The sequence below is a fragment of the Accipiter gentilis genome, chromosome 21 (assembly GCF_929443795.1).
Source record: "Accipiter gentilis chromosome 21, bAccGen1.1, whole genome shotgun sequence".
Taxonomy (NCBI): domain Eukaryota; kingdom Metazoa; phylum Chordata; class Aves; order Accipitriformes; family Accipitridae; genus Astur; species Astur gentilis.
In genome coordinates, this window is record NC_064900.1 from 4,318,703 (window position 1) to 4,605,840 (window position 287,138).

The 287,138-nt window shown below is 46.3% G+C and overlaps 2 protein-coding genes across 2 annotated transcripts; one reads left to right on the top strand and one right to left on the bottom strand.

The window, feature by feature from the left end:
* Nucleotides 1-9,596: 9,596 nt before the first annotated feature.
* TEX55 (testis expressed 55) lies at nucleotides 9,597-14,244 on the bottom strand. Its single transcript, XM_049824959.1, has 4 exons — nucleotides 14,174-14,244; nucleotides 12,867-13,355; nucleotides 12,531-12,593; nucleotides 9,597-11,792 (listed from the first exon to the last, which is right to left on the bottom strand). The coding sequence occupies exons 1-4, from the start codon at nucleotides 14,189-14,191 to the stop codon at nucleotides 11,679-11,681; spliced, it is 684 nt and encodes a 227-aa protein (XP_049680916.1). The 5' UTR covers nucleotides 14,192-14,244; the 3' UTR covers nucleotides 9,597-11,678.
* Nucleotides 14,245-52,180: 37,936 nt separating this feature from the next.
* IGSF11 (immunoglobulin superfamily member 11) lies at nucleotides 52,181-159,538 on the top strand. Its single transcript, XM_049824857.1, has 7 exons — nucleotides 52,181-52,323; nucleotides 152,690-152,853; nucleotides 153,767-153,974; nucleotides 154,778-154,933; nucleotides 155,942-156,064; nucleotides 156,296-156,446; nucleotides 157,134-159,538. Exons 1-7 carry the CDS (start codon nucleotides 52,245-52,247, stop codon nucleotides 157,582-157,584), a joined length of 1,332 nt encoding a protein of 443 aa, XP_049680814.1. The 5' UTR covers nucleotides 52,181-52,244; the 3' UTR covers nucleotides 157,585-159,538.
* The last annotated feature ends 127,600 nt before the right edge of the window (nucleotides 159,539-287,138 follow it).

A 287,138-nucleotide genomic window follows, 5' to 3' on the forward strand; every position in this document is an offset into this window, starting at 1 on the left:
GTATGTAAGTATAAATATTAGGATTGCTGGACTGCTGTTTGAACATACGTATAAGAAGAATGTAGTGACTAGAAAAAGAGAGTAAATGAATTTTATTTTCATTTAATTACACTGCATGGGGAAAATCCACTGGTTTGGGTTGGATCCGTTTTCATTTTATTTAGCTTGGGATTTTTTTGGAAACAGAAGTGTAGGTGTTGGCTACTCCGCAAGACACTGTGGATAACATGAAAAGTGGGGAGACTTTTGCATTTCCTTGGGCCCTCTGGATTTTTAACAAATTCAGTCTTATTAAGGCTGAGCAAAGTCAAGCAGAGACATATCTATTAATTGGCCTGTGATGAACCGAGAGGGGCTGAGGAGCCCAGCAGAAAAGGAATGTCTCTCACCTTCCTCTCCCTCACCCATTGCAGTACAAGTCTGCCAAAAGTCGTGATTCCTGTTACTGGAGACTTGAGCAAGTCTCTGGCAAAAGCACAAGTGCTTGTGCTTGGTGTTCTTCATCTGCTGGTGCAAAAACCAGCCACAGGAATAATGAATGGGCTTGGGAAGGGTGATGGGAGCTACATTTTTTTAAAGCCCTTCACTAGTCAAAAGCGAACATCAAAAGAATATATATATATATCTCTCTTTGGTAGCCATCTTTGCAAATATCTTGTGCGAAATTAGTGAGAACTGCAGTAGTTCTGATGTTTTATGCATCCCCTTGGTACTTGGAGACAACTGAAGAGAGATCCAGCATTCCCATGTCATCCTCATCACATTTCACCCTGAGGAAAGGACAGTGCTTTTGGCATTTCCAGCCATGAATGAGTTATCACAGCGATAACCAAAAGAAGACCCAGCCTTTGCAGCCAGCCTGGTCTAGTAGACAGGGACAAGACATTTGTCACTTGGGTGCTCAAGAGTAGGGATGCAGATTTGTCTAGACCTAAATAACTCTTAGCTGCTTGCCCATTATTTGCTTGCTCCCTGCACCAGGTGAAGTCTGCCCAATCTTTCGGCAGTGCTGGGGGGACCGACGCGTTTCATGCTGACTGGTGTGCTGGGGTTTAGGAAGGCAGGCTCCCATCATCGCTGCCGGACACTGAGAACAGCCAGTGGTGGGGATAAGCAATGCATCTCCTGAGTGTCACAGCCTGGCAAGACATGGGGCAGCGGTTAGGCACAAATCCTGCCGTGGTAGCATGCTCCACCGCATCCCACCCGGGAGGAGAGAAGAGGCAGCGAGAGTGGAAATGCTAATTTGGAAAAAGAAGATGAGGAAAGAGGAAAGAGGGAAGGGGAAGCTGGTAGTGAAGTTGGTAGTCTTGCCAGTCACCGGCACTGAGAGCGGCTGTTGGGAGAGAGCACTGGTGCGGCTGAGCTCTTGCTGCTCCGTTAGCCCTGTCCGGGAAGCTGCAAAAAGGTGTTAGCGTGAATCCTTGTTTGGGCTGGAAGAGTGGGTAAGGCTGGGGAGGGTAGTGGTCAGTCCTAAGCTGCCATCACCATTTGGCTGCTCGCAGCTTGTTGTTAATCTGGGTTAGCGGGTAAGAATATTTTGGGGGAAATCTAGAGAGAAATGTGGTATTGGGAAGGAGAGAGTTGGGATGGGGGCTTTGTTTGTTTGCACTTTTTTTTGGTGTGTGTTAATAAGGTCGGACTCTGAGTTTGTACGAGGGTCAGAGAGAGACCTTGCCTGAGCAAGGGAGTGCAATGGGGCTGACAAACCATGCGGTGGGGAGCCCAGGTGCCACCACGGACACTTCCAGTGCGGTGCCTGCGGGGTCTGCGCCTGCGCTGGCATACTGCAGATGAGAACATGCCAACACTTCTGTATAGCCAGACCCAGACATTTGTGTAAGTTCTTGCACTTGGTCAATGCTACAGACTCACGAATGCACGCACAGGCACACATGTATACGTACAAATCTACACACCTCATGTGCATATGCTTTCCTTGGGTGTATCCAGACATAGGTCCGCATACGTGCACACCCTCTGCTGTGTATGGGTGAAAGGCAAAGCGCTGGCTTGGGAGTGAAGACACACTGCAATTTGGGGTTTCGTTTGGAGACACAGTCAGATGCTGAGGCCACAGCCTGGCCCATTTTCACATGGAGGTGGAAAAGGAAATTTCTCAGGAGATCTATAACTTGACTATGGCAACGTGCTCTGTGGGTTACAGGGCAATGTGAGAACACGTCTGTCACAAAGTGTGCCGTGGCTTTTCAAAATAGACATGGGAGGGATGCTGGATGGTGCCCAAAGAGAGAATAAAGGTGCTGAAAAGGGCTGATTAGATTCTGTAGGTAATTCCAATGGGCTGGCTCTTTGCTCCTAACCTCTGAGAATACCCTTTCAAATTCCTACATCCTTTGAATTTCCTTTCTTCATAGCATGGAAATAGTGATTTAAGACAGAGCGTGTGAGAGGGAAGAATTAGGGAGGGAGAGAGGGAGAGAGCACACAGGGAGGAAAGGCAGTTATGGCCAAAGCAGCAAGGTCCCAGGAGTCATTTCTGTGTCCGCCTCATGCCAGCATCACGAAGGAACCACTCCAGTCCACGAACAGGAGGCTCCTAACTGCATTTGCGACGTTGCATGGGAAGATCAGATCTCACGGTTAAGGGCTAGAGCTCGGGAAATCCCACATCCCCAGCAGTGTGGCTGCAGTGCTGGCTGAGCCTGTGCACAGGTTCAGCTTGACACACACCGTCTGTTTGTCCCAGGGATGGGGATTTTTTTTGATGATTGTCCTTCCAGCGCATGGCAGCAGTGGGAATGAAGCCGAGCGTCCTTGCCACAGCGTGCTGCGAAGGCGCTGCCCGTGAGCGGAGGGGCTGCCGCTTTTCCCGGCAGAATTCCCACCTCACCGGCTGGGTCAGCGACCTCCCCTTGAGGCCACCACCGCCAGCTGCCCCAGCCCCAATTCCTGCCACCCGGCTTTACTCCCGCATTCCCGGGAATGCCGCGAACAGCTGCTTCCTGGTCCACGGTTCGACCTTCCTTCCCTCGGCCAGATTTGGGGTTGAGGCTCGCGCCTGCCGCCCAAGCCCTCCACGTGCCGTGGCCGGGAGCCAGATCCTCCCCAGAGGAGAAGGGAATTCCTCACGGCTGCCTCCTCTCCCGTCTCCGTGCATCCCCACGGGGGGCGAGGACACGGGCCGTGGGGGACAGAAATCCGCTGGGCCCCTCGGGTTTGCAGCTGGGCTGGCCTCCCGCCAGCCTTGCCTCCTGCCTCCCCAGCCTGGTCATGGCTTTTGCTACAGCTGCCTCCCCTTTTCTGCAATGTTTTTGCCCTTTTTTTTTGCCACTTCTATACATCTCAACCTCAAGAGAGAGGAATAACTGCAGGGTGTGGAGAATAAATAAGCGAACACCACCTAGGGAGATCAGGGGAGAGCGGCTCTGTCCCTGAAATTGTTTACCAAACAGTGCTGAGTGTGGGGAGACAAATAGCATACCGTTAGCAACGACCATAGACTAATTATCATGGGTTAGGATAAACCACCGAGTTGCTGGGCTAGCCACTCCGGTGAAGCCTGCAAACATATAGACTGAAAAGCAGAACTGTATGTATATATTTAGTATAATGTGGAATGCAGTAAGTAACTTCTTTCTAAAACCTCACATACCTTGATGAAGAGTGTTAAAGAAAACCCAGATACAGGCATCTTTGTCACACTGGTAAACCTGGTATTTTGCACTTGGCAATGCATAATCCACCCCGAATATGGCATTGCACTCTTCACTGCTAAGAAGAGCGCTATAAAGCACACTCTCAAGGACTGGGGTTTCTTAATATTTTGGGGAAGGACAGGGATACACCTTATTTTTCTAATTTTGTAGGATAGTTTTATTCATGAGCTTAGAACCATGGCTGTATTCTGGTGGTGTTAAGACTTGCAATTTTGGGTGTTTGCATAAAGCCCAAGCTACTGGAATCACGTGATTGCATGAAAATCTGTACTTTCAGCCTTTCGGAAGAGACTGTTTCTTCTCCTTCTGACAAACAAGCAAGCAGAAAGGACAAACAGCTTGGAGGAAGCTGCTCTGTTTGGTAAAGAACTGCATTCAGGCGGGGAACTGCTTCCCCAGGGAGTTTTGGGCTAGTGCTCATAGTGGAATTTGCACATGTGGGTAAAGGCAGTAACAAATTAAATCTCGGTACCCCACTGCTAACAATTAGGCCAGCTGCTGTGGCTCCCTTCCTCAGTGATCTCAACCCAAAAGCGTAGAGAAATAGTGGATGTTTATAAAGGCTAATCTCTACTGGCTGCTACTACTGTTAATAAAGGAGACCCTCAGGGTGCCTTCTTGTACACATTGAGAGAGATTTGGGCTCTAAATCTCCCCCTAAGGATGCCTCTTTTACTCTGCTGACTACGAAGGAAACTCGTAGGAGAGCCTCATCACAGGCCTGAGGCTAATTTCTGCAAAGGAAAACCCAGACCAAAATATCTGCATCTTAGAGCTGCTGATCTCCCCTAGATCTTTCAGCAACCTACACGTCAAATTTTTGTACCTGCGGAGACCAGGAGATAAAACAAGCACAGAGGAGCCTGGGGGAGCCTTGAGGTCAAGACCTGCCCTGGCTCCACTCCCACCAGCAGAAGTTTCTTCTGGCAGGGAAGGGGAGCCAAGCCCTGCAAGAGCGGCATTCCCCAGCCAACACCCTTGGTGGCATAAAAGGTTCAGTAAATGGGACGTGGCCTCCTCTTGAATCTCATCATCAGATGAAGGCAGGCCAGCTCACTCTGAACAGGAGCCTGACCACAGGGAAGGCTCACGGGAGGCTAGAAATCTCACTGTGCCCAGGCAAAGGATCACCTGGGATCTTGCAAAATATATAGCAGGAGAAAAGACTTTGGAGAAGATGGAAATTTTCTGCTGGTGTTTTAGATAGCTTCTTTAAAATGCTGACAATGTCCAGGGAATGTCTGCTGGAAAGTGTCTTTGTATTGCTCTTGATCGTGAATTTGAGGGCTTTCTGGCCTCTGAAAGACTGCATATGTCAGTGTTGATATATCTGTTAGGATGTGGTCCCAGCTCCCGAATGGCCGTGGCTCTGTGATGGTCATCTGGTGCTGGTGGTTCAGTTGAGTTTCATGTAACAGACTGGGAACAAGCTGTTCTGTCCGGAATTAGTGACTGCATTGCTCTTGCTGATGGTTAAAAACCTCTCCTCCAAAATCCTGTGTGTGAGTCACGAGCCACAGCATGGTAGAAAGAAGAGGTCTTGTTTGGGGACCTTTACTGCTTGTTTGCAAGGGCCCAAAGAAATTTGTTCACATTAATTGTTCTAGCTCATTACTGAAGGGCGTTCGGGGATACCTCATGCCTCCCAAAGCCATCCTGCTTGTCTCCGCTGCATTGCTGCTTCTGATCTAGAAGACTGTAACAGGCTGGCAGTGGAGCACTGCCATCTACACACGGTTGCCCGTTACTATCCAGTTTCTACCACGCTGTAAGCCAAGTGCTGCAAGCATATATCTCACTTAGTTCAGCATCTCCACCATCTACCTTGCCAGAGGGCCGGAGCACCCAAGAGAAAGAGGGATGACAGTCAAGTTAAAGCTGCATCGCAAGAGTCTCGGCAGCAGGACGAAAGGGGAATCGCAGAGGGGTGTTGGCTGGTGCGGTGCTTGGGAGCGCTGGGATGGAAATAAATAGCATGCATGCCTTAGGCGGGTTTATAGCACTCTTGGGGTGACAGCGTCTGCCTTGGTTAGGGTGTGGTTGATGTCTCAGACCGATTCATTGCTTTGGCAGAACTGTAGGCACTGTCCAATATTCCTCCTCTGAAACTCTCCTTTAAAATTTCAGTAACTAACTGGAAACTTCCCTGAGAAGCCGGACTCTGACACACGCCTGGGATTTGACCCAATCCTGTACCCAGCTGTACCTGGGTTTTAGTTTCAGGTGGTCGATGGATGGAGCTGTGCTTTGGGCCATCCAGCCCTTTTACGTGGACCTTTTCTCCTCTACTTGTAGCTGCTCCACGGCTGGATATAAACGCCTGAGTTAGTCTCCGTGCCTCTTAATAGCCTTTAGCAAAGGCTCAGCCGGTCTGTGCTGCCCTCTCATGGGCACAAGCAGGAAAGGTTAAGTTTCACCTTTTTCTTCAAGATGCTTTTTAACCTACTACTCAAGGGCCATTTTTCAACACATGGTTTCTGACAAGCCAGGAAGGCTTATGAACAACTTCTAAGAGGCCTATGAAAGGTAACTACGAAAAGAAATTCTGTCTACAGTTGTGCTGGACCCTGCCCAGCTCTTACCTTTCTGAAGAGCTTTGCTCTTCATTTGGAAACGTTTAGACAGCTAATAGGGTAAAAAGTAGGGTGCTCTTGCTCCCAACCACAGGCTGAGCTCCCATATGCACACCTATCATCTGCCGTGTCAAACATACATCAGCATCATGGCATCAGACCATGGTCAAGGAGTCTCTCAAGATAGCTCTGTTTTGCTACCAAGGATTCAAACAACAGGAGCAAAAGCTGCATTCTCCAATGGGCAGTACTTGCTTTCAGTACCGTGGGGTTTCAGCAAACTTCCAACACTGCCCTTCCCTGAACCTCCTTGCAAAAAGGCAGTATATTGTGCTTGACCCAAGGGGATACTTAAACAACGGTGGGATAGAGCAGGCACGGCTCTGCTCTTCAAAGGGACTCCTGCGGTGCTCATGGTGTTTATGCAACTTTGAGCCACTGTTTAAAATCTTTGGCCTTCTGACCACTTGCCCAAATTTTAATATAGCCTTTTCCCTAATGTCTACTCATCTGTCCAAACACCAACAGCTCCTCAAGGTGGGAACTATTTTGCTTCAAGGGCTGGTATGACATACATTTTCCCCATTAACAAACAAATGTGCTATTCCACACGTCTCTACTCACCTCCATTTCCTGTGTTATACTAGAAGATAAACTGAAGGACGGGAAGGAGGAAGGACAGAGGTCACCTCTTGTTCTTACAAACTCCCTAACCCTAACATGGATCCTGGCTCCTAGTTCGTAAGAAGAATTTTAAAGTGTTGGACCAGGTGATTCCAAGCAAGTTGTTTGTCTTAAAGGCTTGTAAGTTTATGGTGAAGTTTTTAGTCAGTGTAAGCTGGATATTGCACTCCCCTAGCTACATTGCCTACCTTTTGTACTTTGTGAACTGTACTAGATAGCTGTGTGCCATCATATGTCTGGCTCTGTGTAGTCCCGTATTCCTCCATCTCTTGCCACCTTAAGGAATGACAATGAACAAGAAGTTAATTTTGGTCTCAAAGCAAATAACAACAAATAAAGCAAGTGAGTTCATCGCACAGTTTGTTTCTTCCCTGGTATTACTGCACTGCAGTTTGTGAAATGACACCAGCAAAGGAGGGTGAGCTCTTCCCACCTGGGTGAGGCGTTGCATGAGGAATTGGGATGATAGCCTTGAGGGAGAAAGAGAGCGTTGCTCCATTTGTTCATACCACGCATTTCTAATACAGACCAAATACCGCAGCGTCTGCAGACAGTTTCCAGTCTTGAATTACGTGTATAGGAATCTCTCGGGATTTCTTTGCCTAACTTCAGCTGTTCTGCAGTGACATTCCAGCCCACCACCTTTCCCCAGGACAAGATGGCAAGTGACTGTTCATCCAACCCATGTCTCCCCAACAACTCACAGTTCCCCTTTTCATTTGTGTATCTTGAGGCATGGCCACGAACTTTTAGTGATGCTGCTCCATCAAAGTTGTCCATGAAGGCAGTTCCAAAAAAGGAATGCAGCCATGGATATTGATGCCTGGCCTTAAGGGAATGTTTCTTCTTCTGCATTTCATCTGGCTGAGTGAATGGTCAAGAGAAGCTTTCCCCTGAATACAACCTGAGGGCATGTCAGACAGGGTTTGATCAATTTGCCCTGGTATATTCCCTTTCTAAGCGCTCCCACATTCTCTAGTCTTCAGCTTGAGCTCTCTCTTGAGCTAAGCTCTTTGTCGGGTTTTACCCAGAGGTTAATTTCTTTCATTTCAGACATGCAAGCCCTGAATAGTTGATGCTGCCTACTTGGAGTTTCACATCATTGTGAAACTTTTAAATCAATGCCATTAAACTAGCTTAAGGTTGGTGTTATGTAGGAATGATTCATATCCAGTGAGTCATAATGAAATGTTTCATGCTATAAGTAGCTGGCCATTGAAAAGCTATTCTGCTTGTGCCCTCCGCCTAACTAAGAAGTGGAGCAGAGTCTCTGTGAACTTTTCAAAGGATCTTTAATCACCAGTTACAACTTTTTTTTTTTTTTTTTTTTTTTAAATTGGTTAAGAGGCAGTACACAAGTAACTTTAGTATCACTTGGGGCATGTGAGTAATTTTAAGTTCATTACAAAGATGGCAGAAAAGAATCTGATATTTTGATCCAAGACACCTATTTCAAGGGGTGTACAATTTCTTTCTGGCTGGCCTCTCCACATCCTGCTTCTGGGGGATTACAAGGTTCACAACAAAAACGGTCATGCTATTTGGCAGCTGAACTGGATGTCATACTCCTATGCCGGTCCACACACCAGCAAAAAATCTCAACTGTGAGAATACGGCACTTTCTTGGTGCCCAGCTCAAACTACGGAGGAAACACCTTGCGAACTACAAAGTTCTCTCCAACCTCACCACCTTCCACTCCATGACCTATTCCTATCCATTAGAAGCACTCAGAAATACACAGGTGCGGGTAAAAAAACAAAACACTTTTTTAAAAAGAATGCACTTCAGTGCACAGGCATATTTCTTGTGGAGAGGAGAAAGAGCAAACAACAGATGTTAGTCACGTTGCTTAGCGCACTACTGGAGGGCATTCAAATATACAGGGACTAGCGTGCTATAAGGACTTATATGGAATAGTTTCGGTTACACACAATGAACTGCTAATTCCTTCAGAGCACCCAAGGCAAGAAATGTAACGACAGTTTAATGTCATGTTGATAAATGTCCACTTAATGAAGAAGAAACATGGATCTGATGGTTTGGGAAAGAAATTGTGGAAAAGGGAATTCAGACTACAATAAATGTTTCCATTTTAAATCTAACTTTTCTCCTTTTCTTCGCCACAAAAAAAGTCACACACACAAAGAGAAGTGGTGCATTAGTGCCTTAATGTGAGGTAGAATTTTTCTAGATATAAGGTGTATTTTTCAGCAAAAGTCTGAAGCAAATCAAAAAGGACAACTGTGTTGCACCAGCCTGAACACAATAATCTGCACACCTTCTGGAGGATGCTTTTTTGTTTACATAAAACTAAGTTCCTGGACTTTTTCTCCTTGAAAAAATGCAGTTCAGAATAGAATGCAATCATCTGAGAGGCTGGAGGAGAAGGAAGTGACATTTCTCCGCAGATGGTTCATGATGGGTTTTCCAAGATTTCTGGTCAAAGCCCTTGCTCAGAGCTGATCAATTCCCCTCTAAGTCTGTGAAAGCTGACGGGTTGTCCTTGGCCTACTGCCTTCCACAGTCTCTTACCACCTACACAAGCCAACTGCAGGCCCACGCAGCTGTCCTGAGTGCAGCCCCATTCTTTTCTATATGACTGCTGCTCCTGAAAGGAGGGGTACCTTGATCTTAAGAAACAGAAAAGACAGGTGCTACCATGCAGCAACTTTGGTAGCATGAGATTATGTGGCCAGGCCACCAAAGGAAAATTTTGGCCCTGATATTGCTGAGGAACACTAAGTAGGGCCTCTCTTGCAAAACTTTTGTCATCCATAAAAAGACTGCTTTCCAGTTCACTTTAACTTATCTGAAAGAGAAATAAAGGATCCTTCCTTGCATAACTCCCTTAATCCTGACGTGAAGTTGAGGGCATATACTTATAGTCTGCGAACATATTACAACTCAAAAGTTTTTCATAAGTGAAAGAGAACAAAATACAATACACAAATAATAGAAACCTAGGAAATTCACAGCTAAAGCTGTTCCCAAAGCACCCTAATCCTGTTCTACAGCAAAATTCAAAGACATGCCAACATCTCCACCTCTTGGGAAAACATGCTGACAAGCGGCCACAGAGATGAAAAGGTTTCAACGGTATCTCAATCCTCCATTCATTGCCTGTTTCACAGAGGTGCATTAGCTCTTCCCTTACATTCACAGGGCACGTATGTATAGGGCCAGTTACAAATTCTTGATCAAGTATTTATCAGGCTGAAAACCAATTGCTCTCTCTGTTTCATTAAGTGTCCAACTCTTCCAGATGCTGAAGATAAGTAGGGCTTTCAAAAGCATCTCAGTGCTTCAGTGGGACCTAAATGCCTGAAGTCTACATCAAACCTCTTATAAAACCCGTGAAGATTTTACCTGAATCTTGAGCCACTTTTAGGCTCACAATACCTTTAAAACCTTCCTGCCCTATGAATGACAGGGGTGGTTACCTGCCTTTAACCTGGAAGCACATGAGTTAATTGATCTTTTCTGAGAGTCTCGGATAGAAAAGCAACTCATCTCAGACACTGATTTTGTATGCCAAATACTTGCCTCTGTCATTCCCAAACTTTTTGGGCCCACACTCTGCTGTGGAGTATCACACAACCTAATCATCAGACTTTTAGCTGAGAATAGATAGATGGAAGATAAGTTTTTATGGTGCTCTCTTCATAGCCATAGAGACAGTCATTTGGGAATACACTACCATCCATCAGGAAATTAGAGCACTTGCCTAAAAAAGAGAAAAGTCTGTATTGACAAAAAACTTTCTGGCATCAGCACATACACATGAAATGAAGCCAGAATAACAGTATGCTCTGTTGCACGTTTTCAATAATCTTTAGGCAAGAGACAAGAACGACAAACTTTCTTTACAGGGTGGAAACAGACACTTAGATAGTATGAAAACGAGGATCCTAAGTGTTTTGAGAGTCAAAAGCAGTTCAAATGACTGCTTGCAAAGTGTACCTTGACTCTGAATTTCCTGGGCTACCAGTGCTTGGTTTTGGTTTGTTTAGTTTTATTCACCTCCCATATTCCCGAGTACTGTCTTCTGAAGCCATAGAGGGTGCAGGCAATTCTTGCTTTACTGTTCCGTTTATCAAAATATACACTATACTTGCAATGATACAAGCAGGACAACCCCAAAAAACCAGAGTGATTGGAACCCAGCAGGGATGGTTAAGGACAAGACAGCTGCACCCAGTGTGTGTAAGAGGCAGAGAGACAGCTTCTTGTTTCAGGGGAGCTCTGGGGGCAGCAGAAAGGCCACAGACCCAGCCTCTCAAAGTATTAGATGGACATTGGTGCTGCTGCATAGCTGGAAACAGTAAGCCACGAATGCAGCATGAAGAAAAGAGAGGGCTGTGGGTTGTCCAGGGCTGCTTTTAAATTCTACTTGCTTTTGTGCTTGCATTGTCTGAGCTGTGAGGCTTCTCTGCACAGAGAAACAGAGTCTAGGGGTGGCCTAAATGTGGGATTTATGTATTTGTATGCAGAGACTGCATAGGAGTTCAGCAGACCTGCCTCTTCAAGATGTGCCACACGTGCATGCAGGTCCACGCACTCTTTAAGATTTGAGCTTGTGCATCCAAACTTGGCTGCAGGATTTAAACCCAAGCAGAAGCACAAGCGTACAGAACAGAAAAATCAGGAAACAGAGATACAACCAGGCCTGTTCCAAGTTACTGCCAATGACTACAAAAGCATGGTGCTGTGAAGGCCCCATGCAATACTGCAAGAGCAAGGTCAGCAGGGACGAAAAGGAGTGTACAGGACCTCTTCCAGAAACACCTTCGCATCTTCATTCTCCTCCAACATTCCCTCCATTTCCGCCTGCCTGGCATTTATCATAGACTGCACCTGGGCAAAAGGAAAAGGAAAAGGGTCATTTGGGAGCCTATTTCCTTACCACTGGTGCCCAGAACTGACCTTGCCATTCCTCTGCAAGTTCTGCACTCAGTACAACACAAACCCAGCGGCAAATCACAAAGGTGGTGCTTCCCCTGACTGACTAGAAGGCAGTGAAGGAAAAGACTCTCTCTCTTTCTCTGTCTGCTTCTTTCCTCTAACCAACTCCTTTCCCCAGGGAGCTCCCCACACTTCTCACTCACTCCTAAACTATCACCTCACTCCACTGACTTTGAATTTCCTGTGTTTTAATACCCTGCAGGCTCAGCAGAGACAGCTCTCCTGAACAGGGGTGTGTGGGCAGGAAAAGCGTTCCTACCCAGTGTGGGATAGAGGGAGCTGGAGAAGGGTCACAGGAATCCAGAGGGGCCTTATTTCTGTCCCTAAGCTTCCCTCATCTCTCAGACAACAGTCCTCCAGGGCACATCCACCCCATTCTCCCCCCTACCTGGCTTTTCCGCGCACCCATCCTCCCATACCTCTCCTCCCTCTCCTTTTAGAGCACGTGTGGTCCCTTGCACCCTGGACACTCTGCTCCTGCCTTGTGCTTCTCTCCTCCTCCCAAGTGAGCAGACACACAGTGAGAGAAATAGTCATAGGTTGACGATGTTTCTGGTGTGCTCAGCAAAGCTGGCTTTCTGCTGTGGCCCTAACAGACAGTCCCTGCTGAGCCCCAGGAAGACACCATACCTGCAGCAACATGAACTGCAAGGGGTCCTCGGGCTTCTGGTACACCAGTTTTTCTGTGATCTCCTGAGACAGACAGACAGAAGGAAAGAAGTATTGATCCTTGGGTAGGTGGGTGGCTGCACTTTCTGCTCCAACACTAGCTGCATTTTAAAAAGCAAGCATCTCTTTCAATCCCCAAGATGATCAAAGGTCCTTTTATACTGCTTTTCTCAAGTTTACACTTAAGAAAGCATAGGACAAGGAGGGATCCAGGGAAGGGATAATTTGGTCCAAGCTAACTTTAGGCCCAGCTTCTCAAGCAAGCCTCTGGACAGAGAAGGGGAAGAGATATTTCACCTGAAATATCTGCAGAATATTATGTTTCTCCATGTACTTAATGGAGACTTCAAAGGGGTCTTCATACACCTTTGGCTGCTCCAATATTTCACATGTAGCCTCTGTCGGCTTGACTATAGTTGCTGATGACCCAGCCTCAGATGTTTTACCGCCAGCCTGCGCGGAGTCAGACATGTACATCTTGACTTTGAAACCTGGCAGTTCGCCCACAGGTGATGCAATCCCATGTGAGTTTTCCCTGGATGTGGGAAATTCAATGACAGGTAACTGGCCCTCAGAACCTGGTGGTTTCTCCACAACCAGCTCGTCTGCAGACACTAGCAATTCCACTACAGATGGCTGGTCTGCAGATGCTGGTGTTTCAACCCCAGGTAAGTCATCCAGTGATGGTGGGGATTCAACTATAGGTGACTGGTCCTCAGATGGTTCAGCAGCTGGTGATATGCCAGATTCCTCCACTTCAGATTCTGAATGCTCATTAGGCTCTTGCTAAAATATTTAACAAATAAAGAACAAAGAATATTTTAAACATGTAGCCTCGCAGACCAGATACATCTCAAGACTGCATCCTTCTGCAAATATGTTGCAGCCCCTCTTTGAGCATGCACGAATAGGGTTTGGTTTCTGTGACTGCTCCCACCCACACCTTCTGCCCGTGTGCCCAGGAACCCCATTTAAGCTCAGGCCCAAGCCTTCAGACCTGGTCTGAGTGATGCAGTAGGTGTACCTGTGCCTGATCCTCACTTACTGACCGGTTTTCCTAGGGGGACTATATGTGCAATACTGTAGGTAGTTTTGTCTCTGGATAGGAGCCCCTTGGATGGATCCCCGACCCGACTCATTACTTTGCCTTGCCTGGGACTGTCGCTGAGCCCTCTTATCCTGCACCCAAGCGCTGTGGGCCTGCGCCCTGTTGCTTAAGGGCACTGCCCGGCCTGCGCCGTGGTTGCCCTCAGCTCCCGGCTCATCTTCCCGCTTGCTGCAGCTCTGGTCTTGCTCCCTGATAGCCAGCAGCTGAAATTTGGGCAGCCTTCACCCATCTCCCCCTTGAGCAGCCGGCTGTGGACTCTGCTGTATCCAAGCCCCGCACCCCCACTCCTAGTCCCCTTTCTCCCCCTCATCCCAAACCCTCCCTGGGCCAGAGGAGGAGGAAGCCATGACAGCTGCCCCCCAGGTTTGAGGCCTGGGGGTGCAGGAGGCCGGGATGGGGGTTCTCCGAGGCAGCACGGGTTGGTGCAGCCAGAGACGGCGTGGGGGAAGAGGTACCCGGAATCGGGATGGGAATGGGGATCGGGATCCTGCCTCACCGGCCCCCGAGTCTCCATGACAGGCCAGGGTCGCGCTTCGCCTCCCACCGCCGCCGGCCCTTTTGTGCCGCTCGCCGTAGGCGGGAGAAGAGGCGGAAGACGCCGGGGGGGAGGTTGCCAGGGAAACCGCCGCCCTCACGTGACTCGGTAGGCGGGGGCCGCCCGTGTCACGTGGGCGGTGAGCGCCGGGCTGCCATCATGGCTTAGGGCGGAAGCGCCGGGCTGTGAGGGGCAGCGGCCTGGGCCTGGGCTTGGGCTTGGAGGCCGTTCCCCCCCTCGCCCGCGTTATTCTTCCCCCCTAGAGGGGACCCAGAGAGGTCTCTGGGTGTGTGTCAGCAGCCAGCGAGCCCTCTGTGGGGACCTGCGGCTGCCCGGCGCCTGGTGGAAGCGGGGGATCCCTTGGCAGAGGGGGGGTCATCCCGTCGCCCAGCCTGATACCGAAAAGCCGGTCGAAGAAACGCTCTAGGACTCATTTTGGAGTTTTAGAAAGCAGGCGTTCTTTATTGCAGAGCTGGATGCACGGGGGATAGTTCCACCTAGCGTGCATGCCACAGCTTTAGCACTAACAGGTTATATAGAATAACTAATTGCATATTAATCAGATTAGTATACATATACATAAAAATAATTGCAACTGATTATCTTAGTACTGCCGACATCCGATCATGCGCAATGAAGGATCCATTTGAGTCAAAGGGCTGCTTTTGCGACCACCGACCCATTTGAAGTTCTTGCTGGCTGTCCTTGAAGTCTTTATTGTTGTCTTTGTTCTTTGATCTTGAAGCTTAACGCAGTTTCAGTCACATGTGGTCACTTTCAACATTGTTTTCATCTAGCGTACAGGAACATCTCCTCATAAGAGCAAAGAACTGCAAAACTTATGGGTGACTACCTGTACTAGTTAATTGCTTGGCTGTACTTCTGTCTATTGTTTCAATCATAGTGTTAGTATAAGATTTCTAATAATTGTTTACCAAATCTCACTTTTACAGTCACCTAGCAGCAAACCAGTTTCCACGGCTGGTACAAAATATTAAAACCATCAAAATATTTAGACATCCCATACAGAATGTATGGAAATATGCTATCAAGCCTGCCACCGGCCTTTCGTTTTGCAGGGAGCTGAGTCGCTTCACCCTGAATCGCGGTGTCCTTTCGGCCCTGCTGCCCTCCTATAAAGGACGCAAGAAAGCCCGTCGGCTCTTGACCCTCACCATGGCAGTGAGGAGGCGTGGAGGGCAGGGGCAAGCTGTACGCAGAGGGTCAGGTGAAAAAGGACACAAATAACTTGTAAAGAGAGGCGGGGAAGCAAGAAGTAGGGTAGTAGAGTGCTGAGAAATATTTACATGTGTGTTCATGTGAGAGGTACTTTCCCGCTCAGTTTTACACAGATCCTCATGGTGTGCTGCGTGATGAACTTTATCAGAAAAAGCAAAGAAATGTTGCCAGTTTCCCCCCCCAGGAGGAGATGAAAGAGATAAAGATAAAAGTTGTTCTGGGTTACCACAGTAACCAGCTTCTGAAATGCTCTGGTTCATGCTCCAGTGTGACAAGAGCTGGGATTGAAACATGAGTGGCTGAAACTGCCATGGGGATTGATGGGGTGTGAGAGGGAGGGAGATACAGGACTTCAAAACCTGTGCTAAACTAACAGATGTCACTTCCATTCAGAGCAGCTCAGTTCGTGTGTGTTTTTCAGGTTACGCTGTTGACATTTTGAGAGAAACAGCTTCCCCGCTGCTGCAGTACTAGGTTCATGACCGTGTTGCCCGTATCCTCAGCCATGCTGACCGCTCAGACCATCTTGCACTGGAGCACTGCTGTTTGCACTTGGGGGATGCCAGGTCCTTACTCAACTCCTCTGAGCCCATCTTGCCTCTCCCATTTTCCCATGTGAGTGTGATGGTTCTGGACAGCGTGGGACTCCTGGCTGTTTGAGTGTGGGCTTTTTTTGGTCTGTGTTTACTTGGAAAGGTCTTGAAAGGTGCTGGGTAAAATCTGTAAAATTGTTGAAGGGTCTTAGGCAGTTGGTTGGGTGGACTCTCGGGGAGATTTCAGGATCTGACTTCTTCAACCTCCACTGATTATCCCGTCCTCACGTGGTGGGAGAGGGTACAGTATACTGCCTGGTGCTCAGGATTGTCAGTCTTTGATTTGTGGACCCTAACATGTTTCCTCTAGGAGCTGTGGACCAACGAAACAGGCTTAAGTTTGTAGGCAGAATATTCACTGGTTTGTCTTCTACACCCCTTAGAAATACTGTGTTTGTTCTGCGGTGATCTGTGCATGTTTAAACTCACATTTGCAACCCTTGTAGCTGTGAAGAAGATTTTGCTTGATGAGGTCTTGCTGCCAGTCAGTCTGGCAACTAAGACAGCAACGTCCAGGAACAGTTGAGGTGTGAGTTAGATCTTCCCTGCCCTGCAGCTGGGTATTTCTGCACAGCTGTAATGCTCACATAGCTAGTGTATTGAGGGTCTGAAAGGAAAGCTGTAAACTCTTACATCCCTGCCATACTTTGGGGGGGGGGTGGGGTGGGGTGTGTGTCTGCTCTAGTGACTGCAGTTAACAGTTTTAACTGAAGTAGGCATCTGCTTTCAGTTGTGTGTGGATGCGTAGCTGTGTGCTGAGCCATCCCAGTGCTGTTTTCTCCACTGCAGAACTTCTCCCATGGGTTTCTCCTCTCCATCCTTTACTGGACCGGACTAAGCAGTTCTCAGCTGCCTGCTGGCTTCAAATAGCATCCTGCTGTGGGTAAATCTCGAGCCCCATGTCTTCCTGTCATCTGTGCCTCATTGGTTAACAGCAGATCTCTCCATTTCCAGCCCCACTGCCTACTGCAGGGATCTGGCTGCTGGGGCTGGAAAGCTAGGATTTTGTACGAGGAAGTAAGATGAATGACTCCATTAAATAAACATCACTGCTCTGTTTATTCTTTCAAAAGAACAGATTACAAAAAGGAGAAGATGCATTTTAAATGCATTAAAAATTCTGAGCAAAATAATGCCTTTGAATACAATGCTCATGTAACATAAATCACATGGCTTTTTCTATCCAGGCACATGGAAAGCAAAAACGTATTATTATATCATTATTTATATGGCACCATATGCTAAGTCTGGAACTTAAAGACTTCGAAATAAATAAGAAAACACCAGCTGCAGATCAGCAATACGCTCCTTTATTGGGAGTCACTATGTAACTGTGGCTATCATTCCTGCTGTTAAGTTAAAACTTAAATAAATTGTCAGAGAAATAAGATAGCCATTAGAGATTCAGTGTCTGTCTCCTGGGGACACTTTTTCTAACAGCTGTAACAAAGATCTGCTGCTGGTTTTGTCCTATCTGTGTAGTAACTCATTGTATTTGTCCCTGCAGTATCACACAGTTGTTCAGTAGAGATGGTTGAGCTGTTTGCTATAAATAACGTTGGTTAACAATGCGGCCCCTTTTGGGTTAATAAATTACAATCAAACCATTCCTGAGCCTCTTTGATTGGTTTCTTGCAAGTCTGCAGTGAAGAGTTGGAACAAATCACTTTCCACACTCTGTTCACTTTGAATATTTCTTCTTATTTTATTGTGCTGTAAATACATATATGTCTATAATAGCCAAATCCTGAAAATGCCCATCCTAAACTCCTGTCACCTCATCCAGTCCTTGAAAATCATAATAAGATGCATGAGATGAAACACATCGGAAAATTAAATGTCATTGCTTAAAGGGGCAGCGGGTCAGCACCAGGCTGGGGAATTCGTCCCCCTCCTTCGTGCCGGAGCTGCTGTCGGGGCTCGGGCTTTCTCCCAGGCTGAGGTTGCTGGCCGGAGCGGTGACCTCACCTGCTACGTGATCCAGGAGGCTGCCGCAGCCCGGCCGATACCCGAGGCTGTGGCCTCGCGCATCCCTGCACGCTGTGACTCCGAGACTTTCTGACCTGTCGTTCTGCACAGTTGCAGCCAGATGTAGCTAAAGCCTTCCTGAGGTCTGGAGAGCAAAGAGCAGGTTTGTGGCATGGAGCAACGATCAAAAAAAAAACCCCAGGCTGCGAGGAAATGGCGGGGGTCCTTGGAGAGACGTCTCTGCGCATCCACGTGCTGACTGGTGACTCTGGGTGGTCGCGCGATTGCCTGGCATGTTGGTTCCTTTACCTGTACGGTGGGGTAAGTGCTCTGCCCTCCGTCCAGAGGGTTGTTGAGAAAGTAAAACTGCATTACAGGCTGGGAGGAGAGCAGGGGTAAGTGGAACAGAGCGGTGTGGAGAAAGCTGGCTCCTGCATGAGGTAGAGAGGGCTGGGACGCAAGAGGAACGCTGGGGCTGCTGACTTGCGCCCAGACTGCTCCTGCACCAGCGACCTTTGGCGTGGGCCCGCGTCCGACAGCAACGTCGAGGAGGAGACTGCAGCAAGGTGTCTGGTTTTGTACAGGCAGCCCTGAGAGTTTGCGTGCAGAGACCAAGCCCAGAGCATACTGGCAAATCCAGCTCTTCTCCCACTACGGCCTCTTGCTAGGGCTCCGCCAGCATTTCCCAGCAGAGAGCAGCAGAGCCTCGTAGCTGCTCGCAGGGGCTCCCAGTGCATCCTCCAAAACCTTCTTGCAGAGCTTGCCACCACAAAACACAACAGTAAACCTTCACCGTGCTCGCAGGCGCATTTCAGACCTGTCAAGAGCATTGGTGTGGACAAACTGAAAACGCGTGCTTGCAATCCCGAAGGTTTGGAGCTTTCCTGAAAACTGAGGTGCTCACGGTGAACAGAGAGACCCTTCCTGAGGGGATGCTCTCCAGGTTGTCTTTGTGCTCAGTGCCAAAAGGGAGTGCCTCAAGTATGGCTTCAGAAAGTGGGGAGGTACCTGTAGCAGGTTAAGCAAACCTCTTTCACAGGTGACTGGCATGGACTAGGTAACCCCCTGAGGTCTCCTTCAGCCCCATCTTTGGGAAAGCAGGAAAGAAAGATGTGATTAGCTTCTGTGTTTGGAAATACTTGCTTCGGGAACCTGTTTAGCCTACTTTAGATTTAACCCTTTCTATTAAAGTTTCAGCTGTCTCTTTCTTGTTCCTTCCTCACCTTATAATGTTATTATGAATGTTATTGGTGATAAAAATGACTGAAAAATGTGAGATACTGCTTCTTTGCCAAGATGTCAAAACTAATTAAACTGTGTCTAATACCTGCTCTTCCTTGGGGATTTAAAGAAACCAAATTTGGGATTATACTGGAAAGTCCTCAGTGAAATTAACTGGGGCCGTTTCTGTCATTCCTTAATTGCCCCATTCTAACCTGAAGCAATCATGGTTTTATACTTTCCCTTGAGAAATAATCATAGACCTTCTGGGAGGTCAAACCCTTGTGAGGGAGAAGGCTTCAGTTTTGTCTCACCGTCACGTGGCACCAAAGGGAAGGGATGCTCCGTTCTGACTGAAGTCCACAGTGAACCTTCATCCCCTCCTCTCCCCATCAGCTGTGAGACCCCCAAAGGAAGGGAGAGTCCAGGCATGATGTTCACCCGAGGGAGTGGTGCCTGAGGAGGATGCTGGGGATAAGAATAGCAGCTGGGTAGTGGGAAGGCACAGGTTTGCCTCTTCAGCCCACTCTGCGACCGCTGCCTTATTGCTGTGCTCCCCTCTGCTGTGAACCCATCTTCTGCCATGGGACAGGGAGGCAGGCATGGTACAGGACAGGCTTTTGGAAGGCAAATGTATCGTGCAGTGACAGCAAAACTCTGGATAACCCTGTCAGTAGGTCCTTCTTGAAGAGGCTGTAATCCACAGGCGGTTGTGAGTGGCTTTCTGCATTCCTCAAAGCCCCTCTGTCCTCGCTTTGCCGCACCCCCTCATTTGGCCCGTATGCCAAGCCAATTTAAAAAATGATGCAAACCCCCTCAGCCCTGGGGTCACTGAGCTGGTCTCCACAGCCTCCCGCCGCTCACACTACGAAGGATCTGTCCTTCTTTATTGATGCAAATGATGCTTCATCTCTGAATCGTAGCTATACATGGGAAAGGTGCAATTAGCTGCTGCAAGGAGCCGGGCCTGTCTGCCTTGCCTTGTTTAACAGAGGCTTTAATTAAAGACCCCCTGATGCTAGAAAGCCACATTAATTATTCATCTGAAAACATTTACATAGAGTCCCCCGTTTCCCTTCTTCAATAAATTATCAACTTCACGTCTCCATAATTCATCGAAATGACTAAAAATACATTGTCTCAGCCTCCAACACCTCCCTTCTCACTCCGGCTTCGTCTGTTCCAACTGTGATGGGTTCAGTATCTTAATGTGAAGGTCTCCTACTGCTCTTAAGTGAAAAGGGGGGATGGAGAAAAAGGGGGAGAAGGAAAGATTTGTCCCTGCATGGGAGTCATGCAGATGGCAGTAATTTTTCTCTTTTTCTTTCCCACACAACTGGCATGATCCTGAGGTTTGAAGAAGCTCGTCGACTATTTCTAATGAGGAGGAATCCACTGAGGGGAGGAGAAAAGAGATTTCCAGGGGCGAAAGAGGCCCGGGCTTAGACAATTTCTGTGCTCAGCTGCAGGTATCCTGTGTGGCCCAGAGCCCAGCAGTTAATCTCCCTGGATCACCTCCATACCCCACCTGTAAACCAGGCCAGCAGTTCCCTATGTGCCTGGTAGAGGGATGCTGCTTTACTAATTATAAGCTGTTCCAATATAGGTGTTTTAAAGAGGAAAAAAGCAGACAAGCTTAGGCAGAGGGAGAAGTTCTGCAGCAATTCACAACAAAGATGTCACTGCAGGCGCAACTGAGGGAAAATTCACTGCAAATAGTTTTCTCCAACACATTTCACTTTGTGATAAAGTGCACTGTCACATGAGAGAGGAAAAAACCAGTCCTCTGAGGGCTTGTTTACATGGGGAGTTAAGACAAATTAGTGTGAGGTGTGAGTTAATGTGCAGAAGTCGAAGTGCATTAAACCTCTGTGTGGGTGCTCTGATACAGAAGGAAAATGGCCTCAGTTCACTATGGTGACAATTAAACAAAAGTAAAGCAAGGTCACTTTATCCCCAAATATCCATGCAGGGCTTAACATGCTTTAATTCATGTGCATTCATTTCACATCTTTGGTTAATTTACCTTAACTTTCATGAACGTCCTAACCTGCAGGGCTTGGACAAGTGTGTACTCCACCTGACTCTGAATAACTGCTGTTCTTTGCAGAACCAGGAGTGGTCTGCTGCCTACAGAAATCAGACCCGAGGTGCTTTCCTGGGACCAGAGGGAGCCAGTGGCTAGGAAGGGGTGACCTTCTCAGATGGTGGGTGGAAGGGGGGAGGATGGACACTGGCAAGTTTCTTGGGATGTGGTCAAAGAGGGCATTAGAGAAGGAACCAGGAGAAGAGAGCGCTGACTCCAGAGTTTGCCCACTGAATTTAAAGTTTAGTGTTTTCAGAAGGAAACAAGGAGGGTTCTATGTTTGGACCTGAACATATACAGCGTCTGGGTGTAAGGCTAAAAATGGGGTTGAACTTATTTCAGAGTGATACACTTATCCAAAGCATTACTCTGTCATCTTCTGTGGTTTTTTGCCCTTCCCTTGCCCTTGTTGCTGTTTTAGATGGTCTGTCTTGGCTCAGCAGCGAATAGCATGGTGACAAAACCCTTATCTGGCCATGAGAACGTCCCTAAATCTCGAGCACTGCTCTCTGCTGGAAGACAATCCACTGAGGTCTCTTTAAATACAAAGATGCTAGTTCTGGTTCAAGCTGTTTCTCACAAATTGATGGAGGCTGGGGGGGCACAGGAGAGAAGTACGGCCACGCTCTGCTCTTCACCAAATACGTGTTCCTGAGAGACGTGAACAATTCTACACTGTAGAATTAATGTAATGGAGAGGAATGTGTGTGGGAACATATGAAATACACAAATTTAAATACACAGGAGCAGTACTGTGGCATAGAGAACGGAGAGGGAGAATTAGGATTGTCAGGTGGAGGAGATGCTGGCTTTTCAGAAGCTGACTTTTGGAAATGGGTCACTGGAAGATCTCATCCGCTTCACCATGAATGGCATGGAGTAGTACCCTCTACTTTGTTAGCCCCAGCCCAGCTCTTGAATTAGGAGTGGATTTTAGCTTGCTGTGGTGTTAGCTCTGGGCATAACCTTTCCCCACTGACCTTTTCCTTGGAGACTGAAGGTACCATTTCATGAGATATGCTGAAAAGAACACCAATAGAGGTCATTCTGCTACTCAGACTGTAGAGGATGCTAGGTAGCACTGAACTCAAAGTTTTCTGGCATTCAAATGGAGTCAGATACTTAGGATTAAATTTACTAAGATACAAATATAAACTATTGCTTACCAATTAAATTATAGTTCAGACTATGTTATTAAGGGATCTGAATTAACATTCTTCTGGATGTAAGAGAAACACATCTTTGCAGGCATTAGGAAAAAGCTCCCATCCTTCTCTTCCATCTAAGCAAATTGGATTACAATTTTCTGCAGTAAAGTTTTTTAGCCCTTTATACTGTCCATGGAGACCCCTTAAAAATTGTCCAGGCTCTGGCTTTCATCCAGATGTACATAAGTATCATCAGTCTTTAGATACCTCACTCACAGTCCGGTGTTTACTGTTAAATTTGTATTGGCTTTAACATGCTTTGAAGTAATAATCGGTGCTGTGTCTCCTGGGGGATAGGACAATATGTAATTGGCTTAAGCAGAAGGAAGATCTGGTTAGACATTACGAAGCGTTTACTAATAGCACAGTAATAAAACACAGGAATAAATGGCTCAGGTCCTTCTGCCTGTAGAGAAGTTTGGATGAACACACTGAAATGATCTTGTCTTCTCCCGGAAGGAAAGCAGAGATTGTTCTTTGTGGTTTCTTTCAACTTTATTTTCTATGATTCTGCATATGCCCACAACGTTTTCTTGCCAAAAGTGGCAACAGCAGCATTTTCATTGCCACTGCATTGTCACTGAAAATGCTACCCCATCAGTGCCCCAAAGGAAGAACAGGCTGAAATAACAGAATGCCAATGAGAGCATCCTTTCTTTCCAAGCTGGCAGGAGCAAGCCATTTTGGATGGTGATGTAGCTCTCCAATAACCCATGCTCCAGCTTCCTTGGTTGAGCCAAATTGTCTTCCTGACTTGTCAAATGGGAGAAGTGTTACCATTGTAATTAGAAACATTAAAGCAATCAAAATGAGCATACAAGCATAATTAAGGCACTATTGGTTTATGTACCCTGCAGGCGTTCTTTTAGAATAAATGACTTTTTGGTTTAATTTAAGCCTCTTCCAAAACATCACTAAAACAAAGCAGGAGAGGAATTTCTATCCATATATTCGCCTGTAAAACTACTTAGTTTTCAATCTCATAACCTAGTTTACACTGTTAAAATTTCCCCATGCTGACAAAATCTAGAATAAAAATTGCTGAATAAAGAGTGTAGCTTTAAAAGAATAAGTTGGATCTGGACAACAAGAATCAAAGAGGAGCAAGAGAGACTTCCCTGGCTCTGGATCAAGCCCTTCATAAAAGAGGAATCAGCTCTGCTGTGCCAGCGTCGGACATGATGTTATGAAAGTGCCTTCTTTCCCTGTGAAGGAAAGGTACACAGAATAACTAAGAAGGCTGGAAAAGTGTTTCCAACCTAGGCGGGTGGAAAAAGGGGAGAGGAAAATCAGGAACATCTAGTGAGTATTGGGAAGCTGCAACTTTTCTGCCCCCTCTGTAAGGCAGGAGTAGGGTTGGCTGCCTTCAGCTCACAGGAAGGTCGAACAACTGGAGAAAGGGCAGGTGGACTTTATTCGAGATTGATGTTAACTTCCCCACTGATGGGAGGTCAGGGTGTCTGCTAAGTATTCCTAGTGGTCGGGAAAGAAGACTCAAATTTGACCATCACTAACAGGGATTTGAGGCTACAATATGTTCTCATAAACGTCTTCCTCAGGGCCAGTCTTCCCTGGTTTGTTGTACTGAGGGTCTTCGATTTATCCTCTGATGAGATCCTACACAAATACTCAATCTGACTGGTACAGGCGTGTCGTGGTTTAACCCCAGCCAGCAACTAAGCCCCACACAGCCACTCGCTCACTCCTCCCCACTACCCCAGTGGGATGGGGAGGAGAATCGAAAAAAGTAAAACTCATGGGTTGAGATAGGAACAATTTAATAATTGAAATAAAATAAAATAGCAATAATAGTAATAATAACTGTAATGAAAAAGAAGATAACAAAAAGAGAGAGAAATATAACCCAAGAAAGACAAGTGATGCACAATGCAATTTCTCACCACCCACTGACCGATGCTCAGCCAGTTCCTGAGCAGCGATCTGCCCCTCCTGGCCAAGTCCCCCCAGTTTACATACTGAGCATGACATTCTATGGTATGGAATATCCCTTTGGCTAGTTTGGGTCACCTGTCCTGGCCATGCTTCTTCCCAGCTTCTTGTATACCTCCTCGCTGGCAGAGCATGGGAAGCTGAAAAATCCTTGACTTAGGATAAGCGCTACTTAGCAACAACTAAAACATCGGTGTGTTATCAACATCATTCTCATACTAAATCCAAAATATAGCACTGTACCAGCTACTGGGAAGAAAATTAACTCTGTCCCCCCTGAAGCCAGGACAAGGCCAGAAATGTACAGAGCCAGCTGTTGGTGGTGCAGATGGGAGGACGTGGCCACTTGCTTTGAGGACCTGCTTTTCAAGCAGGGTTAACAAGACCCCCGTTAGCACCGTAGGGTCACTGTCACGGCTATTCCAGTCTTAGCTGTTTGCCCACGAGCCAGGAAAGTGACAGCTCCACAGTCGGCATCTCCCACCGCCGGCGCCCTGACTTACTCAGCTGCTGTGAACTGCTGACTAAACTCATCACACATGTTCCTTCACTCAGATAACCTGGCGAACAACGGGTACTGCTGCAGCTTCCTGGTCCTGGCACTATCCTCACAGGTGAAAAGTGCCGTCCGTCAGGACCTGAATGTTCTGGACAGCTGAGAAGAGATGGGCAGCCTAAGCCATGGAGGTCGATAACAGACTCTGAGTTTTCATTATAGTTCTTCGTGCTAAAAATGAGTCATGGTAGGAGTCAATGGGTGTACCCTTCCTCTTCAAAGCTGACACAGCAAGAGGTTCCAGGATGCAAGGGTCATTTTTTGGCTCAGATTTGAGCACGCACATGAAGTCGAGAACTGGGGAGATCACAGCTGCCTTTGTTCTTTCCAGCTCTGGCTAGGATCTGCAGCCTTGGAGTGACGGGAGCAAGCAGCTCCCTTATCCCAGAGCCTTGCCCTGTTAGTGATGCCGCTGCTTCCCCCGGTTGCCTGGTTTAGGACTGCCGCAGTTCCTGGCCAGGGAAAGAAGCACAGGAGAGCCCTTCTGCTGGCAGATCTCCTGCAGCACCTCCGCAGAGGGGCACCGACGCCGCTCCCCTACCTCACTTCTTCTGTTTTTGTCCCCTGTCCCTGCTGAGTGTTGCCACAGCTGATGTACCATCTGTACAGAACAGACTGATGGCTCTTTCTCTCGCCCCACGCCCTCTGCGGAGGCAAGGGGCTGGCGACCGGCTGCGACAGACGTGCAAAAGGACAAGGTGAACGTCACAGGCAGCACCAAGAAAATCCATCCGAAACCCTGTTCCATATGGAGAAGCACAGTTCCAGCTGTTCAGCCTTTGGAGTAAGCTGGCTCTGAAGCTGCTGCTACCCTGGCTATAATGCCAGGCAAGCACAGACCCGTCAGAGCTGGTGAGTAGGGGGAAAGCAGTGGGGATAGCAGCATCACGCTGGCACGAGGAATCTCGTGATGCTATTGCTCCCCATGATTATGCTGTTAACATCCGAGCCGGGTGGAGTTTAATGAGCAAAGGTAGATGAGAAAAGGAAAACAACTGAGACAAATGATGTTTAAATGTGATGGCTCATTAAACAAAAGCTCTCTGCTATGTTTCTCTCCTTGGTAGCAACAAAAGGGACAATGGCCGTAAGTAAGAGGCAACCCACTGACAACAGGAAGGATTTATAGAAAGAAACACAATTTAGCAGTGTCACCACCAATGAGGAGAGATATTTTGCATCAAGTAACTCAAGTGAATGGGTTTGCAATGTCTTTGCATGAGGCAGAGAGCTCTTTTCAGCCCAAACCCTAGGAGCTTCTCACTGAACATCAAGGACCAGTCCTGTTTTCCTGCACATCCGAACTCCTGCTGTCTCCAGCAGATGTTTTGGAATGCAGAAGTCAGTGCAGCACGGGCTGCGGGTCTCATACTAATACATCCATGGTCCTCTACGGCCTGGCTTACCAGTGCTTGCCTGTAGGGCTTTGATCCTGACCAGATCCTGTAGTTTTTGCTGAACTGTAGGCCTTAACAGACTTTGAGAAGTTATCCTAATCAATCCCCCTCCAAAAGGCAGGAGTAGCTTCACCAGTGTCCTTCCTGCCAGCTGTATAACCTGTTCCCAAAGCATCCGACTGGTAGAGACTCTGCAGACCCCAAACTAAGCAACTATTCCAGCGTTTCATTGTCATTGTCCATATCCTTGTCAGTATATTGTCCTATCCAGCCAGGATATGGAGGACGGATTATTTCCTCCCTCTTTGCCGAAGCCTCGGTATCGATTTTGTAATAGGCTGCCTTTCAGCTTTCCAACAACATGCAAGAAAAGATCTCCATAATGTTCATCTGTCTTACAAGGCAAATGGCTACTCTGCATTTGTATAAATCATGAAACTGGGTGTGATCTGCCTGAAAAAAAAGATGCAATCTATCATATTGAAGTTTCTATTGTGTTATTTATGAGAATGGTAAAGGCAATAGTCTTCAGACTATAAAATACCTGATCCCCCAGGAGCTTCCCCCAGTAACTCTTGAACTGAGGAGGTGGCCCTGCAATCCAGCAAGAGTGGAGGATGGGCCCTGGGCTTCTTTGCCAATTCAGAATTTGTCAGGAATGAGAAAAGCTGAGTACACGATTACTTCCGATGTTAGGACATCTTGGATGGCAAGAGAATAATATCTTTACTGCTTTTTTCTTCTTTTCTGTGCGGGCAACCTTGCCATATCAGAAATTACATTTCCAGTCCAGGACTGGAAAATTTAGCCACTTGGATGCCCTAGAAAGTATGCTGCTAGCTCTCGCCATAAGAAAAAAAAATCTTAGGAGCAGACACAGAGATATCAGATTTAAACACCTTATTCATTGGCCTTTTTGAAGGTCAGGCACCAAGGCACTAACCCAGATTCTAGAATTCCTGCTGAAATGGTGGTACACAACAGCAGTGGTACAGGCCCTTTTGTCGGCTGTGCTCTGCACGTGACTGCGCTGACATTGTAAACCACAGTAAAACAAAAAACTTTGTTGTAACTGCTGCAACAGAAGGTCTTCTGTCTCCCAAACATCATTTGATCCAAGAGGGATTGGACTGACTTGAAAGCAGCTTTCATCAACACCCTTTCTGTTCCAAGTGAGGAGCTTGCACCGCTGGAACTGCCTATTCACAAAGCTCATGGGAAGACAGCTAGCGAAATACAATGTCCATAAGGAAAGTGCTTATTGGTTAAGAGATGGCAACGCTGCGGACAGCAGAAACGTTGCTGAGACAATTTATCCGCAGTGGGGAGTCTAAACATCCAGTTCTCACTTCCATACCACTGTATCTCCTCTTCAGTGGATGTCAAAATGTTGCAGTTGAGCAACATCTCATTTTGTGCCGACAAATCAATGGTCTGATTGATTGCCCTCAGACTGATTTTTGTTCAGAATTGCTGAAGCCCCATTGCTGGATGACAGGAATCAGAGAAATTAAAGTCTCACTGATTATGATGTTATAAAGCAACCTGAGTCTGCAAAAGAATAACCTATGTATTTGATATCAGGGCATGCTGTGTTTGAAGTCGGTGCTTTGAAGGCAGATACCTAACGTTAGTCAGAGCAACCTATGAGAATAAAAGGACGCAATGGCGAGGCAAGGCCAGCTGGACGTGCGATGACTGAATCGTGTTTTGCCTTGGCCTCTGGCAGCGAGTGAATTTCCCAAACTTCTTACTGACAGCAGGCTTTAGCTCCAACTCCATCGCTTAAATGTGGGCGTGCGGAAAGCTCTGACATTGCAGTCAGCAGAGATCCAGCCAACGCAGGCGGTGCAGTTTAGAGTGCTGGGCTGCTCTTGCTGAAGTAGACACAGTTGGTTGGCCGACTGGCTCTCCAGACTCTGAAGCCTGCATTGACTCGTTTTTTTGTTGACTGTAAGCAGTCGTTTGGCCCCTAGTTCACACGGAGGTACCTACAGTCCAGACTCCTACATCTCACACTCACCGCTGAGCTGCAAACCTCACCTCGGTGTGCGCCTTGTCAGTCGATAACGATAGCAAGCTCCTGTAAAAAGTGGTTACCAAAGCATAATCTCCAATTTCCTGGGAATATCAGCTTAGTATTTAAGACCAGTCCTTCCACTTCCATTTCATGCCATGAGGATGTAGAAAGTATCTGGAAACTGAGTCCTCAGCTAGAATGTCTTCTGAACGGCGTGTTCACAAAACATTCAGTCCCAGAAGTCAAGAATATATAAATACGTATTTCTCTCAAACTTTTCACCCACCTTGCCTATCTTATAAATGGCTGCTTCTCCTGGTTTTGCTCGGATGGATTTCCTAGAGCTTTCCTAATTCTTTCCAGGTGGCCTCTCTCCATTTCACATCTACCGATGACCACATTTTCTTCCCGCATCAACTGAAAGCACTAACCCCTGTATCTGTTCCAAAACACCTCCCCATGGACAGACCCAGGGGGCTTCTGATGACAAACAGCAATCTGATGCTCATTCCTGTTATGCTGACATGTAAACCCACCAAGGATGACCAGAACAAATGGGACCTGACTGTCTTCATAAATTTCCTCGAGTGCCTGGTGGGAGGCAGAACATGCTCTTGCCAACGACCTCTGAGACTGCAGTATAAAAATAACCTAAAGCATTTAAAAAGCAACAAGAGGGGAAGGATGCATTTTATGTCAATTCAGTCAAAAAGTCCTCAGAATTAGTTGCCTGAAGTGTTTGGGAAAGCTGACAGAGTATAATAGCACAGAGACTATTTTCTTGCTTCTCAGCAAAGACAGCATTAATCGTCTGGGCTTAATATAGCCTTCCACATGCCAACTGGGTGCAAAATTATGGCTGGTATTAGAAAACCACTTACCATGTGGACAGGCTTAAAGTGCAATAAGCTGTGGGGTGTGGATGCAGATGGAGTATGCCTAAGGACATACAGTGACCTTGAGAATTGTATGCCGTGTCTCTGGGGACGTAGTGCCTTTTCATTACAGAACCTGACAGAGATGGAGCTCTTCATCAGTGGTGGGGCAAGGGAGGACTTGGATTTGGAGTCAGGCTTGAAGTTTTTGACCCAGATCTATCTAGAGATGTCTGAGCACAAGAGATTTACCGGGATCGGTTGTATACACCATTGTAATATCTGTGTGCTTCAGACATAGACCAATATACGTCAGGATTGTGCCAGGGAGAGAATCCACAGCTTTGGGTGTTTGCAAGAACATCATGTACAGAAAAAAACAGAGACCTGTAAGCATTCTCCATCGTCTTCTATACCCAGCCTGGCTTGATCGGTGTACCTTCTGCCAAATAGCTACACTTACTTTGATAGAAATGGAGCAGAAATATGGCTGGGTATCTCATCGTAGACTTTTTTAGCTTTGAAGAATGCAGAGTATGATAAATAAGGTCAAACCCTTTAGCATCCTGTATTGTAACATCTGTACAACACAGCTTAGAGATTGTTGTTCTAGTATTACTACCTAGTAAAGTGGGCTCAATCGCTCGGTGCTTATGTAACGCTCTTTTTTCTGTACATGAATTGCGCCTCAATCCTGTTTTTCTCTCAGTAGATTTTCTCCAAAGTTATTAATAAACAGTTTTGACTAAGAAGTTACAGGTTTTGCAGGGAGTTCTTTGTCGTTCTGCCTGTAGTTAGCCTCCTTGGTTATGCAGTGATCTCCTTCTGTGATTTCTGATGAGGGGATTAATTTTAAGAGTATGATAATAAATATACGGTTAGTGAAGTCTTTTGGACAAATGTAAATCTTTGCTAAAATTAGAAGACATTCAGCCCTGCATTTCCGTGGTTATCCAGATACTGACATACAATGACATCATGCAGAGTGAGTCAAGCAGAAGGCTGATTCACGGATCAGGATTTCTGATAATCAACCAACACTAGTATTTAGGTAATTATGTCTGTACAGGTTGTTATGACATGTCTATGCTACATGTAGTGGCAGTTACCAAGACAGCCTCTTTTTATTACTAAAATATACCTTTCCTGCCTTAAAACATTATGACAATCGTGGGAATTTCTCTTACTACTGAACCACCTGCCGCTTTGGTGAAGGTGACAGGGCTCAACTTGTGGGAACTAACGCTGAACTGGAAGCACAGAGGAGACTACCTACGGCTCCTCATCTGGCTGCTGGAAGGTTGGAAGGTTTGGCAGCAGGGCTGGAATTGAGAGAAGCGCTTAAAAAGAAGACGGGGAAGTGAGGACATCCCAGGTTTTTCTCACGGTCATCTTCTGGTGTTAGTGACCAAACACTGAGACCCACTAAGCTGAGGGGCTGAGCCGCGTCTCACCTTCCAGCTGGGAAAGGGACCCCAGGAAAATGGCTGGATACTGTGCCACCACTTGGCTATCGCAGCTATCAGGAGGTACGAGCATCCTTTACCACTCTTGTGCAAACCCCTCTCCTGGCCACCGTCAGGAAGGGAGAGTCGATTTCACAAAAAGCAGCTGCTCTGCACTTAACGTCTTGCGTTGTCATCACCGGCTGTGTTGGCTGTTAGTTATATCGGAGATCCGCTTTCCTTCCCAGCCTGAAACTGGGAAGCATAGCTGTGCTCCTCAGCGCTAGGCCACCGTTTGGGCTGTGTGTGGAGGGTCAACCCTGTCTCCAGAGCACAGACACTCATCCATCTCCGACCCTTTCACCGGGAATCTTCCGACAAACTCTGTCGCATGTTCAGATCTGGGAAGAAGTGGCCTTAATTGCCTGCTAGGCACATTGCAAAAACTACTGGAGCCTGTCTGAAGGGCTAAATAAGAAGGCGCTTGCTCTCAAGCTGGACTGCCGTAGCCGTGCTGGTGTTCATCTCAACCCTGCCAGTTCGAGGCCGCTCCCTGTGCTCCTCCCGCTGGAAGACTCCTCACCGTTCCTGCTTCCTTCTCACTTTTTCCCCTCCCCATGCAAAGCTCCTTGGCTTTTAGGTGGGGGCACATCACGGCAGATGTGTGTTCTCCTTTGAGACTCGCCCACTGTTTGGCTTAATTAATCCTGACATGTTGCAGTTGTTGTTACGGAAGAAATGTCAAGCGAAATTAGACCAGCTGGTAGCATGAAAACCAGAGAAGCCAGGACTGCGCGGTGCCTCACTTTCCTGGAGAAGTTTGATTTGCTTTCCCGGCGGGGGCGGTGGGGGGGCTGGACGAGCAGACCAGGCTGACCTGTGTCGCCCGCTTTCAGCCCAGTCGCCTTGCACTGGGATCCACTGGGGGGACAGCAAGGAACCATTCCCCAAATGAGCCCAGCAGGAGATCTAGCCAGCAGCAACTGGTGTGGCTGGGCTTTCGTGAGAGCTAGGACAGCCTTGGGATTTGGCTTGGTTTAGGGTCCCGGTTCCCTGAAGCGTAAGGCTGCGAGGAGCTCTGGAGCTTAGTTGAGCTCCTCGGGGAGGAGAGAAGCCTTGCGGAGTTCCTTCTTTATCTTCTTTTATTCTATCTATGAGCACCTTCAGCTGCTGTTTCTCACCACTTCCTTCACCTTTATATCTATTGACTTGAATGATTTCATACACCAATCAGTTTTGTTGGATTCATCAGCAGCTTTCATGCTTTTTTTTTTCTTAAAGCAAACAACCTTCGTATTTTGGTGTTCCATTAGACCATCACATCTGAGCTCTTTCCTTTCTGCAGTGATCTGATTTAATAAAACGAGAAGCTAGTGTAATAATACACAGTGCAGCTGCACAATGCGGATGCATTGTAAATACATATTTCCCCCTATATGAACATGTCCTCCTCTGTGCTCTCCTGTGGGACATCTAGCTTGTAAGCCTGCAGATGCCAAAGGCCTGGAAGAGAATTGCAGTTACAGAGAACTGGCTTTGACACTTAAATATCGCCCAGAGTTCGGGAGCATATTTTGTGCTGTTTGTCTTGGGGATGCAAGCAAGTAAAATTTTGCTTCTGCTTGATGCATTGGCAAAAAAAAGTCTCTTTGTTCTACCACAGACAGGCACTTACTTGCCAAAGGGATGTTACTCATATTTAAATATTAAGAACAAGACCTTGCCATGGCACGGTGTCTCTGGCTTGCCAAGCTCAGAAGTAAGTTTGGCTTCTAGTAGTGTGGAAGGAATATATTTCTCCTGTTTTGAACGCACAGGCTGCACGTCCTGTTGCAGGCGTTGGAAGTCTCGCTCCTGATGTCTACGCTGGAGTCAGGGCAGGAGTGCTTCTCTGGGACTCCTCAAGGGAGCGGACCGCGAGCTGCATTGCACCAAGCAGCAGAGAAGAGAGCAGGGACTCAGAGATGAGTGTGGAGAGGAGGAAAAGTCTCTTTCCCACTATACCTATGTGTGCAGAAGAAAGCTGGGCTGTTGCCCTCTAACCTGCAGCAATCGGCGCGTCCTGGTTTCTATGGGTCAGCCAAAGCTCAGCTCAGCTCACCCCTGCGAGAGCGGTCCCGTGGTCTTGTGCATTGTGTCCCTCACTCCCACCCCACTCTATGTTCCTCAAATGATCACAGCATCGCTTATTCTCCCTCTGTTGTGGTCAGGGCAAAGAGAGGTGCTCTGTTGTGCTGTAGAAGACCTGGTTTGTGGGGATGAGCCCTCTTCTCTCGCTTAGGGCTTGATCTGAACCTTAGTGCACACATCCAAAGTGTAGGAGGGCAAAGGGAATGTGATATGGGGGTTATGAGAAACATGGGTCAGATACCAGTCCCTGATCCCACATCCCTTCACTTCTCCCTTCACTCTGCTCTTCCAGAGGTGCTGCTCTGCTAGGTTGAATGTCATCAGGCTGCACAAAACACTTTCTGTCTGCGGTCACAGCAAGTCCGCCTGTGCTCTGGGTGATCGGTTTCTAATGAATTTATAGAAGGAGACCTGAACCTGGCAGGCATCCCTGCTCCCTGCATCCTAATGTCCATTTCTTTGCTGGGAGACCTTCAGGAGCTGTGAGTTCGGGGAGCAGCCTCACAGCCCTGTATGAAGGGGCACGTACGTTTGCATGGTGCTGATCACGCCGCGTGAGGTGGGAATGCTCCTCTGCTTGTGTCTCTCCGTCCACATCGGGGCTGCCTTCTGCTGCTCGGCCTGGGAGAGGTGCACACACCGGGGCTGCCACGCAGCACGGCTGCTTTGCTGTTTTTTTGCACAAATCAGGTGTATTTCACCGACCAAAACTGCCCATGATTTAGAGGCTGTGCTAGACTAGAGCTGCCAGTTTAAGGCATTTTAACACAAGCGCACACAGAGCCCCTTGGTGCTCTCAAACCGGGCTCCGTCTTGTGTATCAGAGTGTTTTCCATCGGAGCAGGTGAGATGCTGAAATCCTGGGAGCTTGGGACCCGTTCTGTGCACTCAGAGCTATCTCAGGGCTTCTCAGCCGTGTCAGCAAGGTGGACTGGTTCAGAGCTGGTTCTAGGCCAGGACTTTCGAGAGGAGCTGCCTTTGGTGGACCGTTGGAAGTGTTCCTCTTTTTTTGTCCTTCATGCCTACAAGTCCGTGTCCTGCATGTCTATAATTCCGTATCCTGCATGTCTATAACTCCATGTCCTACAAGTCCTCTGCCTGCTTGAGCACAGCAGTAGCCAGCCTGGCTCAATGATTTGGCTTAGATGAAGCAGGCAGTGGGGTCATTGTCCCATACTTTAGCGGGCATGGTTGATGGTTGGACTCGATGATCTTGAAGGTCTTTTCCAACCTAAATGATTCTATGATTCTGCTTTGCACCCCTTGGTCTAGCCTACTTGGCTCAAGAGCTGGGCGCCACACCTGATGGAAGCCCTCCTCCGTTGGGTTGGGCACAGCAGGCCACTGCCAAACAGGTTTTGGTCGGGGGGTGATGCCAGTTGCCTTTATCCCAAGCCTCCACAGGTGAGCAGAGGTAGCTGTGCTGATGGAAAAGACGGCTGCCCCAGCTCACTGGCACTGCTGCCCTGTTGGAAGCTGCCAGCACCGCACAACCTGCCGGGGAAGCTGCGTGCGTTTCGTTCCCTCATCCAAGTTGTGCAAAATCCTCAAGCTTAGCTCACGTCAACCATTTTGATGGCTTCACCTAATCCCTTTGCTTTCTCCACGGCTCGGATTTGGGAAGGTTCCTGTGAACTGGTCGCCCGGCAGAGCTGTGTAGGCTCTCGCAGGGGCAGCGAGAGCAAGCTGAGGTACTTCTGCTCTTCCACTGGCATGGCTGAACCTGGGAGAAGGCACCTCTCCATCGCCTGAGGCCTCTGCATTAGTTACAGCAGCGCAATCTCCACTCTGGGCTCTCTCATGTCAGTATAAAAGTGGCTTACATCTGCTTTTTAATTCATAATTTCCTTACAGACTTAGCTTGGATCATCATAAGCTGTTTCCAATCCTATAGAGTGTGAGTGAAGGCGGGGGGCCTTCAGCTAAATGCATGTAACACCAGCACAATTTTATGGGTGGGCGAGCTGCAAGCAATGTGACTGAAGGCATGTGAATATTCACAGCCATTAAAGTCAAAATAGATACAGTGCGGATGGCCTAATAGATTCAAGCAGTGAATGCAGTAGCAGGAACTGCTGTCAGTGTCCATGAGGAAAGAAACGCAAAGTTCATTCAAAGAAAAAAGAAAAGTATATTCACTCTGTGTTATTCACCTGACCACAGCTTCTTCTCAGGGAGACCAAGCTGTTAATGGCTGGAATGGGGGAAGGCAAAGCAAAAAGTGCAAGAGAAATGGCAACAGAAACAAAACATTTTTTCATGTTTCACCTATTGGGGCTAAACTATTAAATGCATTTGCTCAGGGTGGGAGGATGTGGTCTCTGTGAGATGTGGAGCCCTCAGGCAGGGTCAGCGATGCGCAGAGATACCCCTGAGAGTTTTCACATTGGCTCTGAAGGGTGCTCAAAGGATGGTTTTCCACTGGACCCCCTCGAAGGAAGGAGAGAGCCCCCCACCCTTGACTGTAGGACTGCAAGATAGTGGGAATAGAAGGATTAGCACCTGGCTGGGTCAAGAGGGAAGACCTACTTGCTGATGGTTCTCTTGTCCTTATGCCCATGCTGTTGAGTAAACCTCTAGGAGTTAGCTATCATTAGTGTCTCAACAAATTACGGTAAGTTTTAGGGACCGGCTCCTCTGGGCGCTTTAGTAAAGCTGGGCTTTATTAGACATCTTCCAGAAAGTCAGCAGAGTCTTTGCACATTTGCTTCAATGTTATTAATTTAGAAGGGTTACTCAATTAGGAGAGCCCGCTAACTGGTAAAACTTTACTTATTTACACTGTTTCTTGGAGAGGGATTTTCTCAAAGCGTGATGATGATGAGCTTAGGCATTACAAATCCTCTTGCTGCTTTTGTCAACAGGCAGCTTGAGAGCCTTAATCGGAGAGACGCACGCTTCCCGGCCGTGGCTTCGCTCCAGTTCCCCACTGCCGGGCACGACCCTGCGAGGCACCAGCTTCCCCCCGAGTCTGGAGGAGATCGGCATTAGTTTTTCCCAGGGCTGGAAACACCATTTGAAAGGCAGCAGCAAATCGGGATGTTTCTCATGACCCCCTTTTTAGGCAACAGGCAAGACAAGGCTGTCTTTGCCTCAAAAAGCAAAGCACTCTCCCTAAAGCGTGCATTTTAGCTCAAGGCAATTTTCTTGCACCGTACGTGTCTCTACTGCATGAAGCTTCAGCAGGGCAAGATGCGAGGTATGCTTGGGCTTCAAAGCATGCTCCAAATTACTTTCCAGACCAGGGGAAAATCGCGCTTCAGATGACTCCCGCAGAGAAGAGAAATGGAGCGCAGGGTGAGGAGGACTGGGAGTGTTGTGACCTCCAAGCCCTCAAGACTGTCTTGATCACCTTGACCAGTGTCGCAAGCCCTCCTTGTTTGTCTAGGAGCCTCCAAGTGATTTCAGTCCAAGCCAGTTACGCAGCTCTGCGTTTTTCACACAGCAAATGTGGTAGGTAAATGCTGCTGATCTGCTGCTCCTGGGAGGTGCTGGTATACATTAATGGTATGAGGAACTTGGCACAACTTCTGCCGTGCCCCAGCCCGGGGTGTTATTTATCCCTGTGTCACTGCTACAAGTGAGATTTAACAAAGAGGAGTTTCTCATTCCTGCTAGTTACTGAGATTTTGCTCTGGGCACTTGGTGAATCCTCATCTCCCTTGGTGTGCAGACACTGTTGGTGCACGAAGCGTAAAGTTTGAACCCACCCGGCAGACTGGGACAAGTCCTTCCTCCACGATGGATTCACTGAGACGGTGCTGGGGAAGGTAAGCCCATCCACTAGCTGGTTTGGGCAAGAAAGCCACTATCTCGGGCAGTGAGAAATAAGGGTAGCTGCCCAAACAGGCAGATGTTAGACACGTGGAGGCTTTGACACAGGTTGTGTAGAAGCGAATTATTGCTCCTTTTGACCCTTTGTCCAGTGTCTGCCTGTCTGGCTGCTTGGACTTCTTTATGTGTTGTTCAGAGCATTATTCTGTGTATTGACATTTGCTGCCTTTGAAAGCTGCAGGGAGAGGATAACCCACTGCCGCCTTAGGTGAAAAATGCCAATAATGAAATCGGATGCAGCGGGTTCTCCCTTCACTAAGAGCTCCATGGTTTCACGAACGTGTCACGAGCATGTTGGTAGCCTTTGCTGCCTTGAAGGGATTTGCTTCTTGAAGCAAATTGATTTCCCCTCAGAGTCAACATGAAAGCAAAGTTTTTCAGCCCTGACCATTCTACAGGTGCCTGCACAAGATCTAATATATGTGTTAACGGGCATGCAAGGATGTTGCTAGGAAACTTGTGAGAGCTAAATGAGGAAATGCTGTTAATAGAGGCAAGCGACAGGGCCTCAAAAGTCTTTCTTTGCAGCCTTGCTGATGGTCGTTATTATATAAATGGGGCCAGCTGTGAAGTTGGGTTGGGTCATCCCCTGGTGCCAGCAGGCCTGCTTAAATAGCAGCAAGAAGAGGCTTGGTTTGGCTGTTGGTGGGGTTTTGCTGTTGTCCTGTCCCAGATAAGTTTTGTTACACCATCTGCTTCTGGAAAAGGTAAGTAAGTGTGCTTCCCCCCCCTCCCCCCGAATTAGCTGCTGGGGGCTCTGCTCTGCCTTGTTTCACTGTACCTGTTTGGCACTTGCTGGTGACCGGTCTGAACCAGGCTGTTGCAGACTTGTTTGAGCCCCAAGTTGGGGCAGTGCTTTCCCAGCCAGCCTGAAAATGTTTGGTGGTGTCTAGAGCACTGAGGGAGGTGACTTTTTGCCACTACCTTTGTGTGTGTCCAGTGAGCCTCTGAGAGTTTAATTCAGCTCAAAGGTGATTTTTGAATAAGAGATTTTCCTCCCCTCTTTGTGGTGTAAGAGGCCTATCGAGCCCAAAGGATGCAAAGTTAGCAGAGGCTGCTAATATCTTACATTTGGAAGAGGCCAAAAAACTTCTGGCTCAGGTTGCATGTGGATATACTTCACATGTGATCATCCCAAGTTAACTCCTTTAAAAGGCATATTATTTCTGTACCAAGTGTTGCTCTTTCTGCCATTACTGACCCCAAGAAGCAACTCTTTTTGCTTCTTACGGAGGGTTAGGGAGTGCTGAACTTGCCCTTTTTTGGAGAAACATTAGATTGTGTATGTTAGGTACTTTCCAGCTGCTGTAGAAGTTAGGGCTGGCAATCCTGGCTTGTTCCCAGCTGAAGCTGTGACTTTCTGCTACTTTAGCATCTCTTCTAACTTCTTCAGTACATTGTACTTCCCTTCAAGTCATCACTTGTTGCATTTCTTTGTTTTTTTCCCTAACTATTTCTAAAAAAGCCAAACAAATTAACTAAACTCTAGCAGCAAAGGTTTTCTCTGGTATAACCATTTGTTCTCTCAGCTAGGAGTGACCTCCAGGTGCCTGGTGTCAGCTGGAGAGGGAAAGTTTTTGCTGTGGTGTGATGTGTGGATGGGAGCAAGTTGTGTGCCAGATAAGCTTTTTTGGAATGAGTTGGGGGATGGAGTTGCTCCTTGTGTCTCCTGAAGTCCAGCTCGTTTATGTGGCTCATCCTGAAGGAGCCCTGATAACTTTTTAGCCCGCTGCATGCCAACTTCTATTGCAAAAAACTTCACTGGAATAATTAATGAGTTTAAAATGTTTATTGGAAGAATTATCTCCTCCTTGGCTCCCTAGTGTTCAGATCCAGAGACTTATTTTTTTAATCTTGAAGGCTTTGCATGCCTAAAAGATTGTCTGGGTTTTTTCCATCTCTTAGCTGATCTAACAAAAATTAATTCCTTTCCCTACAAACTCTGTCTCAGCTACAGCCTAAAGCCTTCACAACTACAACAATACTACTACTGTGAACAAAGTTGCCTCCATTTCAATGAATCCAACTGTGCAGAACTCAAAGGGAATTAGCTGTGCAACCATTTAAAAATGACTCAAATGCATTTCTATGCACAAAAAGTCATAGCATTAAAATCTTGAGTCTTTTTAGGACATGTGTCCCCTTTGTGCAGCTGTGCCCTTCCCTAATAGCATGAACCTCCCATTTCTATCCCTTCACAACCATCAGGCATTAAAGATGAGAGGGTTTTTGTTGTACAGGGTTTTTATGCCTAGAAAAGCATCACTTGCCCAAGGCTGAATCTGAATCTTGTCTGTCCTGAGTGGGGATAGTTTGGGGAGGAATGCCTTTGAAACTGATGAGTTATTTGTAACACCAGAATATGTCTCGGTGAAGATGGATTAATGGGTAGAGTATAGCTAAGCTGGTGAAAGGTACATGATTAATTCAGTTTTGACAGGATTGTATCATTTATAGCCTGGATCACACCTCCAATTAGGCATATCACATTCTTTATTTCCACAGCTGTAGAGTCTAGGAATACCATACCCGAATGTCAGCCGTAGCGTGCTTGGTGCTATACAAACAGAAATAAAGATACAGTGTGAGAGAGACCGCATCTGAAAAATGTTGAGACTCTTTTGGAAGGCAATGCTGCTCACTAGTAAAATATTAGACTGTTGTGGCGTTCATGCTTAATGGATTCCTGACTATTTCCATAAAAGTCCCAGTTTCTGTCTTTGCAGCCACTCCCTTGCGGAGGCCAACTTTGATTCCAAGGAGAAATAAGCTGAGGAAGGCTATTTAAGGGGGTGGGAGAAGTGCTGCAAAAGTGGATGTCTGGTGATGCTGTCGATGATGAGCGTTTTGGGCCCCAGGGTCACCAGAGGTTGAAGGTTTGCTCACGAGGGATGTGTGGGTTCCTGCCTTCTGGTGGGCTGAAACTGGAACCCTACTGGTGGGTGAAACGCAGGACTATAGAAGAGAAGGGGAATTTGCCTGCGAAGAAAGTGGTCTGTCCCAGGCAGAAACAGGTCTCTGCCTCATTATTGGCATGACCAAGGCAATGAGGGAAGCTAGCTAGGCTGGAACTCCTGGTTCCTATAAGGATATTGGCTACCTTTGCTGTGGGCCCATCTTTCCCCATCAAGCAACCTAGGTCTAGCAGGTTTAAACTGAACTGCTGCCCCTTTCCGCCGTGGGGAAGGACCGCCTGCCAAATGATCGCGAAGCAGATGTCGGTCAAAACCCCGCGTTGCGCTGAAGACCTTGCGGTTGCACCTCTAGCTGTAGGACTTGCGAGGGTGTTGTAGGAGCTCTGCCGTGCGTCTCCGCGTCCCACCTTGGGGCTGCTGTTCTCTGCACAGCTTGTGCTCCCCTTGTTAGCGGTTTAGGAAGTATCGCTGCATAAATCAGTATGCAGGGAAATAATTTGGCGTCTCTGCCAGGTGTCTCTTTTCCTGTAGTCTTCCCCAGTATTCCAGACCGGATTGGTAATGAGCAGAGAGCTATATTTGTGTGGAAGTGAGATGCCAGCTCCTTAAGGATTCATTTATTGGGCTGCAGGCCAAGGCGTATTCTGGCCCTCGATTGCATGTTACTTGCTGCATTTACCTAATATGATGGGAAAGGCTTTAAATTTTCAGTCCAACAACATGACTGCACCATTGCACAGTCCTCTGATTTTCTTACAGCAACATGTGAGTAATGAGGAATGGGGCTAAGGAGGAAAGAATGAACAGTGTTTTTTGGCCTGAGGAGGGTCAAGATCTGCTCTATGGCTCTGGGCTCCTTCTGGCATAGGTAATAAGGACTGTGCTCTTGTTCCATAAAATGGATCCTGATGTTGTGAAACAGATGCTTCTTGAAAAACCTGGTTTGTAGCTGCTTGCCTTTGCCTTCCTAGAGAAAGCCAACTGCTTCGTTCCCTTTTGGGAGAAGGATTCATCCTTGGAGATGACACCTCCTGGAAACCATTATAGAACATATCAGCTCCAGTTACCAGGGATACTATGTTCTATACGCAGAAGAAATCTGTGCCATCTTAAACTGGGATTTGAATGGGTGGGGGAGGATAACTTCAGAAAAAGCTGCCCTGAGCCACTGGGGGTAGGATCAGGAGTCCATGTGAGGTGTCCAAATGTAACCTTAAACACAAGTGTAAACCCAGTCCCAAATTCGGTAGTACCTGCATCATTTTTCAAATGGTGGTACGTCCAGGGAGGTCACTTAAATCCCTCCTGTCCTACATATGTGTTAAATTGTTAAACTGTGTCAGTGCAGATACCACTCTGAGAAAACTTGAGTTGGTTAGCATGCCCTCTTATCTGGATGAGCTTGCTGCTGTTCTCTACCGATTAAATTGGATTGGGATCAAGTACTGTTGCAGTGATGTAGAGGCTTTGATTCACCACCATGTGTGAAAACAAGGAGAAGCTGAGGAAGCTTGGCTTCTTCAGCCTGGAGAAGAGGAGGGTCGGGGAATACCTGTCTTCCGATGCAGATGTGGAAGTCATCAAGAAGGTGGAGGCAGGCCCTTTTTGCTGAGGATAACTAGTTGCTGGAATAGGTAGCTCGGAAGTTGTGGAGTCTGTGTCCTTGGAGGCTTTGAAGAACTGACTGGTCAAAGCCCCAAGCAACCTAGTCTGAACTGGATGTTGACCCTGCTGAAACTGTTAATTTGCTAATTTTTTTTAATTAAGAATTTTCTTAAGTTACTCCCCCCCCACACACACACTTAGTTGCCTCATAGGCAACACTTTTATTTCAAAGCTTTAAGAAAAAACTTTCAAACCTTTTCTGTATTTGAGAAGCTTATACTGGAATCTCTTGACAAAAAGATGCAATGTGAAGAAAAACACTTTTGGTAAAAATTCAGTTGAAAAACTTGGATCTGGTCTATGCTCAGTTTTAGATGTGTCTAGACAGAGTGAATAACACTGGGGGTGGTAACTAGGACTTCTCAGAATTATTTCATATTCATATTCCAGTTGCACCCAAGGGCCTGCTGGTAATGAAGCCTCCCATAGGTTGGTCCAGCCCATGCCTTTGAACAACATGCAGATGAAGAAAAAAGTGAATTTATTATTAAGGGCTTAATTTAGCTAAACTGAGTTGAATCTGTGCTACCAAACTGAAAACTCCAATTGGTTTCCTAAAAGCCTGATCCTCTATAGTTGTCCAGCTGGGTTTGAAGAATGTGTTCCCCCAGCAGAACATGCTCTCTCTGCCTGACCAATGCTCAATTGCTACTACCTCATATCTTTTTGGGAGCCTGCCGTTTTCAAAAGGACAATCTCAGTGGAGGTTGCACGCTCGCTGCTCCTTATACCGATATAGTATAGAGAAATGCAGGCATGGTATGATAACAGAGGCCTCGAAAGAGGGGACAGACAGTGCAGAGGAGAACAGGCATGGGGTGATGAGAAAAGAGGTGCAGGATACCAGCATAGACCCCAGATCTATAAACAGCTCACCAGTGGTCAGATAAAGAAATGTGGACATGAGAGATCAGCAAAACCAGTATTAGAGGGGGAAAAAAGGAATAAAATACAATATATGTAAAAGTTCTCCATATGTAGCTGTCCTGGTTTTGGCTGGGGTAGAGTTAATTTTCTTTTTAGTAGCTGGTACAGTGCTATGTTTTGGATTTAGTATGAGAAAAATGTTGGTAACACATTGTTTTCAGTTGTTGCTAAGTAATGTTTATACTATGTCAAGGATTTTTCGGCTTCTTATGCCCAGCCAGCAAGAAGGGTTGGAGGGGCACAAGAAGTTGGGACAGGGACACAGCCAGGACAGCTGACCCAAACTGGCTGAAGGAATATTCCATACCATGTGATGTCATGTCTAGTATATAAACTGGGGGAGTTGGCCGGGGAGGGGGTGGAGGTAGGCTGTTGCTCGGGGACAAACTGGGCATTGGTTGGCCAGTGGTGAGCAATTGCATTGTGTGGCACTTGTGTTGTATATTCCAATTATTTTATTATTATTGTCATTTTACGATTGTTATTCTCATTTTCTTCCTTTCTGTCCTATTAAACTGTCTTTATCTCAACCCATGAGTTTTACCTTTTTCCTTCTGATTCTTTCCCCCATCTGGGGAGTGAGCGAGTGGCTGCATGGTGCTGGCTGGGGTTAAACCACAACAGTAGTAAATCTGGATGCAGTGTGGACTTCTGGACCAAGGAAGGAGGAGTGAGATGTAAAATGTTGCTAGAAAATGTATAAACCCAGCTCTATATGGACCTTAGATGGAGGAGGAAGAATACATCGGCATTGTGCTCTCCCCTGCAATGAGAAAGATGGGATGTTTGCCAGGAAGCATGGAAAACAATTTCAGATTTTTTTCCAGATAATAGTCTTTATTTTTTCCTTTAATAATTAGATCTAGGCAAATAATATTTCTTTGATTAGACTGTTAAGATGTCAATTACACTGACAGTGAACTCTTGGGTTTGCATATAAGGTCAGTTTCTGTATTGTCTATAGCAAGAATTTGAGTGCAACAGTGGCACTCAGCAGGTGAGTGGTAGCCATGAAAAAATAAAACAGAAACAATGACCAGAAGAGGTAATAACTTCCTTGGGCTCAGTTTTGTGCCCTCTGGCATGAGACATTCTCCTGCCCTTCCAAATTGCAGTACCCCACGAGACCAAGCTCCTCTTGTGGCGTTTTCTGGAGAAACTGGCAAGCGAGAGATACCGCAGGCTGCTGCCAACCGTAAGTCAGTTGGCACTGGGGGAATATGCGAGATGCAGTTTTCCCCTAAGGCTGGGGGCAAGCAGACATTTAAATTGTTGCCTCTGCTAGTCCAGCCCTGAACTTGGGGCTCAACTTGCTGCATCTTTATTTATTGCTCCCTTAACGTGAGAGGGACCCTGTTACGACTCCTGGAGACTTGACTTCTGCGTGCAGTGGCTGTGCTGCAGCAACAGCTAAAAAACCTAGAAATGCTTTTGTTGGTGTGACCGTTCTGTCCCAGACCATTTTGCTAAGATAAGCAAAAAGTAAGGCAACTGGTGTAGTGGGGTTTGTACTGCTGAGCGAGGCACCTTGCTGAGACCGCTGGTCTCATTTCTCATACTGTAACCGTATTGTTGTTGAAAGCGTTCATTTTCATTCACCTTTAGGAGTTTAATTTGCATAATCATTTTTCTTGCAAGGCTTCAGAATTGGCTGATCTGGACTCCTCACTTCAAAATATCTTAACTGTGCTTTTCAATATGCGCACAATGCTGTGAGCTAGAACAAAACGATCTTGTTGTGTTACCATAGAGACATCCAGGGTCTAAGAAGGGTTCCTGCTTGAAATTGGACTGTTAAAGGGACAAGGGGCTGTTAAAATTTGATGGAGGGCTTAATCCTTGACCAGGCACTGGTATAAATCGGTGCCATCAGGTTGAAATGAACTGGCAGTCCCAATGTAGTGCTTTACAGACAGCACTCTTCAGTCCAACTGGCCCAAAGGGCTGTTGTCTTGGTAGATTCAGAAAAAAAAAACTGGAGGGGGGGGGGGGGGGGGGGGGGCAAGGTCCAGGAAATTCACTTGAAAATGTTAAATCAATTTACGCTTTTCCTTCATTTCCCCCCTTCTTTTGATTTGAGTGCTAATTAAGAGGCTTTCCTTTGCACTTAGACAACTCAACTTTGCTTTTTAAGCATACATATTTTAAGCACCACTAAATGAAGGCAGGGCTGAAGGAAGGCACAGGGCTGACAACTCTGCTCTGGAGACTGAAGTCCTATGTTCACGATTAAAGGCAAATAGCGGGACTATAGCTGCATTCCTGTGACCTGGAGAAAACATGATTTGGACTGAGAGGACACTACCTTCTATGAGCCTGTCGAGTTTTTAGTGTTGGTGCTGTAATTGCCAGCTATAATGACCATTTTGTGCAATGGAGGGAGAAGAAAATGTCTTGCTATATACATAAAGGGAAGCAAAAATTGGTTGGGAGTCGATTCAGCAACAAAACCTTTTGGCAGTTAGCATTGTCTTTGCTTGGGACTACAGTGTCTGGGCTACCTATGGGAGCATCAAAAGGGTGCTTATAAATCCTACCTGCCAGCTTATTTACAAGCCCTAGTGGAAAATGGAGAGAGAGGGGCTGTACTCTACGCCATGTTTGTTAATTGACGTGGACTCTGGAATTGTAATGGGCATGTGAAAGAGCATTGGTGAACATGTTTTGAAAATTCACCTTTTGTTGTTGTGCGACTGTGGTGGGAGATGCAAATCTTCCTTGTGCTATATGTGGAGCCATTCCTCTTGTCCCCAACAGTGGCTGCTGGTTCAGGCTCTTGGGACTGTCCGAGTTTAATCCTTCCTGCCCTGATGACATCTTCCTCTGGCTTAAACCCTGGCCCTGCTGGACTCCTGTGATGACTGTTTTGTTATGTAGCGAGCACGGTAAGATGGTAAGATCTCTAAGAAAAGACAGTTCTGCTCTCTCTTTGCTGTGAAACAAACCCTTTCTGGCCCAAGCTAGTGTGATTTGGGCACACCCTGCCTTGCATAGGAAGCCATGGCATACTGCGCCAAAGCAGTATGTTCAGCGGAGCTAAATTTGTGCGCATCCAAGATGCTATTAACTCCTCAGGCGCCACGTACTCCGACAAACACCATGTGGCCCATGGCTAACGCTAAGCAACGGCAGGCAATACTGTCAATAATAGCTTGGAAACTTGCATTCCTGTCAGCGGTGATTTACAGGGGGGTTTAGAACTCCTTCCAGAACAGGTGAAAGGAAGATCAGCTGGCATGGGCTCAGGGCAGCTTCCCAGCAGCACAGCAAATGCTGCTACAAGGAGCGGTTTGAGTCTGAAGTGGAGCACGGGCAACTAGAAATATTAACCAGCAGGTTGTGTCAAAGTACAGCTTAGGTTTTGTTCTTGTATTACTGTATTCTTATGTTGCTTCTAAACAGAAGACTTCAGTCATTGCCCTGTGGTTGCTTAGATTTTGGAGGAGTCACCCTTGGGATGTGGTTGGCTCCTTGTGTTGGAGGATCAAGTCAGACCCAGAAGATGCTGAGCGCTTGTCCCATGAAAGCACTGACAGACAGGAGCGAGGCGCATGCTCCCCAAAATTTAACAGTCACTTTGGTGTGGTGGTAATAAGTAGCATTATGCCTTATAGGTGGGAAACCTTGCCCAAATTGACCTTTCTATCTCATCTATGGATACACTGCACTGTGAATACCAAAAATCTGATCTCTCTCCTGCCTTGGTCCAACGGAGTTGCTTTGCTCAGCTGCAGAGTGACATGGACAATATTGTGGTCTGAGCCAAGCAACCCTCCCGAATTGGGAGCAGCCGTGAGGGTGCCACAGATACCCGCATTGCTCTATGGGCTTGGCAAAATTGGCGTTTGCCGAACGTGGCAGTCTCTGCCCTGTGCTCTCCAGACTGTCCTGCATATCCCCAGGGTTTTCACCATTACCTGGGATCTCTCTGGCCTTTCTAGATAACTTATTGGATTAAAAGTTGTCTTTGCAAGTTATAGATACAGGCACCGTTAGTGACACCAAGATTAAGCAAAGTGGCTGTAGGTCCACTAGTGTGAGGATTTTAGCTGCTTGTCTTCCCAGGCGCTCTATTCTTTTATTTTTTAGTCCTCACAGAAAAAAGCGAGTGGCTGAAAGACATTATGTGTGGTTACTACTTGCCAATGAACATCAAACAGTTAAGAAATGCAGAAAGCTGCAATATCTTTTATTAGACCAGTGGATGTAATAAGGAAAAAACAGATGAGTTTTCAAGGATGGAAGCCCTTCTTCAGGTCAATGTGCCCAAAAGCGTGTTGGTATTTTTCAGCTACATCAGCTGGTCTAGTAAAAGTTATTGCTTCTCTGTAGAAGTTATTGCACCTCACATATCTTTAGACCATCACAGCCACAGCAACACTGCTACTAAACAAGATTCTCGAAGACCCATTTTGTATCCCAACTGCAGGAGTATGTCCACATGAGTCTTAACTTTAGTGTATTTCTTCTCAATTTTGTCATCTATTTATTTTCTGTCACAGCTGTGTGTAATAAATTCTTGGAGCAGTTCTGGAAAAAAAAAGGAAAAGTGATTGATTTCCATTTTCTGAGCTTTATGGGGTGTGCTACTTAGAAGACTTGTCATTACCACCATTTGCTGGTGTTTAGCGGAAGATTTAATTCACCTACTGTAATGATTTGGGGAAATCTGTCGATGTACAATTTAGAAAGTTATTATGTAAATGGCAGCGTTATGAAATGCTTTTATGTGGATGCAGCATCCACCATTTGCTAACAGGGGTGGCAGCATGTGTCTGACAGGGTACAATGGACAGTTGTTAACCACAGCAAGAACAGCGTGTCCAAAGAAAAGATTTAGTTGAAGCCTTGGGGAGCAATTTGTTCCAAACATGTCTGCGTAGACTGGGTTGGGGGGAGCGGAGTGAGAAGGAGATGAAGAATTTCAAAATGTTGAATAAAAAGCTTTGGCTTTCTAGATGTAGGCTGAAACACAGGAGGGCTCTGGGCAGGAGGAGGGGAGCAGAGAGGATTTTGTAGCTGAGGAGGTTTGCTTTTACTGTGGGAGCAGCCAAGTAAAACTCGGAAGATGTAGAAAAGATGAAGAGAATTGACAAGATTGTGGATTAGCTCAGAGCATATTGGGATGCTCCAGGGATGGTCAGGAATCAGAGGTGGGATGCGTAGAAACGCATTTCCCCCCCCCCATGCTACTGAGGAAAGGAGCATCTTGCAGTGCACTAAGTAAAGCTGGTGTGTTGTGGGTACTATGTGCCTGCGATGGAGAAACCAGACAAAACCAGCGTGCCCACGAGGGTGGAATGGTCTAGGGGAAGCAGTGCCTCAGCCCAGCTCCTGGGTGCTCGCGAAGTTTGGCCGTATGGCTCGCTCCCCATCAAGTGGGGATGGGCAGAGAGAGCTTGCTCTCAAGGTGAGGGTCAAAGTGGCCCCAGAAAAAGAAACAGCGCGGTGTCCTACTTCGGCGCTGCAAAGTTTGAAAGTACGCCTAATCCACACGGGTTTCCATGGACACATCGGCTCCTGCCATCTGGCATCGAAGGAGTGCGGAAATTTGCCTGTTGTTTTGGGGCTGGTTTCACTTGGATATTCCCAAGGTCTGGCCGCGCGGCTGACATGTAAGCGGAGGTCGTTGCTGTGGCAGGGATTGAGTTATCCCGACAGGCAGCGCTTGCCCGAAAGCCTACGTCGGGAATGTATCGGACTCACGGTGCCCATGTTGGACTCTACCTGAACTCTGGACAGTGAGGGCAGATGAGGGTAAACTAGTAAATACCCACTTCTCCCAGGCCTGAGGCTCCTGCTGATTCCAGTACGTTGGCCTTCCTAAACTCAAACCTTTGTGTTTGGGACAGTATTCCCATGTAACCATCCCTGTGGCCAGGAGGGGAGAAAAAAAATAATCTCCTGGGATAGATGAGTTGACGGGAGTATTGCTGTTTCTTCTGGTTAGTGACATCTGTTTTGTATACACAGGCGTTGAGCAAAATAAATCTAGGGTTTTGTTTTATTGTTTTTATTGAAAAGGTACAGAGATGGTTAATTGGGTGTATCTCTGAAGGTCTGTCATATTTCTTCTCAGATAGGATTAAAACCGTTCAATCTGCAAACTCTATTTCCTCTGTCAAAAGGAGATAACCAATTCCACAGACTGAAGTTATTAATGATCAACTGAGTGAATTTTATCCATCTCTTTATATCTTGGAAGGACACTTCACTGAAGCTGATTTTGATCAATTTGTAAGCAATGTCACCTTCAATAAATTCCCATTTGACAATAGATAACCCAGTAACAAGCTGGGAGACAGCAAAGGTGATGTAAGGCTTGGCATCTGTTGTAGCTCTTGAACCCAACTGCATCACCACTGGTTTTTTTAGAGCCATGTTAAGGGAAAAAGTGGGGGGGGGGGGGGGGGGGGAAGCATTGTCCTGGAAAAAAGCTGCCTTTTCAGATTTGATTTGGAAAGATGGTTTTCCCTGAGACATGAGAATTGCATTACTTATCATAATTCTTTCAAAAGAAAAAGCAGGTGGGAGTGGTTTAATTTTTTTCCTCTTTCTGTCCTTGCCCAGCCTAGCGTGTAAAGTCTTGGCAAATATCTTGGCCACTCAGTTTAAGGATCCCATGTCTGCTCTTGTGAGCAATGTAACGCAACCGAGTCCTGCAGTGGTCACCTGCCAGCAGCCGACGCTTGGGATATCGCAGATGTATCTCCTCTATCCACGATGTGCTAGTCCATCGGTGCTAAGGAAGAGGTATAGATGCTCACTGGTAGGAAAAGAGAGTGCTGGAGCAGCAAATATGTGTCTGCTTGCAGCTCTAGCCTCCAACCGGCTGGAGTGTGCTGCATTCCCTGAATAAATGGTTGACATAAGGCTAATATTTTGGGGAAGGCTCAAGGGCAACTCAAGTAGAAATTCAGAGTTCCAGGAACAATATCTCCTCGTCCACGTCCTTTCTGTACAATCTGCAAGCTATTTTTGGAAGTGGTGGTAAGGTGGAGAGGGAGCCAGGGTGAGAGGACTGACTGGTGCATCTGAAGATTATTATTCCCTGTGGCTGCTCCATCCTTCTGGAGCGTGGCCACAGATTGTTCTTGCAATTGCTGCGAGAAGCAGCTAAAGTCACTTGCTGTGTCACTGTGTTACGTGGGTATGACATAGTATCTGCTGTGGTGATGGGATCCTAAAGGTGATTAAAATACTCCCTGCTCCTACCAGCTTGGGTCAAAAAGGAGTCGTTCGGGTCCGTTCTGGGCAGAAATGCTTTCTCTGACCACCAGGCTCCTGATTCACATTATGCTCGCTGCGCTCTTTAGGAAGCACATTAATTCAGCCACTGTACAGGGCGAACTGATCTTTGCTGTTTACCTGCCAGCTGATGCACAGCAGGTCGCAAGGAACAGTCCAAGGCGAGCCGGGATGGCATTTGCCAAATGCAGTGTGTCCTTATACTAAAAAACACACTTATTTCCATTAGATCAAGGGAGCTTCCAAGTCTTGGCAGATCAGGAAAGCAGTGCAGCAGTCCTAGGAAGAATATGCAGTTTTTCTGGTTTGTACTTGATTTGTCTTTGCATCTTTTCGTCCCCAGAAGTTTTCTGAAGGAGTAAGGGTGGTGGCAGGCTGTTATGCCCAACATGCTCTGTGCTCTCTGCCGTTGACTTTGGTGAAGGAGGTTATGTTTGGTGAGAAACATTCGAGAACTCTCATTGTAGTTAGGAGCGTGGACATACCCATTGCGTTCCCCCAGGCGGTCACTGTACGTACCCACGAGGATGGGGGTCTGCCGGAGCTGCTTCTGAGCAATAAGAACGTCATGTTCCTCTATCCTTTTTCTGGATGGAGAATACAGCAGGTCGGCTGAAGGAAAGAGAAGCGGTCTGAGGGAGTCTGAGAAAACTTCAGTCCCCATATTGCCGGAGAATGAGGGAAGCAGCTGGGCTACCACTCTCCCTTCGGTGCTTTTCTGAAGTGTGTTATGCTTCAGCTGCTTGAGCCTTTGCCAAGAGCTGGCTCCTTAATGGAGCAAAACTATCTCTTAGCCCGCCTGCCCGTGGCAGGGCTGGAGCGGAGGGTATTTTTGCAAGAGCGCGAGACCTATGAGACTGTCCGTGTTGTCAGGTTTGATGCCTGAGGATGTCGCAGCAGGCACCGACACCTGGAGAAGAGACTGGGGCTGCATTCCCTGGATCGCTGTGCGGTGCCTTCTCTCCCCATCGTACCACACTGAGTGAAATCCCAGCCCACGTGGGAGTCAGCAGGAGTTTTGCTGCCTGATAAGGGCGGGTCAGCCATTGCTCCTCATAAATAGTGATTTTTATTTTTTTTTTCCCCAGAACCAAGAAAATCAGTAAACCTGGACTGTTGGGGTGACACTTTTACCTAGTCCTCTGGTAGAAGGGTGCCAAAGCTTGATGCTGAGCAAGGCAGAGCTTAACCTAGGCTGGTTAGATGGCAGCTGGTTTCCCACTTATTGATTCCACGGGCATCAACTAACCTTTTTCATGTTGCTTAAAGGAATTTCTGTTCTGCTACCCCAGATGCTTTTCCCTGTCATCTTCACTTCCAGGTGCAGCTCCCACCTTGGTGGGAGTGTGGCCACGTAAAGGGTCAGCGCAGCTTTTGAGGCAACTGAGGAGGTAGAAACCTGAGAGGTGCTGGGCATGGGGATGCTCCCAGGGCTTCTGGCTGGGAAGAGAAGGTAGGGAGAAGCTTCAAGGTGGGTTGACCCGCCTGCAGGATGCAAAGGCAGCACGGCTGTGCTTTGGTGGGAAGGAAACTTTGGGTAGGGGAATGAAGCAATGGTGCGTTTTGCGGAACTGTTGGGGGACTCTCCTAGCCAGACTGCTTATTTTCACAAAGCAAAACTAACGTGGTCAGACTTGGACAGGGAGCTGGCTCTGTGCGAGGAGTTGGTCTGTGTGAGCTCTGCTTTGAGCCTCTCCATTGATCACCACCCTAAATTTGGAAGGGGCTCCTTTTCTCCCTTTCCACCCTCTGCTTGCATGCTGGATGCTGGGTTTTGACTGATTTTTTTTTTTCTGTGTAGCCTTAAGGACTGCAATTAAGCTCACGACCCTAAACGACACAACTTGTTGGTGACTCTTGTGTTATTGTGGGGCCCCAAGAACGGCCTTGCTTAAAGGAATTTCTGTTCTGCTGCCCCAGATACTTTTCCTTCAGAGGTATCTCGGTCTGGTTTTTAGATGTGGTGAGCGCTCACATTCATTTACAAAAGGGAATTAGCAGAGTAAGGGCGGCTCATACCTTTGAACAACAAGCCGGCGATGTTTATACCGTGTGCTGCAGCGGTGCCCGGTCCCGTGCAACCCATCCCAAATAATTTGCTTTGTGCTGCCTCTCTCTTCTTCCCTGCAGCTGTAGGCAGGCCCTGGAGAGAAGCAGCACCCCCCCCCCCCCCCCCCATCATGCTGAATCTGGAAAAAACTGTTGGGGTGCAATCTCCAACCTGTACCGGACCGCAACTCCTCACCTTATCCCGCGTAGCATCCTTAAGGATGCAGCGGCACCGGGTTAACGGTGAGGCTGGGGGGGGGGGGAAACCCCCGAATTAGTGGGTGGCCAGCGCAGAGAAGGAGGGCTGGTGGGATGGACCGCTGTTTGCTGGGACGGGACGTGCGGGGGCTGCCAAGCCGCAGCCCGGCGGGTTGCGGGGGCGGCTCGGGGCCGCCAGGCTGCGCTCTCGGGCCGGTCGCCGTTCCCCGCCGCCCTCCCCGGGGCTACTTACCGGGGCTTTGGGGCACGGCGGAGCCTGGAAGCGGGCGGTCCCGGGGATTGAAGCAACGCTGGTCCCGGCATTATCCCCGTTATCATCCCCGGTGGTACCTGCCGGGGGGGGGGGGGGTGGGGGGTGGGTGGGTGGAGGGAGAAAGGAAAAAAAAAAAAAAAAATAAAGGGAGGGGGGGGAGAAAAAAAAAATAAATTTTAAAAAATAAAGGCAGGGCTCGGCGACCCCGCTCTGCTCCCCTCGCCCGGCCCCGGGATGACGCGGCGGCGCCCCGGAGGTGGCGGCGGAGGGAGGTGGGTACCGGTAGCCCTGGTAGCTCTTCTGGCCCTGCGAGGTGAGTTTTGCTTTGCACGGGTGGGGGGGGGGGGGGGGGGGAAACGGAGCGCGGGAGCCACGGACCGACCATCACCCGTGGGGTGGGGTGGGTGCCGGGGATGGGGCGGGCGGGGGGGGACCCCCCCGCCCGCCCCATCCCCGGCACCCACCCCACCCCACGGGTGATGGAATGCGGCGGTGGGTGAGGGTTTTATTTTTGCAGGCAGGCGTGGGGAAGGAGCGCTGCTCCGCTCGGCTCCTTCTGCTGCACCATCCTTACTATTATATATATATTTTTTTTATTTTTATTTTTTTTCTTACGGTGCTGTAAAACTTGCTTTAGGCTCGGTTTTGTTGTCCGGGCCTAGCCCCCTCGATAAGCTCACCTGGGTGGGAAAACTCTGGTCTAACCTTCAGGCCCTGAGGCAGTGGGGAACTTTCTGCGGAGATGGTGACAGGCTGCCCCTCTCTGTGTGTGTGCCCCCCCCCCCCCCCCAGTGGGGTTCTTTCCCTGGTCTCCTCTGCCTTTTCCCAGGCTCCTTCAGCTCAAAGTGCCTACCCTTGGGGATACGGAGAGATGGAGAGCACTCCATCACCCCCCCCCCCCACCCCCAGAAGCCTTTCCGAAATAAGGTGCGTACCCCCCCGGTTCCTCTGTGTGGAGAAGGAATAAATTGCATGTGACAGATGCTACTCGCATCACTTGGTGCATTGCTGGAGATGCTGTGGTAAGGGCAACAGGAGAAACTCCAGAGCGTAAAACGTTGGGACTCATCTGTTGATCAGGTGGCAACGTCTTCTTTCAAGGAGTGCCAAACTTTAGAGCAGGCCTGCTCCGTCACCTTTTGTCGAGGTCTACAAGACAATTTTCTTAAGGTCTGCTCCTTTACACAGAGGTCTGCCCAGCAGCGAGCGGTTCTGAGCCAGCCGGGCACGGCCGCTGCCTACCTCTGCGGCTGGGAAACTGGGAAACCTCCTGCAAGTGAGCCCTGAGAGAGCAGGAGGACAGTAAAAAATGACGGGCTTTCCCCCAAGAATACCGGAGATCTCTCGGCAAGGTCTGGGTGAAATTTTCTCGCGGTCTGGATCTGGATGGAGTCTGCTGCTTGGGTAGCAGTGCCTGGGTCTCGGTGCCCTGCGAGGCGCAGCGGGCCGTTCCTCTCTGCCCTGGACCCGCCGAGAAAAACGTCTTGTGATGGACGAGGTGAATTTTCACAAATGCCTCGGCCCCAAAAGCACCCTGAGCCCCATCCTCGGGCAACATTTGGGAGTCTGAGTTGCATGTGTTAAATGGAAATTGCACCTGCTGACTTCAGAGAGATGAAATGTGGGGGGGGAAAAAGTTTATTAGCATTTAACTGAAAGAAATTATTTCAGCTGTTTCACACTTCATGCCATTTCTTTACTTTTTGAACTTTTCTCAGTTTGGGAAGTGAGTTCAATGACTTTCAGGTTCTCAATGCCACAATTTTTTGTCTGCGGACATTGCAAAGGTGTAACTGTCTAGAAAGTTACTGTGCCTACTGCAGTTAGAAGCATATAAGTGATGAAGCGTTTCTGTTATGTGATATCACTGCTAAACCATGTAACAGTAACCAGATTTAAGGTTAAAATTTAAAGGGGTGTTTAATTCTCTCTTCAGGCAAAAAGATTGACTCGATATTTAATTTTGGCTTTTTGATTGAGGGCAGGTAGGGACAACGACAATGGAGAAGACTGGGCACAGGAACACAACTTTCCATGAAATATTTGCAATAGTGTAATAGTTTTTCTTGTGCTTTCCTTAAAGGCTTAAAGATTACCTGAATGAACTATCTGTGTCTCAAGCTTGGGGTGTTTTTCTGTCTTGGGAAAAGTCTTTAGAAGGTGGTGGTAGATGAAAATAGCTGTGGTACAGTTACTTCTGTGTTACACAGTATGGCCATATTTTCACTGGTTCTTGAATTTGAAAAGAAAACCCTGATAAGGTATAAGGAACAGACAAGACACTCATGAAAGCTGAAATAAAATTGAGAGATTTTTTTTTCTAAACAACATTTACAGAAGATCAGCAAGTGTATTTCTGCTCTGGGTTGCCAAGTCTGGTAAGGAAGAGTGATTTTTTTTTTTTCCTTTTTGAGGCTTTATATTGGTTTAGAGGATAGAGAAGAAATATGATGGGGTCACATGCAAAGTGATACCTAAATGGAAGGTGAAAGGTTTAAAAGTTCAAGGATCAGAAGCTGTAAGAGTGTATATACAGAAGAAATACTTATGTCCAAACAAATGAAAAGTGCGGTGGAGGAAAGGTCCCTGGAGGTCGTTTTGTCATTCTTGCACTTTATGCCTATGATAAAATACAGTCAGGCTTTGTAGTGAAATGTCAATCAAGTATTATAGTCCCGTTTTCTTATGTTGTTTTGCAATTTGTAGAATAGCAATGATTCTTTTTAACTGGAGCTAGACGACTGCTTTCTTTGGGCCTGTAATACCCATGTTTAATGCTCTTGGGACAGGGGCAGTGTCTGTGTTTTCCCTCTAAAGCATTATGAGCGTAATAACTTTTGTGGAAATAATATTTTTCAGGCTCCCTAGAGAAGTTTAGGGAAAGATAGGAGGGAATTCTGTTTAGAACTTTGAAACCAAACCTGTGATTGCAAGTCAATCCTGTTACGTAGCCAGAAATAGCACGCTGCAAATTGTCAGATGTGTTAGAAATCACACATCGGGTACAGCTAAACTGCAGAACCAACTTTTTTTTAACTGTATGGCGTTTGGATCCTGTGACATAGTATTGCAACAGGTGAGATGTCGGCATGCTAGAGTCTGTTGCAGCTGGATTTTGCAAGATTGGGGGGTGGGGGTGGTGCATGTGCATGCCTGGCAGTATTGCATCAGCGCAACAGCTGGTCTGCAACTTTTCACGCAGGTCGGTCTTTCCAGTCCTCAACTGAATTCACCCTCCTGCCAGCCTGAGGTTATCACAGCTGAACCTGGGTGTTTAAGTTTTGGCCTTGCAGCACCCTTTGGGTTAGCCCATGTATCCTTTCCAGCCCTGCACCAGGTCCTTGGTCCTAGCAAGAGAGGACTGTGGCAGCCCTTTGCTCTTGCTTTTGCATTTATTTTTTTTTTGGAACAGATTGCCGTTTGTGTCAAGCTGTGTGGTTTTGTGATGTGTAGATAAATCATTTTGCTCGTAACCTGACCTTGGTCCCTGGTGGTAGGCACAGATGCATTAACTACTTCTTTTGTCTCTGAAGTGGGCACCCTTCCCTTATTTTGGAAACTGATTCTTTATCTCTGTTTCTTCAGTATTGCCTCAAACCCAATTTTTCTTTTGCAAGATTCCCTTCTCTCAGGGATCTCAAAGTGCCTCGAGAACAGCTATATTTAGCCGCTCAGTAGCGATATGGATATACAAAGTATGGTATAAACAACTCATTAAGAAACTTAGAAATCCGTTTTCCTGCCTTCACTGGGGAGATGTGTGGGGGTTTTTTATTATACCAATAGTACAGATGGAGAAAGTGAGGCTCAGAGAGGCTTCGTGACCCACTGAAGGTCAGCGGCTGCTAGTAGTAGTCTTGAGTGTCTTGGTCCAAGCTGTAACCACAGGAGAATGCTTAAATTTATGCAGCAGGTTAAGCAATACTGTAATGGTACTCTTTAGGGATGTTCACTACTAAATTGTGGTGAGTCATCTATATTTAGCAGGATGCTACTATCATTGTGCTTTTTAAGTAAAGTGCTTTTAACACAGTTTATTTCAAGGAGAAGTGCATGCACTGAAAATCTGTTCTTTGTAGTTTTCTCCTCGTGGAGCATTAATGCTGCCTTCCCTTTTGTAAATGTTCAGAGAGAAATTTAGCTCCTGGTTGTTTAACAGACAGTAGCGTAACAAAGACAGTTCCCTGCTTAATACTACCTTGTGTTTGCACAGTCATTTACAAACATTAACTAATTGAGAGCCTCCAAACTTACTTTGTGAGGACAGTCAGTTTGATTTATAGCGTGGAAAACCAAAGTGTACAGAGGTGAAATGATTTGCTTGCTGTCAGGTAGGACATCTCCCCAGCCTCTCCTTTGCAGAAATCACAATTACAGGGCTCCTAATTATATGCCACCCCACTCTTCTCTCATGTTTCAGGTCTAATGCACCAGAGAGAGAGCACAATATTATTAACCATGCACAGTGAACTGTTGTGGTTGTGTTTTTTCCTTATATGTTTTAATCTCTTTGGTTTTGGAGGTCACTTGTGTCCATTCTGGCTCCTGCCTTGTTTTTCATTGCTTGAGCTGGGCTGAGGACAAATGCTTTCTTTCCTCAGGATTGAGGAATTTGGCTTCGTTCTGAATGGAAATAGAAGTTAAATGCTTTGATGGTTTTGAAAGGAAATTTTTGAGAGGAATTCCATCTTGGGACAACCAATATTGTATTTCTTTGTGGAATTGTATTATTACTATCATATAAGAAAATACCCTATGCAAAAAGTGATTCTGATATGAAAAGTCAAAACTTTTCATCCCAAAGATGCTTAAGTCAGATGTTTCTGTACTTATGACAGTTTTCCCCTGTTTTTTTGAAACACAGTTATGATTTTACAAAACATCCCATGTTTGATAAGGCTTAGTTTAGTGGAAGCAGCTACAGTAAAAGCCTTCGTGGCTGCTATTTTTTATATCTACAGGGCATTTTAAAAACAGCAGCAGTAAAAACCAACTTGCAGCAATCGGTGGTATCTGTGTACAGTCTGTCCACTATTTTTGCCACCTTGACATACGTATGCAAACACCATGTACATGGCATTGGCCGTGTCCTTTCCTTACCCATCATGCTGTAGAACACTGCTTCTACCAAAAGAAGCAGGATATCGTGTATAAACTAAGACAAGTTTCTATTTAAGAAATACAGCCCCTCTCTTCATCTTTGTTTCCCCTTTTGGAGCAGTTGCTGGAGAAGTCGGAGCAGGACTCGCAGATTGAGCTCAGTCTCTTATTACTCGTGCACGTGCAGAGCTGCAGCTCTCCTGGCAGCGCAGCAGTACTGTGCATTTGCATACCTGCGTGAAGTTAATTTCAAGTGTAATTTTGGTATTAGATTGATTAGATCACTTGGGGATAAAAACTTGTGCATTTTTTTCTCACATCCTCACGAGTCACCCTAGCTCTGAGAACGCGAGCTAGATGGTGTTTCACAAGTATCAGCAGGAGAAAGCCGATGTCTGAACTCTGCTTGGTTACATCTGGGCTTTGGTGTTACTCAAAATGCCAAAGCCAGGAATGTCACTTGGGGGGGAGGGGAATGACACTGTTTACAATGTGCGGTGCGTTTCTGTCCAAGCAGTGCTGGGTCAGGTCAGCCCGCTGGTCTGCAGTGATGGATGCTTCGCCGGGGGCTGCCGAAACCCCCGCAGTGAGCAGTGCCAAACATTTAGCAACGAGGAGTCTGGTGCCGTGCCAGTGCTACAGGTTACCCTAGAAGGAGGTCGGTGTACGCATCGCTCCGGACTTCAAAGCCTACTCAAGCCAATGTTCTCTGAATTTCAGGCACTGTCCACGCTCCACTTCCTTGCCATAAAATGAACCGAGTCAGATATTCCTCCTGCCAAGGCAAAGCAAATAAAAAGTCCATCCCCTCCCTTTTCCTCGGAGAAGCCCCCTCTGCTTGCAAAGCGACAGGCACCAAACTTTTCCCCTTGCCAGGAGCGAGGTCAAGCTGGGGTAACCGAGTCCCCTCTTGCAGCCTCTCCAGTTTTTTTTTGGGGGGTGGGGGGTGGGGTGGGTGCATGGTCCCACTGGGCACCCAAACCTCAGCTTCCCAAACTGTGTGGGCTGTCTGGGCTCGGCTCTTCCCCTGCCTGGTGTTTTAGCAGCATCTGCCAGGAGCAAGTGGGTTGGTACACCCTCTCTGCGTGCCCACTGGGGAGATTACTTCCTAATCCTTGTTAATTAGAAGTTGGCTAATGCCTGGAAGCATGAGGGTGTAGTGCTGCTATGCTTTTTTCTTTTTTTTTTTTCTTTCTACCTGATGTATCTGTGGATGTTCCAGCATCCTTATAAATGCACCGGCCTCTGATTTCTGCTGAGCTCTTCACTTTATGATCACATGGGCTAATCATTCCTGGTAGTTAATTATGGGCAGTCTTTGAATAAGCAGAAAAAGTAAAAACAGAAAAGGAAAGGAAAATCATCACATTTTCCTTATGTCTGGTCACATTTCCTGCTCTTGTGTTGTATTGAACAACCATTTGTCTTTCTCTTAAACCAACCTAAAAACATAGAAGGGCCTGTTTCACTTCTTCATACCCCTTTGATAACTTCTATCTACCTCCTTTCCAGGTTAAATTGTCCCAATTTTAACTGTGCTTGACCAGTAAGTATTACTGACTGGTGGATTTGGTATGCCTTCTGTGTTGTCAGGTGTGCCATCCAGAAGTAACCGCAGCAATTCCAGCTGAGGGTGCACTGTCAGTGTTCACAGTGGCATTTTAATACTTCCAGCATCCTTTTCAGCCTCCGCCTTTAGACATCCTAACAGCTTGCTTGCTTTTTTGACCACCGTTGTATGCTGAACAGATGTTTTCATTGAGCCGTTCGCAGTGATACCAAGATATTTTCCTCAAGTGATTACATTTGAATTAGAGCCCCATGGTATATGAGTAGTTCAGATTATTCTCTCAAGTTCTTATTACTGTCCATTTGGTAACGTTGAATTTCATCTTGCATTATGCTGCCCACTTGCCGAGCTTTGTCAGATCCCTTGGAAGTCTCTCTCAATCTTCTTTTGTCTCAGCCAGCCCAAATCACTTCGCCAGCTCCCTGTCTCTCTCCCAGATATTAAGGAATAGATTAAACCACCCCAGAGCTGGTATGAAACCTGGGGGTAATCCCTTGTAATCGGGGCCAGAGAAAGGGCAGGGGGAGAAGGGCTCCCGTGCCTGGGCACCGAATGGTGGGGCAGCAGCTCTGGGTGTCATGAAACCCACCTGGGGGGAAGGCAAAGGGGGGGTTCCCCCCTCTGGCAAGCAGAGGATGGGGCTGGCACCAAACTGGTATCCTGCCCGGAATGGTTTAGCAGGTGTGCTTTGAAGTGACTGAGAATTAATCACTTAGTCCTGTCCTTTTTCCTTCCAAATTTGAGTGGACTGAAAGGCCACAAGTTCCTCTGAGCAGAGAGTAAACTGGCTTGTCTCCTGTTGTGTACTTTTAGGGGCTTAGGGAATTTGACCAGTTTTACCTATCCCTGCGGACCCTTCCAGGTTAGCCTGTACCCTCTCTTAGGGAAAGGACTGCTAACTTCAAGAAATACCTGGCTTAGCAAGAACTTTCACGTCTTTGCTAGCGGCGCAGCCACTTGAGAAATGTCATTCCCCTACTGTTCAGCACTTCTGGTCTTGTCCTTTGAATATATTGAAATGATTGTTTGTTTTTTTGACTTTTGCAATTTGGCCTTCAGTTCTGTTCTCAGCCCTCCTAGCTACCATCTTACCAAGCAACTGCTTAGACTGAATGACTTCTTGTTCCTTTTGTTTGACCACAGTGTGCTTTTTTGCTTCTCAGCAGGTTTCTTTTGTTATTCAGGGGCACTGACTACCTTTTCAGTGACGATGCTGAGATTGCTTCAACACACCACCATACAGAGTGTAACAACTTGAATTCCCCTGCTTTTGAGGTTAGGCTGTTTTGACCATTTTTGCTTGTAATCGTCTTTTCTAAAGTTTAAGAGGCATGATGCAAAGTTCTGGTACTGTTTTCCTCAGAAGGATGCTAAATTTGATTATGTAGCGGTCAGTGTTACTTTGACTCAGGTTGCTCTTTGCATCAGTTGCAGTGTTTTAGCTTGAGTGCCCTGGGACTGGCTGTTCCAAGCCCTACCTATGCTCTTTAAGACGCTGCAAAATTGTAACCTGCTGTGACACTTAGCTCATTCCTCTGTGTGTTGCTGAAGTAGCTGGTTTTTGCTGTTTTCTTTGACTTTGTGGTTCCTTTGCTTTCACTCCGCGTTGTGCAGTAGATATTCCCTTCCTGATTGGGAGGCCAGTGGTAAATCCAGGCTGCTGTAGTGAGATTTGGTGTTTAGTGAACTTTTCTCCCTCTTCAGCCTTGGCTATCTAGATGGGATCTGTGCGTTACTCATCTTGCAGTTTGATATCTCTGCCCTTTTGCCCGTGCTAGATTTCCAGGCAGGACATTACTCTGAATTCTGCAGCCATGGGCCCCCGGACTACGAGAATTTTGGATGCTTCAGCCATGGGTTATCGTGGCGATTTCATCCCTTTCCTGTACTGTATAAAGTGGTTACTGCATCGTGTCGTAGGGATGGGTTCGCCGCAGGCTTCAGCATCAAACCTGAAGTGCTCCTTGGAGCCCTTTGCTCCAGCTTCACACCGCCTGCTCCGACCTGTGTTCCCACGTGGTCTATCGGCATCAGCCGCACTCTATGAAATGTTTGGTTTTGAAGCCATATCCCAGAAAATACACTCCTGCTTCTTGGTTAAAGGGTCTCTGTGCATCGCTCACCCTGCTGCCTCTCACCGCCTGTGCCAGTGAGAGGGGCCTGAAGCTCCCAGTGGATGGGATGGGTGACAGGCAGACCCTGGTTTTGTGTTTGGTTTTGTTTTTTCAGCGAAGCCCTGTGAGAAAAGGTGCCAGAGGGCTTCTGCAGGGTGCTGCTGGGCTTATGTGGCTGCTGGGCTGCTTCTGTAGCTGAATGTGTGTTGGAACTTCGCTGTCTGACAGGCTTTCATGTCTGAATGTCTCTTGGTTGTGGAGCTGCTAGGCTGCAAGCCCGCTTGGTTTTCTGGCTGTGTCTCGGGAGCTAGTGGCTCAGAGAGGTTGAGAGGACCTTGGCTACTTGGCAGAGGGACAGAATAGCCTCAGTCTGTCTGCAGAATCATCATGTCCTTGGCTTGTCAAGGGCAGCCCTTCCTTTTGCCCCTGAAACAGCTGGTGTGCCCTGGGCCCCTATTACGGGACTCATCCGCAATGAGCGCTTCCCTCTCCTGCGCTGAAAATGCCACGGACACAGAACGTAGGTTTGTGTTTCTCAGCTGCGTGGAGTTGCAGCGAGGCTGGATTTTGCTTATTCTTTTGGGGAATGCTCTGTGTTAGTTCTTTAGTAGCTTTTTTTAATGCATAGTCTCATCTGCTGCTCTACCCTTATTCTCAGTGGCTGCTTAAGATTTTTTGTAAGGCTGCATTTTGGCTGTCAGTTGTCCGTGTATCCACAGAATAGGTACAAGATGGGTAGGCTTCCCCCACCCTGGTCCCCATCCTTCAGCCCTCTTGCTCTAATCCCCCATTTCACCCTCCCTGGGTGCTCCAGCCCTGAGCCAGAAGGCTGAAGTAGAAGGGACCGCTGCAGGTGAAAGAAGGGAGGGAGCTGAAGCATCCTACAGCCACCGGCTTGTGTTGCATCCTAATTACAAATAGCCCTTCTGGCGTCAGCAGTTTGTGGGAAATAATTGACAGGAGGTGCCGGCGAGGTGCTGAGTCAGAGCGAGGTGTGCTTGCCAAGTCACTGCAGCAGAAGGAGCCCGCTCGCCTCGCGTGGAGGGAAGCCAATGGACGGTGGGTTTCCTAGCTGCCTTTTGGGCCTCTTTCTTTCCTTTTTCTGAGGCTGCAATCAGGCAGCAGTGATGCTGTGTATGTAAGGGAGAAACTAGGTGATGGGGGGTGGGGGGAGCTTTTTTCTTTTTTTTTTTTTTTAAATTGGCTGTCAGCACTGGGGATTAGGAAATGCAGGGTCTGTTCCCACCTGCTGCCACTGGGTCTCTGTGCTGCCATTTCCATGCTCTGAGCAAGTAGAAGAGGTAGAAAACATATCTTGGGGGTCAGGGACAAGTGAGTGGCCCTAGTCACAGGTTGATGCCTCCTGGGTGAGGAAAAGGAGTGTGTGACACCCTCAACCGGGCAAGGCGGATAGCTTAGCAAGCCAAAAAAGCTGCAAAATAAAATGACTGAAAAGGTGTCTTGGCTTGTCCTTCCTGAGGGTTGCTTCTGCTGCAGCGTCCTACCGTTTGTTCAGGGGTTTGAAATGAATCGTTTGACGTGCAGGAAGGTGAGTGCTTGTCCTGTATACATCCAGCACCTGATGGACCTCCAGGTCAGGCTCGTGAGAGCTTTGCTGTGTACTCCTGACCTTCTTGTGTGGCTAGCATCAGTGTTTATACCACAGCTGAATCTGTCCCGGAGATCTGGCTCCTTTTCTTTTCCTTGCTCCAGGGTGGCTTCAGACTTCTCTGTCTTTTTTTTTTCCCCTCTGTAGCACAGGGTACCACTTTCCTGCCTCGGACAAAAGTCGGTAGTTGTTTGCACAGTGATCTAAATATATGGGTGTCTGATGTGTGCTGCCTTTGTAGGGAGGGTCTATTTTTGCTTCAAGTAGCCACTTTGTAGAAGATGAGGAGCATGAAGGAGGCCCACATTTTTCAGAACCTTTCATATCTACACTGCGCTCCATCCACCCACTTTTTTTAATGCTCACCTTCGTATAATCTTTCTCTCCACTGACTTAGGTAACAGCCATGTTGTCTAGATGATAATGCAGCTGATGGGAAAACTGAGGCCTGGAGATGGGAATTGCTTTGCCCGTGGTCATGCAGGATTCCCATGGCCAACCTGGGGCTGGAGCCTGCATCTCCTGACTGCCAGCCTGTCCCTTCTCCACAGGAGCATGCTTGCCTGTCTGCTGATTTTGTCAGTGGCCTGATGAATATTTTCCCTCCTGACTTTTCATGGTAGTGGCTCTTGGATGGTTATTGATTTTTTTTTTTTGAGTCTTTAAAGAAAATCTGCAGTGACTAAATCAAATGTGGTTCTTTCATCCTTGCCTTGGCCACCTCCACAATGAAAGTCATGCATGGGACCCCTGGAGAAGTGGCACTGGGAAGGGGATTGCATCTGTATGATGTCTGTCCTCCTTGTCTCCAGCTTGCTGCCTCTTCACATACTGGGTGCAGCCTGGGATGCTGGTGGCAATCTGAAACAATCTGTGGCTTGACGATGTTTTGGAGGAAGCCTTGCTCCACTGGGTTCTGCTGTGAGATCAGATGGGGATAGTTTTGCCATCAGGCTTGGCTCGAGAGGCCTAGGATGGTCTGCTGCATGCCTGGCCTGCCTTCAGTTTGTATTTCTGTGTGTTTTGCCATGGATGGTGGAGATGTGTTAGCCAGGGCACTGTTATAGACATGAGTGGATCTGGTCCTCCTGCATTTTGAAGAGTTGCCTTCATTGCTCAAGGCAACCTTAGTCTCCATCTGGCCAAATACAGCCCTTCTTCCTTATCCACTCTCTAGCCATGCTGTGGCTTCACTCTGGAAATGGGGGGAAAAAAAAGAGCGTTGTCTGTTGCAATTGGGATTTTATAAGGTACCTATGGGAATTAAGCACTCAATTCCCTCAGGTTCCTTTTAAACAGCCTTGGCTGATGTGAATTTATGTTGAAAATCAGCAAAGAGAGGAAGCAGTCCTGTCAGCAGTGCCATAGCTATTCTCCCTGTGTTTGATGTAGCAACTGCTGCGATAAAGCTTGCTTAGCTTTTAAGGTCTGTGGGTCAGGAGCTGGGACCAAAGTCTTCAAGAGGTGTCCAATGTGAGTGCACCCTGTGCCCTTGCCTTTTCTGGCCCTGTGCTGAGGGTCTTTTAAAGCACTTGTAAGTACTGTGGAAATACTAGTGTGTAATAGCACTGTACGTAGGGACTCTGTGCTGTTTGGGGCTTGATAAACGCACCTCATGTCCACTGGGCCAAGGACTAAGCCTGCTACGAGTCAGTCCAGGATGACAAAGGTCTGCAAAACCAGCTTTTCTTTCATTTCCAGGGAGTAAAAATATGGATGGATGGTGAGGTGTAGTGTTTAATTGCAACCCGTTGCCAACAGCAGCAATAGCATTTGCTCTGGAGATGATTGGGAGAATACTTTGACAACTGCAAGAACCTTTTTTCACTCTCTTCCTCCATAACCACAGTTTGCATCAGTTCTGCACAGAGAAGCTTGGTGACAATCATCATCGTTTTAATTAAAAGTAAACAAATATGGTATTAAAAAAATATAACTGCTGAGAGATCAAACAAGTAGTGGAGTATGGCGGTTAGTTAGAACAAATCAGAAGACAAGATGCAAAAGCTACCTTCGTTCTTGGTTATGAGAGAACCCTTTCTGGGTTTTTGTTTTCATGGCTAAAAAGAATTGTGTACTGTATTCTAAGTTTCTTTGGGGAATTTCTTCCTCTGGCCATATAGCCTGGGCACAGCTGGCAGCTAGTCTTGCAGCTGGAGGAGGGAAAAGCGACTGGGGTGAGGATGCTGCTGACCCTGTGAGCTGGTGCAGAGCCAGTGGGTCCTGCTGTGTGGCTTGATGGACGCAAAAATACCCGCTCCTCGCTGTGAGTTTATGTGAAATGGACCCAAATTGTGGAAATCTCATGAAATTAGTCAACTGTGTAAGATTTCCATTCCTTTTGGGTTTGCTCAGAGAACAGCTTGGATTTTTCTCCCGGATTTGAAGAGTTATTCAGCCTTGGAGCTCAAAATCAAATCACAGTCTAAAATCAGGCCGGGTCTCCTTAGCTCAGCTTTTAAAACAAAAATGTATTACACTCAAAGTGCATTAAAGACAAAAGGCTGCCTTAATGCAATAATATAACTGGACAGTCAAAATAAAGCAGCACTGAGAAATGCATAAGTTAATGATGCCTTGTTATGTATCCTGTATCTTTTATGGCATGAATTTTATAGTTTAAGTGGTAGTAAGATTAGAGGTAGGTGAATAATTTATAGCAAATAATTTATTTAATGAATTCCTCTTCCATTTCTATTTGCAAAATGCTTGTGAACATCCTGTGGTTTCTTTGCATTTTACTTATTTGAAATTACTTACTGAATAGCTTCTACAAATAATATTTGACATACTGCATGCTTATGAGCAGAGGGGTTTTTTCCTGTTTCCTTTGGGGGGGAGCAGTATTTCTGCTCCAAGTTTGGTTGCTCAGCACTGATACAGAGCAAAAGTTCACGCCATAGTATTTTACTCTCCTGACAGCTTAAAGTAATTGTTAGGAGTAAGCTGTTTCTGAAAGGTACTGAGAATTAGCTATTACTTTTTAATAATTATTCAGATTATTTATGTGGCTGAGCAAGTTCAAATTTCGCTTTTGCCAGCGTGTGCTAAAATTGCTTAAAATGTGTTACTTCCTTGTACATACACGTCACTAAATTAGAATAGTTGCAGAAACGAACAGAAAGATGTAAGGTCCACAGTCAGCAGTGTGCTGTGCATATGCTTGACTGCAGGCATATTCCTGAGTAGATGCATAAGTGGTAGAGTGGCAAATTATGAACTTCAGCATATGTTTAAGTGGTTTGCTGAATTAGGGCCCAAAATATAGAACAAAGCAAATTTATCTTTCATGGAAGTGAACATACGAGAGAATTTTGTTTCCTCATCTGAAATTATGGGGTAGTGCATCTTTCAGATGGTGGAGGGGGAGAGGTGATGATATAAATATTACACTAGCTTTTGCAATATTTCTGATCTCATCGAATACAAGACACTTCATCTGAAGTTTCCCACGCGTGTCATTCTGCTTTTTCCCCTTAAATATTGGGGGAAATAACATGAAGAATTGAAAAGAAACAAACCCCAGGGATTAGTTTTACTTACAATTTTATTTAAATCTTCATCTTCCAAGACTTCTCAGATTTCAGAATATTTTCCATGTGCTTTTATTGGCTTATCTCCCTTAAAAAAAATTAATTCAGAAATATTGGATAATGCTTGAAAAAATGACCCTCGCAGAAAGGAAAACTTTCTCTGGGTCTGTGAGGAATAGGTATGAATTGCTTCAGCATCTTTAAAGGGCTGTTTTAACACTATAAACTGAGAAAGGTCTACGCTTTTCTGTGCATCTTTTGGAGGCTACACATTGTGGAAAGCAGCTTCTGAAGTTGTGATGTACCCTTCAGCTCTAACACAGGTAGGTGGTGTTTTGTTGGCCTGCCTGCAAAGCACAGTTAAATAACTAGTTTTGTGGGTTTGTGAACCAGCGAGACCTCATCTCCTTTCCATTTGTGCCTTCAGGCTGACCTCTGTGGAGTCTCTTATGTCTAGTAGAGGGTTGAGCGTGGCCTGGTCTTTCCAGCTAGCAATGAGTATCTCACCTGTACCTGCCCACCTGATTTTGTGAACCTTATGAAAAGACAAATAACATCTTTGAGGCCTTTTCTCTTCTGTCAGAGGAGGGATGGGTCCAGGTGCCTCATGTCCCAAGGAGACAGCTCTTTGTGGGCCGTGATACCCATGGGTGTATCGAGCAGAGTAGCTAGCAGAAGACCACTGACAGTTCAGGCCCATGTGGTCTGGGAAGAGAAAAAGCCATCTCTGGGTAATGCTGTGTGGGAGGCAGCGCAGGAGTAGGCGCTGATTTTTGGGTGAGGAAGAGTGATTGTTTCTGACGACTTGCAAGAGCTCAACTCACCTCTCTGGAGCAGGGACTCAAAGGAGTAAGATGTTATTTCTTATGCCACAATGATCAGAAATGCATCCGAGCCATGCTCTGTACCAAAACCCAGACCAGCTATATCACAAGGACAAGCAGAATGTGGTCATCGGTGTCCATCAACTCCTTGCACGCAAGCGACTTACACCATGTACGTGAGAGGAGGGCTTTTTCCAAAGGGAAGCTTTTTGATCTCTGGACACATTTATTGCCCCTTAGGTGATGGCCTAGATCCTGATCTTGCACATATGGAAATCAAAGGGGCGGTTTCAGCGCTGTGTGGTTGGGGAGGTGAGGGAGTGTTTGGGCAGAAGAAAGCAGCGCTGGAGCTGGACTAGCAGTGTGTGCTGTGGGGAGGACTGGGGAGTCTGTAGACTGATGTGTTTCCCCTGCTCTGTATTCCTATTTCTCAATCTGTGCTCCTTGTCCACCTGTCGTCTTCCATGTCCTGTTGTGTAATTCCAGCTCCAGGGCCGAAGAGGACCCTGCAAGGAAAAGCTGGCGATGGAATTCTGAATTTTGCACCGGCAGTCTTCTCTCCTCTTTGTAGTAGGGCTTTCAGAACATTAATCGCATAAAATTTATCCAGGCTTACTGCTCATCCCCGGCACCTTTAATGACCCCAGCGATGAACATTGCGAAATTAAAAAACAATCACCTATACCAAACAAGATAAACAGCAAATGGTCCCAACAGTCTGCCACATGTCCTTACAGGCTACAGGGATGCCTTTAGCAGTAAAATAAGTAGCACCGTGTTAGTTTTATAGGGGCAACGATGCTATGTCCTGCAAGGGCTGTGGGCATTCGTATCTATGACAGGAACAGCATCAAGACACTGCTGGAGGCAATTGCATCCTTGTTATTTTGGGACCAGAGCCTGGTCAGCTCAGGAAGGTGGGAGATCAAAGGCCACTTCTGAATTTAGTGTGGGCTCGCTTTCATAGAGCCTTGGGATGAAAATGGCAGAACAGGTGAGCTTGGGAAGTGTGGATCTGTCTCCATCCAGTGGCTAGTGCCACTGATGAAGAGTTGGCATCCCCCAGAAATTCAGCTTTATATGGGGAAATCTCCCCAAAGGATGATGTGGCAGAGGGGAACCTGACTTTTACAGAGGTCCGAGATGTGTATTAGCTTGTCTTCTGCCTTTGTGTTGCTCCCTCTTCAGTGCTAGAAACATAGATTTGTTAATAGTAGCAATAAAATATTATAATTATTAACTGGTTTACACTCCCTTGGGAAAGATCCTGGTTGTACAACTGGTTCTGCAGTGACTCCTATGGGATGGCCCACAATTTCAGACCTAAATGGCTGTGGCCATACATCAGGCTGTCTGTGTCTGTCACAGTCAGCCAGGACAAGTTGAAACAGGCAAAAGGAAAGAAAATAGACAAATTTCCGCATCCACAGCAGCTGGAGTGAATGTCAAACAGATGGGCTCTTCCACCCCGATTATCCTAACCTCCTAAATATAGAAATATGGGCTTTTTTTCTCTTCTTCTCCTCTATTTTTTTTATAAATTTAAATTACCCGAGGGGGTGGTGTTAGCTCATGCTAGGGCAGTGCTAACGAGTGCAAATAGAAGTCATCTGCTGACAGAGTCAGATCATGGCTTCTGCTCATGACTGTTCCCCCCACCCTGCCCACACACACTTTTTTCCACTGGAAGTGTGGGGTCTGAAGCTGTCCTCTTTGTGGGGCAGGGGAAGCTGTATGTGTGCGTGAGCAGACTTTTATTTCAAGTCCTGCCTGTGGTTATGCAGATACACGGAGTAAATAAGCACCAAAGAAAATGGGTATGTCCTCGCCTCCTCCTGCAGATGGTTTGGGAAGTAGATGGGGCAGCTGTACTTCAAGTCACTGGAGGAGTTTGCAGCTTTTTTTGGTTATTGTTGCACAAGCACACTGATAGGTGTGGGTAGAAAGGTGCAGGGTCTGCTTTTATCCTGTCCCCACTCGTATTTTTATGCAGCATGCAGGAAGATTGAAGGGATGACTGCTGGCAGTGGGCTGGCTGGCCATTCCTGAACACCCTCATCCCTTTTGTCCTGCAGTGGTTGACACCAGCAAAGCAGCAGTGAGGCAGTGTTTTGTGTGATTTCTTTTTTTCTTTAACTTCTGATGTACTGAGGACTTGGGTAGGGAAACTGATTTTTTATTATTATTTTTTATTTTTATCCCCCCCCCTCCAGTGGGGAAACACAGCACCTCACCAATGCTGTGTTTTCCATTCATCTTCCAGATTACTTTTTTTCCCCTGTGTTTTCTTGTCCTGGGACTGAATTTCACACCTATTCTCAGGCTGCTGTTCCCTGACCAGCCATGGGAGCAGGAGGCAGGGAGAGGCAGGAGGAGGTTCTGCTTGGAGAACGTGGTAAGAGGAGCACGAAGCAAGCGTGAGGCTTGCTCTCCCCACCGCTAGGAAGGGAATGATGGCAAAACATTATGCTGGTGCTATATTGTTATTACTGCCGTAACTATGGCCCAAGATGTGTTATGAGGATAAAGGTTTGCAGCAAAACTGCTCTGACTTGGGGCCCAGCCAAGCAGAACTGCGATGTTTTCCCCTTGTCATTACATACAAGGGTGTGTTGTGCTCCGTGGATGTATCTACACTGGCATCAGTGCAGATATACAAATAGACCATGAATAAGACTTCAGAGACTCTGTGAAGAAATTCTTTATCTTATGGGCTGCTCTCCATGTAAGGAGAGCACATGGTTTATTAAAACTCCCAGGGCTCATTTTGCTTGTGTGCTCATGCTCTCCTGCAGAAACCCAAACAGTTGCAACCTTAATCCCAGGTGCCAGAGCACCATAAGTACCGTTGCCTTCTATAGGATCTGCATCTTCCTTGGAGGTCTCCTACATGCAGGAGGGGTCGACAACCATTGAAGGAGGCTGGCTGGGGAAGGTATGAAGTTTCCACCATGGAAAAAAAAGGCCTTTAAGAATAGGTTCAGCCAGCAGCTGGCAGGGTGACAGAGCTGTAGGAAATCCTGCCTTGGGGCAGAAGGATGAATCGGGTGATTTCCTGAGGGTTGCTGCGCAGGGAATTGTTATCCCTGGGCTTTTCAGGGTAGAGTGCTTCCCTTGTAGCACTGAGGTCATGCAGAGTAGCGTTGTCTGGACCGTGAAGCACCCAGGTGCTGTAGATACTGGGTAGCACAGAGAAAGAAAATGCATCTGGAAGCCTCCCCTGGAAATGGCGTGTGTTTTGGCACGGTGGGGGTTGTTCCACCCATCATTAGCCCTACTGGGGCCGTGCTGGTGTTTGCACTGTGTTCCCTAGAGCCCGAGTCAGGAGAGGCCTTGGCAGCCTGGACGCAGCACCAGACCTGAGCTGGCTTCCACACGTTTGCTTGGGACCCGGGATAAGCTCTCCCAGATACCGTGTACAAGGGAATCGCGGCGGAGACACACCTAATTGGCTTTGCAGGAGAGGAGCTTTGGCACAGTTTATTTGCTCTGATTCACGAGTGGCTGTATCGAACCTGGCTGGCACGGCCCAGGGTCGCTCAAGTGTTTCTTTGCTGTGCACTTGAGTATTCCTGACCGGCAGCAGCTCAGGGGTGCGGGCACAACCACGCTGGCTCTGCCCGCTGCCGGCTTGGCAGAGATGCCTCGCTTCGGCTCCGAGCCACTGCGCGCTCGATCTGTCTCTCGCAGCAGCTTCGCCTCGTTCATGCTGTGCAAGAACCGGGGCTAGTCGGCCAGCCGGACCTGCGGTAACCCCGATGGGAGCCACTGCCGTATTTCTGCGCCGATGGCACCGTTAATTTGCAATCTGGTTAGATCATCTCTGGAGATAATGGTGTTTTTAGGAATTAAAAATAAAATACTGCAATCAGGGAGGCTGGTTGTGCTGCTTGTGTTTAAGGATACCTGGTATTTTCAGTGACACTTTTTGCCTTTTCTTGCCTCAGTTTTACTCTTGATAAATGGGGTTAACTATCCCCTAGATTACAACTGTTGTCCCCCGAGTAACTGTGGTGGTCATTATTGTTATTCTGTCTTTGCTTTGAGACACTTAACGCTCTTGCCAGGTTTTAAAAAGATGGGCTGAAGCTCTCCCGTCCCTGGATTCTAGCTCTGACTTTGTATCGAATATCTTAGCCACCTCTCTCCTATTTTTGAGAATAAGCTTAGGGGGGAAAGTGGGTTCCTGTGTTTTTGAGATGGAAAATGTTTTCTTTTGGATGCTACCTTTCCACCATGTTGCGCAGCCAGACCTTGAAACGCAGCAGAAGGGTGGTTCGTGTGACACAGGTGCCACCTTTGAGGAAAATCTACCTGAATTTGGCTAGGTAAAGAGCCTTTGAAAAGTCAAATCCGATCTTCCATGCGCTCGGCAGAGGCACTGTAGAATTTAGCAAGGAAAAAGCAGTAGGAGCGGGATGCGGGTCCATGTCTCCTTTACCTGTTCGGGGGATTTCCTTTGTCATACCTGGAGGTGATGGAGGAACAAGCCATCCTCCTCATCTTCAAGGAGAGGAGGTGACTAAGGCAGGGGATGCCTGGGGACAAAGGAGTGGGACTGCACCAAGGGATTTGGGGGAAGAACGGCAGCAGGGGAGCCAGATGGGACTGGATGGAGATGGGGACTTGCTGAGGTGAGTCACATCGATGGGGTGTCCTCTAAGACTTCTCTGCTTCAAGCTGTCCCAGCTCTCTCAGCCTCTCCTGTGGGAGACAGTGGTCACACAGAGGGATTGAGACTGGGAGAGTCTCAATCGATTGCATTGGGATTGGGCTGTGCTTTGCAAGGGACCCCATGGGCTGACAAGGCTCGGAGGAGAGGGGCAGGATGAGTCTGGGACTGGCTAGGCAAGCAGACCTGTGTCCCATCCTAGAGGAACTGAGAAATTGGAAGAATTTCCTTGTGAAGGATGTGGGATGCTATGCTGTTGAGTGCCCTAAACACCTCCACAGGGACTCAGCAATTCTATACTCTTGCTGGGACTTGAAGGTATACCACAAATAAAAGCAGCAGTCGCACATTTAGTGTAAAGTCAGTAAAACAGAGGATTAAATATATGCTCAGTTTCTGTCTATCCTGGAGGTTGAAAGAAATAGGAGCAAACAAAAGCATGTGATATTTTTATTTTTTTGTTTGTTTTAGTACATGGTCAACTATATTTTAGCAGTGCCAGTGCATATCTGGTGCCGTTGCTTTTCTGGCAGCATCTGGGCTGAATACTTAAGCTGTGTTGATAGTTGAGTGATTCAACAGTTTGCTTAAACTACTGTGGTGAAGGCTGGTACTTGCAGAACAGGTGTTTAAAACGGAGGTGAATTAACATAATAGTGATAACTATTAATAATTGTTATATTAGTAAAAACAAACAGCGATCAATTTTAAAAAATCCAGAGAGTTTAAATCTCTGCAAACTAGATTGCCCCTTTTGTCCTTTCCCTACAGATACGTTATATTCCTGAAACTTCTGCCACTTCTGCGCTGAGCACTTACCGGTGTGGTGGTCATTCACTGCCTGTTTGAGGATTGCTGCTGTCCCGTTTAACAGGAGAAGAGTTTTGGTGCAGTGACCCCATCCAGCAAAACGTGTTGTGGGACTTTGGCAGTAAAAATATTTAATCGTTGTTGCTGGCAGTATGGGCAGAGTCTGTTTCTTCCTTCAGGAAGAAAAATGGGAAGGAAAAGGAGAGAGGTGACTAGTGTAAAGTAAATGGCTTCAGCTGATGATTGAAAAATGTGGAGAGGATGGTGGATGCAAAAGTGATAGGCATTGAATTTCCCCAGTAGCTGCATGTGGTGGGTGGAATATGTTTCTTACCCAAATGGAGGAATTGCAGCTGGGGTCTCCAGCAGCAAGGACTGCCAAAAGTGGTGGGTGAGCTTACATGTGCCATGTCACCTGCACTTCTAGTCTCTTCCCCAGCATTGCAGCATCTGGGGAAGAGGAGCCACCCAGTGAGCTGGGGATACTGTGGTCAAAAGATGCTCTTTGGACATTAGTGCTCTTCCCTGCTTTTTATTTTTATTTGTTTGTTTTAGAAGGGTGGAAGTTGAGGACAAAATGGTCTCTTGGCTGGATGTGATGTGTATTCTGTGGAGGCTGTCTAACCCAGCCTCTTGCGAAGGCGCACGGTGGGACTCCTGCCAGTTCAATTAGGCCAGATATACCACACTTGGGTGCCTAAACCTGGACACCTACATTTTGTATTGAGGTACATCAGGAACAGTCACCTCTTCTTCAAAATGATAAGCTGCTTTCTTGGGAGGCTGAAGTTTAGTCCCAAAGCAGGTTCTGAAGATGTTTTGTCCTGCTGGAGACTGGATTTGGAGCACCCAAGAGGTTGGGTGTCCCTTCCTTTATGACAAGAAAGGGTTGGTCTGATTTACTACCCAAACTTAAGCCCCCAACCTACACTAACTTTGAAGGCTTTTATTGAGAAGCAAGATAGATTGTGGTGTTTTTTTCAGAGCTTGGGCAGAGAGCAATTTGTATAGCACAAGAGGGGCAAACAGGAGGGAGACCGAAATTCCCAGAGCACCTTCCTCCTGCCTCACGTGGTGCCTGGGGCTGCAGCAGGTCCATTGGGAGTGAAAGGGGAATCTGATCAAACACAGTGCCGATAACAGTTGCTGGCGTGGTGTTCTCCCTCCCTCCCTGCTCCTGCTTCTCCATCATAGAGAAAAGACACTAAGGCCTGTGAAACATATGCCGAGATCACCATACCTTATCAGCTCTAATGAGCTGGCCTCCTGCCATTGAATGGGGTTTGTAAATACTCCTTACTGTGCGGGTCTGGCTGTCCTCATCTACCTGCTCCTAAGTCTTTGTACAGGCAGGTTCAGTTGCTTGAGTGTTTGGGAGATGGCTGTTTACTGCGCAGGCATTCCTGGGAGCAAGCAAGAAAATTTTCTTTTTAGCTTTCCTGGCCTGTTGCTCTCAGACTGCGTCAGGACCCAGCAGCCTGTGATCGAGGTTACCAGTCACAGTCAAAAAAGCTGGCGCAAGCAAACTCCCTAACTCACTCTCAGGTGAAAAGCTTTTTTTCTTAAATCATTCACCAAGAGATTGCAAACTGAGTAAATCATTTTCACACTGATTGTGAATTGAGAGTGAATAATTTTTTTAAACCACGTGTTGTGAAGGAATCATGGTTAAAATGGGCACCAGGTGTTACCTGGAGAGTAACTGAACCACTTTCTCCTACAAAAGTCCATGGCAATGGGAGGGCATCCTCCCCTTCTTGCCCTCTGGTCTCCAGGTGTTTTGGCTGTGTGTGAGTCCCTATTGAAAGTAGGAAGGGGACTGGTACTGTGAGAAACCCACAGATAGTGGCTCTTAACTCCGAGGGGTGATATGCATCTAGAGAGAGGTTTCATTGCTCTGCAGAACACATTAGTCTTTCCCAACATGGAAGTGTAGCTTTTTAATCTAAAGCAATCTCCCTCCCACCTCGCTGAGCCTTGAAAAGATGCATTTCTGTTGTGTCTGTCCATGACACTTTGCGCTTTATCTTAATGGCTTAAAGAAAGGCTTTTTTACTGGGGCGGTTTGGAGACTGCCAGGTTTCTGGGCAAATGTGAAGCCTTCCCTGTGTTTCTTCACAGTTTTATTTCCAAGTATGTCCTGTTGTCTGTTAAGAAACAAATGGGAAACCTTGGGAGCAATTACTTTCGAAAGTGAAGGGTGAAGGTGGGCAGGACACACACCCCCATTTCACTTGTTCCTTTGATTCTTGCTTTCTACTCTTCCTTTTTGAATATTTTTCCTGTGGATGACACAGGGGGTTCCTGGCAAGCCCAATTAAAGATCAGAGTTCAGTGTATCTTTTGTTTTCTCTTGTGCCCTGTGATCGTGGTGCTGTAATAATTGAACTTTGGAGTAAGTCCCAGTCTGTTATCCCATTACCGACACCAAAGAAAAAAAAAACCCCAACCAACCGAACTCTTTGTTTTTGCTCCTGCCTGAGAAAGGAATGTGCAAGCTAAAGGTCATTTTCAGGCTCTGTCCTTTTCCCAGTGTCCTGCCCAGAGAAACTGTGCATGGGAGTGGGGTGCCATCAAGACTGGGGGAAGAGATGTTTCCTTGCCTGGTCAAGCCTGATCCGGGATGAAGACTGGGATGAGGAGAGAGACCTGGACCTCAGTTGTTGGGCTCTGTAGTGCAGCCGCTGTCTCCCAGGCTGTTGTTGGGGTTGTTCAGCCTGGAGAAGAGAAGCCTCCAGAGAGACCTTATAGCAGCCTTCCAGTACCTAAAGGGGGCCTATAAGAGAGCTGGAGAGGGACTTTTTACAAGGGCATGTAGTGATAGGACAAGGGGTAATGGCTTTAAACTGAAACAGGGTAGATTTAGGTTTGATACAAGGAAGAAATTCTTTACTGTGAGGGTGGGGAGGCACTGGGACAGGTTGCCCTGAGAGGTTGTGGATGCCCCATCCCTGGCAGGTTGGATGGGGCTTTGAGCAGCCTGGTCCAGTGGAAGATGTCCCTGTCCATGGCAGGGGGGTAGGCTAGATAATCTCTAAAGGTCCCTTCCAACCCAAATCCCTCTATGATTCTACCTAGAATTAATTTAGACTGATGGCACCACAGGGTAGCACAAGCACAGCTGTGAAATTAAAGCCACAGGTTGGCTTGTAGAATTTCCTGTGATTGAAGTCATAATGTCTCCTCTTAATTAATTTAATTCAGGTTTAATTTATTGAGGGTTTGCCTTGATTTATTCCATTGCTGAATTGCTTGCTCAGATGGCTTGTGTGAGGAGCTGCTGCATTTTCTTGCAGCCTGGAAAGGCATGCTATCATGTAATGATCCAGCACAAATTACTGATGATAGTACCCCCTGTCCTCTAGCCTTGTTCCGCCCCTCCACCGGGAAAAAGAAAAGTGAGAAGGGAGGGATGGATTCACAGGTTCTTCTGCTTGAAGAGAGAAATTTCTTGGGACTCGATAACAATTTTTGCACGGGGTTATCGGCATGTCTCTGTACCAGGCCTGCTACGATTCCGTGGGCACATGGCCTTACTCCTTGGGGCTGTTATTTTTCCATGTGTAATGTGGGTCATTTGCGTTTGGGAAGTGCTTTTGGGATCACAGGCCTGTTAGATGCCTGACCTTACTGAATTTACTTCTCATGGGGCAAGAGAGCCGAGCAGTTACATCCAGTGCCTCCCTCGCTGGGGAGGTTGGATTCCCTTTATTCCCCCAAAGGGATTTTGTTCTCTCCCCTTCCAGCATCCACTTGCGCAGCGTGCGTGCTGAAGCGTATCTCCCCCCCCTCCATCCCCTTCCTCCCCCCTTATCCTTTCCCCCATCCAAAGTCTCCCCGTGGCCTCCTTGTTTGGGAAGAGCCGGCCATCCTCCTCCTTTTCCTCCTGGCTGGGTGCAAGGTCCTGATTTCCATTTCAATAGCAGGCTTTCTGCTGAGGCTTCCCCGCCGCCCAGGCGGGCGAACAAGGAGCCCACTGTTCGTGGACGGGATGTTCAGCCAGCCCTGACGTCCCCACCGTCCTCAATGGGGCTTTTCAGCCCCTCCGCTGAAATCCCGGGCGCCGGGCTGGTGGGGGGCAGGCTCCTGGCCCTGGGCAACATGCCACTCATTTTAAGCGGCCCCAGCCTGTCCCCACTTAGGGCTTTATGGTTTATCAGAGGCTTGTTTGACTCGCAGCTGGTTTTCGTGTGGTGCCGAGGTAATGAAAAAAGGGAGGGATAAGTCAAACTGGAGTGGCGGCAAGGGATGGGGGATGAGATGGGGTCCTTTGCCAAAGGCTCGAATGATGCACGGGGGTGAGCGTGCATCGTGCCCAGGGCTCCTGTCTTGCGAGTTCACACCGATGCTTCAGGTCAGAGGCAGACCTGTGCCTCATCCCTGATGTTTTCTTCTAAAAAACACATCCTGCCACACAGGTAGCTTTCTGTATTGGTGGTTTTTTCCAGACATGTGGCTATGACTCCTCATCTCCAAGATTTCAGGGTAAAGGCAGGACAGAGGAGCAACATCTAAACCCCTGCCCTGGGACCTCTGAGCCTGGGCAAACCAAACCCTCCTGCCCCATCCCACCACGCTGAGCGTGTCCCCATGTGGGACCCCACAGCGATCTGGTTGGGTTTGAAGCGCTGGAGTCTCCTTACTGCAGCCAGATGCAGATGAGGGCTGACAGCCCCCTTTGCTAATTTTTTTGGAGTTTGCCCTCCAGATGATGCTGGTGCAGGTTTTGTGACAGATTGGTCTCTGCCACGGGGAAGCTCCTCTCCCCAGCGAGGTGTGGGAGAGCTTGGCTACTTCTCCTGCTGCCTTCAGCTTCCAGGAGCTCTTGGTGGCACGAGGAGTCCCAACTGGAAAGCCCCAAAGGAGCTCCCACTGTTGTGGTGTGACTGTAGGTGCTGCTTTTCTGAATGGTTTTCCTTTTTTTTTCTCCCCCCCGTGGGTAGAGGTAAGGGACTCCAGGTTTGTTTGTGTTTTTCCCCAAATAGTGTCACACGGATGACATTTAAATTCTGCAGAGCAGGCACAGAAGGGGCAGCAGCAGAGCAGGTTTCCCTCTCTGCTGCTGAAGGAAGAGCCAGCTGGAGTGTGGGGACAGTGATGAGGCCAGGCAGACCTCTGCCAAGGCTGGCAGCAAAGAAAGCCCACTAAAACCAGTTACAACGTGTTAAATTGCTAGTTCACAGCAGATGAGAATGAGAAACCTTTCTCTTCTGTCAGTATGGGTAAATTGCTGATAAGGAAAGGTAATGCTTGCTTCTGGTTGCTTAAAGTTTTAGTTTAGTTGCACCTCCCTTTTTCTTTCTTGGTTTTTCGTCCGAGTACTCTTCATCTGTCCTCTGCTGATGCCTTTTCGTGTGCTGAGCTCTTGCAGTCCTGCTTTCCCCTTGCTAATGGAGACGTTAATTAAAGTGACCTGTGCCCTTCTGCAGCATGCAAATGGTGGAGTGTGTGCAGGGCTCTGGAGGTTTTTGCCTTCGCCCCCTCCATTTCCACCCCAACTCCGGCAGGAGGGTAGGACGAGGGTGGCAGTGAATCCTGCGACCAGGATGGGGCTCGTCCAGGTTGGTGGTGGAGGCTCGGAGCAGATTGACCGCTTCTCTACTGCCAAGGGAAGCACTGGAAATTCAGCTTTTCCCATTCCCCAGGCTGTGGGTGTAGGTGATCTGAGCGATGCTTTTGGTCACCCCAGTGCCCTTGCCATGGAGCCAGCCCTGTGGGAAGGACAGGCTGGTGTGGCTGCCTGCCTGTGCCCATGGGTCAAGGGGCAGAAGGGAGAGTAAGAGACAGACCTACAGACGTCTGGAGGCTCCTCACTTGCTGTCCTAGAATCCACTGATGTCAGGAATTAGGCATTGAAATAGTCCCAGCTCCTGGACATAAACAATTAGCAGAGACTTCGAGCAATTTGGTGGCAGCACCTGGGGGAGATAACATGTCACCTTCCCAGCTTGGTGCCATTAACTGCAGGATGATTCCTCCTCCTGCAAGAAGTCCTTTGGCTGCCTGTATTAGCACTGGCAAACTCATCGCACTCTCAGCTTACATACACCTCTGAGTAAGAAGGGCTTTCTTTTTAGGATGGAGTCTCCCAATTTGGTCTCAGCCCAGACGAGGGAATTTCCAGTTGTTGATTTGGCAATGTTTGTGTGTGTCTTTATGATGGAGTGGAATCACTGTGCTCTGAGAAGGTGGTGCTGTGGGGTTGTGAAGGATGGTGCCTTTATTTTGATCTTTTTGGGAGGGGTTATTTGTAATATGAAAGCATGAAATTTAAGTATGTAGAAACTCAGTCACATTTTCTTTATTAGAAGAGCCCTTCTTGATCTTTCCTGTGAAAAAACAAAAAAAAAAGAACAGGAAACAAACTGAATAAAAGCCATACACAAATTAGCGTTAGTAGCGGCACGTTTCGAGGAAGCGAAGCACTCGGTGTTGTTTGAGGCTATAGGGGCTGGTGTGCTGTTATGCTCAGCCCTTCACTGGAGCTGTGATAGCTGACAGTCCCTGTGGATGTGCCCAGGGAGCCCTGCGGATGCTCAGAGCCCAGCAGGATCAGACCTTCTATTAACATTACCAACTGATGAAGCGCAAGGGGCCCAGAGGAAAATAAATATGAGTCCCACTGGAATTCTCTGGCTCCTGTGACAATTTTCAGTATGGAAACTTTAGGCAAGTTTTAACATAGCCAACAGATTGTCGAAATCTTTGTGCTCCTACGGAGTGCATAAACTCTGCAGGAGGGAACCTTCTTGCCAGTAGCTTTTAAATGCTGCACTCCCTCTTACAGAGTTTACACTATTGAAGCCTGTGGAACTTGTTCAAGCTGAGCAGCTCCAGTTATACATAACTGATAATACTTAACTGAACTGATACTTTATTTTTTTTAATAGTGGAGGTTGTGGGGAATTCAGGGAGAGAAAAATATAGATGCTTGTGTTACCATAACATTAATGTCTCAGATGAATAGGTTTCTAAATTGTGACATTTGGGAAATGTTATCTTGTCTTCATTGCGCTTGGAGAAGATTGTATTTTCAGTATGAATATTTCTTTGTGTTTTTTTTCAAAGACCGTTTTGCTGGATGTTGGGTATGTAAAATGCTGAGATAATGTTACTATGAGAACCCTTGGCATTTCATTTCCAGATTACGAGTATTTAGCTATGAGACTGTGATGGTAGTTCAGCTTGTTGTGTTTCAGTTTTACAAACCGATCTGCACATGGTTATTACCTTGATGACTCACAATTATGTAAAAAGAAATGCAGAAGTCACCCCCCAAAAAAACCAAACCCAACAATAGCTCTAAATACTATATAAAACCCTCTAAATCCAGCTGTAAATATGGCCCTGGAAACAGCTCAGTGTTTTCTCTGCCAGCTGAATTCTGAATTCTTAGGACTTTGAACTTGCATTTCACCTGCTGGGGAGGGAGCATCCCTTCACCAGCATTTCTGTGTAATTCAGCAGGACACACTCACTAAGAAAGGAAACGCTTCCCAAGAGGAGCAGACTCTTCAGCTGCACAATGATAACTGGGCGCTTGAATTCAGGTTATTTTTCTCCTTTTTTTTAATACTTTAAAAAAAAATAAATTGACATTTGTATCTGATTTGCTTTGTTCCTTGGGAGTGTTTTGTCCCTTTTGGACCCATAAAGAAAAAGGGTCCTGGGAAGTGTTTGTTTGCCCTCCTTTGCTTTCCTGCATGACCCGCAGTGACTACCAGTGTGAGCGGGCGGCGAGGGGAGAACAAACTGCTTACGTTTGTCGGAGTTTTGTGGGTTTGATAAGCGTGCCCCTTGTTTTCGATTCAGATATGTTTGTCTGAACAGCCTGGGAAGGAGAGGTGGGTTCCCACCAGCACGGCAGGTATATTTTTCCAGCAAACCTGGGACCCTGGCAGCTGGCTGGCTCCCAGCTCCTGCTGCCTGCCACGCTGAAAGGGGGGGACCGGGAAGCTCCGGTGGGCTGGCGCTTCCAAGTATTCATCAGCAAAGTAAATTATTCCAGTAGAAGCCATTTCCCTCCCCGCGGCACCTTCCCGTCTCTTTTGCGGAGAGGATGCTGCGGCAGCAGCTACCGCTGCATTTCGGCAAGTCTGTGCAGATAACTCGCAGCAAGTCGCGGAGAAAATGTCTTCTTTCTGCAGGGGTTTAATTAGGCTGTGAATCACATTAGCGGAGAGGGCATACTTACTGTGCCATACGGTGGACATCACTCAAGCTGGGCGTGAAAGGGCAGGCGCTGCGGGGCGTGCAGCAGAGACCGAGCCATCCTGATTTTATTCCCGGAGACTCGCGAAGGCTGAATAAAGCACAACGCTTGTAGCGGTGCACCTTGTTCGAGCCTGGTCGCAGGATGCGCTGCCACAACCGTGCCGGACCTCCGGAGACGCGAGTGCTCTGGCAGAGTATTCTTACAGAGTTGGGATGCGTTTTGGGCAGCGTGTGCCCGCGCTGCTGCACGTACGCGTGTTGTCATCCCGCTGTCCTACTGGGTCAGGCTGTGTTTTAATGGTGCGTAAGGGAACGTGGTGTTGGAAAGATTGCTTTGCTGCTGTGAGTGGGCTCCGCGTTGCCCTCCGAGTCTGTGTTGGAAGACCCCTAAGCATTTTGTCATCTGTGCTTTAAATTGGCTTATGGGCAGGGCAGTGGGGATGCTGGGGGGGGGACAGGAAGGGGAGATGTTGGTCAAGCTGGGTCTTGGGAAATATTTTCCTGCTCTTTTCTTTGTAATTCTTCTTGAAAACTTAAAACTGGGGGGATGAAACAGGAAAAGGATCCCCCCCCAAATGCTATTCTCAAACCCAGTAGTGATTGGAAGGAAGAGTGTGTGTATAAAGTTAATGTGTAGGGAAGGGTCTGGGCTGGTTTATTCTGTGCCTGAGCAAACAGCTGGTGAGTGCAATCACATATGCACACACGTGCGCACACGCGCAAACGTAAAGCTCTGCGTTTATCAGTAACAGTGCAGTAGCATGGTCTCTGTATGTGAAAGATTGTGTCTGTGCTAAAGGGGCATCACCCAGGGAGATTGATGTTTTCAAGGACTAAAAAGGAGAAAATCACTGATATATATATTGCTAGAAGACCAAAAAGGTTGCAGGAGCAGAACTAACTGTGCTGTTTAGGCTTCTTTTTTACACTTTTAGTTATTAAAATGCTCTAGATGCAGAGGAGCTCTGCTCATTATTTATAAGTATCGCTACCGCCTTGAAACGGAATCTGCAGGCACTTTGATAAATGTGGTGAAAGCTTGTCTGGTGTCACTGCCACTTCTCTAAAGTGCCTCCTGCATCCTCTGCTGAATTGCTGTTTCATCAGTTTGGACGGCAGCGTTCCTCAGCGAATTGCAGTAAAAGTCTGGTTGCATCATCCCATGCTAATGGGAACGGAGCAGGAGGGAGCGAGTGCCATGAGCGTCCTGGAAGCGCGAGGCAGAGCAGGGGCCGGGGGAAGGAGACGGGCTTGCTGAGCCCTACTCATCCCTCCATCCTCGTGGGTTTGGTTGGATAAACGTTCCTGTTCAGTACTGCTGTGAGCACACTTTTCTCTTGCCCTGTGCTGGCAGCTAGGAATGGCATTGCTGTTTGAATCGCCCGTGACAGAGAGCAGAAATTAAATTGTTCCAGCGTCAGTCCCTCCTTCCCATCATCCTGATGCCCATGGTGAGGACAGGCTGTACGTGGGGCTGTCCCGACAGATGAGGGCACGGAGCTTTTCAAGGGCTTAAAGATCCCCTGGGATCAGAGAAGACAGAAGTGTTGCTGTTGAAAAATCTAGTGACCAAAACACAAAGGGAGAAAGTTTGTTTAAAAAAAACCAAACCAAAACCCGAACAAACAAAAACCAAACCCAACCAAGCCAACAAAAACCAATCATTGACAACAAAAAAGCAACCTCCCCAAACCTCATCTCCTCCTCTGGGCAGAGGGAGTTCCTCTTAGCTGGTCTTGCTAAACAGAAGCTGCGCTTGTGCTGGAGCAGGTGCCTGTCAGGATGATGAGGTAATGGAAAGCTTGTCCTACCAGGGGAGATTAGAAGAGCTTGGAGTGTTTAGCCTGAGGAAAATGGTTGTGGGAGTGTGAGAGTGATCTGTAAATATGTCAGCAGGTAAACAGTGTGATGGGGGAAGAGCCTTTTAAGGCTAAGGGAAGGTGCTGGCAGCAGTACAGGCTCCTATAAATCAGCTGTGGTAACCTAGTCTGGGAATTAAAAGCAAAATTTTGAACCGTTAGCTCAGGGAAGTTTGGGAAGAAGCTTCCAAGCAGAGTAACAAGAGCAAAACACCCATACAGTCTTTAAGATAAATCTCAATCTGTCTGTGAAAGGGATTATACGACGGGGGCCGGGCTCTGTGTGCTAATAGATTCTGTCCTATGCTGCTTCCTATGGTCCTAGTCCCACATTATTAACCATGGAGGCTTTATGTATGAGATGTGCCTAAACAGAAATCATAGATCAAACTTTAAGTGGTTTGCAACTTCAAACTCATTTCTTGTGTTTTCTTTTTTTTTTAAATGGCTCCTTTCAGGCTGTCCTTTTGACCTGAATATGCCGCAGCAGCATTTCACCCGGTGCCCAGGTTTCCCCTTCCCCCTCCTCGAGCCATCTCGCTTTTGCGCGAGCTGTTTCCACCAATGCATAGCGCAGCTCAGCACTTTTGAGGGGCTGAAAGCTATTTACCAGCTAAGAGGGCAAGAGTACAAAACTATTTTCAGCGCTGTGACCCACCTCGGCCGATTGGATTGTGCGTGGCAATCCTATTTGGTGGAGATGGGGTCACGTAACCTGAAATAGTTTCTGCTCTTTGCCTTCACCTCGGGCTCGCGTGCTTACGCAGAGACCAGGTTGCGGTGACTCTGCTCTCGTACCTGACCCTCGGGATGGGAGAAGGGCAGTGCGGGGTTTTGGGCTGAAGCTCCTGCTCTCTACCAGGAGGTTGCCCCTTTCTCCCCATTGATGCCCCAAGGAGCGGTGTCCTCGTGTCACGACATGAGATTGCTCTCTGCCCCCTCTGGAGTCGGGCAAGGATGTGTCTAGCTCTGACCTTCAGCTCGCTAAACTTTTGTCCTTTGGGTTTTTTGCCTTGCTGAAAATCGGTGGGGCTTGTGAAGCGGCTGGGCATCGAGGAGCGGCTGCTGGGCGGCAGCAGGCTCTGCATCTTGGGTTATTGGCCCCCCTGGAGCGCTTGGGTGCTTACCAAGGAATTACTGACACTTTGACCCTGAATCCCAGCTCATCCTGTGGAGGCCCCAGAACTGCAGTGGAAGAAGCTTAAGCATCCACGCTTTGCGCAGCCATCGTGGGAGCCGATCCCTGGCTGCGCGGTGGCCGCAGGGGTGATCCGACATGACCCCGGTGCGACTGCGGAGGGGGAATGGGGTGAGGACCATGGCTAGGAAGGAGCCTGATGATGTGGGTTTGCTCAATGAAGCAGCTGGCATTACAGTCCAGATGCCAGCCTGAGCCTAAACCTGGGCTTTATACCTAGGGTTTTGGTGGGGAGTGGTACCTCGGCATGCCACTGCAGCCCTTCCATTCTTGCCTGCGCTCCCCCATCCTAATGGCTTTTGTGTCCTAGGCCAGGTAGGAAGGGTTCAGAAGTTAAGTCAGGTAAAGAAAAGGACATCAATAATCTCTTACACAGTTCACTTCAAATGTTTAAGGTTATTTAAAAGTCCTGAAAAATCTATTGCCTAAATGAAGCCAAGAATGGGAAGGGCTGCTTAGCCTAAACCATGCATTTCAGGCAGGATTTGAGGCTCTCGGGTTTTTCTGGGTGCAGTAACTAAACAGCGCGCTTGCAGGATGCATTTTTAGCCCAGTTTTACTGGGAGGGAAGGATGGTGAAGGTGAAGCAGACAGTGCAACCTTATAGCTTTCTACCTTGTTGGCCCATTTCAGCCCTGTTTGACAGGAGTCTCCAAAATACTGCATTTGCTAGAATAAATCAAAGCACACAACCAGATTAAGAAAGGAAACCAAGTTACAAACCCCACTGAGGGAAAGGAGCTCTGTAGTGTGAACTTAGGTAGATTATTAGGCATAAGAAATCCCAAGCCAGTAGATTGCAGGAACCTAGGCTTCAGTCCTTCTACTCAGGGATTCCTTGAGTATTTGGGATGGGGGTGCGTGTGTGAAGCTTAAGGATCTCTGAACTTGTACAAGACTACAAAGTGGGAATGTTGCTGAGTTTTGTAGTTACCAGTTATAGCTCAGCTGAGGCGCTTTCTGGCCTTGATTGCTACAGCTTTCTGTCCTTTGATTGACAGAGGGTACCCTGCACGCTGAGCTGGGCTCACATGCCTGTCTTCTCTCACATCAAAGACTAACAACTGTGGGCTAATCCCCCAGGCAGCCCCGATGGCAATGAGAGATCCTCTGCTCTCCTTTGAGGAGTAAGACGAGATGCTCCCTCTGGCTCTGGCACAGGTCCCGCAGGTGCCGCTTCTGACTTGCGCCTGTGCTCAAAAAAGCCATCCCATTTATTTCGAGGCATAAAACTTTGCACAGCAGAAGCATGATCTCTGGAGGAGTGGGAGGAACAAGAAGGCTGTCTGAGGATAAGGCGCAGTCTAGTATGAAAGACTTTTTCCCTAGCTAAAGTGGAGTTTGTGCTGCATCGCTAAAACCAGCGTCGACTCGGGCACGGGACTTTTGTTGCCGTGGGTGCTGGACTGGGCTGAGCCCGAGTCTCGATGCGCGTGTGGTGCTCTCGGTGTGTGGTGAGCCTTTGTCTGCCTTGCGATGCGGTAAAACAGTTGGCAAGTGTTGTCAGAAACCAGTGCCTGCAGTACTTTGCACTGCTTTAGACAGCGCTTTTCATCATGGGCCATTGCAGATGCTGAGTTAAGCCTGGCAAGAAACCCAGGAGGTAGGTCAAGTATGCTACAAGCTGGGAGAGTCAAACTTGTGGAGTCACGGGGTGGGCAGAGAGGGGTCAGACCCCTGGCAGACTCCCTCTTTGCAGCCTTCAGACTACTGGCATTTGCTGCAAGTTGGCTTGGCCGCTCCGAGCTGCAGCGTCCTCCTCACCTGCCCCTCTGCCCTGTACAGCAGTAGCTGCTGCCTGGGAATGAAGTCCTATTTCTGCTACACTAATATCCAGCGCTGCCAAATTGGGCTAGAGTTTCTCTCTTTCTCCCTCAGCCCAGTATCCTCGTTCCTCTGTGTCTTTGCAGGGGTGGTATGAGCTCTCCCAGAGATATTCAGCAGTGGCACGTGATTTATCGTGGTTTTTCTTCCCTGTCTTCTCACAAAGGAAAACCTTTTTCTTGTTTTAGTGTTGGCAACAGCAAGGGCATTGGATTTGGATCCAGCATGAGGATGAGCAGCCAGCATAAATGCTGGGTGGGTTTTTGGAATAAAAAATACACCCAGTTCATCTCACTGTCATTTGTACTAGGTGTCTTGCAAACCAGAGCTTCAGTTAGGCAGGAAAGCCTGAACCAACGAGAGATAAAAGGATCTTTCAAGCCTGAGTGCTGGCATCCCTGGAGGGATTTCCTTCCAGGCATTCTCAGTTTACCTGGACAATACTCATAAGCTTAGCCTTCCTTGCATATGCTTTAATCTCATGTTTCAGACTGCCTGTTGGTCATCTGTGTAGGGTCAGGAGGGCACTTCTCTCTCTGATCAGCATGGCAGGATCTGCTGTAATTTGTTTTTTTTCCCCTCCTCTGTACTTTGGGGCATGCTCCAGTCTTTCAAATTTCTGGGCGTTTTTGCCCAATGAATTCTTCCTGATGGTGAAGATGCCCAGCAGAGCATTGCTTGCAGGGTGTTAGTGGAGCACTTTGTCTGCTCTTCTGTTCCTGGGCACTCTAGTTGCAGCTTTGGGTCTTCTACTGTCAGGGACACAAGGCATCGGGAGGAGGGTGAAGCTACTCTTTGTGGGATCTTTCGGTATCAAAATGTCCATTGCTAGACTGCCAGCAATTGCACGGTGCTATATTTGGTGACCCTGACGGTCCATTCTGGTCTCTTCTTCTTAGTGGCTGGGAGGCAATTCATCCGAGGACTGGCAGGATGCTCACAGTTGGACTTTCTGGGGGACTGTCATTGTGTTTTCCTTCTCCAAGTGGAGCCTATGTCCTTGTCCTGCTCAGATTTGAGCACTGCTGGGCTCCCCCTCTCTCCCACTTGAATCTTTTTTGTTCGCCTCACTTCGTTCTGATTTGCAGCAGTCAGGGTATTAAAAAAAAAAATAAATCTATCAATAATCTGGGTTTAGAAACAAGCCTCTAGGGTGTTTAATTAAACCCAGTGTGATAGAGGCAGCCAAAAGGCATGCATGGGGGGGGTGTGTGCACAGAGCTGGCTGTGGGGGAGCAGCAAGTGTGTACGTGTGGGTAAGAGAGGGAATAAAAGATCTGGTTAAATAGATCCTTTCTATCCATGCTCCAAATATAATGTTCTTAAATGTGTAACCCACGAGAAAACAACAATCCCCTTATGAAATATGCGGACAGGCTTGTGCCAGGAGAAGGTCAGCAGCCCGGCTTTGCGTGGCTAGCATGGCTGTGGGCTGGGGCAGAAGAGGGTTTTGGAGGGGAAGAGGTGTCCTGGCTGATGCTTTCCTGGCACAGGGGCTGGATTTTCCTGCCAGGATCAAGCTGGAAGGCTGATGACTCTCACCTAGTTTGAAGGAGACAAAAGGCAGGCCGGGGAGGGGACGTGCAGGCTGTTGCTTTACCTAGGCATCGGCTGGTGGCAGAGAGGAGGGGAAAAGTGGAGTGGAAACAAAGCTCTGGGTTTTTTTTTCACCTCCCGTTTCATCCCTGACATCCATAACTTCCATGTCTCTTTCCTTCATGAAATACTTACTACCTGGATTTCTTAAAGAACAGACTTTTTTGTCATGAGTCGTTTTGGAGGAGAGAAACAGGGAAACCTGTGTGTGCCAGACTGGAATATTTCAGTGCTAGCAGATATGCCTTTTCTATTTAAATTTGCCTTTCACCATCTTCACACCTTGTCCAGTTTTTCTGCTTGTGTGTTCTATTTGCCAAAAATAGTTGGGTTCTGCTTCCCCTTTGCTGCCGTGTGCAGTCGCTCCTCGCCTCCCTTCCTCCGCTGCCCCAGTAATGGAATGCGTGAGACCCTGGTGCCCAGCAGCTTTCCCCAGTGAGCAGGCAGGATCCCTCAAGGATATTTGCTCCTTCCAGGCAGCTGAGGGTGTAAATGGGGTTTGTGCCCACCACAGTGGGTCCCACAGCGAGTGGTTTTCCTGCTGCCGGCGGTACGGGGCACGGATGCTATAGCTGCCTGCAAAGTCGTTTTCATGTGCCTGGTGCCCATTCAAAAACAAGGGGCGGGGGAGGGGGAAAAGAGGCTTTTTGTTTTCCAACTGAAATAGCTTCGACAAGTCACAGGCACCACCTCAGTAAATGCAACCGTTGTGTGCGGCCCCGCGATGACCGGTTTCGTTGTGCTCGTCCCCACGTGGCCGTCGGGCCCACAGGGGCTCTTCTGAGCTGGCGGTTGGCGAAAGCCAGAAGACGTGGTAGTGGAGAACAGGCAGAGGATGGCAACCCTTTGCAAATAACCTTGCAGTCCTCGAGGGTTGCTGAGCGTGAGATGTAGCCGCTGCTGAGCTCTTTGCCTATACGAGAGCAGCGACCTGTTGTGCTTGCTGAAATTAAAAGGAGTATTGCCGAAGGGTGTTATCTAATGATGGTTGCTTTGCATTCCATGAAGCCTACAATCCTGCATCTTCTCTGAAATTACGGGATGGTGAAAAGTGTTAGGATGGAAGGGCCCATCTAGCCTACTCATGGAGCAGTGCAGCATGTAACTTTGCATTAAGGATTTTCAGGCTTGGTGACTGCACTACCTTCCTCTTGCTTTCCAGCGGTCTCTTGACTGCCTGAATGTACGTGGAACCATTGAGTGTGTTGGGCCATCAGGGGAGGGTGGCTGCTCTGTCGAGCTCCTGGTTCAAGCCTTCTGCTGGAGTCGCTGCTCCTCCATGATGCCATTTTTGTGCCACAGCAGGTCATGCAGGTTCTCATCGGCTCTAATTAATGCTGCTGGCAGTGATGACAAGTGGCCCACAGAAGTGTGAATCTAGTTTAAGGAGACTAAGAAGCCAAAAAAAAAAAAGCTTTCTAATCTGATCATTATGCTCAGGCCAAGGGATCAGCAAAATGATCAAGTGAGGAAGAGAAACAACTTCTGGCTACTAGATTTTGCATCCCTATCCAGGCCAAGTGCTGAGGGTAACTATTAACGATTGCACCACAGTGAACATCAATCTTGTAACAAGCTTGGATAATACCCTCTGGTGAATTAACAAGGGCTGCTGATATCTAAGTGCTTTTGACCTGCGCGTTGCCAGGAATAAGTCTCAATTCTGGGGGGCCTGAGTCTCTCTCCAATCTGAGTTTAATTCCCTCCCATCTGCTGTCTGCATTTCCCGACGATCCTCACCCAAGTAGGGCACGGCGTGTGTTTTGAGGGGAGCGGGGACATGCTGGACTCTGGGTAGGCTGAAATTTCCCTGGGTGGGGGGATTTCTGTCATGTGGGGATATCCACGGTCTATTATGGTCTTCGTACCATTGCATGTGCGACCAGGCGCTGCCTCAGCCGAAATGTCCTGGGAGGCTCCATAAAGGTGGCTGGTAGAACAAAACCACCCGAGCTGGTGCAGTCTGGAGCATGGGACAAAGGCGGTCTCATTCCCACCATCGCTGGGAATAATGGGGATAATTATCTCATTATTCCTGCAGCCTCCACAGCTCCCACAGAAAGAGTAACTGGTGTGCAACAATGCCTCTGCTGTAAATAATGCCCTCAGCACATTCCACTGAAGCAGAAGACAGAGGTATAAAACGCTGCCTGCCCTCGGACCACGCTCAGATTCACCACTTGGGTTTTGGTCCACTGAGCTTTAGGTGTTTGGTTTGTTGTTTTTTTTTTTTTTTTGAAAGCGGGAGAGGGAGCACTGCGTGGGCTTTCTAGAGCTTTATTCATTTATTAAATCAAGGGCACAGGTGCATGTTCAGTTTGCAGCTGCTTGGAATTGCACAAAAAGCCTGTGCCACCCCTGTGCTGGACATGACTGGCAACATTGTGGAGTGGGCAGGATGGGGAACCCATGTCCTGGCTATGCCAGTGCAAAATTAGGGGGTGCCACTTAGTCATCCTGGACCCGTCAAAATACATTTTCACCTGTAGGCCTCAAAAATGTCCCCGAGATCCTTGTTTGGCAGCAGGCAAGACTAGGGGGTAGGGAGAGGAGAGATTTTGCCAAGGTTTGCGCAGCCTGGACAGAGCTAAGAGCAGAACTGAGTGCCGTGACTCAGGTTTGTTCACTTTGCCTTGTTTTAAAGGTGTCCCATAAAAAGAAAAATATACTGCCATTAGAAGCAGAGATGTTTCTTTTGTCAGACTTCTGCACATTTTCACTGATCCATTGCTGGTTTGTGGAGGTTACTGCAGCGCTGCTGATGACTGTGCCGTTATCCATGGGTGTTTGAAATCCCCTGGAGTATGTTTTGGTTCTTTTCTCTACTTGTTATTCACATGAGAAATATCGGGAAGCTGTCTCCCGGGTTTTTCTGGAGGGCTTCTGGGAAGATTGGAAAGGTGTATCATGAAGTTTCTTCACCCTTGTCTGAAAATTGTATTGGCTTTCAGGAAAACAGTTTTTTCTCACGAGCATTTGTCAGGCAACTGGCTTAAATAAGTGTTAACATAAAGCAGAGGGTGAGTTTTCAATGGTTCTTCCAGTTCCCCGTCTCAGGCTTCAGTTCTGTTGCTTGTGATGTGACTATTTCATTAGCTCATTGGAGACATTTTTGGCAAAAATTAGGAAGCTGAGACCTAATATTTCTAATGTGTCTTGAAAAAGAATTAAAAAAGCAGATGTAAAAAACCTATCCATGCATAAATTTTTCACCTAAGCCCCAGACTATTGCAAACTCGTAAAAAAACAAAGATCCAAAGGCTGAAGCATCTTTTTCTTGCAGCCCTGCTGGGAGCAAGGTTGGTGCTAGCTGGCACATGAGTTTTCTCCGTGTGACCGCTGTGCCCCAGAGGAGGTTGCAGGGAGCTGGGGCGGCCCCTGTCGCTTTATTTTTAAGCTCTGCCGCTTTGGTGCCTTGTTTTCCAGCAGGTAAAACTGGGAAGGGTGACAGTCGCTTGTGGTGCGGGGAGGCAGTGTGCCAATTAAGGGGGCTCGTGCCTCTGCAAAGTGCTGGATGGATGTAAAATATCCTTATTCCCCGTTGGGTCCCAAACCGAAAGCCCTGTGAGGCTGTGCAGAGGAGGGATCCTTCTTCTTTGCAGCCCATCTGCAAACCTTCTTGCCAGCAGGCTCTGCTGTTCCCGCACTGAGCCAGCACCTCACTGGTATGGTGGGATGGCCAGCCCTGGGTGGATCTTTCTGAAATCCTGGCCATAACCTTGGGAAGTACAGGCTGCAGCCAAGCAATAAGACTTCTCCGTCTTTGCAACGCCATCTGTCTCTTCTAACTTTCTGTAATCCTTCAGCTGCTGGATTAGAAATTATCACTGGGCTGGACTGAATCCAAAGCAGAATTCTTCCTTCAAGTGACTCGGGAGAGGAAAACCTCGCTGAAACCTGATGTCTTCCCACTCCTCCTCAGGGCCCTGCAGGGTTGCCATCAGCCCAGCTTGGGGCATTCTGGAGTGCTAGAGCTGTGTTTCTGCTTCGTATCTTGGCATCTTCTTGCCATGCCACGTTGAGGTGTAGAGAGGATGGCGCTGGGGACTGAGCAGGACCAGTGCAGGGAAGGGAGCACAACTGGTTGTTTCTCCTTTGGCTTACCAAACAACGTGTCCAATGCTGGTGTGCATGTGGTAGAAGTTCTGAGTCCTGCACTTGCTTGTTTTCAGTCTGACTCCCTGGAATCGAAGGAGAAATCGATCTTTCCTGTGCCTTTTTACAAGACCACGTATTTTGAGGAGGGTGACAAATTGCTTCCTTCCCATGCACCGTTTCCAACATCCACGTTATCGCTGCGACATGCCTACCATTGTCAGATATTTTAAGTAGCAAGGAAACATCTCTCCCCCCTTTTTCCAGCGCTGATGGCGGTCTTTCTGCAGGGGACACAAAATGGGGCAAGGAGGCTCAGTGCAGAGCGGTTGCTGCATGGTGAAGCCGGTGTTGCCCAGCTGCTGGAGCAGGCCTCGTGCCTTTGTCACCAACGCGTGCAGGGCTCTGGGATGCAAGAAAGCATCTTTCTTGCTCTCACCCCACCGCTGGTGATGGCAGTTTTAGCAGGGTGAGTGCTGCTAGCTTTTCCTTGATGTTTCCCAGTTGCATCTGGAAGAGGATTTAGGGACCTGTGGCTTAAGTGTCCATCAGTGACACTGAAGTTATGACACTTGTCTACCCATAGAAGTGCTGCCAGGCCAAAGAACAAAGCACGTGCCTGGGGTCCCTTAGGCTGGAGAAGTCGGTGTTCTGCCTGGGATGGAGGGGAAGGAGGTGGTGAACCATCTCAGTTGGAGCACCTGGGGAGATGCCTGGTTCCTCGTGCCAGGGCACGAGCTAGCAGTATTGAATAAAGGGCTGGTGCTGCTGGTTATGGGCATTACTTTAGGATGTGTTTTACTGATGTTGGAATTTGAACCAGAAGAGGAACAGCTCAGTTGGTTACGCAGTACCAGCAGGAATAAGGAGCCATTAAAATGTATCTGGGTGAGCAGAGCTGGGCACACGCAGAGGCGGCAGGTCTCGGCAGCAAGAAGAGGTCCTTTGGTAACAGTCATTTTTCTGACAGAAGCTGCGCTTTTGTTGCCGCTTCTGCAAGGTGCAGCAGGGAAAGGATGACTGCCCGGAGGATGCTCCTGGGAGGAGAAGCCGTGTATGGTTTCCTCAGGGAAGCGGCGGTTTCTTCTGTGAACCATCCCTCTGTGCGTGTGCGTGTTAGTGGTGATGAGGTGTTACTCGGTGTCACCCGTCCCCGCCTCCCAAAAGAACCTGCACTACAGAAAGGGAACAGAGAGGGGGAAAAAGAAAGATGAGGAGCAGGGGATTTATAAGCTTGCGGGGAGGAGATATGGGCAATGCCTTCATGATATATTGCAGGTAGAAGCTCCCTTGACCTTCCGTCTGAGCCGGTGGATGAAAGCTGGTCTGAAAGCCACGAGGCTGCTTCAGTGCAGCACTCGGCATGAGCTAATGCACCTTGCATTTCAGCATGCTAACCACAGCTATGCGGCTCTACCTGCTCAAAGGATTGTCAGGGCTTGCTTCTGCCTGCAATACACCAGGTAAATGTACCTGTGGCTTCACTGATGCCGCCATCTTATTATAAGCCATGCTTTTCCCAAAGTGCAGCTCACTTCCAAGTGCATGTTTAAGGGAAGGCTGCTCAGGCTGCCCCCTAAACTAGTAAAATGGCTCTAAATTGCACCAGCTGGTCCCACCTCCTTCAGATATAATTGTTTAATATACATGTTGCATGTTAGTCTCGGCTTGGCAACTCGACAGTTACGTTGTGATTTGATCCTGTCATGAGTTCACACATGGATCTCAAATATCACAATGCAACGTTGCAATATGACCATTAGTCTTGAACTGTACCTTTAAAAATAATAGTCTGAAGCTCCTAATTTCTGTTTCCCTATAACGTTGAATATTCCCACGCTGTGGACACCTTTGGTGTCCTGGCAGATGGTCTGCAGAGTGTCAGTGTTTGGGAAGTCACTTGCTATGGTGGTTGGAAGAATAAGTTGGGATGGGGTGGTATTGCCCTGAGAAATGATCCCCAAAATGGGTAGTTTGGAGAGTCCCTTCTATGCACTGCGGTTGTTTTCAAGCAAACCTATATTCATCTATTCTCCTCCTGGGATTTGCTGTTTCTATGGAGGAGAGCAGATGAAGACTTTTCCGCAATTTCAGTGGAAGCCAGGGAGCTCTTAGGCAGGCAGAGTAGTTCCTGGCATCCCTGCCTCTCTGCTGAAGAAATGGGATGGCTGCTAACAGATGTGAGGTGTCACTGTCCCTTTTCATCTGAGGGCTGAAAAGCACTTTACAGGCATGTAAGCTTTACAAAAATCTCCCTGCAAGGTGTAGAAGGAATTCTTTACAGATGGAGAAACTGAGGTAAAATGCCTCGCTCCGTCTTGATCCATTCATCATTGAAAGAATTGGGGACAGGAGCTGGGGGTCACCTATTCCTAGCCCTGTGCACTGACCACAGCATCTTCCCTCCTGGTCACCTTGGGAGGGACACAGCCCACACAGTAGTGCTCCTGGGAGGGTTTCCAGTGTCTGCTTTGGTCAGGAGACTACTCTGCAAACGCTTCTCCTCCATTCATGCGATGACACATTGTGTCTGACGTGGTTGTATTTTTTTAACCATGGTTGTATTGTTTAACCACCCCATTTCAGCTCTGACAGCCTGCAAGACCAGTCTGTATGTGCCTCCCATTCCCTATCCCTCCCTGCTTTCAGTCTATGCCAGTGTGCTGATTACCTGAATCACACCCCCCACGCACACCTTATGTGGGCTTTTATTTATCTCCTGGTGGCTCTGTGCTTCCCTTTCTGGGTTGCCTCGCCAGCTGTGGGTGCGAAGAAAACCCATTTGTGGGGGAAGGGAGCAGGTTGGGAATGCCCACCCTCTCGGGGACACGTCTGGTCCTGCGTGTTGTGAATGAGAGCTGCTATTCCGTCCTCTCTTCCTCTTCCCTGCAGCGAGCTGACCATCTGCTTACCTTAATGGACTAGAGATTAGCCCGGGGGTTAAGTTATCAACATAATTAACCTAGATTTCTCCTCTACGGCTGAGACAATTTTTACTTGTCTACTGCTCAGGTGATGTTGTGAAATTTGGACGGCTCTCTAGGAACAACAGAAACTGGAGCAAGTGGAGGGGAAGACTTTCAAAGTTTGAAATTACCCTGAAGCCCCCAAGGCACAGAGATGAGAGATGAAGCTTGCACAGGGTCACATATGTTCTCAGCTATGAGAACAGTATTGCAGAGAAGTCTAATATATTATTAATACTGCCTATGCCTTTTGTGGAGGGCTTTTCAGCTCTGTCTCTCAAACCAGGCAAGACTCATTAGCTCCATTTTATGGAAATTTGTTCCTGGAACATATGCAGAAAGCTAACAAATTGAAAATATGTGACATCCCTGCCTTTCTGCCCAGCGGGCATCATGCAGAAGACTGTCGTAGGTCTACCTGTAGGATGCTTCCCAGCCTGTGCCCTGGGTACCAGCAGGTCAGTGTGACAGGCTGTGGTTGATGTATCACCAGAAACTCTTTTTTGTTTTGACGTAGTATGCTAGAGCTAATGTGACTCTACAGCCATGTGCGGGTGGCTTTTGTGCAGCCTTTTCCTTGGCACTAAAAGATCGTGCTTGCCACTTCAGAGCATCCCCAGCTGCCTTTCCTGCCCTAGATTCAGTCTGTTTGTGGATAGCGCTATCGGACGCGTGCACAGGGAGCCTTCCTCGGCAGGGCTGGCGATGGGAAGGCAGCACCTTAAATTTCAGAGGGCACCGAGTTCCTGCATCCACCCCCTGAGGCTCTCCTGCCCGTGGCTGTGGCATTTCAGCCATGCGTATTTGCTCTGGGCTCAATTTGCCACCGGTGGAGGTTCCTTGCAGAGGCTGCGAGCGTGGGAGCGCTGCCTGACCCATCCCTGCGGGCATTTCCCATGCCAGAGGACGTGCCACAAACTGGAGGACGGCTGGCGTGCCGTCAGGCTTCAGAGCCGGCACTCAAACGATCATTGTAATTACCGTCCTGAAAGCTTTTAATCCCTCGGTTAAATAAAACCAACAAACGATAGCGGGAGTAGGAAGCTGCAGACGGCTGGAGGACAGCCGCGCCACGAGCGATGAGATGTGCGAACGAACAAACACCCGCATCCTGCCAGAGATGCCTAATCTTGCTAATGATGAAATTAGCATGCAGCTTTGGTCAGATCCCACCCAAACCTCCAGACATTTTCACAGGGGCAGGCAAGTTAGGAGGAGTTCAAAGAGTAACAACAACGATTAGGGTGCTGGAGGGGAGCCGAGGCATGAGGAAAGATTAAAGCAGCTAGGTGTGTTTATCATGGGTAATTGGTGATTAAGGGGGGAAGCCTAACTGTCTTCCTGTAATTTGAAAGGTGTGAACTTCAGGGAGAAGGAGCTGATCAGGAGGGTAACGGGAGGTATATAAGTAGGAGTGATGTGATAAAGCTCAGGGAAAGAAATGTAGGTGGAACATCAAGAAAAGCTCCTAACAGACTTTTTTTTGGTCTGGCTTATGAGTGACAATGGTAAGAACATCACTGTTTGGGGCATGTACATACAGACAGGAAAACGCTGGAGGAAAGACCCCATGGTGAAGTATTCTGTACGGCCAGGGCTGGACTGCTTGATAGCACATACATGTTTTGTCCCCTTGTCCACATCTTTGTTTTAATATGAAGATACAAGCAGCACCAGCGCTTGTGACTTTCAGTGGAGACGTGTTGCAAATGTTACATTTTCCAGTAACGCTTTACCGCATGCTGTCACTGTTAAATCTGTCTGCTGTCAAACTGCAGTAGGGTGTCAGTCGTCCTGTCTCTTTGATAAGGTCTGGGAAGGATTTGGTGGACGTTGGCGGCACCGCACCTCCCCGGACTCTGCTGAGAGCAATTGTCCTCGGTCAAATGGGGAGAGCTCTGGTGGTGCAGAGTTACTTGGAGATAGAAAAGCCTCAGAGCGGGCCCACGTTGATTTTTGTACGCGCTGCTTGGTTTGCACTGCCAAATCGGTGTGCCCGTCATGCTGCTGGGTTTGCGCTCTGCCTTCTAATAAGGCTTAAAAATTGCAGACCTTTCCTTTTGGACGGCAGAGTCTCGGTCGCAGTGTAGGGAGGTTCTCCCTTATCTCAGGCAGGAGGGATGTGAGGGTTTTTTGAGGGGTTTGTATGCCCAGTCTGTGCTCCTGGAGGCGTTCAGAGGGACCACGGCTGGGGCACAGTGGCAGCCACCGAACGCATTACTCCTTTGTCCCACGATTGTGCCTGTGCAGAAAAGGCTACATCGCTCTCTTGACAGACATGAAATGTCTACTTGAGTGCTTCTAGTGATGGCTGTGCTGCAGTCGTCCTGTTAAAAATATAGCCCACTACTCTTCCCAATGTTAAGCCTGCCTGTACGCTGCTGGGGACTGCTTCCCATATACAGTTGATCCCCTCCATATGCTTACACATCCCCTCCCCAGCTGCCTGCGTGTTTTCCATAGAGTTCGCTGAGTTTTTGCTGGCAGAAAACATTGCCTAGAACGGATTCCCATTGCAAGTATCTCACCTCATTAATCTCCAAAACATAACGTGTTTACCAAGTTTACAGCTGCCTATGGGAACCCATCTGTAACACACACAAATTCCTCACCTTGTACCTCGTCTGTTCTCCTGTTCCTCTCCGCCTTTCTCCCCAAACCTGCACGACGTCCCCCTAAACGTATTCCAGTTTTGCGCACCAGCTCTCCGAAGGCGACGGCTCCAGGTACCAGCACGGCGAATGCTGTGACGTGGTGCCCGTGCTCTGCCGCAGCTCTTCCCCGGGGCGGCTGCTCCCCATCATCATCATCATCCTAACACGGAGTGATTCGGCTCGAATGCCCCTGCAGCAACCTGCTTGGCTGTAAATTGGAGACCTTTACAGCTGAAGATTTGCCTCTGACATCTTTTTTTTTTTTAGCTTGCCCCATATTGTCTGCTCCGTGAGTGCTTGCAGACACTGTTGCAGGTTTTACTTCCAAAGCAGACTGCATTGTAATTAAGAGGCCCCGGAATGAACTCAGCCTAGCAGTAACAAAATGTAATAAACTGAGCTCCTAACAAGACTGATAGGAGAGCTGTCAAGCTGCACTTGCCTGGTATGTTTCAGCATCCACACAGACATTTTACCTGACAGAATAATAGCAAGTTTCTTTCAACTGTTATGTTCACCTTCTCTGCTAGGGTCTGACAGCTGCTGTCACCTCGGAAATCGCCAACGAAGGGGTGAATCCTTGTCTTTCCAGGGAGGTAACAGCACTAGCTAAGCGATAGAAGCTTTCATCCTGGAAAACTTCCAGACACCTCTAGAGAGGAAAATCCTGCCACTGACACACACTGATGGTAGAACTGAATAATGCAACCAATGGCAACTGCAGGATCGATCCTTTGCCTCCTTCCCACAGGCAGGCAACCCTGAATAACTGCAGTCTGTGGCAGAATGCAGAAAATCAGGGTCTGTAGGATGATGCTGACACAAACATCCAAATTTTGAGATCTGGTGTCTTGAGGAACTGCAGGCATCTTTCAAGTAGACTTGTATCAGCTATTTCACAGCCAATACGTACTGGCTAGGCACTGTAATGTTTGCTGACTTGCAGCTAGCCTGTTGGGCTGGGAGGCTCCATCTTTCTGTGTTATGGCTCGCTTCTGGTGCAGTCTGGTCTTAGCTTGCTTCAGGACATGCGATTGAGCTGCTAGTCCTGGCTCCAGCAATGCGCAACGAACCTCTCGATCAACTGGCCTGGATAAAATTTGGGTGGGTCTCATGAGTGGGTCTTGCCTTCCTTGTCTGGCAAGGTCTAGTGAAAAGCAGCTTTCTTGTCATCTTGTCATGTCATCATGTATCTATGAGAGAAGGCAGATAGTTGTCTAAAGAGCAAAGGATCCTGATGCCCCACAAAAGTCTGAAGTTCTTGTCCAGGCAAAGGTCAAGACTATTCCTTGAAGGCATCCCGAGCCCACAAGATCTTGTGGGACTGTGTGAGACAGCAGCTTGTTGGCTGATAGATGGTCAAGAAGAAAAGTAGTCCTCCTCCTCTGCATCCAAGCCCATGTCAACTCAAGGAGCCATCGGGTGAGGCTGGTCAGGGTGATTGCCGGCACACATGTCCTCACCACGGTGCAAAGCGCAACCCTGGACTGACTCTGCACCTGGGACCAAACCTGTGCGCACAGAGAAGGTCCTGCTCTTCTTCCCACCCGCTCCCGGCCAGAGGATGGGGCAACGCCTTGGTTGGGTCTCTCTCAGACAGAGGGAGCGGGTCGTCGGCTGCTGGGTGGGTGACTGGTGTCATGCTGGAGGGAGCTGGAAGCACTGGCAGGGGTACGGGGCCGGGCAGGAGGGTTGTGTTGCAGGATGGTGCGGTTGTGTGAGCGGCTGTCGGTCTCCTGGCATCTCCAGTCGACTTGACAGCTGTGCAAACAGTGCAGGAGAACTTATCCAAGGGGAAGTGACAGTAAGGAAATGGAAACGTCTGGAAGCATACCAGGGAGTGAAGCCTCATCATAATATACCCCCAGGCCAGATCAGAATTACTTTAGTGCAATGATACATTATTTTTTTTCCCCTCTGCTTTCCTCTCAGGGAGGAGACGGTACAGATCTTGACTGGTATTGCTGAGTATGTAAAATGTCATGTTGCGCAGTTGAAAGAGATGCTGGGCAGAGGAAATAGGAGGCCTGCACAGAAGAGGTAGCTTGAATGTGCATTTTTCAGGATAGCAGAGCCTTGGCTTTCTGGACTTAACCTGTTTGAGTTCTCTAAATTTTGCAAAAGGAGCCCAAGTCCTTTGGAGCTTCTGCTGGTCACTCACAAAATTCCAGAAGGAGTTTTCCCTACCCCCTCCTCCCATGTATATTTACATTGGATATTGGAGAGTGGGGTGTGTGATGTATTTTCACCAGGATCGGATTTACTTTGCTGTAACAGGGCAAGATCTTGCTCCCTTTTTTTAATATAGCATGGACCCCACGGGGAGGTGATAGACTATGCAGTGACCATCTCTTTCTTCCCCTTTAACCATCCTGCCAGAAAAACAGCATCTGGTCTTGATTTTCACCTTCCCCGAAAGGGAAGAGAAAAGATGGGAGAAAATAGCACGCTGGACGCGTGTGGTGGTGCTGCAAATGTCATTAGGAAACCTTTGAGGCCAGCGGGCATCTCTGGCTGGTGGGTCATGTCATGATTGGCAACCGATGTTTGCCCGCAGTGGGGCTGTGATGAACAAACACGTTTCAGCCTTTTTTTCCCTCTGCGTTGTGATCTAAATAAATCTCAGAGTGAAAGGCGGTTATGATCATTTATCATCTGATGAGCTTCAGCTTTGTCTCTGGCAGATACTAATAGAGAAAATGTTGTCATCCAAACCCAAGCAGCCTTCAGCTGGAGTTAAATTACAGTACTGCTGAAGAGCGACAGATTTGGGAGAGAAAATAATAACAGGTGGGCAGATTATTAAAATACAATGCAGACAATACCTGGAGGGTAAATATAATCAGCTTTGAGATGGCAATGAAATCTGAGGAGCGTTTTGGAAGTGGAGAAGGCTGGTATACATGTGCCTTCACAGTGAGGACCCCTGGTTACACAGCTGGAGAGCTGATATCTTTATTTTAGCAACTTGTTTTCCATCGTACAGGAGTGCTTCTTGTACCTGATAACTCACAGGCAGCCTGGATGCATCTTATTTTGCCATGTTTCGCAGTAGGCTTCCCGCAGCATCCCAGAAATGTCTTGCTGCAAAAGCAAGTGCTTTGAGAGGCATTGCAGGGGCTAGCTGAGAGCCAGTCCTGCGAACCACTGCATGGCCGTGAGCGTGAGCAACACCGGTGTTGCTCGCCCCTGAACCCAGAGGAGCGGTCCCACAGCTTTTTTGGGTACAGGCGATGTCTCTCTTCTGCTCGGGACTGCTTTCTTCTCCACCTCGTGTACAGGCTCAGCCTCATTCTCCCAGGCTCCTGCCCCATGTATCATGCAAGCTTTTTGCTCTGTCTGTCCTGCGCGCTTTCAGCTGTTTGTTCTACCATACGTTTACTTCAGAAGGCCGTCTGGGGAAGACATATTCACGCCAATAAAATTGCTAAACTGCCAGAGAGAGCGAGATACAGTTTTAGTAGCTGGCATAACAGTGAATTTGCTGACCTGGCACAGGAAGGGGAAAGGGAAAGGCTGGTGAATTAATTGCAGTGCTGAGGAGAGCCTGGCTTATCTTGGAAGCGGTTCAGTTACTTGGCTTGAGACAGGCGTCCAACTGTTGTACGCTTGAGGAGGTAACAAATGCACGAGGCTGCGAGTCAGGGCTGCTCAAGGCGTGGGTCTGGGGTTGGCGTAAGCTGTGTTGAGACCATGCTGCAACCCTCTGCCTGCCTATCCGTGACTTCCCACCACCTCCCCTATCCCGGCATTTGCAATCGCACCCCTGAGCTGACGCGATGGAAGCGGTGGGAAGGTGCGGGCGAAGTCGGGACATCAGCAAAGCACGATTTCAGTCTGTTTTGGTTCCTGTTCCCAGCTCAAATCTCAGTTCTAGCTCTGCCGCTGACCTGGGTGATGGCAGGTCACCTCTCCACGCCTCAGCTTGGTGTCCTCAGCCCAGAAGTGCTGCCTGCCTTGTACGCCCAAGGCTGCTCGTGACCGTCCTGGGGGAAGGAAAAAGGGGAAACTGCTGTGGTCAGTCTTGCCTGTTGCGGTCAGTATCCCCAGACGCTTTCCAATTGACTACGTAAACCTGGTACCTGCCTTGATTTTTCAAAGCTGAAGCTGTCCCTGGAGCACCCCAGCCCCGCTGCGGTCCCCTGTCCCACTCGTGGGGCTGGAGGAGAAGGACTCGTCTCTCAGCACTGTTGCTTTCTCTCCTGCACCTCATCCCAGGCACCAGCCTGGAGAAAACAAATGGAAGGTTACTATCTCTGGTAGAGTGTTGAATGAGGTGGCTTCAGGAAATTTCAGAGAAATACACAGAGGGCAAGCGAGCCTCAAACACTCTACCCATAGGAGGCTTGGAGGGTTCAGGGCTCAGCAGCACGTACCAGTTCAGAGAGAATGGCATCGTGTTGAACAAAATCTCCAGCGATTTTCAAGTGTACCGTGAGTCTAGAAGGAAGACTTTCCCTTGCGAAAGGTGTATTCTCTCTAAAAGTAAAAAATAATTATTACTGTAGTGGTGTGATACTGTTACCCCTCATGTTTACAAATTCTCATCACCAAAGGAAAAAGATTTGAATATATTTTGAATACAAGTGGTCTCCTTAGGGATCACCTTATCTGTGATGTATGACTGATAACTTGGCCAGAAAAAGGTTATTGCAAGAAATAGACTTGACCTTTTAAGCATACAACAGAGGTTTGCAGCAATAGTGAGCACCGCACTTTCTAAATGAATGTGTTAGCAGGCAATGAAAGCAGAGGAGTGCATCTAATTAAAAATGTATGTCAGAGAAAATAGATGGAATAAAAAAGGGTAAACAAATATTAGAGAAGATAAACATATTGTCACAACAAAAGTTAGAGCCAGCCAGCACGGGGAGGGAAGGGTCCTAAGTGGAACAAAAGCAGCCATTTTGAGAGCTGTGCTTTGCACTAGATTGCAAAGAAATACAAAAATAAAATGCAATTATGACTATACAGCTGGAGGACAAAGCTATTATGATGATGGTGCAGAGCCATCGGTAACTGTATGATGAGAAAATGCAAAAATCTTTCTGCCATCTGGTCAAGTCCAGTACTTACGTAGTTCTCGTTGTTAATGGTCCTTACATCAAGTATGTATTGTAAGGCTGCATCTTTAGCAATATTTTAAGGCTGGATCTATAGCAATAGGATGTATGATCAGACATGCAATCAAATGCACACAAATCTTTAAATTTCTCATCAGCTTTTCAAGAGAGCATTCTGCCTGCTAGACAGTTAAAATACTTTTTTGCTGATCTGCACTCGTCAAAGTCTCTTTGGCTTCAAATACCTCTGAACAGAGTCTTCCCTGAGCTTGGCTTGCTGGTTTTGCTGTGCCTCCTCTGCAAAATGAATGTAAGTTATTGAGCAAGTATTGGCTTGCTATTACTCCATCCAGTCTGACCTGTGGAGGGCCGGGGGGGGGATTAAGATAGGGAGCATGTAATCACCTGAGCTGGAATTTGGCCATGACACTGGGCTTATCACTCTTAATCTTGTAAAAACAAAACAAAAAAGGACCACAGGATCTCTAATGGCTAGAAGTGGTCTAGTCCTCAGCTTTACCTCTGGCCTCAGAGCCTGGGTTTCCAACAGCACGGCTCTCCCGTGGGAGAGGCTGCTCTCCCAGCCAGGGCTTGGCAGAGAGAGCAACCTGCTAACAACTCGCCTTGGGCAGCATTTGATTTTTTTCCCCGTGAAGGTCTCCTTGCTTTACTATAGGCTTTTGCCTGTTTGGGCTCAGTGAATATGGGAGCAGAGCGAGTGGGAGACTGGGCTGTACCAGGGCTGTTAAGGAAGGGTGGCTACGAGTTTCTTGTGTTTACAGGGATGATTGCTTTTGACATCGCGTTCGGTGTCTCTCTGGTGAGGGCTGAAGGGAGATGCGATGTCAGAGAAGAGGGGACTGAGTACGGGCTGGAACGAAGCAGCTCTGTGAACCTGAAGGTGGGATCGCCCTCGCTGCTGCCCTTAAGAGCTTTGGGGCAGAGCACGGGAGGATTTCAGTCGCAGCATCTCGGTGTCTCCTGGTGAGATGCCCGTTCAGAGACGCGATTCCCCAGCATGGTCTGATCTCTGTGGGCTCCACTGAAGAGGGTGTGGAGGGATGCTCTAGGCTGTGTAAACACTTTTGATTCGAAGTGATGGTTGCCCAGTGGTAGCTAGCACAAAGGACTACCTGGCATCAAACTCCCCATGGAAAATGCTCTCCAGCCACCGTCGGTTCAGCTATCCCTGGGGGTGCTGTGGAAGGAGAGTGACTGAAGAGTGGATCTGGTCCACGGGGACCCGTCCTTGGGCACAGCCACTCCAAAAGGGTCACTGCCTTCCACGGCCGTGCTGGCAACTCTGCTGGCTGTGCACCGGGGACGCAGGAGGAAGACGAACTAACAGTTTTAGTTGACAAGGCTGTCTTAATACCTGTGTAGATCTATAGGCAGAGTTGCCTGAAGGAAGATGAAAAATTAATGGGGACATTTTCACCCTGGCTGGCTCACATGCCATTTTAATCCCACTGCCAACATGATGGGCATTTCCGCCTGAAAAGAAGTGTTGAGTGAAATCCAAATCTCTTGACAAGGAGCAAAACCAGCTACGGATGGGGCTTGGGGCAATAAATCAGTTTGTAAACACTCTGCACTTTGAGGAAAGCCTATACGCAGATTTTGTTTCTACGATGGCTCAGGCCAAGGTCTAACCACCTCTAAAATGTGGACTGTCTTCAGTAGAAGGCAGTCTCTGCTGCAAATGGGGTGGTAGTGGGGAAGCCTGTTTTATTCCAGATATTAAGGCTTGGTCTGCGTGCAGAGCAGCACCCGTGTAATGGAAGGAATGGTTTGTTAAAGCGTGCAAATCTTTTGTCGGTTCCTTTGGTTGAAACTTAGCACCGCAATGTTTAGGTGGTAGGTAGCACGCACGGTGACAGCTAATGTCAAGGGAGGTATCATAAAAGCAAGGGCTGCTGGATTTTGGACAGAAACGGTGAACAATGTGGTGTGCTCAAAATCTGGGATGAAATAGAGGATGAATTACTTCTGGGGAAGATGGCAGTGGGAAGTATAGGTGCAAGAAAGTTAAAGCAAGAATTGGGAAATGAAAGAGTATTCAAGCTTTGTCCAGGCCATGCGGTTCAGGTTATTCCACCGGCTCCCAGGGATCTCTACCTGGGAGCTGTGGGGTGAGGAGCCAGTGAGTGCACCCCAGGGCTCAGGGTGAGAAGGGACACGCTGCTCTCCATCTAGTCCTCCAGCAGCCACTGCGTTATCACAACTCATTCTTTGTAAGCCAGGCAAAAGGACTCATCCTCTTTCCAGAGAGATCAAGCCCGAAATGTAAAAATAGTCTGATTTGGACTGGAGCTTAAACCTAAAGTGATTACATGACTTCTATTAAAGCAAAAAGCAAGCAAACAAACCCTATTTTCCTCCGGTGATTACGTAACTCGCAAATCAGATGAATGGGCAGTCTTCAAAGCCATCACCAGAGGAAAGCACCTGTACGACTCAAACCCAGCGGCCCTGGGCTGCGGGGACTGGTGCTCCGGTGGAGGCTGAGCCTCGGAAGCGCAGTTCTCGCTGCTCCTGCTTTGCAAGGGGATGTGTGCCTTTTCCCAGCTATATTGGGTGGCCTCGTGATTTTTCTTTTAGAGTGGCATTTCTTATTGCCCTGCTGTCTCTGCGGTGCAGGGTATAGAGCTGCAGCGTCGGGTGCTTGGGCTTTGGAGGACCACTAGCCAAACTGGTTTTGCCAGTGTCTCTGCAGCAGTGTGGGAGATGTGTATGGGACTGGGAGAGGTATGAACGGCAGAAGAGGTTACGTTCCCAGATCTTGTCTACCCACGCAGTGCAAAGAAATAGTCCTGGAGAGCTGCATGGGCAGTTGATCTGAATGGCAGACCAGGATTTCACTGCAAAAAGCTTCAGGGAAAACTTGTGTAAATCAGTACCTGCTGGGGTCCTGCTATGGAGATTTCCCATAATACAGGGAAGTTTACTTACGTGGAGCTGACTTGCCCCAAATAATGGTTTTCCTGAATCAACGGCAGTAGAGAGATGGCTGCATGTTGCTGCTCATGCTCTGGGGGATTTCTCAGGTACCTTTATCCTCGTTGCGGGTCATCAGTCAGTCTCTTAGCTGGAAGTTGCTGAGTCTGCTACATGTTTTTGAATATGCTGAGGATGAGGATATGATCTTTCATCTTTCTGATACATAGCTTGAGGGCTTTGAATTTTTCTTGGCCTGAAATCCTGCTGGAAACCTGGCTTGCACAACGTCATCGTACAGTGGCAGACTTGAGTGCAAATCTCTGAATTCAGGGTCCTCCTGGCCATAGGCTGGGGGTCCAGCGGGTCCCTGGCCCCGACACGCAGTAAGGTGGTGGTGGAGGAAACGAATGATTTCCCATCAGCTTCCTTTGCCTGCTGCTCTGGAAGTGAAGTGTTGATGCAGGGGATGGCATGGCTAAATGTGTTAGTTAAAGGCTGGTCTGGGGAAGATAGGCTTGTAGGGGATAATGGATGTGTCGGGACTTTGTAGGTAAGGCACAAGGTGTCATCTCGGTAGACTTATGGGACTATCACACTGCTGAGTAGGTAAGGGTTATCTGCAGGAGTGGAACCAGCACTTGGGTTTTAACCTGGACCCCTACCAAGGACTGAGCTCGTGCCAGGTCCAAAATGCGTGTGTGTGTGAGCTGGGGCAACAGCTACAGAAGAGCTGAAGATAACTCTGCAGCAAAGGTGCTTGTCTCCAGAGAGATAAGGAGCACCGGGCTCTCTTAAGCAGCTGGGCTACTGAACCTGAGACACAGAAATAAATAGGAAGCTGAGTAATCCAACGTACAGCCTTGCATGTTGGTGATGGTAAGAGCTCTCTGCCCTGTGCTGCTGTCCCTTTATAGGGTCTCTTTCTTGCACTTTTTAGTCTCTCGGAGTCGTATCCTCGGGCTGTTTGCTTTTCACAAAGGTTGTCAACGTTTCACTCCCAAGAAAGGGGTACGGCTGTCCCCTGTCTGGGGATAGTTCACAGGCAGAGCTGGGTAGAAACAGGGGCTTGCGCTTCTTTACGCGAGAGCGTTGGGCATCCTGCCTCCAGTAAAATGGTCAGTGCCTGCTACTTTGTAGGAAAGTCCCCTCACCAGCCCCGCTTGCCTATGTGTCACAGGATAGACACAGGAGGGCAAAGCTTTTGTCGTCTGCCTTGAAGAGGGTTTTGAAGCAGCCTAAGATACGCAACTGTAAATTACTAAGGAATTTCCTCTGTATGTTTGTGTGCGTGCCCATATATATATATATATATCTGTGCGTCAATTTGTGCATGTCATCTATTTCTCATCATCAGTCCTTCCAGCTGGTTGCTGAAGCTGGGTGATTATTCTGTGGTCAATAGTGGGCTGAAGGTGGAAATGGTTTTATACAGAGAATCTCCTTTACCAAATACAGCACTTCTGCACACCTTTTCCAGGACATGTTTTTTTGTCGTCTCCTGTGAGGGTTTACCATTGCTTGTGCAGACAATATTTCCAGACAAGATCTGTTACTATATTCGGCTTTGTGCTCTGTTTTGCCCTTTATCTCTTCTCAGATCAGCTGTTTTCTTCCTCTCCTGTTAGGCCATTACCTGATCTCCTCTCTCCTAGTGCCTCTGCCATCCTTATGGCCCTAGCTGCTGCCAGGCTTGCAGAACTTCAGCAATACTGACAAATCTCAGCTTCTGGTAGGTTTTTTCCCCTTCCTTTGAAGCCTACGTCAGAGGTAGAGCTGGATGTTCAAGGATGTGGTGGGGAGCTCCTGAGTTTGCAGCAGATTTTCTGCAATGAGGTGCAAAAGGTGTTTGCAATGTTTGCTCTTGAAGGGGCCAGCAGACCAGTTAATCCAGAGAGGAGTGATCTAAACCCAAAAATGTAACTGCTGGCTAGTTAACTCCTTAATCACTGACCAGTAACAACCAGCAAATGTGTGAATATCGCAAGTCTTAACTGCCTCCAATGTATTGCTGAAGTGTGAAGAGCCCTGTTGTCTCATGCTCAGCTGCTGCAGCCTCCTGACAGCTCCTCTGCTTCAGACTTCTTGTAAAATCATTGATAGTTAGGGGCGGGGGGGCGGTGGAGGAATATAGGAAGGAGCTGAATTAAAGCCCATTTTCTGTAAAAGCAGTTAATATAGATACGGCATCCCTGAGTGTGTGATGGACCTTGCATTCAATTTGCTAAAAACTTGTATATAGGTGACACGGCTGCTGCCCCTGTTGGGATGTCGGTGTCTGGCTCTCAGTTGCTGCAGAGTACGTGGGGTCTACCTGATCCAGTTTGGCACCTCTAAGCCATAAGACTGGTGAAGCTTTGAAGCCATCTGGGAAGGGGGAGGGAAGCAGCCTGTGGAGAGCGGCTGGTGAAATATAGACATAATTCTGCTTCCAGTAAACCTACCTATGAAAAAGGGCTGTGTTTCTCTAAACCAAGGCAGTGCCAGCAAACCAAGGTGCTCAGTCTAGAGCACTAAAATCTCTTGTTCTTGAGGTATTTAAAGAATCTTGCATTATTGATCATGATATCCGTAGGTATTGGTTTCTCTAGAAGACATGATTGCTCCAGTAATCTGTATTGATTGCATTTATTGCCACATTAGCAAAGGTTGGGGTTTTTTTCTGAATAGCTCTACCTAAATGTATACCTTCTACCAAATGATGCATGTCCATTCTCTGTGTCGCAGAAATGCACTTGCACAAGTGACAACTTGATTGTGGTTTTCCAGGTTACTGGTAGGCTTTGTCCTTCTCCTGTTACCCCGTATTTTTTTGATCGCTCTGTTATGCATGTGAAAGTGCCTTCTGTTATGTTAGACCTGCACCGGCTGCTGGGTAGCCAAGTAGATCCATTGCTCTGCTGAGTCTGGTACCTCACAAATAATATCTAGAGTTACCTCCTTATAGCTTTATAGCTTTTTTTTTTCCTTTTTTTATGGTCTCATTGGCTTTCTGTGTCTGTGGCCTGTCCCATGGTAATGCAGAACAGCTGGATCAAAAGGGCTGCAACCACAGGTGAGCTCTGTCTGTTGCGGAGCAGATGAAATAGGGGGTTTTGGTCTGAACTGTGATGGGGTGTAGCACTGTACTCGGTTTCCTCTGAAAGGTGAAGCACCGAAGCCCAGATCTGAGACTGAACTCCCCCAAGGCTCCTGGATTGAGGCCTCCGGCCCACCAAACTGGCCCCTTCACCAGTTCTCTCCAGTGTGTCAAGCCTGATCGGTCTCACCACCTCGCTAGTCCCGCCACCTTGCACACTGTGCTGCCATCCTGCCCGTGCTGTGTGCCTTGCTCGACATGGTGCTGTGCCGCAAGAGATGCGGGTAGGGTGGTCCTCTGACCTGTTCTTGTGTGCTCTGCACTAGAATTGCCTCATCTGCTCAGGCAGAGGGTGGGTTTCATTTTTTCCTAGTACATCATTGGTCTCATAAAAGACTAAGTGACTCAGTTCAGTGGTGCAGAAAAACGGAGTCTGTGTTTTCTGTCTAGTGGCTGTTGCTTCTTTTTAGTTTTTTCTGAGACTCATTCCTCCCCTGTGCTCCGTCCCCAGTCTCCCAATCCCTCCCAGTCCAAGCCGTGCACAACCAGGGGCTCTTACCCTTGCTCCTGCATTTCTCCCACAGGGAGTTTCCCTCCCTGCTCCTCCTTGGACTTACACTCAGACCCGCTGGTCGTTTGGTTGTGGGACTTCACCCAGTGTCTGGTGCAGGATGCTCGAGGACAGTGGCTCCTTTTCCAGCCGTGCCTATCCGAGAAGCCTGGCTATCTCCCAGCCTTCATCCCATTTATCTGCCAGCCCTGGGCTGCCCTCGCCTCTTTGCCATCCGTGAGCCCTGGATTTCTCTTCCCTTTCACCGGTGGCCCCCAGGGTGCTGTGCAGATACCCAATCTCTGAGCCCCCAGGGACCTGGCAGAGCTTGTACACCAGTTTCACTTTACCTGTGATGTGGCACCTTTTTTAACCTTTGGGAGCCAGGTCCCAGGAATAACGGGTGCATGACAGGGTATGAGCAGTGCCTGCCAGCGCTGCTGAAGGGCTCCCGGCACACTTGCTCTGACTTGCATGTCAGAGTTGAGTCTGTATTTGCTGTGTCTTTGGAAAATTTTGGGAAGGGCGGAATGAAATTTGTTGGGTTTGGCGGTGAGCTCTTTCGGCCCTTCCTTCTGCTTGGGGCAGAGGTGAAGTCTGTGTATTTTTATCTCCCCTTGGGTGCTGAATTCCATGTCTTTATTTGGTTCGTCGTCTTCGTCCCTCAGCCAGGATGCCTCTGGCCGTACCTGGTCATATCCAGCCCTTAGGCATGAGTTTGGGGATTCCGAAGAGGGTGGTGGCCACCCCCTCCTTCTCCACCTGTTAGAAAGATTTGGGGATGGGGCGGGGATAAGGACTCGGGCAGCAGTTGTGCCTGATGGATAGAGTTAATCCCTGGAGTCTTGAGTGTCTCCAGCCCCTGCCCTGCCAGGGTAGGGTTACCGAAGATGCCGGGGGGGTGGGAGCCGTGGCGGGGAGCGTGTCTATTCTGAGGAGCCGTGTTCGGTTACCGCTCCAAACCCGCGGCATGCCAGAGACACTTGGGTATCGCTGGCAGGGAGCTGTGTGGTACCGGGGCAGGACCTGCAAGATGGGAGCAGAAGAGAATAGCCAAGGACTTCCAGGGCTGTGTGAGCCTTTTTTTTTTTTTTTTTAATCCAGACAATTACAGATATAAAACATCTTGGTTCAAGACCAAGAAGTAGTGGCACTAAAAAAGTGTAGAGCGGTTCACCTATTAACCTAAAATTATTCCTCTTCCTGAACTCCCCACTACTCTGCCTCCTTGGCAGTGAGGGATAGGATATGGATCTGGTTTTTGTGTGGATATTCATGGTGAAGCAACTTGTCTGAGGATATGGGGTGGGGGTTGTGGTGCAGGGATGACCAAAGCCGGAGTCACAGATGGCCTGGTAGATCTGTAACTTATCTGCTAGATGGTACCCACATTGCAGAGGTTGCTTGTAGGTACCCAGTTGTTCCGAATATCTCTACGGATAATGATCAGGCATCATTCAGATGCAAAGTGCTGTTCAACACACTTGAGTAGCCCCTGAGGTACAGCAGCTCAGTTTGGAAGTAGAGACAAGAGACTTCATGATCTCAGGGACAGGGCACGAGGCAAGAATGTCATGAGCAAGTGTACTCAGCTTGGGCTTGCTCTGATTTCTCTGTGCTTGCTGGCAACGTGGGTGAATGAGGACAGCGTTGCACCTATATGTGTAGCTAATGGCACTATGCAGTGCGTGGGCATGCCTAGGAGGAACTCGCTTACACTGATTTGCATTTGTACCTACCTGGTGCTTACCCCTCTTTTAAAGACCTTTAAAAAAAATAGTAATTTCACCTGCTGACACGAAAAGAAAAGCGCATTTGGCAACTTGGCTGCCTGCAGGTTCCTGTCCTATGTCCCCAGCACTCTTGCAAGGCTATCTTCTTCTGCTGACATCCCCAGGATCAAGCGCCACAGCATTTGCTGAGAGTCCACACATCTTCAGGCACCCCACGCCATGCCAAAGATTTCCATCCCCTGCCCTGGTAACACTCAGCTCCTTCCTACATCTCTTGTGACCTTTGGAAATATCCTTTACTTTCTTCTCTCCTTCCTATTTACTTGACCAGGTACTGGGCTGGCAAGTACTTGGCTTTGGGGGTCTATGTGTGGTGATTGACTGCCTGGCAGGTGAAACCAGGCAGCTGGCTGTTGTTACAACAGTTTGTCACAACATTAAATTTACTCATCCCCTCGATGTCACACAACTTACAGGAACCTAAATCTTGGAGGTGTCTACTGCTTTGTTAAATTTTCTGACCAGCAGGTTTGAAAACTCTGTGGGTGACAAAATACTGACGTACACCCACACAAACTCACAGTGTGATCTCAATAAATGACATAAGTGTTGTATATATAGACAGTAATCATAGCTTTTTGCCTTAAAAACAAGTCCACCTCTCTAATTTCACTACCCATCAAACTTCATTTTTTTCTTCTGAATTATCTGTGCAAACTCTCCTGGTCTTCTCTGTGGTGGATATTTAGTGGGCAGTCATGCTGAGTCCCAGGTCTCAGGGCTGCTGTGGTCCTCCGGCTTGGAGAAGACCCCAGGCATCATTTCTGTACATAGCTGAAGTCCCGCTGGGTCAGCTACCTACCCGTTTCCCAGGGACATACCCTGTGTGCAGATACTGTGAAGTCCATGGCAAAATATCTGGGCTTGCTTATCTTTGTTCCCTGCTTGGCACTGCATGTGAAATTCCTGTTTGAGAGGGATGTAGGAGAGCTGTATGGGAAAGCATAGCACTGTTTTGTGAATAAAAGGGTATTTACAAAACAACGGGGTTTGTTACAGCTACATGCAGACTTTATACCAGACAGCGATGCCAGCATTCCTAAGAATCAGCAAGCAGAAAGACTATTCACAGGCACAGTCAGCTGATTAATTTATTCACTGACAGTAATTCTTCAGGACAAGCATTCTGGAAAATAGTATTTAGGAAATAAAATCAATAGTCCTTTTTAAGAATTCCAGAGCTATTAGGGAAGGGAAGTAAAGTTGCTTCGTACTTTTCATTATGTGATGCTTGATAAAGCACAGAGGAATCGTATTCTCTCAGTATGAGCGTTTTTGCATACATTGCTACAGTAACTAGAACTAGTGCCTGCTATCTTGCAGCTATTACTGATTGTGCTGCCTTCAACTGGTATGTTCAGTTCTTACTACATCTTTGCCTGCAGACGGCCAAAGATCTATTTTTTTCCTCTAGCTTTTCACCTATAACTCTACATCTGTACCCTCGCTATGAGCTTCTTACTGCAGGCTGCTCCTCTGGTGTCCCCTGCTCTCTCAAACTTCTGTCCTTAGTTTTAAAACTTTCCTACTTTAGCCCCTCCTGCATGCTTTTTGTTTGACACACTTCAGTTTATTACACTCTGTCATCAGTTCTGCCCATAGATATCTCCCTTTACATTTTCTTCTGTTGTGGTGTTTTTTCTTTTCAATCTTGCCCTCCTTTTTTTTCCAGATCTGTGCTACCAACTTGTTGTGTCCCGTTTTAGCTTGTTTAAGACCTCCTTGGGGCCATCTTTTACTCTTAACATTATCAAAGACAATGGCTCCCTGGGGTTTCTAGGTGCTACTGTAGTACAAATCCATACATAAAATTCATCATCTTGCTAAGGCACATTTCTGATGTCCTAACCTAGCAATTTCCTTGCTCTTAGTGCGTGGGTTTTTCAAATGATGTGATAGAGAAGTATATTGTAGTCACTTAGCAACCAAACTGGCTTTTGAAAGCAAAAATCTTGGTTTTGTTTTGTAATTTTGGTTTCAAGAACCTTAAAATTAACAATTGCGTGCTCAGGAAAACAATGAAGCATTTGCAGAACGAAGATACCCTCTCGATTTATGTGCTCGCTTGCATGCGTGTGTGTGTGCGTGCTTACTTGCTTGCTCTTCCTAGTTACGGATGGGACAGCGTATTTTCTCGCGCTCTTCTTTTGTACCTGATTTTTAGGAGTGTTGTTGAACTCCACTTGCGGTCAGTGGGAACTTTGCTCTAAAAATCTGGAAAAATCAGTTCCTCTGCTGCAGACGCAGGCTGCCTCCGATGCATCCCCAGCTGTGAAAAGTTCCAACTGCCCTTTATTCAACAGCCGCCGCTTCCAGCTTTGTCCCTGGCAAATTCTGCAATGCAGTTCCGAGTGATCAATGCAAAAGTCTTTGGCATGTGAAAACTAGAAGTGTGGGGCCGGCGCAAAACAAATTGAATTGCAGAAGAAAAGAGCGGAGGCAATTCTCCCGATTGCATTATTCAGCTTTGCGTTTATTTAATTAAACCCCGGCATTTTTCTAATTAAAACGCAGACCCTGCAGAATTTCCCGGAGGGGGGGAGGCGGCGGGCAGGCTTCGCCGCAGTGGCCACCGGGGGCCAGGGGACCTGGGCCGGGGGCTAAGGGTGGTCCCCTCCTTCGGTGGGGATGCTGAGGGACAACCGGGGGGACACCCTACCCAGGGAAGGGGGGACACACACACATATATCTCTTTTTCGAGGCAGCGCACTGCCCTCTAATGCTGCTCCCTGGTAGTGGAGGGGGGAAGCCCTCCGGAGGATGCTGGCTGATGGATGGGAGACCCGTGGGCTAATTGTCGAGGCTTGGGGGAGAAAAAGGACTTTTTTCCATCCTGCCAGGGATGGGAGGGAATGCTTCGCTGTTCTGGGGCATGCTCCGACCCCAGCCCTGGTGTCAGACCCATGGTTTTGCCTCTCCATCCCTTTGGCGTGCCTGGCGTTGGCGGCTGGGGAAAGCCTTGTAGAGGGGTTGCTGTGATGTCTTCTGTACCCAGGTGACTTGTGCTTTTCTTTTGGGGAGTAAACCTTTCCTGAAATTTGCTGTAAACAAGCATCGGGCCAGAAATACTGCCTCGGGGCTTTCTTTTTAGCTGTGATGACCTGTCTCGGGTGAGGCAGTGGCTTGAGCTGCTGTGGAGCTGCTGTGGAGGCAGCGCTGCCCTTTTTCCTTTCCCGGTGCTTCAGAGAGGCACGTCCAAGCTGTGTATTGCAGTTATGTCAGAGATGTCCAAAATAACCATATCTTGCAGATCTGGGCCGGGGCGGAGCTTCCAGTGCTTGAGCCTGTTTCTGAAGAGAGGAGCAAGATTTGCTCATTCTGCTTCCTAGAAATGAATGCCTAGAGTTGGATTAGCCTTTGCTTTCTTTGCCAGGGTGCCATTGGGAAGGGGCTTTGGGAGGTGCAGGAAGGCTCTGGTGGCCCTGACTGTGGGCTCACCTTTTTTAATCATAGCCCCCCCCAGGGAAATCGCTGCACCAACACTGCCGGTGTTTTAGACGCTGGCTGGTGGAAGCCATGGCGCAGCACAGAAGAGGCTGAGCGCAGCCACGGTGCTAGCAGGCAAAAGCTGGGGGAAGGTTGTGGAAATGGGTGGCTGCTCCATCTCGTGTGGGGTGACCTCTCTGTGGCCTGGGAAGGAGACCCCGGTGTTGGGGCGGAAAGCTTCTGCCCGTTAATGGAGGTCACTGTTTTCCTGACCCGAGGGCAATTGGGTAGGAAGCTTGGCTGGGAATGGCTCATCATAAGACTGTCATCAGTTGGTTTAAGTCGATACCAATTACAAGGTTATTAATTAAAAAAATGTGACTGCTGTGAATAATGATTGTAACCCTTTATTTTCCAGGCAGTCACGTTGCGTACTTCTACATGCGCTGACTGGGAAAGGCTGTGTTCCCTTACATGTGTCTCTTAAGTCTCATAATAACACCCTTTTAAGTGTTAGGACTGATTATTTTTTTTTTCTTCCGAATTGGCTTTCTCCTGCCTTCAGGAATCTTCTCTGACTTGAGACTCCCTATTCATTCATCTCCTGCTGTCTGAGAAAACATTAAAAGTCTCTTAAACGCAGCCCTTCATGAAAGGGTGACAGTTCAATCGGGCATGGAAACCCGCCTGATGTCATCTCTCGTTCCCAGGAAAGTTTTCTGGCGTTCCGCTAAATGTTCCCATACTTTCATCTGTGGGAAAGAGATACTGGAGTAGTCACCATCCTTCGCTGGCACTGAGATAACAGCTTGGTGCTCGTATTACGGGATGTGAGTTGTCTTCTGGGGTCAGCCTCCTGACCGTCTGGTTGCCGTGTCCTGGAGGATGGAGCTTGGGGCTGGATGGTCCACATGAGGACAGGAGTGTTTGCTCAAGCAATTACTGCGTTAGACCCGTGCCTCTGATGAGTTTCCAGGGTGGCCTGGTGGATCCCTTTCCACATTTGCAGAAGGGCATAGTTTGTGGGGGGAGAGAGGAATCGAGGGAGATGGCAAAAGGGCTACCTGTACGCTGTGGTTTGCTGCGTGAAGCATGGCTTTAATCTTGCGGTGCCTCGTTTCTGTTCTGCACCCGAGGCACGAGAGCCAAGAGGTGCCTTGCTTTGGTTTCTGGCTCACCAGCCAAACTTAGAGATGCCTCCAAACCTCCTGTCTCCCTATACCTCCGAGGCAAACTCTAAGCCTCGCAGTGCCGTTCAGCTGTGCCCAGAAAAAGTGCAATTCCCCCATCCTGCTGACACACAACTTGATGGACTTGGGGGCATGAATCCTCCTCGGGGACGCACGTAGCCCTGGCTCCATCACCGCTGGGCAGGACAGATGTGAATCCACGTGCAGCGGTGACGCAGGCAAACTGGATTTGGCCAGCTGCCGGGGCTTTGAATGTTCATTTTTAGGGGAGGGAGGGAAGGAGGACAGAAGAGGGGAAAACCTGCTTTCTGCCTGCTCCTGGTGCTGGGGAGGGAAGGGGGGGAGTGTGAACGGAGGAGGAGGGCTGCTGCTCTGCCAGGAGGTCCTTTCCCTGTTGAATGGCAGAGATGTAATATCGTGGGGCCAACGCACAGGAGCCCGGCTGGAGCTGTTTGTCCTCTCGCCGCATCCGATGGATTTGCGTGCTCCCGTGTGTGTGTGTCGCTTTGTTTTTCCACCTTGTGTTTTTTAGTAATAATCCCCTCCAAGGTTACAGAGATATCATTTGTCAGGCAAGCCGACAGAGCTCTTTCTTACTATGGGATTACATAAGAGAACACAGGCTTTATTACCATTTTAGGACGTATTAGCATTGTGGATTATTTCCATAGAGACTGAGCACAGCGGCAGCCTTCACTCTGGTCTCCCTCATCCTTCCGCCCCCGCACCTCTTACTTTTTAAAAATAATATTCATTAGCAAACAAATAAGCAGGAAGCATCCTGGGAAGCCTGGTCCGTGATCAGCGATGTATGCGGAGGGCTGACACGAGTGCCAAGAGCGCATCTCAAGACTGCGGATGGAAGGAGGGATTTCGAAAAAGAACATGCAGAGCAGCAAGAAAGCAGAAGTGCCGCCTTTTCTTCCGGCTTGTCCGTGTGCCTTCTTGGGAGGCTAGGGAGAGCCGCTGCTCCTGCCTTGGTCATTCATTGCCTGTGGGATCATGGCAGGTCAGGTTGCTGCTTTGTGTCTCAATTTAAGTCTGTAAAATGGGGGGGTTAATTATACTGGGGTATTCTGTTGGCCAGAGTAACTCATGAGCCTATGATTTATTCACAGCATCTTTTCTGTGACAAAGGCTGATCCCAAAACAGCTGTCTCCTGCTGGCTGTGCATCATTTGAGCTGCTGGTAGAGTAGGAAAGGAGTGTGAAGCATTGCTGTAAATAAATGAAACTGCACATTCCTCCCTTGGAAAAGCATCTTGCCATACATTTAAGTCCTGCATTTCTGATGTGTGCTGTAACCATGCTGTGGTGGGATCTCCTCCACGGATGGACTAGCAGGGGATATTTTAAGTCTTTCCCCTTTTCCATCAAAACTCGCAGAGAACAGAGATGTTCTTCCTCAGCAGGTCTAGGGGATCGCTGAACTGTAAAATCTGGAAACTGGTTTCCTCTTCTTGGCTGTGCCTCTGCTACAGCACAAAGCGTTGGCATTCCTCACGGCCTGGCAGACGCGGTGGTACGGGAGATTTTTGGCCTTCATCTGTGCTGGGGGTGTCCGTTACACAAAGCAGTTCATCGTAAGTCTCAAGCTGCATCGTGCGGAGCTGAAAGTGGAGTTGATAGACACAACTGCCAAGGCCAATGTCAGTTCACTGGTCAGTGACTAGTCTTCAGGTCTGGAAGGGATTTTTTTGTTTCACCTCTTGTCTGGTCTTTTCAGGGCTCATAAGTCATCCAATTAGTGTTTCTTCTCCTGATGCTGCTCATATGTTACCTGTAACATGAAATTTGTACTAGATCCTGAGTAACTCCCAGCTTGGGGAACACCTGCAATGTTTGCACTGCAGTCGTATGTCACAACTATCCCCCGGGGCCAGTCTTACAAGAGAGCAATCAGACAGCTAACTGCATCCAAGAAAGAGCCTGCTGCTCTCTTTCTTGAATGCTTCTGTTCAGCCCCATGCCCTGATGGGAGCTGCACCTGCACACTTCTCCCCTCCCAGTGAAACCCAGAGGCTCCAGGTAACAAATATATTCCGGTGGCAAAACGGGCTTCTGCAGAAGAAACACTTTCTACAGGAAGAGCAAGAGCTAACCAAAAAGTCACCGAGTATCAGTTATTCCTGAGTAACTTGTTGAAGACAGACAGACGGGGAACTCGTGGTCATTGGAAATGGGGTGGGAAGATGCTATTCAGTTCTGCAACGGCTGCGGTGGGAACTCGGATGAGTTAGTGGACACCTGAGAAGCTGCATGCCAGACGGTTGTAGGAAATCGGTCTTCAGATATTCTGCTGCTCAAGAAGCTTTTTGTTCCTCTTTTAAAGAATAAATTTAACCAGAGTGCTGAGGAATTAGCTGTCCTGTTGCACCTGGGAGTTGCATAATTTCTGTGACTTATCAGCACAATGCATGATCATTAATAGCATCCTCACCTGGGATGCAAACTGAAAACCTTGAGCTTTACCTGCAGGCTCATTGCACCTGAGTTTTGGCATCTTTGCTGCTGTATCAAAAAATAAAGCATATGAATTAAGTGTATTTCTTGCCTGTGAATATTCTCTTTGCTGCTCTAGACAAGGGGGTCCAAGAGAGGAAAAAAAGGACGCGGAGTTCTCATCTTTGTGACCTGCCTGGACTTACCACCCTTGTGTTCTCTCCTGTGCCAGTCTCATGTTTTCTTCTTGACAGAAAGTCCTAAAAGCCTTTAAAACCCCTGAGAGATGCAAGTTTCTAGCTAAAGACTTGGGACCATGTAGGTAACAGAATACTTTGCTCACACCTATAACGTTTTTGGATCTTTGAAGATTTTTAGCTGGATTTATTGTCCAATCCTAGGCCACTGGCTGGCCAACAAAGTGTCCCATGAGCTTTAGTTTCTATGGTGGACATCAGGTGTGATGTTTTAAAGATGGATCTCAGTCTTTAGAGAAGTCTATTTACAAAAGTCCTCTGTAATCAAAGATGTCTTAGCCTAGCCAAAGTGGTCTACAACAGCAGACCCCAGTGACATGAACCTATTTGTGGGAAACAGCCTGAGGAAAAGCTGTTTGGGCTGGAATAAAAGTCCATAGGTGCTTGAACTACTGACATGTGTCTAAAATGTCAGCAACATATGTCCTTACTGCCCACTGTGTTTACTGCAGCTTGTGGAGTTGATGTTGAAGGGATTCGGGTGTTTCAGAAGATGAAGCCATCAATCCTAGTGGCTGGCAACCTTACCCAGAGACCTGACTTTCCCTTAGCTGAAAACAAGACAGTGAGGAAGACCTTGCTTAGGGTAAATTTGCTACAGTTCAAAAAAGACTTGTTCTAGGATGCTTCTTATGAGCTTGCTGAAATTGCTAAGGAATCCCTTAAACGTCAGATCCTAGACACACTGCTCTGCAGGGCTTAGGGCATGCACTTTTCTTCCTGGCAGCTACACAGCATCCGTACACTACACCGCCTTGGTCTGTTTCTTGAAGATTTTGGGGAGTTGCGGGTGGACTGCAAGTGTTTGTGCCTTGGACTGATGACTGAATGAGCAAATCTGCAGGCCTATGCAAGCTGTGGGGCTGGCTGTATTTCTCATGCAAACGCACACAATATGCGTTCTTCCAGGGGCCTCGGGGAAGGGCACACATCTGAACAATGGACCGTCTGTGGCAATGATTAATATCTATTTATCACAGCTACTGTGAAAGCAGGGTAGCAGATAAATAAAATGGAGAAGGACCTTCTTTCTACCCCATCAGTTGCACGAGTGCTTTTACCTCATACTTGCTCATTCATGTGGCACAAATTAGTTTTCCTTGATGCTTAGCTGGATTGCATCTGCAGAACTAAAGGGAGGTGAGCAGGCATCATTTCTATCTCTTGTGGTCTTCAAACCCTCCTTGATCTAAGTTCTGACTGCAGATTCTCCAGTGTCCACAGCTGCTGAAGATGCAGGAAGACATCCATCTCTCAAGCTTGGCTACTTTGTGTCTTGCCTAAGGCATCTGTGAACTTTGGTGCAGTGGGAACCTTGCAAAAATGTTTGTCAGTGGTGGAGGGTGACCGCTCAAGGGGGAGCCTGTTAAACTCTGTCAGAGCCTATCCTGCCCAGGAGCCCTGTGCACACAAGCTACTGCCTTGGGAACCAAAGGCGTAACTTAATTCTTGGTTTTCTGTGTTTCTGCTTGAGAAATCCCTCGCCAAAGTAAGTATGCACGAGGGCTTGGGGTGCATCAGACCTGCTGCACTGATGACTGCCTCCTGCAGGGAAATAGCACAATAAAGCTGCAGATGCGTCCTAGCTGCAAGCAGCCTTGCACTGCATGTGGACAAAATTGTTCTTTTTTTATAAGTCGTCAGACTATTCCTGTACAGGGCTGATGAAGCTCTAAAAAGACTATGGTAATAGCTAAACTTCTCTTTTTCTGCACTCGCGGTTTTACTAGATGAAGAAAAGAGAATTCGTTGAGGGGCACCCTGTCATGCAACCTTCCTGAGGGTATTGTGTTGGTGTGACCCCTGTGCGGCTCCCAATATACCCTGCAACCTGGGAGAACCCTTGTCCAATACGAAATTTCTTATCTACTTACTGTGTGCGGTCCTGTCTTCATCCACAGTGGGAGACCTCTCGGGGACCTTAGCAGCCAGCTGTGGATCAGTTTTGCACATCTGTTCCAAAGGACTGTGGTTGTGATAGCAAACCCCTCATGCCTGCATTGCATTGAGACCCTGGTGTTCTTAAAAATTGTCTTTGTTAGATGCCTGTCCTTATTTAGTGTAGGATTTGAGCATTATATGTATGGTGTATTTATACTCACCATACCTCTAAGAGTTGCTTTATTGTCAAAAGTCTTTGTGCTTTAGTCTGTGAAACGAAGATAATTATTCACCTCTGCGTAAATTATATGGTATTTGGTGGTCTGAATTTTCCTCTGCATGGGCTTGCCTGTGTGTTGAGATCCTCTGAACTGTGCCCGAGTTTGATGTCTTGAGTAGGCAGTGCGACTGCTTTTCCAAGTGACTTCCAGGGTCACATATATTACTTGCGGCATAGAAAGGAGGAACCAGAAGCCGAGCCTTCAATCTCAGAAAAGCACTCTCATTTCAGAGCTGTCCTCCCTTGCCAGGTACACTAACACCAGTGTTTCCATTTGTGGAACCCAGTTTATCTTGCAGCAAGGAGAAAAACACCCTTTGACTTATAAATTGAGCACATTTAATGGGGAGCCGCACAGGAGGAGTCATTATTAATAATTATTTGCATAACAATAGCCTTTCTTCCATAGATCTCACAAAGCTGGGCAAACATGAATTAATTCAACCTTAAACTACCCACATGGGAGGATGCAAAGTATCATTATCCACATGAACAGTTTCTCTGCATGATTTTACTAATTATAGTATAGCACTTAGGTGTTGTTATATGTGCTGTGTAAGACGGTAAATAACATTTTACAGAGAGGAACAAAGGGCATTTCTTGCCCAATCAGACTGTCTTTCCAGCACTCGCACTGTACAGTCTCCAGCAATGGAGAGAATTATTCCAGCAGAAGGTGGAGGAAATGGGCCATCAACGGGCAGCACGGCCAGAGCTATAAATTGAAATGCCTTGCCTAAACCCCGCAGAAGTGGGCCTGTCAAAGAGCTCAGTCTAGATAGTAACTCCAGTTGCGCACCCTCCACCATCCCAGCACTGCTTTTGCCTTTCTCCGTTGCGTGGAGGAACCCCATTCCCGATCCTAGCGAGGCACTGTAACGCAACCTTCCCAAAAAGGCTGAGCTGTTCCAGTAGCACTGCCTTAAGATGTTACTGGGCTGGTCCAACGAGGTGTGGGAGCATCTTCTGCTTCATGATGCTTTGAGCATTAGGGAAACAGCTACTGCCTCAAAGCCCTGGGGAAAGGGCACTGAAATACTTCCAGCCGTCTGGGAGCCTGTGCGTATTCCTCCTTCCCGGTATCCGAGATTTTCAGCAAGGCCTTTGCCATCCTTTTTCCCCTGCTAAGCTCATGGAAGAGACCTGGCTTTAGGTTTTCCTGAGGACAGCCCAGCAACTGGGCATGGCGGTGTCTGAAATAAATATAGTTTTGGAGGAGAGTTCATTTCCCCTGAATTAATGCAGCCTGACACAGAGCGCAGGAGCATGTGCCATCTGGTCAGATCTGCCTTGATTTTGTGAACAAGGGGGAGGGTAACCGATACTTTTATGAACTGCGGTTGCTGCACAGGCGAAAACAGTAATCCCCTAGGTACTGAAAATGCGAGATGCTAATCTGAAATTAAAATGGGTAAACGCGCACAGGCCCAGTAAGGTCGTGAAGGTCAAAACCTTCTTCTCTAAGGAAATGAACCTTTTTATCTTGAGAAGCCCTGGGCACAGCCATGTAGTCCATCAATTTAATAGGAGGCGGTGGGGTAGCGTGCTGCTCTTTTATTTCTGAGCCAAGCTTGTTCCCTGTACGTGTAGAGTGTAATGTAATTTCCTTCCTTCATCCCAGGACGTATGTGTCTTCTCTGCAGAGATTTCGCTCCTGTATTACCCATCCGTGCCCCCTGCCCTACCTCAGGCCCTGTTTTGCTATTGCCTGCCGCTGCCGCTGTATAAATTGGGCTGGAGGGTGTCCCTCTCACTCCTCAGCTAGAAACCAAGCATCTAATTCCACTCTCGCCTGTAGTCCTGCCGAGCACGTAATGAAATGGCCAAATTCCGCCGATTCTCCCCGGGAGGGAGTCGGAAAGGGTTTTTCAGCGGTACGTCGTAACGCGAGCTGCGATGGTGGGGAACCTGGAGGAGATCCTCATCTCTTTCCTCACGCCGCCCATGAGAGCGGGGCTTGCGTGTTGGCGAGCAGCGGGCGAGGGTTCTGCACAAGCTGCCGGAGAGTTCAAGACAGCCATGTGTGCCCCACGGCTAGGAAGTCACGGTTGGCCGTGACTTCGGTACAGGACAGGCTCCTACGGCCAGCCGTGCTGGCCTTAATTTAGCAGATAATGGCTGAGTAACCCAGAGGCATGTGGACGGCAGGGACGGAAAGCGTTTGCCTTGTTTTCCTAACGAAATTGCTCTCTGGCCGCGTGCCTTCCAGATTTTCAGCCGTCGTCCTGTAGTACAAAATAGCAATGCTGGCTCTGAAGCTGCCCTGCGGTGCCACCGGTAGCGAAAGGGAGAGGGGGGAGGTGGTAAAAAGCCTGTTTTTACGTGAAGAAAAGCGGGGGGGGGGGGGGGAATCTGTCGGGGGGCAGGTAATAAGTAATAGTCTCTTCTTACCTCCCTGAGGTAAGAGGCGTGCGCCTCTTGGTGTTGGGGCGAGCAGCGAGTCGTGGGGAGGAAGGCCAAAAATTGGGAGATATGCATTCTGCACGGTTAGTTCGAGGAGAATATTGCAGCTCTTCTGGCCGGGAAAGATGCATGGGCAGAGGATGTTTCTCTCCGATGGCTTGGTCGTCCTTTTGCCCTGATGAAAAGCAGGAGCAATACCTTGATGTGCTCCTCCCCTTCTCAGATAGAATAAAACTTGCTTGGCTTTTTAGGGGGAGGCACATTACCGTGCTTGGGTGAAAGATGCTATAAAAAAAGGTGAAGGTTTATGTGGCCTGGCAAAGCCTAGATAAAGGGTCAAGGTTTAGGTTTAATTCATGACAGGGAGATTCTGGCTCAGGAATTTCCATCAGTTTCAGAAGTGCTGAGCTCTGATCATCTGTGCAAAGGGCACATTTCTCTAAAGATACTGTATTTGTTCCTGCCGCTGGCCCCCATCTTTTCTCTTGGAAAGGAAAAATCTCCAAAGCCAGGAAACTTTAAATACCACTTCTCTTTTACATTTTTTTTTTCTTTTGCTCCCAACCTTGGTTTTGTTTCTGGACTGGAATGCCCGATACTATCACGCAAAGGTCTTTTATTTATGTTTGGCTAGGAGCTGACCAGATGCCCCAGCCTGTGAAATAATCACCATCTGTTGATTGTAATTGCAAGGCAAAAGCCTGGAAGGCTTTTTCAGTGATGTATTCAAAGAATTGTCTCTTGACTTTTCTGAATAAAAACAAAAGCTTCTGCTTTGGGTCAGGCTTTTTTTTTTTTTTTTTTTTAGTACCTCCCCACATGCTGAATGCCTATGAATAGCTCTGCTACTCATTCCCTCCTTATCAGAAGCAATTTGGTTTTGCACTTTTTTTTTTTTTTATTGCTGTCTGAGAAGGTGGCACCGTTGCTGTGCCCTGGTGCATTGCGTCCATCCTCTACAGCCTGGCGCTTCAACGGGGAGCACGCTTGTCTGAGGTCCCGTACGCAGCAAGTTTCTTCTCTCCTTCTTTTTGTCTCTCTGACATCTTGCCATTCTTACATCAGTCAAAGATGTCTCTGGGGAAGAAGGACAATAGCGAATACTGCAGGTGCACTGAGAATCAATAATTCATTTAATCATAAATTAATAAATGATGATGATGCTTGGGGAGAAGGGGAGGAAAAGAAAGAACATTAATAAAGTGGTTTCCAGATCAATTCCACAACTCTGAGAGTCTGAAGAAAGGCTCCAGAGGGCCTGAACTTGATAATTGTCAAGGTCTGTGGGATTCCCTCGCTACCACCGCTGCTGCTTCTTGGGTTTAATTCAGTGATACGGCCGATATCTGCCCCCCTCGCCTGTGGAACTTGGAGGCTGCAGAACTTCGGTGTTTGCAGGACTCGGAGCAAAATGCCTCTGGGTGGGGCAAGTGAGCTGTATAGAAGTTTTTACGCTTGCCGGATAAAAGCTTTGCAAGTTCCTGAAGTGCTTCTGCCAGGCATTGAGAGGAAGGCAGGTCTCCAGTCCTAGCCCCCAAACAGCTGAGCTTGCTTCTCTGGGACCATGGGGCGCAACTGAGTGTTGCTGCCACTGGGTGAACTGGGAACGCTTAACGCCGCGCTGCATCTGGTCCTGCCCAGAGTACATGGTAGGGAGTGCGCACATATGCATCCCATCTGCTTGAGACTACAGCATATGAAGGCAGGGCAAGCCAGGATTTAGCCGTCAGAAAATGAGGAATGAATATAATAAGGATATTAAGTGTATTAACCTCCAGAAGACGTCTCTCAGGCAGGCGATGCCTATTTATTTCGGTAAACGGGCAAAGACTCCGAAAGCCCCTATCGCAGCGCTCCTTCCTCCTGCGGTAATGGCCAAACGGGTGGCCGAATTTGTCACGTGAGTTGCCACCAAGGGACGTTGCTTTCCAGTACTTTTCTCTCCAGCGTGCTCCGTCCTCCCCTGCGCCTGCAGTCGCGCAGACCTTTCGCAGCAGCTTAGACGAAGGTCCTCGGGGCTGCTGAGCACTGTTGCTCGTTTTCTCCTTCGTTTGACTCTTAAGTAACAGACATGGACATCTCCTGACTTGAGGGTTAGATTTGTCTTTTTGAAAATATGTAGCACCCCGAGGATGTTCCTCCCTGGATTTAGCGCTCTGTGGGCGTACCTGCAGTTTGGGCTGACTTACATTTCAGCGAGAGACAGGAATGTTCGTTTTCGTCATTGTCCAGGAGAAGAGGTCAGGTCTGTTTATGCAGCGTGGTAGTGCTTAGAGGAATTCAGAAACCGTGTCCCCCCCCTCCCAGCCCTTCTTGTGGTCAGCAGGCATCTGGAAACATGACCTCCCTAGGGACAGGAGGTCTTTATTACGTATTTGTGTGTCACTGTATTAATAATGGTAATGAATAGCGGAATTAGAGCCTTAGTATCTCTTTTACGTAACTATGCATGTTGCTAATAGGCGAAAGATTAGGCAGAGCTGCTGAAACACCCAGCAATGCTGTTTTGCCTCAGTAGCGGTTTGAATTCTGCCCAGTGCTTGTATACCGAGTAAAGCGCTTTTCCTAAAAGGAAGGAACAAATCGATGCAACCAAGAGTGCTGCTGGAGCTTGGGAGCTGAGATCTCAGGCAGTGCAAAGACTGGGAGAGAGGGAAAGGATCTCCAAGATGTTTTCTCTGGCTGTGCTCGTCGTACCTGCTTTCTATACCTCTTCTTTCCTTTCTGTTGAGTTACTTCTGATTTTCACTGATGCAGAAGCAGAACTAGGCCAACTTATTTCCTGATATAAGGTTTATTCTTTTTATTTTTTTTTCTTTTCTTTCGGGTTTAATCTCATAACTTCTAGTTATTACCTCCTCCCACTCTGCAGTATTCACATGCATCAAGTGTATTTTACAGTTTACTTCCTTGGGGGTCGTTCCTCAATAAGCTGTACACGTTTAACCCTTCGTAGTCTTTTTCATAAATTCTTCCAGGTCTGTTTATCAATCGGCTCTGATATTTTTATTTTTTTTTCTGGTTTGCTGCTCATTTATTGCTGATGAGGAGAAACTGATGGAATGAACAAAATTGAATCCTTGAGCTGGTTGCATTGAAATGGTGCAGAAACTCTTTCCTCCCTCCCTCCCTTTGCTGTGATGGGATGCCCCTCTATTCACCACCCAAAATTGCAAGAGCCCATTTTGCTAATATAGCACATCAAGATTTTTTTTATTTGCTATTTTCTGTAACCTCAAGTTTCAGAGAAGAAAACAGCTTCCGTGCTTTCTCCCTCCTGCTGAGTATCCATCTTTTGGATTATTGCTCTCCAGGGACATTACCTGCATTTTTCTATTTTGTTGGGTTCAGCTCGTGGCTTTGATGAGTTTAGATTCAATCATCCTCTGTCCCAGTCATGCTACTCTCTGCTTTAACTTTCGGACCATTGCCCACACATGCTTAATTTTAAGGAGCTCTGTGTTCGTCGAGGGCCTGTTTCTTTGTTTTCTATTATATTTGCAATTTCTCTGTAGGGTGTCAGCTGCAAATTTCATGGACAGTTAGTGTTCGTTTCCTGTGACACTGGTTTAATAAGATCAACATGGATGCAAACCCTTTGGCACATCATTTGTCATTTCCCAGTCCAACAAAGCACATTTTCTTTTGGTACCTCTGGCCAGTTTTTTGATCCGTGGGCTGTTGGTTCCATTCAAACTGACACAGTGGGGCAATGTCAAATCCTTCAAATTCATAAAGCTTCAAATTCCCAAAGCTCCAAACTCCCCTCGCTATCTTTCCTCTGGGTGCTAGTTGTGCATGTGTGTTAAAAAAAGAAAAAGACTTTCACTTGTGTATTGCTTGTGATTTTATTTTTCAGATTCTTAATGACCCTTCATATTTGTTTCATTATTTCACTAGGGGTAGATATCGACTTGGACTTAAACATTGCTAGCTCTATTCTTTATTGAAAATCTTTATTATGTTTGCTTTTTTGTTGCTTTTGTGGAGCCTCCCTAGCTCAACGTAAATTGTCAGATTATTTGTCACTGGGATAATACGTTTGTCAATGCCTTTGCCATAACAAATTAGGCTCCTGATCCTGCATACATTTATGCAGGTGCTTATATGTATAGATTGCTTAATGTTCAGCCCTGTATTAATTCTGTTGAAGTGAAAAATACTTTTAAAAAATGTCTCTATCTTTTCTGGATTAAGTTCTGGGATGTCGTTTGCTTTATTTGGTTTGTGAACATACCATTCTTCAAGTTCTTTTTGCTTCTGCTTTTTTTAAACTTGCTTTCCCCCCCTCTTTTCTAGTCCAAACTTCCTCTCTCTTTATTCTTCTGGCTAAGGACAGATTTAAAAAAGCTGCTCAGCCATTTCTAAACCATTAATTTCATCCTCATCCTCATTTATTAATGAACCTACCTTCTTTCTGGTGCTGCTTCTTCTCCTGATGAATTTGTAAATCCCTTCTTATTCCCTTCAGTGCCTTAGGCAACATAAATTCATTTGCTTTTTTCCCTTCGCCCTTATCTTTTCCCTACAGCCTTAACTGACTCTGTATATTCTTGTTTAGTCACAATCTCCACTTCCATTTGCAGCACAGAACTTTTCTTGTGATTTTCTTAATGAAAAGGCGTCAGTAGGAAAACACCGTGCTGTACAGTGCAATAAGATCTGAAGTGTTTCATTTAGAAGTTGTGTGTGGTGGAGCTTTCTCAGGGACAATTTATGCTAGGAAAGTCACTGTGTGGCAAAGCCAGCAGTTTAGTTTTAGCATGTCTTTGGCTGAATTTTTAAAGCTCTCACCGTGACTTGAGGAGGGCAAGACGGGCAGCTGAGCAAATGGGAATTCCTCTTCTTTCTGAGTGGTGTCATCCACCGTGCTGTGTTGGCTGTTCATTGCAAGAGCTGCTCTCCTTCCCTGGGAAGAGATGTAGAAAAGGCTCCCTTTTTAAGGAGAGCTCTTCTAACCCAAAGAGGGTGGTAGGGGTCTGTGAGTGTTTCAGCCACTTGTTGCTCAGGCAAAGGCAGAGTGCCAGGAGAAAACCTGAACTGAAAAAATGAGCAGCTGTAAGAGGAGAGAGGAGACAGGAGGTCTTGCCATCCTTCCGAGCTCCACTTTGAGATGGGTTGGCAACGCTGCCACGCTTGAAGGCAGGCATGGCCTTTGAGCTCCATCGCAGAAACGTCCCATGGCCTCCATGGCCGTTGCTAGCAGAGATGGCAAGCCTGCCCTTGGGGAGCAAGGCTGGAGCCTGTGTGGTGGAGAAGTTGCTTCAGAAGGTCTGGAAAAAATAAACTTGGAGGATGATTTTGGAGGCTCATTAGAGAAGACCTATGCGGCCAAGCCTGGTCTTGTGACCTGGAAAAATGTCTGTAACTCAGCTCATGTGAATGGGGCTGTGCCGTGACCTCAGAGAAGTGTCTCCTATGTTCCGTTTCCCCGTCTATAAAATAGGGACAACGATGCAGGGATGTGGGGGTTTGGCTGACTACTGACTGTCAAATGCTCCAAGAACCTGGGTTGAAATCGCAATGTTTCTTTCTTGTAGGGAGTCAGTGGGAAGGTTTTGGTGGAGCAGGGCAGGAAGGAGTGGGTTGCATTTAGTGGTTCCTACCACCTCTTTTGGGGATGCTCTGACCCACCCTTCTCCCTCCCTTTTTCCCTCTGGGGGTGCCATGGAGAGCAGCTACAGATAAGCAAAGCGTAATGAGATCACGAGTTCTCATGCGCCTCTGGGACCAGAATAGTACCAGCCATTGCTGCTTCATTTTCCCACATCACTTTGGCACCCTTCCACACTTTCTGAAGATGGACAAGTCAGGAGTTGTGCGAAGTCTGGAGGAAGTGAAAGAAACAGCACAAAATATACTTAAAAATAGAAGTTACCTCCATAGACCCATACTTCCCCCCTTCTCCTGTGCCCCATAGTGTTGTGCTCCATGAGCTCTGGTCAGCATGTTGGGCGTTTGCTCAGAGGAAATGTCTTTTTGTTTACATGGGGGAGAGAGAAGCTTAGAGAAGAAACCTGGCACAGAGCAGTTGGGATGTGGTTAATCTGCTTAGAAATACATTAATCGGAGGATCAGATGCTGTCAACAATACTCTTTCCCCCTCACTCTCTTCCCTTTTTCAGTACCTTCCTCATCGCTGGGTCCTGGTCCTCACCCTCCTTCCTCTGTCCCTCCTCTCCCCTGCTGTGAAAGTCAGGGAATAACGAAGGACAAGGAGATTAAAGCAAAATTAACAAATAAAATATAAATCCTAGATCTAAATGAAAATTAAAAATGGATTTTTTTGACTGTTTGTTTGTTTCCCTAAAAATAGCCTTGTACCCCAGCCAAACTAAATGCAGCCAGGATTTCCCAGGAAAGTTCTGGGGAAAATAGGTAGATCCCAAAAGATGAGCAAATAGTGGAAAATAGTGTCTGCCTGTTTCCCCCGCTTCACTCCATCCATCTCCCCCCACTTCCACTGGAGCCTGCAGGAGAAGCTGTGGGGCCACACTGGGACATGGAATTATCACAACGACTGGAGAAAGGACTGCTCCGAAGCATCAGCTCTCATCTCCTTCAGCAGGAGTTGCGGGTACTCGGCTTCTGGCTAATCCCTCTTGTCTAACGATGGGCATCCATAATTGTCAGCAGTCACAATTTAGTGGGTGCTCTGATTAAAACTGGAGCCAGGCAGTTCAGTTTCTCTTTTCTGCAGTTGGGATAATAATACGCGCAAGGACGTTACTTGTATGGGGAGAGAAGCTCTGAAAGACGGTGTCGCTGTTAGTGACATATTCCTCAACATCTTGTTGCTTTCCTGCCTGGCCTCTGGTGAATTGGAAAGGATGCTCCAAGGTGGACTCCCGCAGCTACGTGGAGCTGAGATTGAGGCCGAGTTTGCTGCTCTCTGAGCTCTGTTGTTGCAGAATAACTGTCGTCAGAGGAGTATTTGTTCTACACGCACTGTCTTCTTCTAACATTTTTGTTTTATTAATTTTTCAAGAAAAGCACAAGAACAAAAAGCATTGCAGCGAACGAGATATCAGTACTGACTGGGGAATAAAGAAAGAGGTAGATAGTTGCTGCTATCTACTCTCAATGTTTGCTTTGCACGCACGGTGTCTTATATTCCTGGGTTTTGTTCTCAGATGTGCAGCGCTCGGTTGTTTCCTTCTCTGTGTGGAGGTATAATCATAGACAATCCAGGACGTGTGGTGTGGCTTGCTTAATTTCAAGAGAAACCTTTAACTTCGGGGATCTCCTGACGTTTGAGCCATTGTTTTAACAGCATTACAGTTGCATTAATTTTGGAGACTTTGCAATCCCGTGTTAACCCAAATTCCATTGAAGTCAGTACACAGACACCCATTGTCTTAAGCTGGGGTTGGTTCAGGTCATTACTCTTCAAACTGGGCTGAGGAAAGGATGGGGATAAAAGGGAGGATGCAGTGGTATATCAGAGCTCAGCTTCTTTTTGTGCTTCCATGGATGAAGCAAAGGCTGGCTAAGAAAAAAATTGAGGTGGGTAAATGTTTTTACAGGAGGATTTTTTTTTTTTAAATTAATTTTTTTTTTTTTTGAGGGAGCAGGAGGCATGAGGGGAATACAAGGCTGCTGCCTAAGGGTGCAGCAGTACTCGCACTAAATGGGAACAACAGAGTGCTTTGGCCAGGGAGTTCTTGGTGCATCATCCCGTCCATGGGAAGATGTGTCCTTGTGTCAGTTCCCCTCCTTGGCTCCATCCTGCTGGACCGCTGCACCGAAGAAAAAGTGAGAACCCACCTCTGGTTCTCCTCAACCTGCTTTAGAGGAAGATCCAGAGGAAAAAGCGCCGTTCCCATTTATGCATATACACGAGCAGATGCACTCAGCTATTTGAGGACACGTGGACCCCTTTAATCTCGATGCACCCCATCTTCGCTTGACATGTCTCCTCTGTTCCCCCAGCCACTGTGGTGCACCGTGACCCAGCTGCTGGGTGTCTCGGTGTGGGCAGAGGTGCCTCACGGCTGTGCCCTGCGGGTCCTTTACAGGTCTCCTTTCCCTAACGAATTCGTTAGTTCTGATCTCGTGACCCGTACTATAGCATAAAGCCTTGATGCTCTGGGCCAACAGCTTCACAAGACCTGGGCTCGAGCGTTGGCCCTGCAACCAACAAGTGGTCATAAGACTTTTCTAGAAGGCCGTGTCCAGATGTTGCCCCAGCAAGGCAGAAATGCTGAGTTAGCAAGCTCACACATTCCTGCATCTTGGCTTTCTCCCAGCAAGTGGGAGGTAAAAAACCAATAAACCTCACAGAGACGTGTGCCTTTGACAGCAGCCCCATGTACACGAACTGCTCTATTGCTCCTGGGCAGGAGCTGGGGCTCCGATACCTGCTGCATGAGGTTATAGCACCGAATCAGTGCATTCAGGGATTTTTGTCTGCCTGGGCAAAGGAAGGTGGGATGGCATTGCTGCGTCCGTTCTGTTCAGCAGGAGTAAGAGTCAGAGGGAGGATGGGGCAGCACAGATCTCACCGTGAGCTGCTATCAGGAAAATACACAATGTCCTTCCCAGCGTGGTGTCCCTGCTGGTTTTAGCATGCTAGCTGGATTAAACCTAGCATAGACACGTGTACTCATGCTGTGTCTGAGTTTTCCTTTCACTGAGGACAAATACTTCTGGGTTCAGGGCTAGCCTGTGTCTCCAAAATGTTGTGTGGAGCTGGTCCAGGTTTTTCCTTCAGCTGAAGGTGTGGATGAAAAATGGCTTTTTTAATCAAAGACGTTCCCAGAAGCTTCCATTACATTCTTGTCCTCATTTCATTTTTTTTCTAAGGAAAACGGTGAGGGTAGGAGGAGGAAGTGGGACAGGTAGTTTTTAATTTTTTCTGCACAGATTTCAATTTTCACTGAGAGGAAGAGGGAGGGAAAAGACGACTGGAAAGAACTCAAGGGAAGAAAGGAAAGGAAACCTTCTTTGTTGCTTTTTCATGTAAGTTCAGTGCTGGAAAACTCTTAGCTACCTTTCTCCTTGTTTTCCTCTTCATCACTTTATTTCTTGTGTTCCTTTCTCATAGTTTTCCTCCTCCCAGGCAGTTACTTTCCTGACAACATAAATAGCCACAATTGTTGATATTTGCATGGAAGGCTGGAAGGGAAACTTGCAGGAAACCACAGTGACTGAGGTAGAAACGCGCCTTGGTATCAGCCCTGCAAGCTAAGCTGGTGACCCCTTCTTGAGCTCTGAAGCTGGTCACCAGTCTGGCAAGCTGCTGAGCCAAGAGCTGGTGGATGGGCTTTGTACTGGTGTCAGTCTGGGAAGCCAAAGCTAGAGAGACCATCACCCGCCCGGCTGCTCCTGCTTTTGTGTAAGCAGGCGAGTTTGATGAAGCAGAGCTGCCCCTCCTCTCCTGGAAGAAGCAGGAGAATTTCCCCCTTTTCTTCCCTGCATGTGGAGGAAGGTAGTCTTTTCCTATCAAGTCTGCTGGCTCGAGAAGCGAGGAGGATTTTAAACGGGAATGGTGCCAAGCAGGGAGATTTAAGACCTCTTGTTATGCTCCAGTGCTCCCGGCAGGAGGTTTTTATCCATGGTTGTTTTCTGCCTGAGATTAGCCACTGCTTTTTCCATTCTCTTAATAGCAGTGGCTTTGCTGGGTCTTGCCTCAGGCCTGTCTAGCCCTGTAACTGGGCTACTGGTTGGAATTTGGGTTGCAGCAGATACTCAGAGAAAGAAGATGTTCAAGGAGGCATCTTTTCCCATCTACCTTCTCCCTGGAGTGTCATGAAGAAAGAGATGGAGAGTTGCTTGCCACCAACCTCTTCCCCCGCCCAGGGTGTTGCCACTGGCTTCCTCGCTCATAGCCAAGATCTAAAATGACACAGTTTGGCCTGATGTGTTCCATCTCCAGGCTGTAAGTTGGTGCGGATGGTGGATAGCGGGTTGCTGGACGGAGAAGGGGAGTTGGAAACACCGGAGAGATTGAATCTCCCAGCGTGGTTATGTACAACACGTGCACTACTGCTGAGCGAGCTGTAGGTCCCTGGGATGAAGTGGGCTTCCTACGTGTCCCTTTTTTTCTGCAACCTCCTTTACCTCTCCTGGAGCCTTTCCCTGCAGTTGAAGCATGTACGAAGGTAGAGCTGCAGAAGCTTGAGAAGAAGATCTTGGGACATCTTTTTAGGCCACTGATATGCGGACTGTGGTCTGCAAAACTGAGATGAGCACGATGTAGGTAAACCCTATTAAATAGTTGCTTTTACAGACTCAGTGGTTTCATGCAGCTGCTCTCCAAAAACCCGATAGTAGATAGCGGGCCAAATGTTCAGGCACTGATCTGGTCCGTGTGCTGCTCAAGCTAAGTACCTGGTTAAGCCTCAGCCTGCCCTCCACCCTGCCTTTAAAAGCTGCCCGAGGTGGAGTTTTCACAGCCTCCCTGGAACAGTTTGTTTCAGAGCTTTGCTGTTGTCGTAGCTAGATAGCTAGTCTGAGATCTCGCTGCAAATTTTGTTGCTAATAAAGATGATCGGTGGGGAAAAGAGAACTATTTTTCTCATGCAAATTAAAAACATACTATATTTATCTTTTGGCATTTTTCTATCTATTTTTCTTCTGTTTCTTTTCTGTCCCTTTGATGTATCTCCCTATCTCTAGCTCATTTCCTACCTTCCTTCCTCCACGATGATCACTTTCTCCTATCAGAAGAAATAAGCATCTGCTGTGTTTTATGGGCTGCCACTTCATCCTGCCTGATCCCCCATCGTTAGAAGGCTCCTTCCCGTCTCTGTGTCTGGCGCAGATGAGTACGGCAGATCCCTGCAGAGGGTCTTGTGTTTTGGGGATGCTTCCCAGCCAGCCAGGCAGCACCTCCAGCCCCATCTCCCTTCTCTCTTAACCCAAACAGCTCGTGCTCAGATGCTAACGTTATCACTCTTTTCTTTTAGCGTGGTGATGCCTGGAGCTTTCAAATATGTTCATTAATTAAACCTCCTGGGGTGTATTCCCTGCTGGCCACTCCGTGTACGTACGCGGAGCCGGCAGAGGGAAGGAGAGGAGAGGGGAGAGGGCATGCCCGGCGCCGGAGCATACGCCGTGCATCCTGCCTTTTTGCAGGCTCGCTTTAGCAGTTGGTCATTCCTTAAAGCCTCAGCCCCCTGCAGAAGTCGAGAGGGCTGGCATGCCTCGGAGGGGCAAAGAGACGCAATCGGGTTTGACAGGATTTGCACCGCAAATTAAGTGCTGAGTGTTAACGTTTGACACTCCAGCTCCACGGAGCTTTTGGGTAGCCCCTCGCAGAGAAATCTGTCAGAAACTCAAGCATCCAGAAAGCAGGGGGGAAAACCACCCTGCCACCTCCTGTTTTTCGCTTCTCGGAGGATGCAAAACACCGAACCGGTGCCGCGTGGCCTTGTCGGCTCCAGCGAGCACCCCGACTCCGTTGCCCTGCGGAGGAAGGTGCCGTCATGGCAGGGAGCTTGCGCGCTGCCATCCCGCATCCCCATGTTTGCTGTCTCGCTGGCGCGGGGCTGGAAGTATGGGCTGCTTAATGAGCGTAGATCCCGGGGAGCGAGGATCCATATGATGTCCCTCAACTTGGGGGCATGAATTTTCCCCTCGGCCCCTTCCCATGGTTCTCACAGCCACGTTGCGCCGTTGCAGCGGTGGGCACAACCTCGCTGCTTCCAACCGTGTCCTCTCGGGTCTCGGTGGTGGGGGGCAATATTGGTGTTGGAGAGGAGATTTGCGAGGGTTGCTGACAGGGTTGCAGGAAAGAAGGTAGGTGAGCAGATGCCCAAGTTTCTTGTCCCTCTGCTAGGGAAGTGCTGAGCTGCTGGGCATCATTTTAGTTGTAATGGGGGTGTGGAGGCAGCATCACCATTCCTTTTGATTAATTAAAAGAAAAAGTATGAACCAAACCCATTTAATTACTTTGAGCCAGAGATGTTCATGCCAAAAGACTAATGGAAGCTTGTTTTCATTTGTTAGACTTCTGCCCTCCAAAGGTAGCTCTGTTTTCTTCATCTGTCCTCTGTGGTTACGGTTTGCTGCTGCATGTGCTGTCTGAAGCAATGCTGTCTTCCAGCCTAGCAGAAGTGCTTTCCTCCACGGCTGTATCACTTCCTAGAGCTTGGAAAAGACTTTAACATTTTGTGACTTGAGCGTAGAAATATGTATCGGTAGGTCCTACTACAATGAGAAGTGGACAAGTGGTTATAAAAAGCTGTTCTTTGATCAAAGTCATCCCTGGATGGGCAGCGGCCTTGCGCCAGTCTCAGTCCAGCACAGCCTCCCACAGTACCACCTTGCCATTAGAGCTGAATTCCTTCCCCGTGGCCTGTGTTTGCTGTGAATGGAAATAGCATCCCTGTGGCAGCCTCAAAAGACAATTCCTTCTGAGCTTCTCTTGTTCTAGGATTTATCCAGTGTAGTGCTGGTCTTTCTCAAACTCTTGGTTTCCTCCTGCTCGGAGACTACTCTTGTCCTGCTGTATTGTTCTTAACTGTTCCGTATATTCTCCAAATATCTGTGGAGATAGGGGGCTCTCGCAGAGGCATCCAGCGGGGGCAGCCTTTCCATCCATGTCTGTGGGGTGTGTGTTTTAAGATGTGCTGGTTTAACTCTGTGATCTCTCTCTGGCTGGCTATCGAGTGTACACAGTTGAGTTTATTCTTCTCTGTTTTTCAAGAAATGGTTTTCCCAGGGTCATTTTCTAGCTTGCAATCTATTGCTTTGAGTATTTATTACTTTCAAGCTGCACGTAGACCTTAGGGAATGGTTTCTGCTCCTTCCCTCACTCCCTCTGCTTGTTTACCTGCCTTCACTCAATACCACATGCCCAAGCTGGTGGGGTGAGGGGACGCTGCCCCAGTTCACAGCCAGGGAAATGGAGGCAGGGAGCGAGGCCGTGGTCAGATGCGCTGCCCTGACTGCCGCTGAGGTGGACGGAGAGGTCGGAGGCTGTCCCTGCTCCCCTTCTGCCAGAAGTTGCCCTCCGTTCAGGTTGCCAGCACAGCTGCCTGTGTTCTTGCTCTTTAACCTGATCCTCTCAGCGTGACCTATGGTAGAAAAAAATTTGGTCTTACCCACTAACGAGGATCTTTTTGCTAGAGCTGCGTGGGAGAGCTATTACACTAGCAGATATGCTGGCAGATCCAAGAGGGAGACAGTGGGATGAGGAGCAGGAGGGGTGCTTATCTGCACGCCTGCGGGCAACCAGAGGAGCAGGTATGGCCTCAGCATAAGCGACTACCCCTCTTTTCCCGGCAACTTCAAACTGCAGAGCCCAGGATTCAAACCCAGATACAGATTTTTTCAGTAGTAGACCAGGCCTTGGTGCAGTACGTTTTAGCCTTCTGACTTCAGGTTTGTTTATCTTAGCTGGTTTTTATGGAGACCGAGAAGTAGCCTGCAACCCCTGAAAGGTCTGCGCATTAGAGGCTGGAAACCCCTCCTCTACTAGCCAAAACCATCTTCGTGTTTATGTGAGTGTGTGCAGCAGCCTCTCCCTCATGTTGTCATCTTTGAACAGGGGAGAGCTGGTGTGAGCACTCGCAGAAGACGAGGAAACCAGGTCGGGTGAATACTGTCGAAGCAAATTCAGGCTTATTATTCAAACAGATGTTCATGAATATATTTTGCCATACTTGCAGAGTCTTAATTGTAATCTGACTTGATGGGCACATGGGTTTAAAAGCAGAAGACTGAATTTATGGAAGGAGAGGTGACCTGGGAGATGAACTACCAAGCTGGGCTCTGGAGAGTGAGGGTTCACGGCTAGCTCTGCACAAGCATGGGCAAGTCACCTGGGCTTATTGCTCCTTGCCTCCCCTGGGTCCCGGGGGGCTGAGATCCTGCTGGGGGGGGAACACATCAGCATCCTGAGCAGAACTGTTTGTGTGCTGGATTGTGTATTCATTCATAATTGTCGCTTTCCTTACTTTCCACTCTTGGCAAACACAGTGGAGGTTTGCCACCTTTTTTCCCTCCTGCCTATCGCTCCCCTGTCCCCGAGACAAGGACTCTCCTCCACTACTCTTCTGTTTTCTCAGCTTCCATGGGAAGCTGTCAAAAGCTTTCTTGGTGGGGCCCCTCCTGCAAAACCAGGTCTCTGTGAAGTTTTGGTGATACAATGACTTCACTGCCTGGTGAACAAGAGGAGACTCTGGGAAAGAAGCCAAAGCGTGATTCTACTACAGTGATTATTATTATTACTGCCATTAGCAAACGTGGCAGGAAAAGTTACGATAAACAAGGGAGAGATAAGTAGGATTTGTACGTGTTTAATCTCTTCTGTGTGTTTTGTCTTTCTTTTCCTCCCTGATGATAATAAATACTGCTTTAAAGCTAGGGACAGATTGCATTGTTTTCGTCCAGCCTCCGATGACATCGAGGTTGCCCATTACGCAGTGCAGCGTGACGTATTCCATCTCACGCGGTACCTTTTGCGCGGCAGGTAGCAGCCTTGACTGCAGAGGAGAGGTCTTCTCCTCCGACGGCATCTGGAGGGTCCGGGAGGCATCGACACCCCCTCCGAGAGTTGTCCTCGCTCCCCACGCACCTTCCTCGCCCGGGATGTGCGTGGGCAGCGCTCGCCTCGGCTGGCGTGGTGGTTCATCTGGCGTGGACCCAGCTGGCTGCAGGTAAGGGCGACCTCCTGGGGATAGGCTCAGGTGGTGGATTTGGAAGGAAAGGAGCCTGCGAGTGCAGGGAAAGAGGGTAGGAGAGAGGCTGCTTCGTGATGGTAACCGCTAGAGCAACTCCGCTGAGGTGGCTGTTAAAAACATTGATTCTTAAAAAGAAAGTTTTACCCCTTATGGTAAACGATGTTGTACCACAGAGTCTAGAGATGGAAACCTCCTGCTCAGCCTACCAGTGTCGTAAGGCTGTAGCTGGTAAGAGAGCAAATGGCTCCAAAAATACTTGTAAAGAAACGCAACACCTCTGCACATGCTGCCTGGTCCCTCAGTCCACCCTCCGCTGGCAAATAAAAAGGGAGCACAAAAAAGTAAGTAAAATTGAGGGCTCAGCTTTGTGCCCCATGTTTCTAGATGAGAAGCCTTATAGCAAGTTGGCACAGGGCAGTTTGGGAACACTTCTTCCTTCCAGGATGCAAAATATTTTGGTGAGTCCTCTGGAAAAGGTCCTCTGCCACAGTGAGTTGTAGCATCCTGGACCAGGCACAGACATTTTTTTCCTTGGGGCCGTGCATCCCATGTCACTTTGTTAAAACTGGGGGTGTTTGCGGGCACCGGTGAGCTCAACACTGGGGCTGACTCGCAGAAATCAGTGCGAGTCCTCCCCAGCATTGCCAAGGCACTCGGACAAAGGTTGAGGCCAGGGATGTTTTTGATGGCTGTGGACAGGATCTGGTTTCAAAAAGGCACAGGTGGGGAGGTTGAGTCAAGCCACGAGCCTGCACTACTTCTAACCCCTGCTAAGGAGGGGAGTGCTGTTTGGAAGTGTGCCGCTTGTTCCCGCTGGCTCCGGGTTTGCTCCCCCGGACCACGGAGTGAGTGGTGGTACTCTGAAACGGGACCCGGAGACCCTGAGAGTGAGCATTTCCCAGCTCTTGGGAACCACAACAAGGCTTCTCTGAGCTTAAAGGATAGATGGGGAGAGCAGCGAGTACCTGCTCTTGGCTTCAAGAGAAAGGAAAGAGTTTGGAGAGACTGGTGTGAGCTTTTCATAGTGCAACGGACTTGTAAGTGTTCCAAACTGAGATTTTTGAATGAATTTTTAATCCGGGGTTTCACATTAAAGATTAACATGTGTGTTTTGAATTTCAAAAAGGGAATTTACCCCCAAAAGGCTAAGACTTCCTTCAGTGGTTTCTTATGGTTTTGTTCTATTTTACTCTACCCCCGCCCCGGGTGCATTAAAGCAAAAAAACAAAGGAAAAGGAAAACCCAGCATCCAGGCTGTGCTTGGGGAATTTTCAACTTGTTGTTAAACCAGTGTCCAATTGGGCTCTTTCATATTAATGCTGCTCTGTGTGCTCTTAGACTTGGCAGGAGTGACAACATCTGTGTGAAAAACTGAGCCAGCTGTGCAGGAAAAAAATTTTTCTTAGTTCAGAGCAGTTGTGTACTTTGCTGCTTGGGCATAAGCAGCTTCTTGCATCTGTTGTGGAGGGAAAATGTGCAAAGTGTTTTCCTGAGACTCTAACTCTAAAAGACAAGGGAAGCCTGTAGCAGCTTTATGTTTGCAAAAGTTAGCAGCTCTTGTAAAAGGAAATTTAGGACATCGGGGAAGGGAAGAAGAGAGGGCAAGCATAAAATCAGACAGAACTGTGAGGCTTGGTCACCCAGAGTTAACTCTCAGGACTTGGCGTCAGAAAAGAAGGGAGGCACATTGTCATATACAGTAACAGCAGCAGCTGCATTCACAAAGCCTCTTTCCTGTGTTTCAGGCATGTTATGACCACACTCTGTGTTTTTTGAAAATCTCCTTAAGAGGTCTGGAGCATTTTGTGAGCATCTGACACTTCTTGAGGGTGGTGCTGCGTGCCTCCCAGCCTGGAGCGCTTTGGGGCAGAGCCTCTTGCAGAAAGCGTTTGCTCTTACAATCACGTTGGCCTCCAACAGAGCTGAAGGTAGTGAACCTTGGTTATTTGGTTTTTTTCTCCTTGATGAGAAATGCGTGCGTTAATTTGAAATCAATACTAATACTTGGCGCAGTGGTGGAGACCGTGATTAATAGGCAGAGCAAGGCCCATGGATCAGGTACCAAAGTCCTATTCTTGTCTCACCATTGACCTGCTGCGTGGTGTTTAGGTGAGTTATACCCTCTCTCCATCTTGGTTTTCCTCCTCCTCCTGCAAAATGGAGACCCTCTGCATTGCCCCGGTGCCTTACCTGCTAGCATATTTTAGAGCTACCGGTGCAACTTTCTGCACTTGAGCTTTTCCAGCACGATGCTCGGTACCCGACTGGAGAGCAGGAGGGCTGGGACCGGCTGCTGATGAGGATGCTCAGCATTTGTGACAAGTCAGGCCCAGGGATCCCAGCTTGGACGCTTAGAGCTGCAGATGCCTCAACCCTGGGTACCTTTGCACCCTGTGCTGTCGCATACCCACACGTCAAAAGGGCACGTAGCAGACGGACAGCAGATTTGCATTAATCTGGCTGCACGCATTTTAAGTATTGGTCCTGCTTCCCCCCACGCAACGTGGGAACGATAAGCCCGAATGGCTGGAGAGTGGGGAATTGATTTATAGTCGGCAACATTTGCAGCAAAGCTTTGGGTTTCGGGACAGGGAGGTGGGGAAGGCGGTGCTCCTTGAGGACGGGGAGCAGGGAGCGAGTCCTATTCAGGGAAAGGACAGAAAAATGCTTAAATGGACGTGTTCCTGTGGCTCATGTGTGGACGTGTTCTGTGCCTGATGCTGGCCAATTGAACAACAACAGGACCAAATTTCACATGGAAACACCTACAGCTCCTGAACTCTGGGTGATCCCATGAGAAGATCGGGCTGGAGTTGTTTGTAGCTAGAGCTGGTAACAAACTGGTCATCTCTTCCAGGGGAGTCCTAACGTATCCTCTCTGTTTCGTTTCACATCGCAGGGAGAGTCCAGAATTTTTAGTGGATGGAACAAAAATCAGGGGAAATTTCCATTGGGAAAAGATACTGCTCACGTGATGTTGAAAGGCCATAGCGTATTAAGTATGTGTGTGCATATAACACTGTACCATTACTGAATAAAATTATACGAAGTTAGAATTTATGTAATATCTAAATATATGGCAAAAGTTTAAATGGATTGAAATAAAGTGTTTTTACCTTATTGAACTGAAGTATGCCAATATTACCATAATTAAATGGGAAAGTTGAAGCAATTCATTTTGTCTTCACTCACTGAAAATGTCATCAAAGTTGATATTCTTACAACCTATTTTGATTTTAATGAAAACCCTTTTTTTTCCCAGTGGAAAATTGTCCTTTTACAACCCCTTTCAGACAGCTCAACTCATAATCTGAAACATTCAATTACTGACCTGACATTTGCCAGATCAGAAGACAAATTCGGGTTTTCCTTTCTTTTCAATTTAAATGAAAAAGAACTTGCCGGCTTTGTTTCTTTACTGTTTGTTTGCTTCTAATAATTTTAATAATTTTACATCCAAAGTAGTTTGGGATTAACAAAGTTTAAGATATGGAAGTCTAATGCCTTTGAACATCCCCATGAAAACTAGCTTCAATCTGACTGCTTTTGGAGACTGAAAGTTATGCTTTTATGCTTTTATCAGGCTTGTTTCCAGCATCATGTATGAGATAGGGAAGTTTCACTGTGGTTGTGCCTGTTCTCACTTAAAGACTCTCTCTCATACCGTTGTCCACAGGAGTTTTGTTATCAAAATGGATGCAAATGTGATTAGACCTTTAAGCCCCGATTTGGCAAGATACTTAAACATGTGCTTAATTTTTAAACATCGAGTGTATTTCCAGGGACTTAACTGCCTTTAGTGGAATTGCTAGGACATATCAAATCAGCCAGGGCATCGGTGTCTGGCCGGGTGGCCCCAGCTCCGTGTGGGCGTTCTGTTGGCCACGCAGGCGGCAGCGTAGGTGAAGTAGGACTCGCAGCCGAATTGCAGAGCAGGGAAATTTTTAGGGGAGCTCAAAGGTACGGCGGACACCAAAGAAGATCTGCCAAATGTCCTTTCGCTTGCGAAGCTTGTGTGCTCCATAGGATGAGAACGTTTCGTACATGAGACACAAAACTGGGGTGGAAAGCAAATAGCCAGCTTGTTGGCGTTGCCTCAGCTGAAAGTTGTGGGTAGCTGGACCAGATCCTTTAAGAATCTGATACTCATCCTGGTGACAGTCCTTCCTGACTTCTCAGTCTATAAATGAAAACTTTTTTTCTCAGAAATGGCTACTTTCTGTCTCTTCAGGTGTTCCTTTTATTTTAAATTATTTAATTTTATTTTGTTTTGTCTTAGTCACCCCTTTGCTGAGGGACCAGCCCATCATAACCTCCCACAGGCCATCATAACCAACTGTGGGGCGATGATGGTGCTGGAATATCCTGGTAATGGGGGAAGGTGGGTACCCTAGGAAGCGTTGGGGGAGCTCCCCTGCAGTTGGCTTGGAGACATGGGGCCGTTTCTTGGGGAGTTACTTCCTATCCTCAAACCCCCCTGTTCATGGTCCCCAGCACTTCACTAACCCCAATCCCAGCTCCCACACTGCTACCGCAGCCCCTCATTCCTCTCCCCCAATCTCTCCCTCCTGGGGCTGCCCTCAGCTCCTCTCCAGCCTGATGCAGGTCTGGCCCAGCCTTCTTTCTCCCCGTTGCAGGGAATCTTTCTCACATAGGAAATCCCAGCTCCTTGGAGCCCTCCTCATTGACTTCAGGGGCTTTGTATCATACGTGCAGCCCTGCCCTACTGTTTGTGGTGAAGCCCATCGACATCTGGGTGGGTGGATGCATCGTGTTCCTGTTATCTTGCTGCTTCGTCATTTCTGGAAGACGCATCAGCAAGGCCTGGGTTTCACGTGGCCACCTGAGGTTCCTGGAGGTCTCCCAGGGATGTCAGTGGTGTCTGCAGTGAGAGTGCCACGCAGCAGCGCGTCCCTGCGTCTTCACCCAGCCTGTGCCTAATAGGACAGGCGCTGTCTTTTTTCTGTCCATCGCCCTCTGCTCTTCCTCCTTTTTGGGGGAGGATGGACATCGCTCTTGGTGCTTTGGGTAAAAGTAGTTGAACAGTAGTTGAATCGTAGGTAGGGGCTATTTGCGCTGGAGTTAGCCCTAACGATGGTAGTGTCAGGGTAGGTGAAAAAGCCACTCGCGTGTGAGTTTGCAGTTTGTTGTTCAATGGCATTTTTCTCATAACGGGGGCAGGAGGTGGAGGGATATGCAGAACGCGTATCTCTTGATGCATTCTGTGTTAAAAGTCACTGATGAGCCACTTCTCCTTCCCCCATCCCCACCACTTTTCCCACGCAGCTGCACCCCACGGTCCTGCCCTTCCCACCACACACAAGCCGTATATTCCAGCCTGCCCACTCGTTCATCCTGCCTTCCTCTGTGCCAGCTCCCCTTACTGGGCTTTAATCTTATTCCTTATGGGCCCTGTCCTTCCCACTCAATATACCATTGAACATATTTAAGCCTCAAGTTGTTTTCCCTTATTAAGCAGTTTATCACTATGTTGCGCCTTTTTTTTTCTTTTTTTTTTTTTAACCAGGAGAGAAGGAAGAAATTTATTCTTTTGACCATAAATCATTTACAAAGCTGCTGGGCCGTTAATGTATTTTTTATGGCTCGGCAAACAGAAAATAGGAGTGAGTGTCTTAGTAGAGCTTTGCCGACCTGTTTTAATTTCAGCTTCCTAACCCTGACTCTCTGTTCCCCAGTCTTGGGAGCATATACATTTCTCTTGCAGAGGCACTAGTGGATAACTTCTCTCGAAGGAGGCAACTTTGCTGTGTCAGCAATGTCACATGCTGTTGCCAGCACTTGGCACTGATCTGCAGCGTGACACATCTCTGCTGAGTGGGCTGTGCTGGGAGAATACTAGCAGAGAAATGGGGGGGGGGGGGGGGAGGTGGTTGGAACTCGAGCCTGTTTTTGCTTTTAGATCCTGGGAAGACCTCTAATTAGCCTCCTGCTCGGGGGTAAGCAAGTTACATACAGCTCTCATCTCATCCCATGCAGCCTCATCCTGTACTTTGTACGTTGTGGGCTCAGCTGGCTTCAGGTGTGGTTACAGATACCCACGGGGATGCTTGAGGATGCTTTCAGAGACAGTGGCTGGCCATGGTAGTGCTTCCCAAATGTTAGGAGCTGGCTCCTGTGAGGTTTTGCAACCTGCTTCAGGAAAATGAAGCCAATGTATGCCTTCGCGGCTCTCAGTCAACTCTGTGCCTTTTCCCTCTTTTAGGAAACACAGATACAACTCTTTACTGTAAAAGGTACGTTTTCCTTTCTGATGTGCTGTGACAAGCAGTGAGATAATTAAAAGGAGGGATGTGGGACGTTTATGTTGGCATCTGAGCTAGATGAATGGGAAGGTCTGCAGCTCCGAGCTGTTGTTGCAGGCTCTTTGCAAACTCAAGCTGATCTTCCCACCTTAAATATGCTTGCATGAACATTTGATAAGCTTTCATTCCCAAGTCACTTCAGCTAAAGTAACTGGCCATGGTTATTTAAAATGTTCCCGCCCCTAGACATTCATTACTGTTGGATGATGCCTCCACTGTAGCAGTGAGCAGAACAGGACAGCGTGTCTGCAATGCAGCTTTCCCCTTTCACAGCAAAGCAAGTTAGCCTGTCCTTACACCTTCTTCAGCAGGTTATGCTATTTAACGCCCGGCCATGAGATGGAGGCACAGCTTCCTTTCTGCTTTTGCTGGTTTTGGGGCAATAAACTTGTGCTGAGTGACAAGGCAAGCAGCAGAGGATGACAATGTCTTAAGTTACTGCAGCAGGATTCCCCAGAGCTGATCTATCACAGGACTAGGGCTGAAGGAGGAGAGACTGTGTTTGCCAGTCTCAGCTTTGTAAAAGGCAAAGAATGGGGAGATACCTTTCTGTACCCAGCTAAACTTTCCTCCTTGCCTGTACCTGTGATTTGGAAAATGGTGCTTCGAGCATCTCTGGAGGACCTTAGGAGGGAAAGAATTGACTGGCACCCTGTTGCAAGGACACATCACCCAGTTTGTACCTCCAGTATGCTGCCTCATTGTGGCCTGCAGCCATTTTCCGTAGACAGATTGCATGCTACTGATTTGCCCACCTGAGTCCTGGGAGGATGAGTCATTGATGACTCCAATGCCGGGCACAGCCAGGAATGGGCAAAGTTTGACACCAAGTGGTCCCACAGAATGGGCTGAATTAGGTTTACCCACTCCTTCTCTCTTTCAATTCAGGGGAGCAATGAGTGAGCACTTGAGGGAGTTCCTGATCCCCTCTGGGTCCCCTCTGGTCTTGTTTATCTGCCAAAGCAAAAAATCGCCCAACCTCTGTAGTGCAGCTGCTCCTCGAATCCTCTGCAAATGCTGTGAATTCAAGGACTGCCAGCTCAGATTGCAGCAGTCTCTGTTTCCAGCCACTGCCGCATGCATCGGAGGGAAGCGTTAAACTTGCCATAATGTACCTAATTGTGCAACACTATACCACGGAGAGGGGATTAACGCATGCCCCAGAGCACAGCGATTGATTAGTTTTATCCTAGCTAATGTCATTGTAGATGCTATTTTTGTTCCTATCAATGTCCTTTCCTATTTTTATAATCTTGCTATAATACAATGCAGTTGTTTTTTTTATCTCTAACTTGCACGCGTGCTGCATCCGAGGCAGCAGAGATGCAAGGCTACCATCCCAGGTAGCAGGAGCTGCGAAGAAGGCTGCTCTCCTGGAAGCTTCAGCCAGGCTGGATAGAGACACAGAAGAGAAGCCCAGTACTGGGAGCACAGCAGGAGTCCAGAATTGGAAAGGACCATTTGGGTCGCTGGGCTCCAGCCCTGCTATCACCACGGCATCTGTAAACCAGACTTGGGTTCTTCTTCCCACTTTGTACGTGTTAGCAAGCTGCTCTGACACTATGCTCTTCCCACAGTTCAAAAACCTCTTTTGCATTTCAAGACTGTGACTAATTAAACACAAGCATTAAGACTTGTTGGAAGACCATCGTTCAGGCTACACGGAGAGCTTAACATAATGGATCCCTGCTCCATGGAGAGCACAGCCCCTCTTGATTTCCCCAGCAGGTTTGAATGCTCAGCAGTTCAGCAAATCAAACCCTTGAGGTCTAAACCTGAGCAATTGATAGGGACTAATCGGGAGCCTCTGAGGATACCTGGAGCTGACTGACTTGCTCAGCAGGACCCAGGGAGTCTGTGCCACTAATGGGGAAGGAATCAAATTCCTCAGTGTGTTATGAGAGCCACTTTTCTACCCCCGCAAGAGCTAGTCCAGCTCCTCTGACAAGGACGAGGGAGGGAACTGACACCATTCTTGAAGTATGTCTAGCTGAAAGCTTTCCTGCCTCTTTTTGGTCTTAAAGTCCAGTTTTCATCCCCCCTGCGGCTGCAGGTTGGGGAGGTCAGGGGCAGGGAGATGTGCTCCATGTCATCTCAATCAGACAGTTGTTTGAAATCCTCCTCGCAGCTGGCCTGCAGAGAAAGACCTATTTCTAAAAGGGACGATGGCAGGGGTGGTAATGACCGCTATTCACCAGGCCAACAGCTGAGGCCAGAGCAGAGTGGGTCAGCGGGAAGTTTCGCTGTTAGCTTTCTGTCTAGTTCAGATGAGGTTATAGATGGTAAGGGAGAAGGGACGGTGTGATCAGCACAGATCTACAGGTAGCCAATGCCCCTGATCCACTGGTCTAGTTCTTGGTAAGAAATGCTGCAGGGCTCAAGTTCAAGACCCTGACATTGCGTTTTCTCCCTGGATTAGTGCCTGCTAGCCCGCATATCCTACAGGGTGGGCAGCAATCCTGGGATTGCTCATAGTGTGGTAAAATGGATCTATTTACTTGGGAGGCTCCGTGCTGGAAGGCTAACTAGATACCACCAGTTGTGTCTAATGAATTCTCCAGGGATAAAGGTGCTTAGAGGTTAACTTGGCTTTTGACCTGCATTTAAAAGCGAGAGAAACACTGTATACACCCCAGAGGAAAAGTTAGTGTCAGCGTAGGTTTAACACCTGTGTTATGGAGAACTTGCTCTAAATCCATCCCTAGATGTGATAGTTTTCCTGCTGTTTGTTCCAGTCTGTCCTGCAAAGCCAGCAAAGAGAGGAAGGAAAGAATTGGCATTTATTTTGCCTTATACACTGTCAGGTTACTATCTCACTGCTAGACCTCTGAGCCAGAAAGAGCTAGCATGAGCCTGATTTGGGATATTGTCCCTGTTCAAATAAAGGAAACGGGCTTACTCCCAATAAATTCTCCATCTGGTGTCTGAGATATTCAAAGGTTGATGCAGCTGTTTCAGAGAACAAAACGGCTAAATTCTGTCTAGTTGCAACCTCTCTTTTTAGCTCTGAGCTGTGTACTTGCCCATCGTTGTGATAGGGATAGTGCGGAAAGAGCTGGACAGGGCGAGAGGAAGGGACAGGGTTGGCGAGTGTGAATTCCATGGCCAGGGTGCGGAGAGGGAAGGGCAGGGGCCCAGAGGCACCGCTGGGTGAGAGCTCTGGGAACTACAAGAAAGCAGGGGCTGCCGAGTACTGGACCAGACTGCTACGCCGTGCTGCACAGTACAGACGTCGTCTGGGGCTTTAAAGACTAAATTAGAGAAACTTCTGTTGGGAGTGGCTTAGGCAGCGTTGATTGTGTCTTGAGGAGGAGCTATGCTAGAAAGTCTTTGTCCCTCTTTTCTGGCAGAAGCATAACGTTTTCTTGGGTGTCCTCAGTATGCCCCGCAGGCTCTCTGGGAAGGCTCCCTGTAGCACCTGTATAACGTGTCCACAAACTGGGGCACGGAGGCAATCACCCCATAGATGTCTCTGGACCAGAGTTTGCCTTCTCCTTGCTGTGAGCTGGCAGAAGGGCTATAGTGTGGTGGAGCCCTTCCTTCTTCTCACCATTGCTCCCAGTATAATTGTTCCAAGGAAGTCTCTGCCAAGCATCCTCCCTAGGAAATTTTGTGCTAGGACACACTGGCCCCAGGGTACAGTCTGCTATGAGAGTGTGCATCTGTCCCAAATGCCTGGCCTGCAGAATGACTTTGGAGGCTGGAAGTTTTTCCATGGTAGAATTTCCTTAGTGAACTGGAAATAATTTAGCCTAGCTGGGCATTAACTCGGATCTGTGCTCCATTGGAATGCTTGGTGATGCTGGTTCCACGAACAGGTTGGAGTCTACTGCAAGCTGCCTCCAGACACTAGGCTGGATAAATATTGCTTTTGATTAGATAGATTCTGAACTAGCAAGTGTAGCACATCTAGAATGACAGGAGGACGCTCAGTCCCTGGTGCGAATGGGCAAGACCAGTATTCAGACAGCTTGTTGAGCAGCCTGTTGGGATGCTGTCATATCATGCTGTATAACTTCAACGTTATCAGTGCTTGCAACTGCAAGTCAGGCTCCTTCGGGGGCTTTTGAATGGTTGCTGTAGTAGCAGGTCCTGTGGCAGAAGCACTCCCTGCATCTGCTGCTGTCTTCTCCAGCTGAGTCACTCCTTGCTGGGCTGTAGGTTTTGCTGCTGCTCAGCGTGTTGGGTTGGTAATGTACCTCAGCTCATTTGGGGTGGGAGACATTTCTCTTCTTTAGCACAGAAGGCAATTTTGGTCCCGGACTCAGAGATACGAGTCAGGCCAAAGGGACAGCGACTCGTGTTTTCCTTTCATCTCAGGAAAAAGACTGCTCTGCGGTTTTTCCCTCTGTTGCCTGCAGTTGCCAGCTCGAACATTGTGTTCCTACCCTGTTCTTGAAACTTTTGAGCAACCTCATCTTTGCCTCTCTAACGAGGGACCCAAAATGTCACACTGCCAAAGGCGCCTTCCCCAGCACGTGCCAACAGGATTGCTAATTGCACTGGGACTGGGGGTGGGGGGAGCCATTCCCTGCATTTCGGATGCAAGCTGGTACAGCTTGAAGCTTTATTTTCACTTTCCCCCAGCCACGCACATTTCTGCATGTTTTCCCTTGAGGTCTGGAGATGCAGAATGCACGCAGCTGAGGTATTTTTCATCCCTTTCACACCTCCCTCCCTCCTTTCTCCCCTGGCCATTCGCTTCTCTGGCTTGCCAGCACTGCAGAACAAACCTGAACTCTGGCCTCTGCGTATGCAAAGTCCTGCTAGCCCAGCCTCCCACGCCGTTTGCGTATCAGGAGGTTGCTGCTAGCCGGTGCCAAACGCTGCTGACTTGCCGACAGTTTTGGGGTGTTCTTGCAAAGTAGAGAGTGTTCTCCAGAAGGTGAGGGAGGGCAGGAGCTGGACTTTCACGGTATGGATGACCCTCCAAAGAAACGTCTATTTTTCTGTGGTTCTGGGAGGTTGATACTCCTAAGTTAAATACAGTGGGGGAAGACCCTCTCAGTGCGCTATACTGCAACCCAGCCAAGTGATACCCAGATATCTCGCTGAGCATGGTTGCCTCTAAAAACCAGGTGCTGGGGAAGATCCAACAGTGGAGGAGGACGTGCCGTTAGCACATCTTCAACAGCGTGACCACGGTGATTCCTGAAGGCACGGTCTCTGAGGTCCCTGTGGTCTGTGGCCATCTGTCATCATGGCGATACGGACTGGTGATTGTGCATCGGCTGTTCGTGTTATAAGCTGGTGTCTTGATGCGAAGTGATGGTGGTGGAAGTCCTCATTTCACTCAGGGGGCTGTCCGCCAAGGTAATTTGCTGGTCTTGCTGGTGATCTCTGGCAGAGAGGTGTGGCAGTCTGGGCACATTTTCAGTCAACTTAGTATGAATCAAAGCGCTAAGATGTGCCCATGTCTCTCAGCTTTGCTGCATCTGCTATATTCTGAAGCCTCTCAGGCTTGCAACCCTCGTAGGGCAGGTAGCAAACATGTGGAGGCATCTGCCGCCTCCTGATACCCAGCGGAGAGGCAAACGCTGGTTGCGGGACTGGGATCTACGCGCTTGTGTCACGCTGTATGAACTATCCACGCGGACCCTTTCATGGATGCAGGGTTGGGAGCTGAGTGTGCTACTTGGAAAAGCAGCGGCGAGCCATCAAAAATGAAATCAGAGTGATTTGTTGCCAGGATAATTACTTGGTCCTGGAAATATGAAGAAACTCTAAAAGAGCCTTTGTAGCCAAAACATTGCTCTGATGGCTGGTTCCCTGATAGGGGGCAAAAAAATGGAGCATCCGTTCTAATTAGTGACGGGAGCTTGCTGCATCAGGATCAAAGGAGAAAGCCGTTTGCTGAATCAAGCTAAGATCAAAGTGTCCTACGTACAGGAAGGGCCCGTTCCTCTTTCTGCTGACAGTGGTGTACCCTGCTCTTCCTCCAGGCATGCTGCTTACGGGGATGCTTAATTACTAAGTAAGGAGGAGACTACACATATAAGAGAGGGTGTAATGGCCATTGTAATCCAATTCTAAGAGATGATTTGGTGGTGATCGATTCTTATTGTCTCTCACAAGTCATTAAACTTCGAGTGCTTAGAAAAGATCCGGATTGTGTACTTTTGCAAAAGGACACCCTTTGCAACATCCTTTGCTTGATTTTTCTGACCTCTTATGTGTAATTTGACTTGGTAGACTGTGCCGTATGTGTGTGCATATATCTATATTTGCATTTATATCTACCCAAGGGAATTCAAGTCCTCATTCCTTAGGCAGCATTGAAAAATCCTTATCCCAATAGATATGCTAAATTTGGCATCTCTTCCTCCCTCTCTCCCCTGCCTCCCTCCTTTTGCATTAATGCAAAGCCACATTTTTGCAACTCCTAATTTTGAAAAGTTTAAATACATATCGTTTGGTTGAGTTTTCCTACTAGGTGTCTTCCTGGGCATATAAGTGTATATAAGTGTATAAGGTTTATAAGTGTATGTGGCTCTGTGTGCATCCACCTGTGTTTTGGGCCATGAGTATTGGTGTGGAAGGATGCGGTCACGCAGATACTTGCATAGATGGGCAAGTGCACGTCTAAGTGTGTTAATTTTCTACTAGTCTGAGATACAAAGAAAGATGCTGTAGCTTCTGAAGAGGATTTGATCTTTGCTCTTTCAGCTGTCTCCCTGGGAGAGGAGTCACGTTGTAGTAATGCCCCCCCAAGCGCCGTGTTAACACACCAGCCTACCTCCCTGTTTACGGTGGTGGAAGAGGACTTTGCCTACGTTTGGTCTCCTGACCCTCCTGTCGCCTTGTTCAAGCTTACTTGTCAGAAGCGGTTGTGTGTGTTTTCCGCAGCTGTAGCCCTGCAGGTGCCACTTAGCTTGACAAAATGAGTCCTTGTCTTTAAGTGCCACCTGCCTTGTACGCATCCCAGGCCAAAGAGCAGCTGATGGGCCATGAGATGCGTGAGGCAAAGGCAAGTCTGAGGAGCTGGCTTGCCCAGGGGTTTAACAAGAGAGACAGGACAGCATGGTGAGTCGGGGGGTGCTCATCTTGTGTGCCAGGTTCAAAGCAGCTCCCCTTGGCAAGAGAAATGGATGGGGACATCAGCTCTTCTGTAGTACAACCTGCACCTCCAAAAAAAAAAAAAAAAAAATCCCACTCCATGGGTTTCAAATTAGAAGGGATGCTGTGGTGCCTTGAAAGGGGGAGGAGATCATGGGGCCTGTGGGGTGCTGCAGGGTGAGACTGGGGTGCTGGCAGAGCAAAGGGAATATTATGTGTTTTCTTCCCTTTTTTAAATTGTTCATAAGTAGATTGGGAAATTCTCAAATGTATTGAAAATTATTTTTACAGTGAAGAAATTATGCATGTTCTATTTTAGTGTTTTTATTATTCGGCAGGATGTTTACAATCAACTAATAGTAAATATTAGGAGTAGTAAGAGGGTGGTTAGATACGAAAATCACATCATCTTGATGATTGAGTGATTGATGCTACTAACCCTGCAATGCAAACTGTAAACTCTAACTTTTCCAGTAAAGTTGTTGTTAGTGAATACACTTAGTGAATGTTAGTGAATACACTTAAATATTATGTTTTCTGAATGACAAGAGTTTGAACGTGTGGCTTTTTCGTGGAGGGCACAAGGGATGGGGCTGAAGAACATGTGTTGCTGTTCCAAATCAGATGAGTAGTTGGTTTTCCTCTGATGGAGAATGTCTCATTAAATCTACGCTGAACATGGCAGAAGAGCTTTCTGCACCATGTTGAAGAGAAAGTTTAATCCAATAAATGTCCAAATTTTTGTGACTCCCCTGCACACTGTTTAGCACATGGATGATGCTAGACTGGTTGAGCAGTCATGGCAAGGTAGCCTGCAAAGTTAGACCTGCAGAAAAGACAATCCCTTGTCAGGGATATTCCGTAAGAGACATCTCCAAAGTTGACATGGATTACTTCTGGGTTTTGGGGTACAGCCATTGCCTGGCCAGCCATAGGCAAATGAGGATTCCAAACCATTCCCAGTCTGTTGACCACAGATACAACTGGAAGGCAGATGCCTTGTAATAAAGGTGATGCTTATTACTGGCTCTTCAAATTATTTACTTCCACTTGCTACTGACAGCCCTGCATAGGAGATTGATGGATTAAGCTTTCATCAGCTGTTCCTCATCCAGGCACCTAATTCTCTGAGATGTTAGCACCAGAGATGAACTGTTTCCCTAGGAATTTCCAAAATGTTCCATATTTTTAAGTATGTTCCAAGCTTGTGAGGAAAGTCAGACTTGGGGTTTTTTTCTGCTAGGTAAGAAACTCATGAATTTCACTTGGAGAGATTAAACTGGCATTTTGTCTGGCTCTGTTCTGAAGCACTTCTGAGCCTCTCTGAAATACCTGGGGCTTTGGAGGTGGAAGATATGGAGGAGGGAATGGAAGTCCAGAGGAGGTTGCTGAGAATTTGCAAGGTCCTGGGTTATTGCAGCTCCAGAGTAGTCAGGAGTCCAAACCCAGGAACTCATCATAGGCTGTTGAGGTGCTAGAAACTTTGGATCTGAGGCATCTGAAGCTCAGCACTCCCAGGCTCTGAGCACCCCATCTCTCCGTTAGGTAGGCTGGGAAGGATCCCAGCAGACAAGCATGCGAAAGAGCACTCACCTTTTTCTCAGAAATTAGCCAGTTCTATTTCTTCATAGTTCAAATAGAAACCTGTTCTTATGAATCATCTCACCTTCAGCAAACCAGTGTCCCGGCAGAAAATAGAAACTGTACTGACAGCCCTTCCTGGAGCAGCTGAGAATGGGATGGTCCACAGACTACACCTGGGTGCTAGGAATATTCTGATATTGCCTTGGAGCTTGAAAACTCCTTACCTTCTTCAGCAGCCTCCCACATGCTTTGAACAAGAAGATAGTGAGCTGTCGTATAGAGAGATGTTTTTTGTAGTCAATATTGTGATTTTGTGGGGAAAATGGTTTAAAGAATTTTAGTGCTACTCAAAATGGTGGTGGTGACTCCTTGGTTAGTTTCATTTGACAAGATTTTGGCAGTAGGAATGGAGAGATTTCCCTGTGTGACTTGCAGTCTAAAAACTGCAACCTCGAGGTGCTGCGCTGGGAAGCTGGGGCTTGTCAGGCTTTGAGCCCTGGCCAGCCTGTGTGGGATGCAAAGAAGTGGATGGTGGAAATGCTGGAAAATAAATGAGATTTGTTGAGACACTCCATTATTAGTAGGCATTTTTCACCAGCTAGATAGAAGTACCTGGACTGGAAAAGTTTTAGATTTTTAATCCTGTAAATTAAAAATAGCACTAAAAGGTTTTGGCTCGTGCTGGACTATGAGGCGTAGAAGTGTGGGGAGAACTGTGTTTCTCTCTTCTTACCCCTTGAAGGTGAAGACTTTTAAAATGCAGTTTCCTTTTCTGTTTCAGCAGTGTTTGGTATCATTAAGATTGATGAGCTTAAAACATATTTCATTATCTCTTAGACACAGCTTGGCTGCTCTTACGGCTCTTTCCCCGTCACCAAACAAAACCTGTTGTTTTGAGAGGCTCAGAAACTAGAGTAGCCTCACTTAAAAGGGCCACCTATCTGCATCTGCCTGTGAAAAAGGTCTGCATGAGGGCAGCCTGATCTGTTCAGGGAGGAATATAATTCTTTTTAGCCCGAAGTAATCGGTAAGGTGCAGTTGTGTAACTGCTGCTGTCATGACCTGCAAGTGTATGGGGCCACCTGCAGTGCTCGAAGTGGGTGTCCTTCTCTTGAAATGCTTGAACTGGGTGTCCTTCTCTTTCCAGGTCTGGTGTGTCCTCTGGAGGTGTCAGTCAGTTCAGGGAGTATCCAGGTTGCCCGAGGCCAGACAGCAGTATTGCCCTGCACCTTCACCACTAATGCTGCTCTCACTAACCTTAATGTCATCTGGATGGTCATTCCTCTTTCTAATGCCAACCAGCCTCAACAGGTAGGTCCTTTCCTACTGGAGCATGTATTTCTTTGGGGCTTTCCTTTTCCTCACCCTTTTCTTGCTAATCTGGATGTAGACCCTTTACAATGCTGAGCTGCTGGTTGTCCCAGAACTTCAATGTCCCTTTATTGCTGAACATGCCCTCTGGATCTTACATGAATCTGGTTTCTTCAGTGCTTTGTGAACTGATGCACATTGTGTCCTTGGCTGGATGTGCAACGGGGCAGGTGTACGTGGTACTGTATTGCTGCCCTGGACCTCTGGTGGTTTGTGTGTTCAAAAGAGCGCGGGAGATGTAATCCAGGTTTTGGTGCACTGGATATGAGATTTGGAGGACCTGGGAGCAGCTGCATGCTTAAATCTGTGAAATCTATGTAAAATGTGCCATAACATATAGACTCTCTTAGACTTGTGTCCCCTTTTACTTCCCTTCTTACTTTTTCACTGTCTGTTGCTTATGCAAGTCCATTCTTGTGAACATAAGCAAATGAGAGTCTATCATGGTGGGTACAAGAATTACAACCTGAGATCTGCTAGCCTCGTTTTTGCCCACATACTCTGATAGCAGAAGAATGTCCTTGCTTTGAAATGCTTCGGTCTTGGGTCACACTGCCCCCATCACATTTGGTATTCAGTTGTGAGAACAGAAGACTTGGGAATCTATCTGCTCTGTTACCTTCGTGAACATTTTTATTGACATAAAATAGGCTACAGAGTGTGTTCCTCTTTTAAAGAAAACACCTCTGCTAGGATGGGTCTGCCTGGGACAACTGCATATTGAGGTCTGGTTATTTAGAGGTCTTTTAGAAACTGGTCCTTTTGGCTTTGGAAGCTCATATGTTTTGCTTGCTGTTCTTCTTCCTTGCTCAGCTCCTGCAGAGTGTTGTTTGATCCTTCCTTTCTTTTCCAGGTTATTCTCTACCAAGGGGGTCAGATCTTTGGTGGTGCACCCCAGTTCTATGGGCGAGTAGGATTTGCTGTGACAATGCCAACCACCAGTGCCTCCATCTTCATCAACAACACTCAGCTATCGGATACTGGCACATACCAGTGTTTGGTCAACAATCTTCCCGACCGAGGCGTCAGGAATATTGGAGTCATTGGACTTACTGTCTTGGGTGTGTTTATTGGTATTGTAGGGGAGAGGGGAGGAACAGGGATGAGGGGATCCTCTGTGTATGATAGTATGATAGCAGAGCAATATGGTAGCGTATGCATTAGAGCCCATGGACCTCGTGTGGTGAGGGATGGGCTGCCTTGTGGGTATTGTGGGAGCTTGTAGGGCACGTAGCCTTCATGTGCAGGTAACATATAATGGAGTTTTGAAATACGGTGGAGAGAAAGCTTTTGTGGCAGCGTTGTGATGCAGAGTTGCAAAGAAGCATAAATAAAGTACAAGGGCAGGCTGGAGAGCTGAAGGGACCATAAGAGCTTTGTGCATAGCAACAGAAGAAGAGAATGACTTTAGATCTTTGTTTCCTTTTCATGAAAGCAATTAGTACTGGATGCTCCGTAGGATGTTAAATACTCCAGAGTGTGTGCCATTAGGGGGATATGAAAGCAAAACCCAACCACAGCAAATTCTGTCTGCAGCTCTGTTAGCTCTCACCATCCTTGCTGCCTTAAAGACAGAAATGTTCACCTTCTTTTTCTCTATGGAGAGATCTAAAAGAACTGGGTCCTGTGAAAGTCAGCAGCAGTCTGTAACCCTGATGGGCTGGTGGGTCAGGAATCTTTGTGAATTGTCACCCCCCAAACCTTAATGGGTTCTTGTCTGCTGCATCCCTCTTGTCCCCTTGTCAGCTTATGCCAGCGTCCTTACTTTCCCCAGCAGCACGTGTCCAGAAAGAGCCTGCAGAAACAGCTCCACTGTTTGGTCATATTTCCTGATCTGCTGTCACCTTCCCCTCTTCTCTCGCAGTTCCTCCTTCTGCCCCGCTTTGCAGAATCCAGGGGTCCCTGGACGTGGGCAGCGATATCACACTGACCTGCAGCTCAGAAGAAGGCATCCCCCGGCCAACATACCTCTGGGAGAAACTGGACAATGTTCCCAAGTTGCCCCCAACTGCCACACAAGGTGCTCGTTCTGTTGATTATCCTCTTATTTCCCAGGTGGCAGCCTGTGCTTTCCTTTGTCTGAGCCACCAGAGGTGGCATGGCTCATTGAGTGTCTGCCATCACTTGCATGGTCACTTTATTGGAACGAAGATTCCTAGAGCCCATGGTGGACTAGGTACCCTCCAGTGGCCACTTAAATTTTCATGGGTTTTTGGTACAGAAACATGTTGCTCATTGAGGAACAAGGGTCTGGTTGAATGGGAGAGAGAGAACGTGGCTGCCAGATTTTGGTATGTGGCTGGAGATTTCAGCTGCTGACTCACCTGCCTTTTAAACCAAATGAAAGGCTTATAGATTGGAAACTGGGAGAAAGGAGGCGGAATCATCCCAGGAAAATACGGTCAGCTTCTCACACTGAGGTCACTGTTCTCCAGTAAGTTACTGCCAGAGTTGCCTTTCAGATGTGTGTAAAAGCAAGGCTCTGATCAGATTGGGTATTGCCCAGCCCCAGGTCCCGTGCATAAGATTGCTGAGCCTAGATGTCCTGGCCAAGTAGTGATAGCTGTACTTTTGCCCTTTATCTTGCTGTGTTTTAAGAATACACAAGCATTTTAGTTTTACATGATTCAGGAATGAGGACAATTGGCAGAGCGGGTGGTGGGGGTCCCAGGGATGGGAGAGCAGGGGTTCTGCAGGGCAGGATTGAATTCAGCAGGTAGATCTGGATATAGGTATTTGCACATCTTTTCTTTCCTCCCTTCTCTCACACAATGCTGAGAGTCCCAAGCCTTCATTTACAGAAATTCATCTATTAGAAGAAAAAGAAACATCTAGTGTAAGCTCCTTAAGACCTAATCTTGTCTCTGCGTGTGTGTGTGTGCGCACAATGCTTCCGTCTCAAGGTTATTTCCTAATTTATTTCTCTCTTAAGAGTCTCACACCAAAATTCTGTATTTGCTGACTTTGCCTTTTTACAGTTTTCCTCAAGGGGGGGAGGGATTTAAATCCTTCTTTTCTCTCTGACTAGACCAAGTCCAGGGCACTGTCACCCTCCGAAATATCAGCACTGTGTCCTCAGGTCTTTACCAATGTGTGGCTTCAAATGCCATTGGAACCAGCACTTGCCTTCTGGACCTGCAAGTCATTGCACGTAAGTATTTTGCCAAGGGAGGCTTGTCCGCCTGCTTCTGTCTTGTGACAGTAAAGTGTGTAACCATGGTGGCTGTGAGCCACCATGTGCCTTGCTTTCAGAAGATCATTGTGCCCTGGAATGGGGACGTTGCCTTTCTCTCCTCCCAAGCCACGGTAGCTTCAAATGCTCATGGTTGGCCACAGCCCATCCCTGATTTCTTCTCTATTCTCTGTTCACTCGTCCCCACAGCCCACCCTCGGAGTATCGGCCTGATCGCAGGAGCGGTGGCCACAGGCGCCGTTGTGCTCGTCGTTTGCATTGTGTTGGTGGCCGTGGCACTGTTTTACTGGAAAAATAAACACAAAGAAGAAGAAGAGGAGGAGATTCCCAATGAGATAAGGTAAGGGTCAGGGAAAGCTGGTGGCAGGGGACCTCTGAGTGGCCAGCAAAAGCAGCGGCTTGCAGGAAGCCAATCAGAAATCTCACTCTTGATAATCCTGGGTGTGTTCCCCTGGACCAGGGGAAGATATCCATCCGTATGTGTCCAGAAAATGGAGGGAGCAAATGAAGAATGGTAATGACAGATTTCATTTTCAGTATTGCCTTTATTAAGAGCTTTGACTGGATGTCAGCTCCGTAGGAGAGTGATGTGGTGGAGATCCCGACCCACAATACCAGACAGTGACAGCTGTAAAGTTCTGGAGATACAACTGTAATCTTCTCTGATGTTACAGCCCCAGTGTTTCCCTCTGGTAGCTTCCTGCAGCTCCCCTGAGGGTCAGCTTCATTGGTTGTACAGTCATACCGACTGCCTGCAAAGTACCAATGGCTGTGACAACCACTGATTTTGACCCCCCAGACATGTGAGCATGGGTCATTTGCCTCGGCGGTAGGCAATTAGTGTGCGTAGAGGTGGGTGCTGCAAAGAGGGATGAGCAAACAGGCCAAGGAGCAATGCTGGTTCACTTTGGTGCTGTCCTTCACCTTGAATTGACGGCATTGACCCCAGCAGGGTGTGCCGGGGGTGGGGAGCGTTGGGCAAGTGGGGCAGCATCCTCCATGTGCCCTCACACCCTCTCCTTCCCAGGGAGGATGACCTGCCACCCAAATGCTCCTCTGCCGCAAAGACATTCCACGCCGACGCGTCCTCATCGGAGAACGACACGCTGACCTCCTCCAACACCTACAACAGCCGCTACTGGAACGACCCCAAAGCCAACCACGCCACAGACTCCTTCACCCGCTTCAGCAACAGCAACGATGCCCACCAGCCCCCCTTCTCCCGCTCGGGGAGCACGAGCGCCCGCCCCGTCTACGCCAACGGCGGCCACCCGTCCCCAGCTCCCCCTAAGACGCTGGTGGTGACGGCCAGCACAGCGCCGTCCCCTCAGGAGGTGATCCGGAGCAACGGCTCGGTCAGTAGGAAGCCGCGGCTGCCGCACACCCGCTCCTACGCCGTCAGCCAGGCCACACTGGAGAGGATTGGGGCCGTCCCCGTCATGGTGCCGGCCCAGAGTCGGGCCGGTTCCCTCGTGTAGGGCCGTGCCAGAGGCCAAGAGCCAAGCAAGGGGCCTCTCATACCCAGTGGGGCGAAGAGGCCCTACTCCTTCCTGAAAGGCGGCGAGGCGACGGGGGGACACACACACTCGCCTCTCCCCCCCTGCCCTCCCCTTCCGAGGCTGCTGACGGCCGGTGGGACAGCATCGGCCATGTCGTATCCCCCCCCCCCGCCCCGGCTGTTGGGGCTCCTCGCGCCGGTGGACGACGCAGATGTGCCAAGGCTTGGGGGAGCAGGGAGGTCGGGACGTGCTCCCTGGCTGCTGGGCCCCGGCCGGGACGTGCGCCCAGCCCTGACCTTGGGGGGAATTTTGCTTTTGTTTCCTGTCAGTTTTGTTGGGGGTCGATTCCGTCCATTTGGGTCTTTCAGGGAGGTTTGGGGAGATATATATATATTATTTTTTTTTTTCCCCCCTTGTTGTTGCTGTTTTATTTCTAAGAGGACGACAGCCTGCGTCGGGGCAGGGAGGGCTGAGCCGGGAGGGGTGTTGAGGCAGGGTATGCCTCAACATGGCAGCCCCAGCCCCCTTGAAGACGAAGGAGGGCAGTGCGCCAGGGCCAGGCTGGAGGGGCGAGATGAAGGCACAGCCACCAGCCTGGCCAAGGGGATGGCTGGGGTGAGGGCATGGACCGAGGAGTGTTTGTCGTTATTTTTTGCAGTTCTTTCCCCCACCCCAACATGCACGCCGACACACACACACACACACAGGTCTTCCTCAGGATGGGTGTTTTTTCCCACACTAGCTCGGGGTGCCGGCAGAGCCCTGTTCGCGGCTGTGGAGGACACAGCCGTCCATTGCCTGAGACGCTGTGTGCAGGGTGAGGGTGTAGGGTTTTTTGGGGTGTTGTTGGGTTTATTCAGGAGGCAGAGAGGAACACAGTGGTGTGGCAGAGCAGCAGGCAGGTCCAGAGGAGCCTGCTGCCCCTGGGCCGCTCTGCTTCGGGGCAAGTGGCTTCAAACCCTACAGCTTTGGTGTTTGCATGGTGGGTTTTCCTTAAGAGGCTATCCAGGGCTGGCCGGCATGGCAGGGCATGTGTTGGGCTTGGGGACCTTACATAGAGGCATCAGTTTTCATTCCCACCCTCCCATGCACACAGACTTCCCAGACACTGAGGTTGGCAGGATTTGTTTCCAAATCCCTTTCCTTAGAAAGAGTGAAAGTAGGGGCTTAATGGAGGAGAGGGTAACCCTGTGGAAGCCCACGTGTTATCTCCCTGCCTCCCCTACTTCCCTCAATGTCCCAGGGCTGGGTACTGGTGGCATCTGCCGGTGGCTCTGCCATCTCCTCGCAGCCAGGGAGGTGGTTGTGGCTGGCACCTATGCTTTTTCTATTGCAACTAAATAGCCTTAATCAGAGCCAAGAGTTGAAACCACTGAAGGAACCTGGTGCCATTTGGAGGGCTGGACTGAGGGGTTGGGTCTTACCCTCCTAGAGGGCACTGGCTCAAAGGGGCTATGCCTGGATGGGTGTCTTGGCCCTCCTGCATAACACCAACCCTTGCACACACAAAGGCAGTGGTCACCTCCAAAAAAGCACCAGAGCCCTCCTAGGTCTGCTCTTGGAAAACCAATGTGGGGAGTCGCAGGTGACTTTCCATAGGTCTCACTTTGGAAAAAGGGTCTGTTTAAGCCAACAGACTCTTCCTCATCCCCGCTTTCCTTTTCCCTGCACGGCTTCACTTTCCCTAGCAGTGCACAAACCTTGTGCAGGGCCTTCTGCCTGAGTGGTACTTTTCAAATCCAAGCACAGACTCTGAGGAAGAGGCAGGGAGAGGTGAGGGCTGGGTTCCCACATGGACACACTGGCTTTTGGGGAGCTTGGGGGCTCCTAGGCAGCACTAGGTTTGAAGGTTGGCTGAGATTTTGTGCCTTCTTTGCTTAAAATAGAAAAAAAAAAAAAGAAAAAAAAAAAATCCAATCTCCCTTCCTTCCCCCTCTACACAACTCCATCCAGAATGGGTGCAACCCCCCCCAGCAGTGCAGGCAGGCGGTTGCTCTGTGTGTGTATGCACATTTCACCGGAGCAGTCCTCTTTCCTGCTTGTCTGCTTGCTTTGCTGCTGGGTGGTAGGATTGATGGGGGAAGAAGAGTAGCTTTAGAAACACTAATGTGGGAGGGAAAAAAAAACCACAAAAAAACCCCAAAGCTACAATCAAAGAAAAGCCCAGACACATTCTCTCTGCTTTTGTATAACCCCTGTGTGACATTTAGGGGAACACTGCCCTCAGCAGCCCCCCTCCTCTACTGGGAGAGCTCTTCTGGTTCCTACACTCCATGAGACTGTTTGCTCCTCTTTCTTTGTTCTTTCTAATTGTCTAAAATTCAATAAAACTTTATTCATATAAAAAAAGGACTTCTTACTGCCTGCTGCTGCTTCTCCCCACCCCCTATTTCTGTAACTACGATGAATTTGGCTGTTTATACTCATCCTTGATATGACTGGCAGTAAGCAGTGACCGTGCAACCAGGACCTGTGTGCTTTTAGGCCAGCCAGTTTGGTAGTGAACCCTGATCCTATAGCCTTGTTTTTCTCATTCATAATAGTCTGATGCATTATCCTTGAAGGTACAGTTTCCCAGGCTTGCAAGGTCTGTACTTCTCCAGACAAAGGTGAGTTTTATTTTCTGTCATTTGGTGGGGGAGATCCTTTGCTGCTTTGAGTGTTGTGAGAAGATGTTTTTTAAAACAGCCTAGCCTTGCTCATGTATTGGTTTTCCAATCTGAAATATGGCATGTTCATTCCAGATTCAAAATCTAAACCAGGCACCAGGAAGGTCGTCACTGACTTTCTTGGGCTTTTGAGTAAGTTTGATGGGGGAAACTGTCAGGAAGTTAACAAAGGTGCTGATCCCCATAGACAGAGCATGGGAAATGTCAGCGTCTGAGCATTCACACTTCCAGGGCATAAGGGGACTGGGAAGCACACTTATCCTAGTCTGTATCAACAGCTGCTAGCAGAAGATTATTATTAGTTAGGGCAACCTGATGTTTTGCTAAAGATTTTGCATTTTTCTCTCCGTGTTTCATTTTCATTGCTGCTTCTCTAAAATCCCCCAGATATTCTGAGAATGATTATTAAAACCAGAAATGTACAGATCCAACAGCAGTGGTAATTCAGCCCTGCTGCACATGCATCATGTTCTCATTCCTTGGTATTTTCAACACCTAGTTTAAAATACTCCTGTAAACGTGTTTTCAGCTATAGGCCTTAGAGTAAATGAGATGACTGCATTGCCATTTTTTGAAACTTGTTGTAGGAATCTTAATGTTTGCATTTTTCATCTTTTGATTGTGCAACCTTGATGTGACATTAATAGCATCTTTGCATTTTATTCCCATGATAGCCCTGTCAGTATTCTGCTATACTATCCATTTCTTGCCACTGGCTTGCCCCTTATGTCATTCTTCTGCACATCTCTGTCTATTGAACTAGAGCAGAAGTTCCTAGGATACAGGATAGTTTACTAGGTTTGTGCAACACCTAGTATGCTGGAGTTTTACTGTAATGCTGTAAATTGTACCTAGTGAGGCATTGCTGCAATACAAATATCTAGCCAAGAATAATACCAGTTAGGTGACTTGGTAGTGCTCCACAGTGACTATTTATCATTAAAAAGCAAGCAAAGGTTCAAGCTATTATAGTTGTAAGTGGAAATCACTAGTGAAATGCTTGAGTTTGCTGACAGCCTTTAACTCCAGCTGTGTGGTAGGGATTATCCACCACAGTGGGTGCCATGGTTGTTACTTTAAATGTCAGTACCTATCGGTTATATCACTTTCTACCAAAGAATATCAGAAGGAAACTTGTTCTAGCACAAGCATTAACTGTACATTTGAGTGCTGAGACAGAGAAATAACCATAAGAGGATGCTTAAGACTTTAGAAGTGGACATCCTTTTAGAGATTGGTGTAGATGAGAGCTCAATTTAAAACATTTGGGAAATCTGGTCAGTAGACTGCCAGAAGTTTTTTTAACTTACACAGCTTTTGGACTTGAATCTGCTGATTCATCTGAACTAAAAAAAATAAAATTACTCAGACGCATGCACTTCAACAAACTCTTGCCACAACACAGATGAGTTTCCAGCAGAAGCCAGTCTCCCAGATGGTGTCCTGTCCAAGACTGCCTGGCTTCCCTGGGATGATGTGGGATGCTTGGGACATCAGTACTCCTTATGTCAATGTTTAGGTCCTCATGAAGATTACCTCAAATCAGGGTAGCCTCAGATGACACCCAGGACCAAGGTAACTGGGTGATTGATTTTGTACTGGGCAGAGGAAATCAAACTGAAATTTTTTGATTCCCCTCCTCCCAAAAGGAAAGATATTGGGGGAATTTTAATGATAAATTTCTGGTTTCATCAAATACTTTGGTAAGTTTTTGCATGTTACTGGATTTCTCTTGGAAGCAATCCTGGCTTCATCTGCTTTAGGCATGCAAGTGCCTTTCTGTGCCTGCACTCTAACTGGGATCTTCCCAGCCATGGTGCTGCTGGTTTGTGAGCAACAGGATGAGTCTGTGTGTGTGTGTGCCAACAAAAAGTGCACCCAGAACGGTTCAGCAGATTCTCTTACGAGGGTCTTGAACATTTCTAAGACAGAGGGTAGGGAAGACTGAGGAAGGAGATCCCTTTCACATGTTCACTTTAGAGCAAACCCAACAGATCCTCCTGTTAACTCTTATGGCCTCTGCTAAAGGGAGGCCTGGAGCAGAGCTGTTGTGAGGTATCTCGATGACTGAGTTGCCCTTCTCTCTGTGCTTTTTCGAAGTGCTGCTGGCCATCCTGCCTGCAGCTTGTTCTCCTGATGCCAGCAAAGCAGGGGTTCCCCCACCGTGCCCTTGTTACAGTTCTGCTCGTGAGTAAGGCAAGACATGCTGGTGAGGATCAGGAATACGGGTGTTGAGAAAGGGAATTCAGTGTCACTGAGCTGTGTCTCTCCTCAGCGGGGGGGAGCAGGTGAACATCAGGGACAAAACAAGCCTTGAAAGCAGGGAGAGTGAAATGCTACGGCTCTTTTTTTTGGACTGCTTTCTTCCACATCTGCCTCTGCGTGTTGCAAGTGCCAGGAGGGTGTTACTGAGAATTACCACGTCTGTGACCTCCTAAGCAAGGGAGGGCACATGGAAGGTATTTTCTGAGCCCGGCACTAGCACAGAGCTCTTGTTGCTAGCTGGTGGGCAGCGCAGAGGAAGGTTTTATTAGGTCACCTACACAGCCATGGAGTGGGAGAAAATATGTGGCAAGAGCTTTGGGCATGGATTGGTGAATGCAGTTTTTTGGGGAGGAGAACCTTGGTAGCCTTGGGACTTCCTTACTCTAGGGCTCTGGCATATTTTCTTTGATGAGTTTCCATAGACACTGACAGCTAAAAAAGCACTTTTTTTTTTCCCTGTGGTAGAGACTCCCTTGCTTTAGAGAGCGCTGCTGATGTGTAGGAACAGGACAGCGTGCATGGTGAAAGATCAGACTCTTCGCTAAGCCTTCTAATGCCATTTTCTGCTGGTCGTTTGTTCCTGATTTCCTCCTCCTTCCCCTCTCTTCCTCTGTAACATGTTTGAATGATAAAGTGGGTTGGCAGGAAATTTAATCTATCCATGTAAAAAAACCAGCCAAACAAACCCAAAGCCCCGAAACAAATAGCAGCACAGAAGAGAGGAGATTAAGACGCAGCTTGCATGGCTGGCTGGCAAGTGATTCTTTAGCACTGGATGTAGTCTAGGTCATCTCCTGGATTTGAACTTATTAAATCATACTTGGGAAGGGATGATGACTTCCTTCTACTTAATACACGTTAATGGGAAAACTGATGTGGTGCACGTGCACAGAGAAACATTGGCTAAGAGACCTGATACAGTAAAGCCTAGAGTCTCTGTAGTTTAGCTTGCTTGTATTTAAGCCCACTGTGTTTGGTACAGGGGCTGAGCTTCACAGCCTGCATTCCAGAATAACTGCAGAATTTCTCTCAGGTACTTATTTTTCTTGAAGGATCTCAAGACGCTTTGGCAAGCTGAGTATAGCAATCACCGGGTCATTGTCCACGTGAGCATTTGAGATGGGAAAAAGGTGAATGGTTTGGGTTGCAACAGCAGCACTTCAAGCTGTGACGGTTTCTAAGGTTGCACAGTAGCCTAGAGAATCTTTTTCAGTGCTCTGCATCGCTGGTACAGCATTTCCACTCGTGATCATCTCCTGTCTTCTTAGACTGAGGCTTGTGGCAAAGGCATGTATGTCCCTGTGTCCCACATGAAGGACCAAAGGCAGCAGAGGCTAGAACTGGCTCAGTAGAAAAGCCAGTGTGGCTTTTGACTCTCAAAGTTAAGGCATATCATTAGGGACAGAAATTATTAGAGAGATGTGCCATGAGCCTATCATTAGAGCTTCTTCCTTTTGGCTGTGGTTTGCTGCTGGAACAAATAAGCACAAAACCAAAGACTACCTTTTTGTGACATGGACCACAGAAATGGGTGAACAAGCACATAGACCTCCCACCAGTTCTTTCTTAGGTGCACTGGGTCAATGGATGCAGAATGCAGTCTGTTCCTGCTATCCGTGAACACAATCTCCATGTGCACAGTTTTCTTTGCTCGTCTTCCTTGTGCGTGAATGCATCCTCCATGCACCCATCCATGCCCAAGGACATCAAAAGAGGTTGAAAGCAGGCACAACTGTAAAGCCTGTGAACGCCCCATGCCTTTGCTAAGCCCAGTCACCTAAAGCATGCATCCCATCTGTTTTCCAGGCTAACCTGTTGCACATCTCTCAAATCATGATGGGTTTTGCCTCTCTTCCTATCCTTCCACAAGTTGCACGCTGGCCTAGGGCAAGTTGGTCACTTCTGGGAAAGAGAACTGGGAGGCTGGGGGCTCTTGTCCAAAGAGCAGCTGAACACGAGGCATTTATTCACTCTCTCGCCAGATTTGGGTCACAACGCTCGCCTTTTTTGGTGGCTCTACGGTGACATCCTCTGGAGGGATGAAGAACTACATCGGCTCCTGTTGTCCACTTGTTCAGCTTGTCTGCACCAGGCTTCACCTCCTTACTAGCTCGTAGGTTGGTTTCTTTTCCTTGTGGTCCTGCAGAGCATAAAGTGCTCTGTGCCTTGAGTATGAACACCTCTTCCTTTTTTTTCTCCTACGATTGTTACTTAGGATCTGCCCTCAGTACTGTGGTGTCTGCTATGCCATGGTGGGGATGCTCAAGTGCTTTGTCCATGTCCCAGAAGCAAATGGTTTTCACCACGGCCTGCCTTTAGCTTCCCAGCTCCTCCTCTTGTTATAATGGTCTGTGATTCAAAGGCATGGAGAATGGGCTGATACATGTGCAATACTAGGGAACAGATGGGGCACAAATAGTTAGTGTAAAGAGCTGCCGCTTCCTTATTTAACTGTATCCACCAGTGAAATTGACTTTTTATGGGCTAACAACTGACTTAAATTTCTCCTTCTGCCCTACTGTTGAGGTTGAGAGGAGCTGCCTGACAGAGTTTTCTAGCTCCTCCACACTGGAGCAATGCTTTGGAGCCTAGGAGAGCACCCAGCAAGAAAAGCCACTGCAAACTAAGTCTTATGTGCCTGCCAGCCAGCTCTGGGGAGCCAAGGTTTCAGTGACCTTGTGAAACCAGTGTCCATGTCCATGCTCAGTAATGGGCCCAGATTAGTTACAACATCAAGGACATCTCAAGTTGGGGTTCAGGTATGAGAGCCAAGTACTTGTTCAGGAAAGTCTGGTGAGGCTTTTGTTCAAAAGGCAAGGTGATTATGTGCAAACCTCCCAAGTTTGATTTTCTTTTCAGCTATGTGTGGCTGGGATATAGGAAACATGACCCTAACAGATTTTGGATGTGACCAAATCTCCAGAGCTTTTCACTTTACACAGAGCCATCTCCAGCCCCAGGCAGGTGGCTCCTGTGGTATTAGAAATCAGAGCTTGGTTCCAGATCTGTGTTTACCAAAAGCTGGTCTATGAAATGGTCCGAACCACAGTTCTAAGCCCAGCTACTCAACAAATACTGTTTGCCTTTGAAATGCAGCTTATAATCAGGAATTCCATGTCACGCCCTCATTTCTATTCTTGTCGGTCAAGTCAAGAACATACAGCCCATGGGGCTTTTCTGGTGGCCTTTCTGCTGGGCTTTAATATAAATATTGTGCCCCCATCTCTCCCCAGCACACACCAGATACACAGTAAGTTTAACCTTTCTTTCAAATGACATGAAGTTCCTTGTCTACTGGCTGGGAAGGAGCTGCAGTGCCTGATGGCTGTGTCATATTTCTGAGCATGGAGTTCAGGGTCTGCATTATAATTGATCAAATCAGTCTCTGCTAGTTTTAAATTATTTTTGTTGGCCACAAAGGATTCTCGAGCTGTAGAGTTTTGTTTTCTTTTACAAAGGTTTTTGGAAGTTATCACTGACTGTCGGTCTCGTAGATGTAATGGCTGTGTGTATTTGCATCGTATTTCAGTACTCATAATTCGCAGCATTAGGCTTGTGTTGTTCAGAGCTGTTGCAAATCTGTTGCTTGTTAGGGTGAGGCACAGAGGGAAGAGAACAGCCCTCACAAATGCAACTGCTACACAAGGTAGTGGTGGGAAAGAACAGGTACTAGGTGCTAGGTTGTTTAGAACATGGTCACTATGATTCTTCCCAATGTATTAATTTCTTTTAGGTCCTTTTTGTTGTTCATTTAAAGCTTCTGGTTGTGTTTCTGCTGCTAAGGTATACTTAATAAACAGGAAGAGTATCCCTTTTCATACTAATGGGTTACCTTTAACACTTGCTACTGTCAATGCTATTGAAGTGACTGGGAAGGGCTCCACTCCTGCATTTCCCTCCCAGTCTTTATCAGCAATAGGATCAGGGACAAAATGAAATTGTGGTGTGACTTAGAGAAGCAAAGAGAAACCTCTGTTACCTTGTCTCCGTGTGAGAGTGGCATGCAATGAGATGGGGCTCTTAAACTGATTGAGTTAACTTGGGGCAAAGCCCTATGTGTGCGTGTGTGCGTTCGGGGCTGAGAGCAGCGTAGTTCGATTTAGGTGAAATGAATGAAGGCAGTATTAAGTTAACTTGCAGCAAGGGTATTCACCCACAGCAGCAGCCCAGTGTACTGAACACTGGTTTGCAGGCCAGCTGGTATTGAAGCCATAAAACATTTTCATATAGCGAAGCCAAGTTATATTCACCAGCCAGTCACATCTCAGCCACTAGGGAGTTAAATTCAAACTCCTTTTTGGGCTTAAATATAAATGTTCTTTAAATAATTCTTTACTTTGTAGGTATGTGATTTATATCCTTTAAGGGAAGGAAATTACTCAAGAGGATAGAAAAAAAGCACAGAAAATGAAGATAAATACATTGTGATCCAGCAGATGTGCTGCTGGGGTACTAGTCAGACCTGGGTTTCTCTCTCAGCTTGTCATTGACTTGCTGCATGACCTGAGGTAAGTAGGGATGCAGACACCCATCCTGAGGGGCCACAGCTGGATGCTTAGAGTGTATGTCAGAGACAGACCTGCTGGTTAATCTGAACATAGGCGCCTGAGAGGGAAAATGTTAGCTTTAGTCTCTCTGAAACTTTTGTTCCCCACCTGGAAAATTGATATAATCATAAAGAACAGGCTTGAGAATGGTTTCAAAAAAATCATCTAATCTACACACACACGCATGCACACACGTGAGCACACAACCCCCACAGGGTCCAACGTAAGAGGTCCAACTATATTTAATCCCTTGCTGAAAGATGGTTAACTTGCTCTTAAAGATCTGTGCTCAGAGAGTCCACAGTCTTATTAGGCACAGGGATAAAAGGGAATGTTTCCAATATTGGTTCTGCCTGCCTGCCTTATAAGAGTTTTATTTTTTAAGGATAATCTGCATCTTTCTTCATATGCACATTGCCAGCTCTGGGTGTTAACTTTGCCAGATGCTGCAGAGAGGGTATGCTAGGAATATACAGAACTTTGTACTTCTCATTAATTTACTTTTAACCAGAGACTAGGATTTTCCTTAGTGCTAAGACTGCCTAGTTCCTTCGCTCCTCTGTATCAGGGTTGCAGCTCTTCGAAGTAGGTGACCAAGCACACTCAAACTAGCCCCTAGGAGATGCAAGAAGGGATTTAATTCAGTTCCAATCACCTTTGGGAAACACAGTGACTTTGTCCCGTGGACAGGAAAGCCATGGGGGGCTGGTTTTGTCTAGCATCAAGCAAACTCAATCCCGGTGGTGTTCCCTGAGCACAGGAGAGCTGTGTATTACCTCCACAGGCAGAACTGTGGTTAGCGTACACCTGGCTAGAAGTCTTATCACTCCCAGCTATGGCTGGGGGCTGCAGGCTCCCAGCTAACCCCAGAGCCCTCCTCAGACCTGGATGGGAAGGCAAACCTTTTTTTGCCAATTGGAGAAAAAAAAGGGAACTATGGTTTTCATGTTTCTGGTGTTCCTTGTAGGAGTGGAGAGCTTTGGTTGCCATGCTGAGTGGTCTTGAAATAGGGAGCATCCACCGGGTTTGGGGAGCAGGAGGTGGGCTTTAAGACTTGTCTCACTGACTGAAGGAGCGGTGCTGCTCTATGGAGTGGCACAAAAGCCAGTCTTCTCTGTAAACCTTGGAGTTTGTCAATGCTGCACTGTGTAGCGGTTCAGCTTGCTTTCAGGATACCAAGTAAAAGCATCAGCTCTGTTGCCCGGGCTGCTCCTGACAGGATGGCTGCAGCATTAACAGCTTCCCAGCATGTCGGTTACTCACAATCAGGGAGTGTGCTCAGAGGTAAGCTGGTGAAAACAGCTGTTTGTTGAGAAGTTGTTGAGAAGTTGTTGAGAGCCTTCACAGTGAATACTGTTCCTTTGCACAGTGACAGCCACAGCACAGACAGGGGCAGCCACATCTTTCTCTGTGCTGTCCCTCCTCACACGCTTCATCCTCGAGGCAGCTGTCTTTTCAAGCCAAGTCCCAAAGGCGCAGTGTCCTACTCCCTCAGGCTCCTGCTCTCAGACCTCAGCCCCTCTGGCTTTCTCCATCTCTTCCCCTCTTCCACCCATATATCCTTTCTGAGCTATTCCCTCCCTTGGTGTTTGCCTCAGAGAGGACTTTCCTCTTGTCCCCCACCTCTGCTTTGCCTCTCCTGCTGCTGACAAGTCTGTTCCCTTTCTGTGGACTCTGCCATTCCTTCTGTTCCAATCCCTCCCCCTTTCTTTTCCCTGTCCCCCACCCTCTTCAGTCCTGTCCCCAAAGTCCATGAGGCTGAAGCCTCTAGTCCAGTTTACTCTTCCTCGCTTTCTGGCTTTCAACTCTGAGGGCTTTCCTTCACCCTTCCTTCCTCTTCATCCACCTTCTGCCTCCTCCCAATTACCTCCACCTTGTCCAGTTTTCCCAGTTCTGTGGCGAGGCCCAGTTAGCCCCAGTGTGAGTCTCTGAGGGAACTCAGGAGGCTGGCTTGCAGGTTGTAAAGATGATGAGTTCAATGATTTCACCAGCACCCAATGACTTTGTTCTACCATCTCTCAAGAGAACAACTTAGTCTTGTCCACTCCTCCATAAATCAACAGTGATGGCAGCACACCTCAGAGTGCAAATGGTGCCTGTGTTAATAGGCAGCTGCTTATTTCTTGGCGTTTGCCCTGCCTCCAAGGTGCAGAGCTTCCATATGAATGCTGATAACAACCCCCAATGTCCCAAACAATGAGAGAATCTACATCCAAATTTCCCTACCCCTCCTCTAGAGAGATATAAATGGACATATAAACAGCCTTCATGTCAGCTGTCATTCATCAAGGACAGTAAATAAAAGGAGTAATGAAAACAGCCAGCCCTGTCCTGACCCCCCCTGCCAACAGGCTTAGCAAGGAGGTCATGGAGACCATAGTGGCCCTTGTGAGCTGGTACAGAGTGTTGTTGCTAGACAGAGTGTGAGCTGAGCCAGCAGGAACCAGCGTTTGGAAGAAGCTAGCCAGGATACTATGTGGACAGTCTATATTGTGTGGATACCTTGAGGACAGAAGGCTTTCATCCCCAGGGCTGCCAAGGTAGCAGCTTCAACTATCAACATGTACCCTTATTGCAAGGTATCAAAACCAGAGCTTGATGTTCAGCTGCCAGATGGAGCCTGCAGTTTGGAAAGACCAAAAAAAAAAAAAAAAGAAAAAAAGAAAAACTTTGGGCAGAAAATAAATCTCAGTGACAGGGAATAAATAGAGAGCACCGAGTCGTCATTTTTAATAGACTTTTTTTCCTCCAGACCATGACTGCACTTAAAACCTTTGAAAATGACGGTTCCCTTCAGGGTCACCTCTGCACGCCCCTGCTTCCCCTGGCCTGCCTGCTGTGACATTCGGCCACCAGCGTTGGGGCTGGAGCCCCCGCAACACGGTGTGCCAGCCCGATTTGAGCTGCAGGCAGCAGGCAGGCAGGCAGGCAGCAGGCAGGCAGCTTGCCGGGAGGGACCGTCGGAGGGCAGCAGCATCAAGCGCTTCGCAAACTGCGCTCCAAGAAGCCTTGCAGTGTGCTCCTGACTGACAGTGGTTTGCACCTCATCTTCAGGACCCGGCTTCTTTCCAAATCCCGGTCGCATCGGGCTGCGTGGCGGTGACACTTTAACATGCAGCATACACATCCCATTTCCCTAGTCACCGGGCTATTTGTAAACCTAATTTAAGTGAAATCTCTCCCTACTCTTAACGTTTTACATAGCTCCGAAAGAAAGGGTGAGAGAGGAAATATAAAATCAAGAGAGTTGCCAGCAACACACCTTTTTTTCCTCCCCTTCCAGGATGATAGCTTTGTAATCATTCACTTGCTGTGTAGGAAGGACCTGGCACCCTTCATTCATATAAACCTGGGTGCAACCTTCATGTCTTCGGAGGCCAGTGTCAGACAGGAAAAATCCTCCAGGTTTCCTGGGAAAGGGTGAAGGAGACTGAGCAGCAGATGCACTTCTAGCTGGGATCCATCACCCTCCTGCTTTCGCAGGGAGAAGGGCCTGCCTGGGAGAAGGGTTGTGCTGAGCGGCTCCAAGGCTGGGGTGGCAGCAGGAAATACACAGAGGGAAGCAGTGGGATTTTGAGAGAGTGTACAATTTCTTCCCAATTATTAAAGATGTCATGTGTTTTGTTTGCAGATTAGTTTGGTTTGGTTTTGACAAGACTTACAGCTGTGACCCCTCCTCAAGGTGTCCCAGCAAGTAAACCCCATGAAATTTGATTAAATTTTACAGTTAGAAAGGTAAATTATTTCACCTCCATAAATTCCTGCCAAAGTACTTTTAACCAGCTATAGGCTTTTCCCTCTCATTCTTCCCCGCTGTGATGCAGCTTTGCTGTTCAATCTTTAACATCTGCTGCTGCAAACCAAAAGGGGGTTTCATCTCCATCCTAGGTGAAGTACTGCTTTTTGTTTGTTTGTTTGTTTCTTATCATGATAAAAGTGGTAGGAACTTTTAAAGATAGAAAAAAACCATGGTAGTTGTTCCAAGGAGTTTGGAGTCTGCTCTCCTGAAGGATGCAAAAAGACTGACAGTAAGATGAATGAGTGGGCACATCTCATGTGTGCCTTTGTAGTTTTCTATTCAGTAACGTCTGTGTGTTTGGAGGAGCAGAGGAATGCTAGATTTGCTCACAGGCACTTGAGAGAAGACCTTGGAAAGGCAAATCTCACGTAGGGGGAGATTTGGAGAGGGGCAAAACCAGCTTTGCAGAAGGGATCAGGGGTGAATCTTTGGTCACAGGACCCTTTTGGAAGAGGTGAGAGAATGACTGCTCAAGAGGCTTCAGCGAAGGTGCTGCTAGAAAGCTGAGTGAAGAAACAGGTGCAGAGAAGTGGGTGGAAGAGGAGATGTCAAGGTGAGGACAAAATGCTTCAAACGGACTGGGAAGGGGAATGAGAATTGGTGAAGAAAGAGCTTGGTGTTTTGAGCGAAAGGTGCTCAAAAGGGTAATGACAGCAGTGTCTTGAATAGACTGAAGCTCAACAAGTTTCATGGACAAAGCTCAAGATAATACAGGTGTAGGGAAGCTTTTTTTAACTTGTATGCATTCTGAAGGCTATGTAATGGGGCTTTTCTTATACAAAGAATACAAATACCTTTCAAATGGCAGCTTCGAGACACGTATAATTATTGTTCAGCCTGTACTAGACCTCCTTCAAAACTGTCTGGCAAGAAAGAAAGATAGTAAAAAGTCCATATGAAATTTCCATGAAATATTTTCACAGCAAATGTCTGCTTTTCATTGGAAGGAATAGAAATACTTTTTATCACAAAATGAAAAGCTTATAGGTTTGGCAGTTGTTTACTGGGTTTAGGTATTTTTTTCGTTTTCCTCCCTCTCCCGACCACCTCGTTTGGTTTCTTCTGGCTTTGAGTTTCTCAACTTAAAATCAACATTTTCTTCAGCTGGGGACATTTATTATTCTCTCCTGGCTGCCCATGTATTCATCTGAAATCTCAACTGAGAAGGCCTTTGGATTTGCTTCTCCATCATGAAATACCTACACAGAGCAATTCAAGCCACAGAAGTAAGAAGTCTTACAATTAGCAATGTTGCATCAGCCTATGAAATCTCTTTCTAAGGGCATGCCAGTGGTGCTGAGACACACATAGACCCTGTTGTTACCTGCCTGGGATTTTCAGGGTGTTGCTTGCACTGATGAGCTACTGAAGGAGAAGCAGGACCAGCAGGTGCAGCTGGGTGGCTGTTCACAGCCTCTGTGCGAGTAGCAGCTGGATTTGGCAGTACTGGCAGCAGCAGCGACTGCGACACAGTGATCTGATGTGAAGAACATCTGCTGGAGACAGATAACAGGACGAGAGAAGCCTGCAGGCTTGTTGAATGGTAACTCAAACTTCAAACTAGTGTTTACAACACATTATGTTCTACTTCATCTACTTTCTTCTCTAGAGAGGCAAAGGATTCTTACAAACACCCTGGAAATATGCTGAATGGATTAACCCGCTGCAAAGCAGGTTGGCAAGAGGGAGCTAGGTCTGGCTGTGACTCAAAACTCACCCATGTTACTTCATTCTGAGAATACTGAGTAAGGAGAAAGCATCCATCTTTCTTGGGTGACAGTAGAACAGATATCCTTGCGCTACACAAGGAGATGCTGCACTGTAGATGTAGCCAGCTTCCCAATTATGTCTGGTGGTCACCCTTCAGGGAAGAGTGAGGACATGAACTCTGACACTTCACAACCGTCCAGCAGAGTATTCCCATCCTGCCTCCATACAGAACAATTTCAACTGGGAATTGCTTTGTTCCTTTTCCAGTCCGTTGTGTTGATGTGGACAGCTTAACCCACCCAGTTAGATTGAATAGGCTGATTCCTACCAGGGCTGAGTGAACAGAGGGAGAAATTCACTGTGAATATTGGTTCATATTTGAAAGTGAATTTTCATTCAGAACAGAGACACGTCCACATGAGTGCTGCAGCTAAACCAACCAAGCATTGAATTGAGGCTATTCATAACAAACTGCCCATGAATGGCCTGCAGGGCAAAAACTATCTGCAGGAGAAATTCATGGGCAATTTTGACTAATGAATGAATTTGGGAATTTGGCTTTCAGTTTGCAGACAGTTCACAAATAGAAAAAAAAAACCCCACGTGAAACTTATTGAATAAATGATTTATAGTTAAATATTTGTTCAGCTCTAATCTCTATAACGTGTATAGTTTATGGTGTTAGAAAGCACTTTAGGATTAGCTGTGGGAGCTATATGTCAATGAACGGTCTGTGAAAAAAACATTCCTTTCTGAACAACTATATGGAGAAGTGTTAATGTCACCTGCTGCAGAGGGAGCCTGGTAAAGGGCTTGTACTTGGGAAAGGACTGTTGGATTCCAGCAGTGCTCTTGGGCTCTTCAGAGCAGAAGTTAAGGCTTGAAATCGGCCCTCCTTGCTGACCGCAGTAACTGAGGACAAAAAGGGTGAATATTAGGGCTTATGCATGGAAAGGTTTGGCAGCCGTTTGAGAGTCATTTTACTTCTGCAATGATATTCACTGAGAAACTGAGCTGTGATCGATTTTCACCAAGGCTGTAAGAAACATAACTCAAACGTTGTTATATAACAAGGGTATTTATATATTCGAGGTGCTAAATGTTCATCTGCCTGGAAGTGCCTCACAGCTAGGCACAGCATGCCTTTATGCCTCTATTCCATAGCATTTTACATGGTGCTAATACTAACAGGTCCTCCTGGGAAAACAGTAACTACACCTTGAGTGAATATGCTTTCAGGTTCATGTGGAGATGTTCCTAACTATCCTCTCTTTGGTGGTCACCTAGATGCTGTTCCACATTGCATTGCCCCATTTTAAGACCAGCTTGCCCCTTCTGTGCATGCTCTCTCCTACTGCAGGGTCACTTTGGCTGCCTCCTACCCATATATCCAAATTCTTATGAGCACCCTTGAGTGCCTGTTTTCCCTGGCAAGTAGTGAGGAGTGGGACCAGCTCAGTGCTTCTACGTGACATAGGCAACAGAAACTGCTCCATCCCACACCTTTGCAGCAGCAGGAACCAGCTTTGCTTTGGCAATGCTGGAAGTGGAGTTGACTTCTGAAGCTCGGCCGCCACTGAATCCAAGGAAAGCAGCCAACAGTCAATCCAAGGTCACTCAGAAAATGATGACCTAGAATGAAACTGAAAATGTTCCTGTTCTGTGTTGGGAACTCTGGACAGCGCTTCTGCGAGCACTCTCAAATGGTCCAATGAGCTTTTTGCAAAGCCCATCCTGCTTTTGCTTTTTTCCCCCAAATGCACTGAAAGCTTCTAAGCTGAGTCCAGCTGGGGGGAGGGGGGGAGATACATGCTGCACACAGCCATCGTGTGAAAAAAAGCTATAGGAGCAGCTCGCCTGGGAGTGCGGTGGAGATTAGTAACAAATATGGTGTGGCATTTCATCACAAGCATCTACAGGGAGTAAACTGCATTGTATGGATAGTGGTTTGTGCTGCTCCTGTTTCTCACAGTATTATTATCAAAGATGGGTCTCAACCTTCCTTCCCTTACAATCACTGGCCATAGTTGTCTCCATGTCCCAGTCCCGTTACTGCTCCCTGCTCCCTCTTCCACCCCTTCATCTATCCACTGCGGCTTACTTGCCCTGTCTCCTCCCTGTCCTGCTCCAGGTGCCGGCTTCGTGTGGGGGTGTCATGGTTTCAGCCCAGCCGGTAACAAAGCACCATGAAGCTGCTCACTCGCTCCTCACCCCCCAGCCATGGTGGGATGAGGAGGAGAAAATATGAAGAAACACTTGTGGGTCGAGACAAGGGCGGGGAGGGATCACTCACCACTTATGATCACGGGCAAAAGACAGGCTCAACTTGGGGAAGAAACAAAATCAACTTGATTTACTACCGATCAAATCAAAACAAGGATAATGAGAAGTAACCCCCCAATCCTAAAGCAGCTTCCCGGCTCAACTCCGCTCCTGGTTTTCTCTCCCTCCTCCTCCCCCCCAGTGAGGCAGGGGCACAGGGGCTGGGGTCAGCTCGCCATGGCTCCGCCGCTCCTTCCTCCTCAGGGGAGGAGGAGGACTCGCTCGTCCCCTGCTCCACCGTGGGGGTCCCTCCCGCGGGAGACAGTTCCACGAACTGCTCCAGCCCTGAGTCCTTCCCGCGGGCTGCGGTTCCTCACAAGCCGCTCCAGCGCGGGTCCCTCCCGCGGGCCGATCTTCAGTCACAACCTGCCCCAGCACGAGCTTCCTCAGGGAGCGGCGGCCATCTTGGGGGGCTGCCCCAGGGGGCGGCGGCCATCTTGGGGGGCCTCCATCCCCCTGGTCCGGCGTGGGCTCCTCTCTCCCCGGGCTGCAGGTGGGCATCTGCTCCCCCGCTCCCCTCCGTGGGCTGGGGGGGGGGGGGGCAGCCTGCCGTCTGGTCTCACCACCGGCTGGGGGGGCATCCCCTCCTCCTCCTCCTCCGCCTGCACTGACCTCGGTGTCTGTGCAGGGGTTCCTCTCACATTCCAACCCCACTGTTCACTGCAGGTTCTCCTGAAATCTGTTCTCCCAGAGGCGCGACCACCTTCACTGAGGAGCTCAGTCTTGGCCAGAGGCAAGTCCGACTTGGAGCCGGGGCAGCTTCTAGCAGCTTCTCACAGGAGCCACCCCTGCAGTCCCCTCCCCGCTACCAAAAAACCCCGCCACACAAACCTATAACAGGGTATTAACTAATCCAGCATGTTCCATAGTGGACTTGTTCATGATAGCAACAGTGACAGAAACAGAGACAGCAAGAATAAAGGTACATTGGCTCATACTCTTGTTTATCTTTGCTTTTAGTAATGTTGATGTTTCAGGAAATATATGGTCCAGATTGGACTATGAAGACATTTCCAAATGCATAAAGATTTTAAAGCATTGCAAGGCTTTAGAACAATTACTGTCGAATTCTATTAATTTTGTGGCATTTCAGATGCCAAAAAAAGAAAACTTACAGCAATGATAGTACTCTATTTTGGTACAAACAATGCATAGCAAAGCAACTTTCCTGGAAATGCCCGTCTTGCAAACATTTTGCTTCCAATTCTGACTCATCTAGAGGGAGGAGGACTGGAGAAAACTATCCCAAAGCCACAATGTAAATTTCTTAAGTTAAGTATGATCTTAATAGTATTGTTTGGTCCTTTTATGACTCACTTCCGTTATTGCAAATCTATGTTTTTAAGTGAACATATTATTTTATCCTTAAATCTTACCTGCTGATAAACTGCACTTCTGAATAATAGGACACACATTCAGACACTGCAGTCTTTTAGGGCTGCTTTGCCATTATTTAAGCTTGGGCTGGCAAACCCTTGTTTCACCTGCTGTCCAGTGTGTGGCACTGTAAAGTCATGGGGAAGCCCACCTTTGTGCTACAAGGAGCAAGGCCTGGGCAGGCAGTATAGGCTGTTGGGTTGTGAAGAGGCAAGAATTATCATGAACTTCTTTGGGAAGTGACAGAAGAGTAATAGAAGAGACAATAATCCAGTGAAAACATGGTGCTAACTTAGGATCAGTAGAAATGCAGTGAATCCAAACACCCATTCACAGAAGTGTGTGGGCATGCCCTTTTAATTTATTTTTTTTTTCTCAGCACTACTCTTAAAGAAAGCAGGAGCCTGAACGGAGAGTCCAGAGGACAGTAATGAGAGCAATCAGTGTTCTGGCAAAAATGACCTATGAAAAAAGATTGAGTGGATTTGGGTTAATTAGCCACAGAAAAGAAGGCTGAAGGGGGAAGGTGGTAACAGTCTTCCAGTATATAAAAGGCTGCTGCAAGGAAAAAGACAGTAAACTGTTCTTCTCATCCATGGTGGATAGGACAAGAAATAATGGGCTTAAATTGCAGCAAGGAAGATTCAGGCTAGAAATAAAATGGCCATGGTAGAGAAGGACCAAAATGGTTTGCCTGGGGAGAGTGTGGAGACTCCATCACTGGAAAGCTTTTTAAGAGCAGATTAGGTGGCCATTTGCCAGGCATGGTTTAGTTCTAGTTCATCATACCTCATGGCAAGAGATGGTTTCCTGAGGTTTCTCCGTGGCTTTTTTCTTTTTTTATTCCAGATGTGCCTGGGATTCAATCAAGTCCATACATGGGTTGGAGCACTGGTGTCAAAGGCAAGAAGAATGATCCAGTCACACAAGGTGTGAAAAGAAGATTGATTCAGTGCTCCCTTGGGCTGTGCTAAGGAATGCTCTCAAATGCCTATTGAAAATACACTCAGGTGGGTTATCTTCCAATTGTGGTGGGAGCTAGGTCTTAGAGGGAGGGCTGGAATCATGGAGGGTTGAGATAAGAGGTGTCCTCTGCAACAAGAAATGGCCTATCATATTTATTTTTCAGGAACAGATGGAGATGGGTCAAGGTGGTTTGGTCAAACTAAGGTGTTAAAAATCATGCTCAGGCTTCAAACTGTTTTTCAGTTCTTTTCTTTAAACCTTCTTTGTCCTGATCTCTGTTATTGCTGTAGTAATTTCTAGAAGTCCTTTTCCCAGTGCTGGTTTCTGCTGTTCCTGATCTTTCTCCTTTTAACCCCAGAGGAATTAACCAACCAGTCCATCTGAAAGCTACACAATTCCTCCTCCTCTTTCACCCTCCCTCTGTCCTTTCATCCTGCCATGCAGAGACCACACTATTCTTAACGCTGTCAAATTCTGACAAAACCAAACAGAACAAATACTCTTTGGTTGCTCTGTTTTCATGCCCCAGCCGTTGCCTTTCCCCTCAGAGGAGGCGGACTGGACATCTCTGACTGTTTCTTTGACCATATGGTGACACCGTCTCTGTCTTTGTCAATTCATAACATTTAGAAAATGTTCACTTTCTGCTCCCTCCCAACCCTCAAGGTCTCTCTTCTACTGTCCCAGATGTTATGCAAAATACAGCAGGCATTTATCACACCAGGCATGTTTAGATGATTTATAAGGCAGTACCACCTGCCCTTCAGTCTCCCAGAAACATGGGCTGCTGACATTCTACAAGGAATCGCTTGTTCCTCCAGTCTAAAGGCCCAGTGACAGGCTTTGCAAACCAGGTGGGCTGGCTTTCCCGCATGCGAAAGAAGAATTGTAAAGGAGGCGAGGAAGAAAGCAAGTAGTTTGTCGAAGCTTGTTACAGCAGACCAGCCCCTGTTCCCAACGTTCCTGAAATCTTGAGCCTTGTTTTCCAGACCTTGTCACGCTGAGGCACAGATCACACACACTTGCCTTGTTGCTGCTGTGCCAGGCAAAGAGCACACCAACTCCTGCTTTCTGACATGGTCGCCCTGCCTGGTTTAGGTTTCTTTTTATACCTACCTCCCAAGGTGTTTTTTTGTCAGGATCCCACAACTTAGCCATCTGAACTAGGTTCACAATGACCTGTTATTAAAGCTAAGCCAACTCCTTCTGCCTGAAATGGGGAAAGGATTTGTTGCAAGAGCATCTTGGTCAGCAGATCTGACCGAGCAATAAGGTATTCTTGGCTGCAGCAGGAAGAGAACATGGCATCCAGCCCTGGCATTTGTGACTGTGGATGTGTCACCAAACCCATGCAGAGAGAGCTATGAGGCCTTATATTATTGTAAATAAGTCCAATAATGTTTTTGCCTGATGTATGAGGGTACAGAAAATAAGGATAGCGAACAGTTAGGCTATGTCTACACAGTCTGGGAACATCTTCTATGCAAAGCTATCAACAGCCTAGGTGAGATATGTTGCAGTTTTCCCCACAGGGAATTCTGAAGGGAAATATCCACTGGCCTCCTGAAGTCAGGGCTGGTTATCCCTGCCCTGTAGAGCTGTTTTATTGCTGTACTCACAATTATTTCAGGTGAGAATCAGTGTTCTGCCAAGAAAAGCCGATCCCAGTTAGTATCTAGTGGAAGTGGTAAGTCCTGCTTCTCACTCATACTACTGTGGTATTGAAAGCCTAATGAAAACCTAAATCCAAACCTTCTCACTTCATGGTTTCTCATACTTGTGTGCCATGACAGACATATTTTGCCTCTTCTGATCACAACATCTATCTGTGTGGCCTCTAGTTTATCAGACAATATTTTGAAAATGGTGCTGGAAACATTCATGATGCCATAGGAGATGAAAACTGGAAGTTTGTTAGTTCAATCCCTGCTCCAGCCCCACATTTCTTGTGTTATCTGGTGTGAAACTCAGTATATATTAGGCCAAGGAGTGTAGAGCAGAGTGAAACAGAATCTTGTACCATGGTATATTTCCTTAAAATGCTTGAAGGTTAATGGGAGTGAACATGGAGCCCCGCACATACAGTGAAGTCAGCCTCGATGAGCAGTGTGCATGCACTTCAGGTCAGGATAATTTAGTTAAAGCAAATGAATAACAGATACCGCCTTAGAGTAGATTTCCTCTGAGTATGAGAACAAGCCCCAAAGGAGAGGAAAGTAGGTGTAGAAAATGGGCGACTCTCTCCTAAAACCATCGTGATCCTTTGTCTTGGTGCAAGGCAGAGGAGACTGAAAGAGGTGGAAAAGTAACTTCTCCCAGTAGGAGGCAGTGAGCGCTTCAAAGGAGACAGCAGGTTATGATGACAACCCTTGCCAGTGTATGCTGGCAAGTACTCTGAGTCTGGGGAGATGGGCAAAGATACAGACCCCATCCTGCAAGTGTGGGACGCAAGATACCCTGAGGCCTGGAGATCTGTGAAGAAAGCCCTGCACAAAGTTGGTCTCTGCAATGCCTTTGACTTCTGCTCTCTGCCTGTTCTGTACAAATACTTAATTTCACCTCTTAGACAAGCAGGTTTTGTCCAACACCGTGCATCCTTCCTGAGTAAATCAATGAATGTTCAAAGAATGTGCCTTCTTCCACTGCCTGAGGTAAATGAGTGCAATGCACTTGGTTCCTTTACATGCCAAGCCCAGACCATGCAGTTTCACTGCATTCAGCAGTAGGTAGTGATTTGCAAGGTACTGGAGTGGGCTAAACCTCTGCTCACCAGGTCTGTGTAGTGAAGCCTCCTTTATATACTGCAATGCCCTCTTCTCAGAACTGCCGTATTTTTTCTTGCTTTCAGATAGAATTATTCTGAGCTCTGCCATCACGACCTTTTACAACAAACGCCCATCTGCAGTATTTCCTTAATGATAAGAAATGCTAGATTTCAAGTCCCTCAGTTTTCTGACAAGAATAACAATGCCTCTTCCGCTAGAGTGAAGGGCTGGAGGCATTGTGTATTATTGCCGTCACTTTGTGTTTCTGGAGGTGGATGTTTGGTTAGACTCTCCCCGATACAGATTTGCCAGGTATCCCTTAGCCGTCATCAGAATTTATAAAACAAAAACCCACCTGACCCCTAGTGACAGGGTACTGAGACAGGAAACCTCTGTTAGTCCACAGAAACCAAGTAAATAGGGCCGGAAAAACCTCCAGAGTCCACTGCCATACCAGAGAATGATTGTCTCCCAGACAGCTCTGCATGAGCAAAGCAACAGGCTTTCCTCAGGGAAACAGGTCAGCATCTCCATTATTGAGTGTGCCCATCAGAGGCTAAATCTCCACCCTTTTAATTTCACCCTGTTCTTCATAGCTGTAAGACCTTTATTCCTCCCAGGACAATTATTCTTCCATCAAATACTTGTAGCAGGTTAAGTATGCTCCTCTGGGTATAGCTAGGCAGCAATACATATTTAGCTCTCTTTCCCTCCCCAGGAATCAATTTCCCCAGGCCTTTAATCATGTTTACTGCTCTTCTCTGAATCTGTACAGTTGCTGGTATTTTGCATTGGTTCCCATTCATCTCTGGGCTTTTTGACGAGCTGTGAGGCTTCATCTTTGCTTTTTTTCTTCCAAAAGAGAGGCAATTTAGCGAAGCAGGTAACACTCTGAGCTAATGTCCTTCTGTGACTATGATTCTCTGCCTCCCTAAGCTGCTGGGTGATCTTGGAGGTCAGTTGCTTGTTACAGTCTTTCTCATGGGGTGAACTGAGACCACAACAGTTGCCTCTCCTGTGAAGTGCTTGGAGATCTATGTGCACAAACATGATAGAAACACTAAACAGCACAGCTGTTACTGCTGCCTAGAGGAGTGGCTGGCATCAGGAAGGGATGCCAGGTTCTCGGGCAGAGCCCTGCCCAACCTCCCTCCCACACCCACACATCAGTAGAGATGCATTTGTGTTCACTGACACCCGTCTCTGCTGTGCAGCTCACATCTCTGAGCTGTGAAAGTCTTGAAAGAAAGAGGACAGCTTGAGCTCAAGCTGGGGGCAAGTATGTTGCTTAACAATTTCACCTTCCTCTGATTCTTCCTTGTCAATGAGGGACCAGGACATTAAGTCTCAATAAATTAGGTCATTATATTGGGTTTTAATCTGTCTGTAATATTTCACTGTTGACTTTTTTTAACAGAATCAAGACACTTGGCAGCTTTTTCTTCTTACTCACCCTGGTATTTGACCCCTACAGGAGCAGTTTGGTTTCTCCCAGGATCTTGGATGCCAGCAAAGAGCTCTGCTCACCTTTCTTCCCTGCCATCTGCCATCCTGGCATTTCTTGGCCTCAGAGCAGCAGATCAGATTTCACCTTGATCAAGCTGCAAAGCATTAAGGAAGGTAAGAGCCTTGGTCTCCAGGCACTGTGGCTTGGACTATAGTGGGATACCACAGTATGCATGAGGTAGCAGATTCCTGCCAACGAGCCTCCTGGTGCCAGTGCAGAAAGCGTGGATACCTCCTGGACAGGACCTGAAGGGAAAGGCAAAGCAGCCGAGAGCTGGGTGGCTCTGCTTTGCCAGATCTGTTCAGCAAACACTGCTGGCTGCCCAGCTGTAGGGAAGTGACTCCAAGCCTACTTACTACAGGGATCCTATCAAGGCTGATATGTGTCTGCCTGGCTGGAGAGGCATCATTAGACAGTGGCAGAGACAGGGCAAATATGTGCCAATGGATGTGAGGCTGGAAAAGGTGCCAGGCTGAATCCTACAGACATCTTTCTGTGTCAGGGGGGATGAATTGTAGGGAAAAGGGTTTGGCTCCTTTTAGAGTCAGGAGAGGGAGAGAGGTTTCTTCAGTGGGCTGTTCGGAGATGTGTTATGGTCCATGTTATCTGATGCCCAGAGCAGGACTAACACAAAATTCTGGTCTTTAATTTAGGATGTAGTCACTCTCCCACGTAGTCATAGCTACTGTCCAGCTCTTGCAGCTGCTAAGACTCATAGGTTACTCAATTTTTATTTATTCCAAAGCTTCCCAGATGCCTGTAAGTATCCTGGGTTGCATGCAAATACCCACAGTCTGATGTCTCAGGCAAAGAGCTGAGTACCACCTGCCAGAACAGTGCTGCCACCTGAACAGGAGGGGCGTCCTCACTTCTTGCCCTCTGCAGATGCTCACAGAGCATGGCCTGTGACTGACATCTGCTATTCTACAGAGCAGGCTGGCAGTAGGTTGCTGAGAGGTGAAGTGCTGCACAGTGCACCTGCCGGAGACATGAAAGCAGTGGGGCACATGAAATTATGGAGGGCAAGCACAAGGGCATGGGTGACCAAGAGCCAGGATTTGAGAGGAGAAGATGTCGTTACAGCTAACATCAAGAAAATAAGGCAGGGAAGTAGAGAAGTTTGGAATAGAGCTAAGGACTAGGAAGGTCACTGGGGACCAGTTTGGCCATGACGCTCAGGAATAACATTTATGTACTGCTACAGCTTTTAGCCAGACAGACAAAAGAAGAGCAGAGGCCTTGAGACCTAGTCCCATCCCCAGCCGTGCACCCACCAGCCAGGCCTTAGCTTCACATAGGTTTTGGCTGGAATTGTGGTTAAGTGCCATTGCAGAGTGGGTTACTTTTGCCTAGACAGAGATAAAGGAGGTGGGTGCAAGGAGGAGGAAGAGCCAGTAAAAGATGAAGCAAAAAGTGAGGCATCCTGAGTGAACAGTGAAGAGGCCCAGTGTTTCTTCAGCATTTCCCAGGCCTGGAGACCCACTGAGGGAGTTTCGCGTGATGAAGAACACACCCCACTACATGCATTTATGGCTGCTCTTGGCACAAAACTGTTTTGAGGAAGCAGCAGGGGGAAAAGAGAGAACAGGAAGAAGGTGGCGATGAGAGCAACAGCTTACTCTGAGAAAGGTGACCAGGTAAAGGGAGGCTGCACGAACACAGACAAACTTCAGATTTCAATCAAAAGTGATGTGCAGTATCAGCAAATACATTTTACGCAAGAGCTGTTCGTACATGATCCTCACTGTGATGTGGCTGTCCTCACTGTGATGTGGCTGTCAGGATACTATGCTGTAGAAAATGTGGCTGTTGTACAGGATTCAGTGTCTGGGAAGTATGACCACCTTGTTTTTTAGGAACTTAAACTCTTCTTTGTTGAAAGAAGCTACTGTTTGGAAGGCAGAGAGGAGGCAAGGGACAAGTATAGCAAATGGCAGACACAGTGCTGCTATGGGGCAAGGAGGGGTGACCTTAATGGCATGTGCACTGGGGACTGCTCTCAGCGTTCACACCTCTGTGTTTTCTCCGTCCTGAATTTTTGAAAAAGGAATATGACACACGTGTCCTTTTTCCCCATTGTGTGTTGCTCCCCCTTCCCACTGCGTGAGCTCACACTCCTCTCCGTGGTCTCCTCATGGCTCCTCGACTAAGTGGGCATGTGATGTTTAGATGTGTAGAGTCATGGTACATCCAGACCAGTGGAGCTGCTTAAATGACACAGAGATATGTGAAAGGAGAGAAGTTGTGGACCATATGCCCTCATTCTGCCTTTTAGTATATAGATTATGGTCTACGTCTTCAGGGTCATTTTGTTTCAGGGATGGTTTCTGTCCTTTGAGGTTACTATGTACAATATTAATTTTTTTCTGTTTGCTCAGTGTGATGGATATTTTGGAAGCCATTTTAGATGCCACATTCTCCATTTATGCTGCAAAGGGAAAATCTAGGCACTTGCATGAACATTTTGGATTGTAACTTGGCATGAGAAGGGAAGGTGAGCTGTTGCTGTGATTAAATCCTTGATTGGCACTAGTTGCATGTGACAGAGCTGGTAGTGAAAGCACAGGCAGGTGTCTTTGGCAGACCTAGCTGGAGCAGAGTAAAAGGCTACCACTCCTTAGGCACGCTTAGATGAGTGTTTTTAGGTCTCAGCTGTGAGGGCAGTCCCCTCATATGAAGGGCTGTAACAAACAGCAGGAACTGCTATCTTCTTAAACTATGTTGGCTCAATCTGTAAAAAGATGCTAGCGTGGCAGTAAAAGAGGAACTGTCTGCAGATGTACTATAAATCTGAATTTGTGATCACTTGGCTTCTGCGTTAGAGCAGTGTTTCAGAATGTCTGACCCTGGGCATCGTATGAGGGAATGGGCTATCCACACAGGCAGTTTGCAGTCGAGGACTCAAGACAGATTGTGAGAGAGGCAGGAACTGTGCTATCATCCTGTTTAACAGAAGGCAGCATGATTTTCAGTTGTCACAAGCTCTAAAATCCCCACTGAGGAAGAGGTACTGTAGCTAAATGGCTGTTGAATGTCACACCCAGGCTGCCCCTGGGAGCTGCCAGTTGGTGTGGCGATGGTGATGCTGCTTAATGAAGGTGAGGTCCTTACTCTGCTCGTTCACAAGAAAGATGTTTGTCCTTGCTTAAATGTTTCCTCAAGGTAAGAGTAACAAAGGCTGGAAGGCATGAGCAGCTACTACCTGAGCAGAGAGGCTATTCTGAAGTAAAAAGCTACTCAGAAATCTGCCAGGAATAGAAAATCTGAAGAAAGCCATCATGCAGTAGTGCCTTGTTCCACAGGTGAAGGTGCACTGGATGATGGGAGATACTGTTCCCTCAAGAATACTGACCTACTGGGAAACTGAGGAGCATCATCCTTCCAAACTACTCCTAGGAGGCAATGGATCATTGTTGGGAAAGGTACTCAGCTTGTTGGTTAACTGCTGTAAACTTAGGAAGGGAGCTGCGCTTTCCCTCAGTACCTCTCACTTGAAACGTATCCAAGATTATTGACTTGAAATATGAGGCCATAATATGTTTATAGGTGGAGTCTAGGCACAAGAGAGAGGCAAGGAGCACAGCATGTTAGCACGGATTACAGCCCCCAAAATACCAGTCACACAATCCATCTGATTTCATCTGAGAGAGGGGAGACAGGGGAGACAGATGTTTGACAACAGGTTTTTTTCTGAAGTGGCGAGGTGATGCTTACAAAAGGGTGCTTTTTAAAAGGGGGACTCCAAATATTTTCTTCTGTTCAGCACTGGCCATGTCCCTTTGCCAGGGAGTACTTAGCTAGAGATTCGAGCGACTCAGGGAAAAATGATCACTTGTTTTCCTGTTTAAGCAAAGATGCTTTCTCGTAATGATAACCAAAGCAGGAGGCAGCATCTCTTGGCAAACAGAGTGACATTAAAAGCATTTGCTGGAAATGCTTTCCACTTTGTTCCTGAAAAATGTTCAGTGTATTGATAGAGTAGCAGAGGACTCAGTTGTGCAGCAGGGGCCCAGCTACTGTAATTTGAAGTTTGGGAAGGGAAGGACCAGAGGAGTGGTGAAGACCCTCTGGTGGGATCTAGGAGTTTCCTCCTCCAGGAAGCTTCTTATATTAAACCCACTAATCATTTGATGCCATCTGGCATAATCCAAAGACAGAAAATATGCTCTTCCAAAGCATGTTTAGAAGCTACTGGGATACGTCATCTCTGGTGGGGGGATGATTCACCAGCATTGGAGAAGAAAACCGCTGGGGAAATCAGCCCTAGCATACAGATGAATGCAGGAATAGAGCCCAGCAATGTTCCTTTGAACACATCACTGCTCTGTACCCGTGGGATAAAGGCAGCAGCAAGGGCTGACATGGGCCATGTCTATTCCTCAGTGAAAGCGAGTTGTGCAAAGAAGCACAAATGCTTTGCACCCTGCCTGGCTTTGGGCTGTGTGGCTCCTTCACAGTCAACCTGTGGGACTGCTTTGGAGGCTGCACCTGGCAGCAAGGTATCATATTGAGTATATGTGGTCTTCTGTGGTCCCATGTGTGGTGGGAATCATGGTTCCACTGTGTCTGAGGCTACTTTCATAGCTTGCAGCATGGAAGCTACGCAAGGCTAATCTCAAGGCTGTCCTCTAAGGCATCAGTGGCTGAAGGTGCAAACAGCCAGGATGCACACTGCTGGACTGGAATTGTCTCCAAGGCCTAAGTTTCTATCTGAAGGAAGCAGAAGCTTTACAGGAGCCAGTTAGAGATGAACTGAACTCCTACAGGAGTTAAGGCCTGTCTGCCATCCCACTGACCTCTCCTCAAAGTCCAAATGTTTCCTCTCACAAAAAAAAGTGCAGTAGACCTTAAGATACAAGCCCCAAACCCTGTTGAAACAGGAGGAGGAAAGAGGAAGAGAATAAACCAGAAATGAATCCTAGTACTTCACATACTCCTTAGAAAGCTTTAATGGTACTTAGGGCAACCAAAAAACCAGCGTAAGAGTCAACACGACTAACTTTGCCCACTGTCTAACAGCCACCCAACTTGCTTCTATCCATTGAATCTTACAGGAATTTATAAAATTGGAGAAGCTTCCTTGGTCTGTGGATATCTTACACAGCCTCAGCACAATGAGGGAAAAAGCTTGCCTTCTGCCACAGAGGCATGCCTGCACCTGGGACTCCATGCCAATCACTTGTGTATCAAGACCCTGAGTGCACCTGTGTGGCTTAACAACCCTGACCAGCCTCACCTGGACCCTTTACCCATGCACCCTCCACCATTGGTCCACGAACTGCTTTTAGGCTCCAAGCCAGACTCTTAGTCCTGGCTTGAGCCACCTTGTAGGTAGTCTTATCTCCAGCTGCCTCAACTAAGTGGACTTTCTGCATGAACTCAGGACCTGGCTCATTTCGTTGTTATTCATCCCTAGACTGTTAGCAGAACCTGCTCCTGCTGTGGCCCTGTTTGGATGCTGTGGGGCTGTGCCTCTGGTTTGAGGGGACGCTGTGGGTATCTTCAGCTCCTGGCTCATCTTCCTGTGTGGAGTAGCTGTGCTTTTGTTGCCTCCTGATGTCAGGTGAGTGACCTTAGCCTGGAGGAAAAAGGGTGGAAAAAGTGGAGTGTTCTGTTGGCTTCCTCAGCAGCTGCTGACCCAAAAAAAGTTATCTGTGTGTTATTGCTTCTCTTACGGAAATCAAGGGATTCAGAGTAAGTGATCACTAAAAGGAAATGACAGACAGATTTCCTCTTTTTTTCCCCATGTGGAAAAGAAATGCCAGCCTTTCTTCTTTATTCACTTGTTTCTACTGACTCTGGTGCTAATAGCTTAAACAAGTCTGTCTTACAAATCAGGAGCTAGAATTTGACCTCTTAAAGAAAAAAGCTGATATGAAGCATACATGTGAGCATTAAAATGTGTAGGACATCTGCATTGCCTAATCTGCATTCCTTTCTAATGGGGAAAAATAGGTATGTTTTTACAGTGCCACTAACCTGTGGAACTCACTGCCACATGATAACTTTGGGGTCAGAAGCTCAGCAGAATTCAGAAGGGGAAGGGATGTTGAAATAGCCAGTGGGAGCATACACAATTACGTTAGGTTAAAAATGCAGAAGGGATGCAAACCTTCATGCTTGAGGGTATCTTCTCACTAATAACTGATGGCATTAAGGAGGAAACTTTCCCTATTGGCAGCTTGTTAATGCATGATTGCACGTGCTCTTCTGCAGCTTCTCATGCTGCTCACAGTGGGAGTCAGGACCCTGCACTGCCATGCCCTGCAGACATGATCCAGTCTAGCATTTGTTTTGCTTATTCCCTCATTTTGTGAGATACCCAGAAACTAATGGCAGGGGTTGCATTGAGAATATAGTAAGTGAGGTGGCAGCAGTTTAGCAGGAGGTGAAATTATTTGTACAGTGATGTGTTGACAGATGTGTGAATTGTACACAAACACAAATGAATGAAGCTGCGCGGCAAAGAAAGGAGTGGCATGTGCTTCTAAACAGGGTCTTCCTTGCTGTGGAGTTCTCACTCCTGCTGCTTATTTCCACCTCCAGTCTTAACAATAAAACTCAGCAATCTGTGAAGTGCTGTGAAACCTGTCTCCAGATTCTGGTGTAAACTGCAAACCTGCTCTTCTGCTGGCTCTTCAGAGTTGCTGTAGGTGCAGAGTAGTGTTGTAGAAGGGCATGGAGGCCCATGGCTGTGAATCTAGACAGTACTCAGGGCTGTGTGAGGAAGGTGGTATATAAGACTAAAGATGATAAACAGAAGAGAAAACTCAAGGAACAAGTATTCAGTCACTGTCAGAGCCAGGACAAGAAACTGAGTTCTCGATCCTCTTGCATGTGCCCCAGCTATTTGCCAAGGCTGCTGGACTTGTATGAGACCTTTGTACTAGAGACCTAGAGGAGTGTAAATGAAATGAGCGGGAGGATTATCTCTGTGGAGACAAAGAAACAAGTTTCCTTGTATCTTTCCTTTCCAGGTTAAAAGAATGGTAGAGGAAAATGTGTTTTGGGGCTCTCTAGAATTTTCCTTGACACAGTAGCAAGTCCTAAAATGAATATTGCTATAACTTTTCTGCTCTTTGCTGCTGCGGCAACAGGCTGTCCCCATAACGCCCCATCTTGTCTCTATTTGTATTGTACTCACATTTCCCAGCCATGTCTCAAATGGGATACAAAGAAGGAAAGTAGAACTTGCCCTGAAAGTGTCACCCCTAATTAATATCCTCCAAGGCAGCTCCCTAATTAGTATGCAGATCTGGTTTCAGTGCAGCTTGTTAATGGGCTCACTCCTCAGAGAATGGTAATTAGGTACGACACTGATATACTATGGTGTTACAGGAACCTGCCACAAGGCTAGGTCCACTAGTTAGGTAAGTGGCAGCCACCATACTGGGAGAACAGGTCCTGCTTGGGCAAATCCGTTTTTGGCTGAGAACAGAGTGAAACAAGAAGGGGCAAACTGATGTGGTGGAAGCAAGAAGCCCAGGGTGCCATAAAAGATCTGGCTGGCAAATAGGGTGAGGAAAAAGAACTTCACTAACTCATGTCCTATATTCTCCACATCTATGTCTGCTCATGCCCATCATTCATGTGCTACAGCGCTTCTTCCTCACAGAAGTGTTCTGAAGTTGCTCTGTCCAGCTCTGAAAAAAGCATATCAGTTCTGTCCTTTAGTACTCCTATAGTCTCCTGTTTCTTGTATTTTCATGACCAAAAAGCGTATATGTTTATTTGATATTTTTGTGACAGCGGCAGTAAGGGACAGAATCATTCTGCAGAAGCAAAATCTGATTTCTGTGGAAACATTCCTTGCAAAACCTTTAATGTCTCTTGCTGGCTTCTTCTGTTTGGACATCACTTGAAATGTTGGTGATATTAGGAAATACTGGGGTGGGAGGGGCGGCAGGGGAAATCCAGCAAAAATCCTCCAAGGCCTCCCACAGTACAAGGCTCATGGAGCAAGAGGAGACAAACTGAAAAAAAAGACCTCTTTTTTTCAAAAGGTTAGTCCAAAATACTGGATTCCAACATGCTGAGCCACCAAGTATGTGAAATCAAGTCTCTGAATCAGTGAGTCAGCACTGACTTGAACAATCTTTTCATTTCGGCACTTCTTCAGCTTCTTGGAGTTGTTTATATGCGTGGTTTCTCTGTATTGGTGGCACCAAGCAGGCTGCCAGACTCTTCTCTTGCAGCAGTCTATCATGACCATGAACTCAGATGTACAGGAGTATTTCATCCTCCATGATTACTATGATCCTCTGAGTGTATAGGCACTTTCGCCTTCTCTATGTACTCTTATAATCCTCTTTTCTCTGCCATACAGAGGCAGAAAGACAGTTCAGCAGACAGAAGGCTCCCCCTCTGTCTGATAGCCAGGGACCAGGACCACCGTTTTTGACCTGGAGAAATCCTTAGCGCAAGCTGTCAGTCAGTTCCCACAGACAAGCCTTGCACTTTGTTGGATGCAGTTTTTCTGTGATGCTGTATACTTGTGCATGAAGTGATGGTGATTCACCATGGCAGCTGATGACAATATGGCTCTTGTCAAAGGAGCATGATGGAGGGAGTGAGCCAGTATATAGCCAGGGACTGGAGACCTCCATCTGATAAGGACCTTGACTTTTTAAATTTTTTTTTTCCTTTCCCCAGTATCATTTTCCACATAGTCATGAACTGAAGATGATGATTTTTTTACCACATTAGTCAAACCTTTCTAAGCAGCGAATGTGAGGAGCTTCTGGAAGCTGAAATTCTTCTAGATAGAAATAATCCATTGTTACAGGCCTAAATCTTAGAGTTTGTTTAGCGGATGTTTAGAAAACAGTCAATGAAAGGTCTCAGCCCAGGGAAGTTAGAAATTGAAAAGAAGCTGCATTAAGAAGTGAGCTTTACAAAGCATGTATTCCCTTTAAAGCTGATGTAAGCCAGGGCCAAACAACATGATGCTGAGTAGATGAACCTTCTGTACCCTTGGGGATATTCAGGTTTTCTTAGCAATGGGAGTCACTGCTTTAATTAAGGGTGCCTGCAGAAGAGGTTTGGTTTGCTTGTATATGAATTCCCTATGTCTCTTGAATGATACACAGTGGAACTCTGATGGGTTTTTCTGCTCTTTGAGCTTTACTTCAAAAACATCGGGACTGTTGAGTCTGAGCTTTCCTAAATTGGCTGAAGGATTCACTGTTGCACTAATTAAAAGGTCCCTTTCCGCCTTAAGTCTTAGCAAAGGTTTCCTACCCCTCTTGCTAAACAAGGCACTAGAGTAAGGTAAGCTTCTGAAATGCTAGGATGTTCAACTCTGCTGCAGCAAACTAGATAGATTAGTGTTCAGGTCCTAAACAACTAGCTTAATTTTAACATCCCAAGCTGATTTACCATCCGTGGTGCTTAGTGAGGCATTGGGCACAGCCACGGCAGTAGCTCTGTGTCATCTGAATCCTTTTTTGTCAATATGCCTTGGAGTGAATGAGCTCAGAGCAGTTAAGAGTCCGATCCCTTACTAGCATCTCTGAAACAAATAACATTAAGCCAGATGCTTGGTCTAAGTACACAGCATTTGCTTTTCTCTGAGGAATGGATGGTCACCACAGCACCTTTCAAGCTGGGTGCTTTGTAGCCATGAGGACTTGTGATCTCGCTTAGCCTGGATGGGACAGGATCAGACATCTGTGCATGTCCCCTCATGTCCGCTGACTATGTCCTTGAACTGTGCCAGCCCTAAAACCTTTACCCATGTCTCTTGTACAGATCTTTGGAGGAATTTGAAATGCTAACCTGACCTTTTGTCCCCTTAGCACATTGTCCCAAGACAATTTGGTGGAAGAGACATTTCAGTTGCCCTCGGATATTTCATAACTTTAAATATTTTATAACAAATTAAATGTTAATTGCGCGCTGTCCAGGGGAGAAAATCATTGTAGTATTCAATTAACATTTAATATATTAGCCATCAAATATTTAAATAGCTCCTATCCAATGGATGTATTTCTTCTGCATTTTCTGTGTGGATCCCTGTCTTAGCTTTCTACAGAACTTTTCACCAAGATGCCACAGCAGAATAACTTTAAAAGGCTGGAAAAAAGATCACATTTCTGCCTGTTTTCTTGCCTTTGAAGCTTTCCAGCACAATATAAAAGCTCTGGATACTAGCATGGGGGAAAAGCAGCAAGGTGATGGCCCCTGCAGTATTGCTTTGCTGTTCTGCTTGCTCACCCTGACTACAAGTCATGACATCTTTGAGAAGGTGCCTAGAGATCTCTTAATTATACAGTCGCTTCCTTAAGTCACTTCAGTGGCTCTTCATTGTGCTGTGCATCAAAATCAGCTTCTGTTCTCAGGGCTCTACATCTCATGGCTCCTGCTCATGTTTCTGATTTGGTTTGCTTTTGCAGCTTCTCCCCTTGATCTGTCCTCGGTGATCACTTCTTTCAACTTCTTCCTTCACTGACAGGTTTGTCTTCTTTCCTGTCATCCTCATGTGCTTTTGATAATTTCCTATAAGGTCTGTTCATCAAGCAGCTATTTTATTCTAAAACTAGCAGACCTTCTCCCCATCCCCTGAAAAGAACTGAAAAAGTTCACTTGGTACAGTAACAAAACAGATGGGTCTGTGGGGAAGACATAATAAAATCACTGCTTGTAAAGCTTGCACGTGACAGAGATGGCATGTTAACTAACATCAGGATGAGGCCAATTCTATGGAGCAATGTGTACACATTAGTAAGCAAGATGTATATTAATCCTGTGAAGTCAGGCATCAGAAAAAGAAAACTGTGGGGCAGGCATTGGCTGGGGGAATTGTCTCTTGTGTTGGACTGATTTGGTAAATCACTTTGGGGTTCTGGTATAAATGGGCTGAATACAAGTACTTGGGATGTTGTTCAGGGACATCAGAGTAGGAGACAAGTAGAAGGTTTGCCCCATGTCTTCTGTTTTGACAGGTGTTTTATCTTAGTGGGCAGATAGCCATGCTTGCAAATGTTGACTGTGGCAGTACAGTGGTCTCCTTGTGAAGTGGTGTTAGTGATTGCAGGGAGCTGGGTTACAGCTGGAGAACTGTTGTAGAACCCTTCAAATGGAAAATCCTGTCTGGATCATGACCACAAGCCAATTGTGTGGTTCTCACCAAGATCCCAAATATATTTCCCACATTCTTTGGAGAAATCTATTTCTTATCAGGTTTTCAGTCTCTCGCTCTGTTCCAAGGTGTGATGCTTGCATATGTCTCCTGGCTGTCCTGGCAGAGCTGAATGTGGTATATTGCTCCTTGCTGCAGAGCCCTCAGTAAAATGGATTAAGCAGATGTATATTGGTATACTCATTCCAGGTCTTGTTTCAGTTTTGGAGTCCACACATCGAAAGCTGAAAATGGCCAAGTGAACTACAAGAAAGATTCAGGGTTGGGAATATTCTCATCTGCAGAGAAGGCATTGACAATTCTATTTAGCTTATCAAAGTGAAGGGTCTTGATCATGGAATAAAGTTAACGGGGGAAGAATTTGTCTAATCTAAGACAGCTCTTTAGTACTCAAAGGTGTGAAGAGATTTCAGAACTGTAGATGGAAGCTGGACAAACTGGGAGTGGAAATAAGGCATAGCAGAGTAATGAGCTGTGGAAGAGCTCTGCCAGAAGCAGGTTAATTCACCAGCACTCAAGTCTTCAGTCCAGCCCTGGCAGCCTTCTACATGGTGTGAGCCAGAAGTCAAGAGTGTGAGGCAGGAACTATTGGCGGAGGCTTTGCCTTGTGCTCTGCAGGAGGTCAGAGTAGCCCTGGTTGCTCTTAATGTCTATACCTGGATAACAAATGATGGCAGTCACAGTGGCCTGCCTTTTCTGCTTCTGTCATGGTATGTTGTCTTCGGGGCACGGAAGGGATTTCTGAGGCCATGGACCTTGGCATTTCTGAGATACTCCAGTACTTTGTATATTTGCCACCAGCATTTGCCAGCTTTCTTGCTGGTCAGGTGTGCCAAGTTGCTCTAGCCAAATAGTACCTAATTTAGGCTGTATCCATGTGGTCATGTTGTGCGTGAGCTCTGTGACATCCAGCACTAGAAACCTGTGCCCAAATGGTGGCATCCACGCTATGGGGCAGAGTATTCTCTGTGCTTATCTTGGCCCTGTTGTTACTGAGACTGGCTCTCCTGACTTTTTACTGCTGTGCCTGCCTTCTCTTCCAGGGGAAAACAGGGTGCTGGGAAGGCAGGGGAGAACAGTGTGGGCTCTGGTCTCATTCCAAGAGCCCACAGTGTAAAACACTGTTGTGTAAACACAGCTAATCTGAGGTTAACTCCCATTGCCCCTCCTTCTCTTACCTCTACAATAAATTGCCCACATATCTTCCTGATGGCCTCTTTAAAGTAGAACAGATCAATTATATGGAAATATATATGTAGTACTCTAAAATAACAAGCCCTTAAAAACACCACACTGAGTCTGTGATGCTCTTTGCAGAGCATGGAGCTAATTGGTGTGAAACTGCTATTTACAAACAGTTTATCTCCTTGCCTGTAGGTTTCTGGGAGGGAAGGAATGAGGATGTCTGAAAGGAGGGCTGTACTCTTTGCAAAAATATTGCTGTTTCTGTGAGAAATAGAAGGGCAGTGGCTATTTCTCTGGCTTTTCATGCAGTCAGGGATGCTTCTCTTCTGGACTAGAGTCCTAACTATTTTCCCCATCTGTGCAGTACTATATGCATTATTCCATTTCTTTGAGGGCCAGTACTTTGGTACCTGTGTGGAGAAGCCTTAAGGTGGCTTTTAGGAGCTCAAGATCTTCTTAAAGGCTTGAATAAATGTAACTTTAGTGTTTCATGTCTCCCTCCCTTCTCTGGGAGGGATCTGCTTGGGACTGTCTCTGTTTCATCCCTTCTAGGGGGAAGCAGAAGTGGGAGGGAGGATGGAAGATCATGGCATGTGCTCAGTGCTCTTTCCCACAAAGAATGGAGGAGCAATATTTGAGATCTAGTTGATTTGGAGATTTAATTTTCAGGCTGGCTGTCCACTTGGTCTCTTGCCTTTGTGGTGGTGGTTCCAACCTTTTATTTCAGTGCCTTCACTCCTGAGGAAGGGGCCTAGGGTACTTTCCTTGTGCATGCTATCACTGCCTTTGCTGGAGCAATGTTCATTTAAGACAGGTACTGGTTTGGCTCCTGCACTGCTTCTTGTTCTGCATCCCGCCCTGCTCCCCAGATCCATTCTCTCAGCCTCGTGCCACGTCTTTTCCTTAAAAATCCCACAAAATTAGCACAACTTTTCTTTCCTGTGCTGTTGGGAAACCCACTCTTTCTTACCAGGACTACAGAAGGGGCCTGCCTATTTTCATCCCTCAACCTAGTTTCACAGCTGCACCCATATTCTAAGCCTAACCATATGCTCTGAGCTGTGAGGACGCTTTGTCCCGTCTTTGCTTTGTCTTTTAGACTGTCTGCTCCACAGGAAGAGAACTGTGCCTTTCCACTCTGTGCAGCATCTGGCAAACTGAAGGCACCTGGCATACTGTCAGTACTTAACAGAAATTAAATAGTAATAATACAAAGATACCTAGAGAGTTTAGAGACTTGGTACAGAGACAAATGAAGATTCAGCTTGGCAAAAATGAAAGTTAATGCATCTGGCAGTGATGGGGATGTGGAGAAACGTAGCCCTCTGAATATTTGAAGTGTGTAAACACCAAGTGGAGAAGGAATTAGTTAATGTGTGTTGGGCAAAGCTAGCAGTGATGGGAAGAAATAAGAATGAGAAAACCCTTATGGTGAAGTTCATTGAGCTATTAAATAGTTTCCAAAAGGAAAGGCTAGAAATTACTTCGCCTGAGATGCAATAAAAATACTATAACACACTGACTGAAATTCTGGGACCACTCAAGTCAGTGAGGAAATTTGCTCTGACACCATCGAAGCCAAGATTTCCTCCCCAGATAAACATGAAAGTGAATTGGCAGAAAAATTGACCTGTGATTGAGTGTTTGCTGTTTTCAAAGCTGTTTTGATAGTTTCACACCAATGCAATATATAAAGGTGGCTTATGAGAAAATATAAACATAAAATACCAAGTATGGCATTGTATATAAATAAGACCAGTGTTTTACAGATTCAAGGCACTGTTATTCTACATAATCACAGCATGCAAACATCTGCAGAGTATGCAAATAATATATGGAGGTATTTAGTATCGGCACCATATAGATTCTTGGGGAGTCGATAGAGAGCAGTGGTTTTCAATCTCTTTTAGTTTGCAGATCCCTACAAAATTTCCTGAGACTGAGGACCCCTGTATGGTGAATTAACATAACAGTCTCTCTTGTTTATTTTTATGGAAACTGTAAATATATCTCATGGATCTCTAAGGGACCAGAATCAGAATGTGAAAACTCTGTCAGGAAGATGTCTGGATTGTAATCGGGTGTGATACATGTTTGTAAGGTGGTTATACTTGACTATATTTTGATGCAATTACCATTTTGTGGGTTTTCAAATGCAACTCTTTCATTGTCGGAAAGCCTTGGTTTGTATAAAGAGCTCAATGTGTATTGAGTTTGACCTGCATGCGCTTGCATTTCTTCACATTCTCCGGGCTAAGCATCAACCTACAATTTACCTGCAACTGAAGAGTTAAAACAAAACAGCAGTCAATCTTGGATGAAGGTTAGTGATCTCAACAGCTCATCACCAGAAGTTACCACCCTCTGTTGACATAGCTCCACTTCTTGACAAAACTGATAGGTGGCCTAAATAGTTAGGGAGTGATTATTCATGTGTCTTTGTCAGGAGATCAGAGATGACAATAAATTGTGGCAGTGGATAAGTCGTTTGCCTTGGTAAATTTTTACTCCCCAGCTGCAGCCCACATAAGATGTGTAGGCACAGTCCCAGTTGAAGAAAGTTGTGTTTTTTCTCTGCCTGCTGAATAACTATTTGACATGCAGCAGTCTTGAGTGAGTTCTTCCCGTGTGAAAGTGGGAATAACAGGTAGGCAGTAGCAATCGAAAGCTCCTGACCTAGAGAGAGAGATCAGAGCAGTATGGTCTGCCGCTTTTAGAGGGATGTCATGACAGCTGGCAACAGAAATGGAAATTTTGTCCTGAAGGCAGTTTTGACATTTCAAAATTGTATGTTGTCAAACTGGGATGAATTTTAGTTTAATTGCAACATAAATATTTTAAAGATATCTGAAATACCTTGTGAAATATGTATTTACACTCAAAGGTGTTTTGATAACATTGAGTGATTCTTTTTAATGCAGTCGATATATTCATGCAGACACTACACAGCTCAGTTCTCAGATCACCATTTTCTGACAGAAGACCATACTGTTTTTAAAGATTTGGCTAAGGAATGTAAAGCTCCTGCTCCCCTGAGAAGAGGAATATCAAACACTGTTACTAAAGGAGAGGATTTAGCATGCCAACATCATACCAGCTCAAAATGAGCGTTAATTTTTCTCTTTAATGCTACACCTATTCTTACTTTTTCATGTCTTTCTACTGCCTCAAAGTGTGTGCTCCTCTAATTTAAGGGGCAGAATCCTAAGAAATGCTAAAAGCTGAATATTGGAAGTAAAAAAAAAAAAAAAAAAAAAAAACCAACAACAAAACAAAACCTAAAAAACCAAACCAAAACAAAAACCCACTGGAAATGGGAGGCAACTTTTGACAATGGCAATGCATCTGCCATGGAAGTTTACTGAGGAGACTGGTTAATTCATCTTCCTCTGGAGTCTTTCTGTTGAGCTTGGGTATCTTTCAAAGAGATTTTCTAGCATATCGTCATGTATTAAACTTGATGGTATTTGCTTGCATGTGGTGGCAGAGGAAAGTAAAGTCCCCTCACCACAGATACTATGTCTGAAATTCAAATGTCTGTCTAGTATAGGGAGCCCATGTTATCACTTAGTGGTCCAGTGTCTGTTTCTGACAGCACAGTGATGATAAGCAGGATATAAATGATTAACTGCTCTAATGCATCATCATGGAGGCATGGGGTAGAGGTGAGGTTACCAGGAGAGCTTTTATGGTAAAAAGGTCTTACTGCTGTGGAATTAATCTTAGCTTGAAGTGGTTATGACTGTTCTCTGTGCAGAGCACAAAACAAGCTGGGGGATGGCAAGGGTTTTTCTGGGCTGGCTGCTTAATTTTCTTCACAGCTGCAAGACTTGCATGGAGGTCTTCTCTAGTAGTGGGAATGATGGCAGCTCAGCTATTTGAACTTTTGATTTCTTAATCATTGCAGCTCAAGATCACATAAGTCTTTGAATTTTGCCAATGTAACTGGATATATTCTTTTTCTCTCTCTCTCCTGGACAAGGTCAGATAGCTACTTGGCCTTCTCTCCTTGGGATGACCTTCAAACTAAAACTGTATTACAAATTTCCACTTTTATATCTTTCCAACAATTCAAAATTACGTTACTCTCGCAAATTAACTGAGTCCCTGCCCCTGTCCTTGCCCTCGGCTCCTGATGGATTTTATCATTTAATGAAGCTTGATTCATTTCTTTTTTCCCCAAGTTTTATCATTTATTATTAACTTTAAACTTTTTTTGGGTTCAGAGAGATCGTGAGGTTGCACAATAAGGCCATGCTGTATTTATAAACCTGCTAAAAATTTACAAACAGGAGATAATGTGCCTATCCCTGTGGTACTAAGTCATTACATTAGGGAATCGGGAGACACAAATGGCACTACTAAATCATTGTATCGTGGATTATGAAGACATAATATTAACTTTTTAGCTAGGAATGGAAAGACGTTTCCCTTTGTACTAATCATTACTGTTATTTGCATTGTAGTTGAGCCTAAAACATGAGTTTAGCTCAGAGCCCCATTAGGTGAGGTGGTGTATAAATTGTGCAGAGGGAGAAGACTGCTGATGTGTTTTACTCCTAGGAAGTGCTGATGAATTGCAATCATGGAGACTAATTAAAGCATCTGGATGGATAGATAAAATGGACATAAAACAGATTTAATTGACGGAGAGCGGGGGAGGGTTTGACAGTTAATTAATGTTTTTCATCAGTTGTGGATTTACAGGAGGAAAGGGGAAGGAGGAGGCTGATGGGTCTTAGCCCTTGCTAATAGCAATACCTTGTGTATGGGAGTGCCTGGGGTCAATTGGAGCTAGAGTGTTCAGACACCTATCTTTTCTTTGCCACTCTCATAATGGATGCATTTGGCCTCAAAAAAATGCTTTTTATGTACAGATTTTCCCCACCTCTCAATTTGCTCATGCCTTACGCTTTTGAAGGGATGTGCAGAAACCTCTAGGAAATTCCCATGTGCAGATCCTTGCAATGCACATCAGAGACAGAAGTAGACCAAGACCCTAGAGGTCTGCAGACCACAGTTTGGAAACACTCATCTGGAAAATGGGAAGTATTAGACATACACTGGATATAGGCCTTAATGTTGTTCTGCCATTTGTGTGTTATGAGTAAGTCCTAAAGATGTGTCCCTAGACTGAGGTCTGTTAAGGTGAAGGATGTAGTCAGTAAGAATACAGGTGGTCTCCAGGCTTCCAGTGACAAAGTAGTTAATACTTGGCACCACTGTGCATGGGGAGCTCTGTATTTTTAACGGCCTTTTCACAAATGGCTATCAATCTTCCCAGCCTCCAGTAGGAGGGAAGGGGGGAAAACATTGCAGCAGGTATTAATGCAAGAGGGTTTAATCTTATCCTTCCCAAATTCATAAAACCAAATGGGTCTTACATATGCTAATATACTGCTGCCACTGCCGATGTGGTTTTGGGGGTTATATATACTTGAGAGCTATTCCTATTGTCATATTCAACAGAATACTAATTTCCAGTGGAAAAAGCTCACTATCGATTCCAAAGAATACATATATCCAATAGCAATTGCATTATGGCAATGACATGCATGGCTTCAAGTCCTGGTACTGACATGGCCCTGAAGTGCTTGCCTTGTGAGGTTCTATAGTATGACCATGCTGTGGGGACCAATGGAGGGATAAAAATGGAACATGACTTGCCCAAAGCCACTCTTAAATGCAGGCTGGGGGAAGGGACAAGATCCAAACCATGGCGACTGGAATGCACCATGCATTTTGGAAAATCCTTGCTATTCAAACCTAGTGTAGCTTGATCCTTCAGGGCTCCTCTGATGTTCAAAAGCAGTGCAGAGATGCTTGAGCGGGTACTAATCAGGTTATCTCTGGACTGGAAACCAATGCATCTTGCTGACACTGGCTTTATTGTTCTGGGGTTCCGTTGTAGCAACTGCACAACGCTGTACCAAGTTGAAGTATCATATCAGCTGGAGATAGCTTGGGGAAGTCTAAGACTTCTGTGTAGAGAATAAGGGTAAGATATACCATTAGATATTTAGAGCCTATCCTGTGATGATCAGCCTTTATTATTAAGGGAAAACATCTATGGGTGGCATTTTACCCAGCAATTGTGCTTTTAATTTCTTCAGCTTTGTATAAAGACTTAATCTTGTGCCTGCTCTCACTCCAGAATTTGCTTTGATTGTGCATTTGGGACTGAACCAGTGACTCCAGCATCTTGCTCTGTAATTGGGCACTGATCAAAGGTGATGTAAATGATGTTGTATGTTACCTGGCAGCAACTTAGTGTAACTTACAAGAGCGTACAGTCAGGAAATAAATGATGCAGGAGCAAAGGCAGCTCAGTGAAAGGTGTAAGACAAAGTGAGAGTGGGAGGTTCTTTATCTTAATTCTACTTGGTAGTTGCTTTTCTATCTACCTATTTCTATTGGCCTGTAAATTACAACTACTTATCAACCAGAGGTAAAATGCAATATCATTTCAGTCACTTTGAGTTTGACCCAAAGTGTTTATACCCATGAAAAAAATGAATGATTGCCACTTATTTATTTATTTTTACAAAAATGATAGGCCATTGTGCAGGAGAAATAAGCTTCAGCTGACGTTCATAGCTGTTCTTTTATGTGGGAGGCAAGCAAAGTGAAAACAGTATGACACGCATGTCTCTGCTGGACAGTATTTTGGAATCTGCAGTTAATCTGCTCAAGGGGATAACAACATGGGGAGAATGCACTGCTTAGCAATAAAATACATCAATACACCCAACATCGCCACATCAATAAACAGTGATTAAATTTATAGCTCTAGCTCCACAGTTGTTCTGCCTGAAAACCCCCAGGGTGGCCTCAAAGTCCTCTGCTTCCAATCCAAACTGGTGAAGCCACTGTGCTTCTGTCATCCAAAAAAAAAAAAAAAAAAAAAATTTCTTTGTATAACAGATCTCTTGCATATCCAAGTTAAATACAGAAACACCAGAATTTTTCTCAGGAGAGGCTCAGTTAGGGAGGGTCTCCCATCACTTAGTGATCATCTAAGCAAATCTAAGAAAAGGATGAAATTGGTTGCAATGAGTAGCCTCAAAGCTGGAGAGAGGCAGGAAGAGCAGCTATTCTCTGCCTGTTGAGGCTTCTTCATTTCACCTACTGGGGTCTTAATACCTGCTTCAGAGACTGCAACCAACATCAACGCTTTCAGCAAAGGCTCCTGCTTTTTTAGATACCTCCTATTTCTGGCTGCACTGGCTGAGGCACATGATAGCTACATTCAGGCCAACTGTTAAAATGCTTAAAAGGGACAGATGTGCCTGATATTGTGGGAACTAAGTTTAAAAAAATGATGGGCAGTGGATCAACAAATAGACTGTCTTTTCCAGGGCTACTGAAGTCTGGTTTACAGTGTTGTCCACGCAAGAGTCGCATGCCTCAGTGCTCCAAATTTTTCTTCTAGGATGACTCTCTCTCTCCCTTGACTGTACGTGGAGCCTGGGTCTGACAGCTGTGTATCGTAGGCAGTCTGAGATTCACATCACCCTCTTGAATTTAGATGCCATAATTAGTGGAGAAGTCACTGTGGCCTCTGGTATACAGCTGGGCACTCAAAATCAGGTTACTATAAAAAAAAAAAAGACTAACCTGAGATTTCACAGGGAGGAACATGTGTCGACATGGCAGTTCAAAAGCATTTGGTCTCTAGCTGAAATTGCAAGGAAAAGTAAGGTGAGTGAATTACCTACACAGACTCTAACTGGGATGATAGATCTACCTTGTGAAGGGAGAGCTCTAGAGCTCCACCCTGCACCTCTGTACATTACCTGTTAAATCTGTACTAGAAGAACGGTTTAGAGGAAATATGCTAGTTGCCTTATCCATGTCATGGCTCTTTCTGTGGTCTCTAGTTCAGGGCTGCCCCAAGTGTTCCCAAAGTGTCAGAATAGATGATCATCCAGGGGTCCTTAAATTTAAAAAACTTTAAAGCTTTTAAATCAATGTAGTGAAAAAAGTGTTTTGTGCTTGTCATATATGAAAAGGAACAATTGATATATCTTCTGATCAAAGATGAGTGTGCCATAAATGGATTACAGCTGATTCTATCTATATTGACTTTTGTAAAGCACCCACCGCTGTAGAATCTAAGCAAGGAAAGATCTGATCTATAGATATACATTCATGCATTATTAGAAAAATTAAATACAAGCCAAAATAGATGCTCTGTGAGGCAGAGGCAAATTTTCTGCTTGAAAGCAACAATGAGCTTCTTATTGTTTACTAAATATTTGTACTGGATTTTCAGCATACAGAGAGATCATAAGCAAGAGATACAAGCACAAAACAAACAAGAAAGTGAGAGCATGCAACAGAAAGCAAAGCAAATTGGTGCATTACAGGATTTTCCAAAGCACAAATGATTTTCATGTAAAAAGCAAATCCTATGCTGTATGAGATAAAGAAACATTTAGCATAAATGTGCATCACTGACACTGATAGCAGAAATGGATAGTAGAATGAGCTGACCAGATTTGTCTGCTTTTTTTTCCCACCCCTGGAATTTTTTCCAGTAAATTGTTAACAGTTCTAAAGAAGTTTTGGTTGGGTGATGACTTATCAACCTTGTTGATGATGCTGAGCCAGGGTATGAGCTGGTGTTTTCCCAGGTGGTTTAAGAGGTCTGTGGGGGAGGTGACTGAAGTCACCCTTCCCTCCCTGCCCTACAGGCTTGTAGCTGTGCCATTTTAAGCACACTCCTTAGCATTGATTGCTTGTCTTACAATGCTTGATAGTCATTGTCCAGGTTGTGCATCAGTAGGTCTGCAGATTACCAGGCTTTAGGAAAATGGACTTGAAAACAGTGTGTTCATCAGAGTACTGTGTACATATATATGACTAGCTGTACCCAGCACACATGACTTTAATACCCTCAGCTGTCCTTTCTGTTCCTTTGCTGGAGATGACTGGAAAGTTGGCAGAATGAGGCATATGCCTGTGCTCCAGTGGCTGCACCTTTCATCTGATGTATTAGCACAAACCCACCCTTCATTGGCAGTTTATGCTAATACACCAGCCTGAGCTAGAGCATTCAAGGTGCAGGCACATGTTTCTTCTGCTTTACCTGCTGTTGGGGCAGTAACTTCTGGCAGAGGGACAGGGCAGACAGCTGGGGAGAGGTAACATCTTAAATCACATCAGCTAGGCTCTTTGGAGCTCATCTGTCAAATACCTTTATACACTCAGAATGGGTGTAAATTGACTCTACTTTGCCTGGCACCATCAGTCATGCTAAGGAGGACAGCTTGGGACAAGGGCATGAAGCTTCATCATAGAGTATGCCTGCTTCCATGTTGTGTGTCTGTGCCATCCCTTACCATCTTTCCTGCTCTTGAGAGAGAATGAAGTACCTCAGCTTGATGAATTGCTGCATCCTTGCTAACCACTGAGAGAAGGCTGGGATGTAGAGCCAAGCACTGGCCCCCAGCAGTCCCTGCTGCTTAACTGTTAACATGTTCCCTGCCACCATTTCAGAATATATCAACTAGCATTCCCACTGGAAATGCTGGGACATGATCTGGGAGATGGCAAACACAAAGCATGTAATATGCTGCTTGCGGACTTGTTTCAGCCTGGTGGCTGAGCAAAGGGGCTGTAGTGGGAGCTGCCTCTGGAGAGTGGGCATTGCTATCCCATTACCTCTCGTACCAAAAGTATGGGTTCTGGGAACAGGGTGTCTGGGGTTCAGACATGGCTGGTAAGATCAATTCTCTCGCCTTCAGTTTTCACTATGTTTTCCTGATGGCATCTCACACCAACTTGTGCTGTAGCTTCCTAGATAAATTCATGCTCAATTCAATCTCTGCAATTTCCATATCATGTTTATTCAGAATAAGTTGTTTTTGCTTCTCTCAGCCCTGCGGGGTTAACCTGTCTTATGAAATTCAAATGTCCTCCTCTTGCTTTCTGTCTTGTAACACTTCTTTCTCTTCCTCCCAGCTCTTTGTTGGCTTCATGGACTGTGCTAAGCTTGCTGGAGGTACCAGAGGGTTGAGAGGGAGACTGGCTGCCCTAGCCAGCCCCAGAGCCAGCTCCAACCCCTTCATGTGGGCTGTATTCTGGTATATTGTGCGGTACTTTTGAGCATGAACATTATACAGCTGAACGCTCGTTATTGCAGAACCTTTTTTCCAATTCTACTCTGAGGAATAATATACCAGCGGGCCAAAGATCTAATACAAAAAGCATTAAGAAGATAGGAATTTCTCCATCAGCTCAGCAATTTTCAGAGTTTTACTAAAGGAAGCTTCCTATTTTAGGGAATATTTTATCTCTCTGTTAATGCCTAATGTGTTGAACTGTTACACAGGGTTTTGCTATCGCAAAATAAGATGATAATGACAATTCCTGCCTGTGTAGCCAATGATTCTTTGTGCTACTTATAGCTTCTTTCATTCAAGGATCTCAAAGCTCTTTATGCCTTGGCTCATCAAAGGACCCTATTTGCTTAGACAACCAAATCCCACTGAACTGAGTGCTTAACTCCCAGAAGATACTGTAAAAATATTAAATATTTTAAAAATTCTAGCCTATGTCTATTAACAAATAAGTTAAAAATTGCATTATTCCCCCTCATAACAGCATGGGTACTTAACGCATGAAGAATCAGAGTTCCAGAATGTATTTGTGCTGATCTGCAAAGGGGAAGAGGCGGGATTTGGTGGTGTGGTTTTTTTGTTGTTGTTTTTTTTCCTATGCTACTTTATAATACATTGCATGTTAGAAGAGCATGAAGCATCCTACAGGAAACAAGGGGGGTAGGTGTGCTCTCACAAGGTATTGTGCATCATGGGAGAGGTAGGGTAGTCAAGGAGTGTGGCCCAATGGGAAGAAAACAGGGGCCTTGAACCCCAGAAGCTGTGCAGTACTTAACAGAAATGCTGGTTTTGCTCCAAATTTGGCTTGAAAGGAAATGTTTTGTGCCCCCCGCCTCCCCCCCCCCCCCCCCCCCAACAACCTCTTTCCCCCCTGCTTTGGAATTTCTTCTTGCCATCAGTGCTTTAACTTTTACTGGGCTGAAAGCAGGAAAAAGTTTTCTTTAGTAGTGGATATGTTATCTCTTGCTCAGCTCCTGTTGCAGGCTTGTCAGTGTGGTTTGAGCATGTAACATGCAAGTGTTTTAAAAAGCAGTACAAATAAAGAGTTAGGAAACTGAAGAGACAAGATTGAGTGTCTTGGCAAAATCATTTAAGTTCTTTCTCCCTTTTCCACTGTGGAGAGGCCTTCGTATAAGGCAAAACACAGCTGAACTTAGCTGCAAGTAGTTTTAGTCCATTGTGTGACTATAAAGAACCAGAATATTCCAAGCTTAAGCAGGGAGGTTTATTGCTTTATTTACAGTCATACATATCGCACAAATCCTCATTTACACAAACAGCGTGCTGAAGGCAGTCTTTCCCTGTGCAGCATAGGGCTGTGACCTTGCCAGATGCTGAGGTCAGGCAGCTGCTCTAGAAAGTATTTAGCAGCCTACGAGGTTAAGTTTGACAATTCCACCTCATGCCCTGCTGTCTGAGTGCTCCTGCATGCTGCACTTGCCTGCCTCCACAGATAAACCTCATCTTCCCTGATTGTGAGATTTAAGTTTTTACCTGAAAAAGACCAAAGGTTAATGTGCTAACAAAGCAGCATGGTTATTATTTGGAGTAGATAACAAATAGTTCTGTGCCCTCTAGTGCATAGCTTTAAAACTCTTCAACGAAGGGGAAATGGTGAAACGGTGTTCTGCAGGAATCCAGTTTGAGCAGCACAGGAGTTATGTTTGAGTGGTTTACCTTAACAGGAATTTTTACATTTCCAGGTTGTTTTTATATCCTGGCTTCTTAAAGAAGCAAGGGACAGGTGATCATTCTGTCTGCCTGCATGTCAACCTGTCAGTCCTGCTCTTCTCTGGTATCAGTTGACTGATTTTGGCCAAATTTCCTAATAGGATAGGCAATTAAAAAAAAAAATAATTCCTCTAAGTACCAAGAAAATTGGAGGCTGGGCTAGGGAGACAGACTTAAATGAGTGCCCTCACTGGGAGAAGAGATGATGGTGAGAGCTGAAGTGTGATTTGCCCAGTGTGGCCTGTCAGCTGGCTGATGGGCATGTGCATAGCTTAGAGCAAATGCAGCGTGTGCTGCCTCTTGTCCTAGCTTCGGTTAGGTGACCACGGGGATGCCGCATAGGTGTATGCGCAGGGAGTCAGGGCTCTTGCTATTTAGGACCAAATGATACTGCAGAGACTGAATGGATTTGGATACCAGAACACTTTAATCAGATATATGCATTTTTATGAATTGCACAACTTCTCTGTTCAGTGGGAGGGATGATGCAGCCCAGAAGAAAAATTGGGTGGGTCAGCATAGCAGCTCCAGCTGTGGCATGTGTAGTCCCCATGCTGTGTGGTTGGGGTCCCTTGCGTTTTCTCCATGAGTGACTCCAGGTGCTGTTGGACGTAGGGTTTGGTAGAGATTACCCAATGCCTGATTAGCCCATCAGCTCAGTGCCCAACAACTCTCTGTTGCCACTGCTGGTGTTCTCAATCTGCTCATTTGGACAAGTGGTTCTTGATATGTTCTTGCTTAAGTTACTCTTCTATTCTTAATTTGAAGTTATTATCTTATCCCATAAGGTTAAAGTTTGTATGCAAACATCATGGTCAACTAGGCCTAAATGCTAACTGCTACAAGGAAACATAGGGAGACAGTACAAGTAAAGTATGTCCATAGGAGAGATAAGAGAATAACTGGAGAAAAACCCCATATGACGTAGGGTTACGTGGGACGTAGGACAGAAGTGCGTAAGAAATGAGAATTGTTCTCTGCTGTTGCTTGCAAACAACTTAACTTCAATGTTCTTGAGAGGCAATATGCACTCAAACCACTGATATGTGCCCGCAACCTCAAATTCACCTTAGCAAAGTTTTTCTGTGTGTATTGGTTATTTATTACTGCTAGAGCACTGTGGATGCCCAGGGGATTTCAGCAGCATGGGGATATGATTACACTCAATAATAAAAATAATGTGCTGTAATAAATCTGTCACTTAGGGTAGAAAATATTGACTGTTAATAAAATTACCTGTAGTATGGTCTAAATTATTTTAGTACTATTAAAAATTCCAATTGCCATTTTTGTGGAGATGCAATTCCTTTTACTGGGGGTGCAGGAGCTGATGGGTGGATGGAATAAAAGAGGACCAGAGAACGGTGGAGGACTGCAAGGCAGGGCCTGAAACTGTCACAAGGGAATCACAGGAAACAACAGTGGCTATATAACAGAGATAAAAGGTTATATTCATGGTGAGGAATAATCACTAATTTTAGGAGGGCAGTGGCCAAAACTGAGCATACTCCCAGACATGGAGCATCCTTGGAGCAGGAGCATTCTTAGTGTGGTTGGGGAAGGACCTGGAGGGTTTCTGGAGGGCTTGGTGGCAGGTTTTTTCCTTTTAGGCCATCTCCAGTCTCCACCGAGTTCCTTCACTGACTTTACCGGGAACAGACAATTTAAAGCCTTTGGTGGCTTTAACCTATTAGAGCTGAGCTTCATGTGGAGAGACTGCACAGGAGAGTAAAGCAAATGAGCAAATCAGAGGAACGGTGTGGGGCTGGGTGGGAAAAGGAATTGGTGAGGAGGGTGGCCAACAGAAGAGGACATGAATGTACTTGTGGTTAGACTCTATCTTAAAGGTCTCTTCCAACCTAAATGAATCTATGATTCTATTTATAGGGCTGCATGCTGCTTTCTGTTTCTGGGGGCTGGTGTTGCTAGAGAAGGGGAGGGGATATGAAAGTCCTACTGTCATCCCTACTGAGAACATTGGGGTGGCTGACAGAAAAGGAGATGTTGGAGAGCCATCTAGGATGAAAACTGAGTTGGAGCTGGAGGTCACTTGTGATTTCTCAGTGGGGAAGACTGAACCATATGGTTCATAAGGACTGAACTAAGCTGCAGTCAGACATAAATCATATTCATTTCTATTGAAGCACCCAAAGATGAGCAGGAGGTATGGTCTGACTATGTCTCTAGGTTTGTCTAGGACTAAGAAGAAGGGAATGCAACCAAAAAGGAATGTGAGGTTAAAGGATGGGAGAGAAAATGGGGAAAATTATTTCCTCAACAGAAGAAATCTGGGAAATGACTAAGCAGGAACAGTGAGAAGTTCTCATGCATGAAAACAATGATGATTTAGTTGACATTACAGAAACTGGGTGGGATAATGCATGTGACTAGAATACCAATAAAGGAAGATATGATCAACAGTAGAGGAAAAAAAAAACCCAACTAGGGCAGAAGAAAATGAAGTTGTATAATGATGGATCAAAAAGGTCATTCAAATTTTTTTCTGAGCTGAATTTTTTCCCTTGTGTAGAACTTCTGACCTGACATTCCCATGTGAATCAGGCCCACTATATTTTAAGAGAAAAAGCCAGGTCATAAAAAAAATTTTATGGCTTTTGAAAAATGAGACGCTTATAAGATACACATTTCCTTTTTAAGTGATCCTGTAAGCATGATCTCATAGTTACAGCATGATGAACAGAGGGTCGGTGTGGTTTCAGCAGATACAGGGCAAAGAATTTGTGATCTCCTTTGAAGCAGTGAGCTGGGGCTCCCTTTAACCTCTGAAAGAAGCAGGACAGGGCAAATTAAATTGCTCAGCTTCGCCCTCCCTATGCAGACTGACCTGGCACTGGGTAGGTATCAGGATACTTGCTTGGCTATCTTTCCACCTGTGCCACCAACTGACTGTGTGAGCCTGGTCAAATCACTGCTGTTTTTTTCATTGATTGGATGGTTCAAATAATGCTGATCAACTTCACTGTGGGCCATGAGGATTCATTAGCAAATGTTTGGAATACGCTTTGACATCCTGCAATGATCATGGCTAAATAGACAAGTCAAAACTTAACCTGACCTCTTCTAATAGGATATGTGTTACGATGTCGATTCCTATGTCTAGAGAGCTTGGACTTTGAATTATCGAGGGATTGAAGATCCAAGCATTGCTACAGATTTTAATTCAGAATGGTCTCCGTACCAAACAAACAAAACAGTGTGTCAAAATGTTAGAAGGCTTTGTGAATATTTGGCAGTCTTGTCTCTTTTTGTTGTCTCTTTAGAAAAAAAGAAAGGAAAAAAATTGGGGGGGGGGGGAGAAAGACTAAAGGTATTCCTCCATCTAACTGACTTTTCTCTGAGCATCATCACAGTGAGACTGGTTCACCTAGAGTAAGGCACACAGAGATTTTATTTTCATTAGTACCCTGAGGGCCAAAAATAGCTGTAGCAGTGGAAGCTGGACTCTTTGCGCTTCTGTGTGAAAGCGTCAAAATGAAAGGCACTCAGCTTCACTGACAGGTCCCAACCTACGTTTCCACAGTTGATAGTCAAAGTAAATCTCTTTAGACACATTCACACAATGAGTTTGGTTTGGATTTATCGAGAAACTGAAATGCTATTTTTGGGACAATGATGTTATGCACTCTAGTTTACCCCAACTGGAGTATGCTCGAGTTAAATGAGGCAAAGAAACAGGTCATTGTGGTATAACAGTTGCACCTGCAACAAACAATGAACTTTCTGTACTGAAGTGTGGCAAAAATAAATAAGGAGATATTTTATATAGTGGTCACACACTGTAAAAAAAAAAAAAAAAAAAAAAAAAAAAAAAAAAAATTCAAAACTGAGAAGAGCCAGATCAAACCGTTAAGAAATAATGGAAAAGCTTTCAGGTATTTTAGAATCAAAGCATAAGGGGTTTTTTATTATTATTACTGAAACATTTATTGGGGGAAAAAACCCCACTGCTGGCAAAGAAATATTTCATCAGAGACACTCATACGTTGAGTAGCCAGCAATTTTTCTTTTGCAAGATATTTAAAAAAAAAAATACTGTAAGCAATGGGCTTCTGAGCTGGTGGTCAGCTGGATGTAAGAAAGGTTGGGGAGGGGCAGTTTCTGTGGTAGGCTGGAAGTAGGGGCTGAAATCTACTTGGTCGGGCAAACACTGTCCGCATAATCCAAGAGTCCACTTTTCAGGAGCATATGAGCTTCTGATATTGCCATATCCAAATGAACATCCCAATCTACTTAATGCTGCCCATCCCAAACCAGAATTTGAATGGCCAAGTATGGATCTGGAAGCGTTTCTGCTGCCTGGGACTTTCAGTTCAGCTCATTATAGAAGGGGAGGCCAACCCCATAATTTCAAACAGTTTTTTGCATGCAGTGGCTTCAATCTGCCCTTGCAGGTGATAAATGATTCTCATTGCCTTGGTAGTTCTTCACTTTATATTGCCGGGGAATCAGGCCCATGGTATTGGTTCTGACATATCTCTAATAAGGATGCTAAAACTTCCTGCAAACCAATTATGGAGTTGATAGAAAGGAATGCAAAGCTGTCCTGTAGTATGAGCTGGAGATGGGGCGTAGAGAGGATGGGAAGTATTAAAAACAGTCTCGTAAGCCCAAAGGCTAACAATATCAAGACAACTTAAAATACAAGGTAGATTAAAAAAATCCATTTGGCTGAAGGGAGGGTGTGTAAAGGAATTGTATAGAAAATGAACAAGCAGGGAGATGGAATTGAACAGATAGCCACCAGTGCACACCTCAAACCAGGGAGGGGAGGAAAGAGAAGCCAAATCAAATCATACTTGCTTGGGGCGGGAAAGAAACAAGAAAAGGCCTTATCAAAACATCCAGAGAGAATGAGGCATCCAAGAGAGTTTTCAAATGAGAAAGTGAGGCGGGGGAGAACAGGAGAGTGGTGGAGATTTTTCAAACACTCTTTTTGCTCAATTTTCTTTGCTCCAGATCACATAATTAATCCTCCTGCAGGGCTGTTTTTGAATATCATTGACTGCTTAAGACGTATGCACCCCTCCCAGCCCACTCCCTGCCACCATTGGAGAGCATCTTGTGGATTAGCACCTTCTGAGAGAGTGCCCCATTAGAACCACAGAGTATTTGTTGGGTTTTGGGAGCAGCAGTCACAAGGGGAAATGCCAGAAGGATGGAGCTGACATCTGCAAGTAGCCCTTTTGCCAGTCTTCTGTAGCTTATGCCATTCCTCTGGGATTCAAATAGACCTTAAAGGATCAGCAAGGCTTCTGGGCAGATTCCTTTATTTCCTCTGTCAGTAGGGGGATGGAGCAGGGACAGGCACTACATCTCTTGATTAGGAATATAGAGGAAACTCCCCTTTGGAGCATTTTCCTTTGTCATTGTCCCTTCTAATATATATGTATATACTTTTTTTTCCCCCCCACAGAGAGGCAGCAAGTGAGCTTTTACCTCCCCTTGCTGAGGGTCTTAAGACCATCTTCTAACTTTCAGTGCCTGACCTCAGTGAGACAATTCAGGTGAGCCTGGTGGTGTTACCTTGCTGATTCAGAGCCTTAGTTAGATGATAAAAGTGAGTGCAGGAGATCTGTTATGCTTCAATTTCAGTGAGGCAGCTGAGATAATGCTGCATAATAGAAAGAAACGAGATGAATTCCTAGCTGATAAAACATGCCATCAGAGGGATTAGGTATGGCTTGACAGATGAGAAACAGAATGAAATTAATGGGTTAAAATAGAATAAGAAAGGCTTTTACAAAGAGATCAGAGGAAAAAGTAGCAGTAGGGAGAAAGTAGGTCTATTAGTAAATGAGGATGGGAAAGAAATTAATGATGGCTCAAAAATGGCTGAGATTGTGAATTTGGCTCTCCCTCCCCCCAAAGCATCTTGAACAAGATAAAAAAAAAAAAAGAACAGTTTGAAAATGAAAAGGACAAACTGTAAAATAGCTGTTAAAGAGAAGGTATGGGAGGCTTACAACAAGATGTGTTGTAGGTCAGCTCTTCTGGGTGAGATACTTTACCAGAATGCTTTGGCCCTTTGGGACCCATTCAGCCCTAGTTAGACCCAGCTGGGATCATCAAGCAGTCTCTATAAAAAGGCTCAGAACAGAGCTGGCAGGTGACCACAGGAGATGATCCATTTTTGCAGGAGTCACAGACCCTAAAGAGATTTGAAAGGAAGGGGAAGTAGGCAGGAGCAGTAGCAGAATGGTTTTGGCTAAAATAGAAAAAAGACGAGAGTGCTGTGGCAGAGAGTGGAGTTTATCAGCAGGCATGCTCAGGACTGGAGGGACTGACCAGCTGCCTTACACACAGGCAAACACCTGCACATATGTGTGTGCTAGGATACTTGAAGTTGTTAACTTTGCAGCAATAGTGGCAATTATTTCTGAAAAAGCAGGGAGATCTGAGGAGATACTGAAAGCTTTAAGAAAAGTGAGTGACTTTCAGAAAAGAAGTGATCTTGTAAGTAACCATGTTTTCACTCTAATTTCTGTCTTCAACAAAATAATAGATAGAATATTTGGAAGATCACCAAAAAGCTCATAGATAATGGAACCGTAAGCAATAGCAAGTATACAGAGAAACCCCATGGCCAGACTAATGCAAGTGCTTTTTGTGTTGGACAAGTGTAAATTTGGAAGACAAAGGGCAGATATAATATATGGATTGTAGCAAAATATTGGATAACTTTACACTCTGTATTAGCTCAAGTGAATTTAGAGAGCAATGTTGGAAAGTAGAGCAAAAACTGTCCTTGGGACCTTGAAACCAAGGCTTTTCTAAACTGGCAGCTCACGTGGCTTCAAGGGACCCATCCTTTTCCTGGCCTGGCAATAGCTTCGGGGGAACAAAAAAAACCTTGGGGCTTGACTCTTTGGAAGATCCCCAGTGTTACCTGACAACTTTCCTTCTCTGTTCCTCTCCTGGAAAAGTAGCACTGGAAGATCACCGAAGAGGTCACAAAATCTCTCTTTTCTAACATTTCAATGTTGCTTTTACCATGCTTCTCTAGAGCAGGCTGACGTAACAAGCGCTATGCTCTGGAGGCTGATCCTATATGGGGATTTTGAATGTGATATGAGACTTTTGAAAATGTTTTGACTTTCTTTCATAATGTTGACCCATAAGCCACAGATGTTCCATGCAAAACATGGTTGGCTGTGGCCACAGTCCTTCATTGGTTTGCAGACTGCGTCTGGTACTTGGATCAGGATGAGAGCATTAATGAACATAGTGAACTGAAAAGAGTTATCTCCTTTCTCTCTCCCTGCCTGGACAGGAATGTTTTTCAGTTGAACTTGTCTTTATAAATAATGCACTATTACACACAAATTCTATTCATCATTTTAATTTGTTTCCTTTCACCTCTCCTCCCCCCCCACATGTTCCCCTCTCTGTGGACATTTCTGTTCACTTTCTCTTGTTCCCCCTTCAGAGTCTTCTGTTTAAAAAAAAAACAAACCAAAAACAGAAAAGAAAAGGAGGAAAAAAGATTCAGCTGAAAGGCTGAAGTTATATTTTGTTTATCTGCAAGCTGTCTGCCTGCTGTCCAGATATGTTGCTATTTTGTCCCAATGGGACAGAGTAAATTTTTGCAGTGAAAGTCCAAAACTATTGGAGCTGGGCAAAGCCGTAAGTCCCTTGTCACAAAGGTGGAGCTTGGCAAAAGCCTTGCCAGCTGGGAAAGTCTCAGAGGCCAAGGCTCACATAAACACCCTGGTGGGCAATTGCAAGGGACTGCTGAAGGAAAGGCTTACTGAGATTTGTTTCTCTTCCTCGAGGCCCAAGCTCCAACAAAAGGGAGGACAGGAGAGGGTTTACCCTTCCCTTGGTTGTGGTGCCTACAGTAGTTCCTGGCTTTCTCTTTGGCCCCCTGGAATATGAAACAAAAGGCCAGTTAGCTTTCTAAAGAATAACAGCTCATTAATAACATGTTTGGAGTTTCATAGAAAACCAGTTTAGGAAGAATAATCTAACCTGCATGGGGGAAAAACCACTGCTCTGCCAATCAGGCAATGTGGGGAATGTGTCCAGCTCTTCTGTAAGCATCCCAAAAGACCTTGACTACCTGATTAAGGATCCCAGAACCTCAGCTGCTCATCTATAGAATGAAATTAATAATACCAAATACTTGTATCTGTCTTCAATGGCCCGGGGGTTTCTCTCAGTGTATGCTTATCCCATGCCTGGCACAACGGACCTGTGAGCATTGGTGAATAATTACAGAGAAACATTTCTAGTAAAAGTAGGTTGGGGTGGTGTGAAAGAATTTATGGTGGTTACAGAGCACTAGATTAAACTTGATCTATGGAAATATAAATACCTTTCAGACAAGACGGCTCAGTTCTGCCAGGGTAGAGGGAATGAATGCTAATATTTGCACTTTGTGCAGTCACCTCTTTTCCCTCTCCCTAAAACAACAAAGGTAGTGCTGTCAGAAATTTGGTCACTTGAGTCTTAGTTGCTCCCCAAAGCCAGAAGGCATTTTCAAGTACCTTGAGATGTGTTGGTTTAGCCCAAAGATGATAAACTTGTAACCAGGGGAAACCTTCCCTGACTTAGGCTGGAGCAGCACTAAAAGCTTAACGTGTGTGGCATGACCAGTTTGAAAATCTTCATAAGGAAATTCTTATCCATTCAGGAAATGGTAGATCACTGGAACTGAGATGTTCTGCAGTGCGGTATGAGATTTGCTGAAGCTTGCAGCAGAAAGAAGGTACAGATATGCTGCCTGGTCTGTATGGCTCAATGCATTGTATGTTGTCAGCGTCCCTAATAACTTCTCTTTTCACTAGGGGGGGGTCTTCTGCTGAGCCGGGTGCTTCTGGCTTTCCAGGCCTGCTTGAATTGAGACTCTCATGTCTTTGTAGGTAGATTTTTCTTCTCTCAGCTCTCTGCTTTGCGAGATCACCAGCCCTTCAAACTTCTCAGCTGTCCAAGAACTCTTCTCTGTAAGTTACCCAGCTTCTCTTAGCTTCCTGGGCAGATGGATAGCCTCAGGAGCCAAATACTTGGGAAGGAAGGTGGGATGTCCTAAAATATTTCTACTTTCTTCAAAACTTGAACCTCTCATGGTTTTACCCTGTTTCATTTTAATGAAGGAAGATTTCTTACAAAAAGAGAAAAAATAAAGCTTACAGTTCTTTTAGGGAGTAGGTAGGGAGGAGAACTATCTTTTCTGGCTATCTCTAACCATGCCCTGTACTCAGTCATTTACCTATCTGTTTATTTCTGATCTTATTGTTGGGCACACCTGTGAAACACCTCACTGTCTGCACCAGTGGGAAAGTTACACATCCCCTTTGTCTTGATGTCAATATTTATGCCATGAGCAACTGGTCCCGTCAGATGCCACTTCCAATTACAGAAGGCCAGTCATTTTTTTGGAAGGGGACTATTGGTCAGGGAGTCCTTGGAGTGAAGCACAGAAGGTGCTAGGGGAGAGCATGGGAAAACAACCCCCTCATTAGCTGCCTTCCTATTGAAACCCCAGTGCGAAATATCCTCGATGCGCCTGGCGTTGTTGGGGTTGGGAGTGTGTGCGACATCCAACCCAGGGAAGAGTTGCTTAGCAACAGTGTCCTGCCCTCAGGCTGCCCGCAGCTGCCTGTGATGTTCTGCTTTGATGATGGAAATTCTTCCATCTTGTGTTCTGGGGGCTCTCTGTGTGTATCCCGCTGGGTATATGTTGTGTGCATAGATTTTCTATCGAACCTGTCTGATCTTACCAGCTTAGATGCCAAACTCACCTGCTATTGCAGTTTGAATTCAACTTTGTTAATTAAGGGCAAGGGTTGTTTTTCTATCACCTGGTTTGTACAAGAAACTTGTACCAGTTGAGTGCAAGTGATTTGCAGGCTGGTTGGATAAACTGGTTCTTTCCCCTCTTTTGTGGAAACTGCTTTTTCATGTGCTCTTGGGGTGATGTTCCCATTAGAGGGCTAAGTGTGGTAGCCTACACAAGACGAGGGGCTTGCGCCAAGTCAACTCATAGATACCTAAAGCAATTTTTAAAAAATAGTTTAAATGACTCATGCTAACAGGCTTGCTTAATGTTAAGTGATCAAGTTATTGCTGTGACGCTTTTTTCGGTGAACACATTTTACTTGGCAGCTGGGCTGAGGACAGAGAGCAATGGATGATTCTGCAAACAGCTGAGTCAGGGGAAGATACTGCAGTTGCTGATCGCTTCCCCCAAAGTACTGGTAGTGTCATTCCTCAAAGACTTGCCAGTTGAGCTGCTGGTCTTATTGCTCCTCTCTGTTTCAGCCTAAATCAGTTAGTTTGGCTTGAAGACTTAAAATAGCAGGTCCCAAAGCTGGCAGAGTGGACGAGGCTGTTAACTCTGGTGGAGGGTAGGTCACAGAAGGATCCCCTTTCCTTGATTTACTGGAAACAGCAGAAGATCCTGTGTGCAGTCTTAATCTTGTGTTTGGGTAGATGCCACGTTAATGTTTGGTTACTCATTGAGCCCCAGTAACTTAAATGCTTTAGAGGATGGTACCATATTCCTCTGGCGTAAATCACCTAGGAGTTGTTCAGAACAAAGTGACTGTAAAAGTGCTGAGTTGGCCAAGTCTGTGGACAGACTTTGTTAAAAAAAACATGTCTCCCTTGTGTGTTACCTCTGCTGACAGCTCTTTGGAGAGGTAGCAAGCAAAGGTGCTGAAGATCAGAGCGGAAAATGGAAATAGACAACTCTAGCTGTGTTTAGGTGAGGACTTGTTTGCTTCCTGTGGTGCTTTCTCAAGATCACTGTCAGAGTCTCCACAGGAAGAATTTTTCCCCCGTTCCTGCTGTCTCTGGGGAACTGTTTGATAGGCACAATGGATTTGCTTGCAAGCACTTTAAATAATTTCCAGAGCTTTGAGTCCCAGAGGGGGTCTAATTCCAAGCTGAAGCTGCTCAGTAGTTCAGGTCAGACCCCTGGAGACAGACTATCTGATGAGCAGGTTCACCCTACAGGGCAGGGGATGTCTCAAGTACCTTAAAAGATAGTGTTGTTATTTGTAAACACATGTTAAGATAGTTTGCCTGCATTATGTTATTACCATAATCATTACTTTTACTACTACTCTGCAGGTTTTGCCTAACAGCTCTCATTTATACATCTCACGGCCATTTCTGCTTCATGAAATCATGAGATAGGAGAAAAACAGAGATAGAGAGCAGAGAGTGAAGTGACTTGTCCTGGTGCATGCAGCAGGCTTGTGGCAGTACCCACAGCTGCTCTCATCCAGAGTCATCAAACCCACTCCCTGGTACCGTACTCGTCTCCTAATGACACTTCCCTCTAAAGAGATGGAAATTGCTAAGCTCACAGCGCTCTTGAACCATGGCTCTTTCAGTAAGTTGAAGTATGACTGTATGTTTTCTTCTTGTTTTATATGCGGTGTCTGATTTAACTCGAGTCCCTCTTGTTCCCTCTGCCTTTACTGGGAAAGGTAATGGCATGGATAACAAAAGCAGTGTGCAAAGAACTTGCATTGTAAGAAACCCAAAAGATTGGTGTGGTAAGGAAGAAGAGTTAGGAAGCAGCTGGGTGAGAGGCAGGTGTTCTGGTTGTTCTCTTCTTCTCTTCCAGCAGTACTTAAAAATCCATATTTCTCTCAGAGAGGAACTGCAGTCACAGAGAGAGGCCAAAGTCCAGTCCTTCCCACGCTGTAGAGGAAATCTGCGTGGTACATGTGTTATTGTAGTGTCTAAGGGCAGACAGTCATATATCAACAAAACAAAAAAGAATCCTTTTCAAAACTAAGCAATCCTCGTTGGAAACATCACTACTTCTAGGCCACACAAAATAGATAGTGGTCTTCAGTCTTGGCAATGCAAGTTAGTGAAAGGAGGAAAAAGAATGGGGGAAGCATAAAGCATGTGGAAGAAGAGTGGCAGAAAGGGACTGGAATGGAAGGATTAGAAGGGGTGTTACATAAAGTAAGAAAGGTAGTTTGTAGGAAGAGGCAAATTCTTTTGTGAGATCAAATGATACAGCTGGGGAAAAAAAGTGTAGGGTTTTTGGCACAGCAGCCAAAAACCCTCATGTGGTCCCTGTTGGAGACCACCGGAGAAGGTGGCTACCACAGTATCTTGACTTTCCAAACTCTGGGCTCTTTTCAGACTTCTCTTCAGGTTTCTCTAATGTCCATTCCCAGTGGTGACTGTTTAGGGCTTAGAACAGAACATATTCCCGTTTGCCACATTACGCATGGGGAAACATCTTTGTGGTGCTGTGGGGAATCCCTAGCTGCCAGGAACTGCTCTGTGCCAATCCACAATGGTGGAATGCCTGGAATGTACCAGCCGTAGGGCAGGAGTGGAGGTAGGTCGTCTGCTGGAGAGGCTTAAGCCATTACAATTCATTGGTTTGTTGATACTGAAACCTCTTGTGGGATAGGGTCACTGAACACTAGCAACCCTACTCCTTATACCTGCACTCCCCCTGCCCCCAGCTTTAAATAATTCCAGGTGCTAGGGCAGCTATACAGATGAAGCTATTAAGTTTGTCCAGACAGTGTAACCATACTGGAAAGTGGAAAGCAAGAGGACCTGAAAGCTATGCAGCAGACATGGGAAAAGTCTGGCGTAAGCATGAATAAGTATCTAGAACAGGGAGCTCGTTTTTATTCGTTGCAGCAGGCTCTCCATGTTCACCATAGCTACTCAGCTGTCTGAATGTGTATGTAAAGCAGTATTATAAATCTGTGATGCTACTTGCACGTTTTTATTCCTATTACACTATATACATATTTTATTATGTTTATCATTAATATTCAGCATGGGGTATTAGAAGAAGTCAGAAGCAGTCAGTTCTGCTATGGTTCCTCCAATGAGCTCTCAGAAGGGGTTTCTGAAAGCTGAGACCTCTTCATTTCTGCCTTGCCTTCTATGAGCTCCCTCTAATGCTCATGAGAATGTGCTGCAATTCCTCATCCATCCTTATCCCATTAGCTTTAGATACAATCAGGAGCAAATGTGCAACCTTTTGGCATAACCCCAGACTTTGCCTAGCAGGGTGAAAAGTGACTAGGTTTATAATTAGTGTCGGTTTGGGTCTTTTGGTTGCAAAACTGGAAGTTGCCCCCCTCAGCCTTTTCCCTTTAATAATAATTAATTATTAATCACCCCAACAGAAGAGGAGGGAAAGGAGAATTACGGGTACTGTGTGGAATAGACATGATGGGAAGAGGTAGAAAATTGTCTGATAGGAAGTTAAGACTCTGGAGTCTGATTTGAGGAAATATTTGACTCGTTAATTATTGCATTTTGAACAGGCTCTGAAGCCCACTGGAGTAAGTATTTCTCCCCCTTCTTTGCCTGCCATGTGCAAGCACATGCTGGAAATCTCTATTTGCTCCTCTTTCTGACCTCAGCACTGCTCCGAGGCAGCTGGAAGCTACAAAGGCATTCTGGTTAATTAGACAAGCAAAAAATCCTCTGTGTCCCACAGTGCTTCAGAGAAGCCTGCATCATCCCGCAGGACACCACGGCAGAACTCCTCTGTGGCTGAGATGGCAAAGCTCCCCTGGGGCTTTGATTCTTCTTTGCCAAAGTAAGGGATAGGCCCAAAGGCAGAGTCTAGGAAGAGACATAGCTAAAGGGGAGCCATTTGAAGAAAAAAGTTTAAAAAGGCAAAACCCAAAAGAAACTAAAGCCAAACAAACAAACAAAAAACCCGAAACAAAACCCAAAAATGCACAGTGAATTTAAGCTTCCCAAAAAGTTAAGGCAAGGACTAAGTCTTTCTCAAAGATCATACTTTACTGAGGTAGCTGTGCTTGGTGCTGGTATGAGATAGGTGTTGCCCAGTGCAAATCCATCTCTTGTAATGATCATACTGGTGCTTCAGTAACAGTCTGTCCATTTCCTTTTTTTTCTTTTTTTTCTTCTTTCTTTCTTGTAAGGCAAACCAATTCCTTTCTTTCCCTTATTTTCTGTGACCTTCCCATGGTTCTCGGTGCTATTGATCAAGGCAGTCTTCCTTGGGTGTTCCCTCTCTCTTTTACCTCCTGGAGTGAATTGTGCCTCACCAGCTGCTGCTCTTTCACTGCTATTTGAACCCTCTTTCCTCTTCTCTCTGCCTCTCAGACAAGCCCTGTCATTAGCACTGCTCTCTTTTCCCCTGCTAGTGCTAGCAGTAAGGCTGGTGGTGTCACTCCCTGTGCGAGCCACACTCAGCTCTCACGTCTCCTTCAGCTTACCATTTCATCTCTCTTGTTTGTCTGCCTGGACTCTACCAAATCTCAGCTCCACTGTAACTTCCCACCTCTGCAGGCTTCATGCAAGGAACTGTCTGTACCAGGGTGAAATGCTCTTCTTCCTCCTTGTGTGGTGGAACCTGTTTTGCAGGGTACTCGTCACAAAACCCAAGGCACTGATGTTATGCTTCTTGGGGAAATGACTTGTTTCTCCATGTCTCTGTTTTTCAAGGTGTAAAATAAAGAAGGTGATGCTGATCTGCCTTTTAAAAACATTTTGAGATCTGTGAGTGAAAACTGGCAGATAAATGTATGGGACAATTGTCAATATGCTGCTTCTAGTGCCACCTTTTACTGAGATCTCGCATTGAAATTAGTCATGATTTCCTTATTGATATCTTCTCTGTCAGGTTCATGCTCCAGCATCCCAGGCACAGACACAGACAAGCTGCTTTTGCCACATTCACTCCTATGTTAAAATCCATAATCATTGACTCATCACGCTCTGACCTATTCACAATTATCCCTTATGTTATTCTTCCCAAAGCCATGCTGGGCACACCACCAGCAGTCAGGAATACTGCAATTCAAGGGGAGGTTGATTAGTGTTGAGGAGAGGTAATTCCCCAGTAAGGTGCCCAGATCTGAGTTGCGTTTCTGATTTTTCCCGAGCCCTCTGCAAAGACCTGTGACATTTGTGTGATTGTATCGGTTTCAATCAATGCCCCCCCAAATTGCTGCTCCTTCCCCCCCTTAACCCCTTGCTGTCACACTTGACCCCAGGCACCTTCTCCTGATTGCTCCTTCCAGTTCCATTCCCTACTACCACTGCTTCCCTGCTCCATCGCTGTCCCTTCTCTTTCCTCTCCGGGCTATTCCCACCTTGTTTCCCCCACCACTCTATCTGCAATCAGAAGCCCCATCTATGTGCTCTGTGTGCAATACCATAGCTGTCTATGTAAACCTTTATCTGCTCTTCTACTCTCCTCTGTAATGAGATGCAGGATCCTCCGTGTGAAAGATGCTACACGGAAATAAATTGTTCTGTGTAGTTTTCCGTTATGCGAACTTACTGCGCCAAAAGAGAGCTGTTTGGCTGCTTTAATATCGTCTTCCCGTCGCCACTTGATGGTGCTCTTGGACATAGCAATTTTTTACTGTGCTGCAAGAGGGGCCAGTGCTGCCAGCGTCTCCAAAATTGGCCGCTAGCTCTGAGGGGCTTCGTTACGCCGGAGTTCAGTCCTAATCCAAAACTAAGTTCAAACCCATCTTTAAACAAGGTGCTACTTTTTTCTGCGATGTAGGAAGCAGCATCCTAAATGCTTACCTGTTAGTGTAAAAGCCTGCTTGCTTCTTTTTCTATTCCCTTTTCTATTGACTGGCTTATTTTCTCCCTATTAGGTCAAACTTTTTTCTTCCATTTCCCACTTTCCTTTTTTTTTGTCTCGCCTTTCAGATTCCGTTTCCTTCATGTTGCTTTCACCTATCCCCTTCCCCCCAATACCTCTCCCACGTCTCCCAAGTGTATCTTCCTGCTTCTATTGTCGCTTCTCTGCTTTCCCTTCCTCCCCTTTTCTCCTATGGTGCTCCCTCTAGAGTTCATAAGCTTAGCTGTACAGTCAAGTCCCAGTAAGTTATAACAGAGCCTCAATATCACTCTCTTCCTCTTGCCTCTGAAATTCTCGTATCTTGGCTTCTGCTGCACTCTCAATCACCTTGCATTAAAGAAACCTAAGGAAATCCAAACTCATCCTCTTTTCTGCATCCTTCTTCCTCCCATGACTGACTTTCTAGCTGTGTTATTGGGAGGAAACACGTGCCCTGCAAGCTAACAGAGGAACCTCAGTACAGAGCACCTCAGAGAAATTCCCTGGGCATCTGCCAGAGCCATGGAGACAAACATCTGAACTGCCATGAAGAAATTCTCCTAAGAATGTTCACAGCAATTCAAGTGCAGCGTTCATTTTATTGGGTATATGCTTTCAGAAGCAGACTACCATGTAGCTTTGGCCGCTGCTGTTAGGGCTTGAGGATCACCAATGTCATTGTAGCTTGAGTTAAATTTCATTTTTTCACTCTAGATTAATGGTTAAACTCTCCTATGTAATGATAGCAGGCTGCTATCCAAGCCAGAGGCCATACAAGCACTTAAGCCACTCAGGAAAGACAATTTCAGTGGGCACTGAAAAAATAGGAAGGGTGTGTATGCATGTGAAAGAGAGAATGAAACTTCAACGCAAATATGGAGAAAGAAGGGAGTTGAAGTACAGCCTGTTTAAGCAGCTGGTAGCCTGACCCTAAGGAAAAGCTTAGAGAGTTTGATGCTGTGAGCAAAGAAACCGTCTCTGGCTTGTTTGATTTCTCCTGCATGGAAGAAAATATGACTCCATGCATTCTTTGCAAATAAACAAGATATCATAAAAGAAAGACTTCTTTCCAACTCCCGATTCCCCTGGAATAACCCACAAGACCCTGAATTTTGGTTAGCGGAGTGGGGGGCAGGAGGGAAAATGATGCTATGAATTTTTTAACAAAGAATCAGAGCTAGAAAATGTGTTTTATCTGTGAATCTCAAAGAATCTCAAAGCAATGTATAAAGCAGGATTGTTTTCTTCTCCCATTTTATGGAGATGAATACTGAGGTCACACACCGAGGTGAGTGTTTTGACAAGGGACCTCTCGTAACTCAGAAATTGAATTCGTAACTCCCTATCTCTGCCTACAGCTATGTACCATGTTGCCTAATGCACTGTCAGCAGTCCAAAACCACAGAGAGGGAAGGGTTATCTGCTGGTTAAAGGTGATGACACTCAGCTTTCGCTCTGAGCAGTTTCACTGATACCACTGTGCAATCTTGAACATTTTGTTTGGATTTTGTTGTCATTCACAGTGATGTAAATGGGGAGTTCTGCCTTAAGGTGTGAGCCCCTGGGTCAGCTCCCAAGTCCGCATCTGAAAGAACCCCAGAACCATGCCTAGAATTGCCAAATTTCTCCTGTGAGACAGGACCTGTGCTGTACAACATCATGAAGGCAACGGAGCTGGTGGGCGTGACTTGCCATGTACATGAGGCAACATTCCAGTCATCTAATCCAGTCCCTTGTGGTCAAAGCTCGTTTATTTTATGTAGTAGAAGTTTCCAACCCACGATGTTCCCATAGCTCTGAAATGCAAGAGACAGCCCTCTAACTGGGATATGGTGTCCTGACTGAACCCCAGTGAGTGAGATCAGAATCAGTCTCTCAGCACTTACGAAATGATTATAATAATATTGACTTAGTGGGGCATTGTGACGATTAGTGAAGGACTGTAATATATTTTGAAACCTGCGGATGACAGTGGGAGAACATAATGATCGTTTTCCTCCTTTAGTTCTTCTGTATATGGATCTCAAAGTACTCCATTAGCATTATTAAACTCCAGAGTTCTGTGTGAGGGCGTTAAGTAATTAAATGAATCCATGGTCACAGGAATAATTTTTGGTTGTCTCTACACTGTACATCATGGTGACTTCTGTCTTCATTGCAGCACCAGTGATATAACTCAGGTCTTCTTGTTCCAAAAGAACAGGCGCCTGCCACTTAAAAAACCTATAACATCTCCATTAATTATGATCAGCATGGGGACTATGCTGTTTAGCAAATACTGAGTCTAATAGGAAGGATGTGACAGTTTGCTGGTGCATCCAGAGTGTCTTAGCAGCCTCCAGTGTCTGCTGGATTCATCTCCCACGCAGCTCTGAGGGATGTGGACTTGCCTTGCCTCAGAAGCAGCCCTGTGTGGGAGAGAGAAGAGACTTCTTGTTCCCTGGAATAGGGTCAAGGCCTCTTTGAGTTTGGCTTCTCTTCAGGAAGCAGAGCGAAAATAGAGTTATCTTTCAAACATCACCTTTTAGGTTGTGCTTGCTATTAGTGAGCTACAAAACATTTATGTAATTTCCTCAGGAGTTCTGAATTCCCTTCTGGAGGTACCTGCTTTCTCTCCTGTAATGAAATAGAGAGTGTAGACTCCTGATTTTGGTCCTCTGAATCACATCTCTGTTAGGTGCTCTATTAAGACTGTGAGACTATCTCGCTAATGCCCTACTCGGCAACCTGCTTCAGTCAGGGACTGCCCCCACCCTAACCCCCTGCCTCCCCTCAGCTTAGATCCAGTTTCTCCAGAGCTGCCCAAACTCTACACTGGGACGTCTTCAAAAGGATAACGTCACATCGTATCAGCCCCCACATTGTGAGCACAGTATAGGCTCCGCTGCCTGCTCTTGTCAGCCTAAATATAGTTATATCCCTCACATGCGACGAGGAGAACAATGGGATAAAGGTAAATTGAGGGGATGTTCTTTCCACTCCCTTTTTCCCGTGAACAGGCACATCTATGTGTTCAAGTGCAATCAGAAAAAACTCTCTGAACTGGTTGGATCTAAGCTAGCAACCATCGTTTCTTTGCAAGTGGGGCACCAAGTGTGAGATAATATGTTTTAATGTGTCTGGAGGACTGCTGGCTCCTGCCAAGGCTGCCTCAGCAGGCGAAGGGAATGCGTGGACTTCAACACGCTGATCTTACCGTGGCTTACAATGCTGATATTTGAATAATCATGTCAGGGTGTTAAGCAGAAGACCTTGCTCGGGTGACAGTAGTAATTCTCTATTCTCAGGGCTGCTTCTCACTATTCTCTGGAGAGTCACATAAACATTTATTTCCGCATCTGTTGCGCTCCTGCCAGTCACAACTGCTTGAAACAATTTGCATATATATATATGCATACATATATATGCACACATATATATGCATGTGTGTGTAAATATATGTATGTGCAGAAATAGCCCATACAGCTTTATAAAACAGGTGTGACTGTGGGATGAGAAAGTAGTTCTGTTGAGGTGCACAGTGAATGCCAAGAGCTTCTAGCATGACTAAAGTTTCCAGTCTAAGCCTCAGAAATGTTTTTTCTTGCTTTCAGGGAAAGTCATTTACTTCTCTAGCACAGCAGTTGCACTCGGCAGTGCTCAAGTAACAGGGGAGGAAGGAGGAATTTTTCTCTCTTTTTGCTGTATACCTTTGCAAACGATGACTGGTAGGCTAGGAATAGGGCTGTTTGAGCTATGAGGTCTCGTCTGGGCCGGTGAGATTTATCTATACATGCTCAGAACTGCTGTGAATGAGCAGGCAGGGTTGCTGCTTGTCTTGCTGTGATCACTGCCTGGCTCGGCACACCTCTTGCATCCCCCAGGGCTCCTGACAACTCAGGACTTGGGTGGGGGGACGGACTGCAACTGAATACGCAAGCAGGAACAGGGCAGGACAAAATGAGTAGGGACACCTAAACGAACCATCAGGAAAGCTGGCATCTAATCCCAGCTCTTCCACTGGTGTGCTGTGAGGGCCCAAGCAAATCAATGCCTTTTGCTGTGCCTCAGTTTCCCTGTTAATTAAATGGAGATAATAATATACCTCTCACAGGAGCAATGTGGTGAGAGATCAGTCAATACCTTTAAAGTGCAGTGAGATCCAGGATAAAAGGTGCTGCGGAAGAGCATTGTTAAAAGTCCACAGTGAAACCCCACGAAACCTCCTGAACTGAGCCCTCTTGTCAACCTGGATATTTTCACTGCACCTTTGAAGATGAAACTCTGCCGCTTACACTACTTTGCTCCAATTCAGTAGGTTTTAAGAGGCCACAGGGGGACCTGTTAGAGTTAAAATGGATTGAAATTGTCTTTGAGCCTCTAGAATAATGAGTATTTCCCTTTCTTTAAGTTTTTGGATCTAGATGAGATGCCGTTCAGTTGCTGTCATTCTGCCAACGTGTGCCTTTCCATTGCATTGAAACCTGAACTCCTAGGGTCAGGCATTTGCAAGCAGATGAACATTTTTTTGGAAGTACATTAAGCAAAAGAAACTTAGGTAGGAAATTTTAATTACTTTTAAACTCTAAGCTACATCTTGTTCTACCCATTATAAACCATTTTGATTCTGTATTACGCAGATGCTGGCTATTCCTATTATCTGCATTAAGGTGATGATCTTCTTAGTGTCTGGGCACATTTCATGATTATTATTATTTCATATCTCAGCAGTGCCAAAAGGAGAGGAGAGAACATTAGATGCTCAACTAAGGCCTGATTCCTGGACCTGGCACTGGCTTTCTGTGTGAACTTTGGCATGCCGCTACGCGGCCTGTCTTTCTGCTTCATTTTCTCGTCTCTGAAATGACACTTCCCTGCTTTACGGGGTCAGTGCATTCATTGGCACAGGTTGGGTCTTACAAATACTATACAAAGGGAAAGGCTCGGATTTGTACCCAGTTGTATTAGATGCTGTACAGGTATCCGTGAGGCTGTGTCCCTGCCTTGCAGGGCTTGCAGGTGAATGTGATGGTAACCTACCAAAGGTGTGTAAAGAAGAGGGAAAGATATGGTTCCTTTGTACCATGGGAAGTGAGACTAAGTTAAAACACCAGGAAGCGTTATGATAGGAAGGAGAATGAAACACTGAAAAAGGCTACTTGGAGGCACCATGGGGTCTTTCTCTCCACAGGGCTTGAAGGACAATTTCTATCTGAACTGCCGTGGTTGCAGGGGATTCTGCTCCTGGGCAGGGGGAGAGACTAGATATCTTCCTGAGTGCCTTTCAGCTCCATTTTTAATGCTTGATGACCACAGGGGTTCCCTCTAGAAGTGGAACTAAGACAGTGTTTTTTCAATCTTTTTTTTTGATATGTGGAATCCTAAAATATTCAAGGGGGAGGTGTGAGCTCCTTTAAGAACCATGTGTTTGGCAGGCTGCCCAGCAGCATAAGTAAACCTGAATAAAGGTGGCTTTCTTAGTCTCCTTTGGTGGGCCTTTGGGAATAGTCTCTGATCTCCATCTGCTCTGGTGTTACCTGATCTAAGCTGGCCCTGCTTAGAGCAGTGTGTTGGACGAAATGACCTGCAGTGGTCCCTTCCAACCCAAGTTATTCTATGAGCCTATGATTCACTTTGCTGCTGGGAACTCTGATAGGCGATGCAGATTCAGCCCTACCTCTTATATTTATACAGAGAACCGAATCAAGGAGGGTATAACTGTGCTACAGAATCATAGAAAGGCTGATTGGATGGGACCTCAAGCGATCACGTAATCCAGCTTCTCTGAGCCCATCACCAACACTAGATCAGGTCAGCCACAGCTTTGTTGTGCCGAGTCTTGAAAACCTCTAAGAGTGGAGATCATACAACCTGATCTGGTCTGCAACTTGGTTGCTGGAAGAAGGCTTGCTAAAAGTCACTAAGTATGCTCTCTTTCTGACGTTTAACATGAACAAAGTCCACTGCTTGGGAGCATTCTCTTGGCTAAAAGCCTTCCTTCCTGCAACCTTCCTGTGACTTCCCAGTTCAAATCTAAGATTAGCCTTGATCATCTATGCTGAAGGGAATTATTGCTTGCTGGTGATAGTAAGAGAAGCCCTTTTAGACAGCTAGGCTCTTTCTTGCTCTACTTGGGCTTGGGAAAGCCTGGCCAAAATGACAAAAAACATGTGCTGCAGTCTTCTGTGATGGTCTTGATTTTTTCCTACTTGCCCCAATGTCCAGTTTCTGTATGAACAAGCCAGTACTTGTTGCCCCCAGAGAACACAGACGCTGACATTTTCTGCGAGCCAAGTCTTCCCACTGCAATCTCATGAAACATGCCCTCATTGGCAGTGGGTTACAGGCTTCCACCTGCGAACTGAGGGCTCACGACAGATGGGTCTAAACCACAAAGTTTGGTTTTGGATTCAGTTCTGGAATTAAACACTTTGAGCTGGAGTCAAAAGCAGGGTTTTTATTGGATCTTTCTTTTTTTTTTTTCTTCTGCTACACTTTCAACTGAACTTGGGCTAATCTAAAGCTTAGCTCCTCATCGGCCAGATGTCTGGGTGAAATTTTGCAGGAAGAGACATGAATCTGGGGAAAAATAATTTCCAAACCAAATCAAAGTCAAATGTAACTGAGTAGCTCCTAGATGAAGCTACTGAGAGCATAAAAGAGATTCAGTTCAGACATACATGAACAGGTAGAATACCTACATGAGAAAGGCAAGCTTAGTATCTTGAGTCTGTGCCTAAGCTTATGGGTGGCTGAAGAATCTCACTGTATTGAAAACTCAAGACTTCTGTATGCATCCTTACACTGTGAAATATGCTATGGTTTGTACAGCTCCTCTCCATTCTTTCCAGTATCTGATCACGTATGCTTTTTTTTTTCTTCTTTTCGCAAAGCATAAGAGAAAACAACACAGGCAAATTTTGCAAAATCTATTTCAAGTCAGTAATTTGCTAAGTGCTCAGAGTTTGTCTCTTTTTTCCCCATGTTAAGTAATTTATAAATAAAAATAAATTCACACTCACTCTAATATTTGCTTGTACTTGAATTCTATTGGCGAGATGTGTGAAAATTGCCTGATGGTTGAGATCACCAGCAAAAGCAAAGTTACAGGGAGTAATTATGGATAGTAGTATAGAACAGAAGGATAATTTGATCTAAAAATTCGATCTAATGCTCTCGTGCAGGGACATATTTCTCTGGGAGAGGAATTTATAAAACAAAAGAGAAAAAAACAGTATGGATGTGAGCTGGGGAAAAGCAATTATTCTCTCATAATATGGGAACACAGTGTGCCTGGCTCAGGAGAGGTATGAAATACGGGAGGAAGAAGAGGCTGCGAGGAGCCTTTATGTGTCCCAGCAGGGTTACGCGGGAAGGTTATTCAAAATGTGCCGGGAAGATACAAGCTTCTGAGCCCAGTGGGGCGAAACAGATGTGTGAGGAAGGATGCACAGCACTGTACGGGAGGAAGATGTGTTGATGTTTTAATGGTGAATGTGAAGGAGGTCTAGGACGCATCAGGCCTGCTTTTGAGGTCTCTGTCCTGTCCACAACGCAGATCAGAGGGGGCAAGATGTTGCCAGGCTTGTGAGGCAGGGGCCAAGACCATCTGGCCTCCTGCATCCCTCAAGGCTCTCTGTAGGCCTTTAAGAGAAATGCAGAGGAGCAGAATTTCCTAGCTTTGGTCTTCTAAATGCTTTTCTGGGCTGCAGAAATGCTGGTAGAGTATATGACTTTCTTTCAGGGTCCCTATTGCCCTCTTGAGATTGACCAGGGATGGGTGAAGACCTCATGCTTTTCTCCACGCGTTGACTGCAATTCCATCCCCTTCCTGTGTGTAGCCCCAAAGTCACAGCAAGGCTGGCTGATGGAGCAGGCATCACCCGTCATCTGTCCTTGTCTCAGTTTCACACCTCCCACTTAGAAATGGCTATCTCGTGCTAGTTCTTGTCCCATGAAAACAAATGTGCACAAAGTATTGCAAAATGTATAGTGTGAATGATTGTTATTACCAGTAAATACTTACTGCTCTTCTGCCTGACCTCCAGTGCTGAGGTCCCAGAGGGCAGTGGCTGTCCAGATGCACGTCTATGCTTTAAACACCTAGAGAAGTGCCAGTTCCCCACAGGCACTCACCAGGTTAATGGCAATATGCAGCTCTGCTCGCAGCTAACAAGATTTAAACACAGGCTAATGACTGCATGTTTTCACTTTAATCAACACACAAATCGCCCTTTTATTATTATGTTGGGTTTTTTTAACTCCAATTTAATTTATAATTGAATTATGCTCCAGACTGTAATTGTTGATATAATCCACATCTCAAATTCCACGTTCGCTTAGTGCTTCACCCTAACCTTTCTCCGAGGGGCCCGAGTAGCGCAGTAAGCAAGTTACTGCACAGCACTGGGTTCAACTCTTGATCTGAGCACTAGAGAAACGCATTTGATGGCCTCAGGCTGATCTGCCTTTTGGAGCCCTGTGCCATTTCCACAGGCTCCTTTCTCCATGCCCTGTGCTAGAAATCACATGCTGGGAAGGGAAAAATCATAGAATCATTTAGGCTGGAAAAGACCTTTAAGATCGTGAGCTTTTGAGAATCCAATTTGGCAGTTGAACATGGTAACCACCCTCTCCCCCCACCTTAATTTTGTTCCATTCATTAAATGTCATCATCCTGACAGCCGAGCTTTGGCAGGAGACTCTGCGAGCTCTCCTGACCCTGTTCAATGCAAAAGAAGTTAGCTAAGCTTAAATTACTTTTCAGCGTAGAGGGCAATAATGCAGAAATAGGTGGATTCATAAGACTTTGTTTGCCCGTGCCCTGAAGTTCAAATTGCTCGGAGGCCTGTGGGTGTCTGCCTCCTCCTAAAGTCCACAGAAGCTGGACTTCTGTTCTAACTAATGCCGTCTCAAAGGCAATGTTCCCCTTAGCGTATGTACGGGCAGTGATGTTTCTGAATACGCTGCTTTGTTAAGGCATCTTAATGTTAGCCGTGAGTAGCTAAAGCATTGGAATATTATTTTTCTATATGAGGCATAGTGATACTTGAACATCACATTAGTGAAAATGTGTTAAGTAATGAGGCTTTGAGGATATTTTTTACCAGTGGAGACATAGCAGAGGCCAGCTCTCGGTGTGGCAGTGATTTAGCATTCTTAAAAAATGCAGAGCTGATGTGGGGAGCCCTGACCTGGGAGAGCTGGAGGGCTGCAAGGCAGTTGCCAACAGCAGGGCTGCTTGTGGGCAACCCAGCTCTTAGGTAACGAAATACGGATGTCTCGAATGTTTAGGCTTCTGGAATGGTAGGCCATTCTGGTTTTGAACCACGAGTAGATTTTTACCCAGACGTTGTCAAGGGCCTAAGAGTGCCGTTCTTGAGAGGACCCCACTTTTCTTACTGTACTCGGACCATCCTTTCTCAGCTGGGAAGGCAGCAGGCAGTGTGTCCCTGGCAGAGCTGGGACTGGCGCCTGACTCCCTGCTGAGTATACCTTGATATAATTGTACAGCAGGTCTTGGTAGAAATCAGTTGAAGAGCATTTATAGCATATTTCTGTTCTTTAGGTAAAACTAGCAAATGTGAATACTCTTTAACTCTCATAGTCTGTAAATTCATACAAAGAAAAATATAAAGCGGAATCAAAGCGAATGACAGACTCCCTGGGAAGTCTCCTAGCCAGGAGATCACTTCCCTTGCTCCCTGCAAACGATTGCTTTATGGGGTACATTGAAGTCTGATCAAGAGCTCTTGGCTGATACAAACTGATGCTGGGTACAAATGCTCTATTAACGTCTGACAAGAGAAGTGAACAGAAACTGCCCTAAGTATAGCCCCTGGCTGTATACGTGTGATGTTGGCTGCTCAATCCTTCTGGGGTACCAGCACAGATACAAAACCCTATCTTCATTGAGCTGGCTGGTCAGCTGCTCTGGGGGGCCTGAAACACATTCTGCATCCCGATGCAGGGTTAGGAGGGATGGTTTCAGCAGTGCACATCTCCTGGTGGCATATCCCTATTCCCAGGAATAGGACAACTTAAAATCCCTCACTCCTCAAGGCCCCACAACTTGTTTCAAGACCCAGACTGCGAGGACCAATGGGCCTGGAAAAATCTCTTACCATGGGAAAATGTGAGCAATTATTCCACTAGAGCTGTCCCAGCCTTGGGACCTGCCCGAACTTCTCTGGGGGTGTCACTGGGGGAGTAGTTAGTGGTGGATTTTCAGCTCACTGGTGACTTCCCCATGCTCCCTTACAAATACTCCTAGTGCACATTAATGCACAATAGTTTATTCCACTTTCAAACTTGCCTCACCTAAAGGCACTTGTGTTTTCTGGCAGGGTATCCATTAGGGAATGAATGAAGGGTAGTTAGTGTGCTATAAAAAATCACACCCTTGCTTATTGCACACTAACTTCACTTTATACGCAGAATATTCCAGAATGAAGAGTGTTTTCACTTTAATCAATGCACAAACTGCCATTTTATTATTATGCTTTATTTTTTTCTGATGTAATTTATGATTGAATTATGCTCCAGACTGGAGCATAAAAAATACTTTTATTCCAGTATAACTACTCCCCTTTGGAAGCAGAGTCATTATAATGGAATAAAGTCCATTTTATTCCAGAACAATGTAGTGTGCTCTACCGCCAGCAAAGGCCTGAATGTTGTAATTTATAAAGAGGGAAAAGTAAGGGTGAGAACAGGGGGGAAATTAAAGCAAGGATAGTTAACTGATAAAGGTCTTGAGAATATCACGCACGTGAGGACTGAATATAGCCCATAGTGAGGAACACTAAACATCCACAAACTAAATAAAAATAATAAAAATGCCTCCCGCCTTCCCCTCATACATCTTATGAGGTGGTAGAAGGGGTTGCAGAGGAAGGATTGATGTCTCTTGCTGGGAAGTGAATTATTCAAACTCCTGGCTGCAGGGAGCTCTTACAGTTATGAATCCCGGTCTTCTTTGTGGTTGCCAAGGTAAAGGCAGTCTCTGGTTCTCCACGGGAGAAGGGCACCCTTGGTGCCATGTTCACCCTTGCTGCCGAAGGCCAGCTCCGTGTCCTCCAGGTCTCTATGCCACGCCAGCCGGGTACAGCAGAGGCTCCCTGAGCCCAAGACCTAGCTGTGCTGCTGCTCGGGGCTGGGTGGTACAGGCGTATGGGGGACGTATCCCTCAAGCGTCGATGGGCAAGTGGTCTCCTGGGCAGTGACAGCCTCTGTGCTCCTCTCTGTAGAATCTGCTTTGGTCGATGCATTTAGTATTCGTAATGGCAAAAATCCCTCCTCCGGGACTACCAAGATGCAATCAGGTCCAAGTAGCTTGCTGAAGTCACTAGCAAACCCCAAATCCCAGGTTTAACAGGACCTGAACACGTGCTTTTTACCCCTTAAAGCAGTGAAGCATTATTTTAACCAGAGGGCAGTTATAGTTCACTAAATTCAGCTACAAGAGGAAACGCAATCGCCTTCAATGTGCTTGTTTGTTAGTAATGGGCCAAACAGTCATATCTGTCACACCATTGCTGTGCTTTTGCACTTCTTGGATAAGGACTTGGTGAGCTTTTAGGATGCAGTGAGAGGAGAGAGGTGTTTTTTGTCTCTCCTGTCAATAATTCCCAATGTAGCGAACAATTTGATCTTGTTGAGGGCCTGGACCTGTCTTTCAGAGATTTCACGTTATGATGAAAAGGAGTGAAAAATGGTTTTTCTCCCTTATACTGTGAGAGATGGTAAACTTATCTCGTACCCCTTACCCGTACCTGCTCTGGGATCAGAGTGCACGAGACCACACTCATCCCAGACACATGGCTCTGCTGCTGGACTTGCCTGGAGAGAGGGTGGAGAGCCACTGGCTGGGCAAATATGAGGGGAAACAAAGCCTGCCTTTTTGCTGTCCCATTTTGAAACAGAGCTGGTGCTGGGATGGGGGAGCAGGTAGAGTCAGGGTTGTGCATAAGATGCATAAGACTAATATCACGATGCTGTACCAAGACAGTACCTGACATTTTTGGTAAACTCTGGTGTATGTTTCAAGTGGACGTGTTGGTGGGGTGTGAGCGTATCTTCTGCCACTGCTGCATACACAGCTTTGAAGAACAGCCCAGTCAGGCTACAGTGCCAAGACATCCCATCCCACAGCACCTGGGCGGGCTGTCCTCGAGCTGAACTTGTGGTTTCCTTGCTAACCCCACGCATCTTCCAGAGGTGTGGAAAAGTCTGTCAAGATCATGCGTATCCTATCCTGGTGGTGCCACTAACGCTGACACCAAAACCAGCAAGATCATCTGACAAAAACCTGACTTGTTGCAGCTTAGCTTTTATTTCGAGGCACGGGCATCCTGCACGAGTAGCATATGTGCAGAGTGATAAGGGCCTTTAGAGGAGCCCCAGAGAGATATCAGCTGGCGTTCACTCTGTGGTGACTCTATAACTAGAGGTGGGCACCAGGGTGGCAAAGGGAATTTATATGATATGTCAGCTAGATACAATATCCTTCAAAATATATTGTCTGTTTCGTGAGCAGGGGTTAGTGTGTCTCATAAAACTTTTGGCTACACATAAGGAAAATAAGCATTAAAAGATTTAGGTATAAATTCTGGCAGGATCAAATAAATCCGGCTGCTTCGGTTAGGTAGGCTCTGCCGCCTTTGGGGAAGAGGAGTCTGTGGGATGCGGCCTGAACAGACCTGTCTCTGCACTGTGAGTATATTAAAAGCTGTGACTCCAGTGGTGACTGGCTCCTCAGCCTGGGAGAGGCTGACCTCCTGCCTGCCTGCTCTGCTCTACCCCAGATGTGGCAGCATCTGGCAGAGCTGTTTACAAGCCGCCTGGGGATGCTTCATATGACCTTTCAGGCTGGGCAGACAGCGTCATTCTCGGATGAAGTCTAATTCTTGGGTGAAGTCTCCTTCCTGGGAATGTGTGGCAGCTTTGGAAAGTCAGCTAAGCTCCTGCCTGGAAGCAGGCACTGCTTCAGCTACTTGAGTGCAGGTGGGAAAGACCCTGCCAGTTTTGCTTGCTTTTGAGCACTCCTCTTAGGCTATTGTCTCTCATATTTTCTTTACAAATCTATTAGCTTTACTAGCCCCATTAAATGGCTATTAGGCTGCCCATTAGCAGATGCTGTTGATGGTTTCACACAGAGGTCTCAGCATGGGCTCCTTCTTTGTAAAAGGCAAGGAGAGAGAGGTGGGGTTAAGGAGCCTGGACCAGGGCTGCGGTGTGAAAGAAAAGGGGGAAGGAGAAAAGCCACTGCCACTACCAACTGCCCTTCACACAAGAGGGAGACCCCTCTTGGAGGCTATGTGTGCGGGGCAAGATAATTGGAAATAAGGCAGAGCTAAACCAGGTAAATCCTGGGTCAGGGCTGGTTCCTTATGCATCAGTGGAAGGACCAGAGTCCCACATGTAACAGCTGCCATCAGGTTCTCTGTCTCACTTTGGCACCAACATAGCCTCAGAAACGCAACTAAAAAAAAGGTAAACCAGAATCACTGTTTGCAGTATAGGAAGCTCCTGGAAAAACCAAGAGAAGCATCTAAAAGCTGGTACTCCAGATCACAGGCTCTGCCCACCTGCCAGGCAACTGTCTCGACAGCTGCAGGGCCATGCTGGGCTTTTTGCAACACTGGGACTAGTCCAAGTGCACGCGGCCCAGGCTGGTGTCAGAACAGCTTTCATCACAAGCACAAATCATGCAATTATCTCAGCCTCCGTCCGCTCCGCACTGCCACCTCGTCGCGTTTCAGGTCGCCTAGAATCAGCTGGGTCCTCCCTGCGGGAGTCCTGGGAGGCAGAGCAAGCCCTGTGCATTGCCTAAGGGGGGGAGATCCAGGCTTGGGTGAGCTTATGAAGGGACAGCATCAGTGCCCACAACGGAGGAAGTAACAATTATGCTTCAAAAAGTGGTGGAAATTGGGCAAGAGGTGGCCACGTTGTAAAAGCGATAGTCCTGCACAGATACACATGTGTGACTGAGAAAATACCGAGTGGATTTATGTCATAAAGCTCTGCCAATACCCCTGATCCTACCCTGCAGCGTCCTCTCCAATTCCAGTTCTTCTTATCTTCCCCTAATACGCATATATGCACACACACACAGAGTTTTGCCAAAGCACCCTCTGTCCTGACCCTCTTCTCTGGCAGCTATAGCGGTTCTGGGTATCCCCGAAGTCGGAGCAGCGTCAGGCAATCATGCTGAATTGTGTTTAGTGGAGCCAGGTTATTGCGATGCTGAAAAATGAGGACAAGATTGAGGCCATCAAGCTCATTTCTATTGTTCATTGGAACTCTAGATGTGAAAGCTAATGGATTTGGATTGGTTGCTAGCAGCAAAGCCTCATCAAAGATCTTTTTTTCCTAAGGGCATTCAGTGCAATTCACTGATTGATTGGAGGCTTCAGACAGTTTGAATGTGGATCTGTGTTTGGGCTGGATCAGGCGCTCAAGAGGAAATCCAGCCTGCTGCCTTCAGGCTTGCGCAGGAATACAGCAGCCTCAGCTCTAGCAGGCTGGGAAACTCTCAACAGAGAGATGCTTTTGCAGACTTGATTTGTTACTTTGCTGGGTTTAGGCAATGGGGGGAAGAGGAAGACAGCCAAACCTCAGGACTAGCCAACAGAGTTTCGCCGATGAAAGCTTCTTTTACGGGACAAAGGTACAAAAATGGTCTTATGCAGAGGGACAGCATAGGCTTTGAGGAGAGGAGTACAGAAAGATACAGAGAAGTGTCCCCTGCCAGGAAGGTGCAGGTGGCTCTGAGGAGGAGATGCTGAGGGCTCTGCAGAGGAGGCATAAAGGTTTAGGTACCTCAGTTGGGCCAGAGGTAAGTATCGAGATGGATTCTGTATGTGCGATGACAAGGGCTTGTGGGGGGCACAAAGGACCTGAGTGTGACTCAGGCAAAATATATGCAATCAGAGTTTCTGATTATAGTTCTACAACTTTTACTAAAAACCCTTCACTCTCCATCAGGAAGCCAGATGAGTTACAGATCTGTGTGTGCCTGTCAGGTGCCTGCTGCTGCCATGCCAGCTTGTCTTCTGTTGGCATTCATTTGGGTAGTTTGCTTCTTTGTCTGCAGCACAAGTAGTTAATCACATGGAGAACCTAATTAGGTGGTAACGAACCCAGGTGTCTTACTTCTCTCAGTGTAATAGGACATCTGCCACTGCTCCAAGAGCACTTTACAATGACTGACTAACTATGGCTGTAATGTATGGTCATGAAGAGAGAACAGCTTCCTTTAGTGCCTCAGCTAGGATGTGGTTAGTTGGGAAAGCCTGAATTCCCAGTTGCCTCGCCCTGTACCAAAAACCGGGGGTGCCTGGCTGCCAGGCAAGGGGAGCCCAATCCTGAATGGTGCAGGCAAGAGAGGTGCAAGGAGCCGCTGGGAAGCAAAGGGTCTCTTACGGAACAGGACTGGTGAGCACCAGCTGAGCACAAACTTACATCGTCAAAATGTTTTGGACAAATTTGTTCCAACAGAGTGAACTTACACCAGCTCAGCAGTTCACCTGACATGGATGCAGAGCCTTTGATCCAGTCCTAATAGCCTCAGGATCAGATTTACTGCATAGTCCAACCGTACCTACTACGACTCTCACGGGCACAAAATGGTCTCTTTTTTCTGCTTGCCACCCAGGTGGGCTGGTATGGCTGTCACCAAATTCTGGCCTGCTATTTGCGTAGGATTGCCGGATACTGGCTGGTCCCGTGTCGTGGCCAAATCTTGCTGTATGTACTGTGTTCTCAGTAAGATTGAGCAAATCATTCACAGCTAATAATCTGGCAGATGCATTTCACTTCTCCCTCTGTCTGAGGAAGGAGATGATAATTTTCTCAAAGCAATGCCTTCAGCCTTTATCTGCAAATGCATTAGTTCTCCAGCCTGCTGTTTAAATAGAGCCGTGTCACCCTGTTGTGGCTGGGTGCCAGTCACATTAGGTTGCCTCTGCTCCCATCTTCCGTGTCCCTCCCCACTCAACTGGAGGAGCGCAAGTCTGGCTTCCAGGGCGAGTGCTTACAGAAAGAAAATCAACAGTTCCATTTTGCATCCTTCTTTGCATATGTTAAGGTAGCCTTTGTATCCCCAGAGCAGTTCTGGGAGCTGAACCTTCCCTTGTGTGGTCACAAGAGGCCTCATGTCCTACCCCAGTAAATAGCCAAAGCTAGTGGGTGAGAAAGAGACATTAATTCTAATTGTGTGGCATTACACCATGACAAGGTGTAGGATGTTTCTTCCTGACCCAAGCTGCTGATCGGCAAAAGCCCTGAAGCATGAGGATTAATAAGTCTACCAACATCTATCTTAACTAGCATAATTGAGAAAGCTGTTTCTATTCGTACTACTGTCTACTTCCATCTTTTTTGGAATGTGCTGAACCATATCACTCTAACCGAACAGGATACAAATCCATTTAGCAAATCCATAGCTCCTTCCCTAACCACATGCAAATACTTTCTCCTTATCTTGCTGACAAAAGTGCTGTGGAAGGAGAAGTACAATGGGCTGTACTCGGTGTGTGTACCTCCCCCAGGCAAGGAAGGAATTTTGCAACATGCTTCAATGAGATGTTTGAAATCCCTCTTGTTTAAATTGTCCCAAATTTGTTGGTGCTTAATCAAAGTTAAGCCACATTCTAGGCTTTTCTCCTTCCTTTTCAGCAACTAAGGAAATTTCATGCTCATGAAGCTCAGTGACTAATAGCAGTTAATAGCGTAGCAGCAGATGGCATACGAGCTCTGTTAGCTTCTACGCTGGCTGCGCCAGTGCCCCCCACAAAGCAGTCCTGCTGTTTCCATCCAGAACCCCACACCCAGCTCTTCCAGTGCCCCCTCCTGCCTTGCAGCCCCCCAGTATCTCCCAGTCCCGGGCTCCCCATTCCAATGCTTGCCAGTGCCCCTTCCAGTCCCCCGGGCTCCCCAGTCCAGCTCTGCCAGTGCACCCCCCCTGCCGCCCTGCAGCACCCCTTGCTAATCTCCCTTTGTTTTCCTTAGCTCGCTTACTACTTGCCAAAACACCTCAGTTGTGTACACTGTGATTATACTGAAGATACCGGCAAAGGCCCTCATCAGCTATTCTGGCTTTGTGACTACAGAACCAGCAAATGATAAGGTCTCTCCTATTTCATAAACATAAATGTCACGGGTCTTACTCTGCAGCTCTTCTGAACTCCACACTTACTTTGAAACCAATGGGAGCTCTGCGCACAAAGCAGCTCCCGAATAATCAGGGTCTGTCAGCTCTATAATGTCACAAAATATTCCATGTGTGCAAATATTTGGATTAGTATTTATTGGGTGTCAACAAAGTGCAAATATCAACCTGCCCCAGAGATACATTATAACTTTCCAGGGTGGGAGGATGGGGGAGAGCACTGCATGCTCGTAAAATAGCCGTGCGTCTGATACCAGCGCTGAATGCCTGTGATAATACCCGCTGCTTTTTAAGTCCATTCCACTGAAGGATTTAAAAACCGTTCATGAATTAAGGCTGACATTTTCATTTAGAGGTGGCGGGTGGGTGGAGGCAGTACATCTCTAATTTGAGGCACTCTGGATCTGATTTCTAGAAAAGTTGCTCTCCGTAGTTTCTATTTGAAATTGGAAGCCTTGGGCAAAATTAAGACGACAACTTACAGACCCACTTCCTTGAGACCTGCAGGGACTTGCGCTTTAAGCAGTTTGCTGCTCCTCCTGTCTCTTTTGTTGACCAGTGCTGTTTAAACACACCTTTCCAGAAGGTTATAAAAGGCCACTGAGGTTTTGGCTGTCCGTTGCTTGATGGAGTTGGATGCTGAAGCCATGTGAAGCCCTTGGTTCTTCTTCCTGCAACTAGTATTTGCCTCATGAGCTTGCTAAGCATTGCTGGCTCTGTCTCAGAGTTTGAAAACTTGTGACATTGCTGGAGAAGGTGATTTACAAGTCAGTGACAGATGCAGTTGGGCAACCCAATTGTCTTGGCTCACAGACTTGGACTCCCATCCCAGAACCTTCTTTCATGGCAGGTGACGCTTGTTGATCCGTGAGACTAGTTTTTCACTTATTCTTGATGCGAGGCAATGAGATGTGAACATGAAAGCAAATACCAGCTATGCTGAGAAGAACTTGACCTTTCTATTGTTATCAGTTGCAAGTTGATTTTGAGATTGCTCTCTTTCTCTCTTCTTTTTTAAACTTCTGGCACTTTCTGTACCCAGAAGGAAATATTTTATTAGAAAGATTAGTGTCTTGGATGCCTTGTGGCACCCTCTGGCCAGCAACAAAGCACACCACAAAATAAAAATGGAGAGGACCCCTCCAGGGAGCAAAGAAATGGAACCAGTGGGAATTTTTTTTTAACTTCTTTAGGGTCTGCATGCTTTTTCAATGTCTGGACTGCTATGGATTCTTATAGCTCTATGTCTTCAGGCCCTGCTGTCTGTCATGTGTAATGCACATCATACACTGTCGGTGAGCAAACAGCTTCAGTTAATATTGGAAGCTCCCACAGATTTTTTGCTAAACCCATAGCATCACAAGACTCAGAACTACTCAGCTGAAAGTCCAGGCGCTTCAAAGGCGAGAGGAAGATCTCTAATGTATCTGCCCCGGAAGGTTAGAGATATAACAGCTTCCAGCTGTTATTCAGAGTTTATGCAGCAGAGCTCATGTGCGCTCCTTATCTGTTTCAGTGCAAAGTCAGGCAGCTTTAAACAAAGCTTTTCCTCTGCAGGATTTGGAGCAGGGGGACACCAAAGACCAGTTCCCATGTCCCAGCTGAGGGGATTGTATCCTCTGCTAAAAAGGAGTAACAGAGCTAAACCTGGCAACTTGAACCACTCTACTAGATTTCATAGAGGATATTTGTACCTTCAGTACCACCTTATGGCCTCTTCATATTAGGCCAAAACTAAACCCATCAGTGTCAACTTCATGGCGCAAGGTAACAAAAGAGTGGATTTAATGGAGGGATAAACTGAAAGCTTGCTGTAGCCTTATGCATTTCTTTCAACTCGATGGCTCAGTGAGTAAAGAGGTGAAAAATAATTCAATGCAGCTTGGAGTTTGCCCAGCCAAACAGACAGAAGACTTGAGAAGATAGGTAATTGCAATGGGAGATACCAGAGGAAGAGTATGACTGGCTCTACTAGCTCTCTTGCATCATGAGTCATGAGAAGTTTTCTCCTATCCCGTCTTGTCTCATGAAGGTGGGAAAAGGATTTTCACAGTACCTAAAACATGCAGCCTGACAAGTTTTGGATTTCAGTGGTGACTGAAAGGTAATGCTATTATGTAAGCAGTCATAATAATAATAATTACTACCATTATTCTGAGTGAAGAATAATTTTTTCTCAGCAGGGGGCAAGTCAGCCAAGCTAAATTCAATCTCTCCTGAGGGGTTCCAGGAAATTGCCTCAAATTCCTTCACTCTTGCTTCCATTTTTGTATTGAACACTGCTCAGGAACATGATTGCAGCCATGCCTGTATTTTTCACCCTTAGACTTAGAGGATGGCACGCTCTATTCAGGGATAGGGCAAAACAGTCTTTCTCTTCATGTGTTATTTCACTGCCTGCCCTCCCTCTGCACATGCTTTCCAGCTGCTCCATCCCTTTCTTCATAGTTCCCCTTACACAACTCTGTTGAGGCTGGTAGATGGCCCCCCTCTTTCCATCCAAGCTTTCATGGTGATTTTTTTAATAGCTTGAAGCGCTGTAGTGCTGCCAGTCCATCAATTAGTAAAAATGCCCATATGGCCCTGCCTATAAGCTCTGTTGGGAATATTTTGCTGTGAAATCTGCTCCCTGCTCTTGTAGGCCCCTGGCTGTCTTTTCCTCGGAGCTGCAGTTGGGATGCATCAAAGATCTGGAGTGAATCTTCGTTGCACATCGGCTACAGCCAGCCTCAAACCTGAGAGTGAAGTGGACACAAGGGGAAGTGAGAGATACGGCCTAAGCAAGAGTTTATGTGTATATGTACCATGCTCTTTGGAAGCTGGTTCCAACTCTACAAACTTTAAAGCTGTTATCCCCTGGGAATGCCACTGGGTATATTGTTGCAACTTGATCCAGGTATTTGAGAAAGCCACAAAAGAGAGTGATGCCATTATTTTTGAGCCACAACTAATCTATCAATAAAACAGAGATTGTTGAACAAACTTCTTTCCAAGGAACAACAACAATCATTCATTTAGGTACAACTAAGGACCTGAAACAGAACAATTTGAAACACGACGTCTTAAATAAAATATCTTTAAATAAAATAAAAAAACCAACAGATAAATAAGCCAGCAGCCAGTACCAAGCTTTTCCAGGAAACATATGAAAAACAGGCAAGTACAGAGAAATTATTTCTTTGGGATGTGCTTCTAGCCTCCAGGGATTGACAATTTAGGGACTACCTCTGTCAGACATTGTTCAGCCCACTGAACAGATACTCCGTATTGTTTAGCTCCACTTGAAGAGTTTGTCTAATCCCTTTTATGGTGGCTTTTCTGCCCAACATAGGATAAGATCCTTCCTCTGCAATATTACACTTCTCAATTTATTTGTTGTGGCTAGTTGACAGATTCTGGGTGTCTCAACAGCCTTGGGAAATAGACAAAAACAGATAGTATTGTTTCCCTCCAGTGAAATGTAAACCTGATTAGCATTCTGAAAATCCAAGTTGGGGATTTTTTTGATTATCCCCAGCCTCTGTTACATGTGCTAGATACCTCTGGGGATGTTGCTGGACAACGGTCTATTCTTTCACTGGGCTATTGACTACATGCCAAATAAGATTTCTCTCCAATCAAACACTTCTGAAGATTTAGACACTGTCTCTATCACAATTGCTGGTGTCTAGTAAAACAACTCAGTTCATTTGCTACACCTTGCCTGGGTCACTGGGGAAGTCAACTGCGTGGGACTATTAACACCCCATAAAAATACTTTCTTAGCTTTAAAGCACTCTGCACTGAAACGTCAGCAGCACCAGGGTGATGGGCTGCCTGAAGGCTGCTGTTGTGAGCACAGCGTGCTGCTGACCCCTTGCAAAACAAAACAAAGAGTGCCTAAAAAGCAAAGCTGCAGGGCAGTACGGAAAATCTCTTGTGGAGGCATGAGGAGCACAGTTCCCATGGCCTTGACAAACCACAGGCACACTAGCTACACCTGCACTTACAGAGAATAGCATGCTAAGCTCATCACCTCCTAAATTTTATGTCCTGATCTATCAAGTTTTATGACGGCAAAGATGATTATTTGCATAATAATGTGGCCGATAGAAATGAAGTAATTCTCTGTCTACTCTAGGATGATACTCTTCCTTCATATTGTTCAATAAATATCTGGCTTTGGTTCTGCAGCACAGGCTGGGTTTGTGCTGCAAATAACATAACTCAATTGAGTGCAGTGGAGCTTTGCCGAATTAAGTGGCGTGGGCATCAGTTCCCAAGGCCACGAGAACTTGCGTTGGTTTACCTGGAAGTTGGAGGGTTGCTGTGTCTTCACAGAGATCCGACAGCTGCATGGTGAGCTCTGCTCATTACCAAACTGTCTTTGGTACCAACAGCTATGGTACAGCATAGCCTTCAGTGCTGCCTTCTAAACACTTGAGTATTTTGGGGGGTACTTGGCTCTCAGTGAGCTCCGTGTTGCACTGGCTTCGTTGTTCATTGAAATTGAACAGGGGCATGTCTGTATGTGCTGTTATTGTACCGTCAGTGGTGCGATAATGATGTAAGCACACCTACATGGAGTGTAGTTAAACCAACGCTGCTGTGGATGGGGATTTTTCTATCATTTCACACCTGGTGTGGACTAGCTATGTTAATTAGCCATTTCTGTGCAGACTGGGCTCTAAGCTGCAAGGTTGGGAAAGTGTATAGATCGTAATGACCACTGAAGCAATTACATTTTGCACTAGCATATAAAGTTTGTAGAGGTGGGAACTATTACTGCTGTGTTTTGGCCAATAGTGTCGCTCATGAAGATGGGAGCCACGTTCCTTTGATTCTTTCCAAACTCATAAATTGAAATGATATGTTTCTGAGTGTTACAGGAAGCCTTTATTCACAGTTTGGAGTCACCCTGTATTGGACACTTTTGCTGGGTTCTAGGAGGTGCTGCTTCTGTGGACACTGATGGTGGCTGGAGGGGGTTCTTCTTTTATTCCTATAGTGACTACTGAAAGACTGCTGAGATACCAGCTCAAGAGCCTTCACCTGACCTCTGCTACCTGCTGCTGAGTTCCAGCAGCAGAATAATGGACCCAAAAGGTGTAGGAAAGGCAGAGGAGAGAGAGCACAGGAGTTCTAGGTTCCCCAGTTTAGCTCTCCGTCAATACTTCCTACATTTGCATCATTTATGCTGCAAAAGCGCGGAAGGCACTTATGAGTTGTTTCTCACTGTGTGCTCGTTAAGAAACGGTACTCACTTTTTTCCATAGTCTAATATAAACAATACATGAATGTGCATTCCTGTCTCAAGTATTTGCTGTCAGTCGCACTTACATGACCAATTATTTCTGAGTCCGGTCTATGCTACGTCCTAGCAATCTTGTTTCTTTAATGCGTGCCAATGAACACTGGTGAAAATATCTTCCAAAATACTGAAAGCTGCTGCAAAACCAAAGGCGACTATCTCCTCCTTGTCCTGTTGATAAGGACAAAAATTAGTGAATTTTTATTACAAGAGAGATTCACTGGGATAGATTCTCCAACGGTAAGGGCAGAGACTCCCTGGAGCAGATCATGTAGGGAGGGAGCAGTCTGGTGTTTTCTTAAGAACATGGTTAGACAGGTATGGTGAGAAGGGACATTGGAAAGGACCCTGATCTTTTGATGTCCCTTTCAGCCTCATCCATGGCACTACATAGTGCTTCATCCCGCTTCTCTGTTTTTTCCTATTCTTTTTTTTTTTTTTTTTCCTTCCTTCTATTGCTTCCTTGCTGTTCAGTCTGAGTCTGGCCAGACCTGAAAATGGAGTTATTTCCTGGGCTGAAGCCATGTTAGCAGCAAACTGTCCTTGTAATAGGAGAGAGCCAGTGGGAAGGAGCAAGAGTGAGGAAGCCAGATGTTGTCTCAAGCCAGTGATATGAGCCAATATCCACTGGCTGAGAGCATGAGCTGTCCATGTGTCCTGCCCGCAGCATCAGGCAGAAACTTCTGTTGTCTTCCACCCCCTTGGGCGCGCTTGCCACGGCTGTCACAAATCCAGCGCAAATCTTAAATCTTAACACATATCACAGCAGAGCTGCTGTTCCAGACCGAACTGCCTCTTCTGTGACCCCCCCGGGGGCTGTTTTGGGGGTGGATCCTCAGCTCCACTCTACACCAGCTGGGGGCTTGTCCCTCAAAAGCAGTTACCAACAAACCTGGAAGGCTGGTTCTTTTTCTGCTAGGAGAGATGAAAACGGACTCAGCGTATGGAAACCAGCTGGGAAGGGAGCAGAATTGGCCCAAACAGCTCTGGCTTAAAAGAGGCAGCAGCATGGAGAGAAAGTGGTGGGAGGGAGCAGGAGAGGGAAGGAGAACCGGAGAGGGGAGATAGTCATGTATATAGAAACGTGAGGAGTAAGCGTCAGCTCTATCTCCTTTTTCTGAGCGATTTTGACAGCGAGGTGCCATGGCCTTCACTGCCCTCAGCTCTTACCGTCCTGGGGTTGATGTGACCTTCTTGCTTCCCTGGTTTAAAATGGTTTTTATTCTATCAGTGGCCCATTCCTTCTCCCCACCCCCTGCTCATTTTTCCTTTTACAGCATGTTAATGAGCAAAGTGCTTATGCAAGTGGGAGGCAGAAACAATCGCTTTGAATAAGGAAGGAAATTGTCAGGGTAGAGACAGCATCCAGCTTCACTCCAATGAGTGCCTCTCTAGTTTGGCTCTCGTGATGGCCCTCTTGCTTTACACTACACCTGAAACCACAATGTTGGGTTTTTTTATTTATGTGCTGAAATATTAACACTGATACCTGACTTTTTGGTAATACTTTTATACCACTTCATATGCCTATAGAATTGTACAAGCATTAGCACCAATTTTCATTTTCTTGCTGTACAAAGATAACCCAAAGGGGAGAAGGGTTTCATCTCTCCCTAGCTTGCTATCTCTATGCAAATTTTGTGTCCATTTCTAATTGTTCATTTAGAAAAGTGATTTTATGCTGTTTTATCAGCCACCCTTAGTGTGGATGCAGTCACACTAATGTAAAAGTGCTGGAAAGCTGTGTAGCTTACTCAAACTGAACTATTACTTGTATGCAAATAGAAATGAGCCTGCCTTAAGGGGCTGTTCTGTTTTTTCCAGCATTAAAGCAATGTATATGCTAGTGTGAGCAAATATTTAGAAATGTCAGAGGTGTTCTGGCTAGCATTGCCCGATTTCAGTAGAGAAAAACCTCAAGGATGTTTACTGTAAGCATTGCAGGATACAAATGTGAATTCTTTAAGGAAGGTTTTCCTTTTACCAAGATGTTAACTAGCTCCTGAAATTAAATGTGATTTTGTCAATACTTGTTTAGGAAAAAGGGCAGGTAGGAAAAGTAAGACGTTTGTAGGAAGCTGAGAAAGAACTAGCAGAACACAGGGTAGTGGTTAGGTAAATCAAGGCCCATTTGTTTTCATTTGACTCCAGGAGTTAGCCATATAGCTCACAGCATGGATACAGGGACATTTCTTTCTTTCAGCAGTAGGGTCTCTCAAGCACCTCCTGGTTGTGTGGAGGACAGAAGCAGGCTGAAACTGGGAGGTAAGAATAGGCTTTACTTCAGGTCAAGAGAAATGTCTGTGTCATGAAGACTGTAGTCTGGACACCAAACTTATGGCAACTTCTTCAGCACTTTCCCATCCAATATCTCGACAGCAAAATCTGGGGCAACCCAATGCATCTTTTATATGAGGGCTTGTGAAAAAAATTTAATGGCTGTCATGTAGCTCCTGTCCTCCCGGTCCTATAGTATCCAACATAGAACTATGCCTATAGGTGGGTATAAAAGGGCAGAAGTAATGACTTGGGGTTCATTCAGAGTCTCACCCCTGCCCAAAAATTCTTTCTTTATTGCCATCATTTGAATTTTGTTTTATTGTCTCATATAAAAATGTAATTCATCCACTTCTTCAGCTTTTCAGGGCAGATGAGACCTGAATGTCTAATGTAAACCTTAGTTCTCTGAAATGGAAGAAGCTTAGTCTCCTGCAGATTTGTGTCTCAAGACTGAGTCCCCGTGTAGGTCTTCCAGTGTTTGTTCAAAGTGGCAAGCACACACACACACGACAACTGTTCTGTCCATAAAGACATTAAAAGGTCCTCCTCTACCTGTCTGGCTTTTTGCACAAAACTGTTCAAAGCTTAATATCGTTGAGACTTGTGCTCCTCTGACAAGCTGCAAAACAAATAGCCAATTGACTCAATGGCTATTAGGATAGACTCATGTACAGACAGTATATTCACACGATCCAAAGAAAATCAGGATAAAATGAAGCAGAAATAGGTGCTGTTTGCAGGTGAGCAGGATCGCTTTTCATCTGTCACCTCTTCTGGTGGGGAGTGCCGTAGGATCTTAGGGATTCTTTGGGATGCCAGTGCAGGGAGAGGCTGTGCTGGTAGGACATACAAGTTTACCTTGCAGTCCTCATTGCCCAGGAGAGCATAGCCTCACACGTGAAGTGGGTGTTCACCAGTTGGTGACGCACGCTGGATCTTGCCTGGAATTTAGGGTTTGTTTAATTAATTAATGTATAGGAGCACTAGTTTTAGGGCCAAGCTGTTTCATCCTGTTGCTCCCTACCAGGCTACGTACACTTGGTCTTTGTAGCCTATTCACCTCTGTGTTGACCAGCTGATTTTACGTGTCTCCGGTGGCAGCTAGAATTTTAAACATTTTCCTTTGGCTAGCTTAATGAGGTTGCTGAAAAGGGATGGTAAAGCTTCTGATAAGCTTCTTGATTTTTATTTTTATTTTCCAAGCGTTATGTGAATCAGCCCTTTTGAATTCAGCCACTAGCACCTGGAAAAAGGCCACCAGCACTTGGGGGTTGACAACGTTATTAATGCAAGTCATTATTTGTGAGAACACGCTCCTGGCTCATATGAAGCATGTGGATTCCCACTGTTTCAAAGGAGATGGAAATACCTGCTGTATGCAGATAACCAACCCCCCTCCGCCCTTTCCTAACCAACAATGCCCACTCCTCAAACCTGTCTGTCTCCAGCAGCCCTATTGATGAGCAATGTGTATCTGCTTAAGGGCCCCTTTGTGAAACTCCGAAGGTTTTACAGCAGTGTCAGGCTAACAATGTGTAGTATAATGTAGAGAGGGATGGGGAATTATTCATCTGGGCTGAATCATAGTAAGAATTTCTCCGATTTCAGGGGGTGGAGAAAGAGGGGTGAAACAGTAACAACAAAAAAAAAAAAAAAAAGAAAAATAACCTGATGGAGCTTGAAACTATTTTTTGGTCTGTTTTCAGTTATTTGGTGCTTTTAAAGTTATTCTCCTTTTTAACAGTGTGCAGATGTCTGTATCTGTGTAGGCCCATTTTTACAAGAACCAAAGGAAGCTGTGAAGGTAAAAATAATTACAGGCAGGGAGGTAAGCGGGCCGAATGCAGTCCAGGTTTACTGAAGTGGAACCACCACAAACTAACCAGGTACTTTCCTCGGGGAAGAGAACCAACTTTCTAGAGAGAAAAAAACTGTGTCAAATCTCATTTATTTTGGACTTCAGAAAGGTGATACCCCATGGGAAATTACTACCGAAGGCTGGAGAAGACAGGGATTAGGAATAAAATTGCAAAAAAGGAGTGTGCTGATGAAATTAGCTGATGAAACAAAACTGAGGGACTTTCAAGACAAAAGAGATATTGTGAAGGAAGCATTGGGTGACCTTGAGGATAATAGAAATAGGATGAAATTAGATAGTGCGGAGTGAAAGGTTACGTTCTCGGGATTAACATGAGAATTTCTGCTATGTGCCAGAATAAATAAATTCATAAATTGGAAATGACAGATGGGAGAAAGGACCAAGGTATTAGCCATCCTGTGATCAGCTAGTACAACCGCGAGCCACCTCTGGGATGCAGGTGAGAAACAAGCAAATGCAATCTTAGGATGAGAAGGATTTCTGAGACAGACGGGGAATTTTTAATGTCGCTGTATAAGGCTTTGCTGAGGCATTTTCTGGAACATCGTCTTCAGCACCAGTCGGTCATGTGCCTAGCTGAGCTCCAGCAGGAATGGACGCTGAAGAAGGCTGTGGGGGTGTCCAGGAGAATGGCGAGCCTGTCATATGTGAGGAGACTACAAAAGTGCTCCACTTGTCTAACAAAACAAAGGCTGAGAAGGAATATGATTATTCTCTATAAACACGTTAAGGGGATAAACGTCAAGGAGGGAGAAGAGCTGTTTATGTTAAAGGAAAATGTTGGCACAGGAGCAAATGGGTATAAACTGGCCATGAATAAAAATAGGCAGAAAATTAGAGAAGAGTGACTAACCGCGAGAGGAACAGGGCTCTAGAGCAGCCTAGACAACTGGTGTAGATAAGGCATACATTTACAAAGGTGGAAGGAGGCATGAGGAGTGCCTGTGCCCCCCATTAGTGATGGGTGAGCACTCCCACAGCTTGAGACTGGGCTTGAGACTTGTTGTGCTTGAAGACAGCTTGAGACTTCTCCCTCCTTCTCTCTGCCCCCACCCCATTACGATTAGGGCTTGACTCCTCTTGCTACAGTGGAGGCAAAAGCTCTTACTGCTTTTAGGGTGGTGCTTGACCAGTTGAGAAAGGTGTTTATCTAACATGGTGCCTGCAATGGGAGACGATTGGCTTCTGTACCTCTCTAGTATCGAGTTCTGAAGTCTTTTTCATCTCCAGGATGGAAATGAATCATCAGTTTTTCTCTTTTAGTGCTACATTGCAACTTCCATTACAGCAAATGTGAAGTTGCATGATAAAAGGAGCTATGTTTTGGAGGGATGTATTTACTTCTATGCTTCCTCCTTTCACCCCTGTTTACCTCTGAGCTGGATTTAATCTTTTTTTTGCAATGGGGAGAACAGCTCTTCCACTTAATGGATTTCTTGAGAGAGCTGTAGCTTCTTCATGAGCAAAGGAGGCTTAGGAGACAGGGATGGTAAGAAAAAGGGTGGGTGAACTGTTCTTTTTCATTTTGTGCTGACGCAGTGGTCTCTGTATTGTGCTTGTGACATGGCTGAATCACCCTGGGAATCTAGGCAGGACTCCTCTGATCTTACTTAGGTTAACTTGAATTAGGAAGAGAAGGAAAAAGAGAAAAGGAAGACAAAGAGTAATTTAACTCTCACAGGGGATTCCAGGTACATTCCTTGTGGTAAATAATCCCAGGTAAATTGAATCAAGTGGATCAGAAAGACATACAGCATACCTCTTCATTTCAGTTTGAGAGGCGGAGATCAAGATATTGCACGCTCATAAGCAGAGTATTGCTGAACTCTTAAGAATTGCTTTGACTAGTTCAGGCTCTATCTATCACATTTGACATTCACGAACACATTGGACTTTTTCAGCTTTCACGCCTCTCAGCCACCAATCCCATTTATATGTTGAATATTGCCTTCACTCTTCGCTGCGAGGTAAGACCCTGTTTGTGAACATCTGTTGTCTTTGTGGTAGCGATGGAACAATAGGAGAAGGAAAGGAGCATGAAAATTGCTCGAGTATGGGGATGGTACCGATCGGGAGCACAGGGTGGTGAAGTCAGTCTCTGACGTTAGATGCAAACTAAGGTGTAATTGCTTGTGTAATCATGGATGTGTTCCGGTGCCCCAAACAAGATTAGAGAAGCAGACTGATATGATTATTTTAAAATGCAAGTACAGAGAGGAGAGCAGATAGAAAGTCCTGGTGTGCTGCTATTCTGTCCTATGTTGGGGCTGTTGTACATTTAAAATACACGCCAAAGTATCAGTTTGGCTTACTAGTATGTATGAGCCCATCCAGGCCTTAAAAAGTCCCTTGGTGAGTTATTTTATTTCATCTGAAGGCTTGAAGAAGTCATGTGCTAGCCAAGGCTGCATCTCCCCTTGGATGGTGTGGGTACAGTCATTAAAAATGTAGAAAAATCTCTGAAAAGTACTGACAAACTCGATAATGGTGGTGGTGCTGGCTTAAAGAGAGACTGGGAAAATAGCTATCTGAAGCATATGTGAGTTGGCTGAAGCCTACCTAATGTAGGGTAGGCTAATCTAATTTTAATCAAGATACGGCTGTAGCTCCTACAGCTGTACCTGAATTAGATATGCATTTGCCCACTGACATACTGCTAGCTTGTAGCTGCTGCAACACAGAGGTGAGACCAGGCTGCAAAACCTACCCGTGAAAGTGTGCATGCTCAGCTCTGTACTGCCATGACTCTGCTACAGACGGTGGAGACAGAATTCAATCTACTGTGCAGGTTGTATTGAATACTCAAGGGAATTTGGACCAAAAAGGGGTTTTGGCATTTCTGTCACTTAGTCATGCCAGAGTGGGCTTTTTGCTGCAGAGCTAACTGCTTGCATCTTGTTTACACTTTTCTATCCACAGCATCACAGAGTTAGAGCCAGAATGGACCATTGTGGTCCATCTCATCTGGCCGTGTTCAAAAATAGGCAGTCTTAGACCCCACCACCTCTCCCCTCAATCATTTAAAATTGTATGCAGCTCTTGGGAAAATCACCAGTCTCAAGAAGTGATAGCTGCAGATGGAGAGTCTGCTATACCTTCTAAGTAATATATTAGTATAGTATGTGCAAGTATTTGGCCCTGGGCTTTTCTAGCTTTGCTTAACATGCCTTTTTTTAATCATGCACTCCTTCAAGGCTTTCCTACAGACCCACAGTCACCTGCAAAGAGAATATATTATGCAGAGACAGGGTAATCGGGAATGAGAGGAGAGGAAGAGCTTTATAAAACTAGGAGGCCTGGAACAATTAAATTCAACCGATTGACAGAACAGGCGAGATGAGTTGACAGCAGAAAGATAACCTGTTTGTAAATGCAGCCCTATTTTATCTTCCCACCAATTAAATTAAGTTCTCTTTGGCCTTCAGATAAAAAAAAAAACAAACTAAATAAACACTGTTATGCTGCATACATCTTAATACTTCTAATCTTCTGACTAGCAGAGCAAAAAATTAATATCTTCCTGCCTTAGTAAGAGGGAAAACAGATGCCATGGGGAGGAGGAAATGGGAGAGGATGAGCAACCCTAGGTTTAAGTTTGTGTGTCTACATGCGCATGCACACACACACGCGGAGTCAAAAATAGCTTTGTGAAAGGATTTTTAAACCTCCTTGTAATAATGCATATGAGTATGCCAAAAAGGAAAGCAATGAAAATACAGCACTTTGACTTTACCGCAGTGACCCTGGGCAAAAGCATCAGTCTAGCTTCGGCAGGTTTGTCCCGTTGCAAAACTAAAGGCCTTTGCCTTTGCTGTGCTTAAGCTTAAGGATAAAGCATACGTGTTGGCAGCCCCAAGGAAAATCTATGCCTGCCTTTTTCCGTGAAGATGTGGAGCAAATGAGTTGAGACCTATGCCCTTCCATACCACTGCTCCCTGCAGTCTCAGGCAGCTGAAGAAAAAACCTGAGCAATTTCAGTGGTGCCGGCAGAGCGGTCCGGTGCAACGCTACATCCCTGTGGTCTGCGCTCAGCAGGAGTAGAATCAGGGAAGCAGCCCGTGTGATGAACCTGGCACAAGGCCACGGAGCAGAGATGCTCCAGGAGTCCCAGTGCAGAAGATGATACCGTGTCCTTCAAATGAAGGATGCCCTCAAAGCTTGGGCTTTTCCCAATCCCCTCAGTTTTTGTCTCCCTTCCATTTGCTCGGCAGGCCTCCATGCTGGAGGAGCGTGTGATCGCGCCGCTGCCGTTGGAGCCCAACATCCCCACGGACAGAAGGGAAAAGGAAGCTGATGAATATTGCATGATCAGAGCGAGGGAGAGAGATGGGGCAGTGGCTGCTTTCCTCGCAGTGGAGAGGCAGACACACATGCACACGTCCAGGAGATGCTTGCAACATCAGCGAATGTCTCTCTGGCCTCTTCTTCCCTCTCCTTATCCTGCCTCCTGACAGTTCCAGCGCTCTGTGCTGCTGACCATGGCTCACTGGACACCAAGGCACTCAGGTTTTTCTTTTGGGGGTGCCAGAAAACACCTCCTGCTTTTCCCCACTTTCATGCCTAGGCTGACATCTCTGATGGGAGAGGTGAGACGTGTTTCCAGCTCATCCCCTTTGCCTCGGAGGTGCCCTATTCCAGTGCAGAGCTTGTATCACAAGAACACATCGTCAAACAAGCCCCAGCTCCATGGCCTGGCTTAATTGCTGCTGTGGCTGCACGGTTGCTGCTAATACACAGACCAGCATGTCAGGCTTGTAGGGCTGGATCTCCGCTGCCCCAGACCCACGCAGTCAGAGCGGCAAGGGCTTTTCCTCATCCTGCATCAATGTTGATGACAAGCGCAACTTGCTGTTGCACCAAGTTGCTGCTCAAGCAGCGTAAGCAGAGCTTACAATGAGAAGTAAACGTCCCCTAAGGATGCTGCCAGTGCAAACAGAGCTGTGAAGGATTGGGGCGGGAGCACACTGCAACAAAGCTGAGTTCCTCTTCTCAGGCACAAGCCTGGAAACTACTTTTTCCTGTCCCTTACCTCTCCTCCACCGCGTCAAGCACAGGGATGCAGCAATTACAAATCCCAGTACTAATCCGTCCGTGCAAGTCTGATGGTACCAAATGCCCTTTACTGGGAGCAGAAAAAACCTGTGGACCTGGGATCTAAGTTAGACTGTTGGACACATCATTTCCCTTTTCTGTACCAGCTTTCTCAGACATAAAATAAGGAATTTACCATTATTCATAATATTCCTTTATTTCGTGCCGCTGAGCATCGTATCTTCTCTGCAAGCAGCCGGCACAGTTTAAAGCAACTCTGAGGCTCCTGCACACCACAGCGGCTTGTTTGGTGATGCAGAATTGTAACTACAGATAATAAATATTGTGCCACTCTCGTTGGATGCAACTGTCAACTGGACAGAACTGTGTTTGTTTTACTCTCTCTTGTAAAAAAAAAAAGCTAGCTTACAAATTTCAGTGCAGGAAAGTTTGCCTTCATTCAGACTAAGTGTCTTCTGGTTTCGTTTTATCCTGTTATCCTTAACCAGCCTGTCTTGGATCAAACTATTGCTACTTTAGCTTTTCATATGGAGACACTTTCTGTAGTTCTGAACAAAAGCTCTTAACTTCTTTTTGGTTTATGTACAATTCCTATATATTTTTTTCCTCCTTGAAATGTATTTTCAACGTGGACATGAACCACAAATGTTATTTTTGTGTCCCAAATTCCTAAGCACCTCAGCATGTTTGGTACATGCATGTTCACAGGTGCAAACCATCAGAAGAGGAAAATTATGTGTGGGAAGGTAATTTTTAGAAGAACTCTAGATCAGCTTTATTTTCTTTTCGTTGCTATTGATGATAAAATGCCACTTCCTGACTTCAGGGGGAAACAGAACTGAGTTAATGTTAAAGTGTTTTGAAAAATCCCACTCACTATGTAAAAAATCTGTAGTAGTAGATCCCCAAGGTGAAGATTTTATTCAAACAAGACAGGCAGTTAAGACACAAAATGAACTAATGAAATAAACAAAAGATATCTCAGATAACTAAAACTAGAAAGCTTTTTTTAAAAGCGAATTCCCACAGTTTCCTATCTGTCATTTGTTTATTTGCTGTATTTCCATCCTTTGGACAATATAACTAAACCAGTGATTTTTTTTTAATTTGACTTTCCCATGCCCTTTCAATCTAAAATGTTTCTATTTTACATTAAAATAGGAAAAAAAAAAAAGTAAAAAGGTCTCCGTTGAAGAGATCAAAACATCTGTGTCCTCTGTGACATCTTTGTGGCTCTGTCTCACAAAATGACTGCGGTTCTGTAGGCAGAGAGATACCCTGGAAACCCAAAACATACCACGAGCAAGACAATTTTGTAAGTTGGCTGTATAAGCAAGCACCTTTTTATATTTTCCATTCTCTCATCTAGCTGAGCTGGCTATGGAGTACGTCAACAGAAATGAATCACTGCGTGATAAGCTATGCCGTAGATTTGCTGTGCGTTAACTGCTCTGTGGCAGCTTTTTTTTGTGCTTGTGCTTACCTCGTGCAGAAGTGATCCTGAAACTGAAGTAAAAGTGTGCACTTGGGCGGCTACCACGGATTAGCTCCTGCAGTATTAATCCACTCCAGGTAGCTAGACCAGCTACCCCTTGGATGGGAAGGGGTTGAGAAGCAAAGCAGCTTCTTCAGGGATGAAGGCAGTATTTATAAGCCGGGATCTTCTTCTGCTTCGAGTTTCTTTCCCTTCCTCAAGCTTCTGTGTCACCTCAGGCTTTCTCTATTTTAGTTGGGTCTTTTTTGCATGGGACTGTTCTTCCGTTCAGATGAGCTTTTAAAGTTTTAACCTGCTGCTGCGCTGCTGTGTTTTGTAAAGTCTGAGTCTCAAAGTGAAAGGATCCAAAGTCCCAGTGGGGTAACTACCTCGCTTTTTGTGCATCTCTGACCCTGGGGCCACAGAGGCTCGGAAGGGCTGTAGATGTTTGCTCATGTGGCTGTGGTAGTGGAGTTGCTTCCCAAATTCTTACAATGAATGCATCTGAATTCCTTATGCGTTGCGCTTCATGCATATGTCTATGTATTCACATGCGCACTGCAGTAAGTTCTTTTTGAGATGTGATCACTAATTGTTCTGTTTACACAGAAAACTAAACATGCTGCACATACGTGCATGTAAGATTATAGGAAGCATTTGCATTATTTGTCAAGTAGTGTGTTTTATTGCTCAGTGCTGTGTGAGCAGGCAATAAAAAACTTTGCTTTTTGTGTGATTCAGATCTTTCCCTTCCCTCTGCACACATTCATCTATTTTTTTTTTTTTTTTTTTTGAGGGAGACTTAACATATAATATTATTCTTACCCAGTAATGGTACTGGAGAGTATTTTTCAGATGCTGCCTCCTCTACTTCCATTCTGAAATTTGTTTATTTTTATTTAGGAAATAGGGGTGGATTTAGGAAACTAATTTTGGAACAAATAGCAGTGGATAAATGTGGAGCAGGTGCTGACAATTTAAGTGGGGAGGAATGGCTGCAAGGTGCAAATATATTTTCTCACTGCCCGTCCCACGGAGGATGTAGCAGCCTTACCTCAAGTGGGCAGGACACAAGCCTTAGTTCTGTCTAACTGCAGCTCAATTAAGAGTATAAAAGTGTTCTCCTGCCAGCAGGTGTTTTGTTTTATGAACTGTTGGGCAGCAAGAACAGGATGGAGCTAGTAAAGTGCAAAGGGACTCCTTTGGGAAGTACGTTTTGGATGCTCTGGTGCTGCTTTTCTTTGATCTTACGGACTCCTGATAGTTTGAGATGTGATTATGCTAGGAGACCATCGTGTCCTTTGCTGCTGCTGGAAAAGCATGCCTCTCGCCCTTCCCACAAACAGCATTGCAATGATTTCCCTTCTGAGTGCTGCGGGTAAGTGAATTACATGGAATGAGATTTCCTCTTGTCTCTAGATGAAGCTGGGTGACCGAGTGTAAAATTGAGAGAACTTTGCTTTCCCAATCTATCATTGCCCTCCCTTAGTCCTCTCTCTTGCTTACCTGTGGGGTCTGATTCACTGCAGTTTAAAATGGTGTGAAGGCAGCATAAAAGAGACTGCTAGCTCCTTAGTGTGAATTGTCTGTCCCACCGAGATGGCTGTTGCTTGCTAGAGCTGTGGCCCAAAGGGCTGCAGGTTTTTTCTGCCCTTGTTGTTCGTTCTGTTTCACCGGTGCAGCAGGTCTCATCGTGCCTTCTCTAAGGGGAAGGCTGAGCCCATAATGCACATGGAAAAAGCTGTGAAGCATCTGGCTCCTTCTGCAAGGTCTCTGCGTGCTCTCGATACCCGCTTCACAGCTATGTTCGGGCTCCATGGCGGTAAACAGCCCCTCTCTGGTTAAAGCAGCTAAGCTTCTGATTGCTATAAGCTTCTCTAAGACCTGATCCTACCTGCTCTTAAGGTCTGATCCTTCCCCTAAGAGAAGGGCAATTGGTGGGATGTACATCACATTAGCAGCTAGGAATAAAAGCTGGTTATCTCTCACCCAGTTACTCTAGAGGTCATTGAACCAGCATTAGAAATGGATAAGCTAAAGCTTATAAGGAAGGTGCCTATGATTGCTGTGTGGCTGGAGGGGGGAGTAAACATACGGGTACACTGGGCTCTGGGGTAGTGTGCCAGCTTGCTAAACTAAGCCTCTGCTTCCATTGTAGGTAAATGGAGGTTTGTAACAAGTTTCTATGTTATAGAGGCTTCAGTGGTAAACCCAACCTAACCGTGGGGGTCAGAAAAATGACCTCTTTCCAATCCAGGACTGCAATACAATCTTTAGTCTGCCTGTGAAAACTCTCCTGGAACAACTCTTATGCTCTTACCCCAGAGATCGGTTTTTGAGCACAGTGTGTGAGCAGTTAGAACTGGCATGACAGGGGGCAGCAGCTTGTGACCTTTCTGGGTGAAAGGAAGAAAGGTCTGGGACAAGCACAAGCTTCCAAAACCATCCTTGCTGTCTGACTGCACTTGTATGTGCAGGCTTTGGGATTCTTCTGCAGGTATCTCTTCTGAGCTCATGTGGTGGAAATGATAAAACTGAAACCTGCAGCTGATGGTAAAGAACCTGTTCTCTGCATAGAGCTAGCTGATTGCAAAAACCTGAGTGAGAAACAGTAATTGCTTTCTAAAAAGATCATTAGATGTATGAAATGGCTTTATAAGTGCACCCCTTGGAACAGGGATGGGAAGGGGGATAACTTGGCTGTTGGCTTGTAGTCATCACCTGGGTTGGAGTCTGAGGCATTTTAACTCCAGCTTCTCTGCCTGGATGTTCTGTGTAATGCTGGCGGTGGTGGTCTAATCTTAGCAGCCGGAGGACGGTGATAGTTGCTGTTCCCCTTCCTACATGTTAAATGACCTGGAAGGTAGACCTTTCCTTGAGCTAAGAGACCTTCTACCACTGCCTAGTGTGACACGACACACTACTTGTTAGGTATTAGACTGTGAGATAGAAAGGAGAGGTGGCAGCTTCTGAAATCGAAGCAAAGCTTCGAGCCTCTGTCAAAGTGTTTTCATCTTTCCTGTTTTTTAAGCTAGAGAAAATTATAGCCTTTTCCTCATAACTACCAGGCTTGTACATTTAACTATCTCAAACGCTATGAATCCATTGTCAATGGCTGGATGACAGTGTTTGGCACTGCTGACTTGAATTGTTTGTGCTGCTTTGCCATCCTCTGAGCGCTGAGTTGGGGAGAAGAAGTGATCGAGGTGTGGTGGCACAGGAGCTGCTTAGGCTAGTCTTGCTGGTGCCTATTGCCTCTTCCTAGAGCATTTGGATCAAAAGGAGACACAAGTCAAGCCCCTTAAGGTATAGAGAAAACAGGTGTTAAGAATCTCCTTTTTGGGTCTGGCTCTTAACCTTTTGGCTGACTGTGTTGCTTGGTCACAGTTTAACTCCAGGCTCATTTACATTGAAAATGAAAGCCTATAAACCATGGAATGATGGCTTTGGCTGTGTCTTTTTTTGCCTTGGAAACATGATGAATGTTATCATATAATGTTGCCTGGACAATAGGACTCCTGAGAATCTCAAAAAAAAAAAAAAAAAAAAAAAAATTAAAGGTGGTCTCAGCTGCTGTGAAGTAACTCACTGTTTCTCTAAAGATAAGAACTCAATAGCCCAGGGTGAGAGGATAGAAACCAGCTGTGGTCACTGGGAGCCAAAAGAGCTATGTATACCCCTGTCCTGGAGGAATGGAATTGATGGCAGCAATAAAAAGTGTTTGGCAGCTCCCTGGTCAGCACAAATACTTGTAGCGAGTAATTCTAGCTTTTCCTTTGCTCCCTGTTCTGGAAGAACAGAATTACTGTTGTCTCCTTTGAGAAGTGGAGATCAGCGTGGTGGCAGCATGACTGACTAGCTTCAGTGTGCCTCTTGGTGTGTGAAGACAAGGTACTACCTCAGAGAAAAGCTGCCAACTCCTAAATTGAAGAGATGGCTGCGATGGTTCATGCAAGGGGAAAGCTCTGATGGAGAAAGGTACCTCCTTTGGCTTTATGTGGAGGTGGGTGGGGACACCTAGGCAACAAATGGCTCCAAAACAGGTAAAGGGTGGTAAAGAACTCTGAAGGCTTGAGAAATATTGCCATCGTATATGGCAGCAGTATTCTCTTGGAAATACTGTGAGGGTTAGGCAGGACACACAGTTGCCTTGACTTAGGTTTTTCTCTGTTCTCTGGAATATCTTATGATAACCTTTTGGATCAAAGGAAAAAGACGTCTTTCCAAGAACAGGAACTGAAATTCTTTCTGAGCTTACCATGTGCTATGTCAGCTCAAACATCCATAGCAGAGAAACACTTACAAATGTTGTGAGGGACTTCTGTGGAGACCTCCTTTGCACTTGAAGTGGAATGTCTGGAGGTAACATTTGTGCCTAATTTAGTAGCTTGTGCTATAATAACAAAATGCCATTTACTCAAAAAGCCATTTGTAGTCTGTGTCCTTCATCGTAAGAAGATCCCTCCAACATAGCTCTAGAAAATTCTTAAAGAGTTCATGAATTCAATTTACTTCTTTGTACGGTTTCTGTGGTACAAGCAATCTTTTCTTTTTTAAGACATCTCTGTGACCCTTGTGGTGGCCGCAGCTAGACAGTGTTCATAGCTAACTTTAAAAAAAACCCCAACAACAAACCACAAAACACAAAACAAACAAACCCAAAATCAACAAAAAAACCTTCAGGATTAATTCCTAAAAGGCACATTGTCTACGGAAAGCAAACTACAGCCACTCATATGTTTGTTCACCTCCTGCCCTAAGCAGGCTTGCAACTAGGATTTGAAATGTGGAGGCCTCCTTTCTTGTGAACTTCATGTTGATTCAGGAAGTAGCTGGTTCAATATCCTCCTGGGAGGGAGGCAGTATTAAATATAATATCTAGTGATTGGAACTGTGCAAGAAAGCACTCTTGTATTCCCACAACTTGAGCAGAGTAATTTAAAGTCTCTCTAAAATGGGAAAGTAATAGAATAAACCGCTGGTTTTCAAAAAAAACCCAACCAACCCTATACTTAAGTCACCTGCTGGCTATGGCCATTTCCAGAAAGGTCAGATAAGCAGCTGAGCGAGTTGTACCCCTCGTGTTGACCCTGTAATGAAACAGTCCGGGCAGAAGACCTCTGGGCTTGCCTTTGCCATAAGGCAATGCTGCCTTGCTGAGTGTGTTAGTCTCAATGTCTCGGTTCTGAACTTGGTAGAGCAGGGGCTTAGGGCAGGGGCACTTAACTACAATACACAAAGTGCAGTCCCTGGAAGGCTGGTTATTCTGGTGTGATCCTCCCCTACGCCCCCATTCTCCTTTCTAAACCACAGAAATATTCTCCTGTTGAAACTGATGTATATCACATATGCAATTCAATTTTATTTTTTTGGCAAAAAACTTTGTCATCTTTCTGACAGCTTTCCAGCCCTTACTCCAGGATGTCATTAAATGAGACAATTTCATCAGAACCAGCTGTGGTAGTCCTGATATCACCTCGCCCTTTGCTACTGGGCATTGGCAGCACCTGCAGACTTCAGGGATGATGAGCAAGAGATTCCTTTAACATGTGCCAGACGTGGCAGACTCAGTATGTTGTTGGCTACAGCTCCGAGTTAAACTCCTGGTCCTACGTTGTGTAACTCATCCTAATAGAACACAGTTTCTGTCCTGAAGAGCTGCAGGCAATTAACACTCCCTCTCTTGAAACCTACTATAGGAACGTAGCCTGATTGTTTGTTGGCTAGTAGTAGGAAACACCAAATTGTCTGAGGGGAAGGAGCATATGTGTAAAACAGATCCTTGAGAAAGAGGGAAGTCAGAGGTGGCTTTGCTCTCCTTCTTCCTGACCAAAGGGAAGTATGAGGAGAGGACAGATGGCAGCTCTCAAATGGTAACTTAGAAGGACTGCCTGCTGTCCTCCTGTGACAACCCAGCGTACACCTTATGGTCACTTCTCTGTGGCCTCTAGAGGGATGAATATGCCACCGCTAACCTGGACTTGTTGCATCTAACCAGGTGGTATGGTGAGAGCTGCTGACCAGCCATCAAAAATAATGCCTTTGTTCAGTAACAATTCCCACAGTCTGCTGGTGGAACCCTGCTCTGGGGAGGAAGGGATTGGTGAAGGTTCTTCTATAAAATCTTAACTCTTACATTCAAGGTAATCTAGGATTGGAGTAAGTCATATAAAATATGATCAGCCTCCCTTGAGAAAGGCACTAAAATAGATTCTTTCCTCTTTCAGATATTTAAGATTAAAAAAATCAGATGAGTGAAAGAAATGCAGTAGAATCACCTTTATATTTTACAGCTGTAGTTCTTAAATTTTCATTCCCATTTAAGTTTTCCTTAAGGTCTGTAGCTTGGACTCCTCTAGTGAGACTGTCATGAAAGTGTCCCCTTTCATCTTTCTTCCCACACCCTCCCCATGTCAGTAGACATTCAGGAATGGATGCTCATGACGGGGTTTGAATTTCCATCTGAAGTCATGCCTTTTTGACACTTCTGTAATACTTATATCTTCTTCCTCCTGTGCTGGAGGCTGGGCACCACAGGATATGAGAATCAGCTGGTGGCAGACAGTAGCGTGAGAAGCCAGAACATTGGGACTGTTGCACAGCATAGCATTTTCAGAGAACTTGTTGGAAGATTTGTACAGGAGAGGCATTAAGAATAGATGATTCTGCCCTTCTGGGGATGTAAAGAGTACAGGTGACTTGACAAACACTTTTCTCTGCAAGTTTCTTCTGAAAAGTGCTTAATTGTTAGCAGTTTGGCTTTGGTGGATTCTACCTTTCAGCAGGCTCTTAATGGACTGATAAGCTTCATCTAGTGTGAAGCTTCTGCACCATCTGCATAAGGCTTGCTGCTCTGGTTGTAAAGAAAACCCATACAGAAACTGAGGGTGTTCAGTAGGACCCCTCTGATATTTCCGTAGTAACACTTTTTTTTTCTTTTTTTTTTCTTTTTTTTTTTTTTTTTTTCTGGGGGAAGTGGCACAGCTCTAGACATAGCTCTGTGCTTTTGTGTCACTGATAATATCATAGAGGTGCACCGTACTCCTCTACAGAAATTCTGTGGAGCTCTGGGTTGAAAACAGCCTGAGGTAGTTCCTGATTTTAAAATTGGGTCTTTAAGACTATCCTTGAACTTCTATCTATTGATCCAGACCTTGCTGTTTTCACGTCAGCGTTTCAAATGGCTAAAACCATCCTAGCTACCCCCCCAGTTTTAGTTCCTCCTGAGTTATCTGCTAAAAGTTAGGGCTTATCTGAGCTTTGGCAAATGATGAAATAATGAGCTATTTAAGTGTTAATGTGGAGCTAATAGCCCATGTGGATTCACTTCAGTTCCTTCTGCTTCTTTCCTCCTAGGTTTACTTTCACTGTAGTGCATCAGCCTGTGTCGCAGACGCTATGAAATCCTGCATACCTCACTGACCTCCTGAGAGGTAAAAGCTTTTTTTTATTATTTTATTTTTTTTTATTTTGAGGCAGTACAAAAATAGGAGGCACCAACACTGTTTTCTGCAGTGAAGGTGTGGCTTCAAATGCCTTGTGCCGTGAAGTCTAGGGTACCAGCTCAGATTGTGGATGTAGGTAAATCTGTGCAGGGATTTCTTAAGCCATACAGTGTCAAAAATTGAAGGTTACCTATGTATCTGTGTGCTTGTACTAGCCTTTCAGGAAGTTTCTCTGAATTTTCTGGAGTCTCTATGGTTGAAGACCAGACATGGGGTTGTACTGATTTTTAGGCAACCACTATATGCTTTGAGAATGAAATGGTGTCTAAAATGTGAGATTGCATGGAAAGCTATGAGCATTTGCAAAAGCCCATATATGAACAGGAGAGCTTAACTAATTGGTGGATTTAGTTGGTCTTTTTTGAGGGTAAGTGCTTCTAATCAACTGACTGGAAGGAGAAGGAATGGCTGAGCCCATCTGTGTTCTGCTTCCTATTTCACATCAGGATCCAAGTCCATCTTAGAGAAACTCTGGCCCACCCTATCACTCAACAAAGGATCACTTAATGATGTCCCCAAATCCTTGTGTTCCTCCTGAAGCTGTGGCAAGCTATGGAGTTTGTAAAGCATTATATCTGCGATTAACTTGCAAGTTCCTTATTATGAGTCTGCATGGGCTGTTATTACAAAAGCTCTCCTTCTGTAGAGTCAAGTGAGTTAAGTAACTACAAGTCCTCCCATGGTAGAGTGTCTGCCTTAATACTGACTTCAGGGTGGATATTTACAAAGGGTTGAACTTGAGAGATAGCAAGCAAGATCTGTGACATCAGTGCCATGCTGAGGAGCAGGAGAATGATCCTCTGTCTCCTGTTGCAGTTCTGGCCTTTATTGGAAGGCTTCTCTTACCAGCTCTCGTAGTTACGCTGCTGTAGAGGTAAGCGTTCTTAAGCATTGCTTTGCTTCTGGATTTTCTGAAGTGATGGCTTTAGTTCTGATACCTGCAGTGCCTGGATCCCTACCTCTGAATTACCAAAGCTCTGACAATCTTTGAATTGTTCTTGCTACCTTGTATGTGAAGTATTTTTAAAGTGTTTAGAACATTAAAAATATTTTTACAGGACATGATGATTCTGTAGACAAAGTATGTTCATCTGATCTGTATGAACATTAAAAAAATCCTGGTGTTTTTTTTCTTCCTGCCTCTCCTGTACTCAGATTTTTTTGGCCCTGATTCTGTAGCTTCCCTCCTCTCTTCCTGCCCTGTTTCAAAACTACTTCTCTCCTACATCCTTTAAAGTGCATTTTCGTTCTACAGAGACTCTTACCCTCATCTGCTCTGACAACCTAAGATTCTTGCTGGTCTATTAATTTAATATTTATGAATATAAGCAGAAAGGGCTCCAGTCTCTGTTCCTTGGTCAGGACAAGGGGCAAAGTCCTGCCTGCTGTGATCATTAAGTACTTCTTCTAAGGCCTGGTTAAGTCCCTAACAAGTCAACTGTCTGCAGGGCATGATACCATTTACTTGTGTCTGGGAAATTTAAGACTCAGTGTGAAGCCTATCTGTACACTCTGAATAATGACCCCTGCTTATAAGATAGGACACAATTTTTAATGAAATGTTTTGGGGAGAATTAAATCTTTTCTTCTTCCATTTCACCCTTCCTCCTCTGCCCAATCCTACTTTTGGAGGGATTATCTCAAAATGTAGCCTTGAAACAAGCACTGAAAAATGGAAAGGCTCCAGCTACTAACCTGGAACTTGAAGTCAAAGGCAGAATGGGAGGACAGGGTTATGCTTGTAACTAGTGTTATTTCCTCGTGTATAAGTCAAGGTACTTACTAGGTGCAGTTGAGTTTGAACTGTTCCCTGTGTTATCGTAAAGGTATGGAATATGCTACAGACACTTACAGAAATGTGATGGAGACAAGGCAGGTCCCAAAACTGCTGAAGGGGCATTGGAAAATAAGAGATCTCGCAGCTCCTGAGTATGAAGCAGGTAGGGAGAAAGGAGTAGCTCCCCTTAGAGCGATACTGATGCTTGTCCCTGAAATTCATACTGCATCCTAAGCACTTCTGCTGTCTGTTCTTTGGAGGTGGATGAATTGTACTTTTGTGTGAGTAGGTGACATAAGACATGTCAGTGTAAGTGAATAGGCAGCCCCTACAACTTTTTGTAGCACTTTGACCACATGTTTGCTTCAACTTGGACAGTCCAAGTACTGTTTCTCCCACAAGGTTAACCTCAGTTTGAAAACAAAGTAACGTTAATATTCAGAAACTCTACCTATAGTAGCAACAAAATGTGTTGCTATTTGTGTGCTAGCAGTTGAGCATGATTCTTTCTTGTTGCAACTCAAGCCACATGTGACTAGTTAGAGTGATGCTGTATGATCATCCTGCAGCCTAGCGATACTAGTTCCACTGCAGTGCAACCCTTCTCTATTCTTTCCATGCTGGTTTTATACTCTGGCACTACTTTGGCTAGCTGAGACTGACTGCAAGGGCTTGGGAAGATTGGTCTGGAATTCCAAAGGATTTTGATCAAGTGGAGATACTGTCCAAAATGAACCAGATGGAATTCAAGACAAGTGTAGAGATTTGCCCTTAGGAAGGAGAAATCAAATGCGTGAATTCAAATGGGGGATGACTCTCTCAGCAGCAGTGCTAAGGGAGACCTGTTGGACTAAATGATCTGCAAATGGTGAGAGTCTCATGCCACCTTCAAAGGAAAAAAAGGGGAAAGGGAGAAAGAGCCCTGAAGGAAGGATTAGAGTAATGCTTGTATATAGGGAAGGAGGGGAGTACTTCTAAGGAGGCTTTAGCTGGAGCATTTTGCTCAGCCTTGGTGACAGCTTTGGAGAAATGGTCTTGAGGAAAAAGGAGCATGGTGAGGACAGCTTCTCAGAGGAAGCACTAAAGTACAGAGAGTTGGGAATATAAGAGGGCTCATTTACTGGAGATTTGGGGGAAGGGGGGAATGTTAAGTAACTTACCCTCTGTGGGGGTGAGGAGAGTATGAAGCAAGGGCAGACAATTCACTCCAATAGATGCCTCAAGGAGGCATTAGAATCATCCTCATTTTATTTTTTAAGTGGTTGGATAAGGATCTTCAGAAATAGCCAAGGTAGGGCTGTCTCTACTTTCTTAAGGAAGGATAGGAGGGGCTTTCCAGCCCTACGTTTTCATGATCTGTCAGTGATTAATCAGATTATGACTACTTCATTTGACCTCAAGAGAAGATAGTCTTAATTTCTAAATCAAAACTGCCATTTGAGAAAAATGAGTAGTGGCTTTGGGACCTTCCCATGCCAGCTCCTCATTTATTCCTTTCTATTTGCAAGTTGTGTTCACTGGGTAGGGACCGACAGTGCCAAGACTGTCCTCCAGGGTACTAGTATTGGAGGCATAGCCAGAATTTACAGTCTCTGCCCATCTTTCTCCTTGTCTCCAGGATCAATGTAACTCAAACTTACTTGTAGGTCTCCCATTCAGGGTCAGGGTTCAAGAGTCATCTGCTTTCTGAACTCTACCCTGCTCTGTTATTCTGGTTTTTTATCTTGGAAGAGTTGTTAGGAAGTAGATACTGCAGGCGCTAGCTGACAAACTACAAGCTAGTAAAACACTGACCTGGGAGACAGGTAGCAACTGAGGCTGTGATATGAAAGTAGAAAATCCTGTAAACTACAGTTGTAAATGCACTGCAGATGAAATGGCCTTCCTTGCATTGCTGCAGCAAGACTAGGAACTTTATCAAAGGTAGCTTACAGAATATGTCAATCTTGTGTACAGCTGCAGTTAAAGAAAAGACAGGCCTTAATAAATCTCTTCACTGAAATATGCTTTCCTTCCCTCTCTCCTCTGCTGTCAATGGCTTGCTTTCGGTTACCTTTCTAAAAGGGGAGTGGCTGTATGTGCAGAAGAATCTCAAGATTATTTTCCTGCTGTTCCTCTTTCCTTTACTAACTTGGTCAGTCTTTCACTCTGCCTTGACAAAAGCTGTTTTCCAGAGAAACTGGGCAGTAGCCAAAAGGCCGCAGTAGTTCAATGAAAGTATTGAGTGGCTGAACTAAAGTATTTGGAGTAATGCTTCAGAAATGTCCTGGTTAGAAGGAAAGGCATGGCCCAGGCAATAAAGGCTACTAATCTTGCTTTTCCCTGTGGTTATGTGAACTCTTGGGAGCATGATACACCATCATGTACAGCTCTTTTGTAACAGATACACACCCTTGTTCCAGTCAACACGGAGATAATGTGGGCCACCTTCTTCCCTGTGAAGAAAGGGAGCGGGTCTTGCTGACACAACAAAAAGTTCTGCAGGACACAGAGGCCACAGGCTTCTCCTTTGGAAGATGATGTTTCTGAATATCCTGGGCAACTTTTACCTGCAGCATCAAATGTTGACTGTGGCTGTTCTTGAGGTGGTCTCCAACTACTGCTGTGGCAAATGAAGTCCCAGAGACCCATGGTCTGGGGGTCCTTCGTACAGCGATTACCAGGAGTGAAATAGGTCACAGGGAGCATCCTGCCATCCTGAGCAGGGAGCGGAGCAGCTGAACTGAATCACTAACTCAGAATCCTAGCGTGACTGTTGTACATAGTAAGGTTTTTTTCCAAATACTTCCATATTCTGTTTTAATACCATGCCGCTAATTGTAACATCTATGTACTGTGAAATTTGCTCAAGATGCTCAGTAAAACATCTGCTGACACTTTCAGATTTGTGCTCTTCCTGAGTGGCTTAAGACTGTTGCCCTACTACCTCGGTGTCCAGAAAATCTGGACCGTAGTTGCCCAAAGGTGGGGAAAGGGAGGATGGTGGTAGGGTTACAATTGCTGGTAGTTTATAGTCTGGGTAGTTCCTGACTAGCAGCTACAGCTAATGCTGTGACCATGGGGGACTGTGGCAAAAGGTACTTACTGTTTTTCCTTAAATGTATAGTGATAATATACAGTTGCTGATATGACTGCCTGAGGAGATCTTGGCGCTTTCTAATATAACATTAAGCCTTCTCCATGTACATCTTGCTGCATTCTAATGTGTCTTGCAAATGCTTCAGTAGGCAGAGACTACAGTGAAAAAGGTATCATATTCTGTTAATGCAAGTAGCTCAATAACAACCTGGGTGAGATGCTTAGTCAGGCTGCAGCTGTCATGTTGAACGTCTTTCCCATTGCAGGCGTTAACTTCACGCTATGTAGGTGCAACAGGGCCGTCCTCCTACCTGAGGAAATACACTGGGGGAAATGTGCATGTGTATGTTAATAAACTGCACTCCCCTCCCCCTGCCATTTGTTTAATGAGGTACCTCAAAATGCTGAGGCTTTTTTTTTTTTATTAATGTGCATGGCTAATTCACCCCCTTCTGGTGCAATGGAGAAATGAAGATACAGAGTTGAGATGGTGTCAAGTGACTGACAGCTCTGAGGTCTGGGCTTGTGTCCTCTGATTCCTCATCTGTGTTAGCCAGTAGTCAAGGTACTTTTTCCTTACGCTCAGTGTCTGTCTTAGAATTTGATCATCAAATCCATTGTGAAATTCCAGAATTATTTTTGCCAGTGGTAGACTACCAACAGACAGTAGATGATCTCTTGGCCGTAATGGAAAGTGTAGCGTAGCAGAAATGCAGGAAATCCAGTGTTTGACTGATGAGCGAGGGTTTTGCATCAGCTGCCTTGTACCTACTTTTGTTACCAGATTCCTGCCTGTGACCTGCTATTCCTCAAAACTCTTAAAATTACCTCTGCTTGCGTAATTTGGGATAGCTACAGACCTAAATGTCTTCGTAGATGGCCCTGTAAGAACTTTGAATATGGACTGTTTTCATTTGAAAAGCACTTCAACTGATCAGGAGCCAGAAGGCAAGATCTCTGTCCACATCCGAACACTAAAATTCAAAACAGCCTCACTCCCAAACTCTTGGGGTTCAAGTGAGGCTTTTGATACTGGATTACTTTGAATGGAAAACTTCAAACTGGCTGCTAATCTTTTCCGAGTCAAATGTATCAAATTGTACAGTAACACTTACCTTTTTAAGATGCAAGTGCAATAAGGTGAAAGCTTTATAACTACAACTGGTTTAATGAAAACCCTTTAATCCCATTAGTCGGTGAAGCACTATGAGAGCCCCTTCTGTCAAACCTGCGCTTCAGACGTGCTGTGGCCTCAGGCTATGTTTTGGAATTGAAGTTTTAGCTTTCTGAATCCCAACCTGATCGCAATTTAAGTGTAGTCATTAGTGTGGCAATTTTGAGCCTCTCTCCACTCGTGGGCACTGTGGATGTGTTCGTTCCAGGGGTGGTTTAGATCCCAGAGCAGTGAATTGGGCCCCCACTGGTAATAAACTTAATTCTCAAAGTCACCTTTTTCAAATTTCCCCCAGGAACAGTTTATACCAGAGCTCCAAGGTTTGAGCTGAAAAGTACTGTTAGACTATAGGTAGAGGTAATATATGGTCTTTCTACTTTGCCTTTCCCATCAGGGTGTTAAAGCTCTGCAACAAAAGGATCCATTCACTGTGGAGTGGATTGCCTTGATGTTTATATGTCCCCTAGTGCCGGGCTTATCTCTTTTAGGCAGAAATGGAGCTTCCTGTTTATTTACCTGTCCCAAATCCAGCTGCATCTCCCAACCTTTTATCGCACCTCTTCACAGAGAACAGGTTGGTAAACCTAGACACAGAGCCATGTGTGCTAATGTTGCTCCCTGTCCATACTGTCTGCTTTGTCCAGGAGCAAGACTTCATGTCTCGATTCACCGCAAGCCCAACAAGTTACTCATGTGAGGGTGGCATCCCTCATAGTTCGTTATTCACAGACTTCCTCCAGCTAACCCTCTTTGAAGGAAAATACTCTGTGTAGCTCTTCAGCTCGGGTGTTATTAAACCAGAAGCAATGGTGTGAAAATGCCTTTGGGCCCTGATATGTTGCAGATTATTAACATTAGGAGAAAGACTCTTAGATTGGTACTTTGCTTTCGTCTCTGCCTGAGGAACTGGTTCCCAACTGTTTTCTGGGTAATTCTCAGTCTGTCCTTCACAATGACACTTGCCTCGTATGTCCTCACAGCGGACTTCCTTAGCTGTTTTGAGGGAACCAGGGGAGATCGGAAAGAGGAAGGCTAATAATGTGCATTTCTTACGTTAGAATGGGAGGAGCTACAATAAAGGTGCATTAAAGGTAACGTAACTGAAAAGGATGGAAGAGAACTAATAGATATGCCAAAACTGATATGAATGAAGAAGTAATGGGAAGGTCTGGATGTGGAAGGACCAGAATGACCAGAAGGTGGGCTGTAAGAGTGGCATGTGGTATTGGCACCTGGAGTAGCAGGTCACTCAAATTCCAGCCCATCCGATTCCAGCTTCCCAGGACACCGAGGTCAAGGGGAGGCAAAAAGGAAAGCCTCCAAGTTATGGAGAGATGGTGGCAGGAAGGTAAGTGGACAAGCTAACTCCTGTCTTGGTGCCTGACTGCTGGACAGACTGCTTCTACTCGTATTCCTTAGCGCTTTGTCAACAGGTAGCAAAGACAGTTGTGAGTACATCAGTTTTGGTTTTGAAACAGACACTCTCTCCTCTGAGTTCTCATACCGTGCACATGATGTTGCCACTTCATTTGCTGCCCCACCATTCTTAAAGGCTGAGTCAACACTACACTGTGCAGATTTATATCCTCAGTGCCATCTCTAGCAAAGCACCTTCAGTCTCCATCTAGCTTTTCAGGAACACAGCTTTTCCTAGTGTTTAAATCAAATCTCTTTTACTGCAATTATATCCTGGAGATTCTTGCTTGGTCTACCACAGGCATATAGAATATTTAATAATTCCACTTTTTAATGAAGTTTTACATGTCATCGTACCCCTTGCTCTTCTCTTTTGCTGAACGCCCAACCCTTGATGTTTAGTCAGAGTTATATTTTGCAGACCTCCAGTCATGCCAGTTCTCCACTGGAACAGTTGTAATTGATGTGTGTCTGTCTTGAGGCAGGGGGTCACCAAACTAGGTATGGTACTGCAAATAGTTTGAGAGCACTGAATGTGGTAGAAAAGTTAGTATAAACTCACTAACGAGGAGCCAGATCATTAGAGAAACAGCAACTAGTGGGATGACATTTAATTGGTAAATATAAGCCATTGTAATTGACTGAGGCTGAAGACAGAACTAGGTCTGCAAAAAGTCGGTGCTTTTCCTCTTTTTAAAGAAATTATTGATCTTTTGAGAGAAGCTGATGAAAATCTCAGGGTTTTTTGGGGGGGATCACATTCTTTTGTTCTGAGTGAAATGTTTTGTTTTGCTTTTAAACTTCTGAGAAAATTTAGTGAAATTCTAAGCAAAGAGTTGTTTCAAAGTATGTTATTCTGGTTTTAATACATTGAAGTGAGATGTGGTGAAATTTGAAAGTGCTTTTTAACTAGTAAACTTGGGTGAGCTGGACATAAGTTCCAGAAATGTTCTGCTCAAAATCATTTCTTTTCAGAAGTAGGAAGAATATATATATATATATGCATGCATAGGTGTATGTAACATGTTATTATATATATATATATAAAAAAAGTTTACCTATCACATGCAAAACATGCATTTACTTTGCGCGAAGCAAAAAAAACAGCAGCTGGTCATGCTGAAAGTGGCTATGGGAGCTGCTAAGCAGAGAGTAAATCTAACAGTGCTCCAGTTTAGGACTTCACGTGTGAAAGTGTCAGGGCATGGAGGTGGGAAGAACATCCTCTTTACATAGCTGTAGTGCAACCATTTTTAAAATGCAACATTGCAGTTTGGACACCAGACTTCCAGAATATCTGGCAGGTTGAATGGAGTGCAGAGTAAGAATGTAATCGAGGGTTGGAGTGACCTTATTTACAAGGACAGATTTAAATATGTACAGCTTGGCTAAGTTACGAAGAAAGGATTTGCATTAATTGTCTAGATATTTGGAGAGCTGTAAAGCCTGGAAAGCACGGGCCCGATTAAGGCATCTTAACCACCTAAGCTAATATTTTACAATGGATGGTAGAAAACTGCTCGATGGTGAGATGTTTTAACTTGCCAACTGGTCTCCTTGGTGAGACAGAAGGCATCCTGTGGCGTGGGGCTTTTCTAATGTGCCTGAAAAGAGCAGCAGAGAATGTGGGTACGCATCCCTCCCTGTGGAAACTCTCCTGCACTGGCTAACAGTTCCAAGTGAACCGATATTTCTTCTTCCAGATAAACATGCTGCATAATGGTAGAGCATAAGCAGAGGAAGCTGAGTCACTTTTCTGTTACAAATGTTCAAAGAGAAGTTGTGGCTAAAGGGGTGAGTTTTGATGATTTCTTCAACTTGGAATCGTTCTCAATTTGTTGAGACATCTCATTTTTAGGTTAAATGAAAAAATCTGGATTCCTAGTTCTCATCAAACTGTTCTGAAATCTCTCTGGAGTGTGGTTGGTGTTCAGAGAACCTCCAGTCACAGAATTATTCAGGCTGGAAGGAGATTGTCTAGTCTAAGTCCCCTACTGACTGCAAGGTCAAGTACAGCAAGTAGCTCGAGGCTGTGTCCAGATGGGTTTTGAATAGCTGCCAGGCTAGAGACTCCACAGCCTCTCTGGGCAACTTGTTCCAGTGTTTGACCATCCTCACTGTAAAAAAGTTTTGTTCTTATGTTTAAGGGAAATTTCCTGTATTTCAATTTGTACCTGCTGCCTCTTGCTCTTTCATTAGATACCACTAACTAGAGTATGACTCTGTCATCTTTACTGTCTGCTGTCGGGTATTTATATTGATGAGATTTCGCCCTAAGCCTTCTTTTCTTGAGGCTAGACAATCCCAACTCTCATATATCAACTTTCATATATCGGATGCTCCAAGTCCTTAATCATCTCAGTTGCCCATTGCTGGGCTCACTCCAGTATGTCCATGTCTTTATTGCACTGGGGAGCCCAGATCAGGGCACAGCACCCCAAACATTGTATCTCTGCCCCATTGTCCGGGTCACTAACGAAGATGTTAAATAGTATTGGACTGCCTGGGGTACACCACTAGTGACCAACGTCCAGCCAGGCTTTGTGCCACTGATCACAACCCTTTAAGTCCAGTGCTTCAGTCAGATTTCAGCCTCAGTCTCCACTTACCTAGTCCGTAGTTCATCAGTTTGCCACTGAGAATGTTATGGAAGACAGTTTTGAAAGCCTTGCTGAAGTAAAGATAAACAATATCTATTGCCCTTCCCTCATCTTCTAAACTAGTCATTTCATTGTAAAGGCTATCAGGTCGGTCAGGCGTGATTTCTACTTCATAAATCCATGCTAACTACTCCCAGTTACTCTCTTTTTATCTTAATATGTTTTGAAATGGTTTCCAGAAGCATTTGTTCCATCATGTTCTCAGGAATCATGATAAGGCTGATGGGCCAGTAATTGCCCAAATCTCCTTCTTGCCCTTCTTGAAGATAGGAGTGTTTGATCTGGAAATTATCAGTGGAAACCCAGTGCATCAATCCACTTCCCTTTTTCACTTGATTTGGGAAAATTTGTGGTTTAACTAGAAAAAATATTAACAAGTTTTAAAGACGTTTCCTGGGTTGGAAGAAATGCTTCCATAGCAAAGCTTGGGCAAGTGTAAGGAAGTCAGAGAGCGGAGTCAGATCCTGCAAGCTGTAGTCAGGAGCAGCTAAAACTTGCAACAAGAGCTCGATGACACAAAGCTAAGAGTGTTGCACTACTCCTTCCCTTTCTCATGCCAAAGGCAATTATCATCGAGTAACTGGCCACCGCAGCTGTCCCGTGCATCTGCAGGTGACTGCCTCGGAGTGACACCGAAGGGCTCGCTCTTTCAAACTGCTGGGCGAGAGGGGACCGCAGGACCAACCTCTCCTCTCCGCGTTCTCCCTGCTGCTTTTGTTCTCTGGCTTAATTCCCTTTTGAAGGGCTGATATTTTATTCAGCAGCCCCTGCTGCGCTGGAGCCTGTGACAGAAGTTTCTCAAAAGCACTCTGTCGACAAAATGATAACAGCTGGTCTTTGAAACTCTGGGAGTGCTAGTCGGAGAGGTGAGGGTGGCAGGGAGCAATGCAGAGGGGGAGGGTGGGGGGACACACAGGAAATGCACTATTTGTTAGGAATAATGAGGCAAAAATATGACAGAGGGTTTTATTGCAAATAATAGACAGTGAACTTCAAACAACAGCGGAGAGTCATTAAAAAAACCACAGCAACAGAGTTAAATAAATGCCTAATTAGCCAGCGCCATGAAGGTGGAATTTACTGCTCCAGAGATTCTTAAGGGAGAGTCAATAAATTCACAGCTGGGTTGGTGTTGGGTTTTTTTTCCTTCTTTCCCCTCAGGAACAGAAGAAAATGTGAATGAGCCCAGGGCTGTTCTCAAGGTTTTGGCGGGATTTCTCTCCTTGTTGGCACAAACCACAGCCTCTGTCTCGGCGGAGACTGGGCTGCCAGATCTGCTCTCCTGAGGGAGCCGGGATGATTTGTGAGCGGCAGGACTGAACGCTATGTGTGTTTGGGATTAAACTGATGAGTAAGCGTCTCTGGTCCTATGGCAATTCCAAGAAAAAATAGGAAAAGGTGTTGCAAGTCTTGTGTCGCATGGGTGTGTAAGACTACGTATGTGTATGTAGGACATCAGGGTATGTTACTTCTGTTCTTGATTTTTGCATCAGTGTCTGAATCCTGCAGGTTTCTCTGTATTGTGGGTTTGAGCTATCACAATGCGTGCATGTAGAAGAAGGCTGTTGCGTGTGGATCCCTGCACACAAGTGGCATGTGGGTCCACTCTGCCACACGTGGGCACAGAGTGGGGCTAATTTTAAAAGGTAACAAAATACAGGTGGTGTTACAGTAGCAGCAAAATTCTATAATGATATAGCTGCGTGATACCCCTCCTGTTCCCCTTCCCTCCCCAGTGCCATCCGTACTAGACCTGCGTGAAAATGTTCCTCACAAACACTTTTTTTTTTTTTTCTCCCAGGAAAAAATGCAGGTTTGTTCTGAACTGATTCCAAACTGTGTTTCCCTAGGGTGCATTGCTTTCACAAATTGCCTTTCCAACACCTCCTTCTCCACTATGTGCTAGATGTAGCTGAAGACTTATAAACCCGTAAGGCAATGCAGTGAGTTTTGTTTGGTCAACTTGAGGCAGCACCCTGTGCAAGTCCTGTATCTCGGTGTGTTACTGGAGCTGCATTTGGGCCAGGAAGCAATGCCTGTAAGCAGTTGTGTTAGAGGGACATTTAGTTTGTTGAAACAATTTAAAATAGAACATTTCATGCTACTTCTGTAAAACTAAATGCTTTGATTCTGAGATCATCAGAAAGCTTCGTTTTGATCAAAAATGTCAGTGTTGTGAATTGGAATTTCTATTCCATGGGAAAGAAAAGAAATTTCAATTTTTCATCACCAGCTTATGATGAAAAAATCTTCAGATTTCCCAAGAGATGAAAAAAACCCACACTTACAAAGTTTTTCTCTGCATTACAGAGTGACTCCCATAAAATTATCTACAGAACAAAATTATTTCCCTTCCCCACTTCTAACGAAAGCGCAGAAAATGCTGCTGCACTTGTTGCCACTTGATTTGAGGCAGCCAGCTCTGTGCTCTAAAGCATCAGAGGTTCAAAACCGAAATCCGAGCGAAAGCAGCATCGTCTTCTGTACAGCTCTGCCCGCTCACTTAACCATGCTACCAGTGGAGCAGATGCCCCCTGTTGGGGATGAGGGCATCTGTAACTCTGCCAATGTCAAACCTGCCAGGTAAAGGCAGACAGACTTCATCCAACAGGCAGTTAGGGAGCCTGAACTAAGGAATGTGTCCCCTCTGCTGCTTCTCCTACCCCAAAATTTTTATGCCAAGTCTGATATTTTATTTTTTTTTTGGCTACATGTGCAAAAATACAGACCACAACTTAGAGCTGGGTGGCCAGAGCTGAAGTACAGTAGCGTAAGAAAGAAGAATGACTCTCTAAAATGAGAGGAGAGAGTGAAACTGTAGACACTTCCTACTCCCATGGCTAAAAGACAAATGATTTCAGGAAGGAGCTTTCTCTCAGATTATCTGCCGAGATAAACACTTTTCAGCAAAAAGGTAATGAGAAAAAGCAGTGCCTAACCCCAGGGGAAAGGAGAGAGACAACAGAGATCACATCATGCTATCCGTGTGCCACCAAATCAGCAATTGATGCTAACGACAAATGGACACGGGAGATAAAATCACAGCCGTGCATTGAAGCCTTGCTCTGAGAAGCCTGTGCCTACCTCTGATGAAGACCTGGAGCTCTGTTTTCTCTCTACACCATAACAACGTATGCGCAGCTTATCTCTCCCAGTAAAATGCTATTGAGCAGAACTGCATGCGAGTGCTGCGTGGGGTGGGTGTGTGAACAGGTCTGTGTGTGGGAGAACATTTGTGTGCTCGCCTGTGAGGGTATGAGCACCCCATGAGCATCTCTGTACCTGTGGGAGGCATAGGACTGGGTGTATCAACCCCTTCGCACCTGCTGTTAGGAGTTAATAGGATTAGTCTGAGGTTTTAAAAGAGTTGCTGTTAAAGGCTTTTTGTGTTAGCTGAACATGTGGGTTACACATGGCACCTTGCTCTGCCTTGTAGGGGGCTTGGTGGAAGAAATCAGAACGACCACGTGTACTGAGGAGCTGCTACAGGGTATTATCTTCGCCACAGATGGTATTATTCCTGCAAGTGAAGCAACCAAGGGGAACAGGAATTGGATATTGAGGTCACGGAGGGAAACAGCATGAGGCACCACTTACATGCTGGGAGCAAATATTAAGGGATACTAGGGTTTGACTCGTGAGGTTTTAAAGTAGTGCTCTGAAACCACCACACATCATCCATGCCTGGCAGGGACAGAGAGCGGGAGGGTTGTGGGAATTAGGGGACAATCACAGGTGCATTCTGCTTGTCGTCCCGTAAGTCAAAGTTTCTAGAAGAGTGATGGGAATGACTGGACCACCCGCGTGGATGTTGCGCCGGGGCTGGTTTGGGCTGGGAGGTGTGCAGGTAAGGACAGCACGCTGCACAGAGGCAGCCAGGGAAGTCTCTCGGGTTGTACTCCGTGCAAGGTACAACCTACTGCAATGCCCGAGCATCCCGAGGAGAAGGTTTCTTATGTGGGAGGGTTCCTCATGGTTAGCAGGGTACAAGAGAAGCAGCTGTGCTGGAAGGGCTGGCAAGACGGAGCACGGCAGCCTTTCTCCTCTAAGCATGCAGCGTGAGATCTTGAGAGGTGGAATACAGCAGGCAGGTGCACCAGGTAAAGGAGCAATAGCAAAAATAAAGGCAGCTGTAAAAATAACCCATAGTGTTTAATATGTGGGAGGAGGGGTATAGATGTTTTCAGGTGCTCTGGACTCTCAGTCCAGCCTGTTGCATAGCAGGAGAGCGCGGTGGCTGGCATGAGTGGGCAGAGCAGCCTCCAAAAAGTGCTTGTGCTGTGCCAGGGCCTTGGAATTTCTCTGTCAGGTCTGTGCAGCCATGCATTCTGTGTACAGCATTGCCGCGTCTCCCCTGGCACACTGTCTGGGGTGGAGAGGTTGTTGCAAAGATCGGGCCACCACACCCTTAAGCCATTGCGTGCCTGGCAAATTGCTTTTGTTGTGACAGGTCCACCCAGCCTGCCCTGACCTAGCCTGAGCAGTAACGTACTGGTGCTGGTTTTGTATCCTGCGCTGATGCAGAGAGACTGAATCCCTGTTTCTGCTGGTTAGCTAGTGTCTCATTGGAGGATTGTCACAGAGAGCACCAGGAAAATAAAATAAGGCTTTCTTTTAGACCTTCTTTGGGCTCAGAGAAGTTCAGGAGGTTTCAAACTGACCTTCTTGCAGAAACTCTGATTCTCCCAACCAAGCTAGTATTGGCTGGACATAAAGCCATAAATCAAGCTCTGACTCCTTTTGAAAGCAGTAGGGGTTTTTTTTTTCATCCCTGAATTTCCATTTTGTGATAGAAAAGAGCTTGCGTAATGCTGTGGAAAGGCAGAATACACACAAGAGCACGCTCCAGAAGAATGCCCCTCAGATGTTCTAAGTCAGTAGACCTGAACTGGCTCAAGGTTTGTTCACTGCTTAGATGATGTGGAGTGGTTTGGGGGACAGAGTCAGCCCGGAGCAGGCTGTTTCCTCCACCCTTTGCTTCTGCCTTGCTAACTTCGCTTGGCCCCTGCTCAGGCTGTGAACTGCCCCAAACTGCACCTATCACATTTTCTCTCACACCCCTCCGTCCTCACAGTGAGGCATGTGTAGGCACAGGCAAAAGAGAAAATAGAGAGGTGTGCCTTCTCAGGGCTGTTTGGCTGTCCTTGTATATGGACAAGGTGTGAGGATTTTAAGCAATTCTTGCCCCTGGTGATGCCCTTTCTGCCATCCTGGAGCAGCTCTTATGGGATCATGTGGAGAGGAACCAGATGGTAGATTAAGAGCTAGACTATACAGTTCACCATGCGTAGTTAGTGGAGACAAGCATGCACCTTTTCAGGATAGTTGGGTTTTTTTTTAAGCTGGGTCTCCTAGAAAGGAACAGGTGAAATCCTATGTTTAAGTGGCTGCTTACAGCCAGCCCTATGACAATGCTCTGACAAAACAGCTATTCCTACAGGATCCTCACCAGGATCCCCCTTTATCTCTTTACCTTATCTGCTGCATTTGTACGTGCTACAAATCAGTGCAATTTCATGGGCCTACTGAGGACTCCTTTGTATGACCTCCCCGCACAGAGTTCAGGGAGCACTGCTCCAAAATGCACCCATGCCACGAACTCAGCATTTGCACGGCAAGTTTGGTTTCAGTCTGCTGCAAACATCGCATTGCTGCGATCATCTAGAGTTTGGCAGCAAACTGTTGTGAATTTGCAGAGAGCGGTAGCCTTTGCTTAACAAAGAAAAGTAGAAGAAACAGACATGCATGAAAATAGAGGTATATGTATACGAACACATGGTCCTAGCCACAAAAAGTGTTTGAAATGGCTGCGCTGACCCAGCTGGTGTGGGTTTGGATCTATAATTGCAGTGGTTCTCATGACACTTCCTCTTTCCAAAAGCTTTCTGGCAGAGACAACTTATCTGGCATGAACAACAGTGTGAAATGAAGATAAATGAAGAATATGGGCGCATGAATCCCTAGAAGTAGGCTGGGTTGACCTTATTCAGATGAAAGTTTTCAGGTACTGTTTTGTACTGTTTTTCCTCCTCTCTAACTAGAATGGCAGCAACACAAGTAGCAACTGAAGTAATCAGTAGAGGAAAAAAGCAGCCCTGCAGTTAGTGCTGTCGGCTTAGGGTTTAAGAGACCGCAGCTCATGTACTGCTTCTCCTGTAAACTGGTGTATAGCCACACTGAAAAAGAAGAGACGTCCTGCACCTTCATTTCCAAGTCTTGATTTAAGCATATTTTGACACGTGGCTCGGAGCACGTGTGCCATTCTGGCCGGTAATAAACAGCAGCTATAGCCTGGTGTCTCTCCTCTAAGTGTACAAGTGGCATCAGGACAGGGCATGGCTTTTTGTGGCCCTACTGCTTCTGAAAGGCAGTGATCGGCGCATGTCCAGAGGCACTGTGAAGGGACTTTTGTCTAGGAGGGTGACTGGTATGAAGCTGTGGAGGCTAGCTCAATAGTTAAAAAGTAGATAATTATATAAACAATAGATGAGTGTTCAGGAGGCAGATGTGTGTATTTGCCCTTAGTCTTTTGACTGTCATTTTTGAGAGTGACTCCTGTGATGTGTTACATGAGAGCAATGCTCATCACGTGAAATCCCCCGTCCAAGCAGTAGAATATGCAGACAGCTGAAGTCCCTTGTCAGGGTTCATGCCATCCAGGTGTACCTGTTTGGATCATTTCAGGCAAAGGGTGGAAGACCTGTACAGCAGGGAACTTCCCTCCCTCCTTTCCCCTCCCCACGAGCTGTATGGAGAAATACAAAATCCCCATTTTGCAGGGATCTGCTGGTTCTGCTGTAGGTATCTTAATACCATCATGGGTCGGTCAGGTTCTAATTGGCTTTAATTAGCACTTTACATAAGAGATGTCAAATTCTTTCTATCTTTGGAAAGTATTGAAAGAAATCGCCTCCAATCTAATCTATTTGATGGCTCTCTAATCGACAGGGCAAAGACATCTGCCCACACACATGGACTATTTTTTGGTGGGGAAGTCAGGTTTGATATCTTGAGTCAAATGATCCCTTCAAGGGAACTTCAGTAAAACAGAATTCCACTGTATTATCAAGCTGTAAGTCACAGCAAGAGAAGAGGCAAGTATAGATGAGTCACAGGTCACTGATTCCCTTTTCTCCTGAATAAGGCTTTCTGAATATATTAGAAATTTTTGAGTCTCCAACTTTCCACAAGATTCAATCTTGTTCCTTTAATTACCCTTAATTTTCAGTTGTCTGCTCTGTGGTGGGTGTTTATGTGTACGGTACTTTACATGCTAGATAAAGATGTACAAAATAACCCTTATGCCTACTGACTTCTGTCAGATCGTTTTTTCTCCAAGAGCTGATTGCAAAAATAGGGATTTTTTTTCTTTTTTTTTTCTTTTTTTTTTGCCAGTCATGTAAAGCACAGTTTTCTGAGGAGGAAAATGAAACATTTGGTCTAAGCCTCAGGATTCTTTGATGCTACAGTGCTGGTGTAGTAACAAGAAAGTTGTAGTTTGGGTGTCAGTGAAGTTGGGCTCCTAAAATGAACTCTGTCCCTGAGATCATGGGTGTTTTTTGCAAGCTGGCAGCTCATGGCAGATAGAGGCTGAGCTTCATCTACTAAAACTTTAAACATCTACAGTTTAGACGTCTAGGTCTGAAATCCTCACCCTAGCCACCCTGTGGAGTGTTGCTGTAATTCTCATTGCCAAAGGGCAGTTCTCTTGAGCCAGGCTGCCTGATGAAAGGAGGTAGGAGGCCTCCTGCTCCTGTGTCATCCTCTTTGAGAAAGAGAGAGAGAAAAACTACTTCAGCCATGGATAGAAAAGTCTTTCTGCAGAGGCTAGTGAAGCCAGCAGCATGGTAGGTGAAGGGAGCAAATAATTGCTCTTCCTCTCTGACAAATGTGATATTCATTAGAATAGCTCTTAGGTGTTTATGTATGGGTTTTTGGGGTTTTCTTTCCATATCAGGATATTTTTGCCACTTTTTATTGCCTAAGAGGAAAGACTCTTACACTAGCTTCTTGGGAGACTACAAGAAGGAATAGATTCTGAACCTGGATTTGAAGAAAAAGGGTCAGTGGGCCCCAAGCGGGGAGAAGGTCTGTATGGTTAAAAGGAGTGTGAAGGTGGTTGGACTGGTTATATGGCCCACTGGTTGTTGAAAACATTCTTTGTGATAAATTTTGGTACTGAAATGGAAAGCCCTGTCCATTTCCAGTCTTCCTACTGGAAGGGGAAAGGAAATCTAAACCCATGTAGATAACTCTGATGAGTAGTGGTTTCCACCTGCATTTGGAGACAGCCTGAAATGCCTCTGAAGTGTTATATAGAGATGCTGTTTATCTCAATTGGCTTTTTTCATTTTGCTCTGAAACCTAACCTTGAATACTTTTGGCAGAACCATTTCTCCAGCATGTTTGTTTCTCCCCTCCTCTGCCCACCACAGACAACCCTTTCCCCTGTCTTGAGGTAGAACAACCACACCTTTGCTTCCCCTGGTGTCAACTATCTTCAGAAGGTTTTCAGTTTGCCTTTGTTTTTCACCATGCAGATTTCCTTTTCTTTCAACACATTGAATTTCAGGCTGGATTGATGGTCCCGCAGAGCAATGTTTTTCTGCATGATAAATAACACAAGGGCTCCCCGTACTGATCAAATGAAGCTGGGATTTCCAAGGTGACAGAGTCCATAGATTTTTTGAAGGGTTTAGGTTTAGCATGCTCTGAAAAATCATTGGTATTGTAATTGTAACACACTAAAAGGGCTTGGCTAACTGTTTGCTTTCTCCTCTGAGGCTGGGGTGGTTGTGGCACAGTGACAGTGTGCTGGAGTGGATGTCGTCTCCTTTGCTAGTCAACCTGAACATCTCCCCTTCCTTTAAACAACCTTTGAGCAACCTGATCTAGTGGAAGGTATCCCTGCCCATAGCAGGGGGGTTGGAAGTAGATGTTCTTTAAGGTCCTTTCCAACCCAAACCATTCTATGATTTGGAAAGAGAGCTGATGGTCAAAACAGAGGCTGCTCCGTTCACATGTTTCATTGTTCCTGCTGGCTTAGGTGGATGTTACTTTTTTTACCCTCCAGAGCTTAAGCACTCATGTGGCTATGTGTATGCAAATTGGCAGGATGTCCAATGCTTTTCATCTTTGGCTTCTGACCCTCCTCCGCATCTGAAAATCACTATGATAGCTGATTAGTTGCCTATCAGATGGGTAGATGAGATACAGCAGAACTCTTCACTGTCCTCCTGAAAAAAATCTGCTGGTATAAATAACCTTCCTGTTGGGCAGTTAGCCAGAGATGGCTGGGAGAGAATGGGACACAAAGATTGCGATTCTTCTGCCTTCTGTGAATCCCTTCTCAATTTAATTGCTAGGGTTTTTTTAGGGTAGGAAAGAAGTGAGGGAAAAGAGAGGTGGGACAATGGATAGAGAAGCTAGTGCCGATATTGCTTGCGGATCTAAACGTGTAGGATCCCTTTACTCTTGCAGTTGGGCAGTCTGGTACCTTATGCTACCACAAAAATAACTTAAAACATCCACAAACCTGTGGGAGAGACATCATAGTCAAAGTAAAGTAGAGTAGGCAACAGAAAAAAGCCCTGTAAGGTCCAACTAATCAGATACCCTGAGATCCCAGTGTTGCTCAATCCTCTTTGCAAAAATTAAGCTGATGACTTTGACCTTTTTAGGGCCTTAATTTTACAGATGTAATGCCAGCACTTAATACTTTCCAAGTGTAAGATTCAAAGCAGCTTAAAAAATGAGGGAAGTTGCAGCAATCCTTTATTACAGACAGACTCGCTAAGAGAAATGATTTAACAAAGCCATTAACAGTCACAAGGCTTGCCCGTTCTGTGTGTGCACAAAGTTAACGTATCCTCCAGACTCCGCTTACCTCATCTAAAGTTATCAAGTAGCTCAGTGAAAGTGCTTCGTTAATAATGTTCTCCCCTCCAGCTTGCTGATGCTGTACTCCCTGCCTGAAATCCCATGATATACTGGTTTTTCCCTGTCTCATAAAGGCATACCAGGTTATGCAGTCTGCATTTATCTGATGGCCTTCTCTATAGTGCACGAGTTAACCTTGGCTAATTGCTGGTCTCAAAAAAGTAAATGCACAAAGTAGCATGTTTGGATCCAGGTACGTGTTTGGTTCCTTACAGGCAGAGGACCAGCTGCAAAGTTCAGTTATGACACTGCACTAAGTATCATCAGGGCTGACTCTGAGGTCCTAAGTTTAGGTCTGAGCCCAGACTGCGGTTTTTTTCGGTAAAGACAGTTACCCACCCAGCACCACCTGAAGTCCTCTGAGGAACAGGTCTGTTAGCTTCTGGAAGAAACCGGTGGATGCAGTCGGGCATTGCAGCTTCTTTAATGTTTGTATTTTGCAGCCTGGTGAGTCCTGATCTGAGCAGAGCAGTCAGTGATGAACCACAAGAAGACCATTTCAGAGATGTGGGGAGCTGAGCGCGCTGGTCGGATGCTCATTACAGTGACTGCCTATAATGGTGTTTGGCCCTGATAAATTCCCTCCTGTTAACAGACCCTGCTTCCCAGATTTCCTTTCCTTGTATTCTGTATTTGGTCCTGTTAGATGAGGTACACAGGCACCTGAAGCAGTGGCTCATGTGAGGTTTGAACCAGCAGAAATCAGAGCTGTATTTTGAAGTCTTTTCAGATTCCCCGCTGCTGCTTGTTACATCTCCTCTGGACCTTCCTCCTACCTGAAATGCTGAAATGAAGCATTCTCTGAAACTCTGATCGCACGGTCTGTTTCCCCCAGTGGTGTCTAGTAGAAGAAATCTTGTCTCTTGGATATCAAATTCGAAAGCAAAAATGAGAGAGCAAATAACAGTTGCTTTAAATAATGAACGAAAGTACCAGGAGATTTATTTCCCCACCTTCTCCCCTCCCTCATGCAGATACTCTCTTCTTTAAAAACAGTTTTCCAAAGTGAATTTCATGCTGGATCGACAGCCCTGCAAAGCAGCATCCTCTGTTCGCATACCAAATGGGAATAACTAATGCGTGGGAGTGCAGACTTTCACTCAGCAGTAGCAGCATGCCTTGGACTTAATATAGCTAGAAGGTTGCATATATGTGAAGGACCAGGGTTATCTCGCTGGTCCATTCAGTGACAAAATCCTGTGCTCTTCTCAACAGCAAGGACCAGAGCGGAGGTGGCAACTCACTCATTGATTTCTAAGGGGGCAATAAATGATCAATTAATGATTTCACTTCTTCTTGAACTTGTTTTGCCTTTGAAATTGGCAGATTGGAATTGATTACGTTGTTCAACTCATATTCTGTGTTTAGAAAAGTGGAATGCTGCTACTTTGCCCCCCCCCCCCTTTCTTTTTCCTTCTACCGCATAGCTCTTTCTCTCTTCACTCAATCCGCAGTTGTGATTGGTCATCTAATGCACAATATTGCTTCTTACTTAAGGGCTGCAAGCAGGTAGGACCTCCTGCTATAAATACTTGCCTACAGAAATTTAAAATTAATTGCGGAAAGTTCTTTTGCCAGTAAAAAACCCCCTGATTTTGATATTTAAAGCAGTGCACAAAAGTGGGTGTGAGGCCACTTGAATTGCAAACATTTAACAACTCAAGCAATTGTTTTTGAGAATTTTCTTTGTGTCATTTTTCAGATGTCTTATAACTGTGAAATATAGTTAGGGATATTTTTAGGACAGAGTTAGTCAGCTACAATAAAAATCAAATCTGAACTTTCTCCAAATCTGAAGCTGAACAGCTTTTGAGATTCAGAAAGTTTCAATTAACTTTTTAGTGGATTGGTTGGGTTTTTTTTCATTATCACCGTATTTCCAAATGTCCAGGTGTCAGCAGATACCAGATTCAGGGAGCACTGATATGCTCTGATAGAGTCTATTCTTGTGTTATTCCTAAGCTAACCAGAAGCAGGATGAATTTGAAGTCTTCTCTTGAAAAAGTTTGCTCTGATGAGAATTCTGTCCCGGTTTTCCAGAAGACTGGATATTTCAAATGAGGTCAGGAGTGGATCAAGCATCTTAACTGGAAAAGGGGTATGAACAAAGTCCAGAGCCAGTCTTTTAATAGCTGTACCTGCATCTATTGTTTTTTGCTGCCTACTAGCTAAGCTTATAATGTTATTCCCGAATAGATAAACAGATGAAGTTTTATCCTGAACTCGTATGTCCCTGAACTTAGGAATCTTGTCCACAAATTCCCCATTGAGGGAAAAAAATAGTAGTATGCAGAGGGCGTTAAGTGACAGGCAAATTCCAACATTGCCTGGTAGGTTTTGACACCCTGGACTTTTTGTGATGAAGGTTCAGCCAAGGATGTGACATAGAGACAGCGCTAATAGTGTTGATGGATAGAGGAGATAAGTCTGAGCCAAAGATCGACTATTTTTCCAAGCATATTACAGGACTCGCCTGTTCATCAGAGCCTGCTTGCAGTAACTGAAAATAAGAAATCATAAACCCATATACAAACAATCCCATAGAATTTAGCAAACAAAGCTGCTGAAAAGCTAAGGGAAGTGTGAAGGAGACCCACACTGAAGCCTGCTGTGGAATCTTAATTGGAGTATGGTGCACTGAGACGGTGGAGATGGATGGATGCCTTAAACAGATGAGTGGGTGGACAGAAAGTATGAAAGGTGCACGGGAACCCTCAGTGGGAAGGCACTCTAGAAGTCAGTAAAGTCAGCCTAATATTTTCCCTATCCTTTACTGGGGGTGGGAAAAGGCAGGACTGTTTATTTTAGCAGCCTAGGAGATATTTCCCCACTAATGTGCATGATTTGGTAATCTATTTTCCCAGTGTTTTTTGCACTTTGCAAATGAAAAAATGTGTTAAGTTTGAAGTCAGGAGGGTTACTGTAGCAGGAACGATCTCCTGCTTGCCTTAGGTCCACAGGCACACCAGAACGAGTGGAAGCAGAGGCAGGATTTACAGCTGGAATATTGGAGAACATGTTGATCACCTTCCCTCAGCAGGAGTAAGGGATGCATTGGAATTTCCCCCTGACAAAATCGAAATGTCCACATCCACCTTCCCGAGGACACGGTCCCCTGTGTGGATTCCCTTCCCCTCACGTTGGCTCTAGCAGTCTGGATACTTGTCAAATCCCCAGCATGCAGCTGCCTGCATCTCGCACTCCATTATTATTGCTGATGCTAATCTCTGACCGCTGAACACGGGTCAGAACCAGGAGATAATTGCAGCTCCGATCCGCCAGGCACGGTCCTTTGTGAGTAGTTAATGAGTGTTCAGGAAAATAAAGCAGAAAGAAGAAAAGGGGATTGTGGTTTGCATACAGTGAGATAGAGAGTGAATAGGAGATGGAAGGAGGGGACAATTCACTGGTGGGGGAAAAAGTAAGAATTAGGAAAAAAAGAAATCGTTTGCACTAAAGCTACTACCGCCTTATTCTTGTTTCCCCCAAGTGGACGTAGCTAACTGGTGAGAAGGGGACTAAGCAGGCAGGATGCAGTGACACCCCGGGTCTGTTTGCAGTGTTTTTCTTCTGGATGCCATGAACGCAGATGTGGGGGTCGTCATCTCCCTGGCCAGTCAGGGGGTTACACCCACAAGACAAATATCCTTGTGCTCTTTGCTCTGAATTATTTCCTCTCCTTTACTCTGCATCACACAGCCTGTGTTGATGAAGGTGCCCTCCAGAGATTGGCTATCTGCTCCTAAAATTGGCTTTAGCTGTCTCTTAGCTTGAGTGGCAGTGACCTGTATCTCTGTATCTGAATTACCGAACTTTATTCCCAGCTCTATCTTTATATCACATATAGAAGGATTGGGTTTGGTGTCTGAAGGGAAAAGGTGACTTTTATCACATCTTTGCCAGGTCCTTACTCCAAACAACGGTTAGCTGCATCTAGTGATCTGTGTGACATGACTCCTCATGAAGATCCCAGAGAGCATGTGTGTTCTCTCTTACGGAGGAGATGGCTCTACCTGCTCCCGTGACATCTGTCACAGGGGATAAATGCTGCAATATGGCGACACAACAGCTTGGTGGTCTGGGCATGTCTGGGTTTCTGGAAACCAAAAACCACCTCAATGGAGGGGAAGGAAAACTGCTTCCTGCAAATGAATTAGAGTCACTGGGGATGGAGTTTGAGGGGGAAATAAATGATTGCGGTACGTGTTTGTGTCCATATGAGTCCCCTCTTCCTAACGACCATGTTAATGTGCTCATAAAAAGATATGGCGCAGGGGGGACGTGACTGTTCAGGCTGATTAGCATTTTATGGCAGAACTAAGCTCCATGACAAACGGCTGGCTGGGTGGGCTGTTTTTACAACCCAGAAAACTCTTACTTTAAGATGCTGGAAGTATGAGTTCCTTTTCCCTATTTTGAGTGCTATTACATTAATAAGATTAGTTATTATTGACCTCTGAGGGGTCCTGCAACTCCCATGAAAACCCAAGACGGTGAGGGAGTTTTGGGGTGACCGAGGAGAGTCCTAACCAGAAGTGCTCTGTCCTGGCACAACAGGGCAGGGCACTGAGCTGGCAGAAGTGCCTACAATCAGCTGCAAAGCATGAGTGACGTCCTGGGGGCTCTTGGACCTACTAACCAGAAAACTAGGTATTGAGTCCTAATGTCTTGCCCCTACCCAGTCTTCCTCTGCAGTTTGCTGTTCACTTTCAGGGAGTAATTAACTCTGCTTTCAGTCCAAATTCCTGTGTACCATGGGTCTGCATTGCTTTGCAGTCTGGAGGCATGTGTGGTTTTCTGGTCTGAATGACCTACATCCCCTTTGTTTAGAAAGAGGTGAGGGTTTCCTCAGGATGAGATACACCATGGATGCATTTCCAGGTTTGGAACAGTCTGTGGGGTCTTGCTCCATCCAGTCCCAAAAGCTTCTGGGACAGATTTATGCCTAACAATAACGGCTGAGAGATGAGGTATAAATCGATAAAATGGGATGGCAGGAAAAAAAAAGAGGGTTTGAATCTGGCTGTGAATACGCCCTAAAGAGCACCAGCCTTTCCAGCACGGGGACTATTGCAGATGTCCATGTAGAGAGTCTGTTGCTCAGAGCTGTGGAGCAGGCTCAAAGAGCAGGGCTTTGCAAGGCAAGGAGCAGCTCCTTCTGCGAGGCAGCGAGCAG

Excerpts from the sequence above, each read along its gene's own strand:
- TEX55 (XM_049824959.1), bottom strand. Across the intron at positions 12,594-12,866 it reads ATATTCTGCAGATATTTCAG|GAGATCACAGAAAAACTGGT; the intron begins GTGAAATATCTC and ends TGTCTGTCTCAG. Across the intron at positions 11,793-12,530 it reads TGCAGTTCATGTTGCTGCAG|GTGCAGTCTATGATAAATGC; the intron begins GTATGGTGTCTT and ends CCTTTTGCCCAG.
- IGSF11 (XM_049824857.1), top strand. The coding sequence starts at position 52,245 with ATGACGCGGCGGCGCCCCGGAGGTGGCGGCGGAGGGAGGTGGGTACCG. Across the intron at positions 152,854-153,766 it reads ATGCCAACCAGCCTCAACAG|GTTATTCTCTACCAAGGGGG; the intron begins GTAGGTCCTTTC and ends TTTCTTTTCCAG. Across the intron at positions 156,447-157,133 it reads GAGATTCCCAATGAGATAAG|GGAGGATGACCTGCCACCCA; the intron begins GTAAGGGTCAGG and ends TCTCCTTCCCAG.